The sequence below is a fragment of the Dunckerocampus dactyliophorus genome, chromosome 3 (genome assembly GCF_027744805.1).
Source record: "Dunckerocampus dactyliophorus isolate RoL2022-P2 chromosome 3, RoL_Ddac_1.1, whole genome shotgun sequence".
In the NCBI taxonomy this organism is placed as follows: Eukaryota; Metazoa; Chordata; class Actinopteri; order Syngnathiformes; family Syngnathidae; genus Dunckerocampus; species Dunckerocampus dactyliophorus.
In genome coordinates, this window is record NC_072821.1 from 18138446 (window position 1) to 18426803 (window position 288358).

A 288358-nucleotide genomic window follows, 5' to 3' on the forward strand; every position below is an offset into this window, starting at 1 on the left:
AACTGGCTGCACAGTTCAAGTATGTGTCAAAGCCAGCCTGAAGATGGCAGTGTTCACCATGACAGCCCACTGCAGCCTTTGGCTTAAACAGCTTGCTTTTTACAGCAGCAACAGCACAGGCAGACAGCCATGGATGAAATTGAGGGTTATCTACTGCATTGGAATTAAGTAATTATTGGATGACGGCGGGAATTAAATGATGGCTTGATCTGTATGGCTGACTCTGATTTCCATTTTGTTAAGTCTGCTGCTTTTTTAGTTACCTTATGTCACTTTTGACATGTAATTTTGGGATTCCTCGGCTTCACAGTTAAACCCTCTCTCGTTGATGTGAAACGTGTCAAGTCAGATTGTCGGCAGTCGTGTGCAAAACCAAAGTCACATCATCGCTTCCTTAATTCATTTAGAATGAGGCAATAAACTTTAAAAAAGGAAGGCAGTTTGTCTTATACAAAGAACTCACCCCTCCACACACACGCGCCACTGTATGACTTTGATGACTGGGATAACTGTCAAGGTTATTTCTTAGAAACAAATGCTGATGAGTGCCCGCAGGCTGCCAAGTGCAGTGGACACAACACAAATATGCAGCCTGTGCAAACATGCTTAGACAACAGTTTCTCTGTCTTGACATCAAATAAAGGTGACTATATTGCCGCTTTAATGCTTTAGCGAGTCTTATTAATTGGAAGCAGTCGCATGGCATATATATATATATTTTTTTTTTAGGCAAGTGATTCAGTGTGGTGCGTTTGCGTGTCCATCCCAATTAGAGAATCCTACCTGACAACAGCCTAACAGGTTGGCTCACGCTTTTGATGCTTCCCTTGTGATCCAGTAGCGGATACACCAGCAACCATAGTGAGAGGACTTTCACTATTTGTAATGAAATATTCCCAACAGCCCCTCAGTCGTCCTCATCATCATCCTCATCACCCCCCTCTAAACCTTTTGGGATGATGGGTAAACGTCTCCGCAGCCTGCAGCATCTTCATGGAGCATCCCTTCGCGGACAGCCCTTGAGTACGCATTAAGTGACGTTGCTCCCGGCCAATCGTGTTCCTATTCCGCCTGTCGACACTGCTGAAAGAGAGACGGCTTGACCAATGGCAGTGGTTCGGCGGGGTGAGGGGGCGTCGGTGTATTTCACCACCCCTCCTGTGGATCGACAAGCGAGAGTTAGAGCAAGATATTCAGCTCCGGCAGTGAGAGCGCAAGGATGAGCGGTGCGTAAACGTTGCGCATTGCTGTGACATTGAACGCCTCTTGGCTGATTTTTTCGCCACATTTTGCAGCACGGAGGAGGACCGAATCTGGTCATTTAAACATGTTTTAGCTTTATCGTTTCTTTTTCGTGCTTGTAGCTGCATGCCAGCTTGAGTGATGATGGAGCTCGGTGGACTTGAACCATGAGAGGACACAAGTGGGTCGTCTTGCGTTCACCTCGCCGGCGCTTCCACGTTAACAGGTAGCAACTACATTTTTCAACCGGGAGCATTGATTTTGGGAGACGTTTAAATGGAAAACACCGCAAACCACTGACCACCTGGCAGCAGGAGGATGAGACGCTGATCACCGCAACTGACGCAGGTCACACACTTCAAATCATTTCCATATTAGTGAAGTTAAATTGAAGGGTGGGGGGAATTGATACGTAAGCACTGCTGATGCGACCTGTTTTTCCAAAATTGTTTTCCCCCTGACTTAATGGCCAAATAACAGCAATGTCTGAAAAGACAATGAGCTGATATGCTGGAGTTGTTCTCGTGTGACATTACAGATATGAATATGCAAACTAAAACTAAGAATAGAGCTCAGTTGTCAAGAAATAATTAAACATCTTGACTGATCCTATTTTGTAAGCTTCAGCTATGCCAGCCACTTGATGCCAAGCACAATTTAAGCTCTTTAAATTTGTGTGTAAAATTAACAAGAGTACTTAATTTATTGTAAAGTGTTTTTTTTTTTAACATGCATAGGATGGTGCAACACACATGAAGAACGTGTTTGGTGCAGGGTTATGATGTTGATGAATAGTTATGTTTATGATAATAATAATCACCATGCAAAAAAATACTGACAGCGGGACGGTAATATACGTTATTATATATTATAAATATATTATTTCTATATATAGATTTCTACATGGTTTATCATCATGCTGCTTTGCAAAGCTGTTTAACTAAAGGGATGCTCTCTATGTATTTTTAGGTTTGGAAGATTCCTGTCTCCTACAGTTTCTTAGAAACATTTGCTTCACTTCCTCCGTCATGGATCTAAAAGACTATTACCTGTTGGGTGCTCTACTCGCCTGTATCTGGCTTGATCCATCAATAGCCCAAGAACTAATCTACCCCATCAGGGAGGAGCTGCAAGAAAATGTGCTCATTGGAAATATACCGAGGGACCTTAACATTTCTCATACAAATGCTGCCACTGGAGCAAGTGCTAATCTTGTGTACCGGCTCGTCTCCAAAGCAGGAGATAACCCTCTGGTCCGCGTTCTGAGCAGCACTGGTGAGATATTCACTACATCAAACCGAATAGACAGGGAGAAGTTATGCCCTGGTCCCTCCTTTGAGGACAGTGAGTGCTCCTTTGAAATTGAAGTGGTCATCCTGCCTAATGATTATTTCAGGCTTATTAAGATCAAGATAATCGTCAGAGACACAAATGATAATGCACCCATGTTTCCATCTCCTGTGATCAACATCTCCATCCCAGAGAACACTCTCATTAACAGCCGCTTCGCTATTCCTTCGGCCACTGACCCAGACACCGGGCCAAATAGTGTCCACAAATATGAGTTGATCAACGGGCAAAGTGCTTTTGGCTTAGACATAGTGGAAACACCTGAGGGGGAGAAGTGGCCCCAGCTCATTGTACAGCAGAATCTGGACAGAGAGCAGAAGGACACATATGTGATGAAGATTAAAGTGGAGGACGGTGGCAGCCCTCAGAAGTCCAGCACGGCCATCCTGCAAGTTACCGTAACGGATGTCAACGATAACAGGCCTGTGTTTAAGGAGAGTCAAATAGAGGTGCACATTCCAGAGAATTCCCCCATTGGCACATCTGTTGTGCAGCTTCAGGCCACAGATGCAGATGTGGGGGCGAACGCAGAGATTCGATATGTGTTTGGGGCTCAGGTGTCACCTGCTACAAAAAGGCTGTTTGCACTGAATACGACATCTGGCCTAATAACAGTGCAGAGGCCTTTGGACAGGGAAGAGACTGCAATCCATAAGCTTTCTGTTGTGGCTAGTGATGGCAGCCCGAGCCCCGCCAGAGCTATTATTTCAATAAATGTGACTGACGTTAATGACAATCCACCAAATATAGACCTGAGATACATAATCAGTCCCATTAATGGCACTGTTTTCCTCTCCGAGAAGGATCCCATTAATACCAAGATAGCTCTCATCACAGTGTCAGACAAAGACACTGACATCAACGGCAAGGTCATTTGTTTCATCGAGAAGGATGTGCCCTTCCATCTCAAAGCTGTATATGACAACCAGTATCTGTTGGAGACATCTGCCCTGCTTGACTATGAAGGGACCAAGGAATATAACTTTAAAATTGTGGCTTCTGATTCTGGGAAGCCAAGTTTGAATCAGACTGCCTTGGTGAGAGTGAGGCTGGAGGATGAGAACGACAACCCACCTATTTTCACTCAGCCCGTCATTGAGCTGGCTGTCATGGAAAACAACAAACGCGACCTGTTCCTTACCACGCTTAGTGCTACGGATGAGGACAGCGGAAAAAACGCAGAGATTGTTTATCAGCTGGGACCGAATGCATCCTTCTTTGATCTTGACCGCAAAACGGGGGTTCTGACTGCATCCAGAGTTTTTGACCGTGAGGATCAGGATCGATTCCTGTTCACTGTAACGGCAAGAGATAATGGAACGCCTCCTCTCCAGACACAGGCGGCAGTCATTGTAACTGTGCTGGATGAAAATGACAACAACCCCAAATTCACGCATAACCACTTTCAGTTTTTTGTCTCTGAGAATCTTCCTAAATACAGCACAGTTGGCGTGATAACTGTGACAGATTCCGATGCTGGAGAAAATGCTGCAGTTTCTCTTTCCATTCCAAATGACAATGAAAACTTCATACTGGATCCTTTCTCTGGTGTGATAAAGTCAAATGTGTCATTTGATAGAGAGCAACAGAGCTCCTACACTTTTGATGTTAGGGCTGTGGACAGCGGCAGACCACCTTGCTCTTCAGCTGCTAAGGTGACCATCAACGTCATTGATGTAAATGACAACACCCCGGTTGTCATTTACCCCCCCTCTAACACATCTTTTAAACTGGTCCCTCTGTCCTCTATCCCTGGCTCTGTGGTTGCAGAGGTCTTTGCAGTAGATGGCGATACAGGGATGAACGCTGAACTCAAATATACTATTGTGAGTGGCAACAACAAGGGTCTGTTCAGGATTGACCCCGTCACTGGAAATATCACCCTGGAGGAAAAGCCAGCAGTGAGTGACTTGGGCTTGCATAGATTAGTGGTCAACATCAGTGATTTAGGATACCCCAAGTCCCTTCATACTCTGGTGCTGGTATTCCTTTATGTCAATGATACTGTTGGCAACTACACACTCATCAATGATCTCATCCGACGTAGAATGGAAACACCAATTGACCGGAACATGAGCGACAGCAGTGAAACCTATCAAAGTGGGGACTATTTAACAATAATGATAGCCTTTGTGACTGGCGCCTTAGTGGTGATCATTGTCATATTTGTTACTGTCCTGTTGCGCTGCCGTCACACTTCCAGGTTTAAAGCTGCACAGAGGAAAAAACAGGGGACTGAGTGGATGTCACCAAATACAGAGAACAAGCAGAATAAGAAGAAAAAGCGCAAGAAAAGGAAATCTCCAAAGAGCTCTTTGCTCAACTTTGTGACCATTGAGGGGAACAAACCTGACGATCCTGCCCATGAGCCAATCAACGGAACCATCAGTCTGCCCACCGAATTGGAAGATCAAGGGATCGGACGCTTTGATTGGAATGCCACACCTACCACCACCTTCAAGCCCAGCAGCCCTGACCTGGCCCGACACTACAAATCTGCTTCACCGCAATCAGCTTTCCACCTCAAGGCTGATACACCCGTTTCAGTGAAGAAGCACCACGTGATTCAGGAGCTCCCACTGGATAACACATTCGTCGGGGGCTGTGACACCCTTTCCAAGAGGTCCTCCACAAGCTCAGACCACTTCAGTGCCTCAGAGTGCAGCTCCCAAGGAGGGTTCAAGACGAAGGGGCCCATGCACACCAGACAGCAGGTAAAAGAGCACTTTTACTGGTCTATAAGTACTGCCTATAACTGCCCTGTTCCACAGTGCTAAAGTGCCAGTTAAGATTTGAGACTCACACTTAAGTTACTGATGCAACAAAACAGTAAAGGAAGCACACATAATTCTCCTCAAACTTAAAGATAAATAAAAGGAACTGAACATTCACTTATTATATATTTGGTTATGAACTCGTGCATAATTTGGGGGTACAATCAAAGACTAACGGTTGGGACATGAAACTATGCTTACGTTTGACTTAATAAGATGAAGTGTGTGAGTGGCTGCCTTATTTTGTGTATTCAGCACCTGATTTAGATCACTGGTTAAAAAAAATGTACATTTATCAATAACTGTGACTCTTTGTGAAAGAAACATTTTTTTCTTGCCTATCTACTCAAACCTGACGACAGATACACATTCTCCAAAAAAAAAAGGTAGACGTTTCACCTTTCATAAAACTCTTGAATGCATTCATGTTTTTTTGTGTTTATTTCTGTGTTCTGGTATGTACTGTAATATCACAAAAGACCGTGCAACCTTTTCAATACCTGCAAGCAGCAACAGCAAGCAACAATTAGTCAGCCTCAGTGGCAAATGTGAATGTTACAGCCGGCTTTGCCACATCATCAAAGCTTGAATTAAATTCTTCCTCTCAAAGCACGCTAACAAACTGAGTGAGGCTTGTCTGGGATTGATACACATCCAATTCAAAAAGGATTAGCCAATAATGAGCCTCAAATTTCAATGTAATCCATGCAGCTTTTTTTCTAATCAAAGCCTTATTAATTTTTCTGCTAATAAAGCACCACTACACAACAAACTGTTCTAATCTAATAGAACACACGTGGACAAATACAGGGAGCAGCAGAAGTTGGGGGGGTAGAGAGAGAGGACGGAGGGAGGGCTGAGTGAGAGAGTTGTCAGTGGGCCAGGCTTGGCTGGTGGTGGTACTGAAACTTTAGGTGGCAGTGTTGAGCTGCATGGCAATGCTTGGCACGCCGCCAGACTGCAGTGGCCGGTGCAAGGCAGCAAAAAAAAAAAAAGGAGTGAAATCTATGTTGGCGTTCTTAGTGAAATACTCTCGTGTAATGATGCTGAGGCTGCACGGGTAAGATTGATAACGCCAGGTAGAGATGAGAGTGATAAGGTCTATCCAGGAGAGTTAGAGGAATTACTGGGGTGACACCGGGCGAGACTCCTGTCGATGCATACCTCCGGGTTACTGCATCTGTGCTCCCATTTAATGCCTTTTTTTGTGAGCGGTAGCAGTCAAAAGAGGCATTCAGTTCGTCGTCGTTTGCCAGTTTGGATGAGCGTGTGGCTGGTGGCGAGGGGGTGGGGGGGTTGGGGGGGGGGGGGGGGGGGGGATGAGACAAGGTGATGACATGGGTGGCTGTGAAGGTGACAACCAGGATAACGCATGAGATATGACACTATACAGTAAGCACATCTTCATTGATTCTTTCAGTCACCCTGCACTTTACAAAGGATTTATTGGGATCAATAATTCTGACAGATGATCAAAAGGAGCACAAACACAGTGGTTTTTATATTGTGCCATTCATAGTACAAATAATGCACTCTGCAGACACTTAAGTGCACACATTTTCCAATAAGTCGGGCTATTTGATTGATGATGTTTATGTACATTCTTAAGTACGATCTTAAATGGAACCCTATTTTAGCTGGAAAGTCTAAACTGACCTGCAGATGTGCCTCACTCTCACAAAATGTTACCAATTTGATCATACTCATCTATTGTGTCATTTATTCATCTTGATTAGACATCAAAATGCATCATCTCAATATTACATAGAATAATTTATCGTAAAATCATTCTGAAATTCTTGCATCTTGTCAAGGCGGCTTGAAGTCCTCCACCTTTTGAAGCGTTCAAATATTTGTTGTTCCTGGCTTCACTCGACTACTTGACTTTTTTTTTTTTTTTAAATCTCAAGCGCTTCTGATTAGGAGAAAAAGTAATTTATTTTTGCTCTCGTTGTGCCGAGTGCCAGTCTTTGGAGACTTGCCGACTGTCCGTTTTTCCAGTCATATCAATTCCAAGACATCTCACTGTGCTATTCAAAGTGGAGATTAAATGGCAGTTTGTGCTTGTGGTAAAACGGTTAAACAGCATTGGGATGAAGGATATGTTTTCAGTGCCTTTGTTGAATTTCTATTTTGGTCTTTTTTGTACAGTGTGACCATGGACATTATTTGCCAATGTATTAACTACAGTCTGGGATACAGGCAGTCATTTTAAAAAAGCAATTTGAATAAATAAAATGTCGTATTCCCATTCAATCACAAAACAAAGCAGCGGTGTGGCAAACGGATGGAGGACTTTAGACTTTACATTGTTTCCTCAAGAGTAACTAACGTCATCAATCACCTGCTGTTGTTTGATGTTGACGTGAAATAAGCAACTAAGCGAACAAGGATGTTTAAGGCAAAGACACGGCTTAAGCTTTGGGGAATAGCTTTTAAATTGATTTTTTTTTCTCCCGGATTGAAAAGCCATTCCGTTTCGGCTCTCTGGAGTCACTTCTATGCAGCATCAGCATCGATCAATAAATACGAAAATTGAAAGTAAATTGATTAACAAGTAGACGGAGAGAGGAGAAAGGTCGGGAGCAGCTGCAGCAAAGCGTGAAAAATCCACTGGTAACCCCCTCTTCTTTAATAGACAACATTGGGAAATAGAAGTAGGAGACATTTAAAGTGGCGTCATCATTCTGTGTGGCTTTGTAGAGACCCCCAACACACTGATAGCAATAGTTGCAATCATGGCCTTGACTGTCTTTTTTTTCCACTTATTATTTACCCTCCAGGGACCAACATTAGAGGAAACAACAGTGAGCAAAAAAGCATTAAAACGCTGTCCTACTTTCACCAGGCAACACAAGCTTCTAAGAAACCAAGCATAATATTGCTGCTGTTTCAGCATCAGTCTCTTTTATTATTGTGCATTTCACAGAGAGGTACCTGTACGGTACAGTGACAAGAACATGAAATCTAATCCCATCTAAAGGGAAGACACAGATATGGTTCACTAGCATAACAAGTGCCCAGTGGCTGTACATTAACCACACACGGTACATCAGATCTCAGGGCTCGTGTTGAGAACACATTAATATGATTTTGCTGAGCGTACCGGGCATATAAGTAGTCCGTCAGACGGTGGATTAGGCGCCATGATAAATCAATTAGAAATTGTGTTTTACTTTGCCCCTCTTCATTTCTATTTACCAAAAACAAATGTAATGAGAGCTATGAGCGTGTGAGCATTTTCGCATTTTAAAAACATTGTCCATTGTTAACCATTAGCTCATTTCCATGATGAATGTGAAAATAAGGCTGTCTATTATGTGATGGGCCTGTGACTGCGAGATGGGTCTCATTTTTTTCCGCACACTTTGTAATGGTAATATGGCCAAACACTGTATGTGGGTGCACAATTAATGGCCATATATAGACTCACAGTGATGCAACCATGTTGCTCCAACATATCGTGTGTAAAGATTTAATTGCTCTGGGTGACTTTTTTTACATGGCAGAAAAGATGCAACTACTTAAAGTGTGCGTGGACCACTAGTTCAGTTACTCCGCACTTTGCTCTGATGTGCAAATCATACCTCAGCAACAGGAACATGATATAGTAGCTTAGCCTGTGATAATGCTGATGGAGAATATCCAATTGTTTATCATCCAAAATCATCCAAGTGATGCAGCTGCCCTCTAATTCACGTGTAATTATCTGGACGTACACAAAAAGGACCTGTGATGCACTATAATTTCACAGAAAATGAGCGAAATGTCCGATATAATCCAAATGTTTAAATTCTATATTCATTTAAGTTTAGAAGGACTGTTTGCAACTGTTATCAGCTGCTTAGAGGGCGCTAACTTTGGAACGTGCTGCAAGCATGATACTGTATCTCGCCCCCAGCTATGTACCATGTAACACACATGCATTAGTTATTATAGTTGTCAGCTAACGATAGCTACTAACATTAGCTATCATTGAATATAAAGCCTGTAATAACAACAGCTTGACTGCAAATTGTCAGTCACTTCTCTGAGACTGCTTTTGTGTATGTGCGTGCACAGCCATGGTGTTCTTCCAGTTTTTGGTTTCAAAAAACTGTAATTTGTAGCAAGTTGCAAACAGTCCCTTGAACTGATTTTTGATTTTTTTCGTAGCCTTGACCGGTCTGTGTTTCATGAATGGACATGCTACGCAAACAAGAGTTAGTACACACCGTGTTAATGATGGAACCCTGGGGAGTCATCCTTTTTGTGCAGGTTCGTTTGCCACATTAATAAAAGGGATTAGTGGTACGTATGAGGGTTGATGGAAGCGGGGAAGTTTGAAAAGATTAATGAACTATGGCAATGTTGCACCTGAGGGGAAAGTGTGTTGCAGTGTCTTCTTGGGTGTGCCGACAAAGATGTTGGCAGTGCGACTGACGAAGTGGGAGAGAAACCAGTGATTATTGTTGATTGCCATCATTCAGCAGCTCCTTGTTTTTCCACTGTTGTTACTTTTTATGCAAATAGTACTTCTGATACAAGGTCCTGTAGTGTATGACAGCTAATGCATGGGTTATGTACTGTAGTGCATGCATTTTCTTTTGTCAAATGTGCAAGCTACGTACGTACGTATATAAATCAGGAGTTTGACACGAACACACTCATTAAGCATATAACTGAGCAAATAATGTTCTATCTTCAATGGGTCATTGCTTCAATGCTACCAAATGCAGTTTTAGAATTAAAGGGACTTAAGGGTATGCAGAAAGTTCCTCCAGCTGCCTCGAGAGTGCCAGCATTCAAACGCACTGCTAGCGTTACATCCCGCCTCTTCCTGCTTTTTAGTACGCCAACGTAACACACGCACACTCACTAGTTAGCTACTAATGTTGGCTATCATTGGCTGTATAGTCTTCAACCTGATTGTCTCTCTCTGAGACAGATTTTGGTGTATGTGTGTGTGTGTGTGTGTGTGTGTGTGTGTGTGTGTGTATGCGCCACGGACATTGAATACCAACAGCCGTGAGTGACTCCCATTTATTTCATTCAGGCCGAACAAATATTTACAACAATTTTTATGCAGTTGACTTCACAGTTGTGAAAAATATTGTCATTTTTGTACAATCTGTTCTTTTAAGCAACTATTGGTAACATATGCTGGCGGGTGGTGGTGGTCTTATATTTTTTGGGGTTTCAAAAAATGCCATTTAGAGCGAGTTGCATGGAGTCCTTTTAAAACACATAATATACATTCAAAGAAAAAGGTGACGATGTAAAACCACTACTGCCAAACAAAAACACAAACACAACACCAACAAACAATAGAAATACATGGTGCTATTTTGTATTGCATGCTGTAAATGGAGTTCTGGTTCAGAGAAAAGAAATAGTCCAATATATGTACATGGGTAAATGAAAGGCCCTGTGGCCTATAGTAAGGTATTGGATGTTAGCAGAATCACAGTAGATTAGAAGCTCGAGGGGATCCAGTCTTGTCTGCACAAAACAACAAAATAAATCAGTCGATAAACCTGCTGGACTGTGAGTTATTTGGTTTTCTTTTACTATGTTGAACCAAAGGAGGTGCTTCTATTTTTTATTATTATTATTATTATTTCTATATTAATTTTACAGCTTATTTATTTATCATGAACGCTCTCCAGTAGACTGCCCAAAACACAGACGATGGCAAATTACCAGGAATTACATTTAACGTTTGTTCACATTTGTATTCCTGTGAGTGTATTTTTCCACCCCCCATCCTTAAGTTTGAGATCATACATAAAATTCCGTTTTGATAATGGCAAATGTTGTCATATATCAAAGGCTGTGTGCATGTGTGCAAAAGTGATTCTTCTCTGTCATGTGTTTGTTTGTCTGCCACTTTTGGCTGACAAGCCATTCATCTTAAAAGTAAGCATCGTCTATCTCTGCAAATTCTCACAGCAAATTGACTGATGATCAATCACTCCGGGATTCGCTATAGGATATTCATGTTCTGCATGCACAAAAAAGCAACACCAAAAACAAAGTTACTGTGGCTTTTGTGAGAGTGTCATGACTTCAGTCATCTTCGTGTCGTCACTAATCCACTCAAAACATTGCTCATTTGTCTCCTGCAGTCATTCAAGCTGACGTACTCATGTTATGATTTCTCCTAACACAGCATGACGAGAAAAAGACATTCTGCAGCACTTAAGGTATCTACAGCTCATTTCTATTCCCTAATTGGTAAAATAAGAGTAGAGGGTGGAAGAAAATGTTTCTTGACTTCTTGCTTGTCTACAAAAATGATCTATAAAGAACTAAGTTGTAATGCTACATCATTGTGCGAATGCCCTCACCTCGAGAATGCATCTCTCCTTTTCACCCCAAACCTGCCCCCTACCCCCCTCCACCACCACTTACCTTCCCACTCCCACTCCCCAACCCTCACCCCCCCCCCCCCCCCCCCCCATCTCACACCTTTCACCCATCTTTTATCGGGGTCAATGTTGTTACATGCAATGTTTAACCATGGATGGCGTGCTCACATTTTTGTGTTCTGATCATTTATGACAGTTGGGAGTGCTTTGTGTTCAGTGCCCACTCTCCTATCTGTAGATGGCGGGTGGGTCGGGGTTCTAAAAGATGGACGCAGCGGTACTGTATGTCCTGACATGACAAACCCAGAGGGAGATGTGTCCTTGTCATTCAGTTGTTGTTTCATGTGACACACGGGCCGCTGCACGGCCACTAGCTTGTGCCAGTGTCTAGGCTAATAGTTGTGATAATGGCTTTGCCAGACAAACAAGCCCCAAGCTAGCGGCGAAGGGGGACGGTGTGGGTGGGTGTTTGACATGAAATGTGACTGCCATTGACTGCTGTGCCACACGGCCTCATCACTCAGACTCTGTAACCCTCATCAATGTAAATCTTTATTGTATATATGAGATGTTTCATGTATAACTGAACTCCTGGTAATTTTGCCTAATGTGCTGTGTTAAAAAGTAATGGACTTTATTTTTGGTTTTATTTGCACTGCTTTTCTTTTATTGCTGGGTCATCTGAAAAAATGCCAATTATTTAGTACAATGCAACTCATGTTCTTGAAAGCTTTATTTGAACACTGCTATTCTACCTTCATAATTTCATAATAAATGTTTCCAAGAGCTCATTTTCTTGTTTCTTATCTGTCAGTTTGTTCCCTTTTTGTGATGTGATAAGACAGATTGTGTAAACTGGGACTTGTCAGGCAGCTGCGGAATTAATTGTCAACTTGCTCCAATCATCAGCTGCCAAGGAAAAGCAAGATTATTGGGTTCGAACAGATCCATGAAGTAAAGAGCATGCAGGTTCACAAACATGACACGCAGGACACTCGGGAGATTTTTTTTGTCAAATTTTATGCAAAAAGTAAGACAGTGTGATTAGTCGAACTACGATTTCTAGGGCTAATAAAAGCTTTGTGATTCTTATTCAAAACCCATCCTTTTTCGATGCCGCTTATCCTACTGGGGTCGCGGGGGTATGCTGGAGCCTATCCCAGCTGACTTCGGGGTACACCCTCAATCGCAGGGCATCTTTACTGAAAATGTTTATTAACATTTTTATAATAACCTCCTAACCCTTGAAAATGGATGGATGGATGGAAGGATGGATGCACCTCCTAACCCAAACTACAACATCAACAAGACATGACACAGCAAAATATCAATTAAAATGTGCAAAACAAAGAGACAAAGCAGCACCCAGCGAACAGTTTTTGCTAGTCTTCAGCGGAGATTGGCATTCCGAAACTCAAAGTGCCTCAGCTTTTGTTTCCTGCTGCTCATTTCCAAAGCGTAGTCGCTAATTGTGCAGCAACCTTCTCTCACTCTTGTCTCCCTCCCTCCTGTTTGTGTGCTCACAACTGTGCGGTGTGTATCACCCCCCCCCCTTCCCCTTCTTCACATCCAATACTGTATGTTCAATCACATGGGACTTTAACGGAAAAACAGATGAGAAAGAAAAAGACGAACAATCCGTCACTCATGTTTACACAGGAGGCCCTGCCTTATTTTACCCAGGACGGGGAATGAACTCACGCACGCTGCCACAAAAGGCAAGAGTGTGTCCCGTTACACAACCAGGAATCAACAGAATAGCTGGTCAATTCTGGTCTTTTATTCTTTCATTGGTGACAGAGCGGGAAAGGGCTGAGAATACGTTTCTCACGGAAATACGGGAGAAAATGTGACCCTTTTCAACTCAATAGTGGACGTGCACTTTTGTTTCTAAATAAGGGACGATTCTGCTTTTCAAGGAACGGTTGGCAACCCTAGAGTCCATGTAAAGGTCACAGCACAGAAGTCCGACAGAAACTGATGTTTTACTTCAGGATGGGGGAAATCACCACCACTGCGTTTTGTTTTGTAAAGATGATGAAACCAAAGAAGAAAGAGGTTGTTGCTGCTATATGATGATTTCAGTTCAATTCCCCGCATAAAGCCATTATTTCTATGAAAACCTGCATAACTTACAATACAAATCAGAAGTGTGTTATTACGAGACTACATGCACGGAGTATAAAACATGTATATGCACATTCTGTTAACTTTCTCTGAGGTTAGTGATGCTGTTCAAGTCCTCATTTGTAAACATCAGTCGTCGGAACCAGGCACCAGAGCAGCATTCGTATACATGTTACCAGAATGAACGGTATTCATCTTTTTTTTTGTTGTCATATTACAAAACTCATACTTTTATCACGTAAGGATGCAAAATACTCATTGGCTGTACTTTCTTTCATTCTTTGCAGCAAAATTCACATTATGAAGCTCATACGCTCATTGTCACTACCAAACACTTTTTCTAACTGAAAGGTAGGGTGGCCCGATACCACTTTTTCATGCTTGATTCTGATACTGCAAAGCTGATACCAAACCAATTCAATACCAATACCAGCCTTCTCTATAGTAATAGACTTGTATGCATGTACTTTGCTTAATAAAGACATTAAAAACATGTTGAAACAGTGCAACAGATATTCTGACGGAAGAAATTCCGATTAAATTGCCCACAACATTATTAAATTCTAAATTAATTCTGCTGCTGCTTTTCTTTATTTAAACTGTAAACAAACATACCTTAGAATAGCATTTTTGACACCAGACCGAGGAGCACCTTTCAGAGATTTTAAATCAAATTGAATAAAGTGAAACTTTACACATCTGAGTCTTAAAACAAATGAAATTGGAATTATAATTCCTGTGTACAATGAGGTACTTTACACTCCATGTGACCTTTATCTCGATGGCATAAACATGACATGACAAAAAACAAGTCGGTATGTGGACCGCAACATAAATAATTATGAGTAATTATAGCTTAACATAAAAATAATAGCTTAGCCACTTGATGTGATGACAGTAGTGCTGGAATAATTGACTCATCCTCGAGCTGCTGTGTTAACTAGCTAGTGTGCTTTTCAATAAGATCATACGGGTTATACAGTAGAGCCGCACTTTTTACAGGGGTTATCTTCCGAGACCACCCACAAATGGTGAAAAAGCAACTGAGGCCCCCATTAAAGTGTCTATTTTGGACACTAATCAAGCTTGAGCTATGGGTAGGCTTTACTGTATAGAAAAACTATTTGTGTGAGCTTGACATTTGACATTTCTCACACATACCAAAAACCAATAGGAGATCATCAACCCAAACGCCTACCTCACTCATGGTGCAACAAAAAATAAACTGCAAAACAATACTAGCATTTATAACGGCATGCTTTTTTGTGTTTTGCATGTACATTAGCATGGAAGCGTCTATTTTAATACCAGCATAGTCAGTGTGGTACAGTATCATTGCGTGTTCCAAATGTGTTACACGAGTGAGGCAGGCATTTGTGTTGAAAACCTCCTGCTGGTCTGTGTTGCGTGAGTAAGACTGTAAATACTAAGTAGAATAATTGCAAATACAGACCACCTCCAGCAAGTTCGAGTTTGCCTCTGACTATGTCCAGTGCAACTTAAACTTGCCGCAGCGTGCTGCCTTTCAATGCAGCTATGTACTATGCTGACATTATTACGACAATCATTACTACGGTACATATTTGTAAATTATGCTAGTGTAAATAGAATGGGTGTTCTCGCAAATAACAGCCTAATTATGGAGTTTAAATTTTCCCACACAAAATATAATGTTATATTCATGGTCTCGAATGTCATATGTGAGGATCCACTTGAGCCTATATATATATATTTTTAGTATTTTTTTTTCTGATAGCAGATCCAGTAAATTTGGCCAGTACTGGACCAATACTGAGTATCGAATTGAAGCATTCCTACTAAAAAGCCAGTGTGCAGATTTTTAGCTAACTAGTCTTATATTACATATACATGGTATCAACTTACAACTGCTGTCCATCACAGGGTTAACAAATGTCAATAAAGAGCAGCGTCGCTTGCCTCACAACATTATGGAAAAGATGTATATTTTAAACAGCCATTTTTAGTTTGTGCCATAATTTGTCTTGCTATTTACTATTTCATTCGTGAATGTGAAGGTTTTCTTCAGACATCATGAATTTCTCTATTTCTCTGCAGTTGCCACATATGGAGCACACACTGCAGAGTGAAGTCAACAGTGAATCAACATCTCTCGGCTATCATACATACCTTGACACAAATCGTTAAAGACCTACATATAGACGTGCTTACTCCTTACGCAATTTCTACTAATAGTTGGCCATAAGTCAACATTGTCAGCCACCTGCTCTGTTGCAGTGTATGTAAGTGTCCCCTGAAGTCTACTGTAATAACCTGGGCTCATATAAAGTTGCTTGGTACAGTTGTGCTCCACATTGTAGTCATTGCGTCCTGTGTCCATATTACCATACAATCATCTTCTATTTGAACAGTATGTGTCACTTTGTCTTGCAGGAGGTGTGTGTGTGTGTGTGTGTGTGTAGAAAGGGGAAAATGCCACACCATCATATCTATGGAAAGTAGGCCTAACTCAGCTTAATCTGTTCACTCTGTTTGAAATCCAGAAGCAGAGCTTAGTCTGTATTAGAGTGAGCAGGAAGAGGAGGAAGGAAAAAAAGGATAAATAAATAAATATAGGCTTTATACTTTGGCCTCGTGCATGCGGTCACTTTCAGAAATCCATGTGCACTTTCAAAATGGAATTTGAAACCTGACTTTTAACCTAAAGTATAATCATATTGCCTTCCCTAACCTTCCTTCCCAGAAAAGTGCAAGGGAGACTACAAGAATTGCGTCAGTGAACGTTCTGATAAGAATATGTGTCTCCAAAATCAAATGCACAGGTTTCTCAATTTTGGGAACTTTTCCCTGGCTATGAAAAAGGCCAACATGGTGAAAAGGCAAGTTTGCTTTTTTGGAATGTTGCAATTCTCAAAAAACAATGTGAACACTCCTGAGATGAAAGATGTCAATTTCGGATTAAAACGGTGGTTAATACTGCTGCGATCAATTGGCCACCGATCAATATCGGCCGATTTCCGTGGATCGGCATACGTCAATAATTGCCTTTCAAGGCTGATCACCTCTGATTAGTACTATTGCAGCCTACAGCCTGTCGTGATCCTTGTGCAGTGTAGTGTCTTGCTCTAAAGTCTTGGAGAAGCGTCCCCCACCCACTTTCTTTCATACTCCGCAGGCATGCCGAAGCCCGAACAAACAAGTCTGCCGTGTGGAACTTACCTGCCGTTTGTAAGAGTGAAATAAAATGAAAAACATCTCGTGGGGGTAGCACGTTAACGAGTATGGTGAGTTTTCGAGGCTCACGGTGCAGCATCAATCAAACGGCAGCTCATGCAGCCAACCCGTATGTGCTTGACAGTCAGAAGGCAAAACAAATAACCCGAAAAATAATTGAATTAATAGGGCTTGATTACCAGTTTCCTCAGCACACCGAGTCCACCGACTGCTGTCTTACTTGGAGCCCACCTACGAGCTGCCTGGAAGCCCTGCTAGAGCTCCACCAGACATTGTACTCTCACATTAAAAGTCTTCTTAAAGAAGTTGTCTCATCAAGTTTCACAAGTGACAGATGCTGAAAAAGTAAGCAAAATATGTTTTTGTCTAAATTAAGGTGAGTTTATGGTTTCTTTTTTCAGATCATATAGCCAGTAGCAGGGGTGCAGCCAGGAATTGCGGGCAAAACATGTGCATGCGCATGAAAAACAAATCATGTTGGGCGCCCTCCCTCTTTTTATTTTTTAATAATTCCCAATTTTTTTAGTCGGGCAGTCAGGGGGCATTGGAATTGTCTTAACTTTACCCCCTTATGCAGCACCCCTGGCCAATAGCAGTCACCATAAATGAATCGAAAAATTCACAGTTAATCCATGTGATCGGTATTGGTATCGGCCGATTTCACTCATGGATGATTGGTATCGGAATCGGCAGATAAAACCCTGATTGGAGCAAATTGTAGCGTTCTCCAGATACTGTGGATATGCCGTTAAAGGGTTTGCCATTAGATGATCTCATTGGCTCTTTCGTAAGTACTCTGACTGTCATTACTGTATTATTTCATTTGAATGCATTGAAAAACACGTCTGCACAATAGCAGTGTGAATGCTCAACCCTCAAGTACAGCAGATGCGTGCTCTCAACGTTTAACGCATGCACATACTGTATAGACAGTTTTTTGGGTTTTTTTCCAAAATCCCTGCTATTTATATTCCCATTAAAACACACATTTTGATGACAACAAATAGGAAAAATACATGCAACCCTCCCCATTCAATATATTCCCCAGCAATACATCCTTTGTTGCTTGACAATATGCTATTGTGCGGCACACATTGTGCGAAAACTGAGGATTATATGAGGTTAATAGAGGAAGCCCAAGTACCTTTCAAAATAGTCTATGGTGCACAAACGTGTAGCTTTTTTTTTGGACAGACAAACACTATCGGTCTTTACAGCAGTCTTAAAAGTGCTGTGTTTACATTGTGCGTTAAAAGACATGGGCATCATCACATTAAGTGTACAGGAAAGAGCTTAGTGAGTGCTTACACAATTATCCACAAAGAAATTATGCCACATGCTTTTTCTCACCTTACTTTGGCAGAAAGCAGAGTGATGCTGTTTTTAGCCTCCTCGAAGCAGCACCTTTGTCGCTGTGCACTGCTCTGCCATCAGGTCAATAAAGACGACTGACTGAGGACTCAAACATGTGATTTACTTCCATTATTTGGGAAAATAATGTTTTTAGTGAAATACTAATATACCTAGTTCTGATGTAGAGTTGGAGTTGCATAATATGTCTGCACAAGAATGCAGGTATAAATGTCTAAACATTACTGAATGCTGCTGAGACGCAGTGTAGACCTCTGATGTTAGTGGTTCGTTAGTTCCGAATAAAACCTGGCTGCGCAAGTTTTTCTTCACTTTCCCTGTGTGACACTCCAGCGTGACACTGCTTAGTCTTAAGGGTCAGTTTGGAGAAAGTCGTTTTAGAATGTGTGTGAGGCACTTGGTGAATGTTTTCACATTGCAGATATTTGGCTCAAGTCAATAGTGGTTGGAACTGAGATTGAGATTAGAGTGCAAGATCCCATTAGGGGAGCATGCACCGTAAAACTGACACTTTATTTCTGAAATTCAATTCTGGCTTTAAATAAAAGTTTTCAGAGGGCAAAATGATGCAATAAAATACAAAATAATATGATAGGGGAAGCACTCACTCAAGCAAAATGAAAATCAGTTATCAGTTATCAGTTATCGCTTGCTACTTCGTGCTTCGAATTTCACGGCTTCACCCTATCATGGTTTTTCAAAAAATATACTCATTAATAAATCATGCTGTTTAGAGGTTGATTACAGCCTATTATTACTATTTAGTATGTATCTTTTGTCTAAATTAAGCATTTTCAAGCATAAAAATTGCCAAATGATTTCAAATACAAATATAACCCATTCAGAAGACCCATTCAAAGACGCTGTGAATGATATGTAATGTAATAAACTGGTCCCTAGGTGTCAGTAATGTTACTGTAATGCTCGGTGAGACACACAATCACTGACTTGGCTTGATCACTGGAACAACAGGCTTTAATTGCAAGTTTGAATTATCCCACAACAGGCACAATAATTCCTAAAACTAAAACATGGGCTACTGTTGCAGTCGTAAAAAGATGCCAAGCTAAAAGTCAATTCTAAACCACTGACCGCCATGCGGGCACATTTATAGCAACACACATGAGCACAAGTCTTAATTGTGTCTTAAATGGTTTATTTTGTGTTATTATATCTCCTATATTGGGTAGTACGAGTGTAAAGGTGACGATAGGGGTGTTATTTAGAGAGCTCTAATAATGCTAAAAAAAAACGCATTAAGAAGGCCGTAAACAGGTTTTCTCTAACTATGAAAATATTTTATTTATAAAGAGGAATTCTGCTTTGTGGAAATTCACTTATCACGGCCGGGTCTGGAGCCAATTCACCACGATAAACAAGGGATTACTGTATCTTAGAATTAAGAAACTAGCTGGATAAGTAATGTTGTTTATTGATAAAAGGCCTTGGCACAATTGCCATGACCACAAGAACACAAGCGTCTTTCATGTGATTTGGGCAAAGGAGGCTGAATAGCTGAGTCTGCTCTCCACAAAGCATACCGACTTCAGTAAATATGCTTACATATGCTATGCGTTCTCATATCTTTGCAAGAACTGACAGATGCCTTTTGAACACAGAGCATTGGCTGGGAGCTCCACTAAATTAGTCATCTTCCTGACGCTATTGCACTGAATTAGAATCTGGATCCGTCAGAAGCTTGAAGTAGGCCCAAGAGTTTTGCCTTTTTCCCTCTTGCGGTCACATTTCTCGAGTGACAGCATGGCCTTGTCCCACGGACATTTCCTTCTTGTGTAATCTTTCTCATTCAGTATCTGGTCACTCATCGTTTTTCCTTTGGGTGGAAATAAAGAAGAAAGGTGAGTATCTTTCAGTATGTATCCCCAAATGGCGAGGACCAGAAGATAAACTACAGTCTCATCGCCATGGTTATATCACAGGGTTCTTCTGGATTGCAGTGTTACGATGTTGCAGAAAGCCCGTCTACCGTAATGCACATTATGTATGAGATCCTCACTGAAAGAAGGTGCAGTGGTCACACCACAGGGAGCCTGAGGTGGTTTTCTTCCCTTTTCATTTCTGTTTTCAAGACACTGACATATGCGTGCATGCATCCCGTATGCTCTTAGAAAGAATGACAACGGCCTAAAGGTTACATAGGTGAACGTTCGACCGGAGGTTTGTGGGGTTGTTTTTTGAACAGGCACGACAAATTAGACTTGGGAGATAAAACCACCATTGCAGCGCCATTCAGCAAAGCACTTAAACCCCACTACTGGATTTGACTGGGCTGTTTCCTGTGGGCATTTTTTCCCCCCAGTAAAGATCATTTCTTCTCAGTGACTGTACTCAGGATGAGTCAAAAGCACACAACAGTTTTTATTCATGTTGTCTGTGTAATATTATTACCTTCTCTGTGGAAAAGAGAGGGCAAACTCCAGTATATGGGTAGATAGGTAGCTACAAGTACATATGAGTCTTCACAGCAGTTAAATGCTATTTAGATGCAGCAATTTTGGGGTGTAACATTAGAAAAGGAAGCACATTACTAACAATAACACCGAATCTCATTTTATAGGGATTTTCATGGATTTACATTCAAGCAAAATGTACAACAAACAAAATGGAAAATCCACCATGATTAATTTTATATGCAAATATGGAATCTTTGAATTATTTTATGAACACAAAAAAACAACCTAAAAATCAATTATGGGGTGAACCACGATGTTGATTCAGAATTTACAGTTGCTTAGACAGTTTTGCTGTCAACAAAAGCTTTAATTGTCTGATTAGAAGTTTGCTCCCTCTGTTTGAATTCAGTTATTCACATAATTCAGGGATTTCAGTATTTGATTCAGTGATTCAGTATTTCCCACGGTGGATAAAAAAAAGTTGACTAATTCGGTCAAAGTCAAATTATATATCCATACGTATAGACATACAGTATATATCATAAATATCCTTACATTTTTACAACATCATGAATAGAGGCTCTTCATCAAGACCGCTACTACTCCCTGCACTAAATAATCCACAGAGGAGAGCGCATATAGAGAGATGTATGTGTAATTTAGTAGACATTTAATGCTCTTCAGGGAGCTAATTAGATAAGAAGTTGTGATGTATAGCTGCTTGAGGGATGTGTGTCAACCCACTCCAGTTCAATGTATAGACCACAGATTTGTATTGATAGTGTGCTTTGTCTTGCGCCTCAGGCTTAGACATAGTGCACCGATGCCTTTGTCTGGCGAGGCGAGCAGATAAGGCTTGTGATAAATCTACCCACGAATAAGCTGTCATCGAGGTGCCGCACATGGGAATATTTAACACAAACATAAAATATAGCTTGTCTGTTGTTTTATCGTCAGGGGTATACGGAATGGCAGGGTTTTAAAATACCCTCACCTTCTTATTTTTGCACTTTCTATCTCTGCAGGCCACGCAGACACAGAAGCTTACTGTCTTGCTCGGCTTTGTTGTTAGGACCATGGAGTTAAAAAAAAAAAAAACACATTGCACGGAATGGTGAGCCAGCACCTTATCGCACCTCAGTAATATGCAGAGGTGTAAAACATTTGGCTGCCTTATTTAGATGAAATGATGTAGCTGTGGTTGTGCGGAGTTAGTGAGGGCTGAATGGAGTGGTGTTTTGGGGACAGGCAGGGAGGAGGCGAAAATTGGTTTCCACTATCTTACGCCACACATAGAGCTCTGCGCAGACTCCCTTCTGACGATAACGCATGCTGATAATGGATATATGCACCCAGATTTATTTTCTATTTCCTGACACAACAGCTTTTTCAAGAAACTTCTTTTTTATTTAAGTGTGCACATCAGTTGTCTGTTGTGACAATAGAAAAGCTGGCAGGAGGCAAACAACTGTTTGTCATGCAAAAAAATAGCGATTTCTTTCTGAAACGAATGTGGTGCTTGTCGTCAAAAAGGTCTTTTAGAAGCATGTGAAGCATCATTATCTCACTTCACACCATGGCAAGAATGTAACTGATTTATTCACTCACTGGACACTTCATTGGGTACACCTACAGTCATGGCCAAAAGTTTTGAGAATGACATAAATATGAATTTCCACAAATCTGCTGTCTCAGCGTTTACAATGGTAATTTGCATATATGGTACGCCAGAATGTTAAGAAGACTGATAAGATGAATGGAAATGAAATGCAAAATCCCTTTTAGTCATGAAAATAAACTTACTCCCCAAAAAAACATTTCCACTGCATTTCAGCCCTGCTACCAAAGGACCAGCTGACATCATGTTATTGATTCTCTGGTTAACATAGGTGAGAGTGTTGACAAGGACAAAGGCTGAAGATGACTCTATCATGCTAATTGAGTTAGAATAACAGACAAGAAGCCTTAAAAGCAGGGTTGTGCTTGAAGTTGTTGTTTTTCCTCTGTTAACCATTGTTACCTGCAACGAAAATGATGTAGTCATCATTGCTTAGCACAAAATTGGCTTCATAGGCAGGGATATTGCTGCTAGTAGGATTGGACTTCAGTCAACCATTTATCGCATCATCAAGAACTTCAAGGAGAGAGGTTCAGTTGTTGCGAAGAAGGCTTCAGGGCGCCCAAGAAAGTCCAGCAAGCGTCAGGACTGTCTCTGAATGTTGACTCAGCTGTGGGATCAAGGCACCACCAGTGCAGCGCTTGCTCAGGAATGGTAGCAGGCAGGTGCATCTGCTTGCACAGTGGGGCGAAGACTTTGGGAAGATGGCCTGTTGTCAAGAAGGGCAACAAAAAAGCCACTTCTTTCCAAGAAAAAAGGTCAGGGACAGACAGGGATTGAGCTCCTGAAGACTGGGTTAAAGTCATTTTTTGATGAATCCCCTTTCATTGTTTGCGACATCCAGAAAAAAGCTTGTTCGCAGAACAAAAGGTGAGCCCTACCATCAGCCCTGTGTCATGCCAACAGTAAAGCATCCTGAAATCATTCTTCTGTGGGGTTGCTTCTCAGCCAAGGGAGTGGGCTCACTCACATTTTTGCCTAAGAACACATCCATGAATAAAGCATGGTTCTCCCAACCATCCAAAAAACAGTTTGGTGACAACCAATTATTTTTCCAGCATGATGGAGCAAATCGCCATAAGGCAAAAGTGACAAGTAACCGACTCGGGAAACAAAACATCAACGTTTTGGGTCCATGGCCAGGAAAATCCTCAGACTTTCCCTTTGAAGACTTGCGGCGAGTGGACAACCAAAAACCTGCCAATTCTGACACATTCCAAGCATTGATTATGCAAGAATGGGCTGCCATCATAAACTTAACCTAACTGCCAATAAATGTTTTCAAATCATGAAATGCTTGTAATTATACTTTGGTATATCATAGTAACATCTGATAAAAATATCTGAAAACACAGAAGAAGCAAACTTTGTGAAAATACTTGTCATTCTCAAAACTTTTGGCCATGACTGTATCATGCCTAATAAAATGTAATAGTAGAGCTGTATCAAAACATTTTATTTGTAATATTTTGGCCTTTGCAGTTCTACACTACTGCTACCACAATCATAAACATATGATAATTTCAATTGACAATTATAATCATAAAATATACTAGGGGTGCACGATAATTATCGAACCGATAATCAATTAAATTGCGAATAATATGCTAATGTTAGCATGCTAACACCTACCATAATAGTGGTAAGTGTTTATATAAGTGTCCAGCTATGAAAATGGCTAAAAGTGCTACTATGCTAATGTCAGCATGCTAGCAATGCTAACGTGCTAATATTAGCATGCTAACACCTAGCCTGAGCGTGCTAAGTCTTTGTATAAGTGACTACCCGTGAAAATAGATAAAAATGCTAGTATGCTAACATTAACATGTTAGCAATGCTAACATGCTAACATGAGCATTCTAACAGGTAGCATGATAGCACAATGTACTGGGAAGGCAAAATGTCCAAAATTAGTTGAGAATTTTGACTTAGGAACAGTTTGAATTGGTTGAGAAATGTGGAAGTAATTAGAACTCTTTAGATCAAAGGCATTTTGCATTCCGAAAAATGGGAATGTCAATGGTAATTTTTGGTATGTGGAAAATGGCATGAATGTCCTTAATTAGTTGAATGCTTTGATGTTGGAACGGTCTGAATCGGTTGAGAAACTGTAGCTCAAATGCTTTAGATCAAAGGCATTGCATTCTGGGAGAAAAATGTGGGGATTTTTGTGCTGTGGCTAATAGCACGAATGTCTTGACTTGGTTGAATGACTTGATGTTGGAATGAGGTGAATCAGTTGAGAAATGTGGAAGTACATAGCACTTTCACGGAAAAGTGTGACTTTTGGGAAAAGTGACTTTTTTTCAGTATAAATAGCCTGGATGTCCTGAACGTGTTGAACAGTTTGATGTTGGAATGGCTTGAATCGGTTGAGAAATGTGGCAGTAGTAGCAGGTAATTAGTTTTAGGGGAATTTTGAATTTTGGGTCACCCCCAAAATTTTATCAGTTCTTCCATGTCCCATTTCCAAAAATTCCTGAACATTTCATCCTAATCCAGTCAGAACTTTTCAAGTTATTTTAAACACAAACAGACAGATAAATGCCGGCAAAAACAAAACCTCCGCGCTGCACTTGCACTTTACGCTGCGCTTGGCGGAGGTAATGATAGTTCAATAAGGTTATCGTATCTGTATCAGTCTTGAGAAGCAGAAAGTTATCAGTATTGGTATCGGAATGGAAAAAAATATTGTGCATCCCTAACATATAGCCACAATTACTGTAGTTGTATTGAACAGGGTTAGGGTTGTGTGTTTTTTGCCCTTGCGCATGCCCAGGCTTAGCAGCACTAGCTGACGAGCTAAAAGCCAGAGCTGTCAGCTCATCATCTAGCACAGTTCTTTAAGGCATCAGGGAGTGAGCTTTTACTCGCACAGCCAACCCTGCTGGCATCCGTTACACTCATCCCTTACTCTCATCCAGGTCACGGCACCAAAGTAACCCATGTGGTCCGCCCCTGCGCACGCCCGGTGCCTGAACCACAGCCCAGACATTTACATTGAGCGGCGTAGCCGACAAGCAAAAAGACATACTGTAACTCTCGCCTTGTCGTCCATCTCTGTAGGCGTCAGGGAGTGAGGTCTTCCTCACACAGCCATCCCTGCTGGCATCTGTTACATTTGCTTATTGATTGGTTAGTGAGCAAGATTAAACACAAATTACATAACCTAATTCCATACAAGACTGTGAAGAACTAGGTATCTATCTGGGTTAGTTTATACAAGCTGAATTTTTGATGCAGCTCTTCTGGATTTCATTGGATTGTGCAAGTGTACCTAATATTGTGCCCTGTAAGTGTATAGTTTAGTGATTAATTGTGACCAGATATTGCTCCTCACCTATGTTTGTCCCGATTTCCTCCCTCCTAAATAATCTTTAAAAAGGGGTGGCTCCATCTGTCATGTGATGTGACCCCGCTAAATGCTTGCTCTGGCGTTTCAGTGTCCCAGAAACCGGCACAGCTTCCATCCAGGGAACAATGAGGTTCCTTCAGCACCACAGACTCTGGACTATGGTTGCCCCGGGCTATACATCACATGGAATCCCTCATGAATAGTGTGCATGCACATGTGTGTGTTTGTGCGTTCTCGTGTAGGGGCAGTGATGATGGAACTTTACACTCGCAACACTTATTCAACGCCACTCCTAAGCTGTTCCTCCATAACGATCAGTTGGTCCCTTGTTCTGGTCCATATCTTCACAAAAGGAAGTGTGTATGTGTCCATATGCATGTGTGTGTCCTCTTATTACAGCACAGCCTCTGGGTTGATATCTATAACCAGAGCAGGACAGAGGGGATTTAGCTCAGCATAGTGGGCGGCAGGACTGATTAACATCTCAGAGGATCATGTTCTTTGAACTTGTGTTGACTCTGTGATTGGGAGCACACTGTTTTGGGCCATGTGGGTCCAAGGACAAGGAAACTCTATATTGGTTAGAGATGGTCATGAGGTTTGCGGACTCTTATTAGTCGGTCATCTTGTTTGCCAAACAGTAATCAAGGTCAAGGTCAAATTTATTTATATAGCACATTTCCAACAGTTCAACTGTCCAAAGTGCTGTACAGCAGCCGATAAAACACAAAACTACACAAACATACCCAATGATAAAAACAGTACAATTAAAAACCACAGTAAAAACAATGAAAACAAATAATAATAACACTAATAAAACAGTATAGACAATGCCAGGCTAACCTGTGTTCAAAGCCAGTTCATAAAGGTAAGGCTTCTTAAGGATTTAAAATGCTGCAGTGTTTGTGCAGATCTAATGTTAAGGGGCAGGCAATTCCAAAGTTTTCAACCTGCAACAGAAAAAGCCCCATCGCCCCAAGATTTAAGTTTAGATCTCGGAGCGGTTAAAAGCAACTAATAGCTGGACCTTATTGTTCAAGCAGGAACATAAACAGACAATAAGTTGGATAAATATGAAGGAGCAAGATCATTTAAAAACAAAAAGAATCCCTTGTTTACCGTGGTTAATTGGTTCCAGACGCTACCGTATTAAGTGAATTTCTGCAAAGTAGGATTCCTCATTTATAAACTGAATATTTTTGTAGTTATGGCATAGAAAACATGTTTACAATCTTCTTAATGCGGTTTTTAACATTATTAGAGCCCCCTAGACATGAAATAACACCCCCATTGTAACCTTTACCTTTGTTTTATCCAATATAGTAGATGTAATCAGGGAAAATAAGCCTTTTAAGACACAAATAAAACTTGTGCTTGTGTGTGTCACAGTAAATGTCTTATGGATGTGTGGCGGACAGTTCAGTTCAGTTTTAGCTTGTTGTGGGTTACGGCCACAACAATAGCCTTGTCTGGTGCTTGACTCACCGAACACTTACTGTAAACTAATGACCAATGTGGACTACTACATTCACAAATGTATCTTCCTAATGGCTTACATTTGTATTTTAGTTCATTTAGCCATTTTTATGCTTGGAAATGCTTCATTTTGGCCAAAAGTGCATACAGTTTACTTAAATATGGATATTTTTGACTAATATTAGGCTGCATTAAACCACGAAACAGCAAAATTTATTAATTAATATACGTTTGATAACTGTGATAAAGCGAAGCCACGAAATTCGAAGCGTGGTGTGGGAAGGGATGACTGTATTTCTGTTTTTGTTTTTTTTTGTCCTGTCTAGCCATTAGGGCAGATAGTATTGTTGATCTAAATGCCCTTACATGCTCAACAGATTTGCTCTGACAGGGAAAAGTATGAAATACTCTTCCCCTGTTATACAGAATTTATTTGACCTAATTTAATGTTTTGTTGTTATGCAACTTTGGAGCGGCCGGACCGGAGCAGGAGGGGATAGAGAAAAAGAGAAAAGAAAACAGAGGGGGTAGTGCGGGGACAAGTGGGGGACAACACAGAGAGAGATAAGAACAACAGCAACAATAACAAAACAACAGACACAAACAGGAATACATCAGCAAATGTCTGTGATGGCTATAAAGACCATGATGGAGAGGACAAAATAATATCTACAACCACAGTGATAATACTGCATTGAAACAGTCACACGTAATAGTAGTAATAGTAGTAATGAAAATATTTACCATAATAGTGAACAGAATGACAATAACTGTAATGCACACATTTGTAATAACTACAATCATATTGCTGACATCACCATTACTGTAATAAAACGAACAACATAATAACACCCTGGTTAGATCAGTGCGTTATATGGGGAAGTACGTATGTACATGTGCGCATGTACAGGTATCTCACTGTATGTGTGCATGTCTTGTATATAAATGTTTATGTGTGCACATGTTTGAACGTGTAATTGTCACTGAGAATGCATGAAGGAGAGGGGCCGCCTCCCACCATCCAGTAAGCCTCGCCCCACACAGCCAGGCCGAGCCGCCATGACCAGAGAGGCACCGGCCCCATGGAGGCAGGCAGAAATAAGACCGGTCCCTCAAGAGCCAGCCCACAAAGGCCCCCCTGGCAAGGGGCCGCAGAGAGGCAACCTTGACCAGAAACAGTGCACCGGCAGGCCGGCGGACAGTCAACCCCCGAGACCAGTGAGAAACCACAACCCACAAGGGCAGACGGGCACCAGGGGCCTCATATCAGCAGGCCCAGAGACGCCCTCGCAACTGGAAAGGAGCCCGCCCATGGCCTGGAGCGCCAGTAACCCACGCCACCACACACCCCCAAGGAACAGACCCAGATCCCGAGCCACGTAGAATGCAAACCACGAGGGACCAACCCCAGGCACCCCACCATCCCACCCCATCCACTTCCCAAGGGAAGGGCGATACCAGCAAGGCAGACAAAGGAGCAGGCGAGGAGGAAGGCCAGCAAATGAGCAAGTGGGCGGACAAATGGACAAGCAACAAGACAACCCACCACGCCGGGCCAGCCGATACCCGCGGGGAAGCAAATCCCTGGAGTGCTGCGCCGCCAAGTCGCAGGGTGGCCAAGCACCAGAGCCGAGAAGGCGAGACCCCACGAGCCACTGGCGCCAGACCACACCCCGCCCTTAGAACCAACGGCGCACCACCCACGCACCGGAGCAACACCCCCACAAAAATGCCCCACAAGTCAGGCCACCTCGGGCGAGCCACCTGGCCGCGTCAGCCAGCGGACACGTCCACAGCCACAGCCCCGACCCTGCCCGGGAACAGGTGCCGCGGAATAGGCAGGAGGCACCCCGATCCACCCCGCTTCACCCATGAATAAAATGGGATTGTGTCTATTAATCTTTGAGAATAATTGATTGTGCTTTTGTTATTCATGCCTTTTTTTTTCATAATTTGACGACAAAAGCAGTGGCGAAGATGAATGGCATGGTTGCATTTGGCGTGCTGACTGCTCAGTGTGGCTCCAAAATGAGTTAAGAATGCAGTCTTTTTGCTGTGTGAGCAAAGGGTCAGTTTGTCACTTTTGGTTTTGTGCATGAGCACACACTTATACATACAGCATATTATATTATTCATGTAGCTTTTCCACAGGCCTAACTTGGCTAGCTCTTATTATCAAACACGATTTACTAATTTGCTTCCTCTATGGGTGTCAGCTTCATATTAGCTGTGCTCCTGTCTATCTGTCTGACCCTAGACTGACCTCATTTACTATTTTAACATGGCCCTACGCTAACGCATACACTGCCCTGTATGTCTATAAGCCACCACTGAGTCTGAAACTAATTATTAGTCTTACACAAGCAGATAATTAAGTTGTAGACTGCTGACATTTCCAGTGGCATTTTATTTTCTGGAAAACCCATCTACCTATACATATCACATTTTTGCATTTCCAATAAGAGGAAACATTATTGCTCACTGAAGAAATTGCCAATCTCCACATCTGTCGGTCTATATATCGTTTACATACTTAATAACACATCCTCTACATTGAAAGGAAAATAAATATAAAGGGTCATTAGTGTCTGAGCTGAGTATTCTGCACCTGTTTGCTGCATCAGGGTCTCACAAGAAGGACTCCTTTCTTCATCAAGTGTGTGCACGTGTGTGTTGAGGGTGTGCAGAGGTCAGTGCCTTAATTGAATAATTGAATGATAAGCTATCTTGCTAGACTACATAACCACATAAAGAACATTGAAAGAACCCCACTTGGAAAGCCAATCCAATTGTCAATGAAGCCTAAAGGTAAAAAATAAATAGCAACATGCTTTGCCAATGAGATACAAGCTCCTGTCATCATTCCCAGTCGTACAGATGATAAAAAGCGGGTTTGTATTTACTTTTCCAAGTCTACCTAAAGCTTTTCCAAATGTCAGGTCTAATTTTTGATGTGGATTGAGCCCTTTAAAGGACCCAGTAATATCAAGCACAAGCAATCAATTTCAGCCAATCTCTTGAGGCCTTAATGGACTTGGAAAGAATATTAAGAGGTTTTGTCTGCAGAGAAGCTTTCTGCCACAGCAGTCGTCCCTCAGCTAATTTGTGTTTGTGTGCCAAGGGAGGCCACACACCGGGACCGCTGTAACTGGCTCTCAGTTCTCCTCCCTAAGTAGCTGCAGCCAGGAACAACAAGCCGACTCACATTCACGCAAATATGTGTTATATGTGTTAGATTTCAACATGATGTGACATTGAGGATTTTCGCCCTTTGTGTTGGGGCTGTTAAAGTTGGTCCACTGACAAATATGACATTTTCCGTGATTATCTTGTGTGTGAGGTTACATTTGTGACACAGAGTGAGGGTGGCATTTTAGAATGCCAAGATGAATGTGGTGCGGCCATGAGAATGTGGGAACAGTGCCCAGTCCTTGGGTGGTGGTCCACTTGTAAATCCGCCTTTTGTTACCAGAGATTGCTAATAAGACTAAACACAGAGTGTCATCACGTCTTAGCCTTACCTCGCTGTTGAGCATAAGAAAACTCTGCACTGAAGATTCTAATTAAAATGCGCTAGTGAGGACCTTCTATGCCAGTTATTAGTTTTCTGGGGAGTGCTTGTCTTGTATTATGCACAATAAGAGGGTTGGCTTAAGACTCTGACTTAATAGTAGCCTGACATTTGTTTCTGTTTTTTTCCGTCTTCTTCTATTTCTCTTGTACTTGGCAGTATTCATTTTCTGTCTCATCTTCATTGCAAAGACAACACCACAGGCTACCTTGGAGACAAAGTCTTTTGTAGATGTTTTTTTCCAGCCATTACTGACTAAAAATATGCTACATTGCCTATTTTGCAGCTCACGTTTTCGTCTTTTCTCTGGTTACTTGCTACTCCTTTTATTTGTCCCTTTATTAATTTCATATTTTCACACCAGCAATTTCTTTTGCATTTCGTCACCACAGCTCTGCTCCTCTCCTGCACTCCCCATTCTTTTATCTTTCACACCTCTTTTTCCTGGGCATCTCCCATTTTGTTCTCTAATTTGCGTCTCAGTTTCCATCAGTCACCATCCGCCTGACAATTTCATCTCAAGGCAAACATAACAGCACGCCAATTTCACATCATCTCACCATTTTTAGGGTTTTCACTTACCCCAAGTTTCGAAGATCATATATACAGTAACCATTTGATTTAACTTGCCGAAACCCCGTCTCTCTGACTGGCTGCTTAGCCGGCTGCCAATTTAGAGTTTATATTCAGGGGAAAAAAAAAAGGCTGTTGCCAAAGAGGCAGATGGTCAGAGGCGGCGGTGAAAGATGCTCGGAAATTATCCCTTAACCTCTAAAGCCTACTCTGTCATTCCATCCATCCTTTCTTCTACTTTATCTCTGTGGGTTCATGAGTGATTGCAACACAGGGGCAAAGTGGAAGGGAGCGACAGGCAATGCATGAGCCACAGAATGGAGGCTATGTTTGTGAGGCAGCAGCACTGTGCCAATGCCTGTGTGCACCGGAGCTACTTCATAGCCTACCTGCATATTGAAATAGCCCTTGTGCAATATTGCCGCTGCTGTTTTTTTGTTGCCGCTCTAACCAATTTTCTGCCTCATTGTCATTCAGGCGCAATGTGTTTGTTTGTATTCAGTCATCTCGGTGGTGCTACTTCATGTCCATATGTCACCGAGTGTATTTTTTGCCACCTTTTGTGTTGTCTGCAGCCCCTTGGTGATTCACTCATCTGCATTTTTTTAACACAAGGCTTTCATGTCTCGGTGTACTGTAAGACCGCCCATGCGATTAAGACTTGAACAATAAAACCTTTCAAGATGTCTTACATTCACAGTATTGCTTTCTTTGCTGTGCCTCAGCCGGAAGAGGCTTTTAGTAAGGCACTACTTAGCAAAGTGTTTGCAATGATTAAAAAAGACAAACTCTTATAAGCCTTTTTCCTGGACCTTTTGTGTACTGACAAATTGTCTTATCAAGCAGCACTGTTTTGTGGTTTTCAATCACATTTGTACAACATTTGTAATATTCTTCAATATCCTTATTACAATTATTGAAAATACGCATTTGAGGTTTGCGGTTTCTTTTTTTGTTGTGGTCTATTGTCATATTTGAACTGTGGGTAGGGTTGCCAACCGTCCCTTGCAAATTATGTGTCCCGTATTGAGCTGACAAGGGGAACCTTGTCCCTGTTACCATGAGAATTAAAACATAGTCTGTAAAAATTTGGCGTCAGTTGACGACAGCTTGTCACATGCTAAGCCAGTCAATACCAGCATGTCTGATCACTCACCTTTCAATCTCTCTGCAGTTCGACTTTTCTGGCAACAAGCAGGCACTCACTCTCTCTCCCTTGCTTAATCTCTGCATGTTTCTGCGGCAAGTCAAGGTGTGCATGCGCTGGTACCTGGCGAGCTGGGTTTTGGGGACTGGGCCCCTGGCTGGAACTGGCGGGATGCGTGTCTGGAGGGCGGTGAGACGTGTTCAGTGGTCAAAATGCATGCCTGTTGGTCACTGTCCGGAAGGGGAAGGGCACTGATGTAATAATACATTTATTTTCTAATATTTTTGTGATCGACCGGCAAAGTCCCAAAGATCCACCAGTGGCTTGCGATCGACGGGTTGGTAACCCCTGTTCTAGCAGGATCATTAACAGACAATAAGTTGCCATCTGTGGAACGTGGCTCATTGCAGAAATAAAATAAGCAAAAACCCAGCAAAAGTGGAACAATTTAGTAAAAAGAGCATTATATAGCTACAACAAGCTAAAATGTTGATACTAATAACTAATAAAAACACAAAGAATTGTCTTTTTCATTGTACTTTTCTTAAAATTCATGTCAAAATCTCGTGTTGTTCTTTTGAGCTGGGCGTCTTGAGACACCCCGACCGTTTAGCTATTTTTATGTTTGAAAATACTTAATTTAGGTTAAAAAAAAAGTAAAAATTGCTTAAAAATGCATATTTCTTTACTAATAGGCTGTATTCAACCACAAAACAGAAGTAATACATTTTTTAAAAAAACGAGAGTGAAGCAGCGAAATTTGAAGCGCTGGAATGAAATCATGATAGAAATATTGGGCCTCATTCACGAAAATCTTCTTAAAAGTCTTCTTAAGAAGTGTACTTAAGAAGGCGTGGGTTGGAAACTGCGCCGCATTCACGACACGTTCTTAAGTAGGGATAATCGTTCGCACCGGTGTTCTTAGGTTGATGAATGCCAACTGCGATGCCCGTGCATGTGAGCCCTAATTTGCATAGGTCACCGCCTATTATTTCCCATACAAGGTAAAAAATGTGCCGTGCGCAACAGGCAGCTGGAGGCGGAGATGGCAACGCGCAAGGGCAAGACTGAGGAGCAGCTGGACAACAAACGAAAGAAAAACTTCAATTCTCCTGGAATAGAGGTGCTTTTACAAGGAGTGAGCGAACACAAGACCACCTTATTTTCACGTGTATCCACCGGTCATCAGGCCATCCAAAAAGAGTCGGCATGGAGCACCATTGCAGGAAACATAAATGCCGTTTCCACGGAGAAACGTACCACCGCAGAGTTTAAAAATAAGTTTTGACTTAAAATAGACTTTAAAAAAAAAAGATTGGACTGCACCGGAGGGATCTGGAGGAAACGGCAGGTGGGCCATCAATCAAAAACCAAACCATTTCGGAAATTCTACAAAATATTTTCACAATCATGATGGAAAAATAAAGTCAAAATACATAGTTTGTGTGTGACAATGTATTTTTTCTGTGGTTACATTTGATTAGACGCTGCCTAATTGCTACAGCAGCCCCGTGCTCTGGCTTAAGACGTGGCTGGGGGCGCATGTCGTTATCTGGGGGTGCTACGTGCGCAATAGGCACACCACGTTTCATTGCGATGTTATTCTGATGATCCTGCACACCTGCAAGAACAGAGAGGGAAGCCTGAAGCCTGAAGCAGGACATCAAATATTTGTGGCTTTCAGCAAATAAATCTAATGGTCCCTTTACATTCTCTCTCTGCGCAGCGCACGTCCAGCCAGCCTTTTTTTTTTTGGATGAATTGAGATTTGAATATATATTTATCGATGGAGTATATTTTAGTTGTTTTGATGATAAATAATTGTTGGGATATTTTATTTGCACTACATTTTTTGGGATCAGGTTGCAAAATCCATCATAAGGGCGATTGCGCATAAGAGTCCTCCTGAGTGTTCGTAGAATTTGTTCTTAGATCTAAGAACTGTGAGTTAAGAACACGTTTCATGAATGCCAAAAATCTTCGTAAGAAGGCTTTAAGAACAGATTTGTGCGTAAGAACGTTTCGTGAATGAGGCCCATTGTCTCTTCTGTGTTAGAATGATTGGCTTGCAATAAATTAATAGCTCACATTATCTCTGTATCTTTACTCACATGTAGCAGAGTTGGCCCAGTGAAAAACAATGAAAACCAGGACATTTTCATCACTTGAGAAAAAAAAAAAAGAACGGCAAGGACAGGACGTGAAAACAAGGCATGTTGGGTAAAACAGGGCGTTCGGTCACCCTGCCCAACTATGCCACAATGTGCTTAGGCTGAACTTGAAATACATCTACCACAAACTGAACGGTTGCCAGGCAACAAAAGGCTATTGTTCTACATAGGGTTGAAATTAGTGTCCTTGCGTAACTGACAGTATTACGTGGATCGGTTGAAGATGTGATGAATTCTTAAGAAAGAACACATCTAATTCTGTATGTGTTGGGTTTCGTGATCACACCAGTTTTCTGGAAACCTGAACCAACTAATAAAAAAATCTTGTCTGAAATAAAAATATGAATGTGCCCGTAGTGGCTGACAATAAGACACTTTATCACCCTTGAAGCTATCATGGTGGATTACAAGAACTTGAAAGTACACATTACAGACTGTATATGCTGTACTTTTTTTTTTTTTAAGTACTGCAGTGTCTGTACAGTGCTTCGGCTCTCATGTCAAAGCTTGTTTGTTTTTTACTGCAGGGCTCGGACTAACTTTTTTTTTACTAGGAACACAGTGGCCCCTATCTTACAATTTTACGAGCGCAAGTAGAAAATTTAGGGGCGCACACTGAAATGTGCTTGCAAAGTAAATATTCACATTTCCTCTCATTTTCACTGCATTACTGTTAAATACTTCAACAATAAATGGCAACGGTCTTCTCTAACCACCCTGTTTCTGTCCCTAGCTTCTAGAAGGCCTCGTTGTTGGCGTCATATACATTAGAACTGCAATACCGCCCTCTTTTCACACACATCGACCCACCTTCTTCTTCTTTGGGAATTAGTGTGGGTTGGCAAACTAGCTCATTTGCGCATTACTGTCAACTACTGGACTGAAGTGTGGAAGCATAAGTTTGTCAGCAACAAAAAAATATTCAATAATAATAAAATAAAATTGTCCAAATAACTGGTAGGGTTGCCAACTTCTGCAAAAATAAATAAGGCAGGGCCAAGCAACCCAACTGTTTTTCTTTTAATTTTCTTTTGCCTTTAATTGTGTGAAAAACATGTTGAACTATTTGACACATACCAGAATGTATTTATCTGTTTTAGAGTGATACTAATACATGTGTCACCTTGTTGAATTCTTTTGTGTTGTTATCTTTATTTCCTGTTTTATGCTTTTATAAACATTTTATACTTTTTTTATATATATTATTTTGCAGGCGCTTGCTGTTTTGTGCTGTTTTCAGTCATCTTTATCTCTTTCTGAGGAAGCTGCCAGTCACAGCTGGCCCTCATTTGTAATTACAGGTAGTTGGCTTCTTCATGAGCGTGTGTGGTCGGTTGTTTGCTGGCTCATTGTCGTTTGGTTGTTGGACTCTTGGGGTTGTATGCATTCTGTTGCTTCGCGTCTTACTACGTCTGTGCATTTTTTTTTGCACTGTTGCTTTTTGTTAGTGTTTTTCCTGTTTGCACCTGGTTGTGTAGCAATTTTTTTAACCTGTATTAGGCTCCTGTCTTTGCGTCCTGGGGTCAAGACCATGCGTACACGTGAAAAAAACAATTAAGAGAATAAAATAACAATTTAAATATTTTTCTTTTCGAAATCTATCTTGTCTATAGTATAAACTGAGTGTCCAGGTTATGATAGAGCAGGTGTATCCAACTTCCAGCATTATTAAAGCTACTTTGACAAAAAGAAAGGCAAGGTGAGCTATTTGTGTTTTATGTAATTGGCAACATTTAAATTGTACTTTATTTACAAAGCACATGTCCACTCAAACCGTGTGCTCATTGTCTTTACAGTATTTTATGGTCATTTGTCATTAAATATAGGCATCATGTCTGAACTGAACAGTTATAAAAATATTAAGAGTAGAATACTATTAGAATACTAAGCAAATATTATTTGGTGAGCTACTCAAAATCAGCTTCCAAGCTACTGCTAGCTTACGAGCTAATGATGTGTCGGTCGCAAACAAATTGTCTCGAAGAGCCGGCTCTTTGAAATGAACGACAGGAGCCGGTGCGCGTCATTGCGTTTCTGTCCTCGTCTTTTTTTCCTGTAAAGGCGAATGTCATTGGTCAAGATGTGTGGCGGTGTCTCTGTGTCCACACTGAGCAGGGGCAGGGGCGGGGTTAAACACGTTGTGGCTCTTTTAGAGCCGATTCGTTCGTGAGAAATTTGCATGAAGTGAACTATTTTGATCTAATTTGTCTATTGAGGTGGGTCTTGTATTGTATTTTATAATATAACATCATATTATCATATATTTTTGTAGCTGATCTTTGAGGTTTAAATAAACCACTTGGGAGAAAAAGAACTCACTCCTTTTAGTTAGCTGAGCCAAAAGAACTGGCTCTCTAAAAGGAGCCGAAATGTCCATCACTATTACGAGCTACCTGTTGGAGACCTCTGAGATAGTGTCACTATCTTAAAGCTGGACACACTACAAGTTTATGTTAAACAACGTGGACACACAACTTGTGTTTTGAAGACAAGGCATAATTATTATAATGACAACAAGAGGGCAAGGTTGTTAAGTGACACTTAAAAATAAGTTAGCCCGTGTCCCATGAACGTGACAGCCATCGTAGCTTCCACGTGGGAAACAAAAATAAGCTCTAAACAAACCACGTTGGTTGTTTTAAAGACAAACTGTGACTGGTTAAAAACAAAAAAGAAGTCACATTTGGACTCCAAAGACCAGAGGCTAGGCGGATAACTCTAGCTAGCTAGCTGCCTCCAGAGAGATGAAGATGGCAGAAAAGTCTAACTACAATGAGCTTTGATCAATGAGCATTGATAGGCTTAGACTGTGACAAGCTGTCGTCAATTGACTCCGCATTTTACACTATTTTTCATTCTCACTCTAGTAAGGGACAAAGTCCCTTGACAACTCAACACATACCTTTTTATCTGGTCGCGCATGCGCGAGTAGATTTACTACTATTTACAAATTTACTCGCAATGTCTCATATTTTAGTTGCAAAATGCGACCACTTAGTCGCAGTCTGGAGCCCTGTGATGGTAACGGCCAGTATAATGACGATGAAATGCTCATTATAACCCCACTGAGTGAAAATTAGTTTCTCTCTCACAATTGTGCACTGGGCTCTCATTCACAGGACAGTCTTCCATATCTGCTGTCATGATAATTGATCCACTTTCTGCAAGTGGAGAGGACATTCAATGCTCTGTAGGCTTTTTTTCAGGCTGGCAGTTTTTGTGTAGTACGTTTGCCTAGCTCATTTCGTTGCAGTTGTGTCCAAAAAATGAATTATTTTGTGACATATTGTAGTGTTCAGATCTGCCCTCTTAGGCAAAGTCCACTGAGATTATTTTGTTCTAAAAGGAGACGATACAATCAATTGCAATGCCAGCGCTGGAGAGAACGGTCAGCCCACCAGCCAAGGTCTAGCGAGGTCCAAGCGGTCTCTAAAGTGAAAGTGAATCCCTCTTTCTCATAAGCCTACTGCGGAGGCGGTCCCAATGATCACCAAACTTCCCGTTAGCTGTTTGTTGGTGTATTGGTCTGATCTGGTTTCAACCAATCCTTGGCTAGGAGGCTGGACATCTCAGCCAGGAGACAGAAGGCTGACTCATAATCAAACTATGTGTGTCCATCCATCCATCCATTTTCTTTCACTTTCTGAATCCGGGTCATGGGGCCAACAGTCTCAATAGTGTGTGTATGTGTGTGTGTGTGTGTGTGTGTATGTGTGTGTGTGTGTGTGTGTGTGTAATTAATTAAAAAGAGCAAGACTCCTTTCCTGGTGCTTGCGTGGGTTTTCTCCGGGTACTCCGGTTTCCTCCCACATTCCAAAAACGTGCATGTTAGGTTAATTGGTGACTCTAAATTGCAGTAATAGGAATTGTTGTAATAGGAAACATGGAAAGATTGTGTTGGTATGTGAAAGATCATGCAGCAGCTCTGCATGTCATGACCTTTGACTGAATCCAAAACGATTGCTGTCAGTTGTGTAATTCCATGCTGCTTATATAGTTTGTCTTGTTCTTTTCTATGGGAAGTTTAAGTGTGCATGAGGCACTAAGCTCATAAGAATAGAGTCAACAGTTGTCTTGCCTGGCGCTTTTCTATTTTAGCCTGAAATGTGTGTGAGAAACTCGAATCAATAACAGTTGGCAGAAAATACACTGTTCAGTTGCCTCCCATTTTCTTTCATCAAAGAATATTGTAAAATAACCATCTCCTGTCAAAATTGGGAATTAATGAGTGTCTTTATTGTAATTAACATAATCTTCTGTATAATATAATGCAACATTAAACAAGAGTTAATTCTGAGCTGGATGTAAAGCTTGTGCACACTACCTCGATATTCCTGATGAGTGCAATCTTTTCAGCAGCACTGGCATTTCCTCTTCACCATGTTTTTTTTTTTTAGTTTTAGATGGAAAAAAATCTCCTACCTTATTGCTGGCTGCCTGTTTTTCACCGGAAACGCCCATGACTTTTTGTCTGTGATCTTTCACCTGACATTTTCACAGCTCTGTACTTGAGTCAAAAATAGCATCTCAATCTTACCTTCAAAACTGCTTTTGAGGGCTGTGGTGAATTGCCTTCCCATGAAGCAGAAATGTAAAGTGAATGTAAAGCAATGTGATGTTGTAACTACATCACACATGCACAGAGGCATTATTTCAATAAGCAAACATTTATTTGCTGATTTTTCGTCTTACTTTCACTATAAAACAATCACAAATTGCTATTTGACTACTTGACTTTGAACATCAAATCAAATCAATCATTCGTAATATTTTTGCCTATGCTCTGTCACCATTAGACCTAGCGCAGTCCTGCTCTTAAATATTTTATGGTGTAATTAAGCATTCATAAATCCAATTTTTTTTACATCTCTATTCTGTCCACTCATACTCATATGTAGTACAGTGGAACCTTGGTTAATTTGTTCCAGAAGATCCTACTCCTAATCCTATTTTTCCGATAAAACACAATGTAAATCCTTGATTTCAAAAGTGTTGCAACTTTCTGTGGCTCCACTGTGGGTTCTTTTGCAGCCATGATCTAAAAGAAAAGCAGAGACTTGCGGCATAGTTAGCAAATCACTACAGAGTCAAAAGCTGATGATGTAATCGACGGGCGACAGAGATGCGGGACAATGACTTCCGGTTCTGGGTTTCCATGCTAACACACTAATAATAATACGTTACGGACACAGTTGGACTCACACGGTGCATTAATAACACGCTAAGACACACGCTATGTTGCACCATAACTGGGAAACCGCTAACTGGGAAATGTACGCGAGCCGAGGCCAAATTTTTGCTTACATTTTTTACCTAAACCTAAAAATATGCTAATTGGTGTGTACGCTAACCGAGTTCCACTATGTTTAAGAGTCTTTTTGATGAAGGCTAATTATTTGAACCTACTTTTGTTTACAACATCAGTTTGGGTTAAATCTCTCCAATCTATTTGCCTGGTAAAATTAATCACTCGAGTTATTGCCCAAAGGAAGGACATTACCCATGTGCTTTGATTATGTTTTTTTTTGTTCAGTGTATACCATACCAGTATTTAAGAAAGTATTTTTATCTTTGCTCGCCGATTTACATCGCCAGTGCACATACAAATTATCAAAGTGGTATACATCGTAAATTCCGGTAGATAAGCAGCACCGGTGTAGCCGCAGGCGTACACGTCAGAAAATGGGATATTTAGTGCACCGAAAGAAATTACACAGAAAGATTTTTTAAAACTGTTCATAAAATAAATGCTTTCTTTCCAAACAGTGCGCGCCAGACAGTGGTGCAACACTGCTAATTAACAGTGCAGAAAAGCACACAGCTAGTTAAAAACAGCGCTGAATAGTGCATGTAACATACAGTAGATAATAGCCTATCCTCTTCCGTGTCAGAACTGAACAATGTCCTGATTCCTTCGTCACAAACGTCCCTCTGTTTCGGTGAGCTGTGTCCTCCTTCGAATGGCAGTAGTCCTATGCGATGCAGCCAGGCTTCCTTCTCTTGACAGCCAAATCCATTGCCATCCATCCATCCATCTTTGATGCCGCTTATCCTCAAATCTATTGCCTTTAACTTGAATGCGGCATCAATTTCATTTCTTAGCGCATGTTCTATGATGTAAGCTTGGGTTGTCACTGTGAATGTGCACAACGTGTCTACCTTCTAGTACAGTAGGTGGCGGTATGCACCTAAACGTTGGTTGCGACCCACCATAAACAAGAAGAAGGTCTACATCCAGTCGTTTATTTTCGGTAGTCAGTGTTAGATAGATACAGTAGATAGATAGATAGATAGATAGATAGATAGATAGATACTTTTATTAATCTCCAAAAGAACAACACTTTCTGCATTTTATGCTTTTATGCTTTATTGTATCTGTATTTCTATTTATTGATGTATAGTACACATGGGCGGATATGATGTGTACACCTGTGGTGCTTACATACTTTGCGTAAGGTTTATGTAGGGTCACTTGTTATCCTCTAGACTTCATAAGAACCACGGTACAGTGGCACCTTTGTGACCACCTTTGAGTCATCATAGTGCGTGGATCCCTGCATGGATTCTCCTGGATACAAGTGGGTTTCCGGTTTATGTTACATTTCCTTTTTGTTTTCATTTATAACAGGCTTTGCAATATTGGCGGTATATTTATGGTGTTTATTGAATAATTCCAAATCCAACAATGTTTTACATTTGGTTTTAGTATAAACTGTGCTTGACATCGGTGACTCAAGTGTGTGCAACAAGAGCGACAGGGTTAGCAAATGCAGAGAATGGTGGCTCCCCTGCTTTTTTTGATTGTTTGCTGATTTTTTTAAATGATTTTTTTCCCTTATGATGGACTATTTTAGTAATAGCGTTTTCCGAATTACATAGACAAGTGTCATGGGAAATGTAGTTTTTGGACATATATTAGCCGCACCGGTGTATAAGGCACATGGTTCAAAGTTTGAGAAAAAAGTAACGGCTTATACACAGGATTTTACGGTACACATATTAGCATTCAGAATCACCTTACCCCACTGGAGATGTGTGTTTTAAATTAACGTGACCCGCTCATTAATCACTGTGGCCTCACCCATTTATGCACTTTGTACAGTACAGTGAGAGAAGTTTGGAGCCTGAAGTCGATAGGCGGATTGGCGTAGCGTCTGCAGTAATGTGGTCACTGTACCAGACCGTCGTGATGAAAAGAGAGCTGAGCTGGAAGACAAAGCTCTCAATTTACCAGTCGATCTATGTTCCCACCCTCACTTATGGTCATGAGATTTGGGTTGTGACCAAAAGAACAAGATCGCGGATACGAGCGGCTGAAATGAGTTTCAGTTTGGACTCAGCTCAGTCATCCGGGAGGAGCTCAGAGTAGAGTCGCTGCTCCTTCACATCGAAAGTAGCTAGTTGAGGTGGCTTGGACAGCTAGTCTGGATGCCTCCCGGACGCCTCCTTGGTGAGGTATTCCGGACATACCCAGCTGGGAGAAGGCCCCTGGGAAGACCTAGGACACGCTGGAGGGATTATGTCTCACAGCTGGTCTGGGAACGCCTTGGTGTCCTTCCGGTGGAGCTGGAGGAGGTGGCCGGGGACCGGGAAGTCTGGGCTTCCCTACTGAGACTGCTAACCCATGTGACCCGGACCGAATAAGAGGAGGAAAATGGATGGATACAGTACAGTGTAGTTTTACTGTGTGTAATGAGAAAAGCTTTTATGAACATTAGTGTTAAGAAACCATTTGTACAGCTCATCTTCCCTGTTAATCGTCAACTTTTACTGTAAATAACAAAATACAAAATGTTTATGCCTGGCTGGTGACATTGCTGAAACATTGCTCTTCTTCAGAAACATTGCTCCTAAAAAGGTACAGCTTGTTATAGCAACGAAAACCATTCATATTACAGTCAGTCCAAATGAATTGACTTCAGTAAATCCCACTGCAATTATACTTAATTCATAATTAATGTAGGGAAGACAGGGGACCTAATTTACACTTGCACGTTGTCAGTTTCCCTGCATGTGCTTGTCATTCTGCATAAGAGTAAACATGAGTTGCTTTGGAAAGAGGGTGGCATCTCCTCACCCTTACCTTGGCTCTGGGGAGAAGTGTGGCACACTACTCTGCAGTTAGATGACAAAAAAAGAATAAAGGAAATGATCTGACTATGCAGTTAAACAAAATCTGAGCAGGTGTGCACAAGCATGTTGTAGGCTTCTGTGTGTTTATTGTGGTTCAAAAACAAGTTCAAGTAAGATCTTGTAGTGAACGTTGTCTAAACGCCCATACATGCATACATCTGTTTATGCGTGTCTCGATCCAACTTTGTCTTTGAGAAAAAGTACGTACTTTGTTAACAACTGTTATGAGAGTCATAGTGACAGTGCACCTCCTGATTGTTGTTGTTTATGGTGTTGTATTGTGCTGAGCTACGCTTTGCTCTATCAAGCACCGCTTCTGATAGAGGTTGACGTGCTACCACCGATGTGCAAAGACAACGGCTCCACTCAACAACGGCACCGTATTACTGCAATCACAGCTCTGGCAGTCAGACTGACACATTGAATTTGTTTTCCTTCTTTAGTAAAACATTGGCAAGAATGAGTGCCACCTCCTTTGAATCTGCTGGCAGTCACATTCGACAGTGTACACACAAGTAGTAGTTGGTTCCAAGACTCTGGTGCACGCAGACAAGGGTCAGGAATGTAGAATTAGCCATGAATTGGAGCCAAATCCACAGCTGCTAGAATGGCGATTTGGGCATACACAATTAATTACCTGCTCCTGCTGTTTTTTGTTTTTGTTAGAACATTCTCTCCTTGTTACAAAGATGACAAAACCCAGTCACAATGCAAACATATCAGACACTTCATTACGTATACTTTCATGTAGCTAAATGAGACAACCAAAATATTAGGAAAACACTCTCAGTATAACTAAGTGCAGTGCCACACCACTGCAAACTACACCCACTATTATCGGCATAGTGTTAAAGTGCTGTTTGAATCAAAACAGAACATTATTTTCTTTATAAGGTGGAATTGCCTTGGATGTTATTAGGTGTGCGTGTTTTTCTTGGTAGTGAAAATGGAAATAGAAAATAATCTATGAGGACTCTGGTCAATTCTGTATGTGAGTCATCAAAAGATGACGTGTTTGCTTGTCGATGAACTCAATTCAGTTAGGTGGTCGAGGTCACTGTGACTTTGTAAACAAGTTATAACTCCATTTTAGACACAATGGGATCACATACTCTTCCTCTAAAGAGTAATGATGTACAGAATGTCTAAACATAACATAAAACATACATGTAAAGTAATCCCTCGTTAATTGCTTTGGTAATAAGTGAATTTTCAAGTAGAACTCCTTATTTGTCAATAAAATATTTTCATAGTTACAGCACAGAAACTCTGTTTATGACCATCTAAATATGGTTTTTAAACATGTTGTGGTGGCCCTCTAGACATAACACATCAATAACACACCTATAGTCACCTTTACACTCGTATTACCCAATATAGTAGACATAATAATAAGCCATTTAAGACAAAAATAAGACTTGTGCTCGTGTGTGTTGCGATAACTGTGTTCCCTAGGGAAGCAGGGTGAGTGGCAGACAGGAAGTGAGTGGAAGGGTTCAGACTGAGTTTCTGCTTGCCGTGGGTTATGGCTGCAACTGTAGCCCTTGTTGTTTTTTTGTTTTCTTGTTTTTATTAGGGATTTATTTTTATTAGGGAAACCTGCATTAAAAGCCCATTCTGGCGATCAAGTCTGGTGATTGTGTGTCTCACCGAACATTACAGTAACATTCCTGACACCTAGTGACCAGTGTAGAATACTATGTCATGATTTTTGCATGCATCTTTTAATGACCTGTATTTGTATTTTAGTTCATTTAGCCATTTTTATGCATAATTTAGGCAACACATATGTAAGATTTGCTTAAATATACATATGTTTTGACTAATAGTAGACCGTATTCAACCACAAGACCACAGGATTTATTCATTATATTCATTATTTATTCATATGTTTTTTAAAAACCTTGATAGTGTGAAGCCGAAAAATTCTAACTACGATGTGGCAAGGGACGACTGTATCTCAAACCTTTTAAATGTGAGAAGCTCTGTGTATCGTAGAACTAAAATGTGGGTTTACATTTTTAAATCACATAAACATAGGCAAAGACATTCACACTCCATTTACCCTGAATTCTACTGGAAGGAAGAAACAGTAGGTCATGTGGGCATTTTGAATTTTCAATTTGTAACACTCTTGAGTTTTTAATCAAGAAGGTCAGGAACAATTGTTTTAATTTCATTACCACCGTGGTGCTTAGTTTGAGCTCAGAGTGCTTGTGATACTTCTGGTATTGTATAAGTTTGACAAGTCTTATTTTCACACAGCTGTTCATCCTCTCAGTTTCTACCTTTTGCAATCAACCTTGCCTGCTGCTGATCACACTTATTTTATGAAGGTTGCCAGTTGATGTGATTTTACAAGCCACTCCATCTGCTGTAATTTACAGAGAGCGTAATTGAGAACGTCATAAATATTATTTTTGCCACTCTGGCAGGCAAAAGGGACTATAATCAGTGATGTGCAGTGAGGTTCATGGCTGGTGAGGCACTGACTCCTGTGGAGATTTTATGTTAATACAAATCCAAAAAATAGGACAATAATCCAGGTTTGTTAAAAACAAAATAAAATAAAAATGTTTTCAGATACTTCTTAGATCAATGTATTTATTTATTTTTAAAAAACTGAAAAACATTTGTGTTCTTAACCTTCTACATGTATTTGTAAATGAAGTACATGCAGCCTTTCCTTGATTCCAGGAGAAATTCTGATACTTTGTTGTAAAAGTCTGATCAATCTCCTGGTGAGTTTGATTATATAATCCTCCATCTTGGCAGTCAAATTCATTCATTCATTCAGGAGAGCATAAAAATATATTGAATGCATTTGATTTTCTGTTAGCTAGTGCTAGCAGAAGAAAGAAAAACAAAAACACTGGCCTTTCCTCTGTGGAAGGACGTCAGTGACAAGCCCACGCTTCACGCATGGCCCCACCCCTTCAGGGTGCAGCAAGTGCTACAAGTGCCTCCCGTTTGACATTTCTATGTATTTTATTGTCTGAGTAGCAAGAATAATGACGTCCCACTTACATTAAAGACATTAAACGGGCTGTAGAAACTTGTGGTGTATAATACATGTTTCTGCAACATTATATTATTGGCGACATGCTGAAAAACAGAAACTAGCAGGCGCCATGAGCCAACTCAGTGCACTCAGACGGTAGGAGGGGCTTACGCACTAAGCCGAGAAGCCACACTCACGGTGGCCTCACCTTTGGTTGTATTTGATCAGGACATTTCCAAATTCCATTCCGGTAGGCCCATGTCTGACAAATTAATAAACTCACTGGAAAAATGTTTTCAAGGCTTCATTTGACAAAAAATGCTTCAAAAGGTTCACCATAGCCAAGTTGAATTCAGGAGCTTGAGCCTTTTCAATCTTGCCACCTCAAAATGCAGCTCTAAATCATATTCCTATAATTGCACTTTGTTAAATATTGCACTAATCTGTTTGTGTATGTAGTAACCTGATGAAAAATAGACATTTTGATTGTGCAATGTCCAACATTTTGAAAATGGAGACATTGCTATTTGTATCAGTCTCTGCTGCTATGGAGAATGGAGGAGTTTGTCACTGAAACTTGACAAGTACTTGCATGGCTACATGCAGTGTTTCCATTTTTGCCAGTCCTCACACCATGTTGGCTATTCTACATGACCACCAGTTAACATACTTACATCGTTACTATAGCAACCAATGCAGACCAGGACACAGCTAGGATGTCTGGACACAACAAATAAGATCTGATCACTTGCAAAATAGAGCGCCGACAGTAAAGCTTCACAATCTGATGTGAGTAACAAATTGGAAATGCACTGCAGCATGAGCAAAGATTATTTGTCAGCCCTGGAAGGGACTGGATCAGTCCAGGGTGTAGCCCACTTCTCATGTATTATCTTCCTGTGATCCTGAACAGGATAAGTGATATAGAAAATGAATGGATGGAAATGTTTTCATCATAATCACAGGAGAAAACGCTTCACGGCATGCAGAGTTTTGTCATTTGGGCTACACATATTAGCGGCATAGTTCAGTTCAGGGTTGTGTTCCTATATTCAGGCAATCATTATGACATTTGTCATAAAACAACCAAAAAAAACGAATTCATTAAAAATTACTTTTACCCATACATGTTGTGGTGGCAGTAAGTCTCGGAGAGTCTTTTGGAAAGATCAAACACAATCTTGTTCCAACACTGGCTATTTTATGAATGAGTCAACTGCACAGTCACATGTCTTATGGGCAATTTCCATACCCACTATGAATTATATGTTTTCATTAATTTTCTAAAGTGCCTAAAGTGAAACATGTCAAATGCAGTGGATCACAGCACAAAGCAGACAAGAATAGGTTTATGTTTCTTTTTTGTCCACAAGCAGATCTCAGTACCGTCGTCTCTCACCACTTCGCGGTTCGGATTTTGCGGCTTCACTCTATCATGTTTTTTCTAATTAACTTAATACATTTCTGTTTTGTGGTTGAATACGGCCTATTATTATTTTAATAAAAAAACATTTAAGCATATTTTACAGATTCTTGGCCTAAATTAAGCCTTTTCAAGTACAGACACACATGGCCAAATATACGAAAATACAAATATAAGGCTTTCAGAAAACACATTCAAAACATAATATGTAGTATCCTACAATCGCGTCAGTAATGTTACATTGATGAGACAATATCCCGCACAGGAACCTGTCCAGACAAAAACAAAAAGGAACATTTTCAGTGTGTGTGCGCATCTATGTTATGTCTTATTTATGTCTATAATGTCTTATTTTCTGTTATGTCAACTACATTAAAGGTGAAAATAGAGGTGTTATTTCATGTCTAGAGGGCTCTAATAATGTTAAAAACCATATTTAGATGGTCATAAACAGGTTTTCTATGCTCTAACTACGAAAATATTCCATTTATAAATAACGAATCCTACTTCGCTGAAATTCACGTGCAATTTTGTAACCATTGAAGCCGATTTAGAATGTTCAATAAAGCTAACGTATGTGTTTTTGTTATATCACATTGGTAATAGAACATCACATCATGTGAGCATTGAAAGGAGAGCTTGCCCGTAACTTTAATGATTAGCAATTACTTTGGGTATTTGTTTGGGAAGCCCTTCTGCCTGATTCTCCAGCTGCTGTGTGCTCCAATCATTCTGCCCAATTGGATTTAAGTGCCTCGTAGTCACATTACCTTGACTTCTACTTCATAAAATGTTTAATGAAGGAATCCAAACTTTCACTGTGTTGACGCCACACATCCTACCACTGTGTTCCCTGGCCCAGATGAACACAAAGGAAAGCTCTATGTCCTGGTTTTGTTTCACAACAAACTTATCATTGATTGGATTTGTGAAAATCCAATTTGAAAATCAATTTGTGGAGATAAAAATGGTCTTGAATGTCTCATGAGGCATTGTGGAATATCCTCTAAGTGTGGAAAATGACGCATTTTGAATTATCGTCAAGAATGCTGCCAAGAAATAATGTGTTTGATCCATCAAACATCTTTTTCATCTACAGCACTCGCACTCGCACACACAGACTGAACTTTAACTTGACCTAGTTATTATTCAAACCTGTGCCACCTCACATCAAATCACAACTCTGATCAGATGGTATTTGTTGAGAGATGTCCCATTTGGGGGAACAGACTTGTGACTTCAGTTTTTCAAAAATGATAATGGGCCCTTCTATCTGCAATGCGTCTCTCTGCCTCAGGCCTGCAAAGCTAGGACGAACAGAATGCTTTCAAGTTGCTAGACAACTCCCCCCCACCCCCCCGAACCCCACCCTCTATAAGTTACAAAAGAACCACCTTACAAATTGATCTTTTAGAGACATTCTGCATAGTGCACGTCATGATTTCTGTCGAAGGAGTTGATCCTGTGACCTTCAGTCTGACTACACATTTGTCATACTGATTTACTGCAGTTCTGCCACTGAGTATTTTCATTCCCTTTTTTTTCACTCCAGTCAAAATGTGATTTTTCACTTTTGGGCGGTGGCTTTATTTGTGCTCTAATATCTCATGCATGGGATGACTTGCAAACTGTTGTCAATTATCACTCAACTCTCATATGAACAGACAAATAACAGTGTAGGTGCCAAATGACATAAACGGTGCGATAGACAATTACCAGTCAGAGTTGAACAATGAACATGAAAATCGTTTCTTTAAAAATAGGAACATTCATGTTAAATATGTTCACAATCATCCACCTCCATTACAGAAGCCTACATGTGTGGTACTTGTAATGTGGTGAACTGAACATTACTTGTTTAGTTTGCTTTGAATTACGGGTGTAGACATGTTAAGATGACATGATAACATACAATATATTACTTTTCCACTGTCTTTTTGGAAGGACAAGACCGAACTGAACAGCCACACGAAGACAAATGTGTCCTGTGAGATTTAAATTGTTATGATATTTTAACAAGTGGCAACATAATGACTGAGGAGGTTTAAGACACAATAAAGTTCCAAGTAAACATTTACAAAAATCCACTCTCCTTGGTATATATGCACAAGTATGGTTTTGTGATTGTGTTTGCAGCATCGTTAATTCATTTGTGTCTCTGCACGCGCGCAGACACGAGTGAGTCATGAGTTGGAAGACAGATGCAAAGGGAATGCACATTAGGGAAGAAGATCAGTGTGGAGGAGGAGGGGTGAGCAGGGACAAATGATGAGAGTGTCTTCGCTGCATGGATGGGGAATTGAGTCCCCTGCTTTGGGGCAAGTCAAGACGAGGTAAACGTGGCTGCTGTGGGCCCTTTTTGGGCCTCATGACTCGCAGCTGATGTTTTATTTGGCCTCTCAACATGGAGGATTGTGTGCAGAGTGAAACTGAGATAGAGACAGTAGGGTAACAAAAAAATGTTGTGTGACACAACTATACTGACTATACTGCTTCTAAACAAGTTGGGAAAAAAAAATTGCTTTTGTACTTTGAAAATATTCACTTTAGTAATTACATGATTTGTTTTCACGCAAGCCAGCCTTAATGTTAATGTTTGGAGTGGGTAGTGAATGAAGTGCAGTCCTAGAAGCAGTAGTAAGTAAAATGTTGATCATTTCGTATGCAAATGAAATACATGAATACAAATATAGGTTAATTTCCATTATAATAAACAGGTTAGTACAATAATATTTAGGGATAAGCTGTTACGGATAATGCATTTTTGTCAAATACAGGCATGAAACGAGTACAGCTCGTCATAATCCGTAATCGTGATGATGGAAAAACCTCATTATGTATTCGCTCTGTGATTGGCCAGTCACACACAGCAACCGCCCCTCCCTAGACTTATCCACAAATGCACAGCAACGTAACATCTCAGCTATGAGCAGTGCACTAAACACATTGAAATAGCATGCTAACACTATAATGAATTAGTGGCAATGCTGACGAGGCTAACTTAGCTCAGCAGTTAGTGACCAGCTGGGTGGCTGGATGCTTACGGCACACAACTCATACAATATCCCGGTGCAAACAGCAACTAGCATTGAACGAATGAGAAATAACCCGGTTACTCACGTTTATAGACGCACACTGTTAGTTGAACATGAAATTAATAAATGAATAAAAAATAAAATGACATTTTGTCAAATGATACAACTAATAAAGACTCAGCCCCACTCAGTACGGTATGATATAGCCATTTTATTTTTGTAAGAAAATGCTTCTTGATTTAGTCATTTTAGTCAGTTTTAGTTTTAGTCGACAACATTTTAGTCAGTTCAGTTTTAGTAAAAAAAAAAAATATATATATTTATGTTTAAGTATTGGAAATTGGATGAGGACTAAAAGAGGGTATACAATTACTCTCTCTGTATACAAAGTAGACCTCCTGTAAAGGTCTACAGGTGAATACAAAATCAAATGTGGGTATAGCATATTTTCAAAAACATAATATACACACGCGTGCGTGTGTGTATGTATATATATAAAGCAACAGGTCTGAAATGCTACATTTCCCTCGACATCCATGTTTCAACATTACACTTGCTGTCCGGCCAAAACTCCCTGCATGTTATATAGTCACATAACAGTAACACACACACACACACACAAACTATAAATTGACGTTAGCGCATCAAAGCTAACATTAGCCTGAAGTTATCACTAAGTGTGTTGTCAAGTTGTCAAGTGCATGTATATGATATGTTAACACAACTTGTTCTAACTTACCTTGGAAGGAATATCAGTGTGACGAGCCTTCGTGTGCTGCTTGAGAATGCAGCCACGTTTCTTTCTCTGTCTCTCTGCACAATGCAGTTTTTCTTTCGGATTCATTATATTTAAAGTACACTCAATCAAAATATAAACGCAACACTTTTGGTTTTGCTCTCATTTTTGATGAGATGAACTCAAAGATCTAAAACTTTTTCCGCATACGCAATATCACCGTTTCTCTCAAATATTGTTTACAAATCTGTCTAAATCTGTGACAGTGAGCACTTCTCCTTTGCTGAGATAATCCATCCCACCTCCCAGGTGTGCCACATCAAGGTGCTGATTAGACACCATGATCGGTGCACAGGTGTGCCTTAGACTGCCCACAATAAAAGGCCACAAATATCCACAAATCCGTGCGCCATTGTGCGTACACCAAAAGTGCTCCCCTTGTCCACGTCACCGGCCACCAGTGTGTTGAGCAGGAAGTGTGCTGCGTGCTAAGCTAGGATGCATTGCGACGTTTTAGTTTTTGACTGAAAGATAGGCCGAAATGACATGCATTTTTAACGTCTGATAGCCCACCCACTAACATTTTCGTCCAGTCTCGTCTCGTCAAGGAAAACTTAGACACGACTCGTCATGTTTTAGTCATCAAAAAGCCATCCATGTTTCGCTCGTCACCGTCTCATTTTCATCATGAAAAAAAGCATCGTCAACGAATGACTTTGTCATCGTCACCGCTGATGAAAACAACACTGTTTATAAATAAAACATCCTACTTTGCGGAAATTCACTTATTCCGGTCGGGTCTGGAACCAATCAACTGTGATAAACAAGGGATTACTGTAAGTCCAAACATAAATATAAACTAATAAAGAAATACATTTTTCCCAATTCTTCCTGTCTTGGTTTTTCCATAATGAGTAAGGTGATTTGGAGCCTATGGTATCTATGTTTCATAAAATAGTTTCAACTAGGATACAGTTATTAATAAAAACATGCATAAAAATGCCTAACATTGTATAATACATGAAATCTAAATATTATTATGAAAGCATTTGCAGTACATACAAATGTGACTTAGTATTTTCCACCTGAATGAAACCAGTTGAGCGTCCACACCAGTCAAAAGTTGATGGTTACTGCCATGGCACTAATTAACGAGTGACAGTAAAAAGTTGCCTCGAGAGCCGCATAATGAGTGAACAGTCATTTCCATTCTGACCTTTTCCTGCTAAACTGTCATGGTGGTTATTTTCTTGCACATTGTCTGAGTAATGTTCTGGCATTAACTTTAATGTCATTGGTTTTACTGCCAAAACCCCCATTCATTTAGAGCACCATCAAGCAAAGACAGAACTAGAGACACTGGACAGATTCATTGATTAATACTCATTAAGATGATTTTGTATTGAACCAATATCAATTACAATGTGCATATTATAAAATAAAACTGCTTCCGGCCATGTGATCTGCCGCTCATGTCATCTTATATGTTTTTAAACTTTTTTTTATACCTTGTACAACACTTTTTGTAGGTGATGTAGTCACATCAAGAGTAATAAAAGAGTTACTGTAAAATTTGTCATAACCTCGAAAGCAGGTTAAGTAAACAATTGACGTTTGGGCAAATTTTATTTATTTATTTTTTTTTTACAATTTTGTCTTTCGACACCACTATGGATTTGAAATAAAACTCTCAAGACACAGGATAAAGTGTAGACAGCATCGCTATGTCATTTACAGTATCATCCAGGAATTACAGTTACTTTATGTCGAGAACCTCATTTTTCAGGGGCTCAATCAGTGGCGGTTCTAGCTATGGGCGGCATTCTCTAGGGGGCGAAAACAGAAAATCCTATTTACTAATGCTCAGCGCTCATCATATCCTCATCAAGTGAGCGCATGTGTGTGGCAGATGTATGCCCTCAAATAGCAGCAAATCGTAGCAACTCGCTGCTCAAACGTGATCAAAGGTCCACCACGTGATGTGGATCAAACCAAAGGAGTAGCGAGGGGGAGGTTGCCGCTGGGCACCACTCCTCAGGTTAATTACAAGGTAAAAAATGTAAATTACAACTGTAATTGCTAAAAAATAAAACATTTAATTGCTAATATTATATTACATTAATTAATAACATGTTATTTCACTACGAAAAGGGGGCACAGCTTCCGTCCGCCCAGGGAGTCATTTAAAGCAGAACCGCCACTGGGATCAGTGGTGTTTAGACAATTAATTGTAAATATTTCCATAATTTTTAATACTTGGCTGAAAGTGATGGCCTGATGTCATCGACAACAAATCTGAGTGTCCTCCCATGAGATGCTTTGCCAGGATGCAGCAGTACTGCAAGTGCCTCCCGTATGACATTTCTATGTATTTTATTGTCTGAGTAGCAAGAATAATGACGTCCCACTTACATTAAAGACATTAAACGGGCTGTAGAAACTTGTGGTGTATAATACATGTTTCTGCAACATTATATTATTGGCGACATGCTGAAAAACAGAAACTAGCAGGCGCCATGAGCCAACTCAGTGCACTCAGACGGTAGGAGGGGCTTGCGCACTAAGCCGAGAAGCCATACTCACGGTGGCCTCAGTTTAGGTTCTACTTGATCAGGAATTTTGTAAATTCCATTCCGGTAGGCCCATGTCTGACAAATTAATAAACTGACTGGAAAAATGTCATATAGCCAAGTTGAATTCAGGAGCTTGAGCCTTTTCAATCTTGCCACCTCAAAATGCAGCTCTAAATCATATTCCTATAATTGCACTTTGTTAAATATTGCACTAATGTGTTTGTGTATGTAGTAGCCTGATGGAAAATACACATTTTGATTGTGCAATGTCCAACATTTGGAAGATGGAGACATTGCTATTTGTATCAGTCTCTGCTGCTATGGAGAATGGAGGAGTTTGTCACTGAAACTTGACAAGTACGTGCATGGCTACATGCACTGTTCCCATTTTTGCCACTCCTCACACCATGTTAGCTATTCTACATGACCACCAGTGAACATGCTTACATGGTTACTATAGCAACCAATGCAACCAGCTAGCAACTACTACTTTTTTTTTTTTTTTCCGGCCGCAGTGAGTGGCTGCCCTTCAAACAGGTCTGTGTATTCTCTTACTTTTTCTCCTCTTTTAAGTATCTATTCCATCGTATGGACATGGACTCATCCACGTCAAGACTTGTCTATTCTAGTACATTTTTACATGCCATGACAGCGAGGTCCCACATCGGTGTGGTTCCCAGTTTACCCATTGAGGTAAGGAAGCCGTATCGAGGCTGCAGAGCCGCAGCTAAGATCAAAGCCAAGTGGCGGGCAAGAAAGTGGAGATTGAAGCCGGCGGTCCTTTCTATGATCATGGGAAACGTGAATTCACTACCAAACAAGATTGACGAGCTGGCTGCGCTGACAAAGAACGTCGAGTGCAGCTTATTGTGTTTTACTGAAACATGGCTAACAGCTAGCGTCCCAGATGCTAATGCGAAGCTAACTTCAGCACAGTCAGAGAGGACAGGGACACAAGAGCCGGATAGAATAAAAAAATCCAAATACAGCACCCTGAGGCTCCCATTTTGATCTCCGGGACTTCAATCATGTGACACTTGACAAAACACTGGCTGCCTTCTAACAGTATGTGGATTGAGATTCTTCCCGATCTCCTGACTGTGTGGCCAACATGCTAACCACTCAGCCACCGTGCGGCCCGAATTATTACCTTACTATGTACTATTATTATTATGTATTATTGAAATTGAAGTGATCTGTTATGCATTTAATATTATGTATTTATTCTTATCCTATTTTCTTATTTTTCTTAACTCTGCTATTTTGCTTCTATCTATGTATCTAGGCGGCTAGCGACTGGCCTGATCACACACTACTGAAAGGTAGCAACACATCTTGAAGCTGCCGCCACTGCTGCCGTGTTTTTGTTTTTGAGTTTGGAAACGTTAACACTAGGTTTAGCATTTGTTTCTATGCGCCCGGGAAGGAAGTTCCGGTAATGCTTAAAATGACCAAAGTACGACAAAGTGCTGTAAGTATTACATGTTATCATGAATGTGCATTTATATAAAACGATAAAATGTTGTTGGAGGTCTTTGGAGGTGTTTTAATAGCGGGCTTTGTAGGTGGAATAGGTACTGTATGTACCATTACGTGCATTGATTACCGGCCTCTTTTTAGCTGTTAGTATGTCTTTAGAACACACAGAAAAGAGATGTGTGCTCATGTCTCACATAAGGACTGTGGATGATGGGCAAAATTCTGAAAAAGTGGATTTTTCGAAGTGTTTCGAAGTGTTTTCCTTTTTAAGAAAATCATTTTTTAATATTTATTTAGTCACCCCTCACCAGTTAGTGGTTCGCATGTCGCAGGTTAACTCGATCACGTTTTTTTTCAAAATTGATCAATACGTTATTGATGTTACATGGTTGAATGCCGGGTTAGAGCTAGCATTTACGAAATAAGCCCGTAGAAGAAGAGAACTAGGAAGTGTTGAACTGTTGATGCTGTGTTTTGAGCATCTGCCTGTTAGACATAGTGCCTGGTGTCTATTTCAAATAAAAAGGCTGACAGCCATCCTGACGTGGCGTCATTCAGCCGCCATAACATTACATTGGAGTAGACAATAGCCACCGCAGGAAGTATTCTGTCCATAAAAAAACAAGGAACTCTCCTAATGCTATGTGTGAGTCTATATTACATTTTATCTATGCCTAATGTCTTATTTTCTGTTATTATATCCACTATATTGGGTAATACTAGTGTAAAGGTGACTATAGGAGTGTTATTTCATGTCTAGAGGGCTCTAATCAAGATATCAGTGATATCCAGTGAGAGGGCACATGCCTTATTTTAGTAAGCTGCCTCTGTGGTTGTTTCCTAAGGCAACAACAAACACGGTCAAAATCTCCCTTCTTAGAATCAACAGCACTCATGACTTTACTCTTGCCCATGTGACACTACACAGGCTCTCCTCGTGCTCTGCCACTACTCCAGTGCTGCCTTTTCTTCTAATTGCCCATAAAACCAAGATCCAATTACTCAGGAAGCAGATGCAGACATGAAGTACTACGCGTAAATGCATGGGAATGATCAGATTGTTCATCCTTCGTATGATTTAGCATATTCAAATGCTCATTACCTTTTTATAGGATGTGTAAATAAAGTCATCCTCCATTCAGGCCCTCCGTCGGATATAAAGCCCGTTGATATGAGTGCATGCTATTCTTGGTGTAAGCATGTGCAGTGGAGCAAATAATCAGACAGGGACACTGGGATAATTTCTTGTCATTGTGTTACGCATGTTGACAAATAAGATAATATCCCCAAAACTATGTATTCCATTTTAAGAAACCCATTATTTATGTGTTCTAACAATAAAAACAAAGTCACCAGCATATTATATCCACTCATGGAGTTCAATAGCCATATTATGAAATAATTAATGGAATGGTTTTCTTTCAGCTTGTCAGATTAGCAACTATAAATCTTCCGATATCATAAACACATACACTATGGGTGCATAGTCTGTAATGAGCCATAGCTTTATTAAATGTGAAGCGCTCCATAAAGAAAAAACTGAGTGGCTTAAATCTAAGTGAAATCTAAGTCAACACATCATGCACAGCTAAGGTTGAGTTGGTTGCTTGTGTATGCAATTCACATTTCCATCATTTCTACTTGTATAGATCGTTTTTTAAAAAGTTCTATGCACCAGGGGCGGCCATTACGTCGATCGCGAGCTACCGGTAGATCGCAGTAGTTTGGATCGATCGCGTAAACGTCACTTTGTAGTTGTCATATGACATCAGTAAGCTGACATTAAGCTCCCCTCCTGATTCGCGCTTGCTCCCCCGCAGCGTTTCAAGCTACACACGAAGATGCAACTTTCGTCTTTATTATTCTAATTATGGATGAACTAACTCAGCGGTAAGATGTCTATATCTATAACTAAAGTTATCTGTTCACTTGTAGCGGCTAGCTACGTAGAAAAAAAGTGTATTGTTTGCTGGCTTTGCTTGGAGTCATGAACTCTACTACAGAAATCAGTGTTTTCTACACGTTCGCTTATTAAACTATTATTTCATGATGAAATTAAAAATGTGCCCGTTGGTGAAACCTTTTCAATATGTTGCCTTGACTTTGGCCGCATTGACTTTTGCATAATCATTTGTATATGGGTAATGTTTGATAGCAAATGCTAACTGGATGTAATACATGAACTGTGTGCCCTAATGAACGTTACATAGCTAATTTGACAGGCATATTACCAGTACTCAAGTTATGTACACAACTATTTAGAAGTTATGTGTAATTATCTTTATTTCCATATTGAAGTGAATTATGATAGCAACTATTTTGATTACCTGTAAACTTTGAAAATGTGAATGTGAAATACTAATCATTAATATTTACAGTAGAATTTCAGAGTTTACTGGTTACATTTTGTATATGTTATATGTTTTATAGAAAGAGGTAGATCATTTTGACTTGTACTTGCATGCTGAGAAAGTGTGTGCACTCCTGATTTACATGTATAACGTACATAAATACCTACTCATATATTTTTAAAATAAATATGGTAAATATATATACTTTCTATATTTATAGTCGTAGGTAGATCTTTGGGACTTGGTCGTTTTAAAAGTAGCTCGCAGGCTAAAAAAGTGTGAGCACTCCTGCTATACACTATGAAGACAGTCACTGGTCAAATTTAGGACATGTGGTGATTACCATCTCATTACTGAATCTCTCTTGAAGAGAAACATTTACAAAAATAGCCTTTGATACCCTGACAAACAAACAAGAAGCACTCTGTGGAACAACATCATATGTTACTGCTGATCACATTTGCTAGGTCTGTATTATCCAGAGTTATTGTCGCTGTCATGTTTTGAGTTTGTACTGTAGTATTCTCAACACATCCTTACATGAATGGCAGACTTACTCAATATGTATTACCAGCAAACTAACCACTGTAGATTTTTCTTCAATTTACTTGGTAGCATTCATCCGCGTCAATAATTTTGGCTTGTGGAGCATAGCTTGTTTTTTTTATTGACAAGGATCTCATTTTTCCTTCCTGTCTTGGTTTGTTTGAGGATCTGCTTTATATGTCTGTTTTCAAATGAAGAGCAGAGGTCGAACCAAATACAATGTGCGCATTACGTTTGGCATCTATTTCCCAGTTAGCATACGACATGGCGTGTATCTTGTGTCATTAATACACTGCGGGAGTCCAACTGTGTTCATAACGTACAGTATCTTTATTACAAAACATCAGCATGCTTGCAAAATGGAAATCAGAACGGGAAGTCTTTATCCCACAGATGCATCGCCCCTCTATTACATCATCAGCGGTTGAAGAAAGTTGCAAGTGCCAACATTTTGATAAAGAAGGTGAGAAACACTTGAATTCTAGAAATAACCAATAACCAAAAGTATGACGGTACCATCCGTGTCATCTCCTCACTCCCCACTCTTCATCACTGTCTTTGTCACCAAAGATCTTTAGTCGACGTAAAAGTGACGTTAAATGTTCATTTACTGTATTTCTTTCATTTGTCATTTATATTTATTTATATGCATATAGATTTGTTTCCTGCGTGTAAAACTATAATTCTTCTATATTAAAAGTGATTCATTGAATTTGCATTATTTCTTATAGGAAAATTTATTTGGTCACAGTACATTTCGGTTTGAGTCGGACCTTCTGGAACAGATCAATGACGCTAACCAATGTTCCACTGCACATGTATGCACAGAACCCGGGGGTATAATGGGACACCATATTCATGGTCGGTACATACCTTGGTTTTAAGGTCTTCGTTCGGTCCATTTTCCGTACAGTAAGGGAATGACATGCAAAATATAAAGCTGCTTAACTTTTGTGTTTCATTATTTTTACAATGAAGCATGAAAAATTGAAGAAAAGAAAGAAAGATTGAAGGATGTGGGAGGCCACTTTGATACATTTTGTGCATTAAAGATGATAAAAATCGATTCAATGCAGGTCATCATACTGTATTATAAATAGGGTTGGACATCGAGTCTTGAGCATCAATGGGAACCGGGACTAACATTGTGATTATCCCGGGATTGTTCGCATTTTTTTAATGTCGATTCCTACTGTAGTTTTGATGCCCGCTTCGCCAACCAGAAGAATTAGCCGCGAACACCAATGAAGAAGAAGTCGGCGATCATGACCAAAGAAGAAGGGATAAAAAGTTTGGCTTAACTCCATAAAAAAGAGAGGTAGGCTCAGTGCAGCATTTGCAACACAATGGTATCATGCAAAGGAGGGTGCACGACATGATTGGCGTGGACAAACAACACCCCATAGTCACCTTTACACTTGTATTACTCAATAGACATAATAACATGAAACAGCATGATTTATTCATTAATATATTTCGGAAAAACCTAGATGGAGTGAAGCCGCAAAATTTGAACCCTGAGGTGGCGAGGGACCTCGTCCCTTGTTTGTTGCGGTTAAGACTGCGATAAGTGAATTTCTGCGAAGTGTGATTCAATATTAAGAAACTGAATATTTTTGTAGTTAGAGCATAAAAAACCCTTTATGACCTTCTAAATCCGTTTTTTTTTTAACTGTTATTAGAGCCCTGCAGACATTAAATAACACCCCTAGAGTTAATTTTACACTCTTCACTTCTTTGTTTACCCTGCATTGCGCAACATTGATGCGCAGGCTACGGGATCACTGCAGGGACATAAGAGACGGCCGCCACTCATAGCATATAGCGAACTACCGACCCTAACTAGTTAGCCTCCAATTTATTTGTTCTAAACTTATGAAAGAGTTTCAGATGAAGCGGGAAAAGAAGGAACAAGTAAGAAGCTTACTACTTACCACACGGAATGAGACTTTTTTTTCCCCGCTATCATTTCGGACATGCAATGGCTGACTCCATGTGCTGTTAAGGCAATGTAATCTAAGGTACTGTAATGTCTCATCAATGTAACATTACTTATTAATTTATTAATGCATTTATTTTTGACGCGATAGATAGATAGACACTAATAGAATCGTACTAATAGAATCATTTCAGTACATGTTAAATGTTTTATTCTAATTTATTTTGCAATAGGACACAGAGGCTGAAAGTAGTAATCTTAATGACTTTGGAATGTAGGTTGCAACACTGACAAAAACTCTTGCATCGTTTTGGCAGCAGCAGCAGCAGCACAATAGCTTACTGGCTTGTATCTCGTGGTATTTGCATTTGATTGACAGGTGTGTCATAGCCAGCGACGCACTGGGCAGACCCCCATCTGCCAGTCCTGTCAGTGTAGCTGGTTTGAAGCAGTCTACATGGACTGTCTGGCCAACATGGAGAACATGGTGAATTAGAGAAGTTGACATGGTAAATCAGTAGACTTGGCTCTCAGTGCACTGCTGTGAGCCATGAATGCTTTGTAGCAATGCAGAGGCTGCGCATGAGGCAATGCGTCACACTTATACGCCGTTCGTATGTGCTTTACATATTTGTATTTTTAGCATTTCAAGTTCTTTCATTTTTATTGTACTTAAATGCTAAAATCATGCTTGTACCAAAATGGCATGAACTAAATGTGCACATCCAAGGACATCAATCAAAAAATAAAGTTGTTGGTGTGTTTTGTTTTTTTTTAATCACTTGTTTCCCATAAGAAATCATGTAGACCCAATGACTAAGCCAAAAATGTTAACAAACACATTTTTAGTTTTTCCATACATGCAGAAAACAAATCAAAATGCACATAAATGAGGACTTAAAGGGATAAATGGACATTTATGGTTACTTTTACATTCACTGAAGGCATGATTGTTGACAAAGACACGATGTCCCAGAGAGATCAACATCTTCGTGTTTTTCTATGGATTATTTCTTGAATTCAATAGTGTTTGGAGTGTTTCTCACCTCAAGTCTTTGCTTTTCTTTTGATCACTGCGGTAAAATAACCCCAAATGGAGCCAAAGAAAGTTGCAAGTCCCTGCATTTGATAAACAAGGTGAAAAAAAATTACTATTTACTGTGTTCGTGAAGAACTACAGAGCCAGAGGCTGAGGACATCATAGACGGCGACAGAGCATTTTTTCCCCCAAAAAATCCAACTTTATTCGTTGTTTGTTTGTTTCTACATATTGGCAAGCTAATAGGCTGTTAACAAGGACGTTTTGTGATAACAATGCATTAAGAACGCAGTTGGCCTCATGCAGTGAGGACCATGCAGTGTACAGTATTAACACGACAAGATGTGCACCATATTGTGCGTTAACCACAAAACGTAAGCAAACCGAGGCAAAATTAGGCATAAATTTGCCACTAAAAAGCAAAAAACATGCTCAGTGAGGCATACCCTAACCGAGTTATAGTTATATAATTGCAGAGGCTTGATATTGCCTATTTACCGATATATGATATACTGATATTATCCAGCACTTCATTACCGATACCAACCGATACCAATATTGGATGTTGGAATTAATTCCAGCCTGCAGACATTCTAAGCCAGCAAGCGTGTTGCTCTGTGGAATACGTCATCACTTGCAAATAATTGTCAGCAAAAAAAAAAAACAATACAAGGATGAACCGATATCTCATTTCCATGCTAATATCGGTCGGCAATTTTATTGGACATCCCTATTAGATTTGCGCATCGAGCATCGATGGGACCCGGGACTAACATTTCGCTTGTCCTGGAATCGTTCATTATTAAAATTTCGATTCCAACCTTCAGTGAGCGACCAGCCCGCCGAACGGGAAAAAATTGCCGCATAACACTAACAAAGAAAAAGCGTCAGGAAGCTTTTGTGTTCATTCATTTCAGGGTGCACCACTAACATGATTAAACACCTCCGGATTCACAGTGTACACAGTGCCCTGTTTTTGACGCGCTACACCGGACTTCTTCCAACCAGTCAGGTAAGTAAAACAAATTACGTAGCTCTTATGCCAACATTGAAACAAATTATACTTTACTGAGAATACAGTGGCCAGCTCAAATATCCAGCTAACGTAAGGCTGTGTTTCATAGACAAACGGCCTGACGTTAAGGCTAGCGTTAGCCAGGAAGTTGACCAGACGTACTTGTTTAATATTCTACACGCAGGTTAGTAGGAAATAAATAACATGGTTCAGTTACACTTTGTCTATTCTGCATCATAAGACACTCCCCAACGCACAAACAACAGGATATGTGTACTTGTTTTTTCATGAAGTTTTCAAAAATAACAATCATTTGTGAACGTGTAGCCCTATGTAAAGAGACTTCAAAACATTTATGTTCAAGTTCAGTGGTTTGTATTTGTATACTGGTTGAAAATAGCCCTGTGAGAAATTCATGGTAAAGTAATTCATAAACAGTTCATATCACGACACCAAGCTATGAGGTCCGCCACCTCTCTTCTGTATGATGTTTCAACACCACCAGTGATCAGTCCGATGACTGTAGTGTCATCTGCAAATTTAATGATGCTGGTGCACACACATCAGCGAGGACCTCACCTGGTCTCACAACACCCAACAAATTCTGAAGAAGTCCCAAAGGAGACTGTACTTCCTGAGAAGACTGAGGAAATTTGGCATGTCCACCACAATCCTGAGTTGCTTCTACAGATGCACTATGGAAAGTGTCCTTACCGCCTCCATCACTGTTTGGTACGGTAACTGTACAACACGTGATAGGAAGGCACTCCAGCGGGTGATCAAGACCTCACAGAACATTGTTGGGGCAGCCCTCCCCACACTGCAAGACATTTATAAATCTAGAGTCCTACGAAGAACACACAACCTCATCAAGGACAGCACACATCCACAACACTCACTATTCACACTCCTACCGTCAGGCAGACGCTACAGGAGTTTGAAGTCCCACAAGGCTGGCAAACAGTTTTTACCCACAGGCCATCAGGCTCCTCAACGAAGCACTCGCACACGCCGCACGCAACACACGCACACACTCATAACACTTTATTTATTTATTTATTTGTATTATTTACTTGTATTAATGTCTCGTCTGTTGTTGTTGCTTAATTTATTGGTATATATGTTTATGTGTTTATGTTTCTTATGTTCTTATTCTTTCATTTGTTTTCTTTCTTTTCTTGGGAGAATGAACAGAATAAGATTTTCATTGCATGGTATAACTGCTGTTTTACCATGCACATGACAATAAAACTCTCTTGAATCTTGAATCTTGAATCTTGAATATAATTTCAAAAAATCATGGAGACATTGAGACATTTCATCCAAGCACTATGGTTAGCACCCTCATTTAAACCATGCAAACTTGTATGACCCTACCTCTGAAAATCATTGGAATCGAGAATTGTTAGGAACAAGAATCGAAATGAGGAATCGGAACCGGAATCACTCAACTTCAAACGATGCCCAACCCTAATCCCTATATGTAATTAGCATATTTACTGTATTAGCTGCTCAACAGTTGTTTGACTCTGCTTCATTGATCACGATTATCTTAAAATTAGCATCATAATTCGTCCTCTACTTTTGCTAAGGCTGCTTTCACACTTACTACTGGCCCCTCGATAGAAATTTTAGCCACCCCTGACTCAATGAAAGCTGGTACCTTCTCATCAACTTGTCATAGGAGGTAAGCCATGAAATTGGGCAAAAATTAGTGAGCCTAATTCATAATGGCTTCAGTCAGCTGCCATTCAGTCCACTCCAAGTGCACCGTTGGTACTATGAGCACTGTACATAGAGACTAATAGCACCATGGCAAAAAGAAGAGCGATAGAAACATTGTGGATCATTTTGTGTGCATGAAGAGACGAGAGGCGATAGCAATCCACATTGTCAGAAAGAGATAGTGAGGAACGGAGAGAGAAAAAGCATTGTTTTTGATTAATCCTATCACACTGTGCTCAGTACACGACTATAGATATCCATTCTTGGCTTTCTTTCAGTGGTCACAGTCATTCACTCCCACCCTGACCCTCTTATAGCCAGGAGCTCTAAACACTGTAAAACCGATTCATTAAAATCTGCTGTTAGTGAGAGGACACACACGCGGATGAGCAAATGGACCACGGCCAATTATGTGATTCCCTGCCAGTTAGAAAGAGATTTAGGCAATAAGTATCTCTGAGGAGGCAGCTCGCGATCACCGCAACTGATCTGCACGTTATTTTACCGTATGGGAGAAAGTGTATAAATGTGTATTTTCCGGGCCATTTCATTTATCCAGTTAAAACTGAAAATAGAAATACATGAGAATTGCTGAAACACATGCCCATTTTTAACTTAAAAGTATGGGCATTTTGATATAAGTGGCATGCCTAATAAGGCTGCCGGTGTGTTTAATACCATTTCCTCCCACAAACCAAAATACGTGCATGTTAGGTTAACTGGAGAATCAACATTGCTCATTCATGTGAATACCTGAAGTCAGTTGGGGTATGCTTCAGCTCACGTTTCAGCGTAAATAGGGTAAGAGAGTAGAACATGAACTACATTCCAAATATTTTTTAATGTTAAAGACGCGATGGAAATGCGCAGACAACATTAAACGTGTAATAACTCACAAAGACAAGGTCAGAAGATAAAAAAGACAAGCTAATGAATGTACAAGCCAATATAAAATACAACTGCATTTTAACATAATGTGTTTAAATAAGCTTTGTAATTAAATGTGTGACAGCATTTGTCCAAACACTGCACGGAGCTGTCACGTTAGCGCTAACGTTCCATGAGAGCCAGGTCCACTAATATTTCATACCACTAACGTGATTCTGGATCGCCATGGCAACAACATACGCTTTTCTGTATATTTGGAAGACTCGTTTACAGACAAAATGAGCTGTTTTTTCCCACTAAAACTTATATTTAACATTTAAAATGCAAGATATAGAAACAATGAAAATAAGTTTAGCATTTCTTCGACAAAAAGAAGACATCAAAACATACAAATTATTTACAAGTTGGGAATATGTCCATATTGTGATCTAAATAGCAGTTTGCAGTGTTGTTATTTATTTATATTTTGGTATTGCAAATGTATTGTAAAGATATCGTATTATAATTATACCACAATAACAGTTTCAGGCTTCCGTAGCTCTTGTAAGGAGCTCTTGAGTGTGAGCTAACTGAAAGAAATAGGCTGTAGTTTTGACAGTAAAATTCCATCTACTTTCAAGTGACTAATCGCAAGTGTAACTGGCCATTTACTAAACACCTAAACAACCACAACGACCAAAACGCAGGCGCAAAAGACAACCACAATGCTGAGCCATTTTTAAATGAGCCTATTTAAATGGATGCATCTATAGTGTGCAGTGGTACCTTGTTTTTTGTTCTTAACTTGGTCCAAAAGGTCAGACAAAAACGAAACGTACAAAAATCGAGGCAATTTTCCCAGAGGAAATCATGTAAGAGCAGAAACCCAAAGATATAAACAAAAAATACCTTTTATACAGCGCAATTATAGTTTTACATACAGACAACGACATGACAATCATAAATGACATAAATGGGCAACATTTACTGAAGACTCGTGTTGTCGAAGACGGCGAGAAGCAGAGGAGGAGGAAGGCAGTGGACACCGTCTGCATACTTTGCAATGACTTCTTTCTTGTATTCAATAGTTTTTCTCACCTCCTTTATCAGATTGCTGGCACTTGCAACTTTCTTGGCCCGGGTGCGTGTACACCGCCTGGCCTAAAAGGAGGTCATCGTTTACACAAGCTTCTGCAATGTCACGTCATTTATTTCTGTTCAGAGTTGCAGTAATTTTTCGCAAGATCTTGTATTGAGGATGGGAGATTCAGACCACTGCACAAACTTTCCCCGCTGTTCTTCCACTTTTTAATAATACATTGGACGGTTCTTAATTAGATTTTAGTAGTTTCAGAAATTTCAGTAGATGTTTTTCCATGGCTGATGCATGCCAATGATTGTTTAATAAATGTTTCTCAAACAAATGAATATATTTTCCGCAACCAGAGGATGTGTCTTGTTACATGGTTGTTTATCAAACGAGAAGCTACTCACTTCATCAGTTAGAGTAGAATATCTTGTTGCCAGCTGAAACATAATGATCTAATGGGAAGCACATATCTATTTGCTTAGTTTAATCCAAGTGGTGACTTCTTTATGGTCGGGCAGCGTATCATCAATTGCTGTTTTTCAGAGAAGGGAGAAAGTCAGGTTTTTGCAAAGTCCAAGTCAAGACAAGACAGTGTGAGTCAAGTCCCAAGTCATAGCCTTGACAAAGTCCAAGTCAAGACAAGACAGTGCGAGTCAAGTCCCAAGTCATAGCCTTGACAAAGTCCAAGTCAAGACAAGACAGGTCGAGTCAGTCCCAAGTCATAGCCTTGACATTTTCAAGTCCTTTCAAGTCATAAGCACTGTTTAGTGGTTAGTGCCAAATAAAATTGTATTTAAATGTCTTTATTATTAATTAAATGTAATGATTTAATTTTATTTCATTTTAACAATGTAACAATCTAATAAAGTTGACAAATACAACGAATGCATTTTGTATTGTTTCACTTTTTTACCAAGACTTAGTCACAGAAAAAGAATGCTGACATAGCATTCATGGTTTAATCAGTGCAAACCAGTAGAACAACAAACAAACCTCTGAAGTAGTTCAAGATATATTCATTTTACCTAATTAACTTTGTGTGTGTGTGTGCATGTGAATAGCTTCCGACCACTCTACAACAGTCTGGCGCTCACAGAGTTACGCCATATGGCAAAGATATATATACATTTTATAAGTTTGTATCTCTTTTGTGTGAAACTTTTATGCAATGCATCAGACGGTGAAACCAGGTATACGATCCTTACTAAATTTGTACAAAATGAAACTTGTATGATTTGGGTACGTATCAGAAAAATATATGATAAATGATTATCTTGTATGATAAAAACGCAAAAGTGGCCACTTTCAAGGGTAAATAATATAAGCCTTACATGATGCACAATACAGTAGTACCTTGCATAACGGAAACCTCCTTTTACGTAAATTCCACTGAGCGTAAAGAATTTATGTAAAGTTTTTGCATCTTATTACGTAAGAAATTCCATATAACGTAAAGCGTCAAGTCGGTGCAAGTTCAGAAATCCGATTTGAATAGGTCACGCGACAGAGAGATGGAAACATTTTCCATGACGAACAGAGTACACTTGGTGACGCCTTCTGACGCTTCACGCTCTCATTGGCTGATTATCGGGGCACCGCCTACGCTCTCATCTCATTGGCTGACTTATACAGCGCGTACGTGAGTTTGTGTGAGAGACAGGCTTCTCCCTTCAACCTCCCTTCCTCATCGTAGCCGCCCTTAAACTAGTTGATTGTTTTTGTTTTATTACCTTATTTTATATTGGAATGTTACTCTACTATGTTTATGCTAATGTTTTCTTATATTTTCCCACCATATTTGGAGGATTTTGAATATTTTGAAAAGCCAAAGGGGTGAGTTTGGGAAGATCTTGGAACGGATTAGGCTATTTACATGTATTTTACGCTTCGTATAACGTAAAAACCCTATAATGTAAACTTTCTCGGAATGGATTATTTATGTTGTAGGGGCGTCTACTGCATATGAAACATAAACTGAAGGTGACTGAAAGTTTACATTTTGTATAAGTTTGTTCTATGTCTTTTCCATATGGGACACCACACCCTCATTTATTGTGTGGGAAAATGTGTAGTCTTGCTGGAAAGTATATATCAATGGTCACATTCATTCAATACTTTGAATGGGGACTCTCAAAATCTCAAGTATTTTCATCTAATCAGACTAAAGTCCCTGTCAAGTCCCAAGTCATTGATGTTAAAGTCCAAGTCGAGTTGCAAGTCTTTGATGATATTGTCAAGTTGAGTTCAAAGTCATCAAAATTGTGACTCGAGTCTGACTGGAGTTCAAGTCAGGTGACTCGGGACCACACCTCTGGTGGATATAGCACTGGCCCATATTTAAGCAAAACAAATGTGAAATGTGTCACAGCACAAAAAGATAAAGGAAACAATAAAAAGGATGGAACTTGTATAACAAAAGAGAAGGCTGAGTGTGCATTTTGGCTGAACATTCTTAGCTCGGGCTGCACGGTTTATGAGTGGTTAGCATGTTGGCCACACAGTCAGGAGATCGGGACGATCTGGGTTCAAGTCTCCGTTGGGCATCTCTGTGTGGAGTTTGCATGTTCTCCCCATGCGTGCGTGGGTTTTCTCTGGGTACTCCGGTTTCCTCCCACATTCCAAAAACATGCATGTTAGGTTAATTGACGACTCTAAATTGTCCACAGGTATGAATGTGAGCGTGAATGATTGTTTGTCTATATGTGCCCTGCGATTGGCACGGTGTATCCCACCTCTCTTTATATGAAGTGCACTTTTATTTATCAGAAATCGAAGAAAAAGATTAGTTGGGTTGTGTTTTTTTTTCCATAGTATTATTATGTTTTTCATCATTTGTAGCCTACTTATATCATGTTAGGTTCATCGACAGTTTAACACCTTATAGACTAGTTTATTTTTTTGTCATGCGCACATGTTACTTTTAGAAACTATTGAGAGTGGAATAGCAATTAAAATATGATTATATGGTTTGGCACATTTTGTGCCTCAGGGTTGGAAGTCATTGATAAAGGCCAGGTCCCATTAAGAAAATGACTTTAGGACAGAACATAAGTCGAGCAAGAAACCTGGAGCTTTGAAAATTCATTGCAGCAGCAGCTGTGGAACAAGTGAAAGGTTGATGGCAAACTCCCATCCAACATTCAAACTAACAGCTCCCTTTTAAGTCCTTCTGAGCTTCATTAATCCCCAAACGCCTCAAAAACTTGGATCTGTGATTTATTTTACTTTTTATTTTTCTTGATACCTTTAGGGCATCAGGAGTGCATCTGAAGTGCGGAGCAGAATCAATACTGCGCTATAAAGTGAACCTCAGTTTTACATCAAACTCTACTTTCCCTGACCGACAGTCGTGCGTGTTCCTCGTGTGTGGGTTTGAAAACACATCAAGCTTCTCAAGTTGCGGACACTGTTTAACATCTACAATCAATAAAACATACATAATGCATTAGAATGCAATGTTACATGCAATAATGCATTTGTTATCATGGTCACTAGCTGCCATTAGCAACACTATCCAACCTCCCCAAAGCCAACTTAAAATATTTAAGCCATTTATTCTGGCCACATTTGAAGTACAACAGACTCTTTCCATAGCGAAGCCACCGTCTTTCAGTTTAAGTGATCATTGTGTTCTAGAGCGCCTCCCTTCTTCCTTTATGACCTAAAATCCTTAAAATCCTACAGGTTTAACGCTGGCTGAGTGATTTAGCTGTTAATCGCATCCTAGAGACAGTGTATCTGGACCATTAGCCCCACTACACTTGACTTCATCTAATTTAGTGGCATTACAGCTTGGCTAGCCGAGATAACATCTTATGCCTTTATTAACTGTGGATTACCTGCTGTGGCCCCACTGTTGACTCATTTCAATCTGCGCTAATATTAATTCTTATCGCTTTGTGATTTATCGTTGGCTGATCTTAGTGTTTTTTCTTCTTTCTTTCTCTTTCAATGCCGATTAAAATACATGAGGCGAAGAGTCTCTATATCACATCGATGAAGCTGACAGATGTATCATGAATGCAATAAAATGTTTTTAATTAAGTAAATAACATGTTTTTGAATTTCAACATTTTACATGTTACATCATCCAATCGCATGTGGTTAATTAAACCAATCATATTAACCGGAGAGAAAATATACAGTGAAAGCAATTGTTCTTCTGCCTTTTTGTTCAGAAATAATCATTTTCCACACTCTTTAGTTAAATGTTGTGTAAACGAACCAAACTACAGTATTAACTATTTGACATTGAGGTGACGATTAAATCAAATTGAATCTCTTTTCAGTTAATAAACACGGCTATGAAAGAATCCATGCAAATTACTAACCCAGCAATGTGACTGTCTTAGCAACACAGATTCCTCTTTGGTTTGTGTCGACACATTGCTGTTTTATCGGCGATGGTTAGTACAGTTCTTCCTTGGCACATGGCTGTTCGAATTTTGCGGCTTCACTCTTACGGTTTTTCAGATATATCTGAATTAATAAATCATGCTGTTTTGTGTTTGAATATGGCCTAATATTTGTAAAAAAAAATATGCCTGTTTAAGTGAAATGTACTGTATGTATTTTTTTTCCTAAATGCAAGCATAAAAATGGCTAAATGAACTAAAATACAAATATAAGCCATGAAAGGGATAAGTCAGATTTCTCGACATGATGATTCATGAGATGTATTCCATTGTAACCAGCATGGTCAAATAAACTAAACTAAACCGAACCAAACCAAGTTCTTTGACATCCCCATCAGCAGTGTAGTCCATCAACAGGGACTTACCCCGTACTTGGTGCCGTGAGGCCAGTTCTGGTCGGATTTCGGTGATGAGAAACGTAGTAGTACTTAACTAAAGAGTTTGGCTTCTCAAAACAATATGCATTCCAAAAAGTAATACATTTGCATGACTAAAATGCCTCCTCGAAAAAAATCAGACATCACAAATCGCTCGGCTTTACTTTCTCTGACATCATATTAATGCGGGCAATCAGCTGTGTATGTAATGAAAATGACTGCGGCCCTCTCATCTTCATCGCTGTAGAACACATACCTAAACAAGATGTCTGCCATGTCGCGGCGGATGCATCTTCATCCCACACATGACAATGGACAGCCAATAGCACACATTCGTAATTTTCTCAATCCAATTCATTCTCAATCCAATTAGCAAAAACGAAAAATGCTAACACACAACATGTTTTTTATAGTTTGATAGTTTTACATGCAGATAACAATTTGAAATGCATATACTATATATATCAGAGCATTACTCATACAACTTGCTTTGTGTTAACATCTTAACATCAGCGGGTGTAATTCCGTTTCCAGTTGCCATTTTGTTTAGCTCACAAATAGGATGCTATCAAGGAAAGACATTCTCTGATAAAAAATACATTAACAACACAGTTGCACTCACGCAAGGTATTAATTATGCGCTAAGATGCGCGCCGTATCGTACGCTAACCGAAGAATGCACACAAACCAAGGCAAAATTGTACATTTTCAACCTTAACCGGAAAACATGCTAACTGGGGCAGATGCTAACCGAGGTTCCACTGTAGTTTATATGCAAATGCAACACAGCTGGTAGAATACAAGGGCCGGTGAGGAAATGACTGGGCAACACAGAAGGTTTAGAGAGATTAGATGATTTACTGTATAATCAGACAATGCAGCACAAGTTTAAACCTAACCAAGAAACAACTATGTATGATGACTCAAATGTTTTTGATAACAATTTAAACAAGCAGGTTTGGATATGAATGACTTAAAAATAGAAGCCTGTATTCCAAAATAATTTGTGATGTTTGTCCCCCACGTGCAGTTGTAATAATGTAACACCTGTATTTTATACATGACTTTGTCATCTCACATAATCACATTATTTTGTTCACATCTTATTAGAAAATAGCTAATAATGACTAACATTTAGATAATGTGCAATACCACCTATACAAAGCACAATAAGATGAAATAGTCACTAATAGTTATTAAGGTTGAATTAAAAACATTGGATTATGTATTAATTATATACACATTAATATAAAACACATCTACATTTAAAGGCATCTAAATGATGAATCAGAAATAAACTTAACCCTGCCTGGATGTGTTGATGTGTGGATGGGAATTGCCTTAATGACTTCTGGACAACTTTTTTTTTCAAGCGGGAGACATGAAGGAGAGTAAAATATGCTGAACACGTGTCCCAGATTCCCGAAACATTTTGATACGCATTTCTTAACACTGTCAGCTGCTATGCTCTTTAAACATTCACAAAAATCAGTGCCATTGGTACTTGAGCCACATTGTAGAAATGAAATGTGAGTTGATGCGGGCACTGCCTCATATCCACCTATGATGACTGGTGTAAACTATAAAAATAACTTGCGGTGGCAAAACCTCAGTTTTATGATTTTATTGGCATTATCGCGAGAAAGATTTGAAGTGACTCCTAGTCAGGTAGGGATGGCTGAGATGTTTAATTTAGCCTCGTAAAATATGTCCAGTCCAAAAAATATAATATACGACACTATTCCCATGCTGGATAAATGCCTTTTGCTGTTAAGCTCAAAGGACTGTTAAGGACGTGATACAAACAAGGCCACATCTGGCTACTGATAAGTACACTCTGTAGGCTTCTGCTGCAGCTCTCAAGCTTCAGCTGTGGACACAACACATGCATTTGCAGAACATTATTTTCCAATTTGCCTGTCTCAGGGCTTTGTCCTAATATTATATTGAAGATGCTTTCCTTGATCTTTGACAAATGGATAAAACAGTGCTGGCAGTGGTGAACACAGGTGGCGGACAAAAGTTGACTTATCAGTCAGGTAAAGGGTTAAAGCCCATTAGCTTTAAAAGCTGAGCTGTTCATACACTATAGCAGCTGTTCCCTCTCCCAGCTGGATTAACTGGCAATGCCCTACACTTCGACTAGTGTTACTATTAATGTACAAACACTGGCATGGGATCAAGTCATTTTCCATTCACGTTACATTTGCACTTTGTCCCACCTTGCGGCTGGGGGATTTATTTATCTGTACTGTACAGATTGAACTCGAAACAGAAACCAACGAAATGCAAAAAAACAAAGAGCAGTGGCACATACAAGCATATTCAAGAGTCAAATTGCATGCTGAGTATGACAAATTCATAGATGTTTGCAGGTCTGCACTAATACTGAAATTCCTCCCTGCCCCTCACGCCGCCCCCCTGACAGTTCAAGGCCCAGGGGGCCACCCCACTATTTGAGAAGCACTGCTGTAAGGCAACCTATTCATTGTCACACGCATCAAATACTTTGGACCTGGGCTACGTTAAATTACACCTTCACTGCCCCATGCAGTTAGAGGTTGGGTATAATGGCAAAGTGTAGTAAAATGGGTAAAGCCTTAATGAGAAATCTGCAGATGACTTAAAGAAATTTTGCAGCTTCTATTGCGAGGCAGAGCAGCGGCTTCGGGATTTTAAAGAACCTGTAACATGACAGAGACACAAAGAGCGAGTATGATCAAGGTGTACGAGAAAGACACAGAAGCTTTGTGAAATAGCTGCCAATAATTTCCCGAGCAAAATAATTGAAGGGTTAAGGCTTCCTCAATCGTTCCTCTGCTCTTCTTTCTTGTACGTTTTGTATACACTCCAGTTGAAATATTGCAAGAATTTACATTTTGCACTGTTGGATCTTACGGATGTGCTTAGTACACCTTCACCACCAACAACGATTAAACTGAAATAGGCTATTCAGCAGCTCATCAAAAGTTTAAGACCACAGCCTTTAAAAGCCACAATCTTGGCAAAAATATGGATTCAGTGTCATTTTCTGTCAGGTATCCACACTGTCATGATCTCTTGATGGCAAAGGCAAAAAAGCTTTCTCTCTTTGAGCGTGGTCTTATTGTTGAGCTGCATTAGCAAAGCCTAACGCAGCACAGCATTGATTGTTTGATATATACTGTAGATATTTTGTCATACCGCTAATTGGCGAGTGATGCCGGCTCCCAGCATGCATTTTGGTACTTGTTTTGCAAAAGTTTGCTGAAGTTATATGCTTATAGTTAACACAGTTGTTTATTATTGTACTAGTTTCCCTATTTGTGTTTACTTACCTTTTTCCATGTTGCGCTGTCATTTTTCTGTTAGCACCACGATTGTTGGTCGTGTTCTGTCTAATGACTCACCCGTTTATTTCTCTACGTGACAGTGTCACTGTTAGTTCAGTGTTGGTGCTTCCTTGCCAATGCAAGTAACACTGAGCTTGCTCAGACTTTGCGGGACGAGTATATACTAATTTCTGATGTCAAGTCACAGGCCGCAAAATATGACGCGGTGGGCTGCAAAATATGACGCCGCAAATGTCCCGCGAGTCCGAGACCACTGACTTAGAGCCTCCTTAAGATTGAACAGTGCAAAACGTAAACTATTGCAATTTTTCAACTGGTCTTAAAAATTTGATCAGGAGTGTTTTTAAGGATATATATTAGACTGTTCTTAACTCTTCTCCCGTGCTTAAAAATTATCTCGGCAAAGACATGGCACATCCCAGTACAACAGACTTAATTTACTTGTTTAATTAATCAGGTTTTATTAAGTTTATCTGTTATTATTTATGAGGTTATATCTCATCAAAACAGTAATTTGCTTCCTATCAATCACAAAACACAAGAAGTAGCAAGGGCATGTTTAATAATTATCTTTAATCAACTACAATGTAAAACATGCTCTTCATATTCTTCAACTTCTGCTGGATCATGCACACTCTCACAGCAGGCTTCTAATTGGACAATATTGTCTTTGTATGTGTTTTAATAGAAAGTAGTTCAGGGCTCGGGACTGAGATGAATCCTTCTACTTTTGTTCATTCTCAGCAAAGCATTGTGCCGTAAAAGCTGCTACTTTTTTCTTAAACTTTGAACCCTGCGGCTTATACAGCGGTGTGGCTAATTTAAGACCATGTGCTAATCTCGTGACCTCTCCTTTATTTCAGAACTACTAATACTCATTTAAATACTGTGCCACTTGCGAGTCAGTGAGGAAACGGTAGCTCTTTCTTTGGCAGGAGCAATCACGAGGAAACTCACAACAAACTTGTCAACCCATCGGAAATCGGATGTTATTACTGAATATAACAGTCTGACTCATGGTGTCATCTTAGATCAAAGGCTAAAATCATCACACAGCAACTTACCACTCAAAAAGTAGCTCAGGAATATACAAGATAAGTACCAGTACGAGTTTAAAATTAAAAAAAAACAGCAACTATTTTAACTTCTTCCCGTAATGCATTATTCCCAGCAGAGCAGTTCATTGGCTGCCAGGCCACCAGAGGGAGCTCATGAGCTTGGGGGCTCCCAACTTTCAGGACTGTCAGCAGCTCATGAGCTCGCGAGCTCCCGAGAAGAGAGTGAGCTCATGAGAAGTTAAAATAGTTATTGTTTATCATTTTAAACTCATATTGGTACTTGTCTTGTATATTTCTTGGCTACCTTTCGAGTCTTATGTTGCTGTGTGATGATTTTAGCCTTCAATCTAAGATGGCACCGTGAGTCAGACTGTTATATTGAGTAACGACCTCCTGCGATTTCCAATGGGTTGATAAGCTTGTTGTGCGTTTTCTCATCGGTCATGATTGGCTCCTGTCAAATACAGAGCTGCCTGGTCCTAGCGGACTCCTTTGCACCAGAATATGTCTTTTTATGACACGGACATGTGCGGCTTATAGTCCGGTGCGGCTTATATATGTACAAATCTGTTTTTCTCTCTAAATTTAGTGGGTGAGGCGTAAACACCGGTGTGTCTTATATACCGGAAATTACGGTATATATTTTCTTTACTCCTCAAATATGCCTTCGTAATTAGATCATATTTTGCAGCAATTCCTGCTTATTGCAGGAATTCTTTCCATCTGGGCCATGAAGTACCCCCCCCACCCCCCACTGTTATCAGTTTTAACGGACTGTCAATACTTGTACAGAACGGAGAGCGTGGAAATCAGCTTAGTACCAGCACAAGAGAACATTTGAGTACAATGTAGCCAACGGAGGAAGGGCCATTCCCAGCACAGCGTTGAAAGCGAAAGAATTATTATCTCATAATTAACAGGAAGCCATTTCCACTGATTTGCACACAACATCTGAAGGTATTTTGGGTCATCAAATGTTCCTTTGAATTGTCCATTTAAAGCAAGATAGATGCCTGGCGCTTGGTTGGTGTTTAGCTAGATACTGTAGATAGATCTATCGATGGATGGATGGATTGATTGATCACGTATGTGGCATAGCAGACAACACTGATAGCTGAGGTATTTTCCCCACAAAGGAGCACTTACCAGGCTCATTTACATCACCATTGCTTCAGACTGGAAGTCATCAGGCTGCAAAGAAGGAGACATCCATGCCAGCACAGGCTGATTATAGCTATAATATATGAACCCTTATTGGGTGATATCCAGAGACACAGCTGACGAGGCTGGGTTTGGTTTTACTGTGCTGTAAGTGTCACATATTAAGACTTTTACAAGTGGAAAATGTTGATTGTACTACGGTATATCTTGTAAAGATTGGATCCACTTTAATATCTTCGAGTTTTTGCAAATGCTCATCCACCTATTATGGTGATAGAACTTGATGTTCCTAACGTCACTAGATTATGAAACAACATTAACAATATTTAATAGCGAAAATGTCTGATTTGACGTGATATACTGTATGTGGTTGCAATGTATGCGGTTGCAAATATTTATTTTCCACTATGTTAACTCATGTCTGGCAAACATCAAATATCACACAAATAAGAAATTTGCTGGTCCCACGTTGTTCACAGCCACTGCTCTGATATAATTATTGTCCCTAACTGTGGAGTTTTTATTCAAAATTTGTTTGCATCTATGGTCTAAGCAAAGAAGGGCTGAACTAAAGTAGGCTAGCTGAGCTAGCATATTACCAGAGGTCTCAAATGTTGCTAGTTTTAGACAGTTTAGGTCAGACTGGTTTTATGTTATTTACTTATTAACCGTATTGGGCAAATGACTTTTGTTAAAAGCAATTGTATTAGCAACAGAATTACTCTTTCACAAATGTAATTAATTAGCAGGGAAAGTATTTATTGTGTTACTTTTGGAAAAACCTCCATCTGGCCGGTGACATTGACAGGTTACCATATTAGTGCACAAAGAAACGACCTGCTTGTGTTTTGTTTTGATGTTCGGAGTTCCAATGTCCGTAAATGCACCTCGCGTGTGATTGGTGGAGAATGAGGAAGTGTAGTGTGGAGATGTTGGAACTGAGCACTGCTGTTTACATGTTAAGGTCAGAATAAGGTTAAACAAGAGAATCAGGCTAGTTGTAATGTTTGAAATCGTAATTCATTACTGTTATTTTTAAGATTGTCACTCCCATCACTGCTTATCAATGCCTGACATCAACATGTCTAAATGTCAATTATTTTCTGTCATGCCTCCCCCCAGGGGACAGAAAATCGATACCAGCTCTTCATGCTCTCAAATCGATTCTCAAACCAAAATATTGATTCTTTCGATACTTCAGACATTTGCGGTAATGTCCGTCTGAAACATTTGTCAGTTGAAGTTTTGACCGATCATAAACAGCGCCATGTGTGACTTGGCAATAAAGTTTTTATTCTTAATGCATTTCCAAATAATTTATCATTTATTTGAATGGTTTCATTATTTTTACAAATTTTCTCTTTTATTGTTTAATATACCATTTTCACATATTTTATATGATTTTGTCTTTTGTCTTTTTTTCTCGCTGTATATTAGCTTAGCTGTTTTAAATCACCCCGCTACCTCAGTATGCTTCAGGATCTAACATAAATAAATACAATAAGCTTATTATAAATAATTATTATAAATAATTTAGTCATTCATTCATTAATGCGTTATTTAATTGATAATTTAATTAAATGTTGTGTATTCCTTATGCTATGATATGAAATACACTACTTCTGAAAATTTACCAGACGCATTCGGTGGATTTGCAAGGGAGCAATATCGGATCGGTATTGCCAATACCAGCCTTAATTTTACTCAGTATCGGATCAGAAATGAAATCCTGGGTATTGCACATCACTAATTCCTGCCTTTGTTCCACACAGACACACAAAAGTAAAAAAAAAAAAATACCCTTGTTAAATAAAGAATCTTGTCTTGTTATATCAAGGACAAGTGCATACAGTGGTATCTCCAAGGTAATTAAACAGAACTAAAGGTCTGCTGTGACTGGATGGTTTGGCAGGACTTGGCTAATGGTAAAGCTAATTAAAGTGTGTTTTAGCCCCCTAATGAAACTCATCTCCTCACCCGCAAGTTCAGCACAACGGCTTCACAGGTCCATTGGGCGTTTCAGCATTATGATGGTATTTTTTTTTATCTTTCTGTCTTCTCCATGAAGACTATTTTCCACAACATTGCAAATGTGAGAAGATGTTTTGTTAATTACTTAGTGTACACATTTCAACACCAATTTTTTCGGTCACATGTCAGCGTTCTTTATTAACAAAGTTCATTTTATGTACAAATAAATGGAGGTAACCTTTGGACTACTGAGCACTACCAGCAATCGTTTTTTCCTATGATATGCTTGAGTTACTGGTAGTGTAGTGGTACTCAGCAGCCAATGTGAGATCAATTCCCACTCAGTGACTGCAGGTGTTAATGTGAGTAGTTTAATAGTTGCTTATTTATATGTGCCGTCTGATTGACTGTGTGACCAACAGAACAGAATTATTTATTATTATGTTGTCAAATGAATTGGTATTTAATGGCCAATGCAACATTAAGGTAAGAGGTTTACATCGAATATGTAACAGTAAATGCTTTTATTGTAGTTTTTCCAGTCACCTCAGGTATATGAGGGTGGGTACATGTCATACTGGGGTCTATTTTGATGACATCAGGCTCAAATCGACAGGGTATCTGTCCGCTTGCAGTCACATTGGCGGATATACACTTCATATTTGTTCGATATCCTGATTAATATCTGATTTTAATCCAAAAAGGATGAAGGCTTAATTTGGGTATGAGGAGATCTAATTTAATGGGAAGATTTTCTATGAGATTTGCGAGTTGAATACTTTGAATGGGGGCACATTTTACTGTACTAAGTTATTAAGTCAGGTCCCGAGTGGTGTCAAAGTCCAAATTGAGTTGCAAGTCTGACGATATTGTCAAATCCAGTCCAAAGTCATCAACACTTTGACTCGAGTATACTGTACACTTCTGGCTGTCACAAACTATTGCTAACAATAACTCACTATTACTGAACTCCCAGTAAGGTCTTCTCTGCTGACCTAATCTTTACCAGAAGCACTGACCAACATTTAAAACTTAAATTGTAATATTTTATTCCATTGAAATATGCAAATTTATTTCCAACAGCCAGTACCCCGCCTGAAGTCAGCTGGGATGGGCTCCAGCATACCCCAGCGACTCTAGTAAGGACAAGCTGCATAGAAAATGGGTGGATGGATATTCCCAACTAAGTATTTTCTTCATTTCGCATCATATTTCTTGGCTGCATTGTTTCCAGTAGTGTATGTGTATATTGGATTTGTTTTTGTCCAATCAGATTTCAGATTCTATGTCTTCCTATATTCAGAATCAGGACTGCTGGTCCATGTCACATACACACTATTACCAATGGAGCTGTTTTATATACACATAGACGCTGTCTAAGATAAGCTCACGTCACCTTTTTCTGTGTGTGCGTGTTACATCGGTTGTGGCTTGCATTTTTGTACAGTTACAGGGCGCGGTATACAGTAGTATGTTCAAATGCCAGCACCCACATTGCAATACCCAACCGTGCCAGACAGCACCGTTAACCAATTGCCTATAGATTGTTTATCTTTTCTTTTGGAGTATAAATAGTGAAATCATGATTATAAGTAGCATCAAGGTATCTGCATAATGTAGGCTCCCTTTTGGTGGCAATAAGGATGACGTTTCCCAAGACAAGGCTCACTGTACATCCATTAGGAAAGGATTTACTTAATGTGTCTTTGTGAGTGGCAAATGTTTGTGATTGCGTTTGCAAGCCCATTATAGAAGCAGCTCTGAATTCCAGTGACAGCAGACAGTCTGACAGACATACTGGCATTCTGGCATTTAATACAGTTTAGCCTACAGCATCAATAAACAGTCCTCACCTTTTGTTGCAAGGCAATAAAGCAGCTCACAGATAATGCCTTTGTAGCCAAACTATTCATGTAGATAACTGAAAATATGTGCATGTGTTTTGACTATTTTTAGAGAGGCAGAAAATTGTGCATGTAAATACGTTTAGTAAACAATATGTCCTTTGTTGATAAGATATCGAAGTTGAATGCTTTTACCCAGATAACTGCTCCAAGTCTGTCTTTGTGCTTCAGGTCTGTGTTGCTGTTGGTCATCTGGAAGTCAGCTAAAGACAGTGATTTATGCCTGGGGTTTCATGCAGAATAGCCTCATTACACACAGCCATTTTGAGAATCAGCAGATAATTACAGTATACATCATAGACCTCGTGGGGCCCAAAAGATTCAGTCCATTCCACAGGCATATAATCTAGGCCACAGGGCCTCAGAAATGGAAAAAAATGAATGGTATAATTGTTTAGGATAGTGTTTGCTCTTAATTTTGCTATAAATCCTCATAATACAATGGTGAAATGATGTCTTCAATGGCTCTTCAGTGACAAGTTAGTATAGTTAACATATAGTCTAATGGTGTATCCTGATTCAGTACAAGCAATAAAATACACCTGCTCCTTTTAGACCTGTACAATAGGTTTCAAATAAATGAATACTACTTAAAAAAAAATGACTGACACTTTTAAGTATTTTGCTTTCGTTCTGAGTTGACTTCATACTGCACCCTGGTGAAACATTAGATATCTTTGGACCTTTATACAACATTACTCTTGTACTAGAAATGACAAAGACACCGAAGCTAAATACAACTTGCTAACAATTTTTTCCCCTAATCTTCCTTAAAGGGAACATTAACTCGTGCCCGAACTGAACTGAACCCTGAATATCTGGACCTTCGTCCCCGAGCTGAGCTGAACTCTGAATACTGGACCCCTTGCACGCCCTTAGTGAGTACAAATGGTCCCATTTACTGTATCATGAATCACATCATCTCATTAAATTGTATATGCGTAAACCCACATGCATGGGAATTTTGCTTCTGCCATGTAAAGTTAAAAGGAATTCCCATTTTTTCCCCATTCAACCATGCTTAGTCTAGTTTGGGAGTCAAAAATGTTCTTCCTTCTTTCCCATTCCAGGAAATTGTGATTTATTCCAGTTACAACTTCATTAGGTTAATTGCCTCATGTGATGCAAATATTCCTATTTTTACTTGAGTAATAAGCATTTGTCTCATTACCTCCATGCGTGGAAAAAACAGTCAAACAGATAGTCATTTGGGGGTTGGAGGAGATTGCTCTGTTGTTGCACATACACACTGGTGATGCTTAATGATGTCAGTTTCTCTTACTTGCCATTATCAACTACAGCGTATAAACAAGAGGAAGGTTTCTTGTGAGCAAGGCCTCTTATCATATTCTCCCTCCATTATAAACTGCAACGTCAAGTTAGTTTACTTGTGTGCATGTGTGATCCTCTTTTATTTTGTTGATTCAAATCGACTGTATATACACCTGGCCAAGGATGATTGCCCACAACCAGGGCAATAATGACCGATTGTGACACCACTGCACTCCACACGTACACCCACACGTAACATGCATACAGTATAAAAGGTCCACAAGTATAAAAGAGAAGCACAGACAAGCGGCATCATAATAATTCCTGCAGGGTGTATATAAACCAGTTTTCTCACCGCTTTTGATTCATCCTATATACAGTACAACATGCCAACATAAATGTTGCAATAATAGCCTGTTGGAAGCATTTTTCTTCTGAAGTAGGGATCAATCACTTTTTTGTATTACAGTAAACTAGCCCAGCTTGCTTCAATGAAAAACTTGTTGGATATTTGTTTGTTTTTTAGTTTAAAAAACTTTAATTTCTAATCATATAATTAGTGAATGTAAGTGAGTGTGAATGGTTGTCTGTATGTGCTATGTAACTAACTGGCGGCCAATGTATTGGGGACCCTGCAACTCACCCAAAGTATGCTGGGATAGGCTCCAGCTCACGTATTACCCCAAAACATGAATGAATGTGCACTTTAATAACAATAATTAAAATAACAATCAATAATAATAGTCTATCTATCTATCCCCCCCGTTCCAAAATACAAAGCATAATAAAACATCAGATAAAGTAAAAAAATGGAGATAAACACCAATTTACAAATTACTGATCAGTTTCCTTATTACCCCAATTTTCTAAAATTTTTGAGAAGCTATTTAATAACAGGTTTGACAAATTTAATAATAACAACGAATTACTAGCAGATAGTCAGTACGGATACAGAGCTAACAATTCAACTTTTATGGCACTGATTGAAATCATGGACGAAATTACTAATGCTATAGACCACAGAAGGTGTGCAGTAGCAGTATTTATGGATCTTAAAAAAGCCTTCGATACAATTAATCACAATATTTTAACAACAAAATTAGAAAGGTACGGAATCAGAGGATTAGTTTAGAATTGGGTTAAAAGTTATCTAGCAAACAGGAAGCAATTTGTAAAGCTAGGAGAATACACATCTGGGAGTTTAAATATTATGTGTGGAGTACCCCAGGGGTCAATATTGGGACCAAAACTTTTACATTTGTATATCAATGGCATTTGTACACACACAAGAACTCATTAAAAAAGTCAAGGATGAAATGGTTATATTAAAGTCATGGTTTGACAAAAACAGATTACAGTATCCTTGAACTTAAGTCAAACTAAGATAATGCTATTTGGAAATAGCAGAAAGGATGCGTACGATCAAATAAAAATAAACAAAGTGGATATTGAAAGAGTGAAAGAAAATACATTTCAGAGGATTATAATAGATGAAAAAAATAGTTGGAAATCTCATATCAAAAATATACAACAAAAGGTGGCGAGAAATACTCCACACTTTTAGTGTTCTGTGGTATTGCCATATCTAACTTATTGTGTGTAGATAAGGGGCAAGAACTATAAAAGCAATCATCACTCACTCGATGTACTGCAAAAAAGATCAGTGAAGATAATTCATAACACCGCGTATAAAGAACATACAAATCTTTTATTTTTAAAATCATAGATACTAAAATTTGCTGATTTAATACATTTTCAAACAGGTAGAATAATGCATAAAGTTAACAATAACTTGTTACCCAAAAACATCATACAGTATTTCACTACAAAAGAGGAGAAATATGATCTTAGAGGAAAATGAAACTTAAAACACTTACATGCGAGAACAACGCTGAAATCCCACAGCATTTCAGTGTGCGGAATTCAATTATGGAACAGATTGAGTAAGAAACTCACTCACGCAAATTTAAAAAACAATACAATCAGTTGATGTTTGCTAAAAATAAGGCAGAAGACAGATTGTTCTGTCATGATTGTTTTTTTTTATTGTTTATTATTTATTTATTATTTCAGTTATTATTACATAGAAAAATAATACATGGAATACATGAAGTGAATAAATGTACTGCATTTGTACTGCACAAGATATGAAATGGATGAGGGGTAGGATTAAATAAGCCTTGCTTCTTCCTACTCCTTTTGGACATGTGGAACTGTGAAATGATTCATGAGATGTATTCCATTGTGACCTTCATGCATGTTCAAATAAAATTAAACCAAACCAAACCAAAGTTAAACACAAATTACGCAATGAGAAGTATTTATTTCCTTTGCAGAACAAAACTGTATATCGTTTAGACCCTCGATACTACCTGCCCAAGCAGCTGGACAGGACAGGTAAAACAATAAAATAAAATAATGAAAGAATGGGATTAATTGCTACATGTAACATTATGTGAAGACTTTGTGGTTAAAGGTGTTGATTTGTTTTTCATGCCGCAGTAATATCCTCATTAGTTGTACACACATTAAATATTTATCACCTGTGCTTTTGCGGATTGACTATCAACATGTGGGGATTGCTCACAAGACAGCAGTACACATATACTGTAAACATAGAGAATGGAAGTCTCACCTTCCCAAACCCCCAATAGGCTGGATACAAGCCCTCAGGTACAGCCTTGTGCTGCACTGATTAGACCATAGTGACTCCGCTGAGCACAAGAGGTCAAACAACTGCACATCTACAGAATTCGCCAACAATATTCCCGGTCTGCTCTGATATTTTATCCCTCTGTGGTTGTGAGCAGAAGATGCCTTTTTTGATTTAAGCCTTCCGGCCCTGCCCACACAATAACAAAACACTCCCGAGGCCATGCTTTATTATTAAAAGCAACTTCCAGCATACTGGGAACACAGCAAAAGCAAACTTCTTCTGTGATGTTCCATTAGCAGCCTCATCCACACTGGTAAATTGAGAAATTGCTGCTTTAACAGATTGCCGAGACAGCCCTGTTTTGTAGTTGTCTGTCAAACACACATCTGATTGATACAACAGATTGATGCTTTGTTTATCAAAACAGCTGTCTACGCATGCTGTATAATGCGCTTATGTTTCTCAAATGCAACACATGTACAACTGACCTGAAGTGCTTCTTTCGATCACATTTTTTTCCCAAAGTTTTTTCAAGCAGAAACTGAACTTGTTTTGTTTTTGCTACGTAGTGCGTTTTCCTGGTCTTTGGTCTTGTGAAACACATCAAAATGCTTATTAAACAACAGCAGATGCAGCATCTCTGAATATCTCAAGACGGTCTCTGCTAGGATTGTCTTTATTGTCTACAAAGTTGCAAACATGTTACCCAATTTGGTATGCTGACCTGAAATAAAAAAATATTAAAAAAAGAATGGAAGCATCTCTACATAGTCGATGCAATAAATATGTCCTAAAAACTACAATTTCAGTATTAATAAAATACATTTTAATTTGTGCAATACAGTAATCCTCGTTTATTGAGGTTAATTGCCTCCAGACCCGACCATGATAAGTAAATTTCCCCAAAGTAGGATATTTTCTTTATAAAACAAATATTCTCATAGTTAGAGCACAGAAAACCTGTTCACAACCTTCTAAATATCTCCTTATGCATGCATGGGTTTTCTCTGGTACGCTGGCTTCCTCCCACATTCCAAAAACATGCATGTTAGGTTAGGTTAGGTTAGATCTATTTAAAAAAAAAAAAAGAATTTTAAGACATAAATAAGACTTTTGCTCATGTGTGTTGTAGTGAATGTCTTCTGGACGTGTGGACAGGAAGTGACGGGAATTCAGAGTTCAGTTTTATCGGGATTTAACAGTAGCCTGTGTTATTATTATGATTATTATTATTGTTATGTTATTATCGTGGCTGTTGTGAGATGATTCAAACCTGCAATAAAAGCCTGTTGTTCCGGCGATCAAGTCTGACCTTTGTGTGCCTCAACGAACATTACTGACACCTAGTGACCAGTGCAGAATACTACATAGCATCACGTCTTTGAATGCATCTTCTGAATGCCTTATATTTGTATTTCAGTTCATTTAGACATTTCTATGCTTGAAAACCTTTAATTTGGCAAAATGCACTACATGCATTTTGCTAAATATCATTATTTTAACAAATAGGCCGTATTCAACCATGAAATAGCATGATTTATTAATTCATATACAGTAGTACCTTGCATAACGTTAACCTCCTTTTACGTAAATTCCACTGAACGTAAATAATTTATGTAAAGTTTTTGCATCGTATTACGTAAGAAATTCCACATAACGTAAAGCGTCACGTTGGTGCAAGTTCAGAAATTCGATTTGAATAGGTCACGTGACAGAGAGAGGGAAACATTTTCCATGACGAACAGAGTACACTTGGTGACGCCTTGTGACGCTTCACGCTCTCATTGGCTGATTATCGGGGCACCGCCTACGCTCTCATCTCATTGGTTGATTATCGGGGCACCACCTACGCTCTCATCTCATTGGCTGACTTATACAGTGCGTACGTGAGTTTGTGTGAAAGACAGGCTTCTCCCTTCAACCTCCCTTCCTCATCGTAGTCGCCCTTAAACTAGTTGCTTGTTTTTGTTGTTCAGTTTTATTCATTTACAGTAATCTTATTTATTACCTTATTTTATATTGGAATGTTACTCTACTATGTTTATGCTAACGTTTTCTTACATTTTCCCACCATATTTGGTGGACTTTGAATATTTTGAAGGGCCAAAGGGGTGAGTTTGGGAAGATCTTGGAACGGATTAGGCTATTTACATGTATTTTACGCTTCGTATAACGTAAAAACCCTATAGCGTAAACTTTCTCGGAACGGATTATTTACGTTGTAGGGGCATCTACTGTATTTTTTAAAAAACATGATAAAGCGAAGCAGTGAAATGTAAACCTTGAAGTGGCAAGGGGCGACTGCACTTTACTCCTCATGAACCTAACACAGTCAACTATTACCTTGATCGTTGTCATTTCACTTAAGACAAATTTTCTAATCAAATAAAGGGACATAATATGATTAGTGAAGCATTTTACACAAAGCTTGCAAAGTCAATTCTTGTCAGACACCTTACCCAAGTATCCAGTCTGAGATCTCTCTGGCTCTGTTAAAGCACTGTGCTGTTTGGTTATTAGGCCTCACTGGAATGAGGATCCTCAAAGAAAACACACTCGTGTGTACGCACACATACAGACTGCCTTACCACCTTTCTTCCTACCCAAGAGGGAATGATGACTCTCATTATCGCCTCATAGCAAGTTGGTCACAGTGCCCCTACACAGCTGCCCTATTAAGTTAGCCGACAGTTTTATTGTACTGGTGGTCGATAAGTTGCTTTTCCTTTGTCATTGGGAGTGCATTAGGGAGTTGTTGTATGACGGAGGGGTCGAGAGAGTGGCAAGAGCCAATGTGAAAAGATACAGCTGGCAGAAAAGATTCATTCAATGGTTGGAAAACCTTTGGGGCCAACTGTTGAGCTGTTCTCAGCTATTTCCCTAGAAACTCTTTGCTCATTAAGCCTTTAAACTTCTGAAAATTAAAAGGGATGGTGGGGCTGAATATCATGTGATATAGATATAATTTACACAACAAATTGCATTCCTGACAGGGCAGATAAGTATGATAAAGAACTGAAGTCAACTTGTCTCATGCATGTTCATTTAATTTTTTTGTTGTTGTCCAGTCCTGTTTCGTTAGGATAAACATCGCCACCACTTTTTTGACCACTTCCTAGAATACATTCCAAGACAATGTTAGAATTGAGCTTTTTCTGACTGTTGCATTTTTAAAAAATGCTTTGAGTGGTTTACACTGAGAACCCATTATTTAATTTACGCCATAGTCACGCACTGGTGGTAAGACCTAGACTGACGTAAATGTGACTGCCAATTAGTGCCTATGGCTTCTCCGACCACCAAACATTAATTCACATTTATATGCCAGTGTGGGCTGCACTGGAGGCAAAGTGGGTGGACGACTGGGTCGGAGAAAGCGGCATTCAAAACGCCAACCCACCAGTTTCTGGGCGACTTGCTCTACCTTCTGAGCCACTGCCGCCCACTGCTGCTTAAAAATGTGGCCCAAGGTCTGGCGGTGTTATAAGTACAGCTAACTAATTAGTAATTCCAAGAAGAAACCAACCATGATTGACATGAATATTATGCTCATAATTGCCCTGATTAGATTGAAATGTTCACTCCTCTGATAACCTCACATTTATGTTTTGTTGGCTCATTATGAGCAAACAAATATAATTACAGCATCTTGTTTTTGTTGTTCTTTAAAATATCCTATTGTTGATATTTCACAGTACCCCTCACTGGACAAATAACCAAGTCATCAAAATAACTGTACAAATAGGAGACAGTAATGTCATATGTGCATTAGAAAAAAAAAGATAGCGCCAGTGCTGTTAGTACTGTAGGTTCTTCATAAAACTTTTTTTTCATGCTTTAATCCTAAAATATCTTCCTGTGCAAAACTCTAAATTGTACTATGCAAAACAATATCCTTCCCTTCACAATATTATTTCCCTTTTATGAATCATGTAAAGGATTTTTGTTTTGACAGCAGCAGCATTTGTGCCGATATTGCATTTGCTGCCTCAAACGTTGCGGTTTCACATTGCCAACAGCTATTTGTTTTACACATGGGTGTAAAGCAATGATCCTCAAACTAATTATACACAATAGTACACAAACAGGGTACAGGAGACCACCTGAGAGATGGGTCTTGGTCTGCTTGGCAGCGGACTATGGTACTGAGTGAGGCAAGTGTGCACTCCGGCCGCAAAAATGCATCAAAACATCGGCTTTCATGTCACTAAATTCTATTGATTGAGTGATTCTGTTTCTCAGTATACATTCTTGTCTCCATTCCAATAAGTATGAATGCCAATACAATTTTACTCCTTCACTATTCCTTCATTCTGAATTTGACTTGTGAACTTTGTTATGGAGATAGACGTACCGCAGTTGTCCAAAAGTGTATCATTTGCTGTACATGACAAACACTTGTAAAAACGTTGACGACACTACTGAAAATACTACACACCAATAAATGTCTGAACTTTTGGGCCTTAGTTATTCATTCTTCACTCAGGGGCTTGTAAGATTTCAAAGAGTATAAAATAAAGTGAAAGTTTTCAAAAATGTTCACACTACCTAGCAGAGAGTAGTAAAAAGTGGACACCCATCTAAAATACAAAAATAATGGCCAAGACCTGGATTAAGCTGCAAGGGCTTTGTATGACACACTACTTACTCTTCTTAATGTTCGACTTTCTCTGAAGGTCAGTGTGGCCATTAGCTAGATCAGCCTAATACCGCATGGCCCACCTTTCCACTATAATTCTTCACACCTCTCCTCACGTTTCTTGCCCCTGACCCAAACAGAAAAAGTGACAGGTCTGAATTTATCTTCAAAGCTAAGATGCCGATTAGGTAACTAACAACTGATCATATTAACTTCACTAGTCTGAGACGTACGTCAAAATAACATGTGCCCATTTGTCCTCCACCCCCTTACACCATCTTTCTTTTTATCCTTAGCTTGATCCTCCCATCCCTTGTTTTATTAACAACGGGACTGGTGGCTCGTGATAACTGGTCACTCCTCCAGGCGTTGAAAGGCAAGGACACTCTATTATCCTTGCTAGACGGATGGGGTGAAATATTGCCTGCAAGTGGCAGAGCTCGCTGCAGGAGCTCCTCCAGACTTAAAACCCCTTTGTCTCTGACAAGGAGAAAAATTAGTGACAGTGCCAGGTTTCTGGATAGTGATATGCTTCTTTGAATACAAGATGGGGAAAAAAGTGTGTCAGGCAATCCAGAAAATACACATTGTTTGGTTTGAATATAAGGTGTTTATGGAAAACTGCTGCGTTGCTGTTGATACCTACTGTTTAAATCCCTAATTCCCTTCTCTCCCTCACTTACCAAGTGGTACACATATGAAAAAAAGGAAACAGCAAAGGTGTCTGAAGTATAAAATAAGTTGTGAAAGAGAGTGACTTTGTGTTAATATGTTGTTTTGCTTTTTCACTTCTTATTGCCCTTTTGCATCATGACCATTAGGCTTTCTTGCAAAAACAAAACAGTAGCAAATGTTGTGCTGTGTTGTGTCTCTCGGTGTGTGCATGGGTTTTGGATGGGTGCTCTGGCTTCCTCCCGCTTCCCGAAAACATGCATATTATGCTAATTGGAGACTCGGAATAGCATATATAATATATAATAGCGTGACGTGAATGTCAGTGTGAACGGTTGTTTGTCTATATGTGCCCTGACTATCCAGAGTGTACCCCACCTCTCGCCCAAGTCAGCTGGGATAGGCTCCAGCTCACTTGTGACCCTAATGAAGACTAGTTGTATAGAAAAGGAATGGATGAATAGATGAACATAAGCGGTACATGAATGCTAGACGTGTGGGTGCTTTCAAGCTTGTCTTTTTTGGTGTGGTTAGACTAGAGTCCGTTTGCTCTCTGAGTTTGGTCAAATGTGAATGCAGTCCAGGACCAACACAGGGGGACCAAGACCACCTCAGAGATGCATGTTGGTCTGCCTGCCAGTGGACAAAAAAATGGAGTGAAAATCAAGTTACATGTACGCCCAGAAGCATAAAAACTGTAGTCAAACATGCCTGGCTAAGGGGTTGTGTTGTTCATTAATGTTCAGTGAAGTTGTCAGATAAGCTGTCTCCTTGTACACATCTCCGAGAATTTTTTGACGTCTTTATTCCTTCATATCTTCTTTGTTACATCTCAGCTGGAAAAATGTCAGCTGGTATTAAAAAAAAAAATCTACCATAGAAACAAAAGTCCTACCAATGGCCCGGAAGACAGCATTCTGTTTTGGGGGTGTGTTGTGTCATGTAAGCTGCCCAATCAAGGCATGTTTTATGCATATGCTTAACTGAAGGCATTATTTGATCCGCTAAAAAAATACAAATGTGAACACAAACTAGAAAGAACAAAGATTTTTGGTGTGGACCAGAGTACAGTACCAGACTCCAAATGTAAATGCACATGACCATATGCCGAACGGTATAGATTGTGGATGTGAAAATTGTGGGTATTGCTTTTGCAGTACCAGAAACGTGTCTCCTAATTATAAGCCAATGCAATGTAGTTACTTTGAGGTGAAATTAAAACATATCGCAGCTTTAACTGAAGTTTGCTTACGCCTCAAACATGCTCCTTTTTCTGCAAATAGTAAGTCACACTTTTACCTTGTGATGTGTAAGCAGTAAGTTTCACTTCATTTGCTTTGCCATGTTCTAGCATCGTTCAGTTCAGTACAGTTTCAGGGATGTCTCAAAGTTTTGTGAAGTAAGGAAAGAGCGGCCATGCTGGAAATGCTTGGTACTTGACCTTCCTAAAAATATATACTTTTTAAGTTGTAGTGCTATTTGGACTTGTCCCTTTTAAATCAAATAGCTGTTCAATGGGCTCTTTTGTTTGATCAAGTACTGCCGCGGTGTCAACACAAGCTACATTTTCCAAAGCATTTCTGAAGTGAAATTGCGGATGAGTTGGGATCTAAATATAAAACAAGATCATAAAGTGACACAAACACCTGACTTTGTAACCGACGGAAGGAGTTATAAATCACGATGGCATCGATCCCAATGCTGACGCCTCTTCAGGTTGCTCGAAATTTTTGTTGTTCAGGGGCAAGGTCAGGGGCAATTTACAAATAGCTCTTCAAACACCGTTTATCATCAAGAGCAAACATACTTTCCAGGCAAATGGTTTTAATGACTTGAAATGAGCAGGATTAAAAAAACTTTTTATGTTGACACCTGGAACTTTTGACAATTTTCAAATAATCTAACCAACAAACACCGTTGCTGGCTAGTTATAAAAAGTCACCATGGGCACGGAAGTATGGAAGAAATTAAAAGGTAGGGGGGGGAGAAGAAAGGCTCAGTTACTGACTGATGATTTGTGATCGTTTCTGTTTAACCACATCGTACGCCAACAGTCCATCTGGAATAATGATCAAGAATATATAGCATTAGTATTAAATATTTCCTCATGGCAGGAGGCTTAAGATGTCAACAATTTGAATAAATCATTTGAATAATGGCTTCCAACCCCAAGTACACATTTTATCAGCAGCGATGGAACAAATCGAATTAAAGTTAATGAATTATTGCAATTGTTTGGAGGAAGACATGCACATGGGCTATAATCCAAAGAGAGAATTCCAACAGTCAAACAGCAACACCACACATTTCACATTTCTTTGTGAGAAAAGCATTTTCGCATTACATGGAACAAAAATTTAATCGGAATTTCATCCCTTTTGGAAGACTACTTGCAAAAAGAGCCTGCTATCTCGAAAATGTTCAGCTCAGACGTTTATTGCCACCGCAAGGACTTCTTATTAATCTCCATGCTTGTCGTGTTTTTTTTTTAATTGAACTGAGGACAACTCGGTGTGGCATCTCGCTTATTGTTAACTTGTAGGTGTACAAGGTTATTAAACAGAGAAGCATGTTAGGCCATTTGTTATCCCTGACATTCTAATAAACATGTTGGCTTTGGGCAAGGCCTACAGGTTGTCTGCGCAGTTCAGATTGATATGCCTGCCATAACTAGAGCTGTACACCTCATTATCATATAGGAGGGTGAAGAGAGATGAATGTCAGTGTTGAACACAAGTCTGGAGGTGGAAATGTACACTGTACGCACACTCTTGTTATTGTGTGGATTGGTGTGGATTAACAAATACATAATGTTGTTAATAAAAATTAGGGCCTGACGATAAATTGGCCGACTATACCCATTAGAAAATAATTGGTCATTGACCAAAAGTTGGCCGATTGATGCCAATATTAACACTTATTTTCAAGTAAAATGGTTCAAGTACTGGACGCAAAGCTATTTAACTGGTGGCCCGCAGGCCAAATCTGGTCGGACAAGGTTGTCATCAGGCCGGCAGTTAAAAACGTAACATTTTTGTGGCAGTTTCCTAAAAACAGTGTCTCAATTAATTTGAATATGTTTGAAAGTAATTTTGTCATAGCTAGCATGTGAATTTGAATGTTACAGGTTTTGCCTCAGAGCCCCAAGCGTTTGTGCCTTCATGAGCGTCACTGGTTTTTCTTTTGTTTAAACAAGGCAATTAATGCTTAATTGTTGATGTTTTTTTAATGTTATTTCTTCTTGTGTGGAAAGCATGCCCTCTTTAATATGTTCCTTCATCCGTAATGTTAACCATCCTGCTCATTAGCCACTCGACATGAATATGCAGGCACTGTTTTTTCAGGGGGTATCGTCTGTATTTGCACATTTGACAGCATAACCATATGGCTGCTTTCCTCACTCAGAACCCACTTTTTGTCTCCCACGTGCATGATATTTTTAAGGGCAAAACACCCAAAACATAATTATTAATATTTAAAAAAAAGAAAAATTATATATTGATCAATATTTGATCGTTACAAATCTTCATAATTATGTGAACTTTGAATGATTCGAGGATTGCACCATCAAAGGGCATGTTCCATAGTAACCTTTTGTATTTACGACATGTAGGAAGGGGTGCAATTATATTTTGGCCTAGCTAGTTTACTGCCCACTGCTGGTATAAATGTGTGTATGTGTAATGGCAGATGGGAGACTAAAAACACAAAGAAAAATGCATTTAACCTCATTGTCCCAATTATTCCAGACTACTACAGCACATGATGAATTTGCTGACTAGTTTTTCCTCAGCTCAAGTACTGGTTCTTGACACGTATACCCCCCTGGGATTCCCGTTGACGAAGGCTTGATTTGGCTAATTGCTACCAAAGCTGTTAATTGGGACTGTGGAAAAAAGAAATGGTGAATCACAAGATACTCTCTTGGGAAACATGTTTGTTCAACCTCATTTTCTACCTTTACACATTGTTAATCTTTGTTCGAATTAATGCCAGAGAACACATAACTTTGTTGTCATAACAAAATGCCCTATAGAGACATGAAAACAAATATATTGGCTTAAAGCAATGCACACAATGCCATTTGGAATCTAAATTCCTTATGGCAATGTGTGTATGTGAAATTAGGACACACACAGTACATTTGGTGATATGCACATACAGTATGTATATAACAGCAAAAGAAAGAATATTCAGTTCAACTCATCTTTAACAATTGATTGACTACATTGACAACTGACGCTCCCCAAAGTGTGTTGTGTTTGCAAACCTGTTACCTCTACAAAATGTATGAAATGGCCATCTCAGATTTTTACATATTTTTTACTGTTAGGGCTGTAAAGAGATGCTACCTTCCTGCCACTCTGCAAAAGCCTCTTGCTGTGAACCATGGGAATATGGTGACCAGATATACTGTATGACCATCATTAAACACTTTCCAGTGGAAAAATCTGTCTGCCCAGGCAACAGATGTTAAGGCAGCTTTTGATGTGCTGCCCAGCACTGAAAACCCATGGAGCTCAAATCTGGATACTAACAAAAATTCTTGACATGCACGACAAGCCCACACGAGACCAGTTTCGCAGTCAAGGACTGTATCTTTTTTCCCAGACTGTTGGAAGTGCTAAACTGCTAAAATTGGATACTTGTTAGATATTAAAAGCTTATTTTGACATAAATGTAATTTAAGTTTAAAAATAATCCATAAATAATGGATAGCTTCTTCTAGTCTTAGAGTTTACCGTATACTGCGTTTGCAGTATAAACATATATATTTTTAATGTTCACTTGGGTGTGCATTGGACGGCAGCTGGTGCAGTTGTGCGAAAGCATGTTGGTGAACCTCAATCCCTGACACCTTAAGAGTCACACTGGACATTGAGTTGACATTCCGGGCTTTCACCTCGATGGCTAATGCGCTCAACTCTCATTCTGCGGAGCCTGGTTTGAGCTGGGGCGGAAAACGGAGCTGGCTGAACCAGTCGGGTTACATTGGTTCCGTGACCCGGAATAGAATGAGGTTTAGGGGGGTGAGTATAACGAATGCCAGTTGGTGCAGCTGTGCGAAAGTATGTCGGTACATCTCACTCCCTGATGCCTTAAGAGTCGCAGTAGTTGATTGGTTATAGCGCGATTGCTAGCTCTCATTCGAGGGACCTTGGTTCGATCCCTGGCGGAATACGCGGCTGGCTGAAGCTGGTGAGTTACATGTGCAATGCTTGCTTGTACATTAAGTTACCTACCAGTTAAGTTTATAACTCATGCAACGCTGTGAAATATAGTACATTGTTAAGATGTCCGGTACAATTCAGTTTAGAATCCCTAGTATTGCATAGCTATGATTCAAAAGTCCTGACTTTACTTCTTCACATGGCAGTGGAGTTTTCTAAATGTGCCATGTTTTTTTCATTTCCCCAGCAGACATTTGGACTTACTTTGTTGAAAGAGTAAATGCACATGTTGAACAACATCCAAGACGTTATTTACATACAGACTAGACTTTGTGTTATAGCATGTCCCTCTAAAACAAGACAGCACCCTGCCTTTTTCTTTTTTTTTCTTCAACAAAGCATTGGTGTCTGAGAAATGATTTGATTTGATTACTTGTGTAATATTGGTTATTTATTATAATGGGCTACAAAACATTAAAATACGCCTTGCACCTTCTTCAGGGTGCAGTCGGGGCAAGACGATACGCATTGGTGTATTTTAATGTTTTGTAGCCCATTACATTAACTACCTTCTATATTTTTCAAACCTCTTTTGAGAGCCTGGACCTGGATCTTTTATGCCCTTTTTTTCCCTCTTCTTTTTGGATATATATCCTTCCATGAGCACCAGTGGCTTGAGTGACCCCAGCAGTGCGCCAATCACCTCTCTTTTTTTTGGTTATTTGCTGTTGAGATTTTGATTTGTGGCTAGCAATCACATGTACAGTAATCTCTTTTTCATCGCATTTAAATGGTTCCAGACTCGACCGGGATATGTGAATTTTCGCAAAATACGATTCTTTATTTCTAAATGAAGCATTTTTGTAATTAGCATAGAAAACCTGTTTACTCCCTTCTAAATATGGGTTTTAACACAACACACAGAACCCTCTAGACATGAACTAACACACTTAATGTCACCTTCACACTCATATTACCCAATATAGTAGATATAAACAGAGGTCACTGTTGTGAGGTAATTGAAACCTGCAATAAAAGCCTGTTGTTCTCGCAATCAAGTCTGGTGCTACTGACATCCAGTGACCAGTGTAGAATACTGCATATCACAATTTGAAAGCGTCTTCTTAATGCCTTACACAGTTGTCCATTGGCACTTTGCCACGTCGCCAGTCAATCACAGGGCAAACATTGGACAATTTCGAGTTGCCAGTTAACCTAACTTGCATGTTTTTGGAATGTGGGAGGAAACCGTGGGAAGAGAACATGCAAACTTCTCACAGAGATTCCCAATGGAGATTCGAACCTAGATCTTGCTAACCACTCGGCCACCGTGCGGCCCTTTTCTCAGTTTTGATATGACTATTTCAAAAGGTTGTAGCTTGAAAATGGTTAGAGAGATGAAGGCATACTGTAAATGAGAAAAATCATTAGTATGACCCGGAGTTTGTGATGGGAGTAAATGTACTCATCTATGCGCATATTATGATGTCACCAGGCTCAGAATTTGTCAGATCCCTGTCTCCATGATACCGGCTCATCAAATTTCATCAACGTCAGATCCACTTGTGATACTCTTCCTCATTTCTCAAGCAAACCCAGCCATCATCATCGTCATTTACTGTGGGATCTTGAACACCACTGCTGCCTGCACTGCCATTATTACTGCTATTATTACATAGATAGATATAAACTATCGAGCCATCTATCTATTATGCCTGTGAATATTTTCTTTTTTTTTTTTTTTTTAATTTATTTATTTTTTTTTATTTTATTTTTTTTTTTTTTACCCCTGTCCTGTCCAGCCTTTAAAGCAGATAGAATTGTATACCTAAATGCCGTCAAGTGCTCAACAGATTTACTCTGCCAGAGAGAAGTGTGATATACACTTCCCCTGTCATACAAAATTTATTCGACCTTGATGCTTGTTATAAAGCAAATTTGGAGCGACCGGACCAGAGCAGGTGGGGACAGAGAAGAAGAGAAAAGGAAACGGGGGGGGGGGACAAAAACAAAAAAAAGAGAGACAAGAGACAAGGACAACAGCAGCAACAACAACAATTGTGACAGAACAACAGAAACATACAGAACGACATCAGCAAATAAATGCCTGTGAATATTTTCATTCATCCAGGTCTAGTCATGGCGAGCGGATGCGCTGCCGCAAGCACAAGGGGCTTCAAAGTCTATAAACGTAAACTTTGCAAAGAAACTCCCACAAATGTTGCTCAGATTAAAGTTACGGATGTCCGGATCACTTGGTGTAAAGTATTAACCACATGAGGCACCATATTTGCAGAAATGGCTTGTTAAATTCAACAATGTTGCTCTGGCTCTATAGGGCTATTTTCTCTGATTATATCTACTACAAGTATATTGGGTAATACGAGTGTAAAGGTGACTATAGGGGTGTTTTTCATGTTTAGAGTACTCTCATTAAGTGCTAATAAAAAACGCATATAGAAGGTCATAAACAGGTTTTCTATGCTATAACTCTGAAAATATTTGATTTATAAATAAGGAACCCTACTTTATGGAAATTCTCTTATCACTGTCAGGTGTGGAAAACTACGCTAAATGAGGGATTACTCTATTTGTATTTTAGTTCATTTAGCTATTTTTATGCTTGAAATTGCTTCATTTAGGCAAAAAATACATACTTTTTTTTATTAATAGGCTGTATTCAACCAGGAAAAAGCATGGTTTATTAATTAATATACTGTATGTTTGAAAAACCGTGATAGAGTGAAGTGGCGAGGGACAACTCTGTACATGTATTGTGCTTCTTTTGGCCTGTACACATACACATAAACATGAGTAGATACAGTAGATATATATTTGCAGACTCCCACTGCTGGATAACCCTCATTAACCAATCAAAGGCTCATGACAGAGTCCAAACAAATTCAGTTCACAATTTCTGTTCTGTAACAAAAATGAGCACAAGGGTAAAAATAAGGTATGGACTACTGGATTTAATATAAAAAATCGACTCCTATAAACGTACAAATACAGAATTAAAAACTTTATTCTCATGTGGTCAGCCTCTATAGACCTAGTAGTCTTTGAAGGCATCATTAACTGGTTTTATCAGCACATTGACCCTAAAACTAGTACCTGAGGGGCCTTACTATAGTGGTTTAGGCATAATCGTATGAGTCTTGGTTGGATGAAATAAGACTTTGAAGTGGAATATCTATTTGAAGGATACTTCAGGGATTTTGATTCATGCCCAGTTTTTTTGTCTTTGAGGCTATACAGTTGTGTGGGTGAGTTATCATTGCCAAAAATGATAGAAAACAAATGCATTTGTAGTGGAATTTGTTTTTCCAACTGTGGCTTTTACTGCACTTTCGGACTGCACATGATAATACACTATCAAACGCATGGTAAGGAAAAAGTAAAATTATGAATACTTGCTTTGATTATGTTTATTAAAAAATGCTTACCATTTGTGATTGTTGGACTACCATCGGGCCCAGGTTGAGGCTTGCTTAGCTGCTATGTCACATACAGTAGTTAGTACGCAATGTAAACGATGGTTTTATTGGAGAAGGAGGTTCACATCTAAAGCTCAAACAGCTTATAACATTGGCACCCTTGTAGAAAAACAATAGAAAGATTTCACATGATAGCATGGTGCCTGAAGGCAATGGGTATTTTTTATGTTTAATAACGCTTGCAATCACACCAATTGTTTTTTTTGGGGCTTTTCTGGAATTGTTCAGAAAATTGAATTTCTAAATACTTTTCAATAAGGATGACTGTTATTATACTGCTGATGGAAATCTGCCGAGACAATGATTTGTATTTCATATGGATTTTCCTAATCCGAGTATATGTTGTCATGACCTACTTTAGTTATGACATTTTGTGAATATCCCTTACATGCTAATCCTTGAAAATAATGAAGAACCCTTGAATCATCATTGACCTATTTCAAGAAAAAAAAAACAAAACATTAGTTTTGAAGCAGTCTTCTAAGCAATTCTGTCTGCTCCATGGAGTCTGCTAAAAGAATTCAAAGCTGCAGTGCACAATTGTCATTTTAAACTGCCCCTATTAATTGCTTTGTTAGTAGTATCATGCAGCATCTTATTTTCCTCAATTCCTCTGACAATGGGTTTTCTGGATGGTTATGTATCATTTTGATTTAGGAAAGTAGTCGAGAGCCTTTTCAAATATGTAAACACTGCTGTTTCTTGGTTGCAATTCTGTCTGTGTCGCTGTCTCTCTGAGCATATTTGGCTGCTTTGAAATGGTCATGGTAATGGTTTAATTTTATTCGAACATGCGTACAAGTTACAATGGAATACATCACAGTACAATGTAAAATGTAATTCTTATCGTGCAACCCTTATATTGTTTCACAATGGCAGTTCTAACCTTGAGCAGTCAAAACAGATAAATCTTCGCAGATTGTATTCTGATTGGATTATCCGCTTAATCTGCAACACTTGCATGCCACTGCAAGCGGTGTGCACATTACTTGAAAGGCAAACAAAATACAATAATGGCTCAATGATAATGCTTGTTGGCAGATAGAAATGATACCTTCTGCCTCCAATATCAATGGCGATCCAATGACCAACAACAGCCTAAAAATCTTTTGTAATGACCATATTCACAGCAAGAACCTCCTGCATTTTCAATTTTGTGTTAAGAGGCCTCCATTTGATTAAATAATTCTGTATGTTGACATGTAAACAGAAGCAAATCCAAACTGAATGATATTTGCTGTGATGCTTAGCCTATTAATGACATTGAAACACATTGCTATTGTGGTTTTAAAAGAAACATTCTCGGGCCACAACAAGGGTACTATAGCTGCAAATGCAAGGGTTTCCTTCAGCAAACAGTATGTATACCCAATTCAAGAACATCAATACCATTGACAGAAGTGAGACTCAAGCGGCACCTTCTCTTCATTTGCTCTACTCGGTTACAACCGCTTACCCGCACAGGTTTTGCACTATAGATTTATTTTACTTAAATACATTGCTCTTAAAACTTTCGGGAGACCTTGTCTCGTACTGTCCAAAGACATGAAGCTTTGGATTCGCGTGGGAATTCTGGTGCTTTCGTGTGGGATGCCTAAAAAGAGGGGTTTCTTTCGGCTCCCAAAGGGCTCCTCAGATTTTTTTGTTGCTTAAATTAAATGATGACATCCTGTAAATACATAAATATATTTTGTTCACGTTCATTGTGCTCTATATTTATTTCCTGGGTGGGTCAGAGTGGATCAAAATTGCTTAAGGTTCAGATTTTTTGACATGAAGTATGACATCCCCATCAGCAGTGTCGCACATCAACAGTTACTTGGGGGATACCCCCAAATGGTCCCGTGAGTTCAGTTCGGGCCAGGGATCCATGACGAGGAACATACTTCTTCTTAGTTGCTGGCGCCATTTAAGTAAAGAGTTTGGCTTTTCAAAACAATATGCGTTCAAAAGAGTAATACATTTGCATCACAAAAATGCTTCCTCAAAAAAAAAAAAAATCAGACCTCATAACCAAATAACATATAATAAAATAATATTGTCCATATGTACAGTGATGTGACAAAGTGTTTGCCCCCTTCCTGATTTCTTATTTTTTTGCATGTTTGTCACACTTAAATGTTTCAGATCCATCCATCCATTTTCTATCCCGCTTCTCCTCATTAGGGTCGCGGGGGCATGCTGGAGGCTATCCCAGCTGACTTCAGGCAACTCATATAGGACAAATATAGACAAATATAGACTCACATTCATACCCATGGACAATTTAGAGTCGCCAATTAACCTAACATGCATGCTTTTGGAATGTGGGAGGAAACAGGAGTACCTGGAGAAAACCCGTGCACGGGGAGAACATGCAAACTCCACACATAAATGCCCCAGGGGAGAATCGAACCCAGCTCTTTACAATCTCCAGACTGTGACTGTGTGGCCAGCGTGCTAACCACTAGACCACCGTGGGGCATGGTTCAGATCTTCAAACAAATTTAAATATTAGTCAATGACAACACAGCCAAATCCAAATCCAAACCTCTACCTCAACAGTTTTACATGGGCAAATCTATTCTCACAGTTGGCAGTTAAACTTTGATACAGTAAAATGTATTTGCTTGATCTTATAGATCAAACTGCTAATGCTTACAGTATATACAGTAGTTTCATGAACTTGAAAGATAACTGCATGTTCCATGTGCATGTGTCAATATTGTTAGATGATTGATTTTGAGATGTCAAGTGAAACAGATTGTTAAAATGGTTTTGTTGGCATTTTGTAAAAACTTTGCACAATGCACATGTCAAAAGTGTCGCATTCTGTTTATTGTTTTGATAGTTATTTTATTCACAAATGTGTCCGCTATTGGAGGCAATGGCAGTAGTGACAAATAAACAGGGATTTATTCTGATGTTGTACTTTGTTGAAATACTAATTTCATTGCTCTCAAGTTACCAATCAATTGCTGTTGTTTTTATTTTACAATGTGTTTTATGTAGTTCGTGGGAAAAAAAAGAATTAAGCGTAGTGGAATTATTCCAAGAACATGTAATGAACAAATATAAACACAAACATAAACATGAATATAAACATGTAATGAATATAAAATAAGTCTTTGCAGCCTACAAGCATACATTTTCAATCAATTCATTCTGCGTACAGTAATACATAATACAAAAAAATATCATGTGGATTACAATAAAGTCAACATGATCATAAAAACAACCAAAACGTTGATCTCAGTCTGAGAAATCAGTGAGTGCTCATGGAGATCTCCTCATTTGCTCTGTCTGAGCTTCGTATGAGATGCATGGACTGAAGCTGGGATGAGAACAGATTAAGTTCATAGAGAGAGCTCGCTGATTTCTTTGCCTGAGATCGCAAAGAGGCACAAAAACTGAGAAACTACAAGTTAAATTAGAGCTTCCTGAGATCTCTTCTGAAACTTTAAGGGAGACTAAAATGAGATGTAGTGCATCTTATTGCTCTGGAGAAAAAAATGAGACACATGAGAAATAAACCTTAGTCTCAGTTTGGTGTCACACAGATCTCAAAGTTGACTAGGAGAAGTAAACGAAACATGTGTGAGATCTCATATTGAATTTTTTTTTCCTCTGGGCTATCTCATTGTGTGTATTATTTGTAAATTTCCAAACATTTAAAGTGAAACAACACAACAGCAACAAAACATTACACAAGAAAATATACATTAAAATGTGCAAAACTAAAAGACAAAGCAGCATCCAGGGAACAGTTTTTGCTAGACTTTAGTGAAGATTGGTATTCAGAAACACAAAGTGTATCAGCTTTTGTTTCCTACTGCTCAGTGTCCACACCTTTCCAGCGTGTAGTCTCAATGTAGCAACATTCTTTCACTCTCTCTGGTCTTCCTCCCTCTTGTTTGTGAGCTTTTGACTGTGACGTGTGTGTAATCCCCACCTCACCCTTCTGCTCAGTGTCGACACATACGGCACCGCACATGTTGACCAATCATGTGGTCAAAACGCCTTAAGGGAAAAATCGATGAGGAAAAAAATCTGTCTAATTTACTTCAAAGAGCCAGGTTTCCGTTGCTCACTTCAAAGAGACGGATCAATATGTATGTAACTGTATGTTTAATGAGCATTAATCAGATACATTACAGCAATGTATTATCTAAATAACATGGACTACACTGCGTATCCACAGGAAAGAGTCAAATGGATTCACTTGGTTTGTACTGTACAAGACTATGTAGTGTTTGTATTGTTATCTAATCCTTACTCTTTTGATGGCTGTAGCAGATGCCTCAATTTTTTTACACCTTTGATTAAGATTCTCGACAGCTTTGACACCGACTGCTGCTATGCAGCACTCAATTATGAAAACGTTTTAAAAATAAGCGTTTTCATCCGAGATATGGCACCTATTAGGGTTTGTCTCTGACAGTAACTCATAGCTCTGCTTGCGGTGCAAAAAAAAAAAGAGATAAAATACGTGTAATGGAACATTAGTTATGGCAAGATATTTTTAAGGTGTCTCACCTATTTGATTGCTTCTCATTATTTTGGGAAGAAAAGTTGGATTGTTGAAAAAGAATAGTGGAAGCAGACAAAGCAATGCATTTCAGTTGGCCCTGATCCATACAGTCATGGAAAAAATTATTAGATCACCCGTGTTTCTTCAGTTTCTTGTTCATTTTAATGCCTGGTACAACTAAAGGTACATTTGTTCCAACAAATATACTGATGACAACAAAAAAAAATTTCATTTAAGAGCTGATATCTATCCATTTCCATGTCTGTCCTGAGAATAACCAAAACCACTTACGTTCTTACATCAATAGCTATGGTGTTGTACTTCCAAAAAATTAACTCCTGTGAGCTATTTTTGTTGTCATTGTTATAGTTGTCCAAACAAATATACCTTTAGGTGTACCAGGCATTAAAATGAACAAGAAACTGAAGAAACAAGGGTGGTCTAATCATTTTTTCCAAGACTATATGCTTGAACAACTGAAGAGGTACATACAATACTGCCTTTTGAGCAGATTATGGGAAAACCAACTGTAGGACATTTGCAACATTGTTCAGCGGTTGTCCTCTGAATCTAATTCTAATTTTGAAATGCAGTTAGTTATTTTGTTTCTGTATCCACTCTGGACATCTTGGAGAGGAAATATACAGAAAACAGTACAAACTCACTGTGAAATTACTATGAAAGGAACATTTGAGTATGAATAAGACCAAACTGAGAGGTAAAAGCTAAAATATAAGATTCAACTCTCCCCCACCCCCCCATTTTTTTTGTTAAGAAGAATTATTTTGTGTTGAATACATTTCATGGCTGAATTAATTTGTCTAAGAGAGACAAACTCCTGTCCGAGAGCTTCTGCTTATTAAGTTTATGGCCAAAGGAAAAGCTGGCCATTCGGCAGCAGAGTTAATATATCTATTATGAGGCCCTTATTGGCCATCAGTGATGAATGACTAAATGATGTAGCTCTTATATGCTGTAGTAGCTTTGTTGTATTGCCATTAAAAGTCTGTTAATTCCTTTAACACCCTTTCACGACTCAATCTAAGTATGAGTTTTGTTCAAACTAAAAATACATTTTGTTTGAATGTAACAATAGTCAAAAACATATATATTTTTATACATATAACGAAATATCCAGAATACTGGTGGAGATGTTTACCTTTAATGAAGCAAACAAATTCATGTTGTGATTTCATATCTTGTGGTTCAACGTGACAGTATTACATTCACTAAAATGTATACCCGGTAAACACTTTTTCATATGTAATAAAACATAAACCACTGCTGTACTAAGTATTGCTTCTGCAGTGCAGTCTGAAAGCTGTTGGGATGAAAGACAAGGTATTCTTTCCACAATCACAAGTGTGTTCGTATTTTTTTCCATGCGTGATTGTTATTACTCATTCAGTGATCTAGAAGTTACCAATTAAACTAATTATACCTTAACAATTCCCAATAAATACGGGCCTGCAACATTCAAGTTCATACATACCCACAGTTGCAGATATTTTTCTTTCTTGCATTATGTTCTAAGCCGTGTGGGAGTAGGTGCCAGTACCTGCGTGAACTTAACATTTGACACCTCGCTACAGTATATGTTCTTGTCATTTTACCTCTAGACAGTACATATATCTGTGATGCAGCAAAGTTCCTATGCTATGCAAAATGAAACCTTGTAAAGTAACTAGTAAGCACATTGTTAACTCAATACTGCTCTGATAGTGTCATTAGTGACACCAGAAAATGATGCCAAGCAAGTTTCAAGTATAAAACATGAACAGTTACAGTTACCAAAGGAGCTCAGTATTGAAGATTTTATACATTTGTTTTACCGCATTATTGGGGAGGGAAATGGTCCAATGGGTTGCATACTAAGGCGAGGGGACAGTTTGGGTATAAGCTTCGGCATCTGGTGTATGAACTGTTCAATCAAGCAGTTACTGTACAATTGAATGCATGATGCATCATGCAGATTTCAGCTATAAAGAGCAGCAATGCAGTAAAATCAGCACCAAATTATTGAAGCTTATTAAAGCCACTATAATGAGGTTCACAGTATGTTTTGTGTTTGTCACCCCACTGTGATATCAGGCATGCTTTTGCTCTCACAATCACCTATTACTGACATGGAAAAATTCTACATTCCGTCATAAAATGCTCTGTTAGATTTCCTTCATAATATGTCTGTTCAAGCGTCTGTGTAGGCTCTCAGTCGTACAGGAGTTGTCCATCGAGGGAAAGGCTTCTTGAGACGTCATCTGTACTTCTGTGAAGAAGGTGTCGGACGTTTCGCTCCTCATCCGAAGAGCTTCGTCAGCGAACTAACAAGTTCTGGTAGCCTAGGCCTTAAATACAGTAAGAGTGGGCGCACACCAATTCCGCCAACTCTTACTGTATTTAACGTCCGACACCTTCTTCACAGAAGTACAGATGACGTCTCAAGAAGCCTTTCCCTCGATGTCTGTTCAAGGTTCCAAACATGAATTAATTTAAGGAAGGAGCCCAACACCAAATGGCTCACTATAGACTTTTGTTTTGTCTAAGAGATAATTTGTCATTAAAAAAATCTATCAATAAGATGTTGATCTTGGTGATGTAGCATCTTTTGAACTGTGCAAACATTGATTCAGAAGTAACATGATGAACTACAGTACAGTAATCCCTTGTTTATTGCGGTAAATTGGTTCCAGACCCAACCATGATAAGTGAATTTCCATGAAATAGGATTCCTTATTTATAAATCAAATAGTTTCATTATTAGAGCATAGAAAACATGTTTAGGATCTTCTACATATGTTTTTTTCACATTATTAGAGCCCTCTAGGCATGAAATAACACTCCTACAGTCACCTTAAAACTTGTATTACCCAATATAGTAGACATAATATATCGAAAATAAGACATAATATAGACTCTCACATGTAGGCATTGGGAAATGTTAGCATTCCTTGTTGTTCCTGTTTCTGGACAGTTCTTCCTGCGGTGGTTATTGACTTATCAATGTAACATAATGTCACGATAAGCAATAAATCAATTAATCGCACAATAAATAAAAACGAACACAATAATTTTACAGGCCTCAATATATTGACATCTGCATGTGTGTTTGTTTTCCTCCTCTCTCTCGACCAAACAGCCTGGTTGACAAGAGGGTTCACTCCGTGTATCGGTCTCAACATTTGGTCGTGCTGGTTCTATAGCGGGATGAACATCAGTCATTCTGTCTCTTTGTCCCAGTAAGGAGAGACACACTACGTGCTGGCGAGTGCACTGCTTGCTAGCTGTGTGTGTCGTGTGCTACACGAGCTAATACCTTCTTTTTTTCTGTTGTGTATAACTGATGTCTATTTAGCCCATTTGTCATTTTTTGACATGAAAATGTTTGGGACAAAGACAAATAAATAAAACAAAACGGTGGTTTTTCCGGGTACTCCGGTTTCTTCCCACATTCCAAAAACATGCGACTCTAAATTGCCCATAGGTATGAATGTGAGTGTGAATGGTTGTTTGTCTATATGTGCCCTGCGATTGGCTGGCCACCAGTCCAGGGTGTACCCCGCCTGTCGCCCGAAGTCAGCTGGGATAGGCTCCAACATACCAAGCGACCCTAATGAGGAGAAGCGGTATAGAAAATGGATGGATGGATGGATGGATGGATGGAACTTACACTTCAGTGATTCCCGCAGTGTAACGCCTCATTTTGCACAAAACGCATTTTGCTGCATCCAAAACATGTACATGTAGCGTAAACAGCGTATTCCACACACAGTGTTGCCAAAAATGAATCAAGGAAGTGGATATGCAAATGAGGTGACGTCTGCATTGACACCCAATGTGAACTTCTGAGTATTTCTGGGTTATTTCTGTTTTTAGTAACAAAAGTGATACTCGGTTTCCTCTGATATTCCAAAAACATGCATGTTTGGTTAATTGGCGACTCTAAATTGTCCATAGGTATGAATGTGAATGTGAATGGTTGTTTGCCTATATGTGCCCTGCGATTGGCTCGGGACCAGTCCAGGGTGTACCCTGCCTCTCGGCCAAAGCTAGCAGGGATAGCCTAGTGAGGACAAGTGGCATAGAAAATGGATGGATGTTCTGCATGATTTCATTCTCTTAAGCAAAGCTTTTTTCAAGATATTGAAAACTGGAGGAGTAACATTACAACCTCTCACACAAATGAAAAGAAATAATAAAATAAATAGCTATATATTGTGAACAGTACATCAATCACCTGCTGTATAAATCCTACCCACATTTACATTTACTTTCACTCTTGCTTTTCCCTTAGGTTGTGATTTATGTAATTCTCCCAGTTGGATTACAATGGAATATCCATTGTATTTTTTTTTTTTTTTAATTATGAAGACTTTGCTCAGGCACTTTCATGTCGAAAATACACGATGGACTGCACTTACTGTGGGGAAAAGACAACACTACAGAATGGTACCAATTTCATCTAAGTCAAACGTGTTTACTCTCTCCCTCAGTCAAGAACTACCTGTCACATCAAAATTGTGTTTATATACTGGTATTGTTTCCCTCAATTACATTTAGCTGAGCCATGTAATCACTGCCTGGATTATGTTCGCAGCAAACTGGATTTTTCAGATTGAAGCCAATAGATTTATGGACTTGGCTGTCGCCACAGGGAGTTAGTCTCAGTTAAAGGATCATTACAGTTTATTTCCACCTGCCGTATTTCCCATGAGTGCGGTCATTGGGGCTCGACGGGTCATAGAGACTTTACGTCAGAAAGATTGTGTGAAATTGAGAATCTGATTTTCAAAGGAAGTTGGGGACAAACTACCTGGAACAACTTCACCAATAAACACGGATTGTTTAAAACGCTGAACTCGCCTTTACTGGCACATCACATTGAAGGAGTCTCTTGTGTACTATATGCTTAATTGTTGTGCCTTTATTGAGCTCTGAGACTGAAGGGTCCGTTGATGGCCTGATCTATAGCAAAGCATAAGCAAATTAATAAGAGGGCACTTTGCTTTGGTCATTGAGAAAGTTTCTTTTCAGTGTGTCATAGTCTGGACGTTTTATGCTTGCAGGCAAGGTAGGCCTTTTGACATAATTATTGCCTTATCTGAAATAGCAGTCATCTGCAATTTGAAACAAAAAACAGCCTTTCCCTCTGCGTTCCACATGCAAATCCAGAAAGCAAGTATGTCAAAGACAAAAAGATATTATAGGCAGAGATCCAATATACAGTGGTAATGTCTCATTTGTCACGGTTAATTCTACAAAGTAGGATTCCTTCTGTATGAATTGAGTATTTTCATAGTTATAGCATAGAAAACCGGTTTACGATCTTCTAAATATGTTTTTTTACATCATTAGGGCCCTCTACACATGAGCTAACGACCATCTAGTCACCTTTACTCTTGTATTACCTAATGTAGTCAACATAATCAGAGAAAATAAACCATTTAAGACATAAATAAAAGTGCACAGAGCGTGACGTTGGGGTTTAAGAGTTGAGTTTTACCTGGATTCCGGCCACAATAGTAGTCCGTCTCATGATTATGATTATGATTATTATCACTATGTTATTATTATTGTGCCTTCGTGCATTTGCCCCTTTGCGTAACTTTGTCTAAAACAAACAAAAACAAATCTACCACTTTTCATTTTCTATCTGTATCCCATTCATATTCCCACCCCTGCTGTAATGTAAGTCTTTTACATTCTCTTTATCTCCCAGCCTTCTTTTCCTTGTTTGTTTCTTTGTTGCTCTTTCTTCCTTCTCACTGCTGTGTACTTGCTACATCCCTGATGGATGCAGCTCTAATAACCACTGAAGGATGGTCACAGTTTTTTTTTCTCTTCTCCTTGACTTATAACTACCTCTGGGAGCAGTTAGGCCTACCATCTGAGGATCAAATGCAATAAAGTAATCTTAGATTTTTTTTTATTTTCCACATTCACAGTGAGAAGGAGTATTTATGTATAAAAAAGGGTCATGAAGAATTGCCCTTGTATTCCTTGTGAATGTCAGGACTTTGAAGAGCTTCAGAGTTTGTATTTCTGATGTCGGACCTTCAAACAGCAATGTGCATGTATTATAGGGAAACAAACAAATGTAAATGACAGCAGTATCAGCTTGTTGAGAGACACCCAGTGTTTGAACACTGGTCATTTGAGAATATACAGTAGAGCAGAGTACAGTATGCCTTTGTTGTTGTTGGTTTCATGTGAAGTCATTTCAGAAGTTCAGAGCATCTTCAGTCAAGTAAACATGTCACATTGTTTGTTGTTTTCTTTTCTATTCTCTTATTTGTCTTTCTTTTCCCGACACTATCAACTGGGGCAAGACTGCTTGTAGCTGTCCAGGTTTTGTAACAATCCACTTGTGTCTTTTTTTAAAACTTCTAAATAATATGTACCTATTATTGAATTCTGCTCCAAGGATCAACTAACCAAAACCCCAACTAAAGGAAAACTGCACTTTTTTTTGGAATTTTGCCCATCATCCTCACTTCTTATGTGAGACATGCACACACGTCTTAGTCTTTTATGTGTATTCTAAAGCTATAACAACAGCTAAAAAGACGGAGCTAAGAATACACATAATGGAAAAAACATATTCCGCTTATAAAGCCTTCTTTAAGAAAGTCCAAAAAGCGGCAACAACGCTCTATTTGCATATAATGTGACGTGCATATGGACCAAGACAAAGACCAAGACCAAGACATTGTCATTATTATTATTAACATTGTTACGCCGATCGAATTAGGTTAAGGGCATATTGACACCTTCCCACACTGCACCGGCTAGCTACTAGCCAGCTAGTAACTAGGTTCACCGCACACTCGCCCTTGGCACATCACAACACAGTCACAACACCTCAGGCCAGTGGTCCCCAACCTTTTTTGACCCACGGACCGGCTTGTGTTCCCACAAATCTCCCGCGGACCGGGGCAGGGGTTTTCGTACATTATAGCGATCTAATTTAGCTTATTTATTATGTATTATGTAAAACTAAGACACGAATAACATCAAATTAAAAGCACAAAATGAATGCCGACCCACCATCCACCAGTTCAAGTTCCAGCCAAGTTTTTCCAGAGAGATTATTACATCTCTGTTTGACGTGTGTGGTAAAAGGCAGTGTGCTAGCATGAATTAACTTGAGACAAATGTGTACATAGCACTCAATAAGTCATCAAAACTTACCTTTATGCATTCCAACAAAGTATCAGCATTTGACACCAAATATGAGGTGAAAGAAAAATGGTAAAAATACAGTAGTAGTCTATCTGTGCGGCATGAAATAAAGCTAGCACACGCACAATGGACATGTGTCAAGTGAGACGGATGTAACAGAGAGAATCCGGCCACTTTTCAAAATAAAACATCATGGAAATTATTTTTTCTTTCTGTGCGGCCCGGTACCAAATGGCCGGAGGTTGGGGACCACTGCCTCAGGCCACTATTGAACGGTAAAGCTACATATTGGAGCTGCCGCTACTGCTGCTGTGTTTTTGTTTTTGAGTTTGGAAACGTTAATACTAGGTGTAGGTGTTCGTTTCTATGTGAAATCATTGCGGCCGGGAAGAAAGTTGTGATAATGCTTAAAAGGACTAAAATATGACAAAATACTCAAAGTATTGCATGTTATCATGATTACTAAATGTTCCCAGCAGGTATAAAAAAAGCAGAAAACTTTGTTGGAGGTTTTTGGAGATGTTTTAAAGCGGTCTTTGGAGGCGGCATAGGTGTGTCCCATTACAGTGCAGTGATGAGCTGTTTCTTTTCATCTGTTTTTATATCTGTAGAAAGCACAGAAAAGGGAAAGACGTGTGTATTTTCATTTTTGCGGGTGGGATGGAACGCGGTCAAGGTCATTTTCTGTTAAAGTGATTCGTATGTAAGGCACCTTGTGTTACATGTCTCTGGTATGAAAGGTGCTATACAAGGAAAGTCTGATTGATTTCAAACCAGCGAAAACAGCAGAATGTTCCATATGCTGGCAATGAAATTACTTCGTATCTGGCGAGTTAAAATTTCATAAGAGGTATTTAACGTTCTGTGAGTATTTCTTAACAAATTCACACAAAGAGAGCGTAGTTAGTCAAATAAACGCTACCAAAGGTGGTGAAGTTTGCATGTTCTGCCTCAAATGTTAAAAATCGATATTTTACCTGCCCTGGTTGATCTTCTGGGCTCACAGCTCTCCGTATGAAATAGCCTCCCTTATTGTCCCTGGTTATCTACGAGTTGCAACAGTTCTCTGTGTACTGGCGTGTTTTGTGGTTGAAAAATGCCTCTCAATAGTTTATTCCAGCATATTGCATGTAATTTATCCTTGCTTTCATTGTGAAGATTGTAGAACTGTATACTGCGGCCTTCGGTAGTATTTTTGGAAGGTACATGACAAATGTTTTAATACGTGATAACGGAAGTGTGCAATGCAGGGACACATTCGGTTGGTTAGTGAGTTGACATGCGCGTTTGAGGACAGGGTTTTTGCAGGGTTTGGACAAAGTTGCGTGGTCACACATAATTCGAGGTCCTGGAGGTTCTGATAATAGATGCCAATAAGTTTTTGGACTACATTCTATATTATATATATTTATATATATTATATTAAACAAGATTATTATGCATTTTATAGCTTTGCAGGCATCGTCCTCTTTTCTTCTAGCTTAGTCACAAGGGTTAGTGGATCTTGCTCTGTAATTCTTGCATTTCAATGAATAATGGAGGAGACACTCAGAGAGAAGGTGCATCATGCACTTCTGAAGCCCATGGTTCCCAATTAGGAGCATGGATTGGTGCCAGAGCACATGTTTTTCTACTGTATTTGTTGGCACTTTTGAGACATACCCTCCTGAAGAATTAATGAGACCAGCAAACAAAGCAGTACTTGCCAGGGATATTTCATGCTGCATTCACAAGTTTGCTGCTGTGCAGCACGAGATTGTCACATCGCATGCCCGTACGCATCTGGTTCTCTAAATGGCTAAGGGAGCAGCATCTATTTGTATATGCAGAATCTTTCTAACTGCTTTGCTACGCGGTAGCGCAGATCACTTCTTGTATTTGTCATCAACACAAAAACGGAGAGAGGAGTAACCTTATCACGTGTTCATTTTTCTGGTTTCTCATTCTTAACCACATCCAGCAGCTATTCTAGAGGAATCCACTTTATATTTAAACTGCCTTGAGGCACTGAGGTCTTTTTCGTTTATGTTGACAAAAACATGTTGCCCGGTATCCCAAAGAAATAAAACATGACTTCGTGGGCTTTCTATAGACTCCCGCAGTGCACAGTGTTAACCACTAAGCAGCTTGTTTGCTTAAAGTTTGTCGTTTGGCCAAGTGTTCATGTTACCCCATGCCAAGATGTTACTTTGGTCTTCGCACTACATCCTTATTGCATAATTTGAAGTTTTATTTCCTGTTGTTTCTTTCTGAATATTACATGAAACCTCCTGTAGTACAGCCCGGCACAACAACAATCCCATTAAAAGCATTTGTGTGTTTTATGCCTGAAGATTAAATATTAAAACCCTCTCATCATTATTTAACAATTGGCCAAAAAATAAAATAAAATTACACTCAACACTGTTCTAGGAAAATGGCAAGCAATTAATTACTACTGTTTAGAGATTAGTGTTGGTCGGAGCAAAAGGAAGCTGGGATATTTAACTTATTTTGTCCCAGAAGCATTTTTCAATTCTGCCTTAAAAATAGTCGCACTCTAGTGCATGCGTACCTATTAAGAGGTTCAGGCTTGTCAGACATACGCGCATTCAAAGACTCTTCATAAAGCCAATAAGTGAATGAATATGCTCTTTGAGGCACCCAAATGGGCTGCACAAGCAAATGCTGACACACAAAGTCCTATACAATTTCTCTCCCAATCTAATAATAACACAGGAAGTCATTGAGCACATTGTAAAACGTCTCGATTGTTTACTATAATAAAATGAACTGAAGCCAATCTTTCCAGCTATGATGGTTTCAATTACAGTGGCGGTCATTTTAAAAGGGGATGTAAATAACTGATCAATTTCTTCTTGTTTATCACTCTGTAACAAACAATATACAAATTGTGGTTTGGAGTGGGCACTTGCTGGTTTGCTCTAGAGCGAGCCAACACATTTGGCCGTGCAACATATTCTTTGTGTGTGAATTTCAGTGTCTGTAGTACAGTATGTTCACGTTGCTCGTCTTCATGTGAAAGCTGTCCAGTGTCCTTGGTATGTACCATAGAGGTCAGCTTTCATAGATTTGTCTCTTTTTTTGGTCCCCTTTCTGTCATTCTTTGGCTGTCTCGTTCAAAGGCCTGCACTCGCTCAGCAACCAAGGCAAATAACTGAGTCACTTTTGTAGGTCGGGCGAATTACACGACATGTCATGTTGGTGGTGTCGCAGGTAGCAGGTCCCTTGGGAGATTTACTGGCTTTAATTACATTTCTCTTGCCGGCCGTTGAGGAGAAAGGAATTAAATGGGACTGTTTTCTTAATCAGCTCTCTCTCAGTGGGTAACCACCCTGACTTTCCAAATGAAAAAGTGCATTGATGCATAAACTCGGTGCTGCATCCAGTCATGCTTGTGCAGTAAACAATAGCGCTTGGTTGTGTGTGTGTGCGTGTGTGTGTGTGCGTGCGTGTGCTGTACGTATGAGTGTATTTGAGGATTGACATGTAGTCTCTTCGGAGTGGGCATTGCTTTATCTGAAGAGCTGGATGGAAATGTGTTTCTGTTGATTGCTGTCCTTGGAAACTGTACAGATGCTGGCAGTGGCGTTGCAGGAAAATAGTCTCAGCATAAGAAACATGAACCTTTTGTATGAACACAAACATTGCATGGATATGCAGAGCAGCAGAAGAATAGCTCTGGGAAATGGAGTGCATGATTCATTGGCTGTACAAATCTTATTTCAGACATACAATACATAATTGTAACTACACTATACATAGAAGTTGGTCTTTCAAGCTCCACCTCTCGCTCAGTTATTTTCTCTCCCTCTACAATATCTTGAATGCTGATCACTATTCATATCACTTAGTATTTTCTCCATGGTTCTTTCATTTACTTTTCCATTTCGTCCTTCCGTGTAAGTCCTAGCTCAGCTTCAGCGTTGATTTTTCCTTTGGATGCACTCCGAGATGGTTGAGCTCGAGCTGAGAATTTACTGCCCTATCAGGTGCTTCTAATGTATAAAGTAGAGCATATAATGGTTATTGAACAGGAGAGAGTTATGGTGCAAGGTATTTATACCCATGGCCCCTGAGTCTGATAACATGATATTGAGATTGAGCTGCCCGCCAAGCAAAGGGTGATTCGAGGAATACTGGACAGTCCGCACATGCACATGCATGCATAGACACACATTCACACAAAGCTAGAACAGTGTATGGGTGCTCTTATAAAATGAAATAGGGCCAGTGCAGTGTAAGATAAGAAGGTCCAGAGGTAAGGTACAGTATTAATCCTGATGTATTATGACATGGTAATGTCAGGGGTCAAGAAAGATGTGAAGGATGAAGCCATGACCTTTATTCCAAGGCTGGTGTTGAGGTTAAATTTGATGAGGCCTGACCTTGTTCCCCAGAGGAGAAAAAGCAAGGAAGCCAATAAACGTTCAAACTCATGTGGGATTAGGTTAGGGATGCACTACGGTGTGTGTCTCTGTGCGCTCAGTGTATGTGTGTGTGCCCTCTACTAGCGGAGGTGTGTTTGTAAACACAGGACAGAAACCTGAGAGGCTGATGATCCTCTGGTGTTGACACTAAGAGAGGGGTACCACAGTGTGGATCAATAGCGCAAAGTGTTGGATAAGAGACACAAACACAGAGAAAAGCAATATACAGTATATACGGAGCAGCGCAGGGCAGGAAGTTAAAAACAGCTGTATGATGAATGATTGCAGAAGGGGATCGGGGGCACCAAAGCAAAAACAGCACTTCACTTCTGAAACAACTGCTCCCACACTGTTTCCAAGTGCTGAGATTTGTATCAAGATGTGCAAACACAATTTGAGTTTGACCTTGTTTGCAAAAAACGAAAAACAAAATGTGCATGTCACCGTATGTGGAGCAAAAGATCAGTCTGACTGTCACACCCGGACAGATGGTTTTGTTCTTGGTGCTTCTGCTCAATATTTTCTTCAACCAAAGCACAGAAATAAATAAAACAAAGACAAGTGACAAATGAAAAGGTTGCTCACATCAATGTGCTAGAGAAACCTGGAATGTAGAATATTTAGATAAATGGAGATAGACTGTGAGTCATATTTATCTGGATGGCTAGATAGGACGCCCCTTGTGAACCAGAATTGGACACAAACAGGTTAATTGAAGCCTTACAACCATCATTATGAGAGAGCCAGTGTTTGCTTTTCCTGTTATCCTTGTGCACCATTTTATATGCATGCATGCCTTGTGTGGGTGTGTTGTGTAGTTGAGGGAAATTGTAGTCAGGATCGCACAAGCAGTGCCCAAACCCAATCATCCCCCAACAGGCCAAAAAGTATCCAGATTTTGTCCGTATTTCTTCTGGATTAAATTGCGTGGCACCGTGTTCTAGTTTTATCACCATTTGCTTTATCCTTCCTTCCACTGTCCAAATGAGCTCCTGTCCTCACATCCTTTCTTTCATAAGCTTTTGCACAATTCAATCCTTTGAGCTGTGCCGAGATAGTTGACCCAATCGACCATCAGGACTATCTTCAAATATGCTCCCGGTATTTTCTCGGTACTTGTGGTAAAACATTTATCGTCCCACGTGTTTCCAGCATACTGATGTGCATTTCCCATTATTTTTGAACACTCACTTGTACTTCCCTCTGCAGCAATTAAATCTATTTCATGTACAGCAAGAACCACTTACTTTTGTGAAATGACCTATTTGATTTGATTTATTTGAACGTTTCATTTCACTTCAGTGTACATCACATGTCACAATTCACAATTCCACATGTTCAAGAGGTGTAGGAAGAAGCCGACCTTATTCAGTCCTACCCCCTCATTGTTTCACATCAGTTGCTAATACATTTGTTCATTTCCCATTCAACATGTTCCCTTTGCCAGTTCTGATTAACACAAGAAAATGATAAAGCAATATAACCAGCCTTATTAGAACCAGCTTATTAATCTTTCAATATAGAACTACTGAGGACACTGCTATATCATAATTGTATATATAATAATTTTCTCAAGCCATCAAAGTTCAGCATCAAGGGGGAAAAGGGATTTGTTTGCATCGTCTCATGACAGCAACATGTAGCAGTGATGTGCGATGAAGTTCACAGCTGGTCAGGCACTGACTCTTTTAGAGGTTTTTTATGTTAATACAGGTTGGTCGTTAAGAGAATAACAAGAAAAAGAAGAGAATCATTCATTTTTGTTTTTTTTTTCAAATACTTGTAAGACCCATTTGTTTATTTTTTTATTAACTGAAAAACTTATCTGTATATGAAGTACATGCAGCCTTTTCTTCTCCAGAAAAAGTTATTGCAAAAGTCTGATCACCTCCTGGTGAGATTGGGTACACAATCCTCCATTTTGGCTGTCAATTTGATTAATTCATTCAGCAGAGCAAAGATATCTTGAATGCATTTGACTTTCTGCTAGTTAGTGCTGCTGCTGCAAAAAAAACAAAAAACAGGCTTTTTGTTGATGGAAGAACAGCAGTGACAAGCACATTCCAGCTCATGCACGCCTGACCCCTTCAGGATGCAGTGGTAATGCAAGCTCCTCCCATATGACAATTCTATGTATTTTATTGTCAGATTAGCAAGAATAAGGATGTCGCATTTACATTAAAGACATTACACAGGCTGTAGAAAATCATGATGTATAACAAAGGTTTCTGCAACATTATATTATTGGCGACATGCCGACAAACAGAAACTAACAAACACAAACTGGCAGGCCCAATGATCGATCTCATTGTACAGTGTGACAGTACGCAGGCACACTCGCGACAGCCTCACTTGATCAAAAATGTGCACATTCAGCGATTTTTAATTAAGATCATGTTAAAAATACGATTGAACTCATATGGTAAATACATTTAGAACACAGTTCGATGGTCAGGTATTAATGTCTGTTTTATTTTATTGTTGTTCTGTTTTTTTTTTCCATCATGACTGCCTCCCCTGACTGCACGCCGCTGACATGTAATAATGCCGTAATATGTTGTACACCGCACTGCATTGCTATATGCAGTCGTTGCTTCGGTGACCCTGGAAGGACTGTATGCACAAATTTGCACAGCACAAAAATGATCAAACTTTTGCGAATGCATTTCTTTACCTTCGAGGCCTGAAAATAAATTACACTTTGTAGCTCAAGGGGGAGCAGTTGAGCAACAATGCACAATTATTCCAAAGTATTTACAGCATTCTGCGTCACTGTGCTGCAATTAATAACAGAGGTAAATTCATTTGCACATGATTCACGACTACTAAAACCTATTTGTACACCACTTGAAGGACGTGTTCAACATTTTGCTGCTTTGCATAAGATCTCAGCATGTTCCTACTTTTGGCTTCCACTTGTGTTTTTTGACCCATTTTCTCCTTTCCCATCGAAGTGGAAATGTGCTCCTGAGCTAAGAACTGAAGAGCGAGGTTCACCCCAGAGGCCATTTATGAGATCTGTGCCACTTTGGAAACAACAAACAACTTCAGCCAGTCAGCATCTTGACCCATGTGTGCATGTGCATCCCAGCAGCACCTCCTACGACTGTCAAACTCGGTCAGATCCAACAATCTTACTTTTGCTTAATAATGAGATACAGTATGTGCCATGGCCATCCCCCAAATAAAAAAAGCACTGTATTCAGCGGCCCACCTGAGGTGAGTGGAGCAGCAGCATCAGGTGACTCTTGTGTTTTGCCTGGTTTGGCAACAGATTTGTTTTAAGATTTCAGGTTATATACTGTGTGTTTTGTCACAACCTGCTGTGGAGCCTGAAGAAGACCATCAGGCTGCCAGCACCCCCCACTACCCCTCACCCCCCTGGACAGAATCAATAACATGTCTTCCTTCCCAATGCTGACCCAAATCAAATTGAAAATCAATGACAATGTTAAACAATGTAGAGCAAAAACAATCAAATGTAGGAACCAATTTTGGCATACAAATGGCTGATGATGGATCAAATGCCATTAGAGTAAAAAAAAAAAAACTTTTTTCATTATTCTGAGTTCAGCTCAATATAAACAGAGCAGTGGAGTAAAGCAGCCGCTAACTAAAAAAGCAATATTTATATACAGTTCATCTGTTTCTGTTTTGTTTTGGCAATACAATATTACAGAGCAAAGACAGATCATGTCTGTCTTCAGTTGCTGTCCCTAAGCGAGAGTGTGTGCAACAAGGGTGTGTTCTCACTCAAATGGTGTCTATGCTCGCCACCAACACGTGTTATTTCTATGCACGCCAAAGTGACAATATGACAAAGTAAAAGAAAATTAATAATAACTTACTAAATGTCATCTGCAGAACTGAAGACAATGTGCTCTGGTATTCCAGGGCCACTTGCGTTGCTGAGCCATGAGGTCTATTGTTCACATTTCCAGAGGTAATTAATAATGTAACTTTAGCAAAAAATGGCAATTTGGTTTCCATAAATGGTAAAGAAAACCTTAATATGATGTATCAAACCATCCTAACACTGTTGCAGATTGAAAGCTGTCTGTGCCAGTCTAGCCTGGACCCAGACACGGTGTACACTGATGTTCATTTCTGGTGGCAATCAATCTGTTCTTCCTGTCTTATTGTACACACACATTTCCGACGTAAATTTGGGAGGTTGCAAAAGGTCCATGCATCCTGTTTAAGATTGCCATTGAAGGTTGCGACCAGACTGTTTATCAAATGTGCTATATCTGTGGTGTCACCTAAACCTTCATAGAAAACATAGTAGGAAGGAATAGATATAAATATGAGTCAGTAAAGATCAATTAAGTCACTAAGAAACTAGAATGTGGGCTATTCAGGGAAATAAATTGGGAGTTTATGCAGGCCTGGCTCAACACTTTCATGGCATGTCATAAAAATCAGACATTTTTATGAGACACTTGAAGCTATCCTTGAATCGTTGACAGAATGAGGGCCCGGTATAAATAATTAGTAACATTTTCAACATGTTTATCATTGGTGTGGAGAGAGTCTGGCATAAAATGCTACAGATTAGTAGACATAAAGACGATTCTACATATAAAATACTGGACTGAAGTGGAAGAGAAGCCGAAGTAGAAGCTGTGCTTCAGACAGATAAAATAAATAGATAAATAAATCAGTCTTCCTACCGCTGTGTGTCACTGGCTCTGTGAGTGGCAATGGCACATGAACATGGTGCCAGTGCGGAACTGCTGCTACCCCCGTTCCCTCCCTCTAAAACTAGCACATGTCTCCTGGGGGCGCACGGGAGATTGCTCGAAATTGATAATCGCTGGTGTTCATTATCAGAGATCCTGGATTTACTTTTGAGTTCATTTCCTAATTACTTGATTATATATCAGAAATTATTCATTAATGTTTCCCACTTGCAATGGTTTGCACAAGTCATTAATTACTTTGAGAGTCTCTCGATAAGTAATGATTGGGTCCCACTCTGATAGAAGCCCCCCGCCCGCCTTACAGAAAATTAATTTGAGAGGACATAACCCCACCACATCAAAAATGTCTCCATACTGACATAAAGACATTTTAAAATGTCACATTAATAAAATTTGGTACCGATTGTATATTTGGTTGTACTTGCCAAATTCCACTCTACACTTAAAGGGCTATAAGGAATAATTGTTTCTGTTGTAAACTGATTAGATAGGCTCTGCTACAGTTTAGCATGTAATTTACCTTTTAGCTACTGTGTTGAATACAAATCAACAGCAGTAGATGCTGCATTGCACATAACTCTGTGCAGGAAACCCTACACAATGTTAAGTTTTACATTGTCTTTTAATTGGACGTATCTCCAACATGGAGGCCAACACACAAAAAAGTGATGACTCCAACTGCAGCACACGCCGCAAAAATTGCAGACATACACAGAAGTATTAACACACATAAACACCGCAATTTTGCAGCAGTTATAGTTAGAGTACTATTTTGTTTTAAATAATTAACCGCAAAGCATATATTTCACATGCTTCTGCCTTTATGCTAATAGGGCAATACATTTTGTGCTACTACGTTCTTGCAAGAACAAGCTCACTGTGCACAGTCCACTGCTATTGTATTCCGTGTGATACAGTATTTGCATACATCGTAACACAATTAATATGGTCTCGGTGTAGCTGTTGGTTCATGCAATCACGATTAAACTAATACAGTTGTGTTCTTGATATTAAATAAGCTTGTTATGTGTGACATTTCTTTTCTGGAGAATCTACTACAAGTAACTGCTGCGGCTTTCCTGGTTTGCTGTACAGCAATAAACTCTCATAAATAAAAACTCTAGTCTTTTTTTCTCTCTTAAATGCTACCCCGACATCCTCCCAGTACAATCAACAAAATACAGTATAGTCGTCCCCCATTAATTGCGCTTAATTGGTTGTAGACCCGACCGCAATAAGTGAATTTTCATGATTCAATAGGATTCAATATTAATAAAAGGAATATTGTCATACTGAAAGCATAAAAAACCTGTTTGATTTTGTAAATTGTTTGTTTTTTCACCGTTATTAGAGCTCTGTAGACATGAAATAACACCCCTATAGTCACCTTTACACTCCTATTATTCTTTGTTTACACTATATTGTGCAACACTGTTGCACATGCTGTGGGATCACTGCAGGGACATAAGAGACAACAGCCGCTCTAGCATATAGCAAGCTACCGAGCTAACTAGTTAGCCTCCAATTTATTTTTTGTAAATGTAAGAAATGGACTGGGGGAGAAGAACAAACTAAGAAGTCAAAAAACGTACCACTTCCACATGGGATGGGAGGAGAACTTTTTTTTGTCACTCTATCAAGTGGGACATGGCGTGGCTGATTCCGTGCACTAAAGTAATCTAAGGTGCTGTAATGTGACATTACTGACGCCTAGTGACCAGAATACTACATATGACTTGTCTTTCAATATGTTTTTACTAATAATAGGCCACAGTCCACCACGAAACATCAATCACTTATTAATTAATAAATGTTCGAAAAACCACAATAGAGCGAGGGAGCAATGTAGCGAGAACCACAACATAGCGAGAGCTGACTGTAGATGCTCTTTTTAAATTAGCAGACACATTAACTCAATAATAATAAATGTAGTAAACAACAAGTGTGAAGTTGACTGTGAGATTCTGTATGATACTTTAAAGTTGACCATATGTTCATATGTGGTTGTCATTTAAGAAACAAAAATTAGAATAATTATATAATAGGAAGCATGCAGATATATAGTGGTACAAATCTATATATTCATTTTGCTAGCATGGTAGGGTCTTTAGCATACAAACAAACATGTATTTTTTTTCGGCGGCATTAGGGCACTGTGTTTCATGTGATGTAGAAGCTGAATTAGTGTTGCCAAAAAGCCAAAGAAAAAGCAAAGCATATGCACGGCGTTCATCCTCCGACGCTCTTGTAAAATTGGAGACGTCACGCACAGCGTGAAAATTTCAAATTCCTAAGATTCTATTAAAAAATATTGGTTACATTCGAAAACGTAACAAGCAATTGACCTCAGGTTCCTGTGTTATTCTGTTTTTGGAATCATTTTTGTCTCGCTTTTTCAACTTTCTTCCTTTGGAATCTTTAGTTATAGATAGTATTTTGTAATATAACAATTTTTTTTGTCACACTTTACATACTGTATATATACTTTACATATATTTACTTAAAATTTATTGAAATTATAAGGCATCTTTGATTTGATTCTCTTTCATTTGAGAGTCCTTGTTCTTTGTAATCAAAATATGGTCACCCTAGATTAATTTACCCTGGAGAACAATTTACATGGCGACCCCCCCCCCCCCCCCCCCCCCCCCCCCCACACACACACACACACACACACACACACACACTGATAGAATGATTGTTGTGTATTTTAATCCAAGAGGATACAACCAATTTCATTTTATGAATCTGCGGATGGAAAAGGCTTGTTTATGTTTTGCTATCAAGAGGATTGCTGGTAGAACCAAGCTTATGGGCAATACAAAGTCACAGTTGATTCATACTGACAATGTGGATTGTGGATGAATTAAATATGAATATTTACACCAGTTTGTGGACAGAATGTACAGAATGTCTTATTGTAATAAGAGCATAAAGTAATGTAGATAGCGGTTTGTGAAAATAAAACTGCATGCAATTCAACTTTGGAAATATGTCATCGTTTTGCTTTCCATCCAAAGATTAGACAGATTTTGAATATATCAGTAATGCATTAGTCCTTTGTTTCATTTTCAATTCTATATAGCTCCTTTCATCTCTTTTCAGCAGCAAAAAAACCAAAAGCTGAAGTGCCATTAGAATGCTTTTAGATTGATACTGAATTGCCATGCCTCCGCTGTAAGTGCGTTTCAAAGTATGGCAGGCATCCTTTGGGAAAACACAGATGGACTGTTTACCATCGTTGTGTCATTGCATGTTTCCTCATTTCATGTTAACTTTTGAATCCTCTCAGTTGGACATCTCTTCCTCCTTTTCCTGTTTTTCATTATTTACAAATGATTCACCTCAGACATACGGCATGTGACATTTTAAAGCAATGACTGAGAGACGCACCCAGGCCTTGCATGAGATGTTGACAGTTCTTTAAAAGCTTTTATTCAGCACAATTTTGACATTGGACGGCTTGTGATATTTTTAGACATACCAATCGCATTTCTACGTGGGAATCACATACATATATATAGATACAGTTTATTTTATTAAATAGAGAGATTTTCATGCTTGCTTATGTTTTATTTCTCTTATTCTGTGTCGGTGGAAGACAGACACTAAAACAGCTATGGCATTGTAATCATTTTTAAAGAACTGAACAGCTGGAGGGGAAGAAAAACGAAACTGAGGAATAGTGAGGGCGAACAAGAGACATATGGTGTGACAAGATACATGTATATTTTAGCCATTTTCGGTTAAACAGACTATTTCCTCCCATACTTCGAAATTGTTGCACTTCTCAAGAAGTCAGAGGAGATCATTGTAAAAGTCACTTCGACTCATTTGTTATTCAAAACACTCCATACGCTGAGAACTGTATGCTTACAGCCTGAACCTGTCAGATTTGGGGCTAAGATAGTATGAAGGAGAGTTCTGTCTTCCAGAAACAAAAGGTACTTTTTGCAGATTATTTCTGCACCATTTGCCCAAGCTGCCCAGTGTGCACCAGGACAAAAACTGCATGTCTGTTCTGTGCATGGATTTTTTTGCACATATCTATGGTTTTGGATTTTTTTTTATCTTAAATGACAACCACATATGAACATTTGCTTTTGGTGAAATGTTCACATTGACTTAAAGGAACAGGAGTCAACTTGAGTCTTTTGAGTAGCAGAGCAGCACACTTCCTTTTTTTTATTTGAAAGGGAGAGTGCATATTAGTGAACATCAGTACAAAATACAAATATGTTGGAGTCCGAGCATAAACTATAATCCACATCAATTATCATAGGGGGTACATTTATAAAAATTTAAAACCAGGTGACTGCATTGGTGTCACTCAGTGTTACGTAGTGTGCTTGAGTCCCTCATTATGTGATTAACGCCTGCACAGTGCAGGGAGTACAGTGCAGAAGTAAGGAGACAGACAGGAAGTTGTTCATTGTTGTGTGTGCGCTATATGAACAATTAAGTATGCTTGTATATAACAATTATTACATAATAAAATAAATACATTCAATTAAGAAGTGTGAGGAGTTTGCATGTTTGAAAGCTGTCTGTTTCCCTGTGCATGTGTGGGTTTTCTCAGGGTACTCCGGTTTCCTCCCAAATTCCAAAAAAAACATGCATGTTAGGTTCATTGGTGACTCTAAATTGTCCATAGGTATGAATGTGAGTGTGAATGGTTGTTTGTCTATATGTGCCCTGCGATTGGCTGGCGACCAGTCCAGGGTGTACCCCGCCTGTCGCCCGAAGTCAGCTGGGATAGGCTCCAGCATGCCCCCGCGACCCTAATGAGGAGAAGCGGTATAGAAAATGGATGGATGGATGGATGTAATAATAACACATAAGGCAAAAAACCTATAGATATTCGATTTTTAGCTAAAAGGAGAACTTTATAATGAATGAATAAATTACAAACGTACAGTAGACCTGGACGAGCTCAGTCAGAACTGTACCTTTTCGTTTCTACATCATAATATTCAGGTCAGCAGTCTGCATTGTTATGTTCTATTCAGACAGTTAATGCCATTGTTTGTGTCTCCACGTACTGTAACATACAGTACCCTTGGCAACTTATACTGTATATTATATTATATTATTGTACTGTATATTGTGTATCTCAGAAATTACAAGCACTGAGAGTTTTTCTGTTCGACCATTGACATGTATTGGCATGCTAGAATGTGCTCCAGTGAAAGAAATGCTGTGTTTTATGAGGCTCTGTGTGCACTTGAGTCGCTCGTCGAGCAGACCCCTTTATCAGAGCAGAGCAGCAGGATGGAAGAGCAAATCTTCAGCAGATAGTGGGGCTGCTGCTTCTGACTAATCCTGCTCCCTGCTAGAGAAATAACAAAATAAATAAACAAGGACTTGAAAAAGGAGGGGGTTGAAAAAAATCTGTTGTATAGAGAGCAGTTCAAAGGCTTTCAGCCATATAGAAGAAAACACCAGTTCTGATCCAAAGATAAAGATGGAGCTGCAGAGAGAGTGTGTTTGCCAGGAAATGCTGACAGATCGTGATGTGTGTGTGTGTGTGTGTGTGTGTTTCACTTGTACTGTATATGAGTATCTAGCGAGTGAGCACTGCACATTTAAAATCATTCTATTGATTTTCATAAATCAAGTTTTCAGGTTGACCCTGAAAGTGTATTAAATATGAGAAGGCTTCATGTGTACGTGCAGAAGAGATCCGTTCAATTCTAATGGCTCGTACATGACTATCCTCTGTACCTTTTTGTCCAGGTTCAAATAGTCTAATAGCATTTGACATTCAAGACATGCATTATTGTGGGTGATGGAGGAGAAGAATGCTCAATGTTCTGCATTCGATCAGCTTTTTCTATTTTGCTTGTGAAAATCACATTGCTAAGCCTTTCAATGGTGGGAAACTGCATTCCAATGTTGCAGATGGCCCTACTCAGTTTGGTCTTTGCTGTATGTATGGAAAAAAAAAAACATGCACATTTGTGGATAGACAATAATCAAAAGCATAGTAATGGTCACTAGTACATTATGAGTGCATCACTGGCCACAAAGGTAATGTTGTTCTTGTTCTTGTTGCTAAATAAAGTACAGCAGAACCGCGGTTCAGGTATTTCTCAGTTTATGTAGAAAATTTCAGCAATTTCCCAGTTAGCAGCAATATGGTGCACGTGTTGTTGTGTTATTGATACACTGCGCGAGTCCAACTGTGCTCGTAACGTATTTTTAATCACACAATGTCCTGATTAGCATTCTGTTTGCATGAACACCAGAGCCGGAAGTCATTGTCCCCCATCTTCGTCGCCTATCTATGACATCATCAGCGGATGACTCTGTAGTCCTTTGCTAACTAACACAGTTACGCTACAAGCCTTTCTTATTGATTACAGCTGCAAAATAACTCACAATAGAGCCAAAGAAAGTTGCGAGTGCTAGAATTTTGATAAAGATGAGAAATACCTTTGAATTCAAGAAATCAGTCATAGCAAAACACGAAGGCGGTGTGCAGTATGTGTGGATCTCTGCCCGTCCGTCGGCACTGCCTCATAGTCATCTTTGTCAAATATCAAGTCAGGGTAAAAGTGACACAAAATGCTCATTCACCTCTTTCATTTGTCATATATGTTTATATTAGGGATGTAAATCTCTTTGTGGTAGACTACTCGATTGGAATCTATATAGGTAGGTAACGATACGATTCGATGCAGTGTACAAACGATACGATTTGATTTGGTTAATGTTTGTTGATGTAGATATTAATCTTACATTATAAAATAAAGATGCCAATTATATGAAATGGCATTCTTACAGTATTTTATACTGTGTAAAAGAGCACATCATATCCCCAAGCATGCTGCAGGGCACTGGCAAAAATAAAATCAGCAGAATAAAATGCCAAATGTATATATTGTTTAGACACCACACTCAGTTTAGTTGTATACTGTGTGCAATGACAATAAACATCAATCAGATAAAATATAACAAAAAAACACATCTTCAGTAATACACAATAAATAAATAGTGCAAAGCCCCTTAAATAATGACACATCCCCTCCGAGCACAGATAAGCATATGGAAGTATTTGTCACGTGGGTGCAGTGAAAATGCTGTTTTATCTTGGAAAAGTAAACAATCCCATACTCGTAATGTCATAACATTGGTAATCGTACATTTCAGACTGAGCATAGTGTGTTCAACACTCCAGGAGCAATATTTCAAAGTAATCAAGTTAGAAAGCATAAAAGTTACCAGACTCGCCTCTGTTGGTCTGGCTGGTCAAGTTTGCACCCTTCTTGCACCCTTTTCGAAATTAATCCAAAGACGTTCGGAACTTCGGCGGGATTAGACCATTGTGAGACAGGTTAGTTTTACCCTACTGATGATGTCCTGGTAGCGCTGGTAGCTGGCCGGCACGTTAGCATTCCCGTCTTCAGCCATGGCAAGTTATGGAGCATGCACAACAATCCTCTCGCGTTGTTTATAAGACACTGTCAACCGATTCTCTCACGATACCCGGGTGAATGTCTTCACAGTCGATTAATCTAAAGATTTATGGCTGAATATTATTGATACAGGAGTCTTCTTCCGGTGCATCAAAATCATTCCCTGCTCAAATCGGATATCCGGTCACATCGATTTATCATTCACATGTCATATATATATATACAGTCAAACCTGTCTTAGCGGCCACCTGTATAGAATGGCCACCTGCCTATAGCAGCCACTGAAAAATCCCCCGCAGCAAATTTACATGTTATAGACCCTGTGTATAGCAGTCACTTGTCTAACGCAGCCAGCGGCCACCCATTTTGTCTCCCTTGGTCAATATCTGACTGCATATAGCGGCCAAATTACCTACTCAAGTAGAAGCTTCATGCACGAAAAAGTTTCGTTTTTCAATCAATGAAGCCGTCGTGTGTAGACTTTAATTACTGAGTCCTAGCTCAGTCACAATCACTCACAAGATCCACACAAACTGTCAGTTGTTCCACATAAAAAAGCCATCTTCTTTTGAGCTTGCTATTTCCTGGTCAAACATGTAACTTTAAGAGCATTTGCACCAAAACATTACCGCAAAGTAGGCTGGGAACAGGACGTGCTCCCAGCGACGCTACAATAAAAAAAAAAAAAACATACGCTAGCATGCATGCGGCAGCGGGAGCAAAACTGAGTTCGGTTGTACTTAATTGAAGTATTTTAGAATGTACTCACGTTATTTTTGATCAATCCTCATCCACAAATCCATCAAAGTCCTCATCTTCTGTATTCGACACAAAAAAAGCCGTCTTCTTTTCCGTTCGCTACTAGTCTGTTAACTTGTGAGTGTTATTCAGCTCCGAAGCAAAGAAGGAAACTTCTCCTGTTGCTTCTGCCAACTTTGTTTATTGAACGCGGCCACCCGACAGCAGCTCAGAACACACACACATCTCTCAGCATCGTCTCTCCTTCCTGCTTGCCCACAAGGCAAAGGTTAAACAAGCCCCACTACATAGCTGTCCAGGCAATGCCTGTAAGAAATGACACCGTTTATTTCCTGGTGTGAGACAATGTGCACTGGTCAATACTGTAATGCCACTTGTTGTGGGGAAGGAGAGACTCACGTCGCCGATGCACTTTAATCGCTTTATTAACAGTGGAGAACACTGCAGGACTTTACATCCACGCCAACATAAACACACTTCCCTCTTCTCCACTTTCCTCTCGAAACTCACAGCTAGCACTGAGCCTAGCTCTCCTGCTCGGGACGCCCACCGTCACTTCCCGTCACTTCCTGATGAACTAAAGCTGTAATGACACTCTGGCGTATAAAAAGTAAAATATTAAAAACAAGCGTAAGACATTACTAGCACAGCTTTGTTCTGTGGGTCGTGGATATATTTTATCAGTTATTATTAAGCCTCTAGCTTCCTTTTAGTAAGTAAAAACCTTGGCTATGATTGCACTACATTGTCATGTAGACCTACAAAGTACACTTGGAAGAACAAGAGGTGAATAAATGTATTGCAACTGATGTGAAACTGATGAGGGGTAGGATTAAATAAGCTTTGCTTCTTCCTACTCCTTTTTGGACATGCAAAATTGTGAATTGTACTATGTGATGTGCTACTGTTTGACTCATGCATGTTCAGGATGAATTAAAACCATGAACCATGATAATAACAAGCCTAGTAGTGCTGTACAACTTTTATCCGCAGTCCGCAGTGCCCTCTACTGTTCAACATTATTATTTTTTTTTTCCCTTTTTTTTTTTTCCCTCTACTGGTCAACATTCAGGCCACCTGTCTATAGCGGCCACTTTTGCAGACTCCCTCTAGTGGCCGCTATAGACAAGTTTGACTGTATATCTATAGACCACCCTTGTTTCTTCATTTTCTTGTTCAGTGTAATGCCTGAGACAACTAAAGGTACATTTGTTTGGACAAATATATTGACGATATCAAATATAGCTATACAGGCATTAAAATGAACAAGGGTGGGCTATATACAGTACATATATCCTGTTATACTGTTATTTTGCAACCACTTCCTGTTTTGTGCCTGTTTTCAGTCATCTTTACCTCTCTTTCTGAGGAAGCTGCCAGTCACTGCTGGCCCTCATTTGTGATTAATTGGTTTCTGCAGGAGAGTGTGTGGTTTGTCGTTTGCTGGCTCACTGTCGTTTGGTTGTGTTGAACTCTTGTAATTGTATGCATTCCGCTGCTTCACCTCTCGCTACTTCTGTGTTGTTTTTTTTGCCCCCCACAGTGCTTCCTTTTTGGCACTGTTGCTTTTTGTTAGTTTCCTGCCTGTTTGCACCTGTTTGTGTAGCCATTACAGACCATTTTTACCTGCCCTACGCTTCTATCTCTGCCTCCTCGGGTCACGACCATGCGCCACCGTGACAAAAACAACCCTGTAATTGATGGGTGTAATTTATGACAATAGACAAGATTACAATGGTTAATTGCTATATTTTCTAATTTACTTTGATTAATAATAGTCAATGAAGAACATAATCTCAGAGGTTTAATCTGATTTGCTACGGTCTAGAACAATAAACTTCTCCTCCTCTTAGAGGTTCCTCTAAATGATTACAGCTAAGAAGAATCATGAACTAAATGGCTGGATAAGCCATTTTGCATTCCAACCAAAAAAGCAACATGAAGGTTGCTAAATAAATAAAAACACCTTCCAGCAAAGTACTGTGATTTTTCTGCCAAAGGGAGGTGGCGTTTGGGGAAGTATTGTAATTCTTTGTAGTATATTCTGCCCATGATGTGTGTTTTCAATACTAAATGGATAATGTAGCAATCCAGAGACCTGTAAGTACCCCACCCCAGCGCTTGCGCTGGCTGCACTGAATATGGCTGATGTTCTGCCCAGAGGCAAAGTGTGGCAATAAAAGCCTTTCGGGCTGACAGGTTGTCAGTGCATGCTCACTTACTGATGCTGCAATTGCACATCAGTCTGTATTTAAAAAGAGTCCTCCACAGAGCAGCGTACTTTCACATATTGTCAGACCTCTTGCAAGCACTTCCGCCCTGCTGCGTGGTTTGTTTAGACTCCAGTACTGTGGAGCTCTGAGTCGAGTCGAAGATCGGTGATAAAAATGTTGGCGCTACAAAGTCCAATATCCAAAAGCTCTTGTAGGGTGTAAGATGTTAAACCAGACCCAATATGAACAAAATAACTACAAAACTGCACATCTGGAAAAGACGCAGGGCTTTGTGTACGTGCCGCCATCTTTCGTAAGTATAGGTCTGAACAATTTCAGTTCTTTAATGAGGCTGAATTTATATCAAAATAGGTTAGTTATAACAAAAACAAAGACATTCTGTGTAAAAATGTATGCTCGGCCGCAGCCGTGGGTACCGCGATGGAGTCAGAATGGTACCTTGATCACATGACATTTTCATTTGATTCAGTGGCAACATTGATAGAAAAGTCGCAAATGAGATCTGTTTATTTGCAGGGATTCCATTTGCTGTGATCTAAAAAAACAAACAAAAAACGTTTGACGAATAGTTGACAATGGACAAAATCTAACGAATCAGATTTGACTATGAAAATCCTTAGCCGAAGACAGTCCTAATTATTGGCAATATCAGACATAATTTACATTTCAAAGTGAAATAGCGCTCCATAGAACACAGGCCTCTGTCAAGGTTGAAGTGTTGAACTAAAGTGTATTGTTTGTCCTATATTGTGGTGAGCCACAGTTCCCGCATTCAGCTGTGCGCACTCTGGCAAGAAAAAGGCAATGTATGCCCATTATTGTGAAAATACATGCATGCAAAATACATGAATCAGAAATTAGCACGCCTGTACCATGTGTGATTCTGGACAAAGGGTAGCCCTTCCATTCTGATTCTTATGGTAAAAATAGAAAATTAAGCTGCCAAAAGTGAAAAAAACATTTCTCATAATAATTGATTGGCTTTATATCGTGCTATCCTAGACACTCAAAGTGCTTTACACCGAGGCATTTATTCATTCACTCCCCAGTCACACACTAGTGGTGGTAATCTATCAGTAACCACAGCTGCCCTGGGGCACACTGACGGAAATGTGGCTGCCAATTCGCGTCAACGGCCTCGCCAACCACCACCATTCATCTTGCCGCCAGTGTCACCAACAGCCAACTCTCGAGTTACTGGATGACCCACTACACACACTGTTGCCAACTCCTCAGTAAAAACAGTAGCTATTGGCTATCCGAGAAGGTGCTAGATGATGTCATTGGCTAATTTGCATATTATTTTCATATGATGTTGTCAGAGATGTGTAGGAAAAAAGCATAACTTCATAGGAGAGACAAAAAAATTTGTAAAAACATTTTAATTATGTTGACAATTAGGGATGTCCGATATTATCGGCCACCGATAACTATCGGGCCGTTACTGGCATAACGGCATGACGGCTTGTGACTGCTTTGGGGCGGAGCGGACGTCTCAGTAACACCCGCTGCTGCTTAGTGAAAACAGAAACTGCAAATCAATACATGCTTTCACTTTTAAGTCCCCAAATACTACAAATACTTTTCCAACGACGGCAGAAAAGTCGCTAGATGTGTCGCTAGCCAAATGTCGAAAATATGTTTGGAATGTCGCCAGATTTAGCGACAACATCACCAGGTTGACAACATTGGTTCCACATGCTGAATTTGAGTTGAGCTATTTTATCCATTTATTAGTCTACAGAAGAATATGACATAAGAAAGGGTTTAATGGAAAGGATTCTACCATATAGCCTTATGGAAATTAAAAACGAAAATGAGCATTTTTATTTGTAGTTGCTATGTAATCCTAACAATCAAAGGCAATGGAAACCTTTTCAGCTTGGTGTTAAAAATACAGGAAAAAATAAAATAATAACATAAAATGCACATTCTGTGTCCACCAATGTGTGTTCTAAAACCATTTTCTGTATGACAATCATTTTAAAAATGTTCTTAAGTAAATCTGACTCTGACGCCTTTGGTGAGGCACACGATCACCAGACTTGATTGCCAGAACAACAGGTTTTTATTGCAGGTTTGAATGATCTCAAAAGCACAGTAATCCCTAATTTAAAAAAACGTGTGACTGTTGCAGCCGCAACCCACGGCATGAAGAAACTCAACTCTGAAACCCTGATGTCCCTTCCTGTCCACCATTCATTCTGCTTCCCTAGGGAACACATTTATAGCAACACACACAAGCACAAGTCTTATTTATGTCTTAAATGGCTTATTTACTCTTATTATGTGTACTATATTGGGTAACTATACGGGTGTTAGTTCATGTCAAGAGGGTTCTTATAATGTTAAAACCATATTTACAGCCCATAAACATGTTTTGTATGCTGAAATCAAGAAAATATTCCATTGATAAATAAGGAATCCTACTTTGTAGAAATTCATCAGACGTCACACAAAAGGGAACAACATGTCAGATTAAGAACCAATGCTGCATTCTTTGCATGTAGATTGAAATAAAGGTCCCACATCCTTCTCTGGACTTTAGTGAGAGACATGATACATGCTCCCATTTTCCCTTGCATCCACTTCCTTTGAAAAGATGACAGCTACATCACGGTGAGTCAAAATTGTGAAGCCAATACTTGGCAGCCCAGCTGGGTTTTTTTCTTCACTGAGCAGCAGAAATCGGGGATCCTACAGACATCACAGAATTCACTTTATTTCCCTTGCTGTGTGTCCTCCCTCTGTTGTTATTCTCTGAAGGCTCGGTGTGACCTCTTCCCAAATACCCACACGCCCTGCAACTCCCCCGACACACTTGGTTATTTCAATATTAAAATATTCATTCAGGATTACTTGGGGATTTTGAGTGTATATTTTCTACCATGTTGACATAGTTGTCACTAAATGCAAGAAGAAAAACTGCTAATGTTCGTAGTTAAAAAGAATGTGCGCGTGACCGTATGTGATTAGTCAAGGGCATATTTGAAGAACCGGGGCAACTCTCGCTGTCTACAGAGCATAATCAATATTCACTAGTTAAAGAGCAAAGTAGGAAGACATAAGTAGGAGAGAGATGAGACAGCGAGTGTCTTTGGATGTCGGGTTAGACTTGGTTTGTAGCCTAATGCAGACTTTACCCACGATGCACTGGTCATACACATCATCTTCCCACATCGCACACCAGAGTTCCTTTGTTCCTGGAAGCCAGTGCAGCAAAGAACTCCACCCCAAACCATAAATACCACTAATACCACACATTGGCAAACACATTAAAAGTCTGCTGTAACATTATGTTTTTTTACATTGCATAATCATTCATGAAGAAAGCACTGCATAAACAGAGTTGTTTGAGTACTGAAATGATCTTTTTGTCCAGTTTTAAACATTCGCTTTGTAGTTTTCCATCAGACAGAATGCTTTACAGGACATTCGCAAGGGTAAGGCAAGGGTTCTCAGAGGTGAGCACTGCTCCACTGTTCCCCATTTATCACCACCACAGTGAGGATAGGGACATGCTGTGAATGTAGAGTGGTATTATGGGATGCCGTTTTTTTGATCTTGCCGGTGATAAACATTACACTGGAGGCCCAGTGTGTCTTCCAGTGTTATTTAGACGACTTTAAATCGGAATTCCTTCCCTGCGGCCTGACAAGGATTACTTGTTAAATGTTATGTTTGCAAACATGCTTTGTGTTTTTATGAGTCCGGTAGAGGACATGTACAATTGCTTGGGTAAATAATGGATTTCCTATGAGTGATTTAAAGATAAACTCACAATCCACATAATTTGGTACACCTGCACGATCAGGTTTTTTTTTCATTTTCATCAAAACTGAGCACCGTTGTCTTTATAAAGCAAGAATGTTGAATATGGTTTTGAAATAGGTGTCAAAAACAGTATGTCAATATTGTGACAGTGCAACTAATTGATGACGTTGAAATTAAAGTTAACGTTATCGTTGCCTTAGACCTCATCTTTGCTGCAAACCACAGTAAAATATGAGTTGACATTTGGTTGGCAACATAAGTCTCAAGGTCTTATCCTGCCGCAGAAGGTTCATACAGTAATTTCTCGCCACTGCACACTTCGATATCTTGGCTTCAGTCTTAGTTTTAAAAAAAAATAAAAAATTAATAAATCATGGCTGTTTTGTGGTTGAGTACGGCCTATTGTTAATAAGAATGTGCTAATTAAAGAACTTTGACATGTTTTTCTTCCCTAAATTAAGCATTTTCAAAAATAAAAATGGCTCACTGAACTAAAATACAAATACAGTATAAGGCATTCAGAAGACTCATTCAAAGACGTTGCGATGAGATATAGTATTCTTCACTTGTCACTGGGTGTCAGTAATGTTACATTGATGAGACATAGCAACCGCAGGACTTACTGTCAAGACCAGGAATAAAAAAAAGAACAAGAAGAAGGAACTCTCCCAATGCTAACATGTGACTCTATATTATATCTTATTTATGTCTAATATATCTTATTTTCTGTCATTATGTCAACTCTATTTGGTAGTACGAGTTTAAAGGTGACTCTAGGGGTGCTAGCTCATGTCTGAAGGTAGTAAATAGGTTTCCTCTAACTTCGAGTTACTTTGGTGAAATGTACTTATCACGGTCGTGTCTGGAAGCAATTAACTGCGATAAGTGCACCATAACTGTACACATTATCCGCAACAAAAACAGATGTGAAGTAAAGCATGATACAAGCCGCACGCTTTGCTATGTTAGAGGAGTCTACATCGTTCCAGAGCCATCCTTTTATTGGTTCAGTACCTAAAAACCTGGGAACACGAATGGGAAGCTTTCCAGTGTGTCGGCTCACAAGTAGTGTTTCAAAAACATCTTACAGAAACGTGTTGCGGTGGATGTGCACAAATACTCCTTCTGTCCATCCTTTGCTTTCTCCCTAACACTCTGAATGAGAAAGGACCATGTTAACACACTTTGATTTTGTTAAATCATAAACAACCCCTTGAGTTAGTGTCAGCAATCATTTATCCTGAAGGTCATTAAAACGTACTTTTGCACAAATTAACACATGAACTCACCGTTACACAATGAAAAACACAACACACCTTTTACAACAGTGTGGTAACAGCCAGGCGATGGCAAGGTGAAAAGCAGAGTGGAATTTTTTCTTTTTTTCCCCATTTTTTAATTTTTATCTGTCATCTCCTAACATGTCATATCAAGATCTATGATGATTAAAAATAATTTCAGAGCTGAAAATACATATCTACTAAATACGTTCAGAGCGGATTCATGTATAAATAGAAACCTCAATGTCAAAATGAGAGAAGACGGTTTATGCATTATAGCGAGTGGTCGGAAGGAACAATTAAGGATTCTTCTTTCAACAACAACAACAACAACAAACACTGTAGTAGCAGCTTTTAGTGTCATTAATCAAGTTGGTATAACTTAGATCACAAGGAAACATTTGACTGGCTTGTGAGTCCTCAGTATCCTATTCCTAGGGGGAAGGGTAAAGAAGGAACAATGCAGCCATCCTATTGTTGCTGTTTAAAAACGTGGGTGATCATCCTTTATGAAATGACATCCTTTCATACCTGCAACATCCTCTCTTGGAATGTCACTGCATATATCCCAGCTTTATATCTCCTCATTTCTGTGCTTTTGGAGGGAAAAGACAGGTGACATAAAATGGTCCCCATTTTTCTATCTTTAAAAAGAAAATCTTCCACAAAGCTTGTGAAGACAAGTTGCAGAGAGAAGTCGTGTCATTTTTCTCAGCCCAGCAACCAATAATATATAACCATTTCCTTGCACCAGAGTCATCACCTTTACCTCAAACACGCAAATAGCAGAAACACCTTCCCGAAGACTCCTGAAATACAGTAAATGTTGTAAAGGGACAAAAGGGACATGAACGTCTCTGCAGACACATTTCCTTCGACTACTGTACGAATCTCGCTCATTTTTGTTCACTCCCCTGGTCTTTATATTTTAAGCTTTTAGTGTTGCTGAGCTCATTTTGCTCCTGCTAAGCTTCTCCGCTCCTTCTGTCCACACGTCCCAGTAATGGGCTTTCCTTACACACACAAAAGGCTGAACTTGACATCTACTGTACCTTGAGTTGTCAGAGTTTGTTGGCAGGCTGACAAATTGCCAAGAAAACCAAGAAGTTGCTCCCTCTCCGGCTAATTAGTTATTATGAGCAAATGCATGCACGTTGAGCGATTGATGCTTTTTGAAAAAGTGTTTGCCTCCTTACTGATTTCTTATTGTTTTGCATGTTAGTCAATGACAACATAACTGAACACAAAATGCAGTTTTAAAATTCAACTTTTTATTATTAAGGGGGAAAATAAATCCAAACCAACATGGCCCTGTGTGAAAAAGTGATTGCCCCCTAAACCTAATAACTGGTTGGGCCACCCTTAGCAGCAACAACTGCAATCAACAAGAAGGCTTTTGAGAAGAACAAAAAATGTCTTCAAAGGCCTCGTCTGCTTCAACACCACAAAATTGCCCATTTAGAATTTGCACGAGAGCACCAAACACGGGATATTGAATAGTAGAAGAAACGATATACAGTCATACATTAAAAAAAGGCACTATAGGAACAAAATATAATACAGTAGGTATAAATAAGCATCTCTGAGAAGACAAACCAACCGTGTGGGATATTTCCCCATTAACTAGCGTCTTGCTGAAGTATTAGTGGTGGCAGCTTCTTCCATTACCCTCATTCCTCAGAAAAATAAAGTTAGCTGGTACCTTACTTGGTCCTCTGTCTATCAGAACTGAAGGCCAGCTATGCGGGTCAGTGGATAGTGGTTCATTCTCAGGATGTCAGTTGGTCCTGCTCATTTCTGATAGGGAGAAAAAAGGACACAAGTCTTTGTATCGGCATCATCTGGGCAATTGCCCCATGTGGCCCATAGCTAGAACCACCTCCAACTTGACGGTCTTGATGGCTTCCAACTTTACTGGCATGACAAGGAGATCGATCCCCCTTGAGATGTTTTCCACATGGCACAGTGGAGGGGTCAACATCATGAGCTGGGATGCTTTTTTCCTTCAATGGAACAATGGAGATTCAAGTTGCGCAGGGTCATCAAACTGCAACTGACTGTGTGGACATTTTTTAGGTGGCATCCCTCATGACTGAAGTCCCTCATCTGTGTGGTAATGATTGAGTTTTTCAACAGGACAACGCTGCAGTTCTCAAAGCCCAACTGACCAAGGACTTCTTCCAGGGGGAATAATGTCACTCTTTTGGACCATCCTGTGTGTTCTCCTGATTTAAATCCAATTGAGAACATTTGGGGATGCATAGCAAAGGAAGCGTACAAAAATGCAGATCACTTCCAGACAGTGGATCCCCTCCCTGAAGCCATCTTCACCACCTGGAGCAACATTTCCAATAGTCTCCTGGAAACACTGGCATCAAGCATGCCTTAACAATTTTTTGCAGTGATTAACAATAATTGTACAACTACTCATTACTGAGTGCTTTTTTGAAATGTATTATTATATTTATTATTATATATAATTATATATCATTATTTCTATTTTAGGGAGGTTTCAGGGCTTTTTGAGCTTTTTTGATGATGGTCTCTTTTTGATCAGTTGATGAACAGCCTCATTCAGTTTAATGGTTGTTGCTTACTCAAAAATATTTTTGTCTCTCCCATTTTTTCTTTTTGCATTTTTAATCTCTACATAAAACCTATATATATATAAATTAAATAAAGAACAAAATATTATATAAATTATATACTCACACCCATTTACGTACATACATTATATTCAATGCACATAAACATCAGAGCACACCTTCCTTGGGGGAGGTGACACAGGCTGCAGAGGGAGTGTGTAGTGGCATAGAATTACCATGAATAATTAAAAGAGTGGTGTGAGCATTCTGGTAGCTCTTTGATTGACTCTGAAAGCCCCGGGAAGAAATTGGCAGATGAGAGCGAAACTGCAAAATGGCCAGCTCTTTGCTTTCAGCTCTTTGCCTAGGATTTGCCAGGCTAAAACCTTGAATCAGCAGTGTGTTACAATGCCCTTTTTGTGTCTGCCTGCCCAAGAGTGAGATCCAAATTTAAAAGACCAAAAAGAACCTAAGTTAGCATTTCTGGAATGTGGCATGACGTGCAGGGATTTCTAGGTTCAATACTTACCCTATTTGGTGGATGGCTCCTGAGCTGTTTGTGTGACATTTCCCTGCATTCTAAGTCAGTGTTCCTCAATTGGCGGCCCACAGGACGGATGTGCTTTACTTTTGGCCCGCCGAACATCATCCAAATAATGTAATGTTCCGTCTAACTAGAGAAATGATTGCTCATGTACTCCCTTCTCTGCCCTGCAGGGGGCAACAGCGAGGCGTAAGCGTCACAATGATGCAGCAGTCAAAGACGACAGCTCACATTTAAACAGATATGGCGCTATCAGCGCCAAGAAAAGTAGACACTTTTTAAAAATTACACTTTTAACAGCGACTTTCCTACAAAATATGCATTTACCATAAATACGGTGGGGAAGTCGATGTTTACTTTGTAAAAAAGTAAACACTGCTTTAAAGGACTATAATCTGCAGAGGCACTTTCAGAAGAAACGTCATAACATCCCACCATCCCCCCCCAATTATTGATGGGTGAGCTGGTTCAGGATTTAAAAATTTAGACCCTTGCAAGACTCTGGACTGCTTGCTGCAGTAAAGTAATATGAGCCTTAACACTGACAAAGACTACGAAATACTATACAGTTGTCCCTCGCCACATCATGGTTTTATATTGTGCAGCGTCACTCTATCATGGTTTTTAAAAAATATATTACAGTAATTTCCGGGCTATAGAGGGCACAGGTATTTAAGCCGCACCAACAAAAAAAATAGCGATACTTTGATACTTACCCAACCGGTAATGTGTATCATTAACAGGAACACAGTGGAAAGTAACTAAATTACACTATTGAGACCGTATTTAAAGGCTATGCAATTGTTTAAAATAAATTACTCTGATGTCTTATATTCTTAATTTTATGAGCCACACACATTTTTTTTTTTTTATTTACCCGACACGTTAGGTGTATTTGCACAAAGTATCAGTATCAGATCGGTATCACTGATACCACCCTGAATTTTACAACCAGGATCAAAAAACACTACAATACCGATAGTTAATCAAATAATAATAGATAGTTCGAACCACTCTTGCCCATGTAGAGCAATAGATTATATTATAGATATATTATGGCTGTCAACTGATTAACGTTTTTTATCAGATTAATCACAGTTTTAAAATTAATTAATCATGAATAATCACCACTAGAAACTATGTCTGAAATATGCCCATTTTACAGTATTTAATGAACAGAAAGAAAAATGACAGGACAGGATTACAGTACATATATTTGTTAGTATTGTTTGTAACGGCTCCAAATGAACTGAATATGTCAGTCAGGCTAAAAGATACAACACGAGTCTAAAAATCTATTTGTCAAACTCTAGGCTCTTTAATAGTAGCAGAACATTGGAATCACACGTTAAACAGCGTTATTATGAGCAATGAGCGGTTGCGTTCAAAGACATCATGTAATTTAGTTGTTTTCAGTGTACTTTCCAGCATACAGTACTTAAATTCAGAATAGCAAATACTACATCCGAATTAAAAGTTACAAAGTCAGGAGTATCCACTTCATATGTTTCTTTATCTTCCTGTTTATTTACACACACACATACACACGCATTACAAAGTCGTTTTTATGTGATGTTCGGAGTGTCTCTGAATGCATCTTGCATTCTCGTCATGACAATGAGGAAGTGTCGTTCCCAAGATGAATGGACTAGAGACGTGTGTGAGTTGGAAATACATACAGTATATGGCGTTGGAATGTTACTGTTGTTGATGTGCTCAGATCAGAATGAAGTTATCAAGAGCGTCAGACTGTGTGGGGACGCTCCACTGGGCTTTCATGCCGTCACAACAGAGAGGCGTGCTTGCTCAGGTGCGCATGCATTAATTACACTAAAAAAACGTAACGGAATTAATGAAATAAATTAGGTACCGGCGTTAACACGTTATTTTTGACAGCCCTAATATATATATATATATATAAAACTGCACATTTCAGAGTGGCCTTTTATTGTGGGCAGTCTAAGGCACACCTGTGCACTAATCATGGTGTCTAATCAGCATGTTGATATGGCAAACATGTGAGGTGGGATGGATTATCTCAGCAAAGGAGAAGTACTCACTATCACAGATTTAGACAGATTTGTGAACAATATTTGAAAGAAATCTTGATATTGTGGATGTGGAAAAAGTTTTACATCTTTGAGTTCATCTCATAAAAAATGGGAGCAAAAACAAAAGTGTTGCGTATATATTTTTGTTCAGTGTATGTGTGTATATACATATATATATATATATATATATATATATATATATATAGAGAGAGAGAGAGAGAGAGAGATCGGCCATAAATTTGAATAGTCACCAATACACCTGATTTACATTGCAGCTCATACCTTCAAGTTAGTGACTAATTTCCAGTGGTGATCGGCAATACACCAGTGCGTGTAAAGTTGGCACTCAGCCGAATATGGCGAGTGTAAATAGAAAGGCTCGATGATTAAAGGTTCAGACAACTCCAAACATCTACGCTACAACATCATCTGAAGGGGTTCACCATCAATATCTATCTAATAACATGACAAAAATACCTTTTAAGTAAAATACATCTACTCACCAGAGATGTCCAATTCTCCTCAGTCAGTTATCTTGTTGAACAGTGTTGCTTCTGGCCTTGATCCATAGAAATCCCTTATTTTATTGTATAATATATATATATATATATAATTTTTTTTTTTTATTTAACTTTTCAAGTCATAGCATGTTAAGCAGAAAGCAACAAAATGGAGGACAGATGTCACCTCCTTGGAGAGTGACCGACTGGGTGACATAGACAAATATGCTGAGTGCACAGGAAGGAGAGGTCAACAGGGAGTGGGGATTGGCAACATCCCCTCACCTTCCCACATTGTCCGGATGCAGGCGGCATCCCATTACTCATCCATATCAATTTGCCAAGCCAGCGCTGGTGACCTTACATATGTGACATGAAGGCCAATGAGTGAAATGAAACTTGTAGGTGACCCAGATTGTTCTGCTTAAGCGAGTAACAAACTACACACGGCACTGTTAGGGCCTATATTGCATTGGTTTTGTAGAATGGTGTGTTGGTACTCACTTGAAAAAATAACATAACTTTTCCTTGAAATTCTTGGACATTTCATTATGTTGCTGATGTATTTCTCATGTGTTCTATTTGTCTCTTCAGCTGTGAGTGCCTCTTTTTCTGAATGTCGGCATGGCATAATAAAGCTGCACCAGTTGCAGGTTTATATTTAGGTCCGGCGAGTGCTGTTTTTTTGCTTCCCTCAAATATATATTTTACATTTCATACAGAGCAGTACTGGAAAGATACAGATATGGTTAGGAGATTCATGGGGCTGAATTTCAGCACCAAAATGGACTCATGAAATACATTTTTAGAACATCAATGTCAAAGCACACACTATTACGGTTGTCCAATAGAAAAGAGTTCATATCAGCCATACAGCTTGAAACGGTGTGCAGTCAGATTGTTTTTTTTATGAATACAGGAAATAATTTCAGATGTTGTTCTGCATGATGTGGTCTGCCAGTTGTGTCACTATGTTAATGTTTCACACCCTAATTTTAGACTGGCTTTAATTTAGCATCTTTAAAATATACTCAGCCACACACGATGAGCTGGCAGTCATCAGATATAACACACACACACGCACGCACATAACATGTCAGTCAACACAAAGGCTCTATTCAGTGTAAATCACCACCAAAGAAATGTCAGATAGCTTTCTACCTTCCTAACTGCCTGACCTGAATTTGCCGTTTGATGCCCCTTTGTGCACTGTGAAGAAAATAACTGGTTGCCACGGTAAGATCCTGTAAGAATGATCGTTTGAAGGCGCTCGGAATGGCCTTCTTGACTCCTGAAAAAAGACAATTAAAATGATTGACACTCATCACATATTTTAATATATTCTTCTAAATCATAAAAGCATGCAACTATTAAGGAATCCGTCTAGTGCAACATGGAGGTGTGTTGCTAAGGAGCATTAATATTGGAACTGTTTCTAGACTCGAGTAATATGACGTGTGCGTCATACAGTATGTCATACTCCAATATATCGGAAGGCAACATAATGACAGAAATATTGGCCCTACTCATTTAAATTGACATACGGTTGTTTTTTTATATTCAATATAATGCATCGATTTTACCTGTTCCCACCAACCCTATATCGGTATTTAAATGTTTATCCAGTACAGTGGAACCTGTATTAGTCGGTTTTGCTTATGTTGCCCTGGTCACTTTCGTAAGTCAGTGTTGTTATGCTGTATTATTATGCAGTGTTATTATCATTGTTATTATTGAAAAGTGCCCGTGTAAGCAAATGTCAACCGCTTTTCTTGACATAAAATTTCAGAGCCAAAGGCGTCATTCTTATGAAAACTGCTCCATATTTGCCGACATGTGGTGAGGTATAGCCAACTTCCTCATTATTTGGACGTGCACGATAAATATCGGACCGATAATTATTGGGTCGGTATAAGGAATTATGACATCATACTGATGAATCTGATAACATTAAAATACAGTTAACAGATCAGTTTTTAAAAACCCTACAATGAGGTGATATTACCGCTAATGTGCTGTAGGTGGGTTAGGCTAAGCAAATCAAGCGCTCCTCTTCTCCTACATGAGGCACGCTGTAAACATGTGTTGTAAACAAACATGGTGTCTATCGTGTGGTACCTCTCCACTGCCGCAGACGCCTCACATGCTAGTCACACCAAACACTACACGACGAGAGAAAAAAAACATCAACTCTCAACACACCAAACCCCATCAGCCACTGAAGACGCCTGCACCACCGTATGAGCTGCTCTAAGCACTCCCATATGGTATTTGGTAAGAACAAATTTGCAGGTACAGTTTGTCAAATCCAACTTTGTTTGAGTCATTCTTCCCTCTAAGTGTGCAGAAACTATAGTTATCCATCCATCCATTTTCTATACCGCTTCTCCTCATTTGGGTTGGGGGGGGGTATGCTGGAGCCTATCCCAGCTGACTTCGGGCGACAGGCGGGGTACACCCTGGACTGGTCACCAGCCAATGGCAGGGCACATATAGACAAACAACCATTCACACTCACATTCATACCTATGGACAATTTAGAGTCGCCAATTAACCTAACATGCATGTTTTTGGAATGTTTATTGTCATTGTAGTTAAGACACACAACAGAATTACCGTAGCAGCTCTGCTGGATAAAATATTTTGATATCAGCGGAATAACAATGAGGAAGTGTGACTGCACATATTAGCCTTTTATTGGCATCTGCCTTACCGCAAGACACACCCGATACAGCTTGGCAACTCTTCTTCGTTCTTGAGCTGGCTCTACCGTTGTCTGTGTATCCAATTTTATGTCTAAAATGTTTGTGTTTTTGGATAAAATATTTTCTAAAATAGAAAAAATGTAAATGCATTAAAGTGTTCTACCGCAAATGTGTAAATCCAACTTTAGTTAAAATTTTATTATTTATTATTATTTTGTATGTTGCTTGTGAAGCGTTGGTAACACTGTAAGGAAGGAAAAAAGTAAAATCCATCCATCTTCTATGCCGCTTATCCTCACTAGAGTCACGGGTATGCTGGAGCCTAACCGAGCTGACTTCGGGCGAGAGGCGGGGTACACCCTGGACTGGTCACCAGTCTATGTACTGTATGTATATACTGTATATACATATAAAGTATATTAATTCTGTGCAGTAAACATGAATTCTTTTCATCAAATTGTACGCACTGCGCATAACTATGTTTTACATTCAGCTCAGAGCAAGTGAATACATTGTACACTGTTGTGCGCCTAGCCCCGCCGACCTGTCTTGCTTACCATCATAGCAGACTAAGCGGATGGTCTTATTATCTAGCGTCTTTGATGTCAACAAACTGCTGTTGTTTGAAAAATCAATTATTGCCCATTTCTCCGTCTGTCTCAGGCGAAAGTCACAAGTAAATGTACAAGCAGTTTCGGTGTTGATGTCAACAATTGCTTATGTTGATGTCAGCGGGACAGTCTGAGGGGCGTCAAGGTAAGCAGGTTCTCCTGTAGAAAGAACGTTCTTCAAAGCCATGCCTATATCATCTTTGCGTTACAGTGCACTTAAGGACCTAAGTGATGTTATACTTGTATGACAAGACAGACCTTGTTGCGGAAAACTTCAGTTTACTAAAATTCTTCATGTCACACAGTCATTTTCCCTACAACGGCAATATAAAACAAGTAGGACTGTGTAAAACCTATTGTCACAGTGAAAGTTGCCGGCCCCCGACTTCATTGTCTGCCACTCTGTCAGCATGAGGACGTGTCACCAGTAAGTGTGCTCTAAAGCACTTAAGGGCAAGCTCTCTGCAAAATTTCACATGAGCTGACAACAGTTTATACAGTACACTTACTGCATATGCAAGCTGCTGCATTCCTCCTGTTGCACGAGTTGGCAGGTTTTGGTGACAATACACAAATTGCATGGAATGTACCGTACATACTGTATATTTCACTATTTCAAAAACGTACCTCTTCCAACTCTTGCCGGTTTGAACAAAACTTTCCCTGTGTAAGCAGGGTTAAAATCAATGTCAACCCACGTTTTAGCCAGGTCTTATTCAGATGCATTTGTGCAGTCGGTAATAAATTTGAGAGACAAATCCTTGAACATGTTCAGATGCTTATGTCTGTCAAATCCCATCAGAACAGGTCTGGTGTTCTTACGTAGGATCTAATTACATTTCCCCCTTTCTTATCCATCACTTTTTTGAAATTTGGATGAAACCTAACCTCTGTTTAACTGTTAACACCCTCATAGAGCTTCATTTATTGATTGTATCATGTGTCAAATCTACGTCTGCGTATGCAGAGTTCTCTTGGTGTAAACGGTATACACATTTGCCTGGCCTTTACAGAGAACAGAAATCATGCTAAACGCGACTTCTCCAATGGTAAACAATTTTTCAGGTCATTTCGCAGCCTTTTCAGTTAAAATCCCATGTCACCATTGCGCTCTGTTACAGTGTTAACGCCTTGACAGAGTGATTGAACAACAAAGAGAGGAATGGAGGTGTGAAAAGCCTCCATAAGTCACTGTCAGTCATATGTACTTTTTCAGCCAGTAGTTGCTTGGCCCCATGCAGCAAGCACGAATACAGCAGCAGATGACCCACAATTTTCTACTCCCTTCTATATTACCCATGACTGCTAAAAAGCCTGTGGCAAAATATACCATGAAAGTAGCTTTGGAAAGAATCGCAAATGTGTGCGCATGTTTGAGAAAGAGGACAGGGTGATGGCAAAAGAGGAGGAAGAGGAAGAGAGAGGGAGCGGGAGGAAAACCACGGTAGGTAGGGAGTGAAAGTAATGGTTCTGTTTATGGATTGGGGCTATTTTGTACATCAAAGTATACAAAAAAGGAGAAAGAGAGGAAACGTGTGCAGGAGAAAAGAAGGGAGGGGACTCTGCTGCAGGCCATTTGATTGTCATTGTTTCTCCCAGGTCATGTGGGAGTGCATAGTCTGCCGTTTTAATTCTTTTTGTTGTCTTTCCTCTGTTCTCCATTTCTCTGCAGTAATATCAAGCAGCACTGTTGAAAATGCTATTGACATGAGCCTGTAACATGCACAGTGAGCTCCTCTTTGTTGTTTCCATGGATGAAAAACTCTGAAGATTGCTCTGTGTCCTGCCTCTCTCCTTGTCTTTTAATATGCCACACGCGACCCAGCCATCTAAGTCTTTCATAATCATTTTAAAGTAGTCAGTCCTAATCGCGTCATTCCTCCCCTTAATCTCATCATACCTGTTCTTTTAATCTCTCAGAGAAATAGTCTGTCTGCAGATACACAGTTATCCTCAATGTACAGTAATTAGAATGGATACAGTGTATGCTCTAGATGTGCATTTAACATTTTATTTTGGGCCAGAGAATTAATTTCATTATTGTGCGGTGATCTGGCTAACCATCTGTGTGTGTAATTCCATAAAGCCACAATATGTAACTGTAGTGCAGTGGCAGTTCTAGCTATGGGCCACGTGGGAAATTGCCCAAGGTGGCATTTTTTAGGCGGGGGTGTCTCGCACACGGCACCATTGAAGCTAGAACCACCACTGCTGTACAGTAGTGTAATGTACATGCACACACATTTGATTTCTGCATTGAACACAAAAGGGCTATCCACATGGAAACGTTTTCAGGTCAAACAGCAAAGTATTTCATCACCCACACGTAAAATAGCGTTCTGGGTGGCCTGAAACGGTATTTTTTGAAAACGGCTTCCAGAGTGAGGCAATTTGAAAACACCAGCTCGCCGTTTCCGTATAGCCTAGCAAATCTGCTACAATTCCAAACCAGAAGTGACAAGCCAACATTTCAAGTGTCATGACTCACCGGGGTCGACATTCTCCTGGTATTTTCTTGTCTTATACTCCCAAACTGGGTCACATGTGATTCCACTCTGTCGCACGTTTAGATGAGCCTTGAAAAGCTGAAGAAGATGACGGACATATGCACATTGTTCTTTCTTCTTGGTTTCGCCCTCGTGTTTGCTCACAGCGCCACATGTAGGTGTGCCTTGTGTATTCCATCATTTACTAATCTGGCACAATATGGACGCAAATGTTTTTCAACCCGCCAAAAAAAATATGCCAACAATGTTCCCGTGTGGAGAGGGCCAAAGTGGACGGAGAAAAGTCACACACTACTGGTGGCACATTGAAGTAATGGGATGCGTTCAAAATCCAGAGAGCCTCCTAAATAGCACTAGCCTGGTTGGGGTACTCAGACCTAAAGCTCTTTGGTCACAGGCAGAGTGAAAGGGAGCACTAGTGCACATGAATCAAACTTTCCACAATTAAAAAATACAAATTAAATAAAAAAACGATCTATATCCCAAAAAGTAATTGTTTGTTATTTGTCCCGTACACTCTGGTTGTTGTATGGATTTATTTTTTGTTGAAAATGATTGCCAAAACCATGTTTCCTTTCCTTTCTGGCCAAACAGTGCACCTAACAAACCAGTCAAGTGCCCAAACAGAGAATCCATGCATCAGTGGCTCAGTCTCTCTGAAGAATGGATAGTGGTTCTTTTAGAGTTGGGACGCTATAGACAGATTCCGGCCAGAGAATCCTTTCATCATCTTTATTATGTGTGCGTGGGTGGTTTATTTGTTCATAGAACGCACACAGAACAATGAACAGCTCATATCTGTCTCCTTCTTTCCTCCTTAATAAGCACAATGGGCCAATGGCTGGCATTCAGGCGCACTGCATATTTCTGAGTGTTTTGTTTTTTTATTAAATGTGGCTGCAAAAAATGTTTGCAAGTGCCAGCACTTCTATAAACAAGGTGAGAAACAATATTGGATTCAAGAAAGAACTCTGAGCAAAGTATAACCGTAGCATCAGTTACAGTAGGATTGGAATATAAAGGTTCCTAGTTACCACAGGTTGCAGAGGGAATGGTTTGACGGAGACACATTACAGAAAGTGAGCCGGGCTAGTGTGTTTCTGCTGCTGAGGTTTACAATAAAGTTCAAGAGAGCAACCATACAGCTCTAATTACCCAGTTTGTAGTTTGTAACGGACTAGCATGAAACAGCATCTGTGTGGTTCTTCCGTCCCCTCCCGGCCTCCCTCTGTGTTCTCCAACAAGTCTTCAATAAAGGTAAAAGTGGTTGAATGTTCATTTATACATTTAATTTGTCATTTTTACGTATTTTTAATTGTTTTCGGCATGTAAAACTATAATTATTCTCCATAAATGTGTTGTGTTAATATTTTTGGGGCGACTGGATTCATAGGCGTTACATTATTTCTTATGGGAAAGACCGATTCGGTTTTTGTACATTTCATTGTACCTTTTGGTCCTGAATAATGCCGAAAACCGAGGTTCCACAGTAAAAATGTTTAGTTGCTATATATGTCAAGAAGAAAGCAAAGCCTTTATTGCTAACCGTTAGGTATGAAAGTTTTATGGTACATGGTCATAATAATCCTAAACAATTGGAAGCGGTGTGTTGGGATACAATGTAGTCATCGACTAACATACATTTTTAATTTTTCTCACTTTCAAAAATGCTTCTCCCCTTGCCAAGACAAAGCTGAATAATGAAAATCAAAATGTCATGCTTTGAAAAACGTTACTACCATGTTGATCATAAAGAATCAAAATAGTCCCTTTTCTTCGACAATGTCTGGAGTGTCCTTCAGGTCTCCTTGCATGCAACATCATGTGTGTGAGAGCCTGTCCAAAGAGATTTGACAAGGGCCCTGCAAGGAGAGGGAAATAAAACGCAAAGAGATGAGGCAAACATATTAATCTTGTTAAGTTAAACGCCAACCCCCATCTTCCCGTGCAGCACTCACCCGCTCTTTACTCTTCTCCCCCGTTGCCCACCTAGATAATATGCAGTGCTCACAGTGAAAAATCTGCTAATTTCAGACCACAACTCACTCTGACTTACAGAGGCTCTTAGGAGGTTGCTGAGCTCTGTACCCTGCCATTAGACGCCCCCCACCACTGTCTCTGCTTCACTCTCTGTCGCTCTTTCTGTGCCTCCTTGTCACACACACACATTCAATCGTCTGTCTCCATTTCTCTCCCCTCGCGCACACACACTTACAGGAAAGCCCTCACACACATTTATCTCCGTCCTTCATCCTTGCTCTGTCCATGACCTTGAGATGTATGATGGATGTGGGTCTTGGGTTTAAGTGAGTTTTAAGTTTTAGATGGACTTTGATGGACCATATTGATCATGTTACAGAGCGAGAGAAAGGAAGTGGCTGAAAGACAAACATACAGTCGTACAAATTGCACAGTGGGGGGGAAAGAGAGGCAAAAAGACATCCACTGTGGATGTGTACGTAGTTGGACAATGTTTCCCCCTTGTGGTGCTGGCAAGCAGGTAGGATTTGTACTGTATTTGTTGTGTCTCTAACGGAGCAGCAGAGGAAATAGAGGATTGTTGAAAGCAAGCACTGTTTCCCCTGCAGAATACGTATTAAAAAATGCCAAGGAAATGAAATCCGTGTTAAATTTCAATCCTTGTGCAACCCTTTTCCCCATCTTCCTGTTTTTTTATTCTCTTGCTAAACTCCAATCATCTTCTATGAGGAGGTGTTACTGGTGTGAAGCATTATTTTACATTTTATTAAGTGAGATAGTCTTGGTCTTAGTCCAGGTTTTTGCACACAGCCATGTGCCTCCCACCACTAACCTTGTTTAAATCAATACCAGGGTATCATACATGAATTCGTTTCACAAAAGCCTGTTTGCTGTCATGCACAAAGTAACCGCATTTGCTGAATATTGAATTATCCATCAAAGTGAAGCAAACTGGGAAATGTTATCTGCCATCGCTGCAGACGTCGGACGTTACACAGCAAAAGAGAAAATAGCTTTTTAACTTTAACTTGCATGACCCTCCCTTCCTTTTAAGTTTTCAGTGGCACACCAGACTGCCTCCACTGACTAATAAGATTATGCTTAAGTGACCAGTGAAAAGCCCACATCTCTGTCATATCCGGACTGATTTCCGTTTTACTGTGCATCGTCTGAATCGCCTTCCCTCTGGAGGACAACAGAGGTCAGCCCGCTAATGCTGACCACTGCTCTTCAGCTGGTACATGAGTGAAAGAGACAGACGGACCATAATGTGAAGAGAGACACAACTGGTAATGCTGTTACAGAACTGCTGCATCTCTGTACTTGTTGTGTACCACTGAGCTTTCTACTCATCTTGAAGCTATTCGGTGGTTTTGTAAATTGTATCACGTTCATATTGAATGTGGCAACATTACAGTGAAAGTGCACTCTTTAAAGAGATGAGAGAGGGGAAGAAAAACAGCTGAGAGAAGCAGGAGTTCTTTCGAAACGTGCTTTCCAAGCTTCTGTCCACTAACAGGCAAATCAGTACTGAGATATCGAACACTTGCTCTTCACAGTCAATATCTTTTATTTGCATTTTTAACACAGTCATTGTTAGATGTTTATGTGCCTGATTATTGTATTTCTTTCTAATTATATAATGCGAACAATAATCTGAGCCACCGTTCCTTAAAACGTCTAAAACGTCATATCTCTGGAACTGACCAACAGACAGAAGGCAAGCTGCATCTCTATCACTTGGCAGTCAACAGTTGCTGTTACAGTCCGTGTTTGAGTTCACCAGTGTGTGTGTGTATGCGTGTGTGAGCGAGCATGTATCTACTACCAAATGTCCGAGCATATGGTCACCCTGTGGCTGTATAGATGCCATTAATGCTGCACAGCACTGAGAGCTTATACTGTGTGCAACTGTCATCCTGCAATTGATGGCCTTGCCTGTCTCGACCATTACGCCGCTGGTTTTAAGCTCTTGATGACACTGTACCGTGAAAGATGAAGATTATTCCTCAATTGTGCAAGAGAGATGGGGCAGATTATCTCTGTGCGGAGATCTCTCCTCTACAATAACGGGGTAGCGAAGCTCTCAGTTTCCCTAGCAGCCTAATAGTTGGCTACATGCAGCTGAAAGCTTTGATTTATTCATGATATCAGAATGTGGCACTTTTTCGTAGGCTTTCCAAATGGAGTTACATAACAAAACAACCGCAGTGCTAATGCTGCAAACGTCAAGAAAAAGTACGACATTAAAGATACAGAGATACTTAAATATACGCTCGTCACTACACCCTTAGAAGGATTAATTCTATTTTAGGTCAAAGACATCCTGCTTATTATAGATGGCCTGAAAATGTTTGGTGGCTGACCACTAACACGAGTATGACAGAAGCATTAAACTGGGACTGTTAAGTACACCTCATACGCGCATCAAGTAATGGTCATTCAAAGTGCTAATGACACCAACACACATGTTAATTTTGTTATTTAAGGCATATTTCCTGTGTTATATATTGGCTTCATATTGTTGTGGTGCATTTTTTGTTGATTTTCCGTTGTTGCGTATTTGTTTGACATTATGCCTGCTCGCTGTGTGGCAGGATTTTGCTGGAACGACACATTTCGAGGGCAGTGGTTTTGATACTCTGACTCAGATAAAGGAAAGTGTGGGACTGAATTTGTATTACCTGAGGGTGTTTCTACTATCAGTTGTCCCGACTGTCTTTCCTCGACCCAGACCAGGGAAAACACAAGCACTGACGCAGATGGAAATAAAACGTCAAAAACCTGCCAAGGTTAATAAAACATTTGTCTACTAGAGCTATTCGACGAATCTTTGAATAATAACTTGGGTTTTCATGCCAAATTTCAAGGCTAACTAAAGGGGCACTGCCGCTCACTCGTCTTGTACCTTGCAGCTTCTGCATAGATGTCAATCACTGCCAGTCAAACAACATACCGATTTTTTTGTGCTATAACAGATGTTCAGTGAACTGCTTTGTCAACAGACGGAGGCAGTTCTGGCTTCCGAAACTGATATGGTTTTAGCCGACGGTGCTTATTCTGTAAATGTTGAAAAGTCATGCATACATGTACTGTATATAGTGGAAAACGTACAATGATACTGCTCATCACAACACAATATCAGTGGATGTTATTGTGATTATTTCTCTTTCTTCGCTTTGCTTTGAGTCCATGCTTCATTAAGTAAATATTTCTTTTTTTATTGCTTTTTTCCAAACATTGGTGTCATTCAAGATTCAAGATTCAAGAGATTCAAGAGAGTTTTATTGTCATGTGCATGGTAAAACAGCAGTTATACTATGCAATGAAAATCTTATTCTGTTCATTCTCCCAAGAAAAGAAAGGAAAACACAAGAAAGAATAAGAACATAAGAAACATAAACATATATACCAATAAATTAAGCAACAACAAAAAGAAGAGACATTAATACAAATAAATATACAAATAAATAAGTAAATAAATAAATAAATAAATAAAGTGCTATGAGTGTGTGTTGCGTGCGGCGTGTGTGAGTGCTTCGTTGAGAAGCCTGATGGCCTGTGGGTAAAAGCTGTTTGCCAGCCTTGTGGTCCTGGACTTCAAACTCCTGTAGCGTCTGCCTGACGGTAGGAGTGTGAATAATGAGTGTTGTGGATGTGTGCTGTCCTTGATGAGGTTGTCATGAGCACTTTAAAAACTCATTTACACTTTTCATTGACAAAAAAGAGGCTTTGTAGAACTTGTTAAATAGTCCTTTGTGAGTGCAGTATGATGCTTGCTACATAATCGGTAGCGTACATACAGTAGATGCACATCATTGATACATCTCATTAGGACTTGTGCAGTTAAACTGGGAATATCAACTTCAGCCCACACTATTTGTGTTTAATCAATTGTAGGTCAAATAGCATTCAAAAGTGCGTTAGAAGATGGAAATGATTAAAGTGAACACTGAGGCCAGTGGGTATCGCAGGAGTGCACGGTATCCTTCAGCTAACAGAGAAGAAAGAACATTTTCAAGAACAACTACAGGAGAATAATTGGAGAATAATGGATACATTGGAAGGTCAGCGCAAAGATAGTAACATGTTAAGACATTTTACAGCTCGTCAGAGAAGGCCCATAAGCTCTTGAGATAGGTGTGCAGCATGCAACATGTTTATCCCTGCACGTCTTACTGATGTGAAAAGAGATTATAATAAACAAAAAGATTTCCAGGTCAAAAGAGCAATTGTGATTAGCTGTTTTGGGAAGAGAGTAAAGTTGTGTACATGTTTATCGACCTTATTATTTGTTTTTAAAAAGGTCAATTTCAGTCAACGAGATGCAGATGTGTTTATCGTCAATTCCACTGGCGTTCATAAATGTCAAGAACACAATATTTATCCTCTGGGTTTGTTGAGTTCACTTTGGCTGTCAGTCATAGAGCAAATGCAAACAAGAGATTAGGAAAAGCAGCTCAAAATAGGAGGAAAGGAATTGTCTGTGTTTCAGTTATATTTTTACTCATGCAGGTCATTTAAAACTAAAGCAGTCGATTTCTGCAATCTGTTTCCCAAATTTGATTCAGCCATGGCACGCAGTTTATATTAGAAAAATCTCACGGCACACCACCCAAGGGTGCCGAGGCTTATTCTGTTGTGTGTATATACTGTACTGTACACACACTCCTGATTTAAGACCACTTGGACAATTGCAAGAATTTACATTTTGCACCGTTAGATCTTAAGAAGGTTCTAAGTAGAGCTTCAAAATGCAAAAAGAAGAAAAGGGAGTGAGACAAAAAAATACATTTATTGCAAACAACTATTAAAGTGAAATAGGCTGTTTGTCAGCTGATCAAAAGTTTAAGACCACAGCCTTTAAAAGCCAAAATCTTGGCACAACAGTGGATCCAATGTCATTCTCTGTCAGGTATTCACACTGTCATGATGTTTTGAAGATTTGTCGCAAGACCACTCATTTTAAATTTATTAAAAGATCCCAAGGGTTATGGGACCAAAAAAAAGTCAAGTGGTAGACCCAAAAAAATGTCACCAACTCTGACCCGGAGGATTCGATTGGCTATCCATCAAGACACAGGATGATCCTCGGCCCAAATGAAGGTTGTTACTGGTGCTGAGTGAAGTCCAATAACCGTCAGATGGCATCTGTGAGAGAAAGGTTTTAAGAACAAAAAGCTTTTCATGTGACTGAGACACACAGAGGCGCGCTTTGATACGCACCGCCCACATTGTTTGTAATAGGCTGTGGTGCGTTCACGTTGCGTGCATGACTATTTCACGGAAATTATGCGGGCTACATATTTTCAATATGTCAAAAATTTTATTTGCGCACTGGCACAGTTTACACATACTTTACACCCATGTTCTCCTTGGCACGCAAAATTGTGTACCACTGCATGGAGAAAGTGCGTGCAAGTGTAAATGAGACATTACTCTGAAATGTTTTTGTCTCATTTCCATTTCTTCTTTTTGCATTTTGAAGCTCTCTACTTAGAACCTCATTAAGATCCAACAGTGAAAAATGTCAATTCTTGCAATTTCTCAACTGGTCTTAAAATTATCATTTAATTAAATAATTAATAAAATACAATAAAAAAAATGCATTATAATTTTAAAATGCATTAAAAAACATATTCTGATGTACAAATGGCACCATTTGGATTGACAGGGTAATTATGTAACTTGATATCTAGAGCAAGAGCATTTAATTGTTGTCAATAAACGTCACTGGCATAAATAGATGAACAAAGATACATTTGTTGTCAATGAATTATCATTTTCTGACCAAGTGAAATTAGATCATTTTCCGTGTCACATCTGATGATCTTTAATGTGCCGCAGCACAGTGGTTGGGAATCACTGATCCAAATGACATTAAACGTAACCGACTCCCATGAAACATTTATGCTCGTTTCTGGTTGTTAAGAATGCAAATGGGAACCAGTTGTCATCATACTATACAGTTTGTTTTAAGTTAGGGCAACTACCACATCAGTTTTGCTATTACGAGCGAGACTGATCAGGAGAGCGAGCTCTGTCCTGGACGGTCCTCTGGACTCCGTGGAGGAAGTGGGGGAGAGAAGGATGTTGGCTAAGCTGACATCCATCATGGACAACACCTCTCCTCCCCGACATGACACTGTGGGTTCCCTTAGCAGCTCCATCAGCAGCAGACTGTTACACCCACGGTGTAAGAAGGAGAGGTTCCGCAGGTCCTTCATACCGACCGCTGTCAGGCTCTACAACACCTGCACCACCTGAACCATGTTGTAGTCACTATGTATTCTTTACTTGCGTATCTTGCTTGCTGCTGTCACAAGTGAATTTCCCTGCTGTGGGATAAATAAAGTACAATACAATACAATTACACTACAGCGTCTTTGTTTAAGAAAAATTCTCATATGCTTTAAAACAGTGGTGTGCCGAGTGCCATTTTTTGGCTTGGCCAACAGTTGTTTTTTTTCATTGGACACACATCTTCTAAAAAATTCAATTGATTAATGAATAACTAATATGTTATGAGATATTACACGAATAGCTGTGCATAGCAGATTTTATGCACAGAAGAAGAACATCAAAGTCTCAGAAATGTTTGGACACCTCTGCTGTAAGATATGAGGCCAACTAGATGGAAAACCCCACAACAGAACAACAACATACAAACACTGGTCTCCTTTGCCAAAGTACAATGCTCTCTGCTGTGTAAAAGCTTGTTGACATGGAAAATGTTTCAGTCTCATGCTTTTCTGAGAGAACCATGTCAGTTTGAATTAATTCTGTTGTCAACACGAGCTGCACAATCGTCACAGGATGTGCACTCAACCACATTTTTCTATGCATTTCTTGCTCCTTTCCGCTGTTTATGAACTTAATAAGAGTGAAAAGTGAGAATGCAAAAAAAAAAAACCTATTGTTGTGCACTCATTTTGCTTGGGTGCGTCGCACTGTCGCTTTTCTTCTAATGAGCAGCTTCCGCTACGTGTGTAGACATCGTAGAACAATGTTTCACTTCTCCAACTCGATGTGGTTGTTTTCAAGGCCGCTGTTTCATTTCCTGTTGTTTTTTGGGTTTGCTTTGTTGCACGAGAGTGATTTAAAATCACTGTGGCCAGCTTTTGTATTTTTAATTAATGTTGTCATGAAAATAATATCGCCTAATCTTAAACTAAGCTCAGCGTGTTCCCAGCACTGATGCCATGTTATTTTAAATATTTCACTTAAGTTGAAGTAACATAAAATTCCATAGTTACATTGGTATTTATACCATAACTTTGCCTGCCACGCCATTCGCTTTCCACCGGTCTATGTTGCCTTGACTGTTTTATTTGTTGCTCAAAACAAGTCTGCACCAAACCTTGCATAAGTGGGAAATTAGCGGGGCCTGGATGTTATGACACTAATGTTAAATCCACTGGACATAAATTGTTTGAAAACACAGCACACATAATTGCATGTATGTTGCACGTAGGTGTGAGTACAGTACAATACAATACAACATGGTCTTATTCTGTCTTATAGAGAACTAAAAACCTGATAGTGAGGTGCCCTACAGAGTCTGTAAAAGTTGATTGTGTTGCTCTTGATATGCCACCGCCGAAATGACCTATTCTTCTATCCTGCCAGCTTAAAGTAAATTGTGGATACCCTGTTGTCGGTGTCTCAAAGATGAATTATCTCTATACTGTCTGCAGGCATGTTTACAATTCAGGCACCCAAGAATTGTTGGATATGATTAGTATGTCACTGCTCATGTATAATGTGGACGACATTCACCACAATGCGGGACATATCTTACCTTTCACTGTAAATAGCCTTGAATACAGTATGTATTCAGTAATTATTGACATTGACAGAACATAAATATTATTTAGTGTCAATTCTTCATGAACGTTCTCTTCCATTAGTCGTCTTGATCCATTGTGGTTCCTAAGCTGCATACGCTGTCATGCCAGTGTAGTACATTCAGACTCAACTGGATTGACATGCGGATAAAAAGAGACAGAGAGACAGGGGTATATTGATAGAATGATAGAGTGAGTGTGTAACCTCTCTCTCTCTCTCTATCGTTGTCTCTTTCTGCATGCTGAACTCCATCAGCTGACAGCTCCAGTGAAGAGTTATCGTGGTAGGCAAGCACTCAGACCCTTGGAAACCGAAGAGTGCTCCCAAGCATAGCTGTCTTCATACTACACTACACTGAAAACACATGTGGTACCGCATACCCTTTAGTTTTACTTTTTCAACTGGCTCACCGTTGTTGTCCTTTTCGATGTCTTGTGTTATTTTTTTACTGTTACCGATCTTGTTCCATTTTTTGTGTTCTATTGATGAAAAATAAATCTGAAAACCGCCTCTGCGTTGTTATTAGCGGCTTGTGAATTACCTTTATCTCTATCCTTAACTTGTAGGAGGCAATGTTCAAAAGAGTGGTCCTTCGGTGCTTTTCTGAACATGAGCAGTGAGTAGCTGGAGGTCATTTTGTTTCATTTGCAGTGGATTTATGGAGCCCCATTTAGTCTATAAACTGTGTGAGAAAAGGAATGCTACGTAATTTATGCCAGTAAACTGCTAAACACCAAATAGTTTTACCTAAAGGGGGGGATCGAACTGAGAAAAGACTTGGTTTGGTTTGGTTTAATTTTATTTGAACATGCATGAAGGTTACAATGGAATACATCTCATGAATCATTTCACAGTTCCACATGTCCAAAAGGAGTAGGAAGAAGCAAAGCTTATTTAATCCTACCCCCCATCCATTCCACATCTTGTGCAGTACATGTTACTTACATTCACTTCCATATACTCACACACGCCGCACGCAACACACGCACACACTCATAGCACTTTTATTTATTTATTTATTTATTTATTTGTATTATTTAGTTTTTAATTTATTGGTATTTATGTTTATGTTTCTTATGTTCTTATTCTTTCTTGTGTTTTCTTTCTTTTCTTGGGAGAATGAACAGAATAAGAATTTCATTGCATAGTATAACTGCCTATTTTACTATGCATATGACAATAAAACTCTTGGATCTTGAATCTTGAATATAATAATCAATGCAATGATAAATAAATGATCATAAATAAAAGCAAGCATGACAGGACAATAAATATAATAATCAAGACTCTTCTGGCTTGTATTTAGCAAACATCAACTGCTTGTATTCTTTTTTGAATTAGCTCATCTCGGTACATTGTTTGACCTCATTGACATGTTTGCTTCACTGTACTCTACGACAATCTGCCCGTAATTTCACCATGGTATATGAACGTTTTGGAAATGACTCACTGCAATGTGTTTTCAGAAGACATTTGCAGGAAAGCTAATATATACTTGTTGTTGGAATTAGACTATACTGCAGCAACATGAGCAGAAGCATTATAATGAACTCAAATCACGGCAATTCCTGTTGCAACACACTCAACACACAAGGTGCACTTGTGGTGCTGAAAGTATAAATAGTTGGGAAAATATAAAGGTGGATTGGGCTTGTTAGTTTGAACAATTTACTGGTTAAAGACCATGACTACTTGGAATTCTGGAGACATGGCTTTTTAATAGTAAAGGATTCATGGTGTTTTGATTTTCCACTCTGCTAATGCTCGTGGTATGGCAGGCAGAACATGGAGTTCGGTGCAATGTAATGCATTTTTTTTCATCGTAATTAATTTTTTAAAGTAAAGGAAATATTTTCTGGCTGCTCACTCTCACGCGTTCTCTGCGGCCCGGGATCTGGGTTGTGGGTCTGGGACCCCAGTGTCCCCTACCCCCCTGCACCTCGGGTGCCCTGCGTGGGGTGTCGCGACGTGGCTTCCTGGTGTCGGGGGGGGGGGGGGTGACCACGGTGTTTGTGTGTGTGAATGCTTTTATTTATTTATTTATTTGTATGTATTTATTTATTACTTTTTTTTTAATGTGTGTACACGGAATTTGGCTCTGCGGAGGCGGGTGCTGGGTGTTCCACCTCTGCTGCCTGGGCCCCCATGGGGTGGGTTGGTGGGGCGATACCTCCTCCTTCCCTGGGCGGGGCTGTCCTGTGTCGGGGGCCGGGCATCTTTCCGCTTGGCGGGGGTGGCTCTGGGCCCGCTGGTGTGTAGCCCCCGGTGCCCATCTGCCCTTGTGGGGCGTGGTCTCTCGCCGGTCTCGGGGGTTGGCTGTCGTCCGGCCTGCTCGTTTTGCCTCTCTTCGGCCCCTTGCTGGTGTCCTTGGGGGCAGGGGGGATCTGTGGGCTGGCTCTTGGGAGGCCGGTCTTCGTTCTGCCCGCCCCTGTGGGTCCGGTGACTCTCTTGTGGTGGGGGCTCGGCCTGGCTGTGTGGGGCGGGGCTTGCTGGATGGTAGGAGGAGGCAGTCCCTCGACTTTCATATATTCTCAGCGACAATTACACATGCGTGCACATTTCTGCACGTACTGTATATATAAATGCAGACATGCAGACATTCACATCTACAGAGATACCTGTACACGCATACATATACACACTCACAGTACATACATACTTCCCCACATAACTCACTGATTTATCCTGGGTGTTATCATGTTATAGGTTGTATTAAAGTGATGGTGATGTCGGCAATAAGATTATAGTTATTACAGGTGTGTGTATTACAGTTATTGTCATTTTGTTCACTATCATGGTTAATATTTTCATTACTACTATTACCACTAGGACTTTTTCAATATAGTATTATCACTGTGGCTGTTGATATTACCTTGTCATTGCCATGACGGCTTGTATGGCTGTCATAGACATTTGCTGATGTAGTCATGTTTGTTTCTGTTGTTTTTGTCATTGTCATTGCAATTGCTGTTGTTGTTGTCATTGCTGTTGCTGTTGATGTTGTTTTTCTTTGTATTATCCCCCTCTTGTCCCCACACTCCCACCTGTCTTCTTTTCTCTTCTTCTCTATCACCTCCTGCTGCGGTCTGGCCGCTCCAAATTTGCATAACAATGAACATCAAATAAACTCAGATAAAATCTATAAAACAGGGGAAGAGTATGTTATACGTTTCCCTGGCAGAGCAAATTTGTTTAGCATGTAAGGGCATCTAGATCAACAACACTAACTGCTCCAATGGCTGGATAGTACAAAAAAACTAAAAGAAAAAAAGTTATGGAATTATTTTCTGGCTTAACTTGGCACAGGTGGTGAACAGAAAGCAGTGCGAAGGAAGAGGGGAGGCATTTTTCACCAACGCTGCTTACTCTAGAAGACATAATAAAAATGTTGAAACACTACCTTGTATAAATCAAAGCTCCAGTGAGGCTGCAGCACAAAGTAAACCTGAATAAGTAAGCATCAAGAAAAAGAATGTTTGTTGGATGTAAAAGCAAGTAAAAAGAAAACACTGCACTAGCATACTGACATACAGTGAATCCATGCGGTACAAGTGCAAACAGTAGTGGGGAAAATATGGATGGAACTTGTGTAATTGTCATCATGTAGTACATCTACATCATTTCATTGCTTGGAAATGGCAGCATCTTTCACATAAACAGAGAGGGAGTATGGCTGATATGTCCAATCAAAACTGCATAAGGTGACTGAACTCTTGCTGGGAATAATAACACTGCAGGCAATGCAGGATTTCACTTTTCTGTATGAGGCAATCCAAGCGGTTGTAGTACGTATTACAGAAACTACTGCAATATTTGGCAGTATATATATATATATACTGTATTGTATGTACTGTATTGTGTATTCAAGAACCCATTACAACGTACATTATGATGAAATGTCATTCATAGTCCGATCCTCATTTACTCCACTTTACAGCTACATTATTAGAAATACTCATCCCACCATGACCAGCAATATTTGTATAATATTGTTGTGTCTTGAAAAGAAAGAATATTGCACCATATACCGTAGGTTAGAAATGGTTGAGTATTGACCGAGTCATTCAAAAGTCCACTCGTGACGGCTACGGTTTAAGTCTGCATATTAATTTAATACCAAATTGAAGGGGAAAGTTTAACAATCATGATAAAGTAGTATCTGAAGTACATTGATACACGCAACCAACGATAAAGCCTGATAGTGGCTTTAGAAAACACTCACAGTGACCGGTTTTCATTCTGCGCCGTGCGGTGATTGGAACACAAATATAAACGAAATATTCAAGATTAAACACTCTTATTGTACAAAATAAGGATCAAACTTACTTATTTGATCATATAATGCACACAGAGCAATGAACAACTTTATGCTCGGTCTTCTTTCTGCTCCGTTCTCCTTGCTCCGTGAGGCGTTCAGGCTTGCTCGTAATTGTGAGTGTTAGGAGATTTTGTTTTGCATTTTTATTCACGTACTCCCTATTAAAATTGGCGTACCCCTGGTGGTATGCGTACCCCACTTTGGGAACTTAGGGTATAAATGTATACTGACTCCGTATAAAAAGCAACAGATCTCTTCAAATCAACTCCCCTTTCCACTTCCTTTTGGCACACTGAGCACTCGAGAAGAGGGGGCCGACAAGTGAATCGTGACCCTGGCGTGGGCTCACGGGTGACATAGGCGCCGCATCGAGCGCTGACTCATACGTCAACGTTACCCGCATATTGGGTGTGGCAAGAGAGAAAGGGGAAGATGCCAAATTCATCTGACTTTCAGGTCAAGACCTTGCACAGTGTCGTATTTTTTTTTAAAGTCTATTCAGCTAAATGTACATTTTGTTACCATTCTGTCGTTTCCAGAATGATCGCAAGACAGAACAGATCATGATATATATAATATAATAATGCAGTGATTTTCAAATAGTATCGGTATCTTCATACGTGCCTGCATGCATGGCATTCACTGACCCCATCATGTATTATACTCACACACATAGATAGCTACAATATATACAGTATCTAAGGGCAGCCATTTTACTAGAAAGGTAATTAGACTAGAATACGTTTAATAGAATGATGAATATTCCACTTTCCACCTACACCTTTTATTCTGTGTGTGTGATGGCATCTATAAAGCCATCTCAACATGTCAAAAAGATGGAAAAGGAGAAACAAAAACAATCATTCAGTGTTTCAGAGCATTTTATTTATATCTGTGTGTAATTTCCCTGGAGCTAAGGAGACCCATCGGTATCCAGCTTGCAACCCTCTTGTCATTGCACTAGGAGCACGCATTATCCCTTGTTCCCCATACACAAAGGATAAGCTCCTGGCTTTGTCCCTCTTGGGCTTTTTGAAGAGCGCTAGAACAGACTCCTCCGACAGGGCATAGCATGTCTTTGTAGACTAAACACGCTCTCTGCTAAAGTCAGGTTGCTTTAAGTGATCAAACAGCTCAAAGATGCAAGGCTATGTACAGCATAGACAAAGAACTGTTCACATTCTGGATCCATCACTGTGTTCATAAGGAGAACAACGTGATGACGTGATCGTTCTTGAGAGGCAGCCATTTAATCATATCGAATTTTTTTTATATTATTTTATTTTATGTAACTTTTTTTTGAGAATTTGTACAACATTCGAGTAAGGGAACTGTAGTTGACTTGAAGTCATAAGCACAGGTAAACCTTATCAAAACCTGCTCTCAAAAAATATCCCTAAACAGTCGTCCCGTGTAATTCCGCAGTTCGAATTTTGCAGCTTCACTCCGTCATGTTTTTGAAAAAATATATGAACGAATCATGCTGTTTCATGGCTGAATACGGCCTTATGATTGGTAAAAAAATAACAAAAAAAAACTACTGAAACATTTTTTACGTATTTTTTAAATGAAGCTTTTTCAAATACAAAATGGCTGAATTAACTAAAATACAAATATAACGCATTCACAAGACTCATTCAAAGATGCTGTGAATGGTATGTAGTAGGGTATTTCGCTCTGGAATCAAATAAACATGGGATCACTGTATTTAATACACACTAGTTCAGGGGTAATACATTTAAATAGTCCAGTTTATATCTCCAAGCGCTTAAGTATTGCCTGACAATCTGTTTTATGTTGACTGTAACTGTACTTGGAAGTTATACAGGTGTAATGTTGTCTGTGAATGTACTGTATATTTGTTTTATCTTCTTTTTATGGTTTTATGGTGTTTTCTGTGTGGTGTTATTTGTAAATGTATGTGTTTTATGGTGCCTGCCTTAGGACAAAAGATGAAATTTAGCTAAATCTGTCATAATTACTGTGGTGCTTTTGATCATATGTTGATTAATATGCACTGTCCTAATAAAATAAATAAACAAACAAACAAGTGTTAAACTTTAACATTGCCTGACAAGGACATGATTGCTTATCTTCTGTGTATTTAAGTGTGACAATTTTAGTTATGGCTTCCTGAGCGGAAGGCAGTGGAAGCAACATCAACAACATGTCAACAGCTTTAAGTAACCAGTCTTAATATAGCAATACCGCAGTGGCTCACAAAGCTAAATGGGAAAAAGATGCATTTGTTTGAAATCCCCTAGCTTGTTTGTCTGCCTGAGCAGCCTTAATTTGCTTGTATCACATTTATGCCTCCTGGTTGACACTGAACCAGATTAATCATCGTAAAATATGAGATAGATCAGCCGCTTGTTTCCTGGAGGTAAAAGGTTGTACGTCTGCTAGTAAATACACCCAGAAGGGAGTGAATCCTCTGAGACAAATATTAGCAAAAGTGAGGGAAAATAGAGGCGAGATTGTTGTAATGTTCCTCCCAGCTTTATCTGACAGAATGCCCCACGTTTGTAGTTGTATGCTTGATAATGGGATTTCACTAAAGGAGGGGAAGATTATTAAAGCTTAATAAAGTGAAAGGGGGAACAGTCAAGGATTTTCTCTTGCAGCCCATCTCCGGCGTGTGATATTGACCATCTAAAATGTGTTGATAATCAGAGCAAGATCTTGCAATAGTAGTGTATTTCTGAGGCCAGTTAATACCCTCGGTACAATCTGCGGATTTCTGATATTAGCTCGTAAGAACTCTCAACTTGACATAAGCTGGCATATGCTGAGTGGCTCCGCATGTTTATCTTTTATGCAACAAAAGCAAGGCCAAAGCATGTAGCGGTAATCACTTCAAAGACCTCTACACTTGACTCCAGCATTAGATCCTGTTTTCCTTCTAATCAGCCCTTGACCGTGTGGGCATTATGTGCATTTTAAATGAGTTCACAAGATGTTCCTACTGAAAGTTGAGCTGACGCAAATTGGGTAGTTCATACCGAAAACTGAACACACAGTAAGCTTTTTATATAACAGCTATTTAACCGAGCTTTGACATTTGATGTGGACATCACAGTTACATTGGGCAGACCAGATGCATTGTGAATGTGCGCGTGAATGATTGTTTGTCTATATTTGCCCTGCGATTGGCTGGTGACCAGTCCAGGCTGTACCCCGCCTCTCGCCTGAAGGCAGCTGGGATAGGCTCCAGCATTAACGACGCTCATGAGGATAAGCGGCATAGAAAATGGATGGATGGAGACCAGATGCATTGTTTGAGTGTTTTAGCACATGTGCTACTTCACAACACTTGTCCATGGGAGGCTTTTGAATTCTAATTATTTTACACCTATTTTGTGAGAGGCAGAATGTCTGTGTGGAGCCTCTGCAGTTAGTTGTAGAAGTTTTCATCACGGGCCAGGGAAAATCTGCAGTTTAATAATGAAACCACTTGTGTTTCTCCCTTCTTAGGGGGTAAATAAGGATCAAGTCGCAAGTCTGTCTGACTCTCGTTTCAAATGTAACCAGAGAAATGATGAATGCCACTATTCTGGGAAACAGACAGCGGTTAAAAATAACACCAGCAACAACAACAAATGGGACTCCAATAACTTTGTTCCAAGGAAAAAGTCAACCTTTTTTTTTTCATGAACATGTTTTTTCATATAGCCCAATTTGGATATGTATCAGGGCACCGGAAAGACGAACACATAAAATACAAATAATCACATATCCTCATAGTAATCAGGCCTTTTTCAAATGTGAAATCACATATGTTACTGTACTGTACAGTATCTTACTGTATGATGCAACAACATCATATAGTGGACAAGTAGACAGATCAAATATACCCAGCCATTGTGAGCCTGACATTGATAAGTGAATTTCCGCGAAGTAGGATTCCTTATTTATAAATTGAATACAGTCATCCCTACAGTTTTCCCTTGTTTGTAGAATTCAATATTAATAAATGCAATATTTTTGCAATTATGGCATAGAAAACCTGTTTACGTTCTTCTAAATGTGCTTTTTAACATTATCAGAGCCCTCGAGACATGGAACACCAAATATCCATATAGTCACCTTTACATTTGTTTTGTCCAATATAGTAGATATAATCAGGGAAAATAAGACATATTAGAAATAAATAAGATAACATAGACTCACACATTAGCAGTTGCTTGTTTTCTGGACAGCGTACTTCCTGCGATGGTTATTGTCACACCAGTATATTGTAATGGCAGATTTAGATGGCTTACACTCGTATTATCCAATATAGTAGACATAATAAGAGTAAATCAGCCATTTAATATGTTAATAAATGTCACAGTAAATGTGTTCCCAGGGGACCATAGTGGCTGGTGGACAGATGTGTAGAGGACAGGAAGTGACGTCTGAGGTTCAGTTGAGTTTTATCTTGTCCTGTGTTATGGACCCAATGATACTTGATGATACTTTATCACGGTTTCCTGATGTGTAGCTGCTGCCCAATGTCGACACTTCTGTAGCTGTTTCTCTGCGTTTTGGGTGGTGTGAAGTGTTTAGTAAATGGAAACACAATGAAATTTGATATGGGTCACTTGGAAATGCATGTAAATAAAAAGTAGAATAAAATATGATATAGGCACTATATCAGAATTGGGCACTTAGACTTGAAGTGTAAATCCAGTCGTAAACTACAGTTTACACCTCGAAGCAATTTCCAGATGAATCTAATTAGCATAAAAACAACCCTTTGTGGCATTCGCTTTTTTCTTATCCAGCCAAAGTTCTTATCCACTCAAAGTGCACTCGGTATTCTTACACACGTGATTACATACATTGTTGAGCTACATGATTGTTTCTTGCCCTTAATTGTACACTCAAGTAACATGAAGGTCCTAATTAAATCCTCAACAACATGAGAAACACAATTGTGATGAAACGGTGATCTTCTTAGCATGCATTCCTTTCCGCTCTGAACATCATCTGTAGTCTCTTGTCTTTCTATGCAAAATTGGGAAGTATTTACGTATTCTCATTCGGGCCAGCTGACAGGCACTTGCAATTTACTTGAACTTGGATTTCGCACCACTACTGTGAACAATTGAAAAAAAAAACGTTTCATGACTCAGACGTAGAGTTACATACTTTTTCCAAAAACATTCACTGACGTAAGTAGCACTTCGGAACAGTTGCGTTCATATGAACTGTTGGTGAATGAGGTCCAACGGTCTTCCTTTACACCTTACGGTAAGCACACAAGCAAAGTAAGGGACAAATGAAAGAGAAATGTAACAGAGCAAGAAACCCCCAATGGAGTAATGAAATTAAACGACAGCTCTTGAGCAATGAGGGATGCTGTGACAGGGATGCTGTGAGAGAGAGTGAGTAGGGAGGGATAGTGAGGGGATTGTGTCCAGCCAGGAAATTGAAGCCATCGCAAGCAAATTGAGTTCAGGTCATTTTGGTGGGCAAGAGCAGACCAATCAATTTGGCCTACTACTCAGTGCCTGTCAGCCTCACAGAAGGACACCTTGGTATCCAATAATAAGAGCACAGCAAACAACCGAAGCCCTGGCTCACTAACACTTAGCTCACATCTGGCTCTCTGTAATAATTTATCCTTAGGGGAAACACACACATATAACTGTAGCCTGCTATATGAGCTACATTTGTGTTGATACCGGCTGTCAAGTTAAAAGGTTTGACCAATCCCTTTAAATGGCTTGTCTGGCTACTGTTTGAGTACTGAGAGACAACATTCACACTCAAGCTGCTGTGCATCAAAACTCTTTTCTTCCACACGCTTTAACTGCAGGAGGCCGTTTGTACCGTGCTGGACTTGGGAGTGATTTTCCCTCGCTCTCCCGCCCCCAATGGCCTGCGCTCACACTCAGCGTTCGTGCCACGGCCCATTTGCTCGACCCAACACTTTTATTCTGCTGTATTATTGACATTTCCCCGACTTTGAGGAATATTTCCTGTTTTCTTTGGAGTTGTGATTACGGTTATTTCCGGTGTATAACACGCACCGGTGTTTTAGACGCGCCCACTAAATTTAGAGAGGAAAAACAGATTTCTACAAACTGTACATGGATATAAGCCACGCTGGACTATCAGCCTATTGTGGCATATTGTGGCATGCATGAGTCTATGAGAACCAGGCAGCTTTTTGACGGGAGCCAATCATGAGCTATGAGAAAACTCACAACGAGCTTATAAACCCATTGGAAATTGCAGGAGGTCATTACTCAGCATAAGTCTGACTCACGGTGTCATCTTTGAAAGAATGCTAAAATCATTACACAGTAACACAACACTCTTTAAAATAAAAAAAAAAACAATTATTTTTACTGTTTCCCATACTGTATTTCTTCCCAGCAGAGCAGTTCATTGGCCATGACTGCCGGGATTCATTAAGCTGCCTGAATCCACCAGAGGGAGCTCATGAGCTCCCGCAGCCATGACCAATGAACTGCTGTGCTGGGAATAATGCATTATGGGAATAAGTTAAAATGGTGTTTTTTAAATTTTAAACTCGTAGTGGTACTTATCTTGTATATTTCTTAGGTACCTTTTGAGTGTTAAGTTGCTGTGTGATGATTTTAGCCTTCGATCTAACAAAGAAAGAGCTATCCTTTCCTCATTGACTCGTGAGGGGCACAGTATTTGAATGAATGTAGTAGTTCTGAAGTAAAGGGGATGTCACAAGATCATAAATTAGCCACACCGCTGAATAAGCCGCAGGGTTCAAACGTCAAGAAAAAAGTAGCAGCTTATACACTGGAAATTATGGTATCGCTTTTGAACAAGGTGGCTACCTGTAATAACTTATGTGAGGAGCTGCAGGAGGAACTGTAGTAATTAAATGACACATCCTGAGTATGCACACAAATCTAGGCGTAGATGAGTGAGTGCGTTTGACAATAGGATAATTTTGAGTCTCTGTATTTTATATCTATTATGAAATGTGTTGGTTCTCATTACGAACTGCAAGAAATGATCACATTCCAGCTATGTTGTGCGTGTGTACATGAATCATGCTGCAGGTCCTAACCTACCCCTTTCAATTCAGTGTGATCAGTGCACTCACACTAGTCAAACGTGCCGTATTTTAGTTGTGAAGTGGGCTCAGGCACGGTATGATTGGCCTTAATAGCAGTGTCATTATTCAGTGGATATGAACAGTAGATTACAGTAGTCAGTTAATCAATTGAGAAAATATTAATCTTGTTTAGGATGGTGGGCAATTACTTTCGTCAGCCTAAGCAACTTCCAGTGAGCAAAACCAATACAGAGTCTCCAGGGTAGGAATGGTTGAGGCACAATTAAGCAGATTTTATTTTCCCAGGTCAATTTTCTTCAAGGTATACATAAGATAAAGAGAAACACAGCAACATTGTTCTTTTTTTGTTTTGTCTTTTATCCGCTGATAATCATTAGACAGTGACACAATATTCTCGCTAATGATCTCATTGACACAGCAGGAATCCACAACACCACAATTCTGAGGCAACAGGCAAAGAGGAGTGGAATCATATAACCCCAAAGGCCTAATTATCTCTGTTGGTTTCCAATTAATCCATTAAGATGTTTTGGCTCAGCTGCAAGACCTTAGGCACCATTTTATATATCAATATATTTCACAATCAAAGAGACATGTTACAGGAGCTTTTTTCGGGCTAGCACATTGCTGATGCTACGTAGATCATTCTACGTTCAAAACGTATTAACAGGGATTTTCAGAAATCCATGAAATGTTAAAGACTTAACATAAAACCTTCTCAATAATTAACATCTACAAATATCCAGAGTAATCCAGCTCCCAATTTATGTACACCAGAGCTCTGCAAAAAAAAAAAAAAAAAATCACTGCTCTGGACCAATTTTCTTTTATTGTGGAACCTTGTAACTTTATGGCCTCGCAGTGTTGTACCCCCACTGGCTTACAATGATGGAGTTGCAGGGCTTACCATATGTAAAGCTGCACTAATGGTATTGATGACTTTCAAAGCAGTCAATGATTGTTTATGTGATAAGCCACTGGACTTGCGGAGGAAGCTAAGAGGAGCTTCAGGGCTGACGAGGGTTATGAGATTCATGGTGGTACAGGCTGTATACATTAAGTTTGTTTACACACTGCCAGTGGAGTGCAGTCTGCCTTTGTGAGTGATTGTTTAAATATTGCTGCCATCTCTTTAAACTAATATTCGTTCTGCATCCCGCTCTCTTACTCACAGCCCACTAAAGATAGTCTGTCATCCTCATTTTCCTCACTCCAATATTGGTGTTCTATCAAAGAGGGCTAACAAGGGATGGTGACAGTAAAAACCAATATTCAGTACATTACTTTTTATTTATATGAAGGCAGCACTTTGTCTCAGTTGGATTTTTAGGAAGTTTGGAAGAACCCCAAGTGAGCACACGCAAATACACACACACTTGTTTTTGAGTCTGTGTTCAATTATATGGATAGGGAGTAGAGCGCTACAAAAACCACTGAGATTTATCTCATGTTTTCATACTCTCCAGGGTTTTTTTTTATTGCCCTTATTTAATTCTTTTGTGTGCGATATGTGATACATTTTTGGCTCCAGGATATTCTTGAATAGCAAACATTATTTTAAGCTACATGCCTGGGAGAGCACATCTTAGTGCAAAATGAGGGGGAATGACACCTCCATATTCAGTGACAAGTGTGACATGGATGCGGTTTTTGTCAGGAACAGTGTATTTGACCTACACTACATTAAACACGGGATATTTTCTTACATTAAAATATTTTTATTCGTTTCCTGTTGACACAAGAAAAGTTTTTTTTTCTGCTATGTCAGCAATAGTTTTAATGCTTATAACTTGGGTTTTAGTGCTGGAACTTGCCTTACCAGATGTGTTGTGATTATCCCTCCACAGAGTCCAATTACCCCCTTATAACATTGGTCTATAAAGGTGCTTGGTCAGCTATTTCAGTGCATTGGGGAAAATTGTGTTTAGTGAAGATATTGTCCCTGGATGGGTCCACAGTTATGACACCACACTAGTTTGTGATGAACAAACAATAATTAAATGTAATGCTTTGCTCAGTCTAAGATTATTTTTTTGCAGCTGCGTTTGACAGGATCGAGATGCCAAAATATTGCATATATGTTATATATTTTTGTAGGAATTACTTTCCCTTATTCACCATAAAATCTGTCAGGTGGAATGTATTATGAGGAAAGTACATTTTATTGTGTATGATAATTATCATCTTTCCAGTTGATCAATAATGGCAGAAGAGTGTCATTTGGCTTTTCGATAGCATGAAAGGAAAACAGTGCTTTTTTTGGGAATTTTCACCCACAATCCCTATGTGAGACAATAACACATGGCATTCCCTTTTCTGTGATTGCTAGATAGCCGCCTGTGCTGGCAGTTTTTCACTAACATTGCAGATAATGGTTATTCACGTATTATGTCTACAAAACCTTCTAAAAAACATCCAAAAACCACCAACAATGTTTTAGAAACATTCTGTAACCAAGTAGTAACAGCCAAATTCATGATAACATGGTAATACTTACAGTATTTTGGTCTTTTGGGGGTTTGGTAGCGTTAACGACTCTTGTTAATTGTGGTGCAGTCTCTTGGAGCAGTGTCCTCATCACCAGATACACAAATCTGCTCCATTGGTGGTAACACTGTGTGCCACTCAGTGCAGCAGAAATACTCGATTTCTGTCAGCATGGCTTGGCAAGCTCCACTTTTACACCACCAAGTCATGCCGGTCTTGACTCACTCGGCCCACGTCTGCTCTGACATTTCACCCTCTTTTCTTGCCTGCTCAGCTTCTAAAACCTGTAGCTCATCCTCTGTATATTCAAGCTCGAAACGATAAGGTTCTGGATCATTATTTGTCCCAAAGTAGTCGGCGGTGGCTCTCACACAGCCTGCTATAGCAAACACAGGGCTTTTTCTCTGTGGTGTTGTTGCTGACAGAAGAAGCGTTGCTTTGCGCTCTGTGAAATCAGTGTGCCCAAGAAAGATGTTCCGGTAATGCTTAAAATGGTCCAAATATTAAGTATTCCATGTTATCATGAATGTGCCTGTTACTACATATTCTTTTAATGTTCTTAATGTGTTCTTGTCTCATAGGGATTGTGGATGATGGGCAAAATTCCAGAAAAGTGCTGTTTCCCTTTAATTAAAATCTAATTATTATTTTGTTTAAATATAAAATATAGAAAATTAATGCCTTTGGTCATGTTAAAATTAAATAAAGTGTTTCCTCAGTAAGCAATACTAAACATAAATAATGAATTATGGCTTTTCTCTGTATTTTAATTATTAATTGAATGTTATTTGAAATAGCTTTCGAAAGACAGAAAAGCAACGTTTGCCTGTTGACATATTGATGAGGTAACACATAAAAAGAAATTTCATCAGTACAAGACTCTTTTGAATTACATCTAAAATAGGGAGGTTCACTTAGAAAGCTTATCTGTTGACTACACCTGCACAACAACCATCTCCAAGAGGGAGCTGACTGACGGGCAAGCAGCCCCCTGCTGTCAGATGTTAGGGCATTCTGCCTCAGGCTCTAGCTGCACCTTAAGCACTTAGACTACAGAGTTGATGTTCCCTCATTCACTTTGGATAGGCATTGACAGAAAAGTACTAATTTTATAATATGTTTATTAATGAGGTTGTTGTAATTTAAAAGTCACACTCAAGCAATGCGTTTTTTTTTTTTTTTAGTCGGCCACTGCAAATGTTATATTATATTATTATATTATGTCAAAGTTGCTTCATATCAATAATATAGAACATGAGCACTGTTGACTCTATTGTGCAGACTGTGCAACTGGTGGGTTGCAGACAGCTAGGACAAAAATTACAATAAAATATCTAATATACAGTAATCCCTCACTTATCGCAGTTTATTGGTTCCAGATAATATTTATAGTTGCTGTAAATGTGTTCCTTAGGTATCGGAATGGTGGCCGGACAGGAAGTGAAATCCGGGGTTCAGAGTTGAGCTTTAGCTTGATGTGGGTTACTGCAGCAACAGTAACCCGTATTTTTATTTGGGATTATTGCGAGATAATTGAAAGTAAGTGAAATATTGGACTTTGTGGTCTTAATTTTAATTTATGCATTATTTGGATGCAGTCATGTTCCTTCTCATTTCCTTGACTAAAATTCCTTAATACATTCCTATAAAATGCAATTTGGACCTGTAATTATGTGTATTGATGTTTCAGTTTTGCTGGGTCGCGACCTAATGGCCACTGGAAAATGTGGGTCCCAGGTTGGGACAGTTCGAAAGCCCCTGTTCTAAAGTACAGTATATCACACAATTGGAAAATTGAATACACTGTGTTTTATATTTTACAGAACTTATATATTTACTTAAAACAGTGGCATATATACAGTAGCAGGCCTCTCTTTCCAGCTAATCGTGTTCACTGCTATGTAATCCTCCAAAACTTTCCTCTTGGCGAAATGTGAGTCAACTGCAGGAAGATATACGAACATTTTTGACCAAAGCTTTAAAACTTGTGACTCCACAGATGTGTCAAGAGAACATGGTGCCATTGTTAAACCCTGGGATGCATCGAGAAAGACAAGTTAAGGTAGTTTGACATCTGCTTACCCAAATGAAGGCTTCTGTAACAAGATGTAGGCATGAAGAGTTGGTCTTATATGATCTCAGCCCCTCTGGAGACCATATGCAGAAATGATTAAGCATCACTGTACCGGTATAATTTATTTTACCTCAGCTTTTACCCGACCATGACATTGATATGCCAGCCTCTAAGGATTTCATTACAGTGGGCAAAGTTAAAACTGCCAGTAAGGTGAAGTCCAAGGGCCCAGCAGATTTTCAGGTTTATTTTCTTAGTCATCTATTTTAACTGTTGAAGTGCAGGCATTCGGTGGATTGATGCGTTATCTACATTAGACTATAATTAAATATAATGTTGAGTAATAATAGACAATTAAAAGTGTATTGTAATATTTAGTAATACTATAGTAAACCACACTTTATGTACTAGCCTTTGCTACATGCCGGTAATACCATAGCATGTATCAAATAACAACACTTTTACCTTGATTGAGCACTTGATCGTTGACAAAGATGGCTATGAGGCAGCGGGAAGGGACGAGCAGGCTGATAACAAGGACATTTTATGATACAAATATGTTCTGAACACAGTTGGACTCAGGCAGTGTATTGATAACACGACAACCGGGAATGCTAACCGGGAAATGTACGAGAACCGAGGCAAAATTGGTCCGTAAACTTTTGACGTCAACTGAAAAACACGCTAACTGGGGTGCACGCTAACCGAGGTTCGACTGGACTGGCTTTGCACGGTTTTGCATGTGGACACAGCTAATGCTGCCTCAGGTTAACTTCTAGCAATTTGGTTTAAAGATAATCTTTTATTTGAACTCCAAAACCAGTAGCAGTACTGCACCAATGTTTTCACAGTCATATAAGTTTGATGTGTGTGATACCACACCACCCGGGGTGTTAGTTGGAAGCATCGGGCATCACCTCTGACGCCCCTTTCTTCACATTATCAAGTAAAACAAACATCTGCTGCTTTGCAGTGTGGGTTAACATGAATACAGCGTAGGATACAGCATGTTCTTTTCCTCTGAACAGACAAACCAATTCTATGACTGTAAAAGTCTCATGTGAGTCCCTCGTTACTATTGTGCCTCAATTCAGCAATATGTGTCATTTAAGTGCTAAAAATATTTGACTCTTACATGATATAACACAACTGTTGCCTTCAGCTCTTTCAGGTTTTATCATTTTATAGAAAAAAGAAAAAAAAGAACTTGCAAGGAATCCGATAATCAAGTAAGAAAAATTCGATCATGTTATTTTGGCTGATTACAAAACAAAATATGTAGTCATGGAAAAAATATTAGACCGCCGTTGTTTCTTCAGTTTCTTCTTATTTTAATGCCTGATACAACTAAAGGTACTTTTGTTTGGACACATATAACAATAACAACAAAAATAGCTCATAAGAGAGACATTTTTTGGCAGTACAATGCTATAGTGATTCATGAAAGAACTGAAGTGATTTTGGTTATTATCAAGAAAATCATGGAAGTTTCTAGATATCAGCTGTTAAATTAAACTCTTATGAGCTATATTTGTTATCATCATTATATATGTCCAAACAAACGTACCTTTAGTTGTACCATTCATTAAAATGAATCAATAAAGTGAAGAAACAAGGATGGTCTAATCATTTTTCCCATGACTGTAACCGTCTTGAGCAAGAAAAGGTACACCATTGAGTCCCTTCAGTTTTAAGATACCCAGATCTGTTGTTCAACTACGTATGACAGAAAAAACAGACAGACAAAGGAAAAATGATAATTTTGCCGCTGTATATGCAAACGTGATTTCCATCATGTTAGGCTGGGTAACCAGTTGCCAAACCAAATAAGACCTTACATTTTGAATGATTTACATTTGATCTCCCAAAGCTGGATAATGATTGCAGTGCAAATAGCCGTTATTCCCACATAATAAACAGAGATCCAACTAAGCAAATGTGTGTCTTTGCCTATTTGATTCACAAACAGGGCAGACTAATATACCTGAAGTTTATTAATAGTTAAATCTACAGGATTTTTGGGGCGGCCCTGAAATAATCATGTTTTACTGTTAATCTCAAAACAGTCTTTTGCAAGTGTATTAAAAGAGCATTGTGGTTGTAGTTTGCTATAAAGCAGGGACTTGATGGTGTACTGTGTACTGCCAAGTGTAACAAACAGATCGTATGGGCCATAATTCATAAACACGTCAAGTCCCTTTTCAGTGCTTGGGGTCCAAGCCAGCTGTGCACTGTATTTAACGGTCTCCTGACTGGCAAATCTTTCATCTCGATGTGAAAGTCTCACACAGAGAAGTGCTGTATCTCTCACTTTATGGTTGCGGATGCCAACAGACGGTAGTACCAATGACTGAATCAGAAGAGGTTAACATTTGTAGCTGATGGTCTGTGGCAGTCAGGCAGGTTTCTTGAGTCTTGCTTTAGACCAGTGCTTCTCAAATAGTGGTGGGGGGCGCGGTGAACTGTCAGGGGAGGGCGTGAGGGGCAGGGACTACTTTCAGTATTAGTGCAGGCCTGCCAACATGTACAAAAATATCATGCAGTTTGACTCTTGAATACGTTTGTATGCGTCACAGCTCTCCATTTGGTTGCATTTTCCATTTTTCTGGTTTCAGTTTCGAGTTCAATCTGTACACGACACATAAAAAAATATATATTATCAGTTTCTCAATAGTATTTTAAATTGGGGGGGAGCATGTCTGTCCCCTAGTGGGGGCATTACAGAAAATAATTGAGAACCACTGCTTTAGACGCACAGGGCAAGTTGAACTACTCCAATCTTGCAGTTCTCACTAACCTGAAGTCAGCTTTATTTAACAACAAAGCAGATTTAGAGTGAAGGTAGAAAAAGCAGCTGCAGTGAGACGTCCAGTTCACCAGAAAAAGGACAGATGTGAATGCTGGAAGGAGGGAAAAGCACAGCTGTTCAAATCCCTCGTTTATCACGTTGAATTGGTTCCAGCCCCGACCGCAGTATTATTCAATATTAATACATTTGCATAGATTATCTTCATAGTTCTTCAGAGAAAATAAGCACATTTAAGACATAAATAAGACATGCGCTCCTGTCTGTTTCAATAAATGTCTTGCGGACGTGTGGACAGTAAGTGACGTCTGGGATTTAGAGTTGAGTTTAGCTGGCCACCACAGTAGCCCGTGTTATTATTATGATGATGACTATTATTATTGAATATGAAATAAATAAGGGCCGCATGGTGGTCTAGTGGTTAGCACGTTGGCCAATACAGGTACAGCCTGGTGATCGGGAAGACCTGGGTTCGATACTCCCCTGGGCATTTCTGTGTGGAGTTTGCATGTTCTCCCCCTGTGCGTGTGGGTTTTCTCCGGGTACTCCGACTTCCTCCCACATTCCCAAAAACATGCAGGTGAGGTTAATTGGCGACTCTAAATTGTCCATAGGTATGAATGTGAGTGTGAATGGTTGTTTGTCTATATGTGCCCTGCGATTGGCTGGCGACCAGTCCAGGGTGTACCCCGCCTGGGATAGGCTCCAGCATGCCCCCGCAACCCTAATGAGGATGAAGCGGTATAGAAAATGGATGGATGAAATTGACAATCAAGGCTGCTGCATGTTACTATTGAAACCAAGTGACCAGTGTAGACTACAGTTCATCAGCGTCTTGTAATGCCTTGAAATTCTATTTGTATTGTAGTTAATTTAGAACATTAATATGCTTGAAAATGCTTAATTTAGGTCAAGAACAGGGTTGATATACTGGTGGAACATTTCTGTGTGGCATTTGCATATTCTCCTCATGCCTCTGTGGGTTTTCTAGCATCCTCCCATATCCAAAACCATGCATGTTAGGTTAATTAGAGACTCTTAATTGTCAATAGGTGGGAATGTGAGTGTGAATGGTTGTTTATTTGTATGTGCCCTGTGATTGGTGACAGTCCAGAATGTTCCTTACTTCTCTTGCCCTAAGTCAGCTGGGATAGGCTTCAGCTCACAAATGACCCTAATGAGGTTGTAATGGGTTTTTCCTTGCTGGATGCATCACACAAAGAACCAATCTACACACATGCAGGCATGGGAACAGTGCTTGGACAGCTAAACAGTTTTGTGACCTTGAGCAATTTTGTGAGTTCCCTTTCTTGCAAAAGCGATGCTTTCTGCACTTGTATTCACAACATGTCCACCTTACGTTGTAGGGAATTTGAGCCCATCCTATTTTTTATCAAGTGAGATCTTAGGTACGCCTTGAAATAGTCAATACAAGTGTAAGAAATCATATCTAACAAGCAATCACACGATTTTGAATGCCCAATAGACATTATTACATTAACTGTGAAAGAGAAGCCATACTGGGGCAAAATGTCTCCCAAAAAGAGTGCAGCTGGCCAACAGGTTTGAATGAAGCGATTTTTTGATCAAATATTTGCCTGGTATTTCACACAGCTAAGGATAAGGATGATGCATAGTTCAATAATTCAGCTTATCTCATCCCCTTTACCTTTGTTTTATAACTCTTATTACTCTTTTGGGTGGCACTCATCACCATCATTTTCCACCTTAAGCAGATAAATCAGATAAACAGCCCTAGCTCGGTAAAAATGAAAACTGGATGAAAAATCAAGTCTGCAGAAACACTGTTCTTGATGCAAGTACGCATGTTCTTAATGCATGTTTCTCCATATCTACAAAGTACAAAAGGCAAATGACATAAATGCCAACTTTTTATTAGAAACAAATGTAAAGGTAACTATTGTTTGGATTAGAAAATAAATTAATGAAAGAAAAATGTTTAAACAACATGTTTCTCTGTACTGTCTGCAGAACATCATTTGGCCCACAGACTGTGCTCCTAATCACATGCGCAAGTTGTAGAAAGACTGACAAAACACACACCACTGTTAGACACACACACGCACGCACACGCACGTGCACGCACCATGACAAAGGCAGATATTTGTCAGAATCAGAGGGCTATGACATGATAGTGAAAAGCAGAAGCCAGCAAACTGCCACAGGAAAGGTGATCACAGCAGAATGAGTCAATGTTTGAGTCAAAATCCAAGACGGGCAAGTTTGTGATTCATTTGTCACTATTTATTAGTGTTGCTTCAAGACAAAAAATTAAGAAAAAGAAATCCCCCCTGCATCTTTGATAAGCTTATTTTTTTTTTGCAAATAGAGCCATATATCTCTCGGGGAAAGTGGTTCAATATATAGTTGAGCCCAAAGGAAATCAAAATGTCATGTTGACAGAAGGCAGTGCCTGTCAACCGTAGATATCGGCTTAATTTGATGAAAATATCACATCTTGCCTGCATTGCCCATGAAACAATGGTCATAGACTGTGACATTGAATTTTATATTCCAAAAAAAAAAAAAAAGAAAGAGGACATACATCGGTTTATTGAAAGACGGCCTGTGTTGAACAGCATCAGCAAATTCCGGAGTGACAGAGTAAACACACCATCAAGAACACGCTGTGGATTTCCATATTTTTGGCCTTTTAATCCATCTAACTATAAAGAATGTGTATTTCCAAAGGCGGCCAGCAGATGGCACAACACATTTGGACTTGAGGGGGAGGAGGTTGAGCAGTGCTCGGGGATGAAAAGAAAGAGATCTTTTTGTGAGTTTTGTTTTCCCGGTTGACTGATCTCCCTTAGTGGTGTGATTGTGAGAACAGACTCGTGGGATGTGTTCTCTCACTGCAGGTGTCAGACTGCTGCTAGATAAGATTATTTGTGGGGGTGAGGAGGTTTCTTTCTTCTGAGTGCGCAATTGTGTGCGTCTGTGCATTTACATTCTGCTCAGTGTGTGTTAGAGCGTCTCATTAAATGTCTGCCTCATCGGATGGTACATTGTACCGTGTTCTCCAGGAGCAAAATACCACACAGAAGTTGTTTTTGCCTTGCATACTGTGCTCTGTATGGTCAAACGCAAGGAGCGCAAAGAAGGAAAAGTAAGGAGAAGCTTGAACTCCCAGACAGGAGACATATCATTCTTTGTCTACTGTCCCATAAAATCAATCTAATAAGGTTTTGTTTTTGTTTTTTTGAATTTTAATTGTTGTCTCGCTAACTGTACCTTTCAAATGAATGTGGTAGTATAATACGCACAGTGAGCTAGTGGTTAGCATGTTGGCTGCATAGTGGGAAAACTGAAGGTTTGAATCTCTATTTGGGCATCTCTGTGTGGATTTGGGATAGGCTCCAGCTTCCCCCATGACCCTAATGAGGACAGGTAGTGTAGAAATTGAATGGGTGGATGGATGGGGCAGTGACTAGCCATTCAATGCATGATCATTTTTTGGTCTTTGAGTTATTGAATTTTAACCACAGCCTTAGCTGCGAAGCACAATACTCAATCTTAGTTTAAATGGCTACTTGTTACTTCTTGAATGGAATATGAAACCCCGAGCTTGAAATCAATGAAACAGATGCAGTTTATATCCATTTGTAATGCAACCATTTACTTTCACGCCTTACATTTAGAGCAACACATTCTCTGTGGGAGGCAAAGACTCTTCAGTGTTTCATGCTTCATTTTGACTTGTTGTGCCTGAATTGACTTCTCCACTAATTTTGTCCATTTTGCATAGCAAGGAACATCCAAGGACAAGTGCTTTTCCTGATAAATTGCAAGCTTGCGGGAAATATAACCTTGTGGCAGCAAAGTGCTTCTATTTGCTTTTTGCCTGAGTGTTTGTGTACGCATGTTTGGTCAGGCAAATTATATAAAAAAACAAACAAAAAAAAAACAAGCAGATGATAAGGTTTAGCAGGCGTGATAAGCCATAATATCTTGTAAACTGGCAGCAGGGAGAGTTTAAGCTGGTCTTATGCTAATATTATTACAACCAACTGTCAGCAAGTGAGAAAGTACAAATATCTTCAAACATGCCCAAATGCATTAATAGCATATCCTCTGTATACAGCGATGAGTAATTTAAAAACCGCATGTAAAGCAGTTGCACAATACATTTTTATGTAGAATTACTTATATGGCGAAACATTTATCAAAAGATGGTGTGCGCAAATGTCTATTCTTAAAATATTACCACACCATCATCACCAGTGTGTAACACCGAGCAAATAATACGCATAATACTCCAATACAATATATTTAACTTTAGAGTTGCGGCCAATGGTAGAAAAGCTGCCAAAAATTAAATGCTGCTTTGTTAAGTTCTTGGAAGGCTACCAAGAAAGAGAGAGCTAGAGCGCTACCCTGCTGAAGGCCATTTTGTTTGGCACTAGCAGAAAGGGAAACATCATGTGTTTATATGATGTTTATGCTCGTATTTATAGTACATATCTATCCATCCATCCATCCATCCATCCATCCATCATTCACTTCACATCATGTTGTCCATGCGAAGATTACAAATAATTGTACAAATATATTGAAGTTGTGTCCAACCTTCTGTCCAGCTACCCTTCCTTGCATCCTGCTTTCTGTCTCCATAAATCCACCTGTCCATCTATTAATCCATCAGTTACATCCATCACAATTGAATCCTCAAGTATTTTAAATCTGAATGTGTTACTCTGTCTGCAAGTCCCCCCTTTCCTCATCGTTTTTTTTTTTTTCTTTTATTAGTCCTCTTTTTTTTGTTTAATTGAATGCCGCATGCTCTTGGAGCAATTTTAAATATATAATGAGGTCATTTGCATTAGACTGCAGATTGGGTGACCTTTGCTTTTGCCAATAATTACCGTAAAACCCATCCCTGTCTGTCATCACCAAGGATGTGGCACGAACCTCTCTGTGCCCACGAAAGGTTAGCTTGAGGCTTGTGTTTGGACTTATGAAAAAGCCTGAGGAAAATGTCATTACAGCTGTGGGAAAAGACAATCGGAATTAGAAGTTGGAAATTCAATCAGGTCGGCTTTAAAGATTGTGTGCATTGGAGTATGTGTTTGCGTGTGTGTGTGTGTGTGTGTGTGTGTCCACATGCATACTAACAACTGACAGGCTACAAGTCACGTCAAAAGAACATCTGCAAGGCGTTCCTTTCTTCCATGGAAGTGCAGATTGTGGAACAGACACCCGCGCCGAACAGACACTCGTTTTTGTAAAACCCAAATCAAACCGACAACACAAACCAAATACATTTCAGCAGCAAGCCTCATGAAATAACACGCTGCCACTACTATCTCGAGTGTCATGGCCTTCATTAATTATGTCTGATGTTAATTGCACTACCCATTAATAAAGGGCTCACACATTTTGCACCTTTCACTTGGCTATTTTTTTTCCAAGTGAAGTGTAATTTGCATGCACTTATGGGTTGTCATTGTGCAGTGAAACGTGACTGTGTTTACCATGTGTTAACTCCCCTCACCGACAACGAGTCGAAAAAGCTCTTTTGACCTTTGACAAAATCATAATCCCGGTATTTAATCATAAATTCTGAACTCTTCTTAATAATTCTAAAACCAAAATATGAGGGCTGCATACGACATACTGCAGTACTGTGGAGTTCCATGCATAATTCTATTAGAAATTTTTAAAAAATGGCGCAATGCAGAGCACTAACATGCAAGGCTCTGTTCTGTGCTCTTGGTTCTAGTCGCAGCGGCGTGTCACGTTTCACCTGCCGGACGGCTCTCAGGAGAGCTGCAGTGACAGCGGTCTGGGGGAGCATGAGCCTGTAGGCAGTGGCTCCCTCCTCACACAACCTCTCCCTCTGGTGCAGGCGCAAGACGACTTCTACGAGCAGGCCTCCCCTGATAAGAGGACTGAAGCAGATGGCAACTCCGATCCCAACTCTGGTGAGTTTTATCGTTTGTGTCCCAACAGACATCTTCAAAATCACTGAGGTAGTCACAAAATTGCAATGTTAAACAAAACAAGAGTACTTGTGGGTGTGATTAGAATGAAAATTAAAAGGACATTTGAATAGAAAAGAATATAAGGTATTGATATCATCTCATTTTGAGTAATTTGTGGTTTGCTCGTGGATTCAAGAGCAGGTCATTCATTTCTCAGTTAATCATCCAGATGTGTTCATGCCTCCCAAGAGCAAACCTGGACCTCCCATAGGTTCTTCACCTATTTGTGAAACTCATTGGATTTATTTAGAGATGATTTCCCAGTTGGAAGTCTTGGTTCTCCTCTAAAGATGTTAACTTCCCACTATTTCTGGTGGGAATGTACATCTCCGACCCAGTTTTCTCATTTTATCATTAAGTGGTGAGGCGTGCGCAGAGATCAAGCGCATCGCCCTGAGGTCGGTGCCAGCTTGCATTGCGAGTGTGGAGGAGACAACGTCACATAAATACAAGTAGTGTGAGTAAACTGTCTGTGCATGGCTTCTGACAAACTCGTAGCAGATGTGTTTACAGTTGGCAGGCAAAGTCAAGTGAGTACCATGTAGAGCTAATTGACTTAGAGAGTGCATATATGTAATCTGGTGCTTAGAAAGCGGGAAGGATAGTTTGTCATTTATATATTATATTTGTTTAGCTGTTTTAGCTAAATAATTCAACTTTCTTGCGCAAAAATGTTATACCTTATTACTATTTCATCACAGGAAAAGTCTGTCCTGTCAGCTGTAACACAAAGCTATAATGTACTGTTTCATAATAATAATACACACACACACACACACACACACACACACACACACACACACACACACACACACATACATACATACACACACAGGTAACAGTACAGATTTTTAGGTGGTCACAAGTCCTTAATTCCACTGTGATGAACTATTAATAAGGTATAGCACTTTTGCCTAAGAAAGTTGAATAATTTAGCTAAAACGGGTAAACAAATAAAATGTATAAATGAGTGACGGACAATCAAAGTTGAGTTTCAGCTATTTATTTATTTTTTTAGATTAATTGGAGGTGCAGAGAAAATACAGCCAGGAGTGCAGGTCTCAAAACTCAAATGGCATTCTGTTATAACAGCACTGAAGAAACACTCCAGTCCCAGAAGCTCAAAGATCAAAATAACAGGGAGCACACGCCAGGCCTACAGAGGGGACACTGGGACAATGAACAACGAGGAACAAACAAAAGGGGTGGACTAAAGCCACACAGACTAATGACAGGACATGGGATATCTGGGGAAGATGCTAGGTGAAGACAGGAAGAGCGGAGTTGATGAGATGAGGTAGAGTGGTAGAGGTAGGAGTGGACAGAGAAGACATGAAAGGAGACTAAGATAAACAAATTACAACAAAACTCTAGTTATTTATGTAAAAAGAACACAAAACATACAGAACATAACATCTTTAAGCTGTTTTTTGTGTACATATTACTAGTTTAAGAAGCATAATTCCCTAATTTAATGTTGACGGGAGACATTTTAGCCAAATAAGTACAATTATATTCATTTAAAATTGTGCATCTGAAAAGGCCAACTGTCAAATTCGATATCCAACAGCATATTCCCCTGACCGAAATTTGTCACGGGGTTTGTTTTGTCCTATTAATGCTATATGAGGCTTGTACGAGGAACATCATTCAACAAATAATGGGCATAGAAACAAAAAGCAGAGGAACTACGCTGGAGGCAGCTGACAGCATGCCCAGGAGGCAAAGAAACAACACAGGGCAGAATCCTGTCTCAATGAAAAAGTGGAAGAAGAGATATGTTATGGTCCATGCCCTGTGATGAGGGATGAGTGAACATGGTGACCAAATCCTGGGCTTGTCCTGTGACTGTGCTCAGATTACTCTATGGCCAATCTACCGTCATGTCCATTTCGGCTAGTGATTTTGTGAGCTAATCCAAGAGCAGTTCCCCGCTTGGTCATGGGTTGGCGCACATATTAGCCAGTCTTCCAAATACAGCAATATCTTTCGGACCCATTCTTGTAGGGGTGATTGGGTCATTTGACCTAGGATGAGAGAATGCCCAAGGACCCATCCATGATGCACTATTGCCCAGCTTTAACAATGCAGGAATTCATTCATTCATTTTCTATACTTTTTGTTCTCATTAGGGTCATGGGTGAGCTGGAGTCAAACAACCATTCACACTCACAATTCGCACCTGTGGACTAGTTAGAGTCTCCATTCAACCAAACAAGCATGTTGTTGGGATGTGGGAGGGAAAACGAATTCCCCTGAGAAAACCCACGCCTGGGGAAAAAACTCCACACAGAAATGCTCTAACGGAGATTCAAACCCCTGACCATGAGGCCGACATGTTAACCGCCAGGTCGCCGTGCGGCCCACGAGGCACTTATCTGGCGTGAATTCTGCCGACAAATGGCCGCAAGTCCCTGTCAGGAGCCTTTTAGGAGAAGTCAGCAAGACGGGAGTCAAAGCTCACTTGGAGCCAAAAGCTGCACAAAAGGTGGTCTGAGTCATTGGCTGCTTCAATCAGCATGTGATCCCAAGGCAACACTGAAAAATGCCGTATATGGTCGTGAGTAGGTCACAGATGACTTTGATGGTACTTGTAGAAAGACTTATATATGCTGTATGTTCATACACCACGTCTGGTAGTCAGGAGGGATGGAATGGAAATTCAAGTGTGGTCAGCTTTGCAGATTTCGGATTATAAATTGGTTTCTGCCTCTTAAGAGTCCTTAATAGGTTGCCAAGTGAGTGGGTGAGCTTTTAAAAAGGGAAGCATGTCAGACAGAGCAAGCAATAGATATGAATTAATAGAATTAGTATTTGTATGCCATGACCCAACGTTGTATTGTTATGATACTTTTGAATGTATTTTTGTTGTTTACACTGATGTCAGCGGGCTAAGTTAATTAGTCATGACTTGTCAACAATCTATCTACTGTATCTATATGGAATCCTTAAACAGTAAAGCCTATGAACATTTGAAAACAAACAACAAAAACATTACTTTTAACCAATGACTTGTACTGATGTTGAAAATACCGTTTGTAACATAATAATATATAAAGTTAACAGTTTTTGCAGTTCAGGAAACTATATACTGTATAGCGTTGGAGCAAGTAAATATGCTTGGTGGTTTGTGTTCTGGGTAGAAAAAACACTGTAGTCATTTATAATTAATCATATTTACAGTGAAGCAGAGATGAGTCAGCATGCTGCATCTCTCCACTTCATTTCTTTTACACATAACAGCGGAATGATGTGTTGTGTTATTTTAATTATTCCCTAAAAAACTGTCTTCACTCATGTGCCGTTCTCTTTTGACGTTGCAGTGATGCAGAAACCTACTGTAAGAGGGAATGGATGTTTTCTTAACGATACTGAATTAAGATATCACGTGACTGGTGGTGTAGTGGTACACACGTCTGACTTTTGTGCAGCCAAAGGTGTGACTGCTTGTCTGCCTCTTTGTGCCCTGTGATTGACTGGCAACCAGTTACCGGGATAGACTTCAGCTTTCCTGCCACCCTGAACAAGATAAGAGATAGAAAATGAATGAATGGATACTGTATATATATATATACTGTATATATATTTATACTGTATACTATATAATGTACAGTATATATATTTGAACAATTGGCAGTAGATACGTTATCATTAGTGGTGGGTGGTGAGATTTTTTTTTTTTTTAAACTAAATACCAAACAGCTAGACTTGCTGTTTAAACTCTTTCCTTCTGACCTTTAAATCTATGCCCATCCATTGAATCTAATCAATAAAACAAAAACACAATGTCTGTGGTTTGCTGATAAAAGATGAAGGCTCTGGGTTACAACTTTGTGCGGGCAGAAAAACCTAATGCAACTTCAGGTCGCTTAATTGCTGTAAGTTTGAAGACTTCCTTAGGCCTCTTAGGCATTTCATGACCAAGAAATAACATATTAAGGAGTAATAAACCCAGTGAAACTGCTATAGTTTGGTATACGCTTTTAACAAATTCTGGCCTACAACCAGGCATATTTTATGAGAAAAAATGTTTATTTCATAAGTGCCCAGTATGAAATAATTTAAGCATAATTTACACACATTTACACTTCTGCTGTGTTTATTGCAAATATTGTGTCTGTGCGGTGGTTGCTTATTACCCTCTATTTATGAACTTTCACAGGTTATCATAATTTTTACATTATTATAATTCAGTCCTACTGAAGAAATGAAACTCCGTGTGGATGGGCGATGCTAATATAACAGTTAGTTGAATAATGTTTGCACAGAGACAGAACACATTGTGTAACGATCAATACAGGTTTAGACCCCAGGATGCAGAGATGAGGCAGCAGTTCAGGTTTACAAGTCTTTCATAAAGTTCCAGCGAGGCAGGGTGCAAAAAGGCTACAAACACATGAGTAAAAACTCAAAAACTAGCTGGCACAATGAACATTAAACTACAGTGCAAAGGATGCTGTCTGAATATCACCGGGTGGATAATTAGCAACAAACTAGTGGCACGAGGCAGGTATGAGGAACATACTACGCAGTGGAACAGGAAGGCAGGGAAGCAAGAGCAGTAGAGCAGCATGATGTAAAGTAAGTACAATAGCACAGTCCTGACCTGAATCCCATTGAGATGCTGTGGCATGACTTTAAAAATGCGGTTCATGCTGGAAAACCCTCCACTGTGGCTGAATTACAACAAAATTCGTCCATAGGGCTGTAAGAGACACATTGCAAGTTAGCGCAAACGCTTGATTGCAGTTGTTTTTGCTAAGGGTGGCCCAACCAGTTGTTAGGTTTTTTTCACACAGGGCCATGTCGGTTTGGATTTTTTTGACACTGAATGTCTCCTTACAGAATGATCCATCCAATTTCTATACTGCTTGTCCTCATTAGGATCTTGGGTGAGCTGGAGTCTATCCCAGCCGGGTACACCCTGGACTAATCACCAGCCAATCACAGCACACATATAAATAAACAGCCATTCACACTCACCGTCATACCTATGGACTGTAACCAATTAACCTAAAATGCATATTTTTGGAATGTGGAAGGAAGCTTGAGTACCCGCACGGGTAGAACATGCAAACTCCATACAGAGATGCCCAAGCGTAGATTTGAACCCTCAATCTCCTGACTGTGAGGCCAGCGTGCCGAAAACAGAATGATCCATCCATCCATCCATCTTCTGTGCCGCTTATCCTAATTAGGGTCGCGGGGGTATGCTGGAGCCTATCCCAGCTGACTTCGGGCGAGAGGCGGGATACACACTGGACTGGTCGCCAGTCGATTGCAGGAAAACAGAATGGAAATACAAAAAACAGAACAAGAAGGGAGTACTGGCAAAATTGTAAAAAAAAATATATAGGACATGCATTATAGAAAATAGATTGTTGAATGAATGACAGTGCAGAGAGAGTGGGCAAGTGGTCAGGGTTGTTGATGCTGCTCTTCCATTACCTTCATCCTTGTCATTGTGGCAATAGATGGAATGGAACCTTCAGTCAGTTTGCATTTTTAACCACACAGCCAGCCCTTGAGGCCACATTATTTCTGCAAAAACAGATGAAAAACATTTGGAAAGTGACAAGACAAAACCATTTTTCTTGGCCTTTTCTTTCAGATTGAGTGCTAGTTTTGTATCAATGTCCACGGAATGTAAGATGGTTAACCAACGCATTGAAAATGGGAAAATGGAATATGGATAAACTAGTGGTTACAGTGCTGCAAAGAGACCTAGACATATACCATCCATCAATGGCTGTTTCTAGCCTTGTAGGGGCCCCAGTTTGTCAATCTACGATGAAGAGATTCCTAACCCTTACTTACTGCAGCTGCTCCACTAAGTTGCCACAATTTATTAAACATAATGAGCAAAACAGACTGCAGTTCCAATTAAACATCTTAAGTTGAGCCCCTCAGGCAAGTTCAACTGATGAGAAAATGATGATATATACAAGGAAAACAACAATCCTCTATAAATCAATAAATAAAATACATTTTGAGCATTTATAAAAATGTTTACTTTCAATAAGAAAATACAACAAAGTAATAATAACAAGACAATAAACGTTGCAAGAGCGGGTACATTTAGTTATTAAATTTAAATAAGACACCCCTAATGCTGCTGGGGAGGAAATGGCCCCCAGGACCAATACAAGTGTACAGTAAGGCTGCATCAGATTAGAATCAGCTTGAGAGTAAGACATCTGTTCGAGAGCTGGTCTCTCTGGTCATCTTTAAATCTTGGTTAAAAGGTTTGGAGGAAAACTATGGTGGTTGTAAATCTTTTTTTTTTTTTTTTACTGTACGATACACTGTTTACTATGTGCACGTGTAAACTGCCTTCCTGGCTGTAATATGTTTTTAATATGTTCAGTGTTTTATGTTGTGCTGCTGCCACTTAGCCCAGGTCACGCTTGTAAAAGAGTTGTTTAATTTAAATGAGTTTTTGACCTGGTCAAATTAAGGTCAAATAAAAAAAAATAAAAAAAACAGGCATAGACACCAGATTTGCAATTGATTGGGAGTACAAATATATGGCACCTTAATTAATTTTTACACTTGTTAAAATATTATAGGGAATAATAAAATGCATTAAAATACAGTCGTCCCTCGTTTATAACGGATAATTGATTCCAGACCTGACTGCGATAAATGAATTTCTACGATATAGGATTCTATGTTAATAAATTGAATATTTTCATAGTTAGAGCATAGAAAACCTGTTCGTGACTTTCTAAATGCGTTTTTTTTTTACATTATTAGAGCTCTGTAGACGTGAAATAACACACATATAGTCACCTTTACACTCCTATTATTGTTGTTTACAACACATTACGCAACTCTTATGCTTCAGGGGATCGAGATGGCTAACAAGCTAGTGAGCTATCCAGTTAGCTTCAAATTTATTTCTTCTAAACTTAAGAAGCCAAAAACTTACCACTTCCACATGGAATGGGAGCACTTCTTTTCACTCTATCATGTCGGACATGCCATGGCTGACTTCATGACTGCAGTTTTAAAGTAATCTAATGTAAGGTAAAGTCTCATTCATGTTTTGTGTCATTATTATCGCCTAGCAACCAGAATACCACATATCACTTGTATTTGTTTGACTAATAATAGACCATAGCCTACTATGAAACAGTAGTACTTAATTTCTGAAAAAATTCGGTATAGCGAGGGAGCGATGATCAAACCGCGATATTGCGAGGGACGACTGTAGTAGGAAATAATGACCGATAAAGTAATTCAACAAAATCACACAAATGAGACACAAATGTTGGACTTGTGTCTGTGATTTTCCTTGTTTTCGGCTTGACTCCCTGTTCAGACTTTTATTGTCATGCCCATTTTCTGTGTTCGCCGTTCTGTGGCAACTTCACGTTCTGTTTCATGCTGGCAGCTGCCAAATTATGACTTCAGTTTCATTAGCATGTGTTGCTTTACGTTTGCGTGCGTTTGCTTCCTTGCACTTTTTGGGGGACCAAGCATAGAAGGCATAGAAGGGATAGATAATAAACGCATGAGGTAGCTGCAGATGAAGACAGGACATCTTCATTCTCCTCAGATGAGGCTGAACACGTAGCATTGGGGGCCCCTGTTGACTAGGGGGCACTAGGCAGCCACCTAGTTCACCTATAGCAAGAAACGGCCCTGCATCCATCCATCTGTAATAGTGCAGAGGACAAAAAGGTCATGCAGTTGGTATGACCCTCTCACATAGCATGTACGTATCTTTAGATACCCTTAGGCTACTGTCTATATGTTTTGATAATGTAATCCCAACATATGACCGTCTTTATAATTTTACTGCTTCACATTTTACATGATTTTTTTTTAAATATATATAAAAGCTTTATAGTAGTTGACTGATTGGAACCTTTGTCACTATTGAATGAGTAACCTTGTCGGTAAATTTTGGTGCAATCAAAACTCCAAAGTGATATTTAATGTTATTGTAACACTAATATCAAAACAACAAGGGGCATACCTAAAGGTAATTGTAATTGGTGTTGACGGACTGTGTGGAAAGTAAAACATGCAACAATTTCAGACAAACTGTCTGTGACAAATCTATGCATCTAAAAAATACATCCCCGCTGTTTCAGTCAATGGGTGCATACTGCTTTTGGAGACTGATTGAGATAAGAGTAACAGACCAGACATGTCTGAAATACTGAACCATGTGCCAACAGCTCTGTTGTTATTGTTGTTCACACATCTATTGACTATTCAGGATGAAGAAAAAACAGACTGTCAGTCAGTTTGGCAGTCGTACGACCCCATGCAGCTAGATGGTCTCCATGAATGGCACTGATGCTTTATGTATGATTCCATTCTTTTAGTAACAAACCATTCACGGGTATAACACAATTGGTGTGCAACAACAGTACATTAATTTATTTAGTAACACAGAAACCAAAATTAACAAAAACTAAATTTACACTTGCTGTCGCCAAGTGGGCACATTACACATCTGTAAAAGTAAACATGAAACAGGAGGAACATGCCTTGAAAAACAACTTGCCAAAACTAATTTCTTGGACTAAAATCCACAATTGGGATATAAAATGAAGTTGGCATAACAGCCTTACCTGTTTTCAAAGATTGTTGTCGTGTGATTACGTAAGAAGCTGCCGACACAAGTTGCTCTTCACTTTCATGGAGTCATCTTTAACCTTTTGAAAATGCTTCCACACTTTGGAGGATTTTTTTAGTAGCCATTATGAGCCAATAAGTCCATTGATGTTGACAGTCTTCGAAGCGTTCAAAGCTAGCGCTCACCTCAGCTCCTTTGGATTGTGCCACTGAAGCGGATGATTTTATTAATAAGTGGTAAGTAGAGGGCTTCTGTTAAACACACACACCATTTCCAATTCTTTATGAGCACAAATTAGGCTGATTTTGTATCAATACACTGTAGGCAATGTATAACAAAAACAAAGACAGGCTACCGACATGTAGTCAGAATGGTACAATCTTGATCACATGACATTTTCATACTGTAATGATGGCTGAATGACACAGCAGCAGGTTGGCTGTAAAAAAGCTAGCCTTTTATTTGAAAGAGACACAGTGGATCTTGGAGGCTGATGCTAAAACACTGCATGAACAGTAGTCAACACTTCCTCGTTCTCTCCTTCTAAGGACTTATTTCCTAAAGCTTGCACTAACCCAGCATGCAGAACGTCACTGCCATCTATAGCTCACACCCTGAACTGCAGCTCAGAACTGCACAATACTGTACACCTGTCGCTACAATACCATTAGACGGCGAGATTGATAGTAAAATCAGACTCCTCCGAATCAAATCGGCGATTCTAAAACACTTCTTACTCCTCAGTGTTCGTTTGAACTACAGTATGGTCAAAATGAGGGATGGTTTTTACAGAATCAAATTCCAAACTCCCTACAAACTGTTTGTGTTAAGATGAAGGGAGTAGGACAGGCTCCTTGACCAAGCCTCTGGGTGGGTGGCATGGATTCATATATCAGGTAGTAGTGCTAATCTCTCCTCGGTATTGGAAAACCAGGCCTCTGTAAATATGTTGCCCTAGGATACAATGGGGTTTAAAGGATTTCTGTCTCCAAAGAGAAATTAGGCAGGTGCTTCCGAAGTGGACTAAATGGAAATGCTTGCTGGAGCATACAGGGGGAGCAGAGTGCTGCTGTCAACCTGTAAACATCATCTCAGAGTTGCCTCAGTCATTATCATGGCAGTCAGTGCCAACAGCTTGGGTGAGCAGACGGGGGCCTGATGAAGAGCAACCTCAAAGATGATTAGTCACAGTAAGGAGGGGAAAATTCGTAGGATGGTGGGGTTATAGTAGAATCTTTGGCTCTACTTGTAAAGTGTCAAAGCACCGCAATCAACAATTACAAATTAGCCATTTAATATAATGTTTGCTATCAATCTAGTAAATCCAGTTCAGTAGATTAGTCTCACTGTGTTATGGTGTATCTCACACACATGAAAATAATAAGGTAAAGGAATTCAATCATGAACAAACAAAAACAAAATCTGTAATTATTTTTAGTATACCCCAAATAGTTTTTAAAAACATTAACATTAAAAACATTAATGCCGTGTGGATAATTGTTTTATTGTGATGTATAATCACAAGCATCTTATTAGCATATGTGCTCTCAGCAGCACACTGTTAATACCATTACAATAACGCTAGTCTAAAAGTAGATTTAACTACACGACTAGGAATGTCCCGATGCACATTTTTTGGCTTCCGATCTGATTTTTTTTATAGTCTTGCCGATCCCGTCCGATCCGGTACCGCTATGTTTTTTTTTTTATAAGCTTTTGTTACAAACATGAATTTGTGGGACTACGCAGCATGACCAACAATATTGTTTGGCTTTTGCAACAAACCTCTGTGAGCCAAGTCCCTAATTCAATAAAATATCCAATAAAAGATCAAACTGGAAAAAAAAATGGGTGTTCAAAATACTTTTAGGGTAATCATTTCACATGGTTATAGATCAATTTGTGGTGTGATTTAGAATAAGATTTTTTTTTTAACAAACTCTCTTAAGGCCCTATGAAATCCGTTTAATTTTTTTCCCAAATTCCCTTTTCTTTGTTTTAATTTTTTTGAATTCAGCTTTTTACCTTTTCCACTTATTTTAACAGCATATATATAGTGTGTGCTATTTGGGTTAGTGACACAGATGTCACAGATGTAATTCCAATCGTGTTATTAATGTAAGATATTTTCATGACACCCTTATTTTTTTTACACAATTAGACAAATGTGACAAAGGGCACTCTTATTTTGAAGGCCGGAAAGTGTTGTGTGTGTGTGTTGAGAATGGCAATTGACGGTTGATAAGCGCCGGGTGCGAGATAGACGCGCCTCTCGTCGATTTTCACTCAGAACCCACACGCCGTCAGTGGGCATTGTACAATAGTCTTACATTAAAGCAGTAAAACACAGTGAAAATATACTCATCCAGCCTGAGTGGCGCACACGCACACACAGCTGCACTAGCTAAACTAAGTGAACCCCGCTAGCTTCCATTCACGCTCCGTAACAGACGAGTTTCCAAGGTTTTTCGCCGGCGTTTTGACATGTTTAGTAGTGTTTGTGCGGTCCCTATTATCAACCAGCGGTTAGAGCGGCAATTCCCGTGCGAGCTCCCTACACAATGACGCAGCAGTCCGGGCACGTGAGCTACGGAGCCGAACATCCAACGTCTAACGTGAAACTAACTTCGCCACGGTACATGGCGGACATGTCTACGTGTTTCTTTTCTCAGACAGGCGCACATTTTCTCACATTTCTCTCTTGTTTAAACACACAAAGTTCAGATTTCGTTGAAATTTTTTTTAGCAAACAAGAAACACGGCAGTGGTTGCACAAAGGAGATTGATCGACAATGGTCTGCAGCCAATCAGAATGCAGAACACAATGGGCGGGTTCTCCCTGAACAATCAGGACTGTTGTGGCTCTATATTTAGCCGTCTGACGAAGTGGAGGGACGACATCTTTACTCCAGCGGCACACATCTTCAACCTAAGTCTTCAACTCTCACATGAGTATACAACACCCTCTACTGGTAGCAGTCGTAAATACAATAACAGACAAATACAACAGAGCACCGATAGATCGCACTAATACACCACAAGAAGGCAGAACACCATGCGCGTTCATACGCTGTTAAAAAAATATGCAAAATTGCACTTTAAAAAACCCACGAAACAACAAATCCGCGAACGGTGAACGGCGCTGTAGCGAGGGAACACTGTATATCCTTTACAGGTGAACTTAATTTGACCATCTAGAACCTTTGTCCTTCAAAAAAGACAAAGCTGTCAGCAAAAGATGCATTCTAGATCACTGCAAACTGCACCCACAATAATAAAGACATTGTGAAACAAATACCTCTTTAACATGCTAGTCAAAACTGAGCATTGTCTTCTTTGTAAAGGAAACCATTTTGATAGAGCTCTTTTTAAAGCTTCATATCACATAATCCTTCCCTCTTCTCAAATAGCGTTGTGCAGTTTGTGTACCTTTCTCAGTTTAGATTTGTCCTGTCTCCTTTGAACCGTTGTTTCCAAATGCATTATTTGTATTGTTATATGAAACCTGAAAAAAATGGAAAGAAAAACAAAGAATGTGCATGGGAAGCAGTATTTACACTAAGCCCGTATCTTAAAATAGTCATCTAAGCATTTAAATGTAAGTCCCGCTCTGACTGTGCTCCCTCTACATTGCACTGTGAATTTTCTTACAAAGAACTGTATTGTCCTTAGAAGCTGTACATTTCACCCTGATGAACCTATCTCGGCGTGGCAAACACCATGACAGTGTTTAATCCACTGCTGTGTGCTTTGCATGCAATTCAGAAGTGGAGCATAAGAAAAGGTATGTCGAAAAATGAGATGAATGATTTCACTGATGAAAATTTGCGTGACATGGATTCTTTTTGCTGTTGAAATTTTGAATCGAATTGCCGCATTTACATATGTAATATGACACAAAAGTTGTAGCGTCAACATTTATAGGGCAACAACCATGACATATTTGTGACAGGCCTGACATGGCTGTCATGTCACTCACGGTGAAGGACAACATGTTAGATGTTTTAATATTGGTTTGATTGTGTATATATATATGTATATGTATATGTATATAGTATATACAGGTATAGATAGATAGATATACACACACATTATATATAGATATATATATATACAGTATATACACACATACGTGTATAGAAGTAATTTAACTAATTTATTTAATTAATTACGTCATTTGTTTGCGTAATTAACGGCTACGTCATCATGGCAAGCCACGCCTCTCCGTTATGATGACAGATGGAGGCACAGTGTAGCTCCCCACAAAGTAACACAGAGGCTGCCGCTCTTATATAACTTCGTTCTGACCTGAACACACCAACAGCAGTGCAACTCCAACACCATATATGTGTCTCCAACTCACAAACACGTCTCTAGTCAGCCTAGGAATGGGACTCCTTGGCAAATATACAAATACATATAATCCTGTGCTGACATTTACTGTATATTTCTTTCAATAAAATACAGTAAATACAGGTGTGGCATGGCTCAGGTGGTAGAGTGGTCGTCTCCCAACCTGAAGGTTGCGGGTTTGATCCTTAGATCCTCCTTCCTGTGTTGAAGTGTCTTTGGTCAAGATACTAAACCCCAGTTGCTCCTGAAGCTGCATCATCAGTAGGTAAATTTGCTAGCAGTGTCAAAGCACTTTGAGGTGCCTTGGAGGTGGAAAAGCACTATACAAGTGAAAGACCAGTTACCATTTAAAATGGGCATATTTCAGACATAGTTGCAAATGGTGATTAATCATGATTAATTAATTTGCAAACTGTGATTAATCTGATTAGAATTTTTAAGCATTTGACAGTCCCTAATATATTTGCATAATTATTTGATCTATCCATCTGTTTCTGTGTTGGTGTTCAGAGTGATCTGTGAATGCACCTCACGGTAGTGGGGTCAAGAATGAGGAGGGGGTGCTCTCAGAATAACGCAATAACAACGGTAACTAATTTATAATTACGTTAAACGTTTTTGTGTAATTATTGCATTTGCATCATGGCGAGTCACACCCCTCTGGTGGACAGAGGCATCTCTCAGTTGATTGGAGCAAAAACAAAAGTGTTGGATATATACTTCTGTTGAGTATATATGTCGATGTTACGGATGCTATTTCGGGAAAGTACTGTAAAACAAGTTACCATTGTATAAACCATTAATTTTAATGTGGCTATTTTAAAACGGCGATAGGGCAGGTAAGGATCATATTTTTTTGCTGTCATTAGTGTGCCCACATAAAAAACAGTGAAACGTGAATAAGTGTCTACGAGAGAGGGCTAAAAATGAGTACTAAACAGAGACTTCAGATGGGTCCCACTAATAAGAGGCGAGAGAGATATTATCGCATTGAAAATAGATAGATGGATGACAGCAGAAGTCAAGGTGAGCTGACGGGTTGAGAAGTAATCACTCAGTGAGTAGAATGCATACTGATCCTGTAAGTGATAGACGGGAAAAGGTCACCGACAAAGCACAGCACATTTGAGAGGAGAAAAGGTTGTAAACACTAATAGCTTTTTGTGAGAACAGTAGCATGGAGAATCTAAAGGACGTTGCCTTTCACACTTTGATTGTTTGATAAAGTGGCTGTCTAAAACATGGGGGGAAAGGTTTTAAAAATGAATATATTGTGGCCCTTGGTGGATTACCATTTAACTAGTCTTGACCCTAACATCAAACACTGTGCCAAAATAAAAGCTTCGACTAAGAAGGACCTGTAGCTTGATTTTTCTGAGGTCTTTCAATAACACTCACTATTTATTTGGCTGTGACTGCGGGATGTTGTCAGGATAGTGTCTTGTCCTCACTACAGACACACAAACAGAGAACTTTTAGACCTTTGAGATGGAGACAATTAATTTGCCGTTTGCAAGCTCAACATTGAAAGGCATTTCATAGTCAAATGGATTCCGGTGGCCAGACAGTTGATTGACAGCGTTGTGACTCAGCTAGGAGTCATGGTCGTCACCTTAACACCTCAAGCTTCTTCTGTCGATGAGATGCAACAATATTCCCTTCAGCTTCTTCTCTGTATTCAATTTACAAAACAACTCTTTTTTTTTGTTTTTTTTTTTGCCTTGCGTAACCTCTCTCTCTGTCTTTCGAACCACCACAATCAACTGTTCTTCCACTGGACGTTATACTCAAGCTGAGCTTTTTTAATTTCCACTCGTCTTTCAAATTGCCCCACTCAAGGCAACATTTTTAAATTTAGCATATAAACTGAGCTTGTTGGACGACAAAACAGTCTTTAGAAGAACTGTCCGAGAAAAGAAGGGTAATGCCATATTTATTCATGTCCGCATGTGGCTTAAGGGTGTCATTCTTAGATTGTTTTACTTGGTGTTATTTGGTGTATAGCACTCAGTGGTAGGTGTACATGTAGGAACTGAACGGTGGCGTACTGTGAACCACTGTCCCTGCTACTCTGTCCCTTGAACCCTAACATCATGAGCTAATCCCTGAAAATGCCATCCAGAGCTTGACAAGTCACTCGTTGCTTACCGGTGTGGAATTTACTACTCGGTGAGAGTGATTCCCTTTAATCTGCTCCTATTACAACCTACAATTTTGCATGGTCGACAGTATTTCCCAGATCAAGGTTTAATACTGCCACACTGATTAGCTGAGGGCAATCCCCAAGGGGCTGAATTCTTTTTTTTTTTTTTTACTTTAACAAGTCAGCATTTGTCATAAAATCACTGTCACAACAAATAGTGGGGGGCTTCAGATTAGCATTTGTATAGGTGGTAGAAAAAGATATGATGATGAAGTGACGTGAAAAATAGAGATGGTCAAATTTGGACCATGTTGTTTACTGAACCGGGGCTCGCGGGTATTCGTCTCTGTTAACTCGTGCACTTACCCAGCTGGCGCTCGCTAAATTAAAAAGGACACCAGGTAACATGGCATAAATCATGCAACTGCATTTGTATAAATGTATTAACCCCGCGGAAAAAGCGACAGATCAGCGCCTTGCCTCAAATCAACTCTCCTTTCTACTTTTTGTTCCTTTCTGGGCGACTTGCTCGCTTACACCGAGCAGAGTACTTGAAGAACCCGGGTACTTGCGAACCGAGACTCACTCACCGACACCGGCATTAGGATGCCAACAAGTACATCGTGAACCTGACGTGTGCTCACGGGTTCAGTGAGTCATGATGGGCTCGCAGGATTAGTGAGTCGGGGAGGTGGACTTGTTGCGTATGTGCAAGTTTCTCGGGTGACATAGACGATGCATTGAACGCTGTTGCATAATACTGTATTTTTTTGGAATTTTGCCCATCACCCACAATCCTTATGTGAGACATGAACACACGTCTTCCTCATTTCTGTGCGTTCTAAACTTTCAATGCTAAATGTGAGTTTACGTTATGTCTTATTTATGTCTAAAATGTCTTGTTTTTTACTATTATGTCTACTATCTTAGATAATTGGAGTGTAAAAGTGACTATAGGGGTGTTATTTCATGTTGAGAGGGCTCTAATATTGCTAAAAAAAACATATTTAGAAGGTTGCAAACTGGTTTTCTATGCTATAACGATGAAAATATTAAATTTATAAAGAAAGAATCAAGGATCCAATTAGCCGCAAAAAATGTGGGAGTACTGCAGTCCCAAATGCAGCCTGCAACCCTTAGTTTCTAACACCAGGGGGTCACACTACTCTCAGTGGTGCCATTGGAGCGGTAATGAAATGTAAATTTCCCATAAATTGAACAGACAACTCTCACATGCTCCTCCGTTTTCACTTCTCCTCTCTGCTACTCACTGCTCCTCACCGTGCCCTCCCAACTACAATGCTGAAGGCCAACCACAATGACAACCAATCATTATCCACTTCAGGATGTGACTGACCATTGTTTTACACCCAATAAGAAGCCCAACGCAAAAAAATGATTTAATAAAAAGGCAACTCTCATACAGAAACAGTAAATTTATAGATTAACGGTGATTTTAAAAAACACACTAAATATGACTGTAATTAATTAATTGCAATTAATGCTTCAATTTGACAGCCCTACATAGTATATCAATAATTGTCTACATATTTATATATTAGTACTGAAAAGATAATCGTTGAAACATGAAATTTAGTCCATGTATTAACTCAAGAAGTCAGAAAGGCAGAATTATTCAGTAAATCAGTTATGTTTTTTTTTTCCATTATTCATTCAAATCCACTTGCAAGTGATCCTATCCTTAAACTGATCCCTTCCTACTGCCTTGTTATTTTAACTGCAATGAAAATATTTTGTGAATGCACAATTATTATTCTCATCATTGTTTTTCAGTGAAAATATTATGGTGTCTGACGAGAGGCGTCGATCAGACAATGTAGACTGAAAGCGTGTTGCTCTGTTTCACGGTGTGGCTATAATTTTAAAGCATGGACTATTTTCTTAGTCACTGAAGTACCCAGGGAACACGAGGGGTGCAAGCCAAAATCGAACCGAGAGCCTTTTGGCTGTGAGGCAGAAGTGCTAACCACATCTAGTCTTTAAAATAACTTTGTGATACAAACATTGATTTAGCGAGCAGCAAAGTTTTACAAGCACTGCACACAACTTTCTAATGGTAACAGTATTTTCAGCACAGATGCAAATTCTTACGCAAAATTTACAGTACGTTGTTGCTGTCTAAAAAAACAAAACACAATGTCCTCTCAACCCTTTAAGGGGCATTAACGTCGTGTTGAGACGCTTTCAAAGGCCATCATGAACTAACCGATCTCAAATTTACTATGAAGTTGGACAGTGTGGGACTGAAGAGCTTCAAAGAGCCCTTAACCCTGACACATTATTGATATTCTATATCAATCCAATCACTAAAAATCTTTAGTTTGGCAGATATTTTGTACTGTGTGATCAGGTGGTGAGCATTTGTGGCATTCTGATGTTTGAATTAAGGATCTGGGGCGTGACAAGTAAAAAGCTAAGCAATTGCTTCGTCAAAGAGGGACATTAGAAGTTAATTTGGTGTTCCCTCTGCAAGTCTAATAAATCTCCATTAATATCAATGAGCAGATTTTCATATAAAAATGTAATGTTTGAAGTTCCAATGCATATTCTAAATCACATTAAAAATATGACTAATTTTCTTTAACATTGTAAGAGCTTACAGGAAGAGGAGCTTTCACACGTTATCTACGTCCCTAGTGTGTTAATTAATATTTATATTTGTCCAATGCCTCAAACTCTGCCTTCAAGCAGTTATTAAATTATCATGAGTTTGGGTGGAGGCTTTTCTGTGTGTTAGTGAGATCGCTGCAGTTCTGTTGCAGTGTGTATGCAATAAGTGACAACAATGTTCCCCTTTTCCACCAATCAAAAAATGATAAAGTAGATTTTTAATGACATAGCACACAAACAGAGGTATTAAAACACTTGTTTGTCTGCCCATTTATTTTGCATAATCCAGTCATGCAGAAAGTTGCCTTTGGCAGCGCCAACCCTAAACACCCTTAGCTTTACATTCTGCACAATTAGAGGCTGTCCTGTGAGGTATCTGACAGCATGACTAGAAGGTGCAAGCTACCTAGTGCTCAACACAGTGCTACGAACAGCGAGGAAGCTATGATAATTAGTGTTTCTAGCCAGAAGCTCCTCACTGGCATCTTACCCCTGCACTGACCCAGGGAGATTGAAAAGTGGCCCGATGGCTCCCAAGAGACTCAGCCTGTCAGGTCCGTCACTTCTCCCATGACACAGGAGTGAGCGGAGGTGTTTTAAATGCCAACCAGTACACACTTGCCAGGCCTATCGTCTGGCGCCGAAATACAGGTCCTGTCTGTCAGTGTGATACCCTTACGCTGTAGACACTGAAGCAAAGCTGGGGCTAATTGTCTGGGGAGAGTTAACCCTCTAAATCTGAGAAGATTCAATGACATTGTCATAAAATTGAGATCTGCACCACCAGGAAATATTTTTCTGCAGCAAAACCTTTTTTGTTCTTTGTAGTGGGTTGTCAGGCCAACAAAGTGCTTTTCCTTCTGTGTGCTAATTTGAATGGATTTTCAAAATCGAAGTGCGTCAAGAAAAGTAACAGGATTGGGATAACATTGAGCAGGCATGCAGGCATACTTAAGATAAATGACAGTGACTGTACTGACTGTGTGCTTATCTGCATAATGATATTTGTTTGCACTGTGTCTGCTCTCCCTTTACACAAAGCTCAAAGTGATGAGATGCAAATTTCATGTTTTTTACAATGAGGGGGGCAATGCTTCAGGTTCCTCTCAAGTGAATAAGAAGCAAAGTCATACATGCCAAGTAGAGAAAATATTTTAACGGACCTGTTGTACACGGCTCACAGCAGATGATGAATTTCAAAGTCAGACTTGAACTCGAAAAGCTTTGTAGCTGTGTTCAAAATGTAACTGCTTAAACACCTCACTCTTCTTCCCTTGTATTGCAGGGCATGATTGAATCCCTTATTTATGCAGGTTTTGTTTTTTGTCTCCTCCAAGTTGCTATTTCATAAACAAATAGTTTCAACAATGAAAACTAAATAAAGAAATGTTGATCTTTGAGTTGAAAATAGAAACACTTAAGACGGGAATGGTTGACTTATATAAAAGCAATCTGTTTTTCAAGATTGTTTCCTTAAATATGATTTCAGTTGATAAGTTACTATAATAACTTATTTTTACTTGAAATGTAGATGTAGTTTTCAGTCAGAAAATAGCGGTTTATACATATCTGCATCTGACACTGACTGGAAGAAGGTACTCTGGAGTACAAAAAAAACAACAACATGCAAGAATACTCATAAAGAATTAAAAGTGTTTTGGACTAAATTCATCCCATCAGATTTTATTTCACAGTGCATTTCTCTTTTACATATGCAAGCCAATATTCTGGTTGGGTTTGTTAATACTTTTAATGTATTCATGCAGTGTGTGCATATTTCAAATAGGTCATGGTTTTTGAAAAGCAGCATCTCCCCATTGTACATTTATTTCGGTGTTCTGGGGATGGAGAGCAGAGAAATAACAAAAGCATGTAAAATAAAATGTTATACAAAATTAGAAATTGTGATAGAAATTGACCACACTCATTAGTATTTGTCTCCCTCGAGACGTCACTCAGTTGGCTTGAATATTTTCAGTACAGACCAGAACTCCGCTAATTGAAATCAATTTGAAATGAGACCTTAGTTGAGATTCCATGTGAATCAAAGTTATATGTTTACAGAATATTGTATAATTCTGGTACGTTAATGGACAGTGGAGTTTGAATTTGAGGTAGTGCAAAAAAACCCGGTTTGCCAGTACAAACTAAGTTTATTTGTCCATACCGGACACATGATTGGTTCTGTACATGCGCGAAACCTACGTCACTTCCTCCACTCACGATTTTTTACGCCAGACCATCTGCAACGTCATGTGCCGTTATTTGTATTTTTTTTTCAGTGTATGATCATAAATGATCAATAACCATACGTAATATCTGTGATATATCGGGGCTTCATTTCCTTAATGACGCTTATTAAAGACTTCGCCAGCATGTAGATCGTCTCTATTCACCAACCTCATGCAGCACATGTGCAGATGCACCACAGGCGTATACGTCATAGTCGGTCACGTAAATAACACTATGCATTGCAGCAGGAATCAATTATAAATATATATTTACATATATATTACAATAGAGACATAGCAAACAGAAAAAAAAAACAAATATACATTGATAAAGACAAATGCAGATACAATAAAACATGAAACAATGCCGTAACAATGCCACTGCATCATGTGATTGATGCACTCACGCTGTACAAGCAACACACGACCGACTTACTCGACATGCATGCAGCACGTAAGAAATATCTGAACGTGTGTTGACTAATTACATTTTGCCAAAACCTGACTGACACCAGCAAAACGTACGGAAGAAACATGTTGGTCGTACGGACGACGCACAAAGATGTATGAAGTGCAGATGTTTTGTCTTGAAAAAAAATCATACGCACCCCTTGAGTTTTTTTGACATGACGGAGAACCTCTGCGGCCAGTCTACGGCTCGAAAATCTGTGCGTTTCTTGCATTTTTTGCACATAGGAGCCCGTATGACCGGTTGTGACCTAGGCTTTATGTAATGTACGTATAGTTAGTTGTACGTTAATGTACGTTAGTTAGGTATTTACCTAACTAAATCCAGTTGAGAACATTTGAGGATGAATGGCAAGGGAAGTTTACAAAAATGGACATCAGTTCCAGACAGTGGGTGCCCTCCGTGAAGCCATCTTCACCACCGGGAGCAACATTCCCACTAGCCTCCTGGAAACACTGGCATCAAGCATGACCAAACTAATTTTTGAGGTGATTAACAAGAATGGTGCAGATACTCATTATTGAGTCCTTTTTTTGAACATTGTACTTCTATTTTATGGGAGTTTCGGGTTTTATTGAACTATGGTCTTAAACATTTGATCAGCTGATGAACAGCCCCTTTCAGTTTAATGGTTGTTTTTTTTGTCTTACTCCCATTTCTACTTTTTGCATTTTGAAGCTCCACTTGGAACCCCCTTTCCAACAGTGGAAAATGTAAATTCTTGCAATTTTTCAACTGGCGCTGCGATATACTGTTGACCAATGCAGGGTGTACCTCCCTTCTCACCCAAACTCTCCTGTGAACCTGAACAGGATAACGTGAACATTAATAAATGAATTATAAAAAAATATGCTTGTAATGAAAAGTTGTTACGAGCAGATGTTACTGCAGACTACTGAATTCATACTTTTACGAGATATCTGGTTCACTCTTGTCTTGAGTATTCAAGTTCTCTTTATCACTGAAAAGCTGTTTTTTTTTTAATTACTGCTTGCAGAGGGAACACCGTCATAGTGCACAGAGAGGCATGATGTAAGAACAACAGTAGCAGATGGGTTTACAGAAGAGACAAAGAGTAAACCTAGCCTATCAGAGGGGCCATATGTGATTTGGATAGCATCCCAACCTGTGGTGCGTAAATATGGCAGATGTTTGCTTTAAGAATGCTGCATTTGAAAAAAAAGAAATGAAAATAGAAACTAGAAGAAGAAAAAGTCAGAAAAAGTTGTACAGTATAGAATGCAAAGCAGAAAACTCAATTTGTTTTTTGTTATGCAAATCCATCAAGATTATCTTACTGTATGCTTTTTAAAACACATCTTAACACATCACAAACTCCTTTTATTGCCTCTTTAAGACCATGAGTAATCGAATGCTCAATACCTGACACAAATTTTGGTGAGCCAGACAAGTCACATCCCGATGGGAAAAGAGTCTAAAGTGGCATACTTAATGACAAGCACTCACTATTGTTGACAGCCGCTAGTTACGACCTGGGGTGTCACGCTATCAGCCATGATGGACCCCTGATATGACTCAGTTGGAGTTGAGGCCTTTAAAAATGGGTCGTCATGACCTTTCCTTTGGGTACAAGAGCTGTCTGGCAGAGAAGCGCTGATGCGCCTGTTTGTACTGTGGCCATTTTGTCATTTGCACCACCGCATTCATATCCTTTTTTGTGCCGAAAGCTGTATTAGTCACCATTTTTGTGATCAGGGCTGACAGGTTAAGTGATGTAGACTTTTATGCCACGCAACCGCTAGTGTTTTCCTGATTTTGCCCATAAAAGAGCTTTGTTTTTGTTTTACAACATTAAAACGTACATAAACCACTTTATCGGTCAACACAAATGAGGTCAAGATGCTCATTAATGGATATGGAGGCTGAAGAGTTGTGTATAAGGAGGAGAAAGAAGGAGATAAAGACAGCTATTTTATGTCTTATATAGTACGTGTGTCATTTCCACTTGCCTTGAAATAGAAATGATATTGATATTTCATAGTGTGGCTGTTGATATATGAACGAATACCCTTTGGGGACCTCAGCTTCTCTTTGAATTAAGACCCGGAATAATCAAATACTATGAATTTTTATTCTTCTTAATCATGAAAAGGCTATGTAGGAACAGCAGAGCCAGAGTTGATTAAAGTGCAGCTGAGATTCATTGAATCTGGCTCAGAGCTCAAAGGACTGTTTTAAATAGTAGTCCATTTAACAAAATGTTACGTTCTTAATGGGAAGGTAATAAGATGGCCTTTATCTTTTATTGAAAAAAAGTGGAGTCGTCTCACAGCATGATGTATGCTTTTAAAGAGAGCTACTTTGAGCAAAGGCACTGGGCGAGAAATATCATGAGAGGGATAAAACATTTGATCATGACTCCGGCCCACCATTACCTGTAGGCTCGGTGCATCAGCGACAGTTGGAGGCACAATGAATTGTTTCATCTGAAAATGACTGTTTTATGCATGTTCAACCCCAAATCTAAAGAAAGAAGGATCAATGACGAGTCAAGTTCATTCGCACCCCACAGATGTTCTCTCTGAGGCCAAGAGCGCAGCTAGTGGAACTGCATCTTAATGGACTGTAAAAACATCAAATATGCAATTTCTTCCAATGACCTAATATACGGTAGTAACTAATATTTTACTGGGATGTACTCTTCTAATTATCACATTAAGATTATTTCTCAGGCTGCCAACATTATTCAGACAGTAATTACAGATTTACACTTGGGTCTCTGTGGTTAAAATGGGAACCAAATCTAGATTACATGATGCTTGTTTCATTTACACTGTATATATATATATATATATATATACAGTGTAAATATGTATATATATTTTACATGCATTAAAAAAACAGATTGACATTAGCCTATCATCCTTCCTCACTATGACGTTTGTCACTTGACTGATATACAGGACAGCCAGTCTTAACATTAATCTGTCATAAATAGACGCACACTCCAACAACACCGCTAGCTTTGTTTACACGAATACGAATTTTCAAAAACGCACATCCGCCCCTTTCCGGTGTGAAAAATGTCTCTATAAACACGTTTAATAAAACTATTTCTATCCACACGAATAGGCTTGCACGAAAGTTTGGGAACGCTGCAGCCATGGACTGTTTTTGCAATTTTAACCAATCAGAGGCGCCGATGACGTTATTGCCGTCCACATGCCATGAAAGACGTGATGATGTACGGGAGAAGCTCCGTGTGGGCTGCTAGGGAAGCAGCGTTACTTTTCAGGAGTTATTTCACGTTTGTCTGCAAAATGTATTGAATATAAAAGTGAAAATGGAGGAAGCATGTTCTTTATTAAAATGTAGCAGATGTTAATTATCACTACAATGCTGTGTAGTTCATTTTATCGATCAAGAAAGAATAACATAAGAACAATAACATAAGAACAGCTTTGATGGCTGACTTAATGCAGGTACTGTCTCATCAATGTAACATTACTGATGCCGTGTCGTGACCAGAATACTACATATGGCTTGTCTTTCAATATTTTTGACAAAAAAAGGCCATAGTCAACCATGACGCAGCAATAATTTATTAATTAATTTTTGAAAAACAGCGACAGAGCAAGGGACGACTGTATTTGTATTTTAGATTATTTTGCCATGTTTATGCTTGAAAATGCTTAATTTAGGCCAAAAAAAAAATACATAGCATATGCTTCAAAAGGCATATTTTTTTTTACTAATAGGCCGTATTCAACCACGATTTATTCATGAATATATTTTGAAAAAAACGTGATAGAGTTATGCTGTGAAATTCGAACCGCAAAGTGGCAAGAGATGACTGCATCCGCTTAGCAATCCCCCTGTTTCTAGAATAAGAACCATGGCTGAAAGAACCTTGGGTTCAAATGCAATGAAAGAAAAAAAGGAGAAAAAAACCTAAAAAAATTCAACCCAACCAAGCCATCATATGGCCTTGAACTTTTGTTGTTTTGATTTTTATGTATTTTTATGCACCGCACGGGTATGAAAATGTGTATGTATAAAAACCCTTAAAATTCCACATTGAAAGCGTACCAAAACATGCTGTGCTCATGCTGTTTAAGCTGAAAATAGTTCACATTCCGGGAACATCTGTAAACTTGTCAATTCAATTTGCAATTACCAATCACATGAAACGCAGGTAGGACTTAAGAAATTAAAAAACCATCAACAAATGCACAGTAGAAATGGATCATGGCTCTGTTCTTCAAGATGTCACAATGAGGGATTACCGATTAACCGACCAACTGCTGCGAGTGCTTGAGTCATCCGGGCTGGAATGAGATCTGTTGACTTTTAGGGCACTAATATACCACATTTAAAATGTCAGATGGAATTTTTTTTACGATGATATTTTAATGCAATTAAATATTTTTAAAAATGCCTTGTTCCTGCTGCATATTGACGAGCTAAAATGATGATGCTCACAGGGTAATCTATCAGGCCTTGTTGTGGTGGCAGGCGATGAAACGAGGGATTTAGACAGGCCTGTCCTGACGCCCTCTTGTGTGTGCTAATTAACTGGTACACATATTCCCCTCACCCCACTGCCAGCTTGCTAATGTATGCAAACACTCCAACCCTTGTGTTCTTTATGCCGTCTTGACATGCTTTGTTGGATATTCTGGCTGCTTTCGATTGTAATGAATTTTACTTGGTGTGAAAGGTCAAATCTTTAAATAAATACAATCCGAAGTGTCAAAGGCCTTAACACAACCTCATGTTACTCTTTGTACATTTAATTACTGCTGTTTTGTCTCTCTAAGGACATTCTGTCCCTGACATGTTTTATCCTGACATAAGTTGTTCTGTTTGAACCACTGCCTACAATTGTTTTTTTTTAAATGCTGTTATTCCTCATTGTGTATCCTTAGAAATAGAAGTGTAGGTGCAGAGTCAAACAAGGGCACGAGTGCTGTTGTGTTCCACTTCACTTTTTCTGACAGAGCAGATTACATTAGAAAAGAACAAAGAACAAGTCTTTTGCTCATTCCGGATAAAAATCAAGGCGCATCATGGAAAGGATGCAGCCACAATGTAGCCATGCCGCCAAGCTTTAACACGCGTACAGAGCACTCAGTCAGACAGCTGTGATGCCATCCCACTCACAGACCCGATTTTGAGGTTGCTGTGACATGCTCTGATGTATGAGGTATAGTCCGCAATCAATTTCTTTGAAGTTTTCACAATTTTTGAATTTCTCAGGACATTTAAATTTGTAGGTACAGTAATTCCTTGTTTATCGCAGTCAACTGACACCAACCCGACTCTGGTGAGTGAATTTCTGAGACAGGAGCTCAGTGTTTTAGCTTGGCCGCAGCTTTTATTAGGGATTATTGTGCCTGTTGTGAGATCATTTAAACCTCCAATAAAAGCCTGTTGTTTCAGAAATCAAGTAACATTATGCCAGTAATGTTACTGACCAGTGACCAGTGTAGAATACTACATATCATTCACAGTGTCTTTGAATGTGTCTTCTGAATGCCTTATGTATTTAAGTTCATTTAGCCATTTTTATGCTTGAAAATGCTTTTTTTTAATGGAAAAAATATATAAAATTTGATTCCTTTTTTTTTTTTTTTACTAATAATAGGCCGTATTCAACCGCAACATAATTCATTAGTATATTTTTGGAAATATAATTTTGATAATGGGGCCGCACGGGGGTCTAGTGGTTAGCATGTTGGCCACACAGTCACAGTCTGGAGATTGGGAAGACCTGGGTTCGATTTTCCCGGGCATTTCTGTGTGGAGTTTGCATGTTCTCCCCTTGTGTGTGTGGGTTTTCTCCGGGTACTCCGGTTTCCTTCCACATTCCAAAAACATGCATGTTAGGTTAATTGGCGACTCTAAATTGTCCATAGGTATGAATGTGAGTGTGAATGGTTGTTTGTCTATATGTGCCCTGCGATTGGCTGGCGACCAGTCCAGGGTGTACCCCGCCTGTCGACCGAAGTCAGCTGGGATAGGCTCCAGCATGCCCCCGCCCCCAATGAGGAGAAGTGGCATTGAAAATGGATGGATGGATGGAATTTTGATAGTGGAGCCGCAATGTTCAAACCACAAAGTGGTGAGGTGTGTCTAATTCACTATTTAGCATGTTTGCACAATATTTCAAAAAGAAAGAGTCATATGTAATTTAGACGTGTTACAGAAAGCGATTTCCTTTGAGAACATAGAGTGTGTAGCTGTGGAGGAGGATTGCACTTGGTCATGTCCTTCAGAAGGCAAAAGTAATACGTAAATCTAGACTGTAGATTTGGAAATATACATGCTTTGTTCTTTGATGGTTAATTTTGCCAGTTCTATCCATGTGGGAGTTAGTTCGGTAGAGAAACAAGGCTCGATGATGAAGAAAAAACAAAGTCACCAATAAGAACTTAGAGTGGGTAGAGCCCACAGAGCTTGAGGATTCTGAAGAACAGAAACATATTTAGCAAACCATGCATTCAAAATATGCGCTGCCAACACAGCACCCATCCCCCAACACATGTGGGCATGTCTTTGAAATAGACAGTAATCTGTCTGCATAAATTGTCTCGTGCTCTTCTCGCGTTCCCGGGGTCCTGTGGACGAAAGCAATTAATGTGCTGCAATTTGAAACATCCAGTAATGAATTCATTCCTTGCTTTGATGCAGTGGTTGAAGTGTGAGATGGATGTGTTTATGGGTCAGCTGGAGTGAAGGGGCAAGAATAGCACTGAAGATTTTATGCATCTCTTGGCACACAGGACACCCACCCAAGGCCATGAAGTATATAACATGCAGAGTAATGTCATTTAGACCTTGGCAAGCTTCTTGTGGCCCACTCAGGGGACTTTCTCGCCTTTCTATTCTCAATTCTGTCCACCCCCTGCCTGTTGTTTTTATCCACTCCTTTGCAGCATTGTTTTCTTTCTTTCTTCCCATCCTTCCCTCCATTTCTCCATTCACTTCTCTTCACATCTCTCTTTGTCCTTTTCTTCCTTTCATCCCTATCACCCCTTACTTTGTACATCCTCCGCCTCCTGGAGCATGCCTGGCTTATGCGCCCAGTATGCCATCGAGCGTCATAACACACAGCAGTGCCATGATCCAGAAACCCCATTAACACTGGGATTTCACCCAGAGATTATTTAAGTGTGGCATGCCTGCCAGGCAGGGTTGTTCTCTGTAATCTCTATAGCCCCATGAATAGAGTAGGACTCAGGGAAGAAGGGATTTGGAGGCTGATTGGGTTCTAGAATGGATACAAAATGGGCTTTTAGGCATTTTCAATATTTCCATATGGAGTTGAATTTAGGTCGCGGGGGTTATAGCACAACGTCTTACAGAGAACTTGAGGTTAAATCTCTGGCAGGATGATCCCCTTCTTCGTTAGCTATGTATTCTTCTGAGGTTTGCAGAGTAATTTAATTTGAGGTAATTGTGGAAAGGATCCATAATTAAAAGAATTTAAATGCATACCGTTTATAGATGGGCTCAAGAATATTAAATGATAAGACCTCTGGTTCCGTTCTTCTTGTGCTCCATGCATGGGGTTCGTTCCATTCTCATTCTTTTAGGAGTGCATCAAAAGGTATTTTTCGTAATGTGCCATGTTGGATAAAAATAACATCAAAGACAAAGCCTACTTATTTATTATTTCCATGACTGTTTTTAAATATTTACTTTGTTTATTGTGCTATTGTGATTGTATTTACTGTCCCTTCTGAGGTTTGGGAAATACTAGTCTGTATGTCTCCGGGTGACGGCAGAGTGTGTCCTCACCTCTCCATGGTCACCCTCTCACAACAGCAGAGGTCTTTGACCCAATCAGAGAATCAGAGTGCCTGCTGATTTTTTGACATTGAGAGGGGGCACAGACAAAGCTACTCATCAAATATCCAATGATTGAGGGGATTGCTGGAGGAATGGCTTTGGATGTTAGGACATTTACATGCTATCCCTTACAGTCTCCAACATTGTGCCATTTGTTTTAGCAATGCAGCTTTTTCAAGTTTTGTAGCAGAAAAAGTGCTTTACACGTGTGATCGCTGTCCAGTGTGTGAGTCTAGTTTTGACTTTTTAAACAAAATATTTATAATCAAATGTGCAAATGTGCAAGTACTGGCAGCACTGTTGCTCAGCTTGTATTATGTGGTTTTTAATGGTTTTGCTTTACATAGTTTGCTATAATAGTCATAGTCAGACTAGACATGCTCGATATTGGCTTTCTTATCATTATCCGACAAACTCATATTGTCCAGCACCTGATTAGCAATACCGATATCAACCGAAACCGATATTGGCAGCAGATCTTCCCTCAAACTAGGGATGAGCAAGTACACCACTATCTGTATCTGTATCGGTTCACCCATCTAAATGACCTATCTGTATCTGTATCTGTACTCGGACTGGGCGAGGCATGAACCGTAAGTGGGTGTGGTTTAACCGGAAACGGTTAACGCTAAAATCTGTACATTATTTTAAGTCTGAAATTGACATGTATTGGTCACAAATCGCTATATTTATTGTTTATTATTCAGCTATGTGTGTACTGTGTATGTGTGTAAGTGATCTGTAAGACTTTATTATTTAATTCTATTTTTAATGATCTGTGTGAAGTTATTTATTATCTGTGATTCATGCAAACATCCCGTCTTGGCAAACAGAAAAATATCCTGTCAGCCTTGTTCACTGTAGAAGCACTGCGTTCAGTCCTACAAGCAAAGTTTTCCAACTTTATATCACCGGCAAAATTACAGTATAAGCAAGCAGGCAGAAAAAACGTAACATACATAACAAAACAAGTCTAGCAACTAATTTTAAATATCATACAAACCGAAATAGAGCGAAACAGAAAACGTGAGCTAGAGTCGAGCCAAGCAAGCAGAGAGTCACTGTTTGTATTAAGTTTGTGTGTGAAAGAATGAGAGGCATGGCTCCTTCTCTGTCTCTAGCGAGTCTGTCTAGGGAGGGGCGGTTGCTGTGTGTGACTGACCAATCACAGAGCGTGAAGAGTGAATATATAAGTAGTTACCCAATTAGAATTTTCCTTCATCACGATTACGGATTATGACGAGCTGTACTTGTTTCATGCTTGTGTAACCGTTAATTTCACCAATAATTCATTCTTTCATTTCTCACATACTGTATGTGTTTGTTGCTATATGCACCTTTTTATGGCCAGTCTTTTTATTTTATTTGCGTTCCTTTTTGTCGTGTGAACTTTGACATCGCTGTCCTGCCATTCTGGTGCGCTCCTCTTCAGTCGCCTTCTAGACTGCTGAGGAGAGGTATGTTAGTCTGGTGGCAACAATGTTTTAATGTGTTAATATGAATATAAAAGACATGTCATGCCATTGTGTGCTCTCTGTATGATGTACAGCATTTGAAGACAACTCACGATAGTTATTGTTGTTAATTAAGCTAGTTTTGGGGAGATTGTTTTTTATGTGGTTTTCTTTTTTTTAAGAGACGTGTGCATGAAGCCTAATCAGGTTGCTGTACATTTGATATGTTGTGCGCAGAGAATAAACGCCCCCTCTGGCTGGCAAGAGAACTGCAACTGTCTCCTCGTCACTCACAAACGTCAAAGAAAAAAAGGCAGAATAAATTTTTAGCCAGTGTCAGCACAGACTGGCTACACTCGTACTCGGCAAAAATTCTTTATCCGTAACGGATATTAGTCTAAAACGAGTATGCGGCTCATCCCCAACTCAAACTAACATAACAAGTTGCATTTCACAAATAAACACTGTTTGCGGAAATAAGACCCATACTGCCATATGTAAAGTTCAAAGTGTGAAACAAAGTGTGAAAATGCAATCAGTGAAATTATAAACTGGGTTCATCCAGAATGTCACACAAAAACACAGCATGAACAAAACATCTTAGATTAGAAGTACACTCCTGATCAAAATTCTAAGACCAGTTGAATAATTGCAAGAATTTACATTTTGTACTGTTGGATCTTGTACTGTTACTGTTGGTGTGAAAAAGTGTTTACCACCCCCTTACTTATTTCTTTTTTTTTTTGCACGTTTGTCACACTTAAATGTTTCATATCATCAAAGAAATGTAAATATCAGTCAGTGACAACACAACGGAAGGAAAAACGCAGTTTTTAAATGAAACTTTATTATTTATTTATTAATTATTCAGGAAGAAAAAAAATTCAAACCTATATGGTCCTGTGTGATTGCCCCCTAAACCTAATAACTTGTTGGGGCACACTTAGCAGCAGCAATTGCAAACAAGCATTTGCGATAACTTGCAGTGAGTGCAGTGGAGGAATTTTGGCCCACTCATCTTTGCAGAATTGTTGTAATTCAGCCACATCGGAGGGTTTTTCAGCATGAACCGCATTTTTAAGGTCATGCCACAGCATCTCAGTAGGATTCAGGTCAGGACTTTGACTAGGCCAATGCAAAGTCTTAATTTTGTTTTTCTTCTTGCTGGTGTGTTTTGGATCATTGTCCTACTGCAGAAAAAAAATGTTTCAGTTTGAAGTCACAAACACTGTCCTTCAGGATTTTTTGGTACACAGCAGAATTCATGTTTCCATTTATCACAGCAAGTCTCCCAGTGTCCCACACTACCACCACCATATTTTACTGGTGGTATCATGTCATGTTCTTTTTCTGAAATGCGGCATTACTTTTAGTCCACATGTAATGGGCGACACACCTTCCAAAAAGTTCAAAGTCTCGTCAGACCACAGAGTATTTTCCCAAAGGTCATGGGAATCATCAATATGTTTTCTGGCAAAATTGAGACTAGCCTTAATGTTCTTTTTGTTCAGCAGTGGTTTTCGTCTTGGAACTCTGCCATGCAGGCCGTTTTTGCCCAGTGTGTTTATGGTGGAGTCATGAACACTGACCTTAACAGAGGCAAGTGAGGCCTGCAGTTCTTTGGATGTTGTTGTGGGGTCTTTTTTGACCTCTTGAATGAGTCGTCGCTGCGCTCTTTCTGCAATTTTGGTTGGCCGGCCACTCCTGGTGAGGTTCACCACTGTTCCATGTTTTTGCTATTTGTGGATAATGGCTCTCACTCTGGTTTGCTGGAGTCCCAAAGCTTTAGAAATGGCTTGATAACCTTTCCCAGACTGATAGATCTCAATTAATCTCAGTTAAGTTATGTTTTAACGGGAAAAGGCCGTTAAAACCCAATGACATTTCAGCTTCCATATGTTTTCATATCAATGTAGTCTGCACAAGCGCTTCAGAATCAGGAGTCGTGGCCCCTGCCACACACACAATATTAGCAATGGAGCTTCAGATTTCTGATCACATTTCTGATTTGGCTCTCAAGGCCAGTTTGCAGGCCCCCAGTTCTGATTAGTGTTGTTCACATTTTACCCCTCAAATGTACATAGCTAAAAAAGGTAAACAACAAATTATTATAAATACCTGTCAATATGATGCAGTTGCGTTATGGTAAAAAAAAAAAAAATATTGTTAAATGAATACAACAACAATGAGCATTGTCATTGTTGCAGATGTTACATTTTTTAATACTGCTGTTGGTTTGGATCTCATTAAACTGTTCATTTTTTAACAGCAGAAACATATTGAAACACATTAGTACATTGAATGTATTGGAATTATTAATTTGCAGTAGTTTGAATCATATCATACACAGCTGTAGCACCATAGAAAATAAATGTTTTCTTCAAATATGTTGCACTAAAATGTCAATAAATATTGGAGCTATTTGAAAGAAGAACACATACACCTGTGAATGCCATAACCTGCTCGTGTTTTGTATGTTATGACTGTTGTAATGAGGTTCACTTGGGTGTGTGAGTAGCATAAATTATGATGTACATACATAACACATATACTGTACGTACATAAAATTACATTTGATTGACAAAAATACACATGCAAATGCACATTATGAAAACACATCAATTGCAGCACACGTTGACTTTTTGTGGCTCATTAAGAAAAAGAATTATACTCATTCTAAGAGAGAAGCCTACATGGTAATATGTTTTCATACATCAGACCATTATTTCAGTTTTTGTTGATTTGGTTTTACCAGCTGTCTCAGATAATTATGGGTAACATGGGCAAAGGACCAATAGCTTGTATCATCAACATGAGAGTGAAATGCTGTAAACTAGATTGCTTAAACCATTTCAGCTCAATATTATAGTCTTCTTTGGTAATTAAAACCCATGTTTACATGCCGTGTAATTTCATGTGTTTTGGCTCATAGTGAGGGGGAGATGTGTTCCAAATGGAGGGAATGGAGTGCAAGTCTGCTTTCATCCTCATGCTCTATGTTTTGCAGTAAGACTGTATGCTGGAGCGAGTCATTACAATGGGAGTGGCAAGGGAGAGTTCCTGATTGTAGGCACAGATGTAGTGTTTATGAGTCCTCAATGCTGGCATTTATACAAGGCAACATAATAAAAATATTCTCATATGGGGCCCTCAAAGACTCAGCGAAAGCACATAATCCTGGAGATTAGTGTGATTGATTGTTTTTTCCAACAGGATTCAAAGTAGCAATATAGATGCAATATTTTTTTATGTTTTGACTTTTACAATTTACCACAATTAGGAAGCAGGCACCGTTTAAAGCCTGTGTGTGGTATCATTTTAAGGTGGTTGATAGTCATGTTTTTGCAGATGTTTCTATGATTTGTACCACCGCCGATGAGCTCTGTCAGCAGAAGGAATGACTGCGGAGGAGCCTTGCAGGTAACACTTTAAACGACCTTGACAAGTGCACAGTTTGCATCGGAGCACATTTGATTTCCTTGGTTTGAGATTTCAAAGGTATCACCTGCTGTAATTGCTTGACTCGGGAATCCATAAATCATTGTTCAGTAAGGTCATCTTGTAATTTCTTCCCTAATGCTGGCATTTATTTTCCTAGCATCCTCTCTTTCTTCTCATTTAATCTAGCCAGGTCATTTGAAAGATTAATTGCTGCCATCTTCAAAAACAACAAATTAGTTTCACACGTTCAGACATTAAGAGTGAGCACAGCCACACACATCAGCACAGTAAAAAAAAAAAAAAAAAAAAAAAACATTGCAGATGGAGCTATCACTGTGTTGCCCTTTCCAAATCAATCATGGTAAAGTGTTAACCGTATAAAGAGGACATGTTTTTCATCCACGGAAGTTAATTTTAACATCAGGTCTGGCCTACAGTCTGTGTTTACATGAAAAAGCATTGCTTTAGTGACATTTGCTCGTTTTTTTCAGCATTGTCCCAGCCAGAAAGTCATCGAAATGTCAATTACGTCCACATTTGTAATTGTTTTTGCTTCAGCATTGCCTTTGACTTTATTACAGTACACATGTGGAAATGTAATGAATGTTAATGACTATCGCTACCACAAACCACAGGTTTGTACATTATTTCTGTGTCCTCATCAATATGTAGCTATGTTTTTTTTTTTTTTTTTTTAACTTGGACATAATGTTACACCTTGTACTGAGTTACAAAAAGTACAGTGCATGTTTGACTGCTCGTTTCCAACCAGCACCCTTGTCAGATTACCACACATCGGCCCCATTGTTTAAATATGCAATGGACATGTAGAGTAAATATTAGGGGTTTCTCGAGATCTCGTCATGAGATTACAATGTGACGATACCTCTCGTTTAAGAGAAAAGCTGTGAGCTAAGGCATCGCTACTAATGATAATACCCGTAATATGGAAGTGGCAGTGTGCGAGGCAGGATTGGAACCGCACATTAAGTGCTTCATGAACCTTGCAATCCTACCTGCACACTGTGTTCCCAGCGTCACTCATTTGCTTGCAACATGTGTACTGTATGCTATTTTCCGTTGGAGTTCAACAGCTGTCGGCATCTGAATGTCCAAACAGAAGCTGTAATTATTCTACACTTGATTAAACTTACTTAATATTTGTCAGATCAAAACACACTTGCTGCATAAGACTTCTATCAAAATATGTGATACTAGCATCTATTTCAGAAAAATCACTACTTCCTAGTTCCACACTCTTAGCATCAGTGTTAGTTTTTGTTTCAATTGGTGGAAAGAAGTTCAACATTGCTTAGTTGAACATGCTTAGATTATGCATGCAAAGTTATAAAACACTCTCTAATGGTAGCAGTAGTAAATACAATAACAGACACATACAACAGAGCACAGATAGATGGCTCTAATACACCACAAGGACGCAGAACACAATGCGCATTCCTAAAAAAAATATGCAAAATAGCACAGCGAATCCTCATAAGGTGAACCGCGATGAACGCTGTCTATAAATTACATCAAAACAACTTCCAACTGTTTGTAGTGTAACATCAGTTATTTCACATTATTCTTCCTGAAATCTGTGATGTTTTTTTCTTAATAATGCACAAATTTAAAACCCAGCTGTATTTAGTGCTATTCCTTTCCTCTACAAATTGAAGTACAGTAACTGCAAATGAAAGCGAAGCAAACTTTTTTGCTGCAAAGTACATTTATATCTGTGTCCCTTCTGCACTTTTTTCAAAAACGCTAGGATGCGATTGTGGTCACTGAATGGCTTTGTCTGTAGAAGAAGATGAAGCTTTCTGCCATTACAGCATATAAAATAATGATAAGATATTAGTTAATTATTTTCACAATTCATCTTCCTTTCCTCCCTGTTGAGGCATGTAGGCAGACAGTTCTCTGGAGGAGGCACAAACGTGCTCCATGACAGCTAATTTAATGCTTGACCAACTTGCAAACTCTGACACATTTGCTTTCTTATGGGTTGGTATGGTTATGAACTACATGACACAATTAACTGGGGGTGAGCTGTGAGCTTATGTTAATCTGCGAGAAATGAAATCAACAACAAATGTACTGTAAGTAAATCAATGATGAGTTAATGATTTAAGAAAGTAGCATCACACTTAAGTGATGCAGAAATTCATTTGTTTTTGTGGTATATACATTTTATGGCACAGATGACATTGTAACACAGAGGAGATGAAATTGCACAGAAAGCCCAACTGCCCTTAATTTTCAGGCATACTTTATGTCCATTAAATTTGGTGCACTTTTATTAGACATTACTGTTCTGTCCTGTCCTTTCCCTCAGGTAATTACGAATAAATGTATATGTAGGCAGTGCACGCTTCGAATTACTAACAGTGCCTCAACATTGCAATTACAAAGCTCTCAGGGGATGGACAAGGTCCTGTTTTATTATCAAATTCCTCCAGGCTCAATGTAATGATCAACAGAGTATGTCTGTCACTACTTCACTGTGGAAGCCAATAACTTTCCGTCTACTTCTGCTCATCCTGAGTCTTTTTCTGTCACCCATTAAGAATACCTCCTCAAAATACATTAACTGGGTTAACGTGTTGGCCACACAGTCAGGAGATTGGGAAGACTTGGGTTCGAATCTCTGCTTGGGTATCTCTGTGTGGAGTTTAATGTTCTCCCCGTGCATGCGTGGGTTTTCTCCCGGTAGTCCGGTTTCCTCCCACGTTCCAAAAAACATTCATGTTAGGTTCATTGTCCATAGGTATGAATGTGAGTGGGAATTTTTGTTTGTCTATATGTCCCCTGTGATTGGCTGGCAACCAGTCCAGGGTGTACCCCTTCATTCGCCCAAAGCTGAGATAGGCTCCAGCATACCCGCGACCCTAGTGAGGATAAGCGGCATAGAAAATGGATGGATGAGTACAGAACATTCCAGAAGAAGCCAGTTTAATATGTGACATGATGCCTGAACACATCCCTGGTGAACTGTATCAAACAGTTGGATTTTAATGCCAACACTTAATTTTTCCATTCAAAATTGAATAGACTGAAAAGAATACATCTGTACTGTATTTTGTTCGTCAACGATAAGTAAACAACAATGGTAGTACGTAACAAAGTGTTATCTGCCGCTCATTGTCGCTCAATAAAGCGCAGCTTCACTCTATTACGTTTTTTCAAAAATATATTAATTCATGACTCATGCTGTTTTATGGGTGAATACGTCCTAATATTCGTCAAAAAAGCATATTTACGCAAAAGTTATGTATTGTTTGCCTAAATTAAGCATTTACAACCATAATTATGGCTAAATGAACTAACATGCAAATATAAGACATTCAGAAGACACATTCAAAGACTTTGTGATGATATATACTTGTAGTATTCTACACTGGTCAGTAGGTGTCAGTAATGTTACTCTAATGTTAGCTGAGATACACAAGAGATACCCTTAGAGATAGGGTGAGAAGCGCTGTCATCCAGGAGGAACTCAGAATAAAACCACTGCTCCTCCACACTGAGAGGAGCCAGATGAGGTGACTCGGGCATCTCAGGATGCCTCTTGGGCATGTCTGACCTGCAGGAAGCCTCAAGGTAGACCCAGGATACGTTGGAGAGACTATGTCTGCTAGCTGGCCTGGTAGCGCCCCGGGAACCGCCGGGAAGCGATAGACAAAGTAGCCAGAGATTGGGAAGTCTGGGTTTCTCTGCTGAGACTGCTACTCCTGCGAGCCGACTCTTGATAAGCGGAAGAAGTAAAAACACAAGACTTGGGCTGTGTCTCACTATCATTGTCATCACGCTGTTTACGCACTTGTGGATGTTATGGCTGACTCTCATTCTTTGTCCCACTTGCCAGAAATATTTACACTTGTCAACTTTTCTGAATATTCCCAAATGTATTTAACCACATGAATAAGCAAATGCACCACTTAAATGACGAATGTACAACTATAAAATCAATTAAATATTCACAAGCTTAGCAAATTACATTGCTAGAGTGTGTCAAACTTGAATGCAATATGAAGGAAAAGTTGTATTATTTTGTACATATATACACTGGCTTCATTCTGAAAATTTCCATAACATTTGCACCTTGCAGAAGTTTTTTCTTAACTTTGCCGCCATCTTGTCGTCACTGAAATGGGTGTAATGATGTGGTTTCACCACGGATGGTGAAGGCTAAGAAGTCAAAGTTTTAAAAACAAAGTATCATGGTGCTGAAAGGCAAAAAGGTAATGTCCTTGTATGCATACGCAAGGTCTCAGGAGGATTAGGGGTGTTATTTCATGTCTAGACTGCTCTTATTATGTTAAAAAAACATATTTATAAGGTCATAAACAACTTTTTATGCTCTAACTACAAAAATATATTTATAAAGAAGGAATTCTACTTCACGGAAATTCACTTATCAGGAACCAGGAGGGAGAATAACATCTAAAGAGGTACAATTGCCCGCTTAATCAAGCTTTATTTAGTGCTTTGAGTAATGAATGACCAAAATCGCCCACTGGCATTTTGGAGGCACACAGAGTCTGGCCATCGATCAAATTAGCGATAGTGCATGTAAACAGGGATTTCACATAGAAGTGTGAAAAATAAGGAGACTGATCTATTTCAGGAATCAGACTGTTTTAGTGCATGTAATGAGACATGAAGGAAACGTAATGACACATGCAGAAGAGGTTGTAGTTCTTGATTGTTAGACAGTGGGCGTGTGACTGAACAGCCCTTAATTTGATTGCCCGATGAGGGAAGAGGGTAGTAAACCTGGAACAGAACATGGCAATCCACGGACTGATAGAACCTATAGAATTGTCCACAAAGATTTATATTCAGTGAATAAATGGCATATAGACCAACTCCACAACAAAACAACCCCTTAGCATTATTCCTCCTCCACAGAACTTTATAGCTGGCACAATGATGTGAGGCAGGTAAAGTTGACCTGGCATTCGCCAAAAAGACACCGCTGTCATACTGTCAAACAGAGAAGTGTGATTCGTCACTCCACAGAACACATTTCTTCTGCTCCAGATTTCAGTGGCACTGTGCTGTATGCCACTCTAAGGCTTGGCATTATGCTTGGTGATGTAAGGCTTGCATGCAGCTGCTCAGCCATGGAAACCCATGCCATGAAGCTCCCAGTGCACTTTTTGTCAGAACGCTCGCCTCTCATTTATATGGATACATTTTGGTGACCTCTTGTATATGAATTAAAGTAATTATTTGCCACCTAGAGGGCGCTAACTTTCGTGCTAGCGTACTGCAAGCCTTATATCTAGTGTCTGCCTGTTCTCAGCATGTAAACTACGGCCCACATGACACACTACAAAAGCATTGTTTGGAAAAGCCAGTTATTTTGCTCACTGGTGCAACAACACTATAGCAACAAGAGTATCTGTTTTTAAATCCTTTCATTCTAAAAGATCTCTCCACTGCTCAAAAGCTATCCCAAGCTATCCCTAGTTTTACTTTTCGCTTTGCTTAGTTGTGTTTTGATGGCTGATTTCTTTTGTACGCCTCCAGAGTGTACAGTACTCAGCTCTGACGGCAATTTCGTTTGTAATTGTGAAAAATATAGACATTTATTTTCCTTTTCTTTTCTTTGAAACCACAAATGGTAAAATATGCTAGCCAGTGGTTTTTCTTCTTATATTTTTTGTCTTAAAAACACAAAAATTTTGAACCAGTGACACTTTAAATGTGAGTTTCGGAGATGTTATGTGACTGTGCTACTGTCCACAGGGGTGAAACTAAGTCATTATTAAAATGAACACCACCAATACAGCTTTACCAATGATAATTAGATACACTGACATTAAATTTGTAAACCTCGTCTTATCTCAAATGTCAACACAGAGACTGCTGTCAGAGTGTTGAAGATATTTTTTTTGCAGCTGTGACATTTTCACTTGTATTTATTGTGGTATTTGGAGTTGACATTCATGACCCCAGTGCCCTCCATATTCCAGAACCCCACCACATTATTCTGTCCTATTATTATCGTTGTAGAGTAAGAACATAATGACTAGGGATGCTCCGATCTGAGTTTTATTCTGATACCGATCGTCCGATGAAATTGGGCGATACCGATCACATGGATTAGCAGTAAATTTTTCAATGTATTCATGATGAATGCTATTGGCCAGGAGTGCGGGGGAAAGGGGGAAAGGTTAGGACAGTTCCAAGTTACCCTGACTTGCCAGGGGACCCAAAAATAGGTAATTATAAAAAAAAAGAAAAAAGGGGGAAGGGGATTTGAGGAGGCCCAACGTGATTTGTTTTGGTCCTGAATTTCTGGCTGCACCCCTGCTATTGGCCTGGAAAAAGGAACCATTAAATCACTTTAATCCAGACAAAAAGATTTTTCCTTAATTTTTCAAGAAAACACTGGTGAAACTTAGAGAATGAGACGCCTTCTTTAAGGAACCTGGTGTCTTCCACCGCTGAGAAAGGCTGATCATCCAGTCCTATTAATTCAATTATTTTTATGAATTATTATTTTGCTTAGCCTTCTGACTGTCACGCACACACGGGCAAGTGTTGTCCAGCATTTTGACGCTGCACCCTGAACATTGAAAACTCACCATACTCTGTCAAGTGTTTGTTCGTCAAATGTCATATTAAATTAAAGCTTCTTATCGTGCTACTTTTATATTTTTTGTGGCATGTTTTGCAATATGCAAACTTTATATCCTCTCACGAATGACAGGTGAGTTCCACACGGCAGATATGTTTGTTTTAGCTAAGCAGTGTGAAGGAAAGTGGGAGGGGGATGCTTCCCTAAGACGTTAAAGCGAGACGCTACATTGCACACAACGATCACAGCAGGCTGCAGGCTGCAATAGTTCAAGCCAGAAGTGATCGGCTTTTGTGATCAGCTTTTGTGATCGGCTTTTGTGATCGGCGGTGAAAGCCATTTTTTTCCCCGAAAATCGTCCGAAACTGATCGGTGGCCCATTGATCGGAACAACCCTATCCACTGCAAACATGGGGAGTCATACTTTTCAACTCAGAATATACATTCAATGGCAGGGTCAGTGGCTGAAACAAATGCAGTAGAAGATTCAACATGGGGAGGGCACTGCTTTACAGGACTATTGTTGTCACAGGGACCAAACACCTGCCTTGTGCTGTGTAAAGCAAAAAAAAAATCATGTCGTTTGCTGTAGCATCAGATACTTCGAAGATAGCACAGTGTCAAACTCCACCAGAAGACAAGTGACAAGTTTCCCTTCCTTACTGCAAAGCCTAGACTAGACTAGTAAGCAACTATCTGCTTCCTTCCTGGAAAAATCCTACCATTTCCTACCAAAATCATGTCATCAGGGTTAAAGAAGACCCTTATCTTGTCTTGCATAACCCTTTGGCCCTTCTTGTGGAAACAAACTTGTCCAGTATGTGAATGTTTAACAAAAAAGACCAAAATGTCATTGTTTTTGTACTCTGAAGATTTGGACAAAGTCTGTGGTGGCTCGTACAAAAATTGGGTGGGTAATATGGGTAATGTCCTGACTCATTTTACCTCAGGATTTGAGTTGTTGCAGACAAAGACTGAATGCAGGCATTGGGTTCAACAAACAGGAGGGTGGGAGGTTCTTTCTACTGTAGACTTCTGCTTTATTATCATCTCCTTCACTGACGCGCTCGACAAGACCACACAGTTTTAGTAGTTCCTGTTCATTGTGTATCTTTTACCAAGCACAAAACCATGAAGAACTGTTTGAGTCTCCAATAACTGATAGGATGGGAAACTGAATATATTGCTGTTGCAGTAACATAAGAGGAACTGTCTCCTTTTTACACTATGTTGACAGGAGTGCGTCGAATGTTAAATATATGTCATTTAATAGGCTGCAGTTTCAGATGATCTTTAAAAAAACCTCATATTGTTTATCTTATTATTCTTGTTATCAACGATGTCCTTTGTGATAATATGCACCGTTCCTTTCTGTAACTGCGCCTTACATATTGTACCAAACACTACCAACTGCTAGCTAATGTCTGAAACAAAATTATCTGGCAGTAGCACAACCCACAGCTGCAAACAAAATCATTTTGTACACAGCGTATAATGAGCATGTCAGAGGTTAGCGTCTCCATGAACGCCCTCTGTGTTATGCTGCTGCAAATTCCATAGCTAGTTCACAGTATGCTGTCCAAGACAGCCCACAAGTTCTTCTCCAAACTCAAGATGGGATTTGAGCTGGAGTTAAGTCAAAGTATCACATCCATTGTAATCAGCGTAATATGGAAATTAGGGTGCAACGATACAGAAAATTCATGGTTCGGTTCGATTTGATACTTCAGTGTCACAGTTGGGTATTTTTTTGATAAAAAAAAAAATGTTCATACCTTTCAAACTTGTATTCTATTGCCATTACTAACATGTATTTCAAATCAGAAGTACTGTAAAGGATTTAAATTTAATTTATCTGGTGCAGCAGTACCCGCCTCATTTTCTGCTGTGCATCCTCAGAAGTTTAGAACCACATAAAACAAAAGCAGCACATTGTAAAATGAATGATAAAATAAATCATAAATAATTCAAAATTCAATTAAACAAGTGGATAAAGATAATTACACATAATGAGTCAATAGTTCTGTTAATATAGTCAATAGTATTTCAATCTATGTAGCATTCAGTATTTCCACAGTTCATGTACACGTCCAGTTTCCTATCAAACATTACAGTTAGAAAATAAACAATCAATAAAAATCAACAATACAGCTGAAGTCAAGGCAACACATAACAAAACTTAAGCCTTAAGAATATTTTTCAATTATTCATAAAATAAAAGCAACAATAACAAGTATACTTAGAAAAACACACACTTCTGTAGTGGCGTTCAGGGCGCACACGGCATAATTGGTTTTAAAGTTTTGCATGGAACAAGTGGCGGTTCTGGCTTGAATGACACCCTGGGCGGACCGAAGCTGTGCGACCCCCAAACACATCGCACAGACCAACTTTTTCACCACTTCTTTCCTCTTCTTTCTATATTCTGCACCTGAAGGCTTTGACTTTGTCTTTTCCATCTTTTGTTGACACAAATGAACAGAATTTTTATCATCGTCTCCCACCGTCATCCAACTAGCAGCCAAGGCTAAACCAAGTCATATCGACTCAAGATTCCATCCTTTTTATTTCACATTTTCACAGTGAAACATGTTTGAGACTCGGGGTCTCCGATATAATTAATATAATATAATATTAGCAATTAAATATTAAAAAGTTTTATTTTTTTAACAAATAGTGTCGTAATTTACATTTTTTTTTACCTTGTACTGTAATTAACCTGAGGACTGAGGCCCGGCAAAGCCCACCCCCTTGCTACTCCTTTGGTTTGATCCATATCAGGGGGGGCTCGACTATCACGCCTGTAGAGGGCGCCCATCTGCCACATATATGCACTGACTTGATGAGGCTATGATGAGGGCTGAGCATTCGTAAATATGATTTTTTGTTCTTTCCCCCCTCGAGAGAGAGAGAATGCCGCCCTGGGCAATTGCCCATGTGGCCCATAGCAAGAACCACCACTGCATGGAACTAGCCACTACAAATGCAATGAGGACTTTCATTGTGTGTTTGTACGCATGTATATACATCTTACCGCTGAGGTATTTTATCCAGAACTTGGATAAAAAAAGATAATAAAAATGCAGTTTTGCAGTTTTTGAGACGTCGTCTGCCGGCAGCCACAACAGGAGACCCTGGTTGCTTCCACCTGCAAGCGGTGACTTTGATGTCAGCTGGCTGGACATGCGATGTTTGTGACTTGGGTTACAAAATTGCTTGATTCACAGTGGAATTAGACCACTGTATTGAACGGTTCGATACAGCGGTCTAATGCACCCCTAACAGAAACCCATGACAACATCAAGTCATTCACATGTTTCCTGATGATGCACTACACAAGTGAAGACGTTATGTGGAATATGAAATCCAGTAGCTTTTGACTGGTGATTACATTTTACGTTTTTTCCTACCAAGCATTCCAGACATGGAAGGCCAGGGAGTGAAATGCAGTACCTGTCAACTGCAATCATAAATTGATTGCATTGTTCAAAGTTGAAAACAAAAACATGTCATGGAAAAACATGCAAATGTAATTCAGTTCATAAAAGGCTTTGTGTTTGTTTCTTTTTTCTTGAACTCCCCTTGCCTTTTTTCTTATCTTCCAACTTTCTCACTTGTCTTATATATCTCGCCGATCGCCCCTCGCTTCCATTCTCAATCTTTTTTCTATCTTACTCCCTCTTGCTCTTCATCTGTTCTCACAAGAAGCTGCTTCCTGGCCTCAAAGGAAACACTAGAAAGGATCCATCAGCCAGACTCGTATTCTCCAGCGGCTGTATCCAGCATGTTGCTATGTTCTGTTCTATCATATTTATCCAACCTAAGATAGCCTTTACTGTAGATCACAGGTCCTATTTTGAAATATTCTGCAATGTTTCATGAAGCTGCATGTACAAACCATCATTCCGCTTGTACATTTCCTCAAGCTATTTGCAACATATTTTCTCTCAGTGTGAAGTACATCCACGAACAAAGTCAATGTTTATAGTGTTTTATTATTTTTTTATGATCATTATGTGTTTAGCTGTATGAATCAGTGTGCTGGTGGCACATGTATGTACTGCAGTAACAGATGAAAGGGTCACAAATAAAACCCGCAGCAGATTTAAAACTGGGGATCATCTACCTTGTGGACATTTGAACAGCAGCTGGAGAGAGCAGTCTGCCATCAAAACAGAGCGCCATTCATTCCCAAATAACAACATCTGGGCATGCTTAACAGCATAGAAAAATAAACAAGCCCTATGGACACTAGATCCCCCACACTCAATCACTTTTTACTCCCTCTCTACCCGTTGGTGGTGTATGCCTGGCGCATCAGTACTGATAGAGTGCATCCAATTAATTAGCCAAACACTATCTCATTAGCAATAGCCAACAGACAAAAACAATAATACTCTTTAAACAACCTTCTCTGCTCTTCTGTAACCTCTGTGGTGCTGAGTGGGAGGGCTATGAAAGAGGCAAGTGAATGCTGCTCTGTCCAAGTGTCCATCTTTAAACAACGATATTGCTCTCGGCTAATATTTATTCAAGCCCTTCTGCAGAATTCATCAGGCCAGTCCACAGTGTGTCTTCACAACTTCGCATCAGGAGAAAATCTAATGGTTTTCTTTGTTTTTTTAGTTATCCGTCTTTGTGGACATCTGCAGCATTTGCACAATGCTGGAAGCAAAAGTCAGCACCTTCTGACACAGTTCAGAATCTCTTGCATTCCTCAACACCTGTGCCTCAGTGTTATTTAAAGCACTCCAGGGCTTTGCACCAAACAGCAGCCACTGGCGTTTTGCTATTTTATATACCGTAATTTCCAGTGTATAAGCCGCTACTTTTTTTCTTAAACTTTGAACACTGCATCTTATATAGCGGTGAGGCTAATTTATGGCTAACTTCTAATCTCATGACATCTCCTTTACTTCAGAACTACTACTAATTGTTTAAATACTGTGCCGCTTGCGAGTCAGTGAAGAAACAGTAGTTCTTTCTCTCAAGGTTGTCAACGCATTGGAAATCACATTATATATAACAGTATGGCAATATACCTGTGTGACTCACAGTGTCATCTTTCAAAGAACACTAAACTCATCACACAGCTACTTAACACTCAAAAGGTATACCTGAGAAATATACAAACCTACCAATATGAGTGTAAAAAAAAACTCTTTTAAAGTTTTTTCCATTATGCATTGCGTCTGAGCAACGCATTCATTGGTGTCTACCGAGGCGCTGCAATGACGTCAACCTCCCTCTGAGCTCTGTCTCCCTCTGGTGGACAGAGGCAGCATTGCAGCACCATCCATCCATTTTCTATGCTGCTTGTCGTCTAATGAAATGCTTTGCTCAAATGAAATGCATTATGGGAAAACTTTAAAATGTTTTTTTTTTCATTTTAAACTCATATTTATTAGGTATATGTACTTTTTGAATGTTAAGTTGCTGTGTGATGAGTTTAGCGTTCTTTGTAAGATGCAATTTCCGATGGGTTGACAAGCTCGTCGTAATTGGCTCCTGTCAAATAAAGAGCTGCCTGGTCCTCGCAGACTCGTGCCTGCCACAATATGCTATTTTATGACGTGGACATCTGCGGCTTATAGTCGGGTGCCTTTGGATTGGCCTTGGATATTTTGTAGAACCTGTTGGAAACTTGTCCTGTATTCTTCTTCCAAGTGCTCTGACCATTTTTTGTGCACAAATGAAAAAATTCCTGGATGCAGATGGTGATCCGGGTGTCCCCCAAAATTTTATCAATCAATTTTATTTTTCTTCCACACCCGATTTCTGACAATTCCTGAAAACTTTATCCAAATCCATTCAGAAATGTTCAAGTTATTTTGAACACAAACAAACAGTTGTGGAGGTAATGATATACAATTAGAAATCCCCCAATTTTGCATGTTTATGTTTATGTTTATGAGCAGCGACCTGTCCCACTTTAATTGACTGTCCTGGAACACACCATGTAACTTTATCCCACGCTGCACAGATAGACTACCATACTGTATTTTTCCCGTTTTTCTTTTACCTTATATTTGGTCCCAAATGCTGATACTATGTGGGAATGCATAGAGGTAAGATTTGATGACGTTTTTTATTGCTAATGTGCATATTTTTTCGGCCCACAACCTCAAGTTTAAGTAATGCTAGCAAACACATCAAACAGTGACGTAAAATCTTCTCTCTGAGAAACAAACTCCAGGCTCGTTACTGGTGGATGGTGGGTATTCATCTTAATTTGATGTTGTTCCCGTCTTAGTTTTACACAATATATACTAATAAGATAAATTAGATTGCTATAATATATGCGTTGCTACTATTAACATACATTCTTTTTTTCTTGATAATAACCCAAATCACTTAAGTTCTTACATGAATAGCTATAGCATTGTACTGCCAAAAAATGTAACTCTTATGAGCTATTTTTGTTGTCATTGTTATATTTGTCCAAACAAAGATACCTTTAGTTGTATCAGGCATTAAAAAATTAACAAGAAACTGAAGAAACAAGGGTGGTCTAATCATTTTTTCCATGACTGTAAATTGTGAAAGTGACACATTTATTTCAAACATTTGTCTCCATAAACCATAAACCATAAAAAAAAAAATCAGGACCAATAGTCAAGTAAATAAATGATTCAAGTAAGACCGGTTATCTTAATACATTCACAAATAAGAACCCAATTAAATCATGCTGGCAAAGGTACAATTTGGAAAGCTGCACATTTTTATGTGGCACAAATATCCGTAGAACAACAAAGAGCAAAGTATGAAACTCGGTCGATATTATCAAACATCCCTAAATCGTAGCACATAAAATATGCAAAAAGGATTGTTTCAGTATCTATCTATCTATCTATCTATCTTCAGGTCAAAATGTAACAACTGCAAATACATCATTATTATGCTGCACTATGAACATTCTGTCAGTCGCCCTGCTCAACAGTGCACACCATATCATACACACACTTCTTTCTCCCTCTTCCATCTACTTGTCCATAATAGCTCCCCTGATGTCTACTCACTTGTCTACCATCTCATTTAAGGAATTCATCTTGCTATCTCTCGGGTGCCATTGATTATTGCTTTCTCTGTTTTTTTTCATGCAAACAATGATAATTTGTGTCGGGCTAGGAATTCTTGTGTGCCAATTACAGTTGCCTGTTATTGTGATGGTCTGCATGTTCCCGTACAGCACAGTGAGTGACTGCTTTGCAGGCGTCAGATTTCTTACCATCACATGCCATCAAATGGCTTCAAGATCACAATCTAATGTTTAGGCCACACGGATTAGTTTGATGTTCTTGTCAAAGGCTCAGAAACGTTTGTTCAAATAGTCTACACATGAATGGGCAGTAAAATCAAGTCAATACCATCATTTAGCATAGTTCTCCACAAAATGTCCTATTGAGCAGTTTAAAGGACTCTTTGCAAAATCATTTGTGGTAAATATTTTGGGTTTTTAAAAAGCCTTTATAATGACATTTTATAATCACCAGTCTGCAACTGTCGCATCACAGCAACCTCTGTATCTTTGAGACTGAACATATGACAGACATCAAAACAAACCAAACAAATTATAGACTCTTCAGATGAGCTGAACAACATCGCATCATTTTTTTTCCACCCTTATCTGTCAAACAAACACCCTAAAAACACACTGCAACAGACTACTCTTGAGCTTAAGTTCAAAACTAGAAAGAAACCCCAACTAAATCTGCAGTGCTCCACAGGATTGAGGAAAACCTCTGGGGAAAGAAAAAAGGCTACCAAAAAAAAGGAAGCCGGAACTCCTATTGTGTATTTGGCCTGTTTTTGATTTCCACTCCTCTGATCTGATCCTTGTCTGCCTTTTATCACAGGCAGTCACTTGTTGGTGCTTTATCCATCAAAGGAGGTCAGAAGGGGTTAAGAAAGGAGAACGCTCTTAACACGACATAAAACCAAACCATCGCTGCACAATTTGTTTTAAAAAATGACACAATGCACCCTATATTTTTATTAGCAGTAAGGCATGCACCAACCTTATGAACCAACTCTTTTAGATGCTACTGTCATTAAAGGACAAGAACACACATGTATTTCTCTTTTCTGTGTGTTTTTAAGGTAGCCGCCTCATGCTGGCAGTTTTTCATTAACTCATTGACTGCCAGCCATGTTCAGAGAAGAGAGCTCCAGACTGCCACTGTTTTGGGCCATTTTTGCTGAACTTAAGTCAAGAACCACAGAATATTGAGTTTTAGGACTGCATAAACATTGAATCTACCTGATGAAACTTTAGACTCTCTTCTTTCATTGGAAAAACAAAGCTTTTGGGTCTTTAGATATTGGCGGGAGAACACAGTTTCAACAAACACACCCGATTTTGACCAAAAAACTGAGAAAACTACCTTTTTCTGCAGAGAAGCAAATCCAAGCAGAACAGTGACTGACATCCATATTTTTTACTTTTAGTGACCTCAAACATCTGAACAGTTGTTTACTTCTATGAAACGACAAAAATGACAGAGGAAAAAAGGATTTTGATGCCAAAATAACAATACTTTTTCACAGAATTAGAACATAACATAAAACATAACACAAAATAATAATCTATTTACAGATGTTTGAACTATTTACAGATGTGTGTGTGTGTTACAGTTATTTACAGTATTTACAGTTATTTACAGTATGTGTTTGTGCGTGTGCAAACTATAGAAGTGTGTGTGTGTAAACTATTTAGAGTATGTATGTGTGTAAACTTTACAAAAGGGCGTGTGTAAACTATTTACAGTATTTACAGTTATTTACAGTATGTGTGTGTGTTTACGGCTCTGAACTGCTTCCCGTGTTAGGCTCCGGTGTCACGCCACATTGCTCAGCAACGCTAACAACTCGCTTGTTGCTCCGGCTTCCATTATCAACTACGCCACCATCACCCATATCATCTCTGTCTTTTACGATCGCGTCACTAATAAAGGCAGATCCACCACCACACAAGCTCTGTGTAGCTGCCTGTATTTTTTGTCTCTGCACCATTTCCGAATGCGCTTCGCCATTTTCCTCCCGCAATCTACCAATTTCCATCTTCTTCATAGCCAATCTGTCGCTGCCGGTTGGAGGAAAAGAGAACTGTTTCCCCCTACTGGGACAGAAATACATTGCCTACAAGTCCAAAATTCACACACAGGATAAATAAGACTTTGATCTGTAGCTCCCGCAAAAAAAAGCAAAAGACGTCTCGTTGAAAATGGACGTAATTGGGATCCACACCTATTCCGCCTATAAAGCCTTTTAAAAAACCTTCTAAAAACCACCAACAGCGCTCCATTTACAGTACATGCCGTGACCTCCAGTACTAACCAAGCTAACACAGAGGAACTACTTTTTTGGCGTAGTGACATGGCTACCTTGACCATGTCTTGAGCTATGACATCAAGCACTATTGTACTCCATGTATCAGAATCAATATAATGGTGACTTACTCGATGGATTTTCGGTAGGTGGAAAACAGTTTCTGCGACTGCAGGGTTTGTTAGCGCTAAGTATGATGAAGTCTCTTGGGGCAGTGTCCTCCTCGCTAGATACACAAAGCCTTTCCATCAATGGTAACACTGTGTGACATGCAGCAGAAACACTCGATTGGTAAGCTCCACATTTACACCACCATGTTATGCCCCCGTCTGCTCCGACGTTGCACCCTCTCTTCTTGCCCGCTCAGCTTCTAAAACCTGTAGCTTATCCTCCGTATATTCAGGCTCAAAAACATAATGTTCTGGATCCTCATTTGTTCCAAAGTAGTTGTCGGCAGTGGCGGCTCTCACAAAGTCTGCCATAGCAAACACAGAACGCGCTCCATGTCCTGTTGTTGTTGACGGAAGTAGAGTTGCTATGCGCGCTGTAAAATCAATGGGCCCAGGAGTGAAGTGATGCTTAAAATGACCAAAATATTGTAAATTATACTGCAAGTTACATGTTATCGTGCATGTGCTTGTTATTACATGGTTACAGCATATATTTATTACGCATTGCACAGCACAAAGCTGCATTCTAGAACGCACAGAAGAGGGAATGATGTGTGTTCTTGTCTCACATAGGGCCTGTGGATGATGACCAAAATTCCAAAAAAACTGCAGTTTTCCTTTAAGCTTTTTTTTCTACTCTGTAGAATTCTTCTATATTTCCTCCAATCAAATTTGTAAGTGATTACATGGAATGAAATATTATCCTATTCATTGTGCAGTATACTTTTCTACAATGTACACATGTACTACTAATAACATACGACAGAATAAAAATCTTCCATGCTTCTGTAAAACTGTAAGCTTTACCTTCATAAAATAGTTAATGCACATTTAATTTAATGAGGATAAAAACAGCCCAGACAGGAGTTGGAAAACAAACCTTTGAAATATTAGAGCGCTTACCCACCAACCAATTAGCTGTGTGTGAAGGTAAGAGACAAATTAGGACAAATGCCTTTCTTTTCTCTTTAGGATAAAAACAGATGGATTCATTACCTTTTGATGCTTGTGAAATAAACAGATGGAATTAGTTGCTTCTTTAAAAAAGGGTCTCAAAGGAGAAAAATAATCTTCAAGTGATGGGGTAATGGATTACATGCATGCATTTCTATCAAATGATGTTGCCTATTTCCTGATTTGAAACATATTTGTCATGTTTTAGTGGTAATTCATGTTCATCTGTGTTTTGAGATTATTTGGGAGAACGGGGATAGAAAGTGCATAGACAGTACACTCCTCATTCAAATTTTAAAAACAGTTAAAAAATTGCAAGAATTAAAATTTTGCACTGTTAATAGGCTGTTCATCAATGTTCTCAATTGGATTTTGATCGGGGAACATGTAGGATGGTCCAAAAGTGACATCATTCCTCTGGAAGACGTCCTTGTCACGTGAGCATTGTGAACTGCAGCGTTGTCCTGTTGAAAAACTCAGTCATTACCACACAGACAGATCAGTCATCAGGGATGTCCCCTACAACATCTCCACTTAGCCAGCTGCCGTTTGACGCCCCTGCACAACCCGAAGCTCCATTGTTCCATTGAAGGAAAAAACACTCCAGGTCATGATGCTGCCCCCTCCGCTGTGCTGTTTGGAAAGCTCAGGTGGGATCTCCTTGTCATGCCAGTAACGTTGGAACCCATCAGGACCATCAAGGTTACATTTTTTCCTATCTGAGAATTAAACTTTCTTCGACTTTTCAATGTCCCATGTTTGGTGCTCTCGTGAAAATTTCCAAGCAAACAATGTTGTGGTGTTGAAGGGGCGAGGCCTTTGAAAGTGTTTTTTTGTTCTTAAAACCTTTCTCTCGCAGATGTAAAAGTATTACGACTCATATGAAGAAGATCACCTGGCTTACAATATCTGTTCTAGCTCACTCCTAAGGTGGGGTCTGAGGTCTGATTCTGTGAGGGCTAGTCAAATTATTCTACACCTGGGGCAAGTAATTAATTTCACATGAGAAATGAGAACGAGTGTCGAGGTATGCGCCTCTCCTAGGTGGTGCCCCAACACCCAGTCATTTGAGCACTCCAATGAAGGTCCCCAGCCCGGGTAAGTGGGAGGGTCGCGTTAGGAAGGCATCTGATGTAAAAACTAAGCCAAACAAATCATGTGGGTGATTCGCTGTGGTGGACCCTGATGGGATTAGCAGAAAGAGAAGTACATACTAGGGATGTCACAAGACATTTAGTTCATGAGACGAGAAGATACACAACATTGGGTCTAGCAGAACGAGACAAGACGAGATTATGATTTTTTTTTTTTTAATACAGTGTGAAAATATATGACTGGACAAACAGTCTTAATTTAACTGAGTCACAAAACAATGCAGGTGCATTTTTAAATGTTTATTGTCCCCCAATTATATAAACAATTTTGCGACCAAATGAATCACTAATGGTATGGTAATATGTAATAATAATAATAATAATAATAATGATATATTTCATTATCTATATATCACAAAAATGTCATATTTCCCTTAATATGTAGTCTTTCATTCTGGAAAGTTGTGGAATTGCCGTTTGAGACATGTATTTTCTCACAGGCAATTCATACAGTCAGTCAAAAGCGTGCAGCATTTCAAAAAATTCTGACTTTTCAACTGTATTAAAGAGCATCTCTTTTGCGATGTCGCAGAGTACGCTTTCTATGAGCACACACCATTTTGTTCATTTTGTTTGCATTTACTTTGTCAATGTCTCAGTGAGTGTTGACAAAGAGTGAGTGACGAAGGCTCTGTATCTCGATCTGTGTTTTTTCCCCATGGGAAGACAGGTTGTTTTTTGGGGGGAAGTTTGTTGCGTTGCCACTATCTTTAAACAAATTCGGCATACTGGCTCGTCTGTGTTGATAGACTCAACCTTGGTCATTTGGTTTGAAGCCAAAATAGTCCCACGGAGGCTGTGGCATTTGGCTTTGCAGGCATCATTTCACTATGAATTGCTCCTCACGAGGCAGCACTCTTCTGCTGTGTATGTTAGTGGCCCACGAGACTGTATGACTGACAAGGGGGCTCACTTCGTTCAAGCCGTTGTTTTATGAAGCAAACGCACACAGGTGCTAAAAACAAGCACTGTGAACCCAGAGGAAAACAGACATGCATGTACATCGCAATATATCGAGGCCGGCAAAATTTATTGTGTGATTAATTAATTAATTTATTATCACAAGACTTTTTTTTTTTCTGGTGGCCTGGGGTTAGCTGTCATCAATAGGTGGCACTGTTGAGGCAGCCGTGAGGGCCTTTTGCCCCCTTGCTGAATTGTATCCCGTCTGCAGCACTGGCTCAGTAAGTATGTAGACCTTTTATGAGAAGCATTTAGGTTTTTTTGTCTACATGTGTCCCACGATTGGCTGGTGACCAGTCCAGGCTGTACCCTGCCTCTTGCCCAAAGTCAGTTAGGATAGGCTCCAGCATGCCCCCGCGGCTCTAATTAGGATAAGCAGCACAGAAAATGAATGAAAAATGTTTTTTTTTCTGAATAAGAAATCTCATCACATTTTGATCTCACGAGATCTCATGACACGCCTACTACTGACTGCAGTAAATTACAGTATATTGTTTTATAAGTTGCTTCTGGTGTTGCATTAGGATGTGTTTCAGAAAGGTTAAAATTAGGGCTGTTAAAGTTAAAGTGTAATTAGCAAGTCAACAGAAATTCCCTTTGGTTATGGTAATGGTTTAATTTATTTTGAACATAGGAATAAATCACATAGTACAATTCACAGTTCCACATATCCAAAAAGGAGAAGGAAGAAGCAGATCTTATTTAATCATTCCCCCTCTGTTTCACATCAATTACATTTGTTCACTTTCTGTATTCTAAATGTACTCTATGCCAATTTTAAATGCATAGGAAGATGATAAGGTAGTATAACAATGTGGTACAATTGGAGTCAAGGCTTAGAATCACTAAATAAATTATACAACAGTCAGAATGAATAATAATTATATAATATGATGAGTACAGACAATGTACTTACAAAGAAATGAAGAGTTAGTAGTGAGTCCAAGCGTGGTTAGACACAGTGGAATCTTTAAACCCGATTTTATTTGTTGGGAAAACCAAAATAACGTGTTAAGAGTTATTTGCTCAATTTTAACATTTTTCAGCTAAACTAGACAAAAGGTAATCCCTTATTGTAAAATTAAGGTTATACTATAAACTCAATAAGTAAGTAGCCCTTAAAACTAGGGAAATTATCTAACATATCTAGAAATATAATTTTAAATCTTGGCAAGTGGCAAATAATTTGCAATGAGCATATAGAGTGACTTTTAGGTCCAGAACAAATTTTGCTTTATTCAGTATTGAGGTATTTCTTGTCACTTTGTTGTATATTTTTAATGTGAGATTTCCAGCTCACATTATCATCTAATATGACCCCCAGAAATGTATTTTTGTTCACCCTGTCCCTCTGATTTCATACCCTTGTAGTTTTTAAATTTGTATATTGTGATTAATTGTATCAAAAGCCTTTGTCAAATCCATAATACTGCAGTTGCACACTTTCTGCGGTCTTTAGCGTTGGTAATTTCCTCGGTTATTTCGATTACTGCCAAATTGAAATGTTAGCTCTGTATCCGTATTGGCTGTCCGCGAGCAATTCATTCTTATTTATCAATTTGTCCATCAATTTGTGTGTTTGTAGCTTTTCAATGATTTTCAAAAATTGTGGTAATAAAGAAACTGGTCGGTAGTTTGTGAAACGTAGCAATGTTGCAGTTCATGTTGAGCCGCAAGTGAAAACAAACATTGAGCAGAAATGGACAAAAAAAGGGTACAGTGGTGCCTTGGTTAACGTCATGATCCGTTCTAGAACGTCTGACTCAAACCAAAACAGACTCTAACCAAAGCAAATTGAATGTCAATCCAAATAATCCGTTCCAGAAAACTAAAAATGTTAAAACAAAATACATTTTATAGACAATAATTACAGTTTTACATGCAGAAAATGATGCAAAAATAATTACAAATGAAGAATGGAAAACTGAACATTTAACATTACTTTTACCTAGTTTTGCTGAGGAAAAAAAAAAAAAACACAATACATTAAATTAACAAAATAACAAAAAATAAACATTAATCTGCTGGCAGTAAAGGCTCGCGAGGCAATTTATGAGCATTATTATTATTTGCTAGCGCTTGTGCTTGAACTGCTCTGCTTGAACTTCCACACTGCTGAAGTTGCCAGACCAGAAAAAGTGTGATAAAGTGTGTATAAAAGAGCGTTTGTTCATGTATACAGTATGTCTCTGTAAAAGAGTGTTTGGAATTGAACTATAAGCTATAGCCTGACTGCACTACAGTATATGGGTGCAGTCCGAGTTCTGTAAACTACGGACTGTTCTTGACTTTAGTTTTTGTAAGTTGTCAGTATTTGTTTTTCACCTTGTTTTCATTTCACTTAGTTGTTGGGTATTTTTGTAAACCTTTATTTGTAATGTCAGTCGCAATTATATTTTCTGAGATTATTTGCTTGAATGGCGTTTGAGTGATGGACAGTTTGTTTACCTTACAAATGTCTACTTGTTGTACATCGTGTTTGTTTTTTATACATTGAAGTCAATTTTGTGTTGAGTTGTTTAAAAAAAACAGAATGTTTAATAAACAAAAAATTACATGAAGCAATCTTTCAAAGTTATACTTACAATACGATTAATCACGATTAAATATTTTAACCAATTGACAGCCCGTGTCACTATTTAGTCAACATTCAGAATGCATTTGTAAACAAAATGTTCATGTTTTACAGTTTTTCAGTCAATTTTTTCCCTTCCTAACTGGGACTCCCAGCCAACTTAAACTTGACTCTTTGGAAATAATACATCCGTGCTAACTTACGATGGCACGTGGGCCAGGTGTTGACTGTAGATGAGCAGCCATATAAAGCCAATTCCTGTTTTACACCAAGCCGATCCAACCATGCCTTTTTAGGCCTTGCTTTGCGCATTTTTTTGCAATTTTTGTGTGAAGATTAAAATGATTAACCCCAAGCAAAACATAAATGGATTGGTATGGTAAAGGCTTTTAAATAGTTTGACTAATTGTCACTGAAATATCTTGACCTGCTTTTCTTTTTCTCATTTCCCCAGACGGCCCACTGGGACCTCGTGGCCTAATGGAGGCCTCAGAGATGTGCACACAGGAATGCCTCGTTCTAGGACATTCGGACAACTGCTGGATGCCTCCAAATTTGGCATCCTATCAGCAGCACAAGTCACCCGTGTCCAGTTTTGGATCTCAGAGGGAATGGGGTCCAAAGGATAAACTTCTCAATGGACATACCTTGACTAGAACCTGGAAAAAGGAGAATGGGCAGTCGGAGCATTTTGGTGACAGGAAGCAGTTTGGCAGTGGAGAAGGACACTTCAACAGTAGCGGCATGGCTGATATTCCGCTGGTCAGTTTAAAGTCCTGCCAGTCCGCCTCCTGCCCAGACAGCCCTAAGGACCAACAGCTTTAAGATGGACTTTGGTCCTGTATTGTGAGAGGTTCTTACAACCGGACACAACAAACAGACCAAACAACTCACCTGAGAGCTTCTTGTTTTTTGCCTTTTTTTCTTGCATTTTTTTTTTTTTTTTGATGCTTCTGCAGTGTGTTAGCCACATGTACTATGTAGGCCACAAAACTAAAGAGCTGCTGTAGTGTTCCCTCCAAGTCAACATTACTGAGGATATTTCTATCGTTCTACTTCTTTTTTTTAATTTAAGCTTCGTGGATTTGTTATGTTTAATATTTCCCCTCTTTGATTTGCAAAGGAAGGACAAATCTAATGGGGAGAAAATGAAAAGATGAAGAAAGAAAAAAAAACATGGGTGACTGATATATACACGTATGTGATGTGGTTGTTATTGAGTTGTTCTGGACTATATTATTCGACACAATCAAAGAAAAATTAATCACATTTCAAAAGGCGTTGAAAACAATGTAAGTGGACACTTGTTAATTCTGTCACTGTCTGTGTGTTTGTAAATAAGACCTATTAACCACACCCTTGTACTGTACATGTAACAACCACGGTGATTAAGGCTGGTGGCTGCTGTTATAACCATGATATTATCAGGATTTGCAACTTTAGCTGTGTCACTACGCGATCCGTACCAGAAACGCGATCGGTTCTAAGTAGGCCTGTCATGATAAAAAAACAGGTAGATAATAATGACGCCCTTGATAAATTGACATGTGCATGTATGCGTGTGTTTGCGTGTCTGCTTGTCTCTGTGCCACACAGGCTGGATGACAAAGGGTTCACACTCCATCTGTCTGTGTGCATTGATTCTACAGTGGAATGAATGGAGAGAGTGGGTTCTAAACTCATTCAGCCACTTTGTGGAGACGGGGCTACTAGCTACTACCCTATTGCCCTAGCAGCAGTTAGCTTAGTGAGCCAGCATACGCTAACATGAATGATGGCACAAAAGTGATTTTTTAAATGCCACAGCCACAGTGTGGGTATTTCGGTTTTAAACAGAATGAACAAGGTGAGCGCATGAACACCGACGACCGATACAAACAGTTTTCTCAACCGGGAAAAAAAACTACCGGAGGTGCTCGGGCAGCGGAGCCTTCGTCCCGGCAGTCAACGCTTATTGAGGCATTTGGTCAGCAAATATAAACAAAGCCGTGCAAAATGATGCGTGCCCACAGACAGTGTCGGTGGCTACATTGCAAAAACATACATCCAGGCAACTTCTGTGTCAAGCTAATGGCTCACGCAGGTACAATGTACACTATACTTGGGTACCATCTAGTGGTTCAAATGTGAATTACACCTCTCATGACAATAATTAATAAAAAAAATGGTCTCAAAAATGTTGGCTAGAGTATCGAATATCACCGATAATTTGTAGCACAATTATAAACCAGCAAAATTTGTTATCGTGACAGGCCTAGCTCTACGCATGTGCAGAACGCGTCTACATCCGGATGGCCTATTTCTCAGCAGTTACGTCACATGTGTAATCTGTAAGCATTTACAGATTACAGACACGATTTCTGCTACGCATGTTAAAATTGGAGAAATTACAACATAATCTTTTCTTTCTTATATCCATGGTGCAAGCGGATAAATTATAAGCCCTCTTTTCTTAGTTCGATAAATTGTTTTATGTTTTTTTGCGCCACTGAAAAAATACAGACAAAAGGTTGTGCTAGCAAGATATGTTTGGATGGATGGTGTTTTTGCGTTTTGAAAAAATAAATAGCTGAATCCTCTAGATTAATCCATGATTGCACTGTGCTTATGGTTGTTTACATTAAAATATCACAGTGTTTTTGTTTTATATGGTTTATTGTATTTGTATTTATTCCTGTATATTACACATAACCGGATATGACGTTTACATCTGTTGCGCATCTGCGCTACGTGCATTGCGTTATATTCTAAGTAGATCAGTCTTGGTGAGTAAAAATGATAGAAACATGTGAGCAAAGTCTTTTAGTAAGAGTCACTATGAAAATAACCCATATATGAAGTATGGTTATTGACCATTCACAGGATGTTCATACATTTAAAAAATATTAACAACCACAGAACGTGATGTTGCTGAAGCGCTGTTGCAAAAATTTGCGAAAGAAGGGAGTGACGTTGGTCTCGCGCATGTGCCGAACCAATCACGTTTCCGGTACGGATCGCGTAGTAACAACCTGGACATTGATCTTTAATGTGTTTGCTGTGTTTTTTCCTTTTTAAAATCCCCTGCATTTGATTTGGTCAACAAAGTTATTTTCCATAATGCTCAGTGTTCCCCATGTACCACATATTATTGAAACACTATAAAGTCACAGTTAAACTTTTTTAAACAAAAAAATGTATGAAGGATGTCAGTGCTCTCAATATGTGCATTATAAAAGCAAAACGCTATGAAAGCTCTACTCTATAAACTGATTTTGAAATTGTTCGTTACAATTGGATAGCAATATATTTGTAAATGACTAAATGTTTTATCTGCTGTTGATCTTATTGCTGTATAGATTTTACTCAAATTGTGATTTAACTCAGTAGAATCCCACTGTAGTACTTGGAATTTACTGGTGTATGTATATATATTATTTCCACATAGATTCTTATTTTCCATATGTAAAAAAAACACAGGTTAAGAAAATACTTTAATCGCTGTGCCTTCATGATCTTACTAAAACAGTTCTCATTCAATAATGAGCAAATGTTGGCTACAATAATTTTCCTGTCTAATAATTAAATGCCTTATGCATTGACTGTTTGCCAAATTATGAGACATAATCATGCAGGTATTAGAGTGCAAAATCCAGTTACAGGTTTATCAGTAAAATATAACGGCATGTGCAGAGAAAGCTCATACATCCTTCCACTGTCTGAAAAGGTTTGTTTTACCTCCACAGCATGGATGGAAAACTACACAGTGGAACAGCATGCTTAAAGATATAGCTTTTGACATTAACTTGGTCATTATGTGTCCTTTATTTTGTAGAATTTATTTGTGCATAAAATATTTGGTTTGTAAAGCACTCTCATATTTATGTCACAGTATAAAGATGTTAAGTAGGATGGAGTGATTTGCTTATTGCGGTATGTGTCAGTTGTGAGGGTGTTTGACATCACAGATACTGAAACAATTATTCCTTGTTACTATTCTACAGGTATACAGATACTGCAATAAATGTTTTCATTATGTGTATGCATATTTCTATAACTGTCTACCACCTCCACCACACTTTGGTGTCTGTTGTGCAGCTCTTTCCCCATATAAACCATTTATATGTATTATATATATATATATATATATATATACACAGACCCTTTCCAAAAAATTTGAATGTCATGGAAAAGTTGTTTAATTTCCATAATTCCATTCAAAAAGTTAAACTTTCATAGATTATAGATTCAGGGCCCACAATTTAAACGATTTCAAGTGTTTATTTGTTTATTTTTACGTAATTTGGGCTTCCAGCTCATAAAACCCACGAAAACAGGAATTCAAAAAATTAGAATACTGTGAAGAAATCACCATTTACTTCTCAGTTTTTGCAGGAAGAAAAGAAATAAGTTACGATCACATCAATCAATCAAAATATGGTACTTTCAAAACAATATGTCAGTCTTCAATACTTGGTTGGGAATCCCTTTGCCTTAATCACTGCCTCGATGCGACGTGGCATTGAAGCAATCAGCCTGTGGCATTGCCTGGGAGTTATGGAAGCCCAGATTTCCTTGATGCTTGCTGTCAGCTCTTCTTTGTTGTTGGGTCTGGTGCCCCTCATTTTCCTCTTGAGAATACCCCATAGATTCTCAATGGGGTTTAGGTCCGGTGAGTTGGCTGGCCAGTCAAGCACTGTGATGGCATGGGCATCAAACCAGGTTTTGGTGCTTCTGGCTGTATGGGCAGGGGCCAGGTCCTGCTGGAAGATGAAATCTGCATCTCCATACAGATCCTCTAAAACATTCTGGTAGACTGTTGCGGTGACCTTGGATTTAAGAAAGCAGAGTTTACCAACACCTGCACCGGACATTGCACCCCAAATCATGACGGACTGTGGATATTTCACACTGGACCTCAGGCAGCTTGGGTTCTGTTCCGCACCCGTCTTCCCCCAAACCCTTGGACCTTGATTCCCAAATGAAAGGCACACTTTACTTTCATCGGAAAAGAGGACCTTGGACCACTGGCCAACAGTCCAGTCCTTCTTCTCCTTGGCCCAGTGGAGACGCTTCCTACGTTGGCTCAGGTTCAGAAGTGGCTTGACCCGAGGAACCCGACAGTTGTAGCCCATCTCCCGGATGCGTCTGAATGTGGTGGTTTTTGAAGCTGTGACTCCCGCCTCATTCCACTCTTTCTGGATCTCTGCCAGATTCTTGAATGTTCCCTGTTTGATAATCTGCTGAAGCCCACGGTCATCTCTTTTGCTGGTGCATCTTCTCCTGCCACATTTTGCCCTTCCTCGAGACTTTCCATTGATATGCTTGGACACAGCACTCTGTGAACAACCAGCCTCCTTAGCTATGAACTTTTGTGGTTTACCCATCCTATGGAGGGTATCAATGATGGTCTTCTGGCCAGTTGTCATGTCTGCAGTCTTCCCCATATTGAACCCAACTGAGACAATTGAACCAAACTGAAGCAATTTAATGACACCTGGGGAAGCCTGTGCAGGTGATTCGAGTTTAGTAGATGATTAGTGTGTGACACTCAGTTTAAAACATTCATGCCCTGCAAAATTTGGGCTGATTTCTTCACAGTATTCTAATTTTTTGAATTCCTGTTTTCGTGGGTTTAATGAGCTGGAAGCCCAAATTATGTAAAAATAAACAAATAAATACTTGAAATCGTTTAAATTGTGGGCCCTGAATCTATAATCTATGAAAGTTTAACTTTTTGAATGGAATTATGGAAATTAAACAACTTTTCCATGACATTCTAATTTTTTGGAAAGGGTGTATATATTTCCCCATTTATTTATATATGTATATATACATAAATTATACAAAAAGTAATAAAACAAAACAACTTCATATTGAGCTGTAATATTGTACACCACATTATTACCATGTGATATGTATTATATGTATTCCCTAAATCGTCAGTAATGTGACAACGGAAAATGTATAACACAACATACAATGATTATAACTTGACGGTGACGGTGACGTAATAAAAACACAACACAATAAAACAGCTTAAAACTTTACAGCATTATTATTAAACATGATTGATGATATAGCCTAAACACTTTTAATTTATATTTCAAATCCAACCAGGGCACTTATATGGTCAAAAAAATAATAATAATAACAGTGTTTAATCATATTGCAACAACTTGTGAGTGGAACCTTGGTTAGTGTGTTTTCCGGTTAACGTAGAATTTACGGCAGAATATTGCCTCAGTTTGCACGCATTTTTCAGTTAGTGTAAAATATGTCGTGTCATGTTATTAATACACTGAGTCCAACTGCGTTCTTAATGTATTTTTATCACACAACGTCCTGTTAGCATTGTTAGCTTGCTAACAAAATGACAACTGGAAGTCAGCCCTGTCACCCTACCATGATGTATCAGCATGCTCTTTATCAAAATGCTGGCACTTGCAACTTTATTTGGCTCCATTTCAGGTTACTGAGGTGAGAAACACTATTGAATCCAAGACATATAACAGATATGACAAATGACAAAACAGGAGGGTGTGGTGTTGAAGATGAAAGTGTTGATCTCGCTGCCATATCGTGTCTTTGGCAACAGTCACGTCAAGAATCATGTCTTCAATGAAGGTAAAAGTAACCTTAACTGTTAATGTAGCCCTTTCATTCATTATTTATATGCATTTACAATTGTTTTATGCATTAAACTATGAAAAAACGGTTTGTGTTAATATTTTTGTCTTTCTGGAACAGGTTAATTGGATTTACATTATTGATTCGTTTAGCGTCCATTTCGGATCTTCTGGAACTAATCAATCATCATGACGCTAACCAAGGTTCCACTATAAATTTCTTTGAAAAGTCAAATTTCACATTATTTAGCCTCTTTATGTACTTGACAAGTGATGATGGTAAGATTTCCTCAAAGAACACTCATGAGCTGATTTATCTTTGGGTTTTCGGTATTTGTCAGATTTTGTTGTGTTTCTGCTTTCAAATGACTAACAATGGCAATAGGCAAACCAGCATAACTACTTAAGTAATTATATTTTCTTTATTTATTCAGGTTTTTTTACTCTCACTGAAACCTCATTGATCTATTTATCAACTGTCACACAATGGGCCTGCTTAAATTGTTTATTTTTTTTGCCATGCTAGCTATTGACTTGGGCTAGAATACGTTCTGAAAGGCATCAAAGCTAATTGCCTTGGAACTGTGAGGGTGAAGTGAATTAATGTCACACCAAGCCCAAGCTCCCAATTGTATTTTCTTTTTCATATGGCTTTGAGAATATTTCTGAGATATAGAAACCTCCATGGACAAAGGGTAACGGAGTGGATGCTCAGCACAGATTGGTCACACAGAAGACACACTATTCAAACACAGGAAAATACTGTACAACTCTCCACAAGATATACAGACAAGTAGAATTTTCCTTTTCCTTTCCCCGAGGCGGCTCATTTTTGAGCTGTACATTCTGTTCTTGTTTATATGTTTTTGCTGGTTTTATATGTTTGCTGGATATGTTTCCATTGTGTCAATATGATCTTTATCACGGATAAACTTTTGGTTGCATTACAAAATAAGCCAAAAATACCTCCCAAAATACCAACGATTTAACGAAAAACAACAGTCTAACCAAGTTTTTGTGTAACTGCAAGTTTTCCCTCCAACAAATGTCAGACAAGCCGAGCAATTGGTCCCAATTAAAAAGTGAGTCAACCAACTTAAAACTGGTCTTAAAATTATTATGGTCAAAAGTATTTGAAGATCATGTCAACTTTAAAGAGGACACTATGGAAAACTGACATTTTAATCGCTTACATAGAGTATGTGACCAACCGTCCTGTTTTCATTTCCTGTCCTGCCATTAGGGCACTCTACTGCATTAATGTGCCTATACAGTACTCCCGCGTTTATCGCAAATAATTTGTTTCCAGACCCGACCATGATAAGTGAATTTCCGTGAAGTAGAATTCAATATTAATAAACAGAATATTTTCTTAGTTAGAGCATAGAAAACCTGTTAATGACTGGGTTAATGACGGGCTAATGACGGGTTTTAACATTATTAGAGCACCATAGACATTACATAACACCCTACAGTCACTTTTATACTTTATTATTCTTCTTTGTTTACATCATATTGCGCAGGCTACGAGATCACTGCGGGGACAAAAGACAGCTGCCACTATCATGGCATGCTACCGAGCTAACCAGTTAGTAGGGATGAGCGAGTCCACCACTATTTGTATCTGTATCTGTTCACCCATCTAAATTATCTATCTGTATCCTTATCTGTACTCTGACTGGATGGGGCATAAACTGGAAGTGGGCATGGTGTGACCAGAAATGGGTGGGCCTTAAATTAGTACATTATTTTTAGTCTGAAATTGACATGGATTGATCAGAAGTTGCTATATTTATTGTTTATTCAGCTATTTGTGTACCGTGTATGTGTGTACGTGATCTGTATGACTTATTAGTTTTTAGTAGGGCTGTCAAAATTAATTAATTAATTCATTAATTTCATTAATTACATATTTTTTTTTGCGTATTTAACGCATACGCATCATGACAAGCCATTGCTCTCTGTTATGACGACAGACTGCAGCACAGTGTAGCTCCCCAGAGTCTGTCACTCCTTTCTAACTTTATTCTGACCTGAACACATCAATAGCAGTGCTATTCAGACACCATTTATGTATTTCCAACTCTAAACAAACTAAATTAACATCTCTAGTCCATTCGTCATTGCAACATCCGTCATCAGACAGTAGGGATGAGCGAGTACACCACTAACTGTATCTCTATCTGTTCACACATCTAAATTATCCATATCTGTATCTGTACTCGGAGTCGTTGGGGCATAAACCAGAAGTGGACATGGTTTAACCGGAAATAGGTGGGGCTTAAATGACATGGATTGGATTGATGGATTGATCAGAAGTTGCTATATTTATTGTTTATTATTCAGCTATATGTGTACTGCGTATGTGTGTAAGTGATCTGTAAGACTTTATGATTTAATATTTTTTTTAATGAGTTGTGTGAAGTTGGTGATTCATGGCAAACAGGGAAATAATGTGGCAGCCTTGTTCACTGTATTTTTCGCAAAAGCACTGCGGTCGATACTACAAGCAAAGTCGTCCAATTGACTTTATATCACGAGCCAAATTAGAAGCAAGCAGACGAAAAAAAAAAAAACCTGGCAGTGACTGACACACGAGCTGACTTGTGAAATGCACCGCGTACGTTACGAAAAAACTTTAATATTGTAACATGCATACTCCAACGTATTGAGAGGGGTGTAATATTTTACCACGCTTATGTATACTGTATAATGTAGTATGATAGCCATACAGGCAGAATGTTTGATGCAGCTGTGCAGGTGTACCTAATGTTTTGGCCGGTCCATTTATGTTATTGTTTCCACTGTCTGTGTGCTGCCAACTGAAAAATAAGTTTTATATTGTAGGTAGCGCGCCTGTTTTATGATGACTTTATGGAAGACAAAAATACATTTCAAGGAAAAAAGTGTCCGTGCTACCCCAAATGAGCATTGCCACCAATTCATTATATTGTTAGCATGCTATTTCAATGTGTTTAGTGTACTGCTGATAGCTGAGATGTTATGTTGTGCATTTGTGTATATGTCTAGGGAGGGGCGGTCGCTGTGTGTGACTGGCCAATCACAGAGCGTGAAGAGTGAATACATAATGAGGATTTTCTGTCATTACGGATAAAGACGAGCTGTACTTGTTTCATGCTCGTACTCAGCAAAAATGCATTACACGTAACAGATACTCGTTTACAAGTATCCGGCTCATCCCTACTAGTTAGCATTTCTAGTTTACTTATTCTAAACTTAAGAAAGTGTTTTAAACCGAGTGGGGAAGAAAGACAAAGAGGCCAAAAACTTACCACTTCCCCACAGAATGAGAACGGAGGGACTGCGGATCAACACATCATTAGTATGGCGAAATTAACCTGTCTCATGACGGTCTCAATTTAGCTGACGTTCCTTGTTAGTGGGTGAACAATACAACGCTTGGTGAATTCTCCTTCACAATGATAGGAAGATCCCATCCTCAACCATGAAGCAAAGGTTCCTGATCAAACACAAGGCAGAACCAAAGATGAGGCTGCCACAAGTGTCTCCTCTCGGCTTAGTGCGCAAGCCCAACCTACCGTCTGAGTGCTCTGAGTTAGATCATGACCTGCCAGTTTGTCAGTATGTCACCAATAATAGAAACATTTATTATATACTGTGGCTTTCTACAGCCTGTGTAATGTCTTTAGTGTAAGCATGACATCATGGTAATTGGACAGTATAATACAGAGAAATTGTCATATGCAGAGGCGAGCAGTATTCGACTCAGTCTGAAGGAGTAGGGGCATAAATATCCGTCGAGGACATCAGCGCAAAGTGGATTCATTTTTATTTACAATTGTTAGTCATTCTTGTTGGGGCTCCAGACCCTTGTCGGTTTCACAGGGGATCCATCTGCTGCTCCAATCTGACTGCTACTGCATTAGAGAGGGCCAGGTTTATTTGCACGAAACAGGACATACCCTCAAAACTAAATAGCGCTGATTAGATGGGTTTTTAAGTATGCAGTAATTCTTGGTCTTTGGGGTATTTTGACCAAATAAGACACCTAGCAATGGTTTTAATCTGTGGAGAAAATGTCTCCTTTAAATTGCCATTTGTTGGTTGTCAAAAAAGTTACTTCTATGTATGAAAGAGTACAGTATTCTGTTCAGATCCCAGTCAGTCCTTTCAGAACCCATTTTTCTCCAGGATCCAGTTTGTTGGACTACAAACACCGTTACAAGCCAGTAACTAAAACTGGTTGAAATGGGGTTTAGCTTAGCAGAGCTCAGTCAAAAAAATTTGCACCTTGGATATCTGTAATGTAAGCAGTCTTAGTAAAAATGCATTCTTCCAACCTTAAATAATTTGGCACCCACATCTAAGTTATGCGATTCACTGGGGTTTTCATCAGTCCAATATAAATTTGCTAATATTTATTCACAGCTCAGTGTGCTAAAATACTTTGTATGTAAAAATGTGTTTTCCTCAACAGCCGTATCAAAATAACTCATAATTCTCTCTGTTGTGGGTTAAACAAATTGGCTGTCTCACATACAGTAGTCAGACAAAAATAATGTTTTGTTCTGGCCTTTAACACACTGAATGTGCATAACCACGACAATCAGTTTAAAAATGGAAAGAGAGTGACAGTAATGTCATTTGCGGTATATAGGACATTTTTGTGCAGAGCTGACAGCACAACCTTTACACAAGTCTGCGTGAGCACAAGCTAACCCTCTCAGACATTGTCAGAAAAAAAGCAGAGGCATATGCATTGCTGCTAAAACTTAGTACAGTTGTCTCCATTTGGATAAATTGTAGGGTAAAGTATTTATCATAATTATGCCCTCTAAAAGCAGAGGCTCCCTAAATGGAACATGAAGGTCAGTAGGGAAAATCATGAGAGAACAGACACAGTTATGCAAAATGCACAGCAATAACTATGACAGACTAACAGTATGTCACTGTACTTTATCCAGCTTCTCCCGTGATGACCTTATATCACAAGTCTGAATTATCGGAGCTGTTACATTGCTCGAGGTCACTATGATCAATTTTAGGGCACATATTTGGAATGAATACTGAGCAGTTTCTTTTGAACAAGATTTTGAAAATAACACACAAGGCGCTTACTGTTTTAGACTGAAAAATGTCCCTAATCAATTCCCAATAATTTAGAAAATAGGCATTACAAATACAATACCTGTAGGCCAGATAGTGGTGCCATCGATCCATGTTCGACTCTGTTTTTAAAGCAAAATCACCACCAATGGCCACCATCGTTTGTGTCCCTTCCTGTTTACCAGAGGTACTGTCTCTGTTTGGACTATGACTACAGCGTTGGAAAAAAAATACAAACTTATGTTGAAATAACAAAGGGGGCATTCACACTGCAGGCCAATTCGGATTTTTTGTTAAAATCAGATTTTTTTATGCAATCGTTGTGACTTGTTCATGTGAACGCAAAGTGCCCAGGAAGTGACGTGCATTCGCGAACTGCACAATGTCAAATGCATTTCCATGTGCTTACGAAAGTAAAGATTGCTGCAGTGTGTGCTCTCTTTAACGTGGTTGAGGCAATTTCAAGGATATTGTGCAACAGGAGTCAATATTTTCTTAACCAAATGATTCCACACAGGAGACATTGTGCAACAGGAGTCAATATTTTCTTAACCAAATGTTTCCACGTAGGAGATTAAGAAAGAAAAAGGGCAAGAATTTTGGATATGGCAGTTTGTTCGAGGGAAAATATAAAAAATATAAAAATTTAAAATTATTATCATGCCCATGGGTGGATTGTTTTGGGGTTTTTTGCCTTTAATTTTGTGAAATAAATTAATTTAAATTGAATTGAATTTAATTGAATTTGGTGCATGTGTTGGAGTAATACAAATGCACGGGAAATAAATTGTTCAATAATTTCCTGTGTAGTTCATCATAACTAAATTAACAGAATAAAATAATACAAATAAATACGGTAAATTTATTAAATAGAAATCTGTCCTGCTTAACTTAAAACAGAATAAATTCAGTGTCCAGGTTGCAGGGGTCTCCAACTTTCATCACTATTAGAGCTGTCAACTATTTGTGTTTTGTTTATTACTGGCAACATTGAAATTGTACACTACTTTATTTACCAAGCAGATTCCCACTCAAGGAGTGTGGCCATCATCTTTATGCTATTTGTGTGCTGTCTGAATTGAACAGTTATTATAAAAAAAACTACTAAGAGTTGAAGCAAATATTTTTTGACCCTTTGTAAGCAGCTGAAAATCACCTGGTGAGATAGGAGACCCCTGTCATAGTATCACCATCATAAGGATGGACACACTATGTGTTTATGTTCATTAAACATCCATCCATCCATTTTCTATGCTGCTTGTCCTCATTAGGGTCGTGGGCATGCTGGAGCCTATCCCAGCTGACTTTGGGCGAGAGGCAGGGTCCACCCTGGACTGGTCGCCAGCCAATCGCAGGGCACATATGGACAAACAACCATTCACACTCACATTCATGTATTAAACAACGACACACAAATAGTGTTGTGAGGGCAAGAACAAGAGAGCAAAATTGGACAAAATGAGCTCCGAAATAACTACATTGCTTGTTTTTTTTAAAAACAAAATGTCACTGAGGTAAAAAGTCATATTTGGATTCGGAAGACGGGAAGCTAGGTGGATAACTCTAGCTAGCTTGCTGTCGCCAGTGATGTGTAAACAAAGATGCAAGAAAAGTCGAACAGCAATGGGTTTGATAAAGGAGTGATCAAACACGTTGGCGTTGATTGGAGGTTTTACAGACTAGTTTTGATTCTCGCAGCCATACGGGACAAAGTGCATCCCTTGTCGGCTCATTACGAGTTTTGGCAAAACACTACGTGACACAGCAGACATGTAGGGTTTGCTGCCGCACACCAATCGCTGTTTGTGATTGGCTTTCAAAGGCATTTATCGGCATTTGCCCATCACATGTTTTTTTTTTACGAAAATCGGCCAATACTAATTGGTGGCTGATCGATCGGAGCATCGTTAGTGTTTTACCTACTCCTAAAATTTGTATTTTTCAACTAGACTATTTACTAATAATGACAGATTTCTAATAATACTCAATACTTCTGTGATTTTACTCCTAACTAAAAAGCCTTTCGGTGCCACCGAAGTGGAAATAGTAGTGGATGACAGAGTGTCATGGACACCGGCAGCTGAACACAGCAACTTTTGAGCAGAGAAGCTCATGAAGATGATGAGCATGTGGAGATATTCATGGTGACTTGCTGTGTCAACACAGGAGGCAGGGAACGAGCAGCAGGTTTGCAGAGCATCAGCTTCAACTGCTCTGTTGTTGTCAGTACAGTAAACATTTAGCGTAGTCTCAGTTACCATGACCACCGGTACAAAAGCAGTCTCAATATGCAACCCATCTTTGCATTACCACAGCACAGCAAAGGGTAGGAAAGCATGTTGTCATGAAATATGTTTTACACACGTTTGTAAGACTAAGTCATCCAATGTTTTCCTTTCTTACAAATGATGTTTGAGATACTACTTTCCTGTTACATCAGGAGGATAATAAATACACATTGTAAGTGGAAAGTTCATGAAATTGCTGATTGCTGATAGAAAGCCTCGACTGTTTCATCAAGAACAAATGCCATGGTGAGGATCAATGATCACTCTACTTTGTGGTAGATCCATTCCCTGGACCCAAAGGCCATTTAGAAGGAGATCTGATGGCTTTTGTCTGTCTTGGGCCTTCCAGAAATCTGATCCACATGAGCACGCAGACACATATATATGGATCGCTTCCCCCAAGCCAATCAGAGAACAAACACTCTGCCAATATTCCCTCCAGACGAGACACCTTAGCACAGAAGCGATGTGAAATGAAAGAGGGACTGCGGAGAGGTATTGTTGATTAACCTCTGTAGTCTGTAGTAAGTCTGTGCACAAGAAAGGAGAAGCCCGAGCTCCTGCACGAGACTCACATCTATCCACTGAGGCAATTTCAAAAGGATTCTTGTCAACACCAACCGCCTTTAAATACAAGAGTGCTGGAACAGGGTTTGCACTGGTTTGTTTCTGGCCTGTTATTGCCTTTTTTATGCTACCATTTGTCATTACCACGGTGCCACCGCAGCAATAACAATGCATTTTCCTTTCTCACAAGTGACCGAGAAAGCACTGAGAAAGTGGAACCTCTCACATTCACGAGTCAGCGTTCACGGCCCTGCAAACTTGCAGATTTTTGGTCAAAAACATTTTTTTTTTCTGAAAATAGTCTGTTTTTTCCGCAGAAATTCCATTCACCATAAATGGCTAATCATTTCTAAATAGGAGATAACACACGTAACATATACAGCATACATGTACCAGTTTCAGAAACCCACAATTTTTACATGTCTTTATGCTTCACTGCTTTTTTTTCTAAGTGTCACTCTTTTTTTTCCCAAGTGGTAAGATTTTGCACCTTGTTTGGCGGCCCTTGAACGCACCATACTAGTGTGCCATGTGATGCAAAAGTTTGTTTGGGCACAGAAGCACTAGTTTTGAACGTCAATCTGGCCTCAAAACTTGCTGCCTGGTGAACACAAGTCAAACTGTGTGGATTACGTAGATGCAACTTGGAGAAACACCTTCTGTAGCCTGCTAGCTTCTAGCATTAGCCTGACAACCAGGCTAAAGGCTACACCGTGACATCATCTTATTCATCTATTAAAACACCTCCAAGAACCTCCAACAAGGTTTTATGATTATATATACATGATGTAACCATGTAATAATAAGTACATTAGCGACAACATGTAATACTTACAGTATTTTGATGTATTTTGGTTCTTTTAAGCATTGGAACTTCCTTCCTGGGGCCTTGATTTCACATAGCAACATAGAAACAAACACCTCCACCTAGCATTAACTTTTCCAAAAACAAAAACACAGCAGCAGTAGCGGCAGCTACAATATGTAGTTTTACCTTTTGGTAGTTGCCTGAGGCATTGTGAGCGTGGCGCTGACGCACTGTGGTTGAGTATGTAATGAAGCTAGCTGGTGTGGTGTGGCAAGGTGTCAATACGGCAGTAACGTAGTTCGATCGGTGTAACAATGTTAATATGAATAACAATGTTGCTTTAGCTTGTTTAATATGCATGTCACATTATATGTAAATGCGGGGTTGCTGGTGCTTTTTGGAGTTTTTTTCAGAAGGCTTTAGAAGCGGAATAAGTGTGTCCCATCACGTGCATTCTTAGCTGCCTCGATATAGCTGTTTTTATATCTTTACAACACACAGAAAAGAGAAAGACATGTGTTCATGTCTCACATAAGGATTGTGGATGATGGGAAAAATTCCCCCAAAAGGTGCAGTTATCCTTTAAATCAGGATTGTGTCAAGAGTGAACAACGGGAATTGAACACAGAAGGGGAGACAGCAATTACAACAGTAACTTTTGTTGCAAATGTTCCGGAGTTCAAAATCAGAGAACATTGCCAACCTAACAGGAGTGGGGGAGGGACCCGTGTGTCAAAATAGACATTTTATGGGCGTATCAAAAATTTATAATTATTATTATGCACTTGTTGTGTGTTATTGAAATTACTCAAAACACTAACTCTTTCAATACCAAAGATGCATTTATTTTTATAATCCCAAACACCTGATCACAACAACATATTTCTACGACTTCTACGATTTTTTTGCGCAAGAGGCAAAAAGAGCTGATGTTGCAACACCATTAACATTTCAGAGCACTTTTAAGCCATAAAAACGGCCACATGGTGGCAGAAGTGCATTTGATAAGAGCTCGGCAGAATCTCACATGGCAGGAAGGGGGAAGTGAGAGAGCGTGGAGGAGTGCAGAATGCAGAAGGTTAGAAGGTTACGGGATGGTAGGGAAATTGTAGCGCAAACTCAGGCGCATATGCACACACACAGATGCACACACATAGTTCAGTTCCAAAGGTGAAAATTGCAAATAGTTTATGGTGTTTGTCATGTTCTGTGTATGTCGCTCTGCTGCCACCTGTCTGCTGTCTGTTTCAGTGCATGCTGCTCCACTGATTGAGCTGATGACGCACACCTGTGACACTTTATCAGCTGCTGCTAGACAGCAGAGCAGCGCCAGTTATTCCTTCGCCTTACCTGTTACCTACTGCCGTTCCCGCTCCTCTGGTGGCTCCTAACTGGTCTTACCTTTACCTGTTGTTTCCTGCGTGCTTATCACGCAGTTGCTGTTAGGTTAGTTCTGCATTGTTTTGTATTGCAGCTCTCTAAGTTTTCTTCTATACGTTTTGTCCTGCCTTAGTTTTTCGCCATTGTTTTTCGTTTTCACCTGGCCATATGCCCTCAGTCTTTTTGTTACCTTTTTGTACTGTTGTGTGTGTTTTGATTTATTGTCCTTTTTTGGTAATAAATCTTTTTATACCACTCGCTGCGTGTTCACTCTGCATACTGGAATCCAGAACTCGGCCTGGCCGAAATCATGACAGTATTTGTCAATTAATTGTCATTTTGATGTAAAATAACCCTTTTTGTGTTGTTTATGTTGGTATAGTTGTTTAGATATTTGAGCTGTCCCAAAGTAAAATATATTAGTGTAAAGTGGTAGTTATGCTAGAAATTTATCTTTTCACAAAAAGCTGGTTTTCTCCCTTTTCTAGTCGGGAACTGATATTTTTCCGATACTTACCTATGTTCTACTGCTGATTACTAAAGAACGAAAAAAGATAGAAGCAAACTTTTATTTTGATGAAAGACAGGAGTCGAATCTTTCTTTTGGTAGGTTCCATGTCTATATAGCCATAGAATGCAATATTCTGTTTGCCTTGAAAGATCAGTCAAAATCATCTAAAACGGTCGGTACAGAAGGGGTTGTCTTTTGAAACATGGCTGGGATTGAATGAGTTAAATATAATAGAGGACCCTGGAGACAACAGGAAATTTTGACCCTATCCATAAATATAACTTAATATAGACCAAAAAAAAAAAAAAAAATCAGCACACAAGCCAAGAGAAACATACATAGGGTCAGTGTGTTTAGTAAAAAAAAATATATTGTATTTGACGCAAAACATGTTTTTTTTCTATGTTCATTTTTGGCATATGTTTACAACTATTTCTCACAGTATTCATATATTCACATTGCTTTGCTGCCATTTCAACAATATGCAGACTCACATCACCATATTAGCCATGCCAGTGAAACTGTTATAGAGAGCAAGACCTCTGACTTCATACCTTTTGCTCATGTTTTTAATACTTTTTTTTGCATATAGTAACTAATACTATTACATTAATTGCAAGAATTTATATTGTGTGATGCCATATTGATAAAATTGCAGATTTCCCCCTCAGAGTTCTTGTAATTGAAATCGGAATTAATTATTTTAACGCCTTCTTTGACTGAATTGAAATTCCATTATCTCTAACTTTGATGCCTTTTGGAATTATTATACTTAATGTAAAGTCTTTTGAGAAACTGTGAGAATGACGAGATGTAATCGATTTCCATTAAAAATGTAATAAAAAGACTGTGGCTGAACATTACCAGAAATAAGAGTGTTTTGTTATTTACATGCTAATGACTGGACAAGGAATTTCAGTGACCTCGTCACTGACATTTGATTTGGAGAAGATTGATACATTTAAATTCCACCCACGTGAAAGTCCCACTGATTCATGTGGTTAACTGTAGGATTTTCATTCATCCTCATGTGTATATGTGTGTGTGTCGTGCATGTATGAGTAGAGAACGCCTATTTGTGTGTGTGTGTGTGTGTGTGTGTGTGAGTGCGTGTTACGCAAAGCATGAGTCTTGCTGTGGCAGAGCAATCGTCAAAAGAGTAGTTCAATCACACCTGCAAAGGAAATATACAGAGTGCGGAGGGAGTGCCTGAATCTTCAACCAATTAATACATCATTGCATACTTTAAACAGTTCTATACAACATTCAAGGTATGAACTCATTTGAAATAAATGAGTTTTAATCTTTTGTCAGAGGGAGCGTAATTGAATTCAGTATCGGTATCTATACTGAGGAAGCATAATTGCTGCCACAATGACTGTCTGTCATTTTGGTCATTTAAAGAAATTGGTCTTGTATGAACTGTATTCCTTGGAAATGTAATATTAATCATCAAATTGGATTATTTTTCTTAAATGGAAATGACAGATTGAAGACTCAATGGAAACAGGACACATCTTATTGGAAATGAATGGCAATGCCTGTATGATTGTATAAATATATAGTGCTTGTATAAATGAAAGCACTACCCATCCATCCATCCATCCATCCATCCATCCATCCATCCATCTTCTTCCGCTTATCCGAGGTTGGGTCGCAGGGGCAGCAGCCTAAGCAGGGAAGCCCAGACTTTCCTCTCCTCTGCTCCTTTGTCCAGCTCTTCCCGGTGGAGACATAGCCTCTCCAACGTGTCCTGGGTTTCCCCAGGGAGGCGTCCGGGAGGCATCCTGACCAAATGCCCGAGCTGGGCCCATCCAGTCCCACTTCTTAATTAAGGGGACCACCACCTCAGTCTGCCAATCCAGGGGCACCCCCCCCATGTTCACGTGATTAGGGATGAGCGAGTGCGCCACTATCTGTATCTGTTCACCCATTTAAATGATCTGTATCTGTACTCTGAGTGGGTGTGGTTTAACCAGAAATGGGTGGGGTTTAAATCAGTACATTAAGTCTGAAATTGACATGGATTGACCAGAAGTTGCTATATTTATTGTTTATTATTCAGCTATATGTGTACTGTGTATGTCAGCCTTGTTCACTGTAGTTTTCTTTAAAGCACCGAGACGAGCAAAGTTTTCCAACTGACACCAGGCAAATTAGAAGCAAGACAAGACGGGGGGAAAAAAAAAGCCACTGGCAGTGACCGATGCAACACGAGCCGTTTACAGCGCTGTCTTCTCTGTTCATGTCTAGAAGGCTCTAATAATGTAAAAAAAAATACTTAAAAGGTGGTAAACAAGTTTTCTATGCTATGCTATGAAAACATTCCATTTATAAATAAGCAATCCTACTTCACGGAAATTCAGGTCAGGTCTGTAACCAATTTGCCGCGATAAACAAGGGATTGCTGTGCATCACTTACGTTTAGCTTTAAAAGGACTCAACAATCAATTTAATATGTGTAGAACATATATTATTATGGTTATCGAAAGATGTTGGGCACTGCAGAAAAAATCAGATGCTTCTGTAAACAAGCAAGGTACAAAATACAGTGTTCAAATTGCTACTTTAGGCTTTCTACTCACACATTTGTATTATTCAAGTATATTCATCAACACTTATTCTTCCCCCAATTACCTTAATACTTAGGAAGAAGAGACATAATCTTCAAGGAGAACCAATGAGCATAAGTCATTTTCCATGCAGCATCAGCATCATCATCCTAATGGTATGCAGAAAACAGAAAGGGCTTTTCCTGACCTTGTGCTTCGTTTGTAATCTCCTTTGTGGAAATTACACTCTCACTTTATGAATAATATTGTAATTAGGCATATGTATTCTATCGGGCAGTAAGATATAGTTTCTGCCTAATCTCTCATTTATATGCAAAGGAGCACTAGTTAAAGCGCTTAGATGTTCTCCCGTCTTAGTGATTCCATTTTGCACTGATGAAGTTGCATTTTTCCCCACTTATCCCTACTGCTGTCCCACATGCTTCTGTTTGGCAAAAAAGTTGTCCATGTCTAACTGTTATGGCTGATTGTGTTTAATGTTCCAGAAAACTCAGGAACCATTCAAATAAGGTAAAAAGTTTGCCTTCTGCCTATCGATATCATTTTATTTCTTGCTATTAAGCTATGGAATTAGGTGGAATCTAACTCAACGTTTTTACTGCTGTAAAATCTTTGGTAGGTGGAATGTGTAAAAGGTCACAAAGGGGATATTATACATGCAGAGACATACATTAATCTTAAATACTATGCACACTGAGTATTGTCAGGGAAACTGCTTCTGTATTTCCTCAGGGGATAAGTAAAATCTGTATTCTCAAAAATGACAGAGATTATCCCCCTGATAATCTTTTTGTCTGCACAGATATGCTCTGGCCTCCAATCACATTATTGAACGGGGAGGTTAGCAGAATCTTTACAGTATAATAGGAGACACATTCATAAGTGAAGTTTGTCAAGTATGAAATGGCTAGCCAGAAGACACATGGCACAGCCGCTTTATTCTCGAAATTGAACAGTTATGAAAGGCTCGTGTTGAATTTTGTTCCTCATTTTCATAAATAACTTGGCTAAACCCTTCAGACATTTAATAGTAAGCTCCAAACAATTTAATTGACTCGCCACATGTGTTCAATTGATTTTGCACCTCAACTTCAAAGCAGCAACAGTCAGGCTTCTGTGAGCTTGGAAGCAAAGGTTTTTGCCTGGATGGCTTTGCAGAACTGATCAAATTCCCTCCTACTTGGCGACACCGACTATTTCCTGCAACCACAATTAGTATTCATTCAAATTTTATTGAGGCAATATACTCTGTATATACAGTGGTGTGAAAAAGTATTTGCCTGATGTCTTTTTCTTTTTTTGCATATTTGTCACGCTTAAATGTTTAAGATCATCAGCCACATCGGAGGGTTTTCGAGCATGAAGCACCTTTTTAAGGCCACAGCATCTCTAGAATTCAGGTCAGGACTTGACTAGGCCACTCCAAAGTCTTCATTTTGTTTTTCTTCAGCCATTCAGAGGTGACTTGTTGGCGTGTTTTGGATCATTGTCCTGCTGCAGAACCCAAGTTCATTTCAGCTTAAAGTCACAAACAGATAGCCGGACATTCTCCTTCAGGATTTTTTGGTAGACAGCATAACTCATGGTTCCATTTACTGTATTGCAGCAAGTCTTGTGGCAGTGAAGTAACAAAACAGCCCCAGACCATCACACTACCACCACCATATTTTACTGTTGGTATGATGTTCTTTTTCTGAAATGCGGCGTTACTTTTACACCAGATGTAATGGGACACACACCTTCCAAAAATAACTTTTGTCTTGTCAGACCACAGAGTATTTTCCCAAAGGTCTTGGGGATAATCAAGATGTTTTCTAGCAAAATTGAGGCGAGCCTTAATGTTGTTTTTGTTCAGCAGCGGTTATGGTCTTGGAAGTCTGCTTTGCAGGCCGCAACAGTGGGGCAATCATTTTGTTAAACAGGGACATGTAGGTTTGGATTTTTTTTTTCTCCCTTAGTAATAAAAAGTTTCATTTGAAAACTGCATTTTGTGAAATATGTATGTGTGACAAACATGCAAAAAAAAAAAAAAAGAAATCAGGAAGGAGGCAAACACTTTTCACACCACTGTATAATACATGTACAGTACATGGTGGCAACTTAGCAGAAGCGGCATAGAAAATGGATGGATGGATCGATGGTGGCAACTTGAGGCATACGGAGTAAATTGCTAAAATTCCACCTATATGCTTCTTCAACTATAAGTACTGATGAAATATGTGCAAACCATCTCGCCTTAGGTGCTGTTTACCCTGGTAAAACATTAAGCTTCAAATGAGCTCAGTGCTAGAAAGAGACTTGCAATTAGCATTTTAAACCCCCTTTTAGTTTCTGTTTACATTTGGAGAGTGTTAACGAGTAGCAAGTTCAGACACTTATATTAGCCCTGCCACCCAAGGGTAATCCATTGCCACTGCATCGTCTTTGCATGCATTTCTGGGACAAACGTAATGACACATAAATTATTGTCGTGCTACATTTAATCTGCTCTGCCAGAATCCCACTGACAATACAATAGTAGCACATTCTGTACGGTGGAAATTTAATGGGACATTGGATGAAAAGTAGAACACATTGTATGTGTAATTAGAATCAGAAGAAATTAGAAATCAAAGGTTACGCGAGGCTTTTATGGATTTTATGAAAATAATAATTGAGTATACACTTCAATGATTTAATTTATTTTCTTAAATTTCTGTCTTCACTATCTTATTGAAATATGGTCGTCCCTTGCCACATTGTTTTTTTTCAAATATAAACTGATAAATTTAATAATTCACATAAAATATTGTATTTATTAGGGATGACCGCTATCTGTATCTGTATCTGTTCACCCATCTAAATGATCTGTATCTGTAGCTGTACTTGAAATGGGCGGGACATAACCCGGACGTGGGCGTGGTTTAACCAAAAATGGGTGGGGATTAAAATTAGTACATCATTTTAAGTCTGAAATTGACATGGATTTATCAGAAGTTGCTATATTTATTGTTCTTTATGTTTAGGTAGGGGCGATCGCTGTGTGTAACGGGCCAATCACAGAGTGTGAAGAGTGAATACATAAGTACATAATACAAGTAATAATACATAAGTAGTTACCCAATGAGGATTTTCCTTCATCACGATTACGGATAATGACGAGCTGTACTCGTTTCATGTTCGTACTCGGCAAAAATGCATTATCCGTAACGGATATTTGGCTCATCCCTAGTATTTCTAAAGAAGGAATCCTGCTTGGCAGAAATTAACTTATCAAGGTCGGGTCTGGAACCAATTAACCACAATAAATGAGGGATTATGGTATATTTAATGTGTGCAACCCACAATCCTGGATATATTTTTAATGTATATCAAGACCATTTGGAGTGACACACACACACACACGTCTGCCCTTGTTCTTCATTCCTGAATTTGTTTGCCGTTCTTGTGCATGTGCAGGTCCTCTGTTTTAAAAAATATGTATTCTTCAGTGTTCAGAGTGCGTTCAGTGAGAACTGATCCCATGCCAACTGCACAGAAGTCAACTACATAAATTACTACATTAGCAATAAATCAAAACTAGGGTACAAAAACAAAACAAAGGAAACTTTGCCCAACACAGTAACACAGTCAGTAAGTAGTAAATCGGTTTGCAAATGATGTCAATAGACACACATCCACACATCCAGTACAAGCTAAACATGTCATGCATACAATGTTGGAATACAATAAGAGTTTACCAAAGCCAAGCTGTTGACAAAAACAAAATTCAAGTTTTAGCAGGAGAATGCAAAAAGTTATCAGATTTCAGCAAAACCAGCTAGAGGGTTGGGTCATGGACCAAAGAACAAACCAACACATTGTTGATAAAGGTCTGAACCAAGTTATCACTTTGGCCTTTGCAGAGATTTGCACTCCCTAGCATACACTAAAGCCCTGATGCTCGACAGAAATAGAAAAACAAGACATCCCAAAATTTAATAATGACAATAACAACAATGATAACAAAAGAGCTTAAACATGACATCCTGAATTTAAGACTTGTTGTGATTATATGCTTTCCTTGCATGAGCAGCTGGATCAACTTGACATATATAAAATGTCATGCAGAACATGCAACGCAGTGACAGGATAAAATGATTTGAGCAGACATGGTGGTGAAACTTGTGTTTGGAAGAAATGTCCAAGCAATGTTTGACGGCAAGATTTTGTAGCCTAACCTGGAGAGTAAATGATGCCCCATGTATGAACATTACAACATTTCATAATTCATAAGATCTGGGTTTATGTATTGCAAAGGCATGATTATATCACTAAAGACTATCCAGATAGATTATCTTCTGGTGTGAGCTGTGTGCTTTTTTTTTTTTTAAATGTATTTTTTACGAGGATAGAAGACGGCCAAGCAAAACAAATAAATAATAGCGACAGCCTAGCACAACTGACTGACTAGCGGCAGCGTGATGATATAAGTGAGAAGGACTTCAGAAAGAAGGGCCGACTCAAGGAGTTGTGGCAAATACTCAAGTGTTTATTTGATTTGTCATGCAAGCCACGCCACACAAGAGTTGGCCAAAAATTCCCACTCTAAATGAGTAAGTAGATAAGCTAACAGTCGTCTTTGTCTTCTTTTTATATTTTGGGCATCTGCGTAACCTCATTGCTCATTGCTGCCTCTCACAGGTCAGTTCAAGGACGGTACTAAATCAGGTCTGATAGTTGGTGGAGGGATCATTAAGTGTGTGGTGTTGGTCATCTCCTAGTACACCACACTATAAATACATTAAGAACACACGACAGTAAAAATGGTTTCGCACATCTGCAAAATCTGATTTTGAATGTTTTGATATACATACCAAGGAAAACAAGGAAAACATAAAAATTAAAGTTCACACATACAGATACCAGTGCAAAAGTGAACCACTACATTTACCACTGCATTCTATGATTGCACACTCTATTTTGGGATGTGGGTTAGCAAAAGGTCAACTAGCCTAGAAATAGTATACTTTCTATTGCAGAGCACCTTCGGATCCTGGTCTCGCTTCTGGCTTTAGCGGTGTCCTTATGATCATCAGAGCTGCAAACTGCGTAGAATGCACAATATTTGCCTTTAATTGATTTCCAAACACATGGCCATTCAGCATGAATCATTCTTGGTCATCCTTGTACTTCTAATCGGCTCTAAGAGCCGGCTCTTTGAAATGAACGACAGGAGCTGGTTCTCGTCGCTGGGAGCCAATTGGGAGCCAATTACTTTTTTCCTCGTATTTTTTAATATTTTTTGGTTGAGATGTATGGCTTTCTGTGTCAACACTGAGCAGGGGGATGGGCGGGGTTAAACACGCTGTGGAGCTCTCACTTAGAGCCGATTGGTTCGTGGGAAATTTGCATGAAGAGATTTGACATATTTTGACATGGTTTGTCTATTGAGATGGGTCTTTGTTTTTGTATTTTAGAATATAACATTATACTGTATTTTTGTAGGTGTTCATTGAGGTTTAAATAAATCCATTTAAATACAATATTTTGATGTAATTTTGATGTTTTACGTTAGTAATTCATTTTACACCATAAACATAATTTGGTAATAAAGACAACAAAAATCTGAGGAGCCACTTTGGAGCCGAAAGAGCCGGCTCTTAATAGTGAGTTGAGTCAAAACAACCAGCTCTCAAAAAAGAGCTGAAATTTCCACTGCGATTGGAAGCCATTTCCCTGTAATCATGTATAATTAACTGCTCAGCCTGATGTTGGCACACACACACCTGTTGGTGTGTGTGTGCATCATTTAAAACATGTGTAATGCTCTATGTGGTTTAAAAACCCATTAAAATGTGAAAATGGTGGCTCAGCACCACCTGTTGATGGTGCTGAGCTACCAAGTGATTGATGCTGTATGCTAGATAGCTACACTCTATCACTCGTATGCGGCACATAAAGCTGGAAATGCAGCTTTTTATTTTTGGTTGTTCTCTTTTTCTTTGATCGCATACAAAAAAAAAGCGAAACAAAAGCACACCTGCATACAACTTGGCTGCCATCAACTGCAACCCCCCCCCCCCAAAAAAAAAAAAAAAAAAAAAAAAACCCACGAAACTTACGACCCAGAGTCGTAACAGTCTTAACACATTCATACATCTATTTCTTCTTTTACTACTTAAATATTTTATATTCACACCAAGAAGTAACTTCAGTCGGGATGTCGGCAGACAAGGCCAATTTCCAGAAGCCTTCCGCAGAATCCGGAAGAGTTGGCAGCTCTGCTATTGCTGTGAATGTGACTGAATGATCATTTGTCTGCTGTGTGTAAGTATTCTACTGGACATGGCCAGATAGGTTATAATAATTATATATTACCTAGTAATTCTTGGGCTGAAAACTGGTGAATATTTTACCTTCTGATGTGATGTTAAACGAAATTGAAATGTACCATGGAAGCAATTTTTCATGTCAAATCTAAATCATGTGTATGCATAATATTTTTCGCTTACAAAGATAGCTTGCAAAGAGATTATGCGTTTAAAAGTGTTATATCAAAACTTTAATGTCTGGGGCTGTTTCACTTACGAAGACTGTTTTCAGTTCAAGGTTGCAGTAGAGGTGATATGCATGGGTTGTGGAAGATCATCCAAATGATAACACGCTCTAATTATTCTAGTCTATAATTCTCTCAAGGTCTTTAATTTTTTTGTGTGCCCCACTCATCTGACACAGATTCAGTGACTGAAGTGCAAAACTCTTTCTGTCAGTTATTGAAACTCAGTCAATGAGGTTTTGCATTTCACATAAAGGATGCAGAGACTTTTTTAAACACAAATTACTGATAGTATAGTATAGTTGGATTTTTAATAGATTATGTATATTTTGGATTAACATCCTTCCACAAAATTAGCACTCTGTATGATTTAAGACCCACAAACTGATATTCTATATACTATGTTTGTGGAAAATCATGGAAGTTTGAATCAGAACATTCTGTCTCTGTTGGCAAGTGACTTTACTTGAGGAATATGCTTAATATTCTGACATTTAATATAATGCTTTTTTGCTATATTAAAGCGCAAATGGCAACACAGCAGCGATTTCATTGGTAAGGTGATTTTGTGAGACAGTGCCATTGCTGCACGGTGGGCTAAAATTTAGCGTGTTAGCCACACAGTCAGGAGATCGGGAAGATCGAATCTTCGTTGGGCCGCTCTGTGTGGACTTTGCATGTTCTGTCTGTGCGTGCATGGGTTTTCTCCGGGTACTCCAGTTTCCTCCCACATGTCCAAAAACACGTTAACTTTTAATTGGCGACTCTAAATTGTCCTTAGGTATGAATGTGAGTGTGAATGATTGTTTGTCTATATGTGCCTTGCAATTGACTGGCGACCACTCTCGCCCAAAGTCAGCTGGGATAGGCTCCATCATACCCCCGTGACCCGAATGAAGACTGAGCGGAATAGAAAACGAATGAATGAGTGTCATAGTTGCAAAATTGAAGTTTTAGCGGTGCAGTGTAGCAGTTTTGGAGTGTTAATATGTGTGGAGTGCAATATTAATGGCTTGTGCTTCACTTCCTTTTACAAGCTCCACCATGGTCTTCATCCGCGCATGTAAACACTGTGGAAAACATACACAAAAATGAACAAGCAGCAGCCCGCAGTGATAGGAACTGAGAGAAAAATAACGCAGAGCGATTGAGAGGTATGACTTTTTTGTGGGCAATGGTTAAGTGTTGCAAATGTATTAGTCTTTTGAACGCATATTGTTTTGAGAAGCAAAAAGCTTAACTTAAAAAAAAAAACAGCAGCTACTGGAAGTATTTCCTCCATAACGAAAACCAACCAGAACGCAGATCACGGGATGAAGTTGATGCACTACACTGTTGGTGGGGATGCCATACAACTTCATGTCAAAAAATCTGAACTATCCCTTTAAGATGTAATATTTTCCTCATACAAGTGTTTAACAAAGAGCTGACGACTGGTGACCCCAAATACGTTCCGCTGCTATTAATGAGCATTGTGTAATTTGCCAATCAGGATACATGAGAGCAGCAAAGCTGTAATTAGCTAGACAGTTACTGTAAACTGTTATGTGTTGGCCATCATCATGTTGATATGTATTAGCTATTGATATACTGTACTTAGGGGGAGGAGAATTTGGTCACTAATGTGTTGTTTTTTCTGAGGCCCTGCCCATGCTGCAGAACTGCAGTGAAAAACACACACACACACACACACACACACACACACACACACACACACACACACACACAAATAGCTCTATTTTGGCAACAATGCAGTCTTGTTGAACTTGGACATGCTATTCCTTTTTCCTCATCTAAACTGGTTTGGCCTCGTCATGTTTTTATGCACCACTGTAGGCGCACCAGGAGGTGCGTTGCGATGCCAGTCCAGTGGCACACTGTAATCTTAGTGCCAAGAATGTGATGCCTTTGAGACCGATTAAAGATTAATGAGTGTTTCTTACCAGCATCTGTCATCCATGACAGCTTGCATCCTTTACTTGCAGCCCTGCTTTTACCCCGGTGACTCTCTTTACAGCCATATGACAGTAGCAGGTACCTTGCACTGCATTATCTCCAACAAGTTACATCCATCCATGCCGCTTATCCTAACGAGGGTCGCGGGTATGCTGGAGGCGGGTTACACCCTGGACTGGTTGTCAATCGCGCATATAGACAAAAAAACACTCACTCTCACATTCATACTTATGGACAATTTAGAGTCACCAGTTAACCTTACAGGCATGTTTTTGGACGGTGGGAGGAAACCGGAGTACCCGTACAGAACCCATGCACGCACAGGGAGAACATGCAAACTCCAAACAGAGATGCCCATTTCAACCCAGATTCAAACCCAGATCTTCCCGATCTCCTGACTGTGTGGCCAACATACTAACCACTAGGGCACCGTGCGGCCTACAAGTTACATTATTAGTCAATATATGATGAGCAGCAGCAGACTTTTGCTCATACAAGTTATGGATACATCTGTAGCCTCTGTATTGCCGGAATATACTCATAAAAAGGTCACCTGGAGCTTTTCACTTTGGAAGAAACTTGGAAGGGAACACTCGGCTACCATCTGCACCATGAAATGCTGTTTCTGATGAGTTGCTGACCATTCAACACAGTGCTAACTGTGTGACAAAAGTGTGACCGACAGAGCTGAAGTGCTGTTTAGATTGACTTCTCAAGCATGTTTTGTTGTTCACAGAAAGCTCTCGCTAAGCATTGACTCACAGCAGATAAATGGCTGACAGGGAATTTCCTCAATCATGTTCATCGGGCCCAGCTCATGTTGATTGACAATGATGCATGAAACACTTCCCTCCAAACATTCCAGTTCGTTTGACTTTCTTTGGAGATTGTGGTCTTGTTCAGCTTGTTTGCTAGGGATCATTGGATTTGTCACTGTTTTGTACAGCAGAAAATGTATTTGATTGGTCCCAGTTTCCCCATTACTGCAACATGGTCACTGTGTCTTAAACAAATGATGGCATATGTATTCAGAGTGAGCCAGTACAAACTAGCAGTTGAGTACATGTTATTTTTAATACAATATTGTCATGTGAAAGGTAAAATGCATACAATTGGGTAAAAAGTCATAATTTCCATATGTTTTAAAATGGACGATTTTCTAGCCATGTGAACATCATTGTCCTGAAGTGAGGTATGTTTGCTTCCTTGCAGAAAGTAAACAAATAATCTGAACAAACTGTGTCGGAATTTGCAATGCATTTTAAGGCAAGTACTGTAGTTTTAGGATGTTGATGCATCTTCTCAGTTTAATATAGTAAAGTATATAATAAAAAAGAACTGCCAAAAACATAGTTTGGGCTTTGGATTGTAAATACTGTATGTGGAACCAAGGGTCTTAATAAGATGTCTGCTGACGTGCAAGCTCAACACAAGGAAAGGACGGCAGCCGTGAAGCTCGGACGCACTTTTTACTGGCCCGCAGCTTCGTCACACCACATAGCCGTCGAGCCAAAGGAGAAAGTAGCATACTTCCGGCCTTCACAATAAAAACACAACACGTTACATCCTGTCAGACTGCATCTAACACATCTAACACGATAAGGGTCTGATAAAAATAGCATCACTTCACAATGAAAGCGCTGGTTAAGCGAGGGGGAAGTAAGGTGGACATGATTTTTTTAATGACCTGTTGAGACAAAATGTTTAAAATAATTCTCTCTTTCTATAAGTTACTGTACGTTGCTTACTGCAATATTTATCTTATTTTGCACAAACAGTGCTTATTGCTGAAATGCATCCAGTGGGCATCACAGTAAAAGAAGCACAATTTGTTCATTCATTACACAAGATGTGACCTGACATTAGTGTGAGGGAAGAGCTGCTGCGGTACGGGTTGATCCGTATCGGTAATGAAGTGATGGACAATATCGGTATAACAGCTATCGCTTAAAAGCCAATATCAAGCATCTCAATCAATAGAAATGCCTTGTGTCATTACTACTTGCATTTTGTATGGAACCCATCTATCTGTTTTCATAATATCAATACTATTTTGTATATTGACATACACTACATTCAAATTGGAACGGAATATTATCTCGCTATGAAAGAGGAATATCCATCCATCCATCCATTTTCTATACCGCTTCATCCTCATTAGGGTCGCGGGGGCATGCTGGAGCCTATATGAAAGAGGAATATGCTTATTTATTTTTATTTCTTTATTTTTACTTAAACAATGCTGCACATTGCTGCAGCCACAGTTACAGGCTTGAACCTATTTTGAGATATTTTAATGACACTTGAGCAGTGACGGGACACACGCTGATCTCATCTTAAAAATGACTTGGCGAGACGGAATTAAATGAGAATGTGTCACTTCTTAAAATTTTTACGTAGACCGCACAACCAAAATGTTCACAAAATTTCTGACGCTTACATTTAATGTTGGTATTAAATGGAATCCTTTGAGCTGATACAAATGTTCAAAAGCAGATGGCCTGACGCTAAGCTGGATTGCATGTTAAGGCCTCCAGTCACTAAAATGGTGTATACAACACTGAGTTTTAGCAAATTGGAAGGTGTCAGTAAATACTTAATGTGCTGCACTCCGTCTCCCTCCCTATATTTTACCCAAATTGACTTCCACTGTCCTGAAATATGGGTTACCCTTAGGAGAAGGATAATTATTAACAATTAACATTCATAATGACGTCTCTGTCTCTCGACAGCCTTCAGAGTCTCAGTCAAATGGATTTAGGATTCAATTTTTATTTTACATAATCCAATCAAAATGTGTATGCAGCGTACTGTAACTCAGTCCCCTGTTTTTTTCAAAACTATATTTTGTACCGGGGTCGCACGGTGGCCTAGTGGTTATGTCAAGTGGCCACACGGTCAGAAGATCGGGAAAATATGGGATCGAATCTCCGTTGGGCATCTCTGTTTGCATGTTCTCCCCGTGCGTGGGTTTTGTCCGCCTACATTCCAAAAACATGCATGTAAGGTTAACTGGTGACTCTAAATTGCCCATAGGTATGAATGTGAGTGTGAATGGTGGTTTGTCTATGTGTGCCCTGCGACTGACTGGCGACCAGTCCAGGGTGTAGCATACCCGCGGCTCTAGTAAGGATAAGCGCCATAGAAGATGGATGGATGGATATTTGATACGCTCACAGTTAAATGGCTGCCAGCTATATACTGTAGTTTGTATTAAAAGAGAAGCAAAAAAGAAAATGGTAAGGAGAGTGTTTGAACCGTTACATTTGGATTTTTTACTTTCAAGAAAATGTAGGTATTCTCTAATATCCACATGTCAAGTGGGTTTTAGTTAAGGTCAGCAAGTGGGGGGCAAGGGGGTTCAGAATCAGTAGCTAAAGCACTTACGGTGGCGTAATATTACTATCATCTAACGGGAAAATAGTTTGGTCAATTTTATTTATATACGTGTAACACCAATTCCCAAGACACGTTATCTCAAGGCACTGACCATATTGAGCAGGCCGAGGACCACGCGCCTCATACATGAAAGAAAACAACTGAACTCCACATGAGCAAGCTCTTGACGACAGAGGCAAGGAAAAATTCTGTGCGAAAGAAACCTCAAATGGTACCCAAGCTTTGTGGCGCCAACGCCTCAAATATTACAATAAAGGAAAGACTCTCTTTGTCCTCCATGCTGGTTGATTGCAAGACATGCTCCTCCCACCAAACCTGCCAACACATGACTAACCAGGTGTTTATTGCATTTTGACAGTAATGTTTCTAAGATGCTTTACTATTACCGTTACATTGCATACTTAGTAGGGATGAGTGAGTACACCACTATCTGTAGCTGTTCTTTTCACCCATCTAAATTATCTGTATCCGTATCTGGACTCGGAATGGGCGGGGCATAAACCGGAAGTGACCCCCTCATCCCTAATATTTAGACACCACCAAAGTGGTTGTGTTTTCATCATTGCAGAATCCTCCTCACAACTACCTGAACTCGCATGAATTTGGCCATTTGCTCAAGGAAACACGAGTCCTCCAGGGTTAAACACCCATTTCCAGCTGCTGTATTGAAGCTGCAAAGAGGAATTCTCAGAGCAGTGACATTGGTGCTTCTGTAACTTTCCCGTACCATCCACTTCTCGACATAGAAGCTGTCACTTTTATTTGACAGTTTACACAAGCAAGACGCTGTCAAATCCAGAGATGTTTTTGGGCCACTGAGTCCCTATGCACATCTAGAAGAGCTGTCAATGATATTATTATATACTCTATCTACATGGTTACATGTGTATTTACAAAAAATTAAGTACATCACTGTGCTTGTACTCCCCTGCGATTGGCTGGCGACCAGTCCAGGGTGTACCTCGCCTCTCGCCTGAAGTCAGCTGGGATAGGTTCCAGCATGCCCGCGACCCAAGTGAGGATAAACAGCATAGAAGATGGATGGACTATGCCAGTACAAGTGGCAGGCATGTACACCAGCACTCTCAGCGCTACAAAAAAAAAAGACCCGTTCTGTTGGAACACTGTGTAACACTATGTAACCCAGGTTAACAGGATGCTCAAAGAAGCAAAAGTATGTTAATAAAAACAGCAATAAATACTTTGCATTAAAAAAAACAATATATGAGTCAATATGGATATGTCATCATTTAAAACATGTGTAATGCTCTATGTGGTTTAAAAACCCATTAAAATGTGAAAAGGATATAAATTAATTTGTTCTTATTGTTATTTATGGGTGACTTTATTATTTATGGCACTTATTTTGAAAGGGTACGTCGCCACGTAACCCATGTGACTAGCAACAATCAACGTGTTCTAGCTCTGTTTCCTGTGCCGAGGAGAGAGAAAGTTACGCAGTCGGCACGTAGCGTGTAGCAGAAGGGAGAAGAGCACAGTGTTGCCAACTTGGCGACCTTGTCACTAAATCTGGCGACATTCCAAACCCTCTTGGCGAAATACTTTCTCAAAGGTGACTAACGACAAATCTAGCAACTTTTTCTGGCATCATTGGACAGTGTTCTGGTATTCGGGGACTTAAAAGTGAAAGCACATATTGATCTGCAGTTTCTATTCTCACTGAACAGCAAAGGGTCCTGCTGAGATGTCCGCCCCGCACCAAAACAGTCACAAGCCGTCCTACGTCCTCCCACGACACTGAGAGGATAGTGGAGCTCTACGCATCCATGAATCACACATGCAATGTGCAGGCGCGATGCCGCCGGGGTGGATCTCGCCGTTTTACAGAGCGGGATCTAAAATGTAAATGTTTCTTAAGCTTCATTAATTACACTCAATCGGACTTAGTCACTTACTTAACTGTCAGTGTGGCAGACGTGTGTTGGAAGAAAGCTGCGGGATAAATGAAACTAGTAGTCCTGACTGCAAGATAAAATGTGGAGGCTGGATGCGAGTCCGGATGTAATTATTACACTGGCTTGACTTTGAGAAGTTCTGGCAGAGATCAAATATTACAATTATTTTATTTTGTTAAAGTGATGGCCAATTTGAAATGAACAAACCAAGAATCAAGTTTATTTGTTCTAAACGTAATTAAGGTGTTTTTACTCACTCCTACGAGGTTATGCTTTTTTCCTAGAGCATCTCTTACAAAATCATACTGCAAATTAACCGATGACATCATCTTGCGATTTCTAGGGCAGCCAATAGCTACTTTTCTTACGTAGGAGTTGGCAACAGTTGAGGAGCAGAAAGTATGAAAACGAATTTAATACTATCTTGATGTCTGAAGAAGATGCAAAGAAAGTATTTTTGTTTTTCCACCCTGTCCCTGTTTTTGGAGATGTTTCATGTCACCGAACGGGACTTTGTGAGTGAAAGATGTATATTTTATTTCTTTCGAACAGTAATTGTTCAAAGTATAATACAGTGTGTTTATGTTTTATTTATTGAGAGTGAAAATCCAAATGACTGGAACTTAGGGACAGACAAATGAATGCATTACATTGCTTTTTTAGCTCTACGGATGAATATTAACTTGAGTGATAAACATTGTGATCATGTGGATTCCATTTTTTACCGGAGTTTTAAAGTTTTTGTGACAATTCTTGACTCTGGAAGGGAGTGCTGAGATTTCTGCCTTAATTCGGACCAGCGAGTGGTCTGAACTCACTAAACTATACAAACGTATAGTCGGAGCCGACAGCAGTTCTAGGCAAGCTATCAAGCTAGCCACAGCTTTGAATCGACAGCTGGTGAAATCTCCTCCGTTGTGCATCTCTGTGTGGAGTTTGCATGTTCTCCCCGTGCGTGCACACATTCCAAAAACATGCATGTTAGGTTAACTGGCGACTCTAAATTGCCCATAGGTATGAATGTGAGCGTGAATGGTGGTTTGTCTATGTGTGCCCTGCGATTGGCTGGCGACCAGTCCAGGGTGTACCCCGCTTCTCGCACGAAGTCAGCTGGGATAGGCTCCATACGCCCGCTACCCTAATGAGGATAAGCGGCATAGAAAACTGATGGATGGATGGACTTTCATAATAACACAACTATTGGCCTGTTAATTAGTGCAGTCATCCCCAACCCATGGTGTTTTTATTTTGAAAAGTGTCAGGATTCTCTCCGTTACATCCGTCTCACTTGACGCATGTCCATTGTGCGTGTGCTAACTTTCTCTCTACTGCTGCTGTATTTTTAGCATTTTCTTTCACCTCATATTTGGTCTCAAATGCTGATACTATGTGGGAATGCATAAAGGTACGTTTTGATGACTTATTGAGTGCTAATGTGCACATTTGTCTCAAGTTAATTCATGCTAGCACACTGCCTTTTACCACACACGTCAAACAGCGATAGAATAATCTCTCTGGAAAAACTCCAGGCTTGAACTGGTGGATGGTAGGTCGGCATTCATTTTGTGCTTTTAATGTGATGTTGTTCATGTCTTAGTTTTACACATTATATAATAAATAAGATAAATTAGATCGCTATAATGAACGTAATATGGAAAGAAACCGGAGTATACCCAGAGAAAACCCATGCACGCACGGGGGGAACATGCAAACTCCACACAAACATGCCCAAACGGAGATTTGAACACAATTTAATACTATTTTAGCTTAGCCAAATACATGGTTTCATGTGCTGTTTGTCTCACTCTAATCAGAGTGTAACACTTTGTAATGTAATTCACTTTGCTTTCCTTTGGGGTTGATTAGACAGGAGAGGGCGAAGTTTGAATATTCAGGCTGCCTCAGCTGTGTTTAGCATCACATTTTTATCAAGACATAATTGTGATAAATGATGCATGTAATCAGGCATTAAATAATGCTGGAATATGCATCCTCCTAAGTTAAACAGTGACCAGCATCCGCCTGCCCTTTGTCCCCAGGTGATAGGTGCCATCTGGCTGCAGCCATTACCAATGACCTGAGTGCCAGACTCCTTAGTGTGCAAGGAAGCTCAACATCGACAGGTCAAGCCCCCCCACACCTGACCACATGGATGCAACCTTGCCAGAAGTGTTAGGGGACAAATTACACTTTCATGATAGTCATGACTTCCTCGAGGCGACTCTCACACTGCACATAAGTAACTTGACTATTGTCCCATCACGTTTACTCAAAAACCTTGATTGAATACCTTTGTATCGTTGGGCATAAAAGCGGACAAAAGGACAAGGAATGCTAATTTGTAACTTAGGTCAAAATGGATGACTCACTGTGAAGTAGAACTGAGTCTTTTCTCAGAGCCAGTCAACGCTGAACACGGAGAAAATTTCAGCAGAGTTAACAAATCAAAAAAACAAAAGTGGGAGCATTTGGAGGATCGGAGTACTGTAAAGATAATGATGAAAATGCCTATAAATCTTGAAAATATTGCTTAAGTTTATTTTTTTTTTTAATAATTTCTATGTAATCTATCTTGTTCAAAATTTTGATTTGAGTTTAAAATGTTGACACAAACCAAACCAATAATAGCACAAAGCTTTGTCTTTAAATATGTATCAATAAAAAAACTATACTGTATATTATGTATATACTGTATATACATATATATATATATATATATATATATATAGAGAGAGAGAGAGAGAGAGAGCGTGTGAGGTGGAGAGTCGGAGGTGGATCTTGGTTAGGTTCATATCTGAGACCAGCAATCTTGGGCTCAAAAAGGTTGGTGACCACTGATTCTATTTGCTATCATACTCACAAGGACTGTTATATTGTGTATATATTCATCTATATCTTCATATTTTAAGTTATATGAGACTTTGTGTTAACATACACTACTCACAAAATGTGAAGGATTTTCATTTTTCAGGTGAAATTTCAGGATTACCATAAAATGCCCTATAACCTTTATAGCTGAATTTTATATGACCTTCTCTAAAGTTTTGAAGCCGAAGAGCAGTAATTTTTTGTTAGTATTGTATATGTCTTTTGAATGGAAAAAAAAATAAAAATCTTCTATTACTGAAGAGAATATAACATGTCCTTGGGAAACTATGTGCATGCAATTATGGGCTAAGTGCTTGACTACACCTACTGGTAATACTTGGACATGTTATGAGTGATAAACCTGGTGTCATCGGGTGTTTTGGGTCTTTAATCACCAGACACCCTCGGCCGGGCGAGCCAGCCGGGGTTGATCAGTCCCCAGCTGGCGTCGAAGTCTTGCATTGCTCCCCACAACGACCACAAGGACTTTAATTAGCTCACACCGGCCTTTCCAGCCATTACTGTGCCATTTGGTGATTAGCTCTACATATCTGGACCTCTTGCGTTCATTCTCCTCTTCAATCCGGTCCTCCCAGGGGACAGTCAGTTCCAACAGAACTACCAGCTGGGTTGACTCTGATGTTAAGACCATATTTGGGTGGAGTGAAGTGGTTTCAATGTTGGCTGGGAATTTGGCCTACAATTGGGACAATAATTGATAAATTAATAAATTTCACTGTGGGAAAAGTAATATGTCACAGCATTACGCCACAAAGACAACAAATTCTGTTCCTGAAATGATGTTATAATGGCCAGATACAATCAAAAGTATTTTTTCAGCCTTACCTTGACATACATTAGCATGCTAATTACACACCCCCTTGCTAGCACACACATCTTTTACCACTATATTTCTGTATGCTACGTTACTGTTGTATCACTATTACAGTATATTGACAAGTGCAGATGGTTGTCTTTAATGTGTCGTAAACAATCACACATATAGCTAGGGTGCTAAGAGGTATTTACGAGCGGAAGAGCCCCAGGGGAGCCAGAACAGATCGTGTTACCATGGTAACCCAGGCCAAATGGAAATATCGAGAACTCCCCTTTGCTTCACTCGTGGTGGATGCGGACTGCATAAGGAGGATTCCTAGAGAAGACAAAACAGGAGTATTGGAAGACAAGGTAAGACAAAGCGTGACCAGAAGCGTCCAAATGAAGTACGAATCCCCACACCATCCTGCCGCAGCTGGGTGGAATAAGAAGAGCAGTAGACTGAAGGCAGCTGTGCTCATCCCGTAGCTGCGGCCAACTCAGGTGAACCAGCATCTGAGAGAGACAAAAAATAGAAGCAGTAGGGGGTACCACCAAGCAGTACAGAACAAATACTGAAAACTAAGGAAGAGGCAAACGGGTGTCACCGCAGAGCTTGACAGGTATTTGATATACAAACAAGCTTTAAGTTTACTAAAAGATGGGAAAACATCCATGGAATGGAAATGGAAATGGAAATGGGAAAACATAATGACCTGATTAATCACTTTGCAGTCACACATTTGCATAGGCCATATCATTTTTATAAATCAAATTTGAATGTATTTTGAATTTGAATGTATTTTCAATCATTTCAATTGTGGTTACCGGTTAATGATCATTGTGTGACTAGATTTTGTAATACAAAGATGACTTGTTTTGAAGAGGGATTCAGCTTCATCATCACTTGGGTTCAAAATACTTGTCCTGCATGCCGACGTTAAGATCTAATTGGAAAGCCTCTTATTGCCAGAGAGGAGGCAGTATATCACAAGTTGTTTCTTACTGGGAGAACTACGCCTTCAACAAGCAATGATTTCACACTAGATATTTTGTCACTCCTGTGGTCCTCACTGACATGATGACCATTATGTTAATTTGATTGCAGACGATTTGGTGTATTTGACAAAAGGAAGATCTCAATTTTAGCAATTTGCTGCTTAGCAATTGACTGCTCAAGACAATTTTCAAGTGCTGGAAAGTAACGCAGATAGCAATAAGACAAAGCCACAAGATTCTGTGAAGAGGAAATGAGACTCACAATAAGAAGCAATCAAAGCTCTGTTTAGTGAATTCCTTTTCATCTACAAAATAGAATTGTCTGCAGGTGCCAGAGCGTCCAATTGTCATTTTCTCATTCTTATTAAATTGTTGCGTGCCAATTGATCTTTCTTTTAAATGACTACAGTCCAGAGAGCTCCTGTTCTCACGAGAATTGTGGAGGATGTCGGACACATCGTAGTTTAATATCATTTAGGGTTACGTGACAATCTATTTGATCTTGTTGATGAATGGCTAAACATTTGAAAAAGATATTGGCTGTTGTTAGCCACATTCTGATATTTAGTTGCTGGCTAGTATCCTTCACAGTGTGATTTCTACATATGATTGAGGTTCAACAATTACTACTTACTGTATGTATACACACCTGCACTGGAGGCAGACTGCCTTTCTTTGTTTGAAACCTCATTCAGATGCAACAAGGAGTGCAACCCTGACATTACAGTCATTTGGACTTGGCATATCTGTTTAAGGCTAATTAGTGTGGAAAACACTGTCAAGATACCATATGGCAGGAAAGACAAAGCAGCTTGCAGAGGTCTGGTGCCACAAAGTACACTTAAGAAATTTAAATGCTGAGAAGATGGTCTGGGTCTAGTGTGGTACATCATATGTAAATTAGGTCAAACACCATTATTTTTACATATTTGTTTCACATTCACAGAGCAAGGAAGAGAATTGAAGAACGAGTGGGGGGTTGGGTTATATGGTGTAAATACTCGTTAAAGAGTATCCGTTATGGATAATGCATTTTTGCAGAATACGAGCATAAAACGAGTACGTCTTGTCATTATCCGTAATCGTGATGAAAGAAAATCCTCATTATGTATTTACTTTTCACGCTCTGTGATTGGCCAGTCACCACAGCGACCGCCCCTCTTGAGACAGGCTGCAGCCACGGCGGAGTTGATCGGTGCCTCATTCATTCACTGAAAATGGCCCGCTGCCTCCACTTTATTAGGTTTTCCTCAGCTCGCCTCTATTTCGGTTTGTATCTAAAGTTACTTGGTAAAATTGTTTCGTAAAGTACGCGGTGCATTTGACAAGACGGCGCTGTGCAGGCTTGTGTTGCGTCAATCACTCGCAACTCACTTGGGGTAGCATGAACACTTTTTACCTGGAAATGTACTTTTGTCTTATTCCATGAAGTCATCAAAAAACAGCCGTGCTACCTGCAATATAAGATTTTTGTTAATTTTCAAGCAGTACACAGACAGTGGTAACAGTAACCTGCATTGCCTGGCCACAACATAAGGTACACCTGCACAGTACGAGAGCTGCATCAAACATTCTGCCTGTATGTCTATCATACTAGATTATACAGTATACATAAGCGTGGTAAATATTACACCCCTCTCAATACGTTGCAGTATGCACCTTACAAACTTAAACTTGTTTCGTAACGTACGCGGTGCATTTCACAAGATAGCTGTATATGGCTCGAGCGTCAGTCACGGCCGGGTTTTTTTTTTTTGTCAGCTTGCTTATAATTTGGCTCGTCATATAAAGTCATTTGCATTTGAGAAAAATACAGTGAACGAGGCTGACAGATTATTTCCCTGTTTGCCATCAGTGGATGCTTGCATGAATCGCCAACTTCACACAGATTATTAAAAAAAATAGTTAAATGATAAAGTCTTACAGATCACTTACACACATACACACTACACATATAGTTGAATAATAAACAAAAAATATAGCAACTTCTGATCAATCCATGTCAAGTTCAGACTTAAAATAATGTACTGATTTAAGCCCCACACATTACCGGTTAAACTATGCCTACTTCCGGTTTATGCCCCACCCACTCCAAGTCCAGATACGGATTATTTAGATAGGTGAACAGATACTGATGCAGATAGTGGTGTACTTGCTCATTCCTAGTGTAAATGTATCCATTATTTTTTTCAAGCACCATCTGCATCTTACATATGAGTAATAGGTTTGCCAATTGACATGCTCAGTAATCTGAATCTTCAAAGTGTAATATGATTTCTTCGAACTATGCTATAGATGAGAGCGTACCGCACGGGGTGAGATGTATTTCAAGGGATTATGCTAATGGTGAAAGAAGGAACAAGAGTCTTGTCCTCAGTCAGCTGAGACAAATCCTTGTGTGATGCCACTTTGTAGAAGTGTGTAACTTTATACCTGATTGTCCCAGAACAAAACTTACTGATATATGACAAAAAAGTAGAGTAAGTTATTAAAAAAAGTTCACCTCAAACGCTCCCTGAAAATTACATTAAATGCAAATTACTATTTTGGGCATTCCACTCAAATCTATTCGAAAGGGACTGTTTGCAATGGTTATGTGGCACTAACTTTCGGCGTGTAGATGTCACATCTACAGTAAATCCTTCTTGTATTTTTCATATCTTTTTTTTTTTTTTTTCCTGTCCTGTCCAGTCAATTGGGCAATTAGTATTGTTGATCTAGAAAGTGGGGGTGTGAGTGGTGGACAAGAGAGAGAGACAACAACAACAGCAGGACAACCTGAGGAAATGTCTACAACAAACATATTGTCCACAATAGTATTAATGATAATAATATCAACAGCAACAGTTATTAATATTGTATTGACACAGTAATACTTTATTAGTAATAATGATAATAATAACCACCATAAAAATACATTACAATACAACACAATACACAACACATTGTCACCATCATCATATTCAAAATAAGAAACCATAGATAAATCAGTTATGTGGGTATGTACAAATGTACTGTGATGTGTATGCACACGTGTACAGGTATGTCATGTTTGTATGCATGTCTATGTATACACGTGTGCACATGTGTGCATATGTGTATTTGTCACTGCTGTCACAAAAATATTTGGAACTTGTAATTTAAACAAAAACAAAAAAAAAAACTGAAATAGGTTGTTTATCACCTGATCAAAAGTTTAAGACCACAGGCTATAAAAGCCTAAATCTGCTCAAAATGTTCATTTTCTGTCTCCTGATGGCTAAAGCTAAGAAGCTTTCTCTTTTTGAATGTGGTCGGATTGTCAAGCTGCATAAGCAAGGCCTCTGGCAGCGTGCCATTGCTGCTGAGGTTGGGCGCACTAACACAGTCATTCTACATTTTTGGAAAGATCCTGAGCATTATGGAACAAAAATCAAGTATGGGAGAGATGGTAGATCTAAAAAAAAAAATAAAATTACAAAAATTTGTGGTATTGCACATCACTAATGATGAGGGCGTGCACACAAAGCACAAAATGACTGCACTAAAGCACACGAGATGTTGAATGTGACCACAAATTGGCTGCTTCACTGTATAAGCCGCAGGGTTCAATGCGTGAGAAAAAAGTAGCTGTTGTACACTGGAAATTATGGTATGCTGAATTTAATCTAAAGTTAACACGAGAAGTCCCAATGCCCAGCCATGTGACTTTTCTAACTTTCATGCCCAAAGGACACCCCAGTGGCTGCGCAAAGCGTGGCCCCTGGAGGGATTAGTTTTGAAGTAATATCCTAATTTATTGAAAGAATCAGTCATTATCTTTGAACTGCTAATCTGGCAGGTAATGGCTGCGTTTACAAAACAAAGGCAGGTTAATTTTAAACCACACAGCCTTTTGGCTGTCCTCTGGGCATGGGAGCAGGAGTAAGAAAACCCTGCGACTTCCATTAATCATCTTCAATAACTCCATTGTGCAGATACAGATACTTTGTGCAAATACACATAATGTGTCGGGTTTTAAAAAGTAGTCTATTTCAAGTGATAGCATACCACATAAAATAACAACTGTAAGACATCCGAGTAATTTATTAATTATTTTAAACAACTGCAAGTTCTCAATAAATTTGTTACTTTCCTCTGTCTTCCTGTTCATGACATACATTACCTCAAATGACTTAAGTATAAAAGTATCGATATTTGATTTGAGAATCGATTTTAGAGCCTAAAGATCTGGTATCAGAGGTATCAACATTTCAGTATCACACATCACTACTCATCATGGAGAATGCATGGAGAGGTACATGTGATGCAGGGCTTTCAGGTTGAAGGTGATCAATCTAGCTGCTTTTGCTTGGATCTGCCAGTGGATCTTGGAGCGGTGTCGGAAGGTCAACTGTCGCCGGCGGGTTTTTGCGGGCTGGGCTGCTATGTGCTGGGGAGTACAGCATGGGCTTGGGGCTGATTTGCCTCGTGACGGTAGCAACAACGAAAGGAGGAGAGAAACTGGCGGCGTGTGTGCTGATGGAATTGTGGTGCTGTTCGATTCCAACACTTGAAGAGGAAAACTTGAGTGTTTTTTTTTCCCAAGAGGAGGAGGAGGACAGCAATGAATGACTTCTGGTAGGCTACTGTTTAACTAGTTGCATTACACGCACTGTTTGGAAAAAAGCAGTTATTTAATTAAAAGTTTTAAAAGATCTGTGTATCATTTTTCTTTGTACTAAATATCCCATGTTACGACATGGACATCTGCGGTTTATAGATTGAAAGTCCACAATCTCGGTCTTGTTTGCATTTTATCAGGAGGTGGTTTTGCTGGCACCAGTTCACAAAGTCCTGAATGAGTTTACTGTACGACCGGTCGTCCCCATCAGTGATGAGTCCAACAGACCAGTCCATCAGAGAACTTCTGCAGGTAGCAGGAGCGTGGCAGGTGGGAAAAGTCGGCAATGTAGAGAAAGGGGAAAGAGGAGTGAGGGAAGCCGTCTACGTTAGGTAGAGAAACCATCTCTGAACAGAGGGGGTCTATGACACCACCTTTTTCCCCACATACAATGCTGTCCTTTCATCTTTTCCTAAAAGACTCAGTCATTTAGCCTCTAAAAAATAAGTGCTAGCGCAGGAAATTGTCATTGTCAAAACAAAACTCACCAAGCCTCTGTCAATTTCAGATTCACCGTCTTAGATTTATTTTACAGTGTGATTGATTGAAACAAAAAGATACAATTTCAGGCGGCCGTCCCGAAAAAGGAGACATCCCATCTTCTCCTGGCTCCTCTGGAAGATGTTGGAAAAATCTCTCTCTCCCCCACCTCAGAAACCTCCTTATAGTGTCCCATACCCCTCGGGAAGGAGAGTCTTTGATATTTCCAGGGATCCTCTTTGAACCTCTACTACTGGCTTGCTTCTCGTGATAGAACATCCTAACTTGGATCCATTTGGTCTGACTTCTCGCACAGTCATGTTATTACTGCTATGTCTTAATTAGCATTCTAGTGTTATGAATGACGTACATGAGGTACTCTTGCAATTTGCAACCATTTCGGCTCTGTGCAATTATATTCAAATAAAAACAGTTTAGAAAATATAATCTAACAAATACATATGTTGGCTCTCATGAAAATTTATATATGTTTACATATGACCAATATTATATTTGTTATCGCTATGTATACATACAGTATATAGCATACTCATGTTATATACTATACACGTCATGTCATTTTTACCATTAGCATACTAATACATGACCAATATATCTTTTCACAAGACACAGACATCTTGATTTAAAATGGATCCATGACCATCATTACATCTGAATGGGATGCTAACGAAGATGATACCACCCAAATGACCATCGTTGGCCGGCAGAGGCTCACTCCACTGTATCCTAACAATCGTCATTTGACACCACTAAAGAGCCAACCATTCCTATCTGGACCTGCCTCCTCCTTTTATAGGATAATAGATTGGATCTTGCACCAGGAGCTTTCCTATCTAGTCTGACTGGTGTGTGTGTCTCACCTAGCCTTTGGGCATGAACTAGACTAGCACTGTCCTATGTAGTGTGACTGGCGTGGGTCCCAAGTCGTCTTTGAGCATGAACTAGACGAGAGCTGTCCTATCTAAGCTGATTGGTGTGTGTCCCACCTGGTCTTTGAGCATGAACGGATGAAGCCTGCTTGGATGAGAGGCAAAACGTCTTCTAGGACAACCTGAACAGTCCAGTTGTAGTCGACTGAATGCCCTGAGATCACACCCAAGATTTTGCCATTAATTAAAAGTATATTGCGTAAAAAAAAAAAAGGTTAATGCATTCTCTTATGCTTACTTATTGCTTACTTAACATCCCATCTGTCAAACACGAAAATTACCAATTTGTCTAAAGCAGTGACCACCAACCTTTTTAAGCCTAAGATCCGTGATCTCGGCCGTGGACCTGCGCAAGATCTACCCCCTGCACCAACCAGGCGATATATATATACAGTATATATCAATCATGAGCTGTGAAAAAACTCACAAGCTTGTCAACCCATTGGAAATTGCAGGTCAGTACTTAACGTAACAGTCTCACTCAAGCTGTCATCGTACAAAGAAACTCATCACACAGCAAGTTAACACTTAATAAATAAATAAATACCAAATAAATATACAAACATGTACCAATACAGTTTTAAAACAAAAAAAAACATTTTTTTAAGTTGTCCCATAATGCATTTCATTTGAGCAAAGCATTTCACTGTAGGACAAGCTGTCAGGCTCTGCAGTGACACCAGTTAGTTGCTTTAGGTGAGCGACCTTGTGGTTTCTATTGTTTTTGTTTGGTTTCTCCTGACTCTTGTATTGTATTGTATGTACTTTATTTATCCCACAGCGGGGAAATTTACTTGTTACAGCAGCAAGACAAGTAAAGAGAACAGTGTAAAGAAAGCATAGTGTCTACAACATGGTTCAGGTGGTGCAGGTGTTGTAGAGCCTGACAGCGGTCGGTATGAAGGACCTGCGGAACCTCTCCTTCTTACACCGTGGGTGTAACAGTCTGGTACTGAAGGAGCTGCTCAGGGAAACAACAGTGTCATGTAGCGGGTGAGAGGTGTTGTTCATGATGGATGTCAGCTTAGCCAACATCCTTCTCTCCCCCACTTCCTCCACGGAGTCCAGAGGACCGTCCAGGACAGAGCTAGCTCGCCTGATCAGTCTATTTATCCTGCTCCTGTCCCTGTCCGTGCTGCCCCCTCTCCAGCAGCCCACAGCATAGAAGATGGCTGAGGCCACCACAGAGTCATAAAAGGTCCGTAAAAGAGTCCTGCACACACCAAAGGACCTCAGTCTCCTCAGCAGGTGAAGGCGACTCTGGCCCTTCTTGTAGAGGGCGTGGGTGTTGACGGACCAGTCCAGCTTGGTGTTTTTCTCATTTCATAGCCTGTACTTAATTGAGGGGAGGAGCTACCATACAAGCCACAGGTGTGTCATATCAGGGCTACCCCTTTTTAGTCACTCCTGTGGTGGCAGGAACGCATCTGATTAATCCTCGTGACTAGGGGTGAGCGAGTACACTAATATCTGTATCAGTATCTGTTCACCCATCTAAATTATCTGTATCCGTAGCTGTACTCGGAGTGGGTGTGGCATAAGCCACAAGTGGGAGTGGTTTAACCGGAAATGGGTGGGGCTTCTAAATCAGTACATTATTTTAAGTCTTAAACTGACATGATCAGAAGAAACTTGGGTTCTGCAGCAGGACAATAACAAAAACAACAACAAAACACACCAGCAAGTCCACTTCTGAATGGCTTAAGAAAAACAAAATGAAGACTTTGGAGTGACCTAGTTAAAGTCCTGACCTGAATCCTATTGAGATGCTTTGGCATGACCTTAAAAAGGCCGTTCATGCTCGACACCCCTTCAATGTGGCTGAATTGCAACAATTCTACAAAGATGAGTGGCCAAAATTCCTCCACAGCGCTGTAAGAGACTCATTGCAATTTATCGCAAATGCTTGATTGCAGTTGTTGCTGCTAATGTTGGCCCAACCAGTTATTAGGTTTAGGGGGAAATCACTTTTTCACACAGGGCCATGTAGGTTTGGATGTTTTTCTTCCTTAATGAAAAAAACTTTCATGTAAAAACTGCATTTTGTGTTCCATTGTGTTGTTATTGACTAACATTTAAATTTGTTTGTTGATCTGAAACATTTTAGTGTGACAAACATGCAAAAAAAAAAGAATTCAGAAAGGGGGCAAACACTTTTCACACCAGTGTATATTCTCCTAGCTTCACATATTGTATCCTATTTGCCAAGTAGCTTTTTACCCAGTTAAAAAGTAACACTCTGATTCCAGACCGTTTTAGTTTTTTAATTAAATTATAGTGATTAATTGTCTCAAATGCCTTTGTTAAATCCATAAATACTGCAGATGCGCACTTGGTAATTACTCAGAAACTTCATGTCAATACACATTTTAAATACTTTTTAGCGTACAGAGTTGCAGGATATATCGCAAATAAATGTCGGCTGGTGATTGTTAGCTCATTTACCTCAAATTCCTTCTCTCCCTCAGTTTATTTGTAGTTTGCATTGCGAACAGATTAAGCCCAGAACACCAATGGGTGGGTGGGGCATTTGATTGACAGCAGTATTACTGAACACATGTGACTCATCATTTGGAGTGCTTTTAACATCCCTCAGTGAATAATTACATATTTCAAATGAGGACAAAAATACATAAACAGTGACGCTGTGGGGCAGTACTTTACGTAGTCAGTAATATTTGAAGGTGTGACTGTGGTTACTTTGCAAATTGGTTTAACTGCAAGTGTATTGAAGCAGGCAGGTCAAACTAGTACAACCAAAATGATCATCTTGAATGCATTCAAGGACCTGATTCTGATGAAAAATATTCTTTCAAGAGAACTGCCACAGTCGATTAATGTAATAAATTAGCTGCTTTGTAGGTTGTTTAGTATTACAACCATACTACACAGTCCAACATCCGCATTGTCAGTAATAATTCTTCCCTGCTGCTTTGTATTCCAGGTACTTGGTGGATTGTTCCATATACTGGATGACAACATGTTTCAACTGGAGATGTGTGTTGACTCGTGGCCTACATTCAGTACTGCCATCTGTTATGGTCAAAAACAGGTACAGCGTAAACAGACAATGATAACATTGTAAAAATCAAAATTGTATCACGAATGAAGTCGAATGTATGAAGTCTCCAAAAAACATTTAAATTTCCATCCATTTACAGTCGTCCCTTGTTTATAGCGGTTATGTGGTTCCAGACCCGACCGAGATAAATTAATTTCCGCAATATAGGATTCAATCATTCTAAACAGTTTTTTTTTTACAGACCAGAGTTGGCTAGTTTTTCAGACCTGACAGTTTCGACTGTTTACTTGCAGTCTTCTTCAGAGTGCAGGTCACATATACGACTCAATGTTTGTATTTAGGGCATAGAAACCTGTTTAGAACTTGCTAAATGTGTTTTTTTTTACATTATTAGAGCCCTGTAGACATGAAATAACACACCTATAGTCACCTTTACACTTCTATTATTCATTGTTTACATCATATTGCACAACTCTTATGCTGCAAGGACTCGAGACTGTCGCTAGCTAGCGAGCTAACCAGTTCGCCTCAGATTTATTTCTTCTAAACTTAAAAACCAAAAATTTACCACTTCCACATGGAAGGAGACCTTTTTACACGCCATGGCTGACTTCATGACTTCATGCAGTGTTAAGGTAATGTAATGTAAGGTAATGTCTAATAAATGTTTTGTGTCGTTCCTGCTGCCTCGTGAATAAAATACTACATATCACTCGTACTTTAGTATGTTTTGAATAATAATAGACCGTAATCTACCACGAAACAGAGCTAATTTAATAATTTCTGAAAAAAACGCAATATAGCGAGGGCGTGATAATCAAACCGCAATAATGCAACGGATGACTGTAGAACCTTTTAACTGAGCACATTGAAGCTATTTATGTGTGTTTTCAAATGTATTTGAGATTTGGATCTTTCTAACATACAAATGCTTCTACACAGCAGCTTTTACAAGTAGCTTATTTTGCTTGCTAGCTTTGTCTAAACATGCTTCTAATTGAAACTGGTTCCTATGTACTCATCTAATAAATGGTATTTAAATGGATGCATCTTATTTCACTTGGACTTGTTATGATCGGCGTCTAGCCGGGTGTTTGGACCCCAAAGCAGCGGCGACACAAAAATACGGTGAACAAAAAGGTTTAATACAAAAGGCGCACGCCGATGGAGTGGGAAAAGACAAACAAAATGAGAAAACAACAATCAAAAAAATGGGCAAAGCCTCACAAAACTATGAAAGAGAAAGAGCTGCTGAAAAAAGCCGAGCAGAGACAAGGTACTCACAAAATACTTGGAGAGCTAAAGGGATGGTGTGGATTTTTTGACATGAAGTTGTATGACATTCCAATCAGCAGTGTAGTGCATCAACAGTGACTTACTCCCCACATAGTCCCGTGAGCCCAGTTCTGGTGGGATTTCGGTGATGAGGGACGTAGTGAACGTATGTGATGAAGATGGCTGCGGCGCTCGCATCTTCATCTGCTGCGGAACACATACGTAAACAAGATGGCTGCTCGTACACATAAATGGACAGGCGATAGCACACATTAAGTAGAGAAGAGAGAGAAAGTAACACAGAGCGATTTGTGAGGTGTGATTTTATCGAGGAAGCATTTTTGTGACCCAAATGTGGCATGTACGTTACGTTATTAAAGTACAGTATAGGTACTGAGCAACAACACTTTTAAGATATGGGCTAGAGTCAGAAAACGTAAGTTCGGCTCGGGTTGGAACACGGAATGAAGTTTCGGTGGTACCACACATTATATAGAAAAGGCAGACAACAAACAACAATACACACAAATTTGGATACAAATGGCCATTCACAAAATCAATTCACAATTCAATTATAATCATCGTTATCTGCCGAATCATCATATCACATTCAAGGCATTCAATAAATGTTCAGTTATTCCAGGAAGCGCAATAGTTTGAGAGTCCCAAAGAGAACTCAACGCAACAGTTTAATGGCCCGCGCAGCTGAGTGTCAAGTTATGAGTGAAGGAGGGGACCGAGAGTTCATGTGAAGGGCCAGTGAGTATCGAGTTGCAAAGGGACAGAAGAGGAAAGGGATGGCTGCAAAGCCTCCTACCGGCCCGACCACAGCAGGTGGATGAGAGTTCTCCAGGTGCGAGTCCGGGCTGAGTAGAGCTTCAGGCTGTCTTGGTGCAGAGATCTTAGTTCTGCATCGAAATCTGGCCTACTGTTTCTAAAACAAGACCAGTGTAAAACCACATGCACATAAACTTCCTCATCAAGCTGTAAAACTATATTAAATAATAGGGATGAATGCATCTTGTCATGATCCGTAATCGTGATGAAAGAAAATCCTCATCGTGTAGTCAATCTTCACACTATGCGATTGGCCAGTCACACACAGCGACTGCCCCTCCCGAGACAGACAGGTGCAGGCTGGAGCCACTGAGGAGTTGATCGGTGCCTCATTCACGTACACGGTGCAATTGGCAAGTTGAAAACAGCTCGTGTGGCGTTGCCCACTGCCTCCACTTTATGAGGTTTTCCTCAGTTCACCTTTGTACCTAAAGTTACTTGGTAAACTTGTTTCGTAAAGTGTGCGGTGCATTTGACAAGACAGCGCTGTGCAGGCTTGTGTTGTGTCAGTCACTCACGCAACTCAACTGGGGTAGCATGACCGCTTTTTTCCTTGAAATGTATTTTTGTCTTATTCCATGAAGTCATCATAAAACAGGCGTGCTACCTCCAATATAAATTTTTTGTTAATTTTCAGTTGGCAGTACACAGACAGTGGTAACAGTAAGATGCATTGACCGGCCACAACATTAGGTACACCTGCACAAGAGCTGCATCAAACATTCTGCCTGCATGGCTATCATACTACATTATATACATAAGCATGGTAAAATATTACACCCTTCTCAATACGTTGCAGTATGCATGTTACAATCTGAAACTTGTTTCATAACGGACAAGATTTTTTATTTTTTTTCGTCTGCTTGCTTATAAATTGGCTGGTGACATAAAATCAGTTGGAACACTTGCTTGTAGTACTGAACGCGTGCTTTTGAGAAAAATACAGTGATCAAGGCTCACAGATTATTGCTCTCTTTGCCATCAGTGGATGTTTTGCATGAAACACCAACTTCACACAGATCATAAAACAAATAATTCAATAATAAAGTTGTATAGATCACTTGTAGACATATGAGTTATCTGGTTTATGCCCCGGCCCACTCCGAGTACAGATACAGATAGTGGCGTATTCGCTCATCCCTATTAAATAATACAAGTCATATCATAAATAGCAATGTAACTTCAATATTGTACAATATATTAATTCAAAAAGATAAATTCCCTTCTAATAAATAATTGAAGTATTAAATTTTTCATTATAATAATCAAAAGTATCAAAATAAACTTTCAATAAATAACAGTGTATGGTATACACTAGTCAAAGCCCAAAGTGCATTTAAGTGCACTGAAGTTCATTAATTCAGTTGGCACTAACTATTGCTTAAAAGTTGGACTTTAAAATGCCTCAAATTACATTAACAAGTTGGTCATAGATTTGAAACATCTAAATAAAAACTGGACATTAATTAAGTTCCATTCCATAGAACATATTTAGAGAAAGCAGGCTTAATTAAAGGCAGGCTTAATTAAGGCAGTTTCTATCAAAACGCCTGCTCCCTTTGATGTGGCCTGGCACCGGTGGATGGTATATTCCGACAACACGTGCATTTAGTTTTAGAACTTAAAATTGTTAAATAAGCGAACAAACAACTAAGACATACATGCAGCAACTCTTTGCCCAAGCATATCTCTCGCATCTACGGGTGGCTAATCCCTTCCGGATAATATGCTATACTGATCGTGCACCGTCACGTGACCGTGTGACGTAGCAACGTGGTGACATCATAGTTTATACGAGAAATAAAAATTAATAAAGTAGGAAGAAATAAAACATGAGTTTTACACAAATGTATTACTCTTGAATGCATATTGTTTTTGAAAGCCAAACTCTTTACTTAAGTGGCCCCAGGAACTCACTGATCAGAACTGGGCTCACAGGACCAACTGGGGTCTAAGTCACTGTTGATGGGGATGTCATACAACTTCATGTCAAAAAATCCAAACTGTCCCTTTAATGTCCAGAGAGCTAACAACACGCAAGGTAGCACAACAAAGGGCGCTTAAGAAGGCTTGATAATGATTGCTTTCAGGTGTGCGCAGGTGGCACAAATAATACTGCAAAATGGAGTATTATTTCAGCTCCAGCAGAACATGACAGGACTTAGACTGATTTCAATTTTACTTTGACAAAGTATGTGATAAACCCACTCAATCGACTGGTTTTGATCCTTTTGGAATTAGCAATTTTGTTTGATATGATATATCCAAGGAAATGTGCTCTGGGCAATTTTCAAACAAACACTGTACATTTAGTTCTCATGTCTTTCTTTAGTTGAAAGTACTCATCATCAAATCTTAAAGGAAATGGCTTCTCTCAGAGGACTCCATCTAAAAGATATATCTGGATGCTTCCGTACCTTCATCCACTACAGCCCAGAGACATTCAGCAGGCCACAGTAAGTAGAAAAGAAGTCTCCCATTCATTGAATTGTCATCTTTTTTTTTTACATTGTTTTCTGATTATCAGGAAGACATACAAGTACAAAAAAACGACGACAAGTTTGAGCGAATCCCACGCTGTGCTTGTGGTAAACACCCGGCGTCATGGAACAAGCAAGGAGTGCATCAATCTAGTGAAAGCCTATATCAAATACCTCCCAAACTACTGTGTGGTGGATGAGAAGGGACAACCTGTGTCTTGGCTGCTGACAGATGAGTTCAACGAGATCAGGATGGCCTACACCCAACCAGAATATAGACGGGCTGGTCACTTGCGAGAATTGTACAGCGCCCTGATTCAACAAAGGATTTCTGCAGGTCTGCCTGTCTTTGGATGCATCCTTAAAGAGAACCGGGCCTCTCATAATGCTGCACTATCATTTGGCATGACTCCTTGTATAGTGACATACTTTGTGTTGACCTCTGATGACTGTGTCAAAGCACACCCCAATACTGGAAATCTGCCTGTATAGGCGACTAGGGCTGGTTATCATGGCCAATACCCTAAATCAAGTTAATTTTCATTCATGAGGTTGTAAATCGCTCAATCATGTTTCAATCTGATTCGATCTGATCATTAGAAAAAGGTTCAACTCCGTTACAAAATAGAAGTGTACTTATTGTGTGTACTTTTTCTTTTTTATCACCATAAACAACAGGTTTTAATAACAAAGTAGTGAATTGGACAGTTTAAACTTGAACTTCAAACAAAACTGTCTCAAGTCTTAAAAGTGCAACTTTTAAATTAGAAAGGAATTGCAATTGAAAGTGTATTGTACTACAATATTCTATCACTACAAATCAATGCATCGTTTCTTAAAGTGTGAAAATAATATTAATGCTAGCAAAACTAGAATAAACTTCAATTAGCATGTCTTATTTCACACATGAATACATCATGGGGCTAACAGTTTCATTCAGACATTTATGTTGCGCCATAACATAGTGTGGATCGAGCCCCTGAGCGAGCCGCTTGAAGGCTTCATTTTCCACTACTGAGTGCGGGCGTACTCGGCGATGGCCTCTGTCATCTTTATGACCTGCGGAGAATCGTGTGGTAATGCCAGTGGGTCCTTCAGTTTCTTTTGTTTTGCCCTGGACGGCTTGTTGTCGGAAGCTAACGTTACCATAGGGTGATACCTTGTCAAGTTGTTTCTGAGTTTTGTACTATTTCTACAATAAATGACTCTGCTTGACAGATCTTGCAAACCACTTTGGTTTTATGCAGATTTTATACATACTCTCATTATGCTGCTGCATCGCGGCGCCACTGTACGCTACGCTGGCTCCTCCTTCTCCAAACCCTCCT

At 39.4% G+C, this 288358-nt stretch overlaps 2 protein-coding genes across 14 annotated transcripts; both read left to right on the forward strand.

Annotated features, from left to right (window-relative positions):
• The first annotated feature begins 1145 nt into the window (after positions 1–1145).
• LOC129178071 (protocadherin-9) lies at positions 1146–239071 on the forward strand. 13 transcript variants are annotated; one of them, XM_054769814.1, is made up of 6 exons: positions 1146–1590; positions 2212–5306; positions 80699–80800; positions 171303–171365; positions 180053–180128; positions 235505–239071. In XM_054769814.1, the coding sequence occupies exons 2-6, from the start codon at positions 2271–2273 to the stop codon at positions 235873–235875; spliced, it is 3648 nt and encodes a 1215-aa protein (XP_054625789.1). In that variant the 5' UTR covers positions 1146–1590; positions 2212–2270; the 3' UTR covers positions 235876–239071. The 13 variants fall into 13 exon arrangements, with proteins under 13 accessions (XP_054625789.1, XP_054625787.1, XP_054625788.1 ...); XM_054769812.1 differs by lacking the exon at positions 171303–171365 and having other exon boundaries at positions 179927–180128; XM_054769813.1 differs by lacking the exon at positions 171303–171365 and having other exon boundaries at positions 1146–1468; positions 179927–180128.
• Positions 239072–282177: 43106 nt separating this feature from the next.
• Positions 282178–287522, forward strand: LOC129178533 (glycine N-acyltransferase-like protein 1). The gene is made up of 4 exons (XM_054770851.1): positions 282178–282255; positions 282361–282475; positions 286883–287006; positions 287078–287522. The coding sequence occupies exons 1-4, from the start codon at positions 282178–282180 to the stop codon at positions 287520–287522; spliced, it is 762 nt and encodes a 253-aa protein (XP_054626826.1).
• The last annotated feature ends 836 nt before the right edge of the window (positions 287523–288358 follow it).

Bases quoted from the DNA above. Each gene is read 5' to 3' on its own strand.
- LOC129178071 (XM_054769812.1), top strand. From the start codon at position 2,271: ATGGATCTAAAAGACTATTACCTGTTGGGTGCTCTACTCGCCTGTATC. The intron at 5,307-80,698 runs GTAAAAGAGCAC...TCTTCCTTAAAG, and splicing joins CCATGCACACCAGACAGCAG to GGAACATTAACTCGTGCCCG. The intron at 80,801-179,926 runs GTGAGTACAAAT...TCTTGGTTCTAG, and splicing joins GGACCCCTTGCACGCCCTTA to TCGCAGCGGCGTGTCACGTT.
- LOC129178533 (XM_054770851.1), top strand. From the start codon at position 282,178: ATGATCATCTTGAATGCATTCAAGGACCTGATTCTGATGAAAAATATT. The intron at 282,256-282,360 runs GTAATAAATTAG...TTTGTATTCCAG, and splicing joins AACTGCCACAGTCGATTAAT to GTACTTGGTGGATTGTTCCA. The intron at 287,007-287,077 runs GTAAGTAGAAAA...TCTGATTATCAG, and splicing joins GAGACATTCAGCAGGCCACA to GAAGACATACAAGTACAAAA.